This window comes from Enoplosus armatus, chromosome 9 (assembly GCF_043641665.1).
Source record: "Enoplosus armatus isolate fEnoArm2 chromosome 9, fEnoArm2.hap1, whole genome shotgun sequence".
Classification (NCBI taxonomy): Eukaryota; Metazoa; Chordata; class Actinopteri; order Centrarchiformes; family Enoplosidae; genus Enoplosus; species Enoplosus armatus.
The window spans coordinates 18,037,619-18,325,976 of record NC_092188.1 but is presented as its reverse complement, the minus strand read 5'-3'; the positions used below and the strand labels follow the sequence as shown (position 1 = coordinate 18,325,976).

The following is a 288,358-nucleotide window of genomic DNA, read 5'->3' as shown; positions in this document are numbered from 1 at the left end:
TTATTTTGGTGAAATAATAATATTTAATTAATCTTTTTTCTTTTTTTACAAATATTTATATTTTTCTTGTATATCTTGTAGTTATATAGCTTTTTTTTTATCATTCTTACTGTTACTCGTATTCCAATTAATTATTATTCATCACACACTAGTCTTTTAGCACAGACTTAAGGGTAATTCCTACATATTCATGTTTGTTAAACACCTCTGAATCCTTTGATATCTAAAACAACAACAACTTGCAGGACTGACAATAAGTAATTCCTAAATAGAAAGTGAGATTTAAAAAAAAAAGGAGAAAGAAATAATAATTATTGTGATCAGGCTCAAAACAGAAACAGCATTAAGTGAAAGGAGAAAAAACCATTTGAGTTTTGAGAATTGTGTGTGTGTGTGTGTGTGTGTGTTTGAAGGGCCAGCCTGTCGTTGTGATTTATGAGCTGAGAGCAAATTCTATCTCTGGCTGACTTTTACACTTTGTCACCAGTGATAAACGAGCGGGTCACACACTTTCACCCCTAAATGAGTTAAATCTCCCTCACAAAAACACACGTCCTAGCTCTTTCACATTTTACATACAGTACATATACTCACACAAACACACACACACACACACACACACACACACACACACACACACACACACACAGAAAATCTCAGTCCCACATCAACTGTGGACGCAAACAAATGCCCAAACAATCTAGACACGAGCACTCTCCTCATCCCATAAACACACGTTCACACACACTTCTCACTCATTACCCAGAACTCTCTTACCCCCCGAGCCACCGTCCACTGACAGGCGCTCACCCCGACTTCTCTCTGACACGTCCCCCAGGGTCAAAGGCCACCTCAGTAGTGTGAAGAGCAGGGGGGGTGTTGAGGGCCCTGTGGTGCGGTTGGGGGGATCAGACCGGGGAGTGCAGTCATATTCCTTTTGGTTCCTTGTGGAGCAAAGGGCCAGGGGAACTGAAAGGGGGCACATTGTTGAAGAATACTTGTGATAATGATGTTATTTGGGTACTCGCAAGGCCTGCTCAGCAGCTGTTGACAGTAATGATGTAGTGTGTGAGCTTGTGTGTGTGTGTGTGTGTGTGTGTGTGTGTAATTAATGATTCTCACAGCTCTCCTACATACCAGCTGCTGACTGAGGCAGGAAGTGGATGATTGATGGGAATTATTGATACCTCTCTCCCTCAAACACACACATAAATGTAGCAGTCCCATACTGCCCAGGGTTTCTGAATCCTTGATAGGGTTTTTAGTTTGTTGCTTTTTCTCCACCTATTCACAAATGGACTCATCAGTCATTGGTGAAGGAATGTCAATACTCCTCTGTGTTTTAAGTTACCATCTCCCATATGCTCTGTTATTTCTCTTATACTCTGTATATATTGAGTCTTTCTACTACAACACCATTTTACATTTTACTTGTGATAAAAGCCACATAAATTGCAGGTGTACACACACATATATATATATATATATATATATATATATATATATGAAAGAATGATGAACCAACAATGAAACAAATTATTTACTATCCAAAATATAGAAGACCATATGCTGATCCTACTGTAATTTAAATCCAGTCTGGAGTGATGTCCTTGTATTTTAAAGTGGACCTCTGCTGGTCACCTATGCTGCCATGTTTGCTGCCATAGCAGTAGATTTTGTGATAATAATAATAATTTGTATTATTAATAGTAATGACAATGATAATATCTGTAAGTTTCTCTCATGAGATGGATTTCCATCCTTCCATTTGATTGTGGTGAGCAGCGTGTTTGCAGTGGACATGTCTTTGTCAGACGCGTGTTACTGAAAAGGAGATGATAAAGTATTTCTTCACCTTCTTCAGTGTCGTCTTCCCTGCCAACAATCTCTACCACCGTCAGAGGGTTGTATTAGAAAAACACAAGCAGCCAAAGCTGACCAATTACGGTTCTTGCAGTGCCCATGTCGTATCTCTGTTGCTGCCATAGCCCCAGTGTGTAATTACATTTTCGAGGAGGCCCACATCAGCTATGGTGTTGCCTATGGGGAATCTAAGACACCATAACCCCTTAATGCATATCTATATTCCACCTTTAGCTCTGATCGCAAATCACTAACTGCTCCCCTTAGATGAAAAACAATGTGGGTACAAATTCAAGGTAACCAGGGTGTCCAACCTTTAATGTTGTATTCTGGCTGCTGTAATCACTGTTTTCATATGCGTAATCAATATCTATTGGCAAGGCATGGTACTGAGGACTGTTGTCACTGGTAGGACTTTAAGCTGCTGACCTTCTTCTCAAACTGAATGCGATACACAGAGATATCTCTCCTCATGAGTATCCATGTTGATTTCATTTTATGTGATCCCAAGCACTGCTTAAGAATATTAATTCATTGCATCATGTGTAAACATGGACTGTACATTGCACAGAATGTTTAATCCATTGCATTTTGATAGAAGTCCAATTTACATTTATCCCAAGTGTCCTTTGATGATACAATAATAAGAATAATAAGCATCCTGGCGAGTTGAATAAAGGGACTTTATTTAGATGTTGACCTTTGACCTGAACTGGGTCTAAATTTGCAAAACCATGCAGGATAGCAGTGCTCGCACCCAGGAAGTTACAAATCAATGCTGGGACATGGAGAGGAAGATGGAGAAGTAGCAGGATGGGGAGAGAAAGACACATTGATAAGGCACGAGGAAAAATGATGGAGAGAAACAGGGTTAGTCTAAAAATGGGTCTGCATTAGTTCTCATGCTCCTCTGCATGTGTTCAGAGTGTGTCGTGTGTGTGTGTGTATTTACAGTAAAACAGGTCGTGGAACATGTGGATGCTATTATCACCACAACCCGTGGTCAGTGCAGAGGACCCACCGCCTCTTGTGTGAGCATGTGTGTGTTTGTGTTAGGCCCATCTAAGCTGTGTTTGAACTCTGGATCGCCTTTATTTTTTAGCACATTATTATGCCTCAGACATACATCATCAACCTGTGGTTCTAGTCTTTGTTCGGATTAAGTCCCCTTTTTTAGGTGTAGATGTTGTTATTAATGTCAACACTCAACACTCAAAATATATCAATTGTCAGTGTTGAAGATGGTAATAAAAGCACCCTGACACACAATACACTGTAAACATCACTGAGCGAAAGAAAGGAGAGGGACAGAGGTGGACAAACACAGCAAGGTTTGACAAAAACAGATAAAGACAGGGCAGAGGTAGTGAGTAGTTGTGGTAAGTGAGTAAAAGATAATGATTGAAAGAAATAGAAAAAGATTCAAGAAATGTGTAAAACACGGCCTGTGTTTGACTCCCTGTGTCTGTCTGCTAGCAGGTTATAAAGTGGAAAGTCTCTGGCAAGCCTGGTGGAGCTGCAGCATTTTAATCGATGTGATAATTCAAAGTGATGAGATGCACATGAAGAGTTGGCAGGAATACTCAACTCACAACCTCAACCTGCAGACCTGTCCAGTTTTTACTGTCCTAAAGAGAGACTGAGGGAAACATGTCTGGTTTTAGTTTTCTGCTGTTCACTAAACTCAAACACAAAATGCAAAACAGAGAAGCTTCACAGGCCTCTGTGGGTTCATGGGTTACAGGACCTTCTGTCGTGGATATTTGTCATGTGAGCTAAAACCTGGTACAGTGTATTTGTAATTCTCAACTGTAAAACTCAAAAAGAAAAAAATCTGCATAATGTCATGTTTACAAAGTTAATTAAAAGAGAGTAATGGACAACAATGCCACAGTGACAAATGCTGATAGACATTATGTTTATGGAGGAAACCTTTCATGAATTTGGTCTTAAAAATGTAAAGGAAAATTTCACACATAAAAATGTTGATTTATTTTCACAGATTAAAACAAATTAGACCTACTGAATATGAGAAAATAATTCTCCATTACCTTCACTGTAAGTACATCTTCGAATCATATTAATATCCATCCATTCACCCATTTTCTACACTGTTTTACGAGGGGGCTGGAATCTGTCCCGTTCTGCTCGGCAGCCAAGTATCCCTTGGAATTGCATCCATATTGGACGACCTTGCATCTCATGATTTTCATTAATTGTGAACATTCAGAGCCACTGCAGGAACTAGTGTGCCCTCTATGTGAGGCAGAAAGTAAGGGTGTAGATGTCAGGATGGTGGATAGGCGTGCAGGGAAAAATAGTGGTTAATGCTCAATATAATGGTGAACAATCATTGCAGGCTTAACGTTATCCAAGTGTTGTATTGGCCTCACCCTAACCATACTTAAACCATAGTGTATTTGCCGATACATGAGAGTTTAAAAAACAATAAGTATAATCCACTTACCAAACATCTGTCTACCTTATACTGTACATTGTAAATAAGATTTAAAAAAATACTACATACTAGAGGCTTCAGTAGCTGCAGTACATCTACAGCGTGTATTCAGTGTACTGTCTCTGTCTTGCATATACTGTTGACAGCCAGTTGGTAAAATCAGACATCAAACAGCGAGGCCTGATGTTCGTCTGCTACATCTGTCTCAGTGCTGCTCAGTGTTTATTGTTTCATCTCTACTTTATTTACTGTTGCCTTAATTATTTCCATGTTTGATCTTTTGAGGGATGCCGGGGGCTGCCATTTTCCTGATGTATCCACACAGTCACACACGCCAAGTCCAGAGTGTGTGCAGACACACACACACACACACACACACACACATACACACAGGGTTCTCCTATTCACTTGCAGTGCAGGTGACAGAGACCTCAACCACAAGATGGATGACTGTCTGACTGCGACATCTTAAACCTGTTACCTCTGAGTGGATGTTTATTTGAATTCTCCTCCCCGCTGTATCACATACAGGGGGGAATTCTCTTGAACTGCAGCAACAGGAGTGTAAATATTATGGGGAAAGCCACTGAGACATGAAATGTAGCTTTAATTACAACATTGATATATCGAGGTCAGTCTCTCAGCGCATGTGGAGGGAACTTGACCTTTCCTTTTTCTGTCCATGATTTCTTGTTTGATTTGGTGTACACACTCATTAAACAAATGTATATACTGTATTATATATGGTACAATCTGTTTGTATAAGGGCAAGATATATGATGAGGGCTAAATGGGGGCTGACTTTAAGGGAAAGCCACGGTTGTGCAACTGGATGAGATATCAAAGACAAGTCATGTGAAGCAAGAAATGATTCATGAAATCTGTTCAAGCTAATGGTTCCCTTTTATCAAGTAGGTATATGAGTAAAACAGGTGTCCATGGGTTAAATGTATTCATAAATAATTCATGAATTAAATAAAATTACTTATTATAAATAAGCTACTGGTTGAAATTTGCATAGGAGGCCATAATTCACTCATTTTTGCTGGCATATGTTTACATAAATTATTTCTGATGGAAGGAGTTGATGGAAATGTGATTTTGTGTAATCAAAACCTGTCCTATTGAAGATGGTATATATATGGGCTTCAGGCTATGCTTTAGAAATAGAAATCCTCTTCTGTTTCTCACTGTATCAGTGTGTCAACCCATCTAATTACAGATTCATTTGATTCATTTGAAGTATTTCTCTATCACATCAAATATTCCTGACTAAATAAGCAACAATCAAAACTTCTGAAAAACACATCCATATTATTATTTACCAGGACATTCAAAAACTGGGCTAATCTGCTTCATACGGACCTTGTGGGTGTGATTTGATCGGATTTGAATGATAGTGCCCAACAACCATCACCACATTTTGATTGAAATGTTCCTAAACTCTGATTGGTGCATGGACACACTTGACATCAGCTTTTTCCAAACGAGCCCCGCCCACTTCAAACCAGGAAGAAGAGCAAAGAGAAAACAAAACAAATCTCTTGTGAAATAACAAATCTGTTCAAACTTTGGCAGAAAATGTTATGTTCATGTAGGGTCTCATCATTCTTAGTAAGAAGCTGATTGAGAAAATTTGTATTTTCGAGGCACTGTAATACGTTTTACTTGATGATCCTCCAGGTTGCTATTGTACCCAGTGCCTTAACAGATAAACATGTGGATGTGAGATATTGCCATGGTTCATATGAGCCCTCAGCACCACAACATGACAACCATCACCACCACCTCTGTACTATCAAGATTAAACCTGAGAGGTGTTTAATGAAATGTCCAATGTGGGACTGGCAGCCAACCATCTATCTCTACTCCTTTCTAGCTTTGGCATGAAGAGGAAGCCACGGCATATTGTAGCATAAAGGTATGTTTTGATAAACATGTTTATCTGTTTTTTTCGCTTTACTTTCCAATTCCACATGAATTGTGAGGCTTTCTCTCAGGCTGCAGGTGTGTTTTCATGTGGGGTCCTTTAGGTTTAAAAGCACAGACAGGCACAAACTCCCCCAGCTTACTGACCAGGCTTCATGCTGGTCCCCAAGGGCAAAACAATCCCTCCCCCACTTGCTATTCCCAAAAGGACACAATATAAACTTACAGGGGTGAAAGTATGTGAGACATACCTCTTGTTGTCATGCCTACTTCATAATTTAATAAGACATAAACCAAATGTATGAGCTGCAATAAAGATGGTATTTACTTCCCCCAGCTACATGCTCGTAACCCAATACTCAGAGCTGGTGGAATTTAAGACCTGATCTGGGCCAAGCTGGGAACTGACAGGCTCTCAAACACAGAGGAAGGTTTCTCATGATGCTTCACGGAAGAGGTCTGGTTTGATTGTGTTTTGGAAAGAGTTCAAGTAGGGCACAATGTCAAAAAGCCATAACATATGAGGCATTGTACATCTGATCCTCTGCGCCTCTCTATGTGGACTTCACATGTCTCTATGGGTTTCCTCTGGGTGATAAACAGGAACACTTTCGTCATACACTACAAAGACATGCCACTCAAATACATTATTGGAGTGTGCAAAATTGCTAGTAGAAACAGCTTGAATGCTCTTGTCTGTCTGTCTGTTAGCCCTGTAATAGACTGGTCACCTGCCCAGTGTATAGCCATGTCCTTGCCCAGTGCATGCTGGGATGGACTCCAGCCCTCATGTAACACTGATGATGATTAAATGGCCTCAAAAAAGGACTTACTACTTGAGTAGGTGAGTACACAATGATCCATGGTCATGATTACAAAATCATCAAGGGTAATTATAGTGCAGTACTTCTTGCACTGGATACCCAGGGTTCCCCACACATAGACAGTACAAAATATCTATCTTAATATATGTGTATGGAAGAAAATTAATTAGATGCAGTCTAGCTGTAGGTGAAGAAATGTTACTGAAAGTAAAATAATGTTCAGTGTTGTAGTCTTTTTTGTTCATTTTTAGCAGTCAGTGACAAAAGCAGTCAACTAAATCTCTAAAGTGGATCATGTTTTTGCCTCTGCAATCTGCACGAATCACTGTGATGTTTTATGTTATATATTATATCGTGCACCCCTACAGTGTTCTGGTGCCCCAAACCTTTACGTTGGTCTTGTTCTGCGCTGGGCTTTGTGAGTACAGGACAGGTACAGGTTTGCAAAACTAGACCCCTGCAGGACATGGTATTATAATGCTGAAGTGAATCTCCAAGCGCCCTCAAACAAACCACTGATGTGGAGAAAGGAAAGGCTTCATACCATTCTCAGAGTTTCCTCAGAGTTACTCAGAATTACTGAATAATCAAGGAAAAGAGAAGATTGCTTATTTTAAATGGCTGGATTTGGAGAAATATTCAGCAGACTCACTGACACTGATATCTATGAATGTGGTAAGGACACACATATGTACATATATACCCAACCAATCCATCAATTCAACGTTACTCTAACCATCAGCATTCAAGCATCAACCAAGTATTTAAAAGGAGCAACTGACACAGTAGAGCGCATATAGTGGAGAATCTGCCGCCAAGCATACATCTTAGTTTTAAGGACACAAAGTTTTCCTATCCCCAGTGGCTGTCTTGTGGTCGAGGAAAACACAATGGGTAAGCCAACAAACAATGCTGCTTCAGTGACGTTGTATCATAAAGAATGTGTGTCAGCACATTTTAAAGCCGGATAGTCCATGTGAAAATATTGTGTTTCCATTTAGGTTCATTAGTATAGACTTGATTCACTCCAGTGTGACTAGAAATATTAGTAAAAATATTTAAATTTGTAAATCAATATAAAATAGAACCACCCACTGTACTGTATAAAACACAGATTTATCAGATTAGACATAGTGAGTATTAATTTCAGCTCAACTGCAATATTGTAAATTTCCACTCATTCAAATTGAGCCGAACCAAACTTAAGTTTCAGTGGCTGTACTGTGTAATCAATCATCCTCCAGCCAGAACAAAATGGTAAAACAACAATAACCTCACAAGATTCAAATGGTGCATGTTTCATATTTGGACCAAAAATATAAATCACATTAGATTTTAAGAATGTGACATTTCTATATGAGGTTTATTCAATCAAGCTGGACCTGCCAGATTGTGGATTTGACTCACAGGAAATGTGAAAGTGTAGCCAAGTCTATTGTCCTGATAGTCTTTTATCCCAATAACATGGTCCCACTGTGGTGTACGGAGAAGATAAACAGCCACATAGCTGGGTAGCCACCACGACTGTTTCCTATAACTCATAACGATGCAGGCATCCCATTACAAAACAGATGGATTGAGAAACAGGGAAAGAAAGGAAGCCAGGGGAAAGAGAACAATCAGAGAAAAAGAGTTTAGACAAAGATTTAGAAATAGGATCTGAGCATTCGAAGGGTTGTCCTGATTAGGAAATGTCTAAATAAAACGTAATGTCTGCTGACTTTTGCAGTGGAGGGTAACACACTGTATTATGCAACCCACATCCGTAACTAAACCAAGTATTGTCACTATATCAGTTTCTTCAAATGAAATGCACAAATTTGATGGTGATACCCCACTATACACACACATACTGTTCCACGACCTTGTCCTCAGTGCTACCCCCTACACCCTGACAAGACTGATACTACAAAATAAGACCAAGAGTTTACAGTTATTCTAGAGGCTCTGTGAAGTTGTACTTAGACACAGAGGTGCTTTGAGCTAAATGCTAATATCAGCATGCTAACATGCTCACAATTACAATGCTAATATGCTGATGTTTAGTAGCTATTTATTATGATCACAATCTCAGTGGGTTTGCATGGTAACATTTGCTAATGAGCACAAACTCTGCAAGTAAAGCTGAGGCTGATGGTAATGTCATTATTTTGCAAGTAATTGGTCACTGGTCAAATGATTCAAATGAGCTAATGACGGATGAAAAGTCAGGTGATCACCAAAAGTCATCCAGAATGTGAACAGAATGTCACAAATCACAATTCATCCAATAGTTGTCAAGACATTTCACTCAAAACCACAAAAGTCATTGGTACACATAGTCTAGGAACCAGAAATATTCAAATTTCATAGCACTGCGTGCAATAGTTGTTTCATGCATTTCAGTCCAGACCAAAGTGGTGGATGTCCATCAGGATATCGGTGGGGATGCAGCATTGGTTTAGTGTGTTTTTTTGCGTGTTTTGGCATTTATAGATAATATCAGTGCTTGAATCTGGAGAGTGATTATCAGTGGTCTGTTCCGGTAAGCACTGTTGCCCACCTTGCAACATGTTCTTTTATCTTTACTAGCAATCCCATCACCCCCATTCCCTGCCAGCCTCCAATCCCCCGCCTCTGCCATTGACCTCCAGTCTCCATGGTGGATGCACAGCTAAAGAGCCTGGGAGGCCAGGGTCACTGCTCCTGACAGGCAGCCTTCACTGATCTGTCTGTTGGCTAGACACATCGACAGGGATTTGGTTACTGTCAGCGGAGCACTTCAGAGGACAACCCGACACACACACACACACACACACACACACACACACAGTAGTATGTGTGTATGAATGGATGAACACATTCTCTCCCTGTTTTTTCCTCTCTTTGTCTCACAGGCACAAACGTTCATTTAGGTCTCCTTCAGTTTTGACACATAAACACTCAAATTCGCAATCATCCCACTCCAAATTGCTAAAGAACTGTACACTCACTCACACACAGAGGGAAAGGAGCTTGGAGGACATGAGTAAGCAGGCCTGAGGTTTGATCCTAATTACCCCATGAACAGATGTTACCTGCTACCAATTAACAGCTCTTGTCATTGCTGCTGAAATAGATGCACCGGCCTCGCTCCAGCACTATTTCCAGCCTGACCTTTTCCCAGTAGCTGTTTTTTTTTTTTGAGGGAGTTGTTTTGTTGCCGTGAGCTATTCTGAGCAGGAGCTGGGTGTGTTGATAGTGTTGACAGTCTAACTCTCTAACATACTAAAAGGCATGAGTCTATATAAATTGGAAATTTAGATGAGTGGAAGTTGGTGGAATTTCCTGGTTCTGAACCTGAGGTCTTTAAGTGTTCCAGCCTGCAGAACTGCAGATCTGACATTTATTCCAAATTACTGATTTTATGGAAATTATGACAGCGTCAGGCTTCATAAAGTGTGTACTGACATTGTTAACTTCAGTAAGTGTTGCAGTCTACAGAAGCTTGAGTTCTGCTTGAAATACATACACACATATTGTATTTATGACTGGAGTTATGTCAAAGAAACCTGTTATCTGTCACCTGCATCAGTTTGGTCGGAGTGCACCTGTGCAAGGTTAGCTAACTCAACTGGAATGTGTCAGAGATACAATCGGAAATACAGTACTTCATTTGTTCATATTCCTTGTTCACTTGTTAGTCAAATTGACACCAGCATACATTTAAAAACAGAAATGCATATTTGTGCATGCTTACACAATTTTAAAACACTTCTTCCTGCTCTCTCCCTCTGTCCCTTTGAGCTTTCCTCCCTTTGCTCTGGTAACCCAATCCCTGTGAATCACTAGGTGATAAATGATAATTTCTTTCCAACAGAGTATGGGTGGCTTCACCTGACCCAGCTCAACCTCGCTCGAACAGACAGATGGACAGAAAGACAGCAGAACAACAAACTTTCATTGTCTTGAACTGGCACTGTAAGCTCCCAGCTTTCTCCTTTAAACACCAGGGACGTCTGTCACAAAAGAGTGTGCGGCAACAGAGATTTTGTTGCGTGAAGAAGTGAAGATCAAAGTCAAGATTCTTGAACTTTTTAATCTGCATGACTTTAGGATGCAGAGGAGAGATAAACAGTCTTATGCAGGGTAATTGAAACATGTCGCCATTGACCCAATTACCTGTTGCAACCTCTGTATTAGGAAACAATAGTACAAATTACAGTCATTTAGTATGTACACGTATATTTAAAAACATGCATTTCCTTTATTTGTTTGGTTTAATCAATACTTTACACCTAGATAGCCTCTCTAGATATAAAGTATGGTTCAATGCTCGAGGATCCAGTCATGACTGAAATAGTTGTTGAAATGATTTTGTAGACACAAATGTGTATATCCTTAAGGCCATTAACAGAGTATTACAATGCAGAGAGTTGCATAGATCTTGTTTCAGGCAATGAAACTGATTTTCTTGTTACTCCTCCGTATGTTGTTGATTTCCAGTATCTTCCATTTGGTTTCTGAGGAGCGTGTTACTTTCTTGATGCAACCTCCTCTGGTATATGTATGTACCCTATCAATATAATTAGATTCAACTGAGGCATGCAATCCCTGGGAAAGACTTTCCTGAAACTACATGTACACACAATGATATCAGGCCTTTCCATCTGCGATTTCAACACAGCACAGGTTTTCTAGACAAAAACAAGCAAAGGAGGCTCTCAAACTTTGAAACAAGGGCGATATACTGTAAATATCCTCCAGTTTCCATCACCATAAACCTGACATGCCCTATTGAGTGTAACACCCCTTGATCCGGTTTGAAAGTTTTAATCAAGAGTGACAAATGGATGTATTGGACTGCAAGAGCAGTGGAAAATTCTTGATTGCCTTCATCTCGGTTAAACAACATCAAAGTCTCTTAACAACCTGCACAGGATGCAATTTGGTAATGTTTCACAATAAAAAATGAGAAATAAGGATTAATTAAAAGTGATTATGGGCACAAATAAAATTAGCAACAGCAACTATGATGAAGAAATGTAACAGCCAGAGGAAATGGGTGTACACTTGAACAATGAAATTAAGTTTCCAATGCACCTGTAAGATTCCTCAATGTGACGTCTGCCCTTCAGTATGCCTGTCAGGCATGGCTCATGGGTGGCACAGCCGTGGGAAGCAGTGATTCCTGGTCCGACACGCATTCCTGTCCCTGAGTGCACACATGAACACACACCTAGACAAAAAACACACACACACGGACACACTCCCCCAGCCCGCCCACCTGGGCTGGATGACCCCCTAAACAGCTCCAATTACCAGGCACTGACAGACAGACAGATTAGGTCTGAACACGGGTGATGAGGCCTGCACAGACAGACAGACAGACAATCAGGCTGACAGATAGAAAAACAGGCAGACAGAGACAAAGAGACAGACAGGTTAAAAAAAAGGCAATATGGCTGCCTCAGACAGCCACGGAGAAGGATGGGAGAGAAGTGGAAGTCACAAGGGAATTCTGTCATTAATTACAGTGAGTATGTTTACATGGAGCCTTCATCAGACCAAACCAAGGTGGAGATTAGTTTGCTCTTTCACCATGACTGAGGTTCCCATGTGCCTCCCTCTACCTCCCCTTTGTGCACATACACACACACACACACACACACACAAACAAAGCAATTTTCTTCCTTGAGGCAGCCACCTTCACCCTGCAGCCACCTTCACCCATGACCTACAGCAGACTATAACAAAACCTCTGTTAATGTGAGTCTGAAGGCCCTGAATCTAACGCGCGCACACACACACACACACACACACACACACACACAAACACACACAAACATGCATGGACACCCTCCCTCTCTGTGTTCACACAGTGCCTGACCAACAACAGAATAAATCACTTTTCTTTTATGAAAGTTTTTCTACCGACAGAGAGGCAAGGAAAAACAAAATCACAGGGTTGAATGCTCGGCCTCAGGAACAAACAGGGCATTTTCAAGGTTTAAGTGAAGACCAACCAATAACTTAACTCTCAACCACACTGACAGCAAGAAGGTACTGAGGTACTTATTATTCAGAGAATTTGGACGTTCTGCTGTGTTTTGTCTTGTTTGGTCAGCTAAATGGGTTTTTTTCTCAAGACTTTGGGAAAATTGCTGCTCATGGTGGAATTTTTTTCCAATTAAGCCAGCGTTTACGCAGTAGTGGATGAGATGATGACAGAGCACACTGTGTGTTTAGACATGGGGGTGGGGGAAAGACTGCCCTTCTCATAAGGATTTTGGGGAGCAAGATTAAAACAGTGAGTTTATTGTTTGGAGAGCCTTACATGATACAGCTGATCCCCCTTGTCCAAACCTGACCACTAAACCACTCTGGTATAGAAACACACACGTACACACTCACTGATTCCTCACAGAGCTCAAAGTGATCTCTACCTCTAATCATGAGGGTAACTCCATGACAATCATGTGTCAGCCGGCAAAAAACATTAAATCATGTTGTCCCCAGCAACAGGTCATGCTCACAACAGCAGCAGCGGAAATGTCAAGTGTAAAACCTTTTTCCCCACTAATAGATCTCATATGTGGCTTTGGTTTCTCTCAATGTCTCTTTCTGTGCCTTTTTGTCATTTTTCTATGGCTGTGACATTGAATGTTTTGCATTTTGTGCTTAGTTTTTTCCCTTTTGTGTAAGTTACACCAGGGAATTATATTGAGGCCTTTCATAGGGTTCAACATTTAAAGGGAAAGTCAAGCTATGGATTACTAGCTACTAGTAGTGCTACTAGCATTGCTGGCAATGGCCAGTCATTTACTGTAATTGCTGAAATGTGGTAAACGTTTTCTCCATCTGGTTGCAGGCCCCACCGGGGGTCTTGTGCTCACATAATCCCTGCAGCAAAATAAAAAAATATGTATTTATAATATGTATAATATGTATTTATTTATATCTACAATGTAACATTAACCCTGTCAAAATATCAAACTTTAACTTTTGTTTGTACTGAGACTCAGTTTAGACCTTGATCTACAATGGTTAGCTGCACTATAAGGTCATAAAGTCATGAGTTCATTTATCTTCTGTTTCGGGAAATAAGCTTACTTGCTTTCGCTTTGAGAGTTTGGTGACAAGATTGGTCCAACTCTCATGAGCTGGGAGGCAATTAGCCTACCTTAGGATAAAGATTGAGAGAAGGAAGAAATAGCTAGCTTGAGGAGTGTTGTTATCAACAGCTTGCCAGGGAACATGTAGCTGGAGATGCTCTGCACTAAAGTGCTGGGCAGATGGATAAACTCACCTTCCACTTCCTGCTTTCTACTTAACGCACAGATATGAGAGTGAGTATGAATCTTCGTAAGTTACTTTTAGAAAGGTTTTGGGGAACACGTGAAATAAAATTTGAGTTACATTTTATTACTGATAATATTTCCCATTAATAGAAATGGTAGCTGATGAGATATTCACTGACAGCAGTGAGAAATACAATATTTGGGGTAATTTAAGGACAAATGGTTGATTTAAGGACATGGCCAGCACCTTAGCAGAGGATACAATCACAATGTATCCCTGATATGTAAAGACAAGGTTTGAAAAGCAGCTCGGAATGAATTTGAGGTGTTTTCAAGAATGTCTGGCCAAGAAAGACTGGCTCAGTAAAGTGTCTGATTAGAACCATATTTTCCCTGCTAAGTGGATGATCGATTGAAACAGAAAACGGAGAAACGGGAGGGAGCAAGAGAACGAGGACAGGAGAACTGAAAGAACCAGAGAGCAGAAGGCACAAGAAGGTAAATGAAAGAGAGACGCAGAACAAAGAGCAGGAGAAAGAGAGAATTGAGTTTGTGTAACTCTGTCAGGGAGCCCCTTCAACAAGTTCAACAAGCAGACTTTCTCTAAGCAGCTCATTGGATCCAGATGACAACTTCCTCACTGTGTCCAGCAGCTCTGTGTACTATTGATCAGCCAGGAGACCCACACTTGGCAGACAAAAAGAGCTGCTTCTGAAAAACCAAATCAGTCATTATTTGGATTGTACCTCTATATGTTTTATGGTATGATGTATTGACAAATTGTTATATTTTCCACTAACTTTAACGGATCTCAGAGGCTCTGTGGTCAAAGGGCTATGGAAACAGCTGTAGAAATTGGATGGATTACAAAACATTTGTTGTACGCACGTGCCTTTTGCTTGATTTTCTGTCTTTCTTGTGTTTCTTGTGATCGAAACGGGTTTACGAGACAAACCTTGCTGCCTGGCTGTGGGTTTTGAATTTGGGCATTCAATCACTTTGTATAAGCTTTAAACAAGCTATCCAGTGTAAGAGCTTGGACAGACACAAATACATCACAGAAAAATGACGTGATGTGTTTGACGAAAAAAGAATAACCTAGTTTTAATGGGATAAGATATGAGATTTACGACATGACATAGACTGTAGACTGCTAATATTAGCTGAAGTTATGGATAGGAGATCTATATCATCTAATCTTTGATCTAGTTGCTAAACCTTATCATTTGACTTGTCCTGAGATTCACTCATCACTCCCAACAGTACATAAAGACATGTATAGTATGTTTTCCATCTGATTTTTTGTCTTCAGTGTCAGTGAAGCAAACCCCAACATTCCTGACTTGTTTGTTGCCTAAACTCTTCATGTCATCCTGGAGTCTTACAGAAGGAGAAAGGCTCCTTAAATTGAATTATAATGAAATTGTGATTGGTTGGTGTGGCTGTTGCTTGGCAGAGCACCAAGGTATCTTAATGGCATCCACTTTGTGCTTTTTTTCCATTTGTTCAGCATGTTTTAGCATGGCACTGGGTTGTGTCATGCAATGCAAGGGAGATCTACAGTATTGTGGCCACTGTGACAGTCCCTGCCCTTACAGTAGCCACATTGCATCTACAGAGTCAGTTACTATGTTAAAAAGTTATTGTTCAAAAAACTTTGTGCTTGTAATTCTTGTTTATGATCTTTAAGCGTTGAACTTCCAGGACAGGTTTTCCCCTTTGTGGCTTTTCAAGTGCTTAGTAAGTAAAAGTAGACCAGCAGTGGTCCAAAGCTTTGTAAATAATTATTTTTCATCGGTTGATGACTCAGACATCTCTGCCAGTGAATGGCAACAACACCAAACATTACTGTCATCGCCAGCAGAATCCTGTCCCGTCTATGTGTTGCTGTAACAGTTAATTATAGTTTCACATCAAGGTCAGAAAGACAACCAGATATGGTCAGATTGAAAAATGTATAATATTGTTTTGCAGTGGGCTTAAATACCCTAAATGGTGATATTACTCACAACCTCCTTTTTCCTCCATCAGTCTCTTGTATGATGACAAATAATCCAGTGATGTAAAAGTGAGTTAAAAACATTTTTAAATAATTAAAACTGAAGAGAATGTCTTTTTTGAAACTTTTTTCAAATTAGGGTTTCTTAATTTAGATTTCATTTTGTGAGACACATCCAAGGCTAGCAACAACAGCCATGTCATAAAGGCCAAGGTGATGTAAATACTATGGTGATGGATGCAATGTGTTTTTCTATGCAGGCTGTGGTTTAGTGGACAGGACACTAACTGAGGTTGGCTGGACATCCGCTGATGGCTCTGACAGCTGCTGCTGCTGCTTGCTTTGACATGGCATAAAAACGTATTTATATAATATTTTTGCTCTCTTTCCCCTGCTTTATCTCTTCGATTACATTTTGAACTACTCGATTCTCTTCCTTATTCTGCAAACCAAAAGGACAGTGATTCACACAGTCCTCAGTGGCACAGAGGACCACATAATAGCCCGCCTCATGTTTGTCTAATCTGGGAAAAAAGAAACAGTGTGTTTACAGAGGGGCTGCACTTAGTCAGAGAGCTTAATTGAAGGTGAGTGTTGGTATCTGGTCCTGGCCAAAAGAATGTGCATGGCCCCAAAGACTCATGGGATGTCACACCCACTCCTTGGGTCGGTTTCAGCTGCTTTGCATGTCTAAAAGAAACCACTACATCTGTTTTTACTTCATGTTTTGTTTGCGGATTGAAAAGAGAGAAAAAAATAGTGGCTTCAGTAAAAAATAATTACGTTGGTTTTATTCTCCTGGATCTCCTGGACTGAAGCAAGAGAGGGATTGGTGGAAAGAGACAAAGGAGGAGAGAGGAAGAGGAGCAATTGGGATGAACGCAGATTTGAGAGAGGGTCGGAAAGGGGAAAAAATGACCTGTTTGTGTGACCGTGTGCATGTGCACACACACATTCTTAAACGCAGACGGATTTCCCCAAGAGTGGAAACATCAAGACATCTCTGCCTTGTTGAGTGCGGCTGGAACACATTGAGGTTTACACTTCAGATCCGGACATTCAAGACATTCAAGGGGAAAACTGCATTCCACTTTCTCTACACTATGTCATACCCAGCAGCTGCAACCTACACAGGACCTCTCTTCTGTACACTTCCAAGATGGCTGCCATTTCACCTGAGAATGAATGAAAGAATTCAAAGAATGAACGATCAGCTAAACCACCTCTAGTCACATCTTTCATCAGCTTACACTTTAAATGACATCGTCAGCTTTCTATCCAATAAAATAATCAGGTTTTGTGACCTCATGCCTTGATATACAGCAAAACTCATCTCTCAAACATAATTGCAAACCTCTAACATATAATTAAGTACTTCTGTAGCTGCTTATATGCGGTCCCTCCAAGCCATCTGTTACTGTAATATCAACACACTAAGAAACCAAACCTTCTCTATCTTTGTCAGATCGTCTATGCACCACTGACAGGTGCACAAAAAGATAAAAATCAGTTTTCTGTTGAATTGATCATCTGGTTTTATAATATTGCCACACTGCTGCCAAAGATTCATAGTTCTCCCTCACAACTCTACACACAATAGCTTGGCAGCTCTTCCTCTGGCTCTCCACGCAGCCTATCTGCCTGTCAATCAGTATTTTTGAAATATTTTGGATTTAATGTGACAGCTCATAGGTACTACTGCGTACACTTCTCAGTGATTTGTGTAATGACTACATGTAATATCCATGCATGTTGCTTATTTTGAAAACCTTTGGCTATGTTTCAATTACAATTACAGTCACCAGTGAAATAAAAGCAACACCGTGTAACACTGGATTTCTGACCAAAACTAATGACCAGCTTTTGGCTAAATACTGTCAACATTTGTTCCATATTTAGCCATAAAAATCACTCTGATCCCTCAACCTTTTTTGGTCCACACTTTAAATGAAGGACAGGGGATTATGTCACTGCCTCTTTATGTGTGTTTGTGTCATTAAGGTGGTCTATCTGACTGTAAGGCTTGAAAGGAAACGCACTCTCTAAATGGATTATCATTTTGTTCTCTCTATCATCCACAGAAATAGAAATATGTAACATTGAGAGCCACTTCTCTTTTAACTGACTGTCAGCTGCTTTGTTGATCCATCAGTGAACTTTTCATCTTGGGGGGGGGCACATGTCTCTCTCTGCCCCAGCTGTTGCTGTTTGCACTGAGTGGACAGTAATTGCACACACGCACCCACATACACACACATACAAATATTGCAGTTGGCATTCAAATGGACAACTAAAGATAGAAATCCTGACATGGGATGTGATTATGATGAGTAAGTGTTGAAAGTCAAGTCTGACATACAGTATATATACTGTACCCCTTGTGGTTTCAAGTGTCCATCTGGTTATGACAGAGACATGCACACACACACACACACACACACACACACACGTATATCATACAGAAGACATCTTTGTTTCATATGGGAGAAAGTTGATTATTACCATAACTTTGAAGTCAAAAGAAAGAAATACACATACTTCATGTTCAAGTTGACTACATGTATTTTTGCATGCACATGGTCCACATGTGAATTCATAATTGAAGTAGATGCGGGAGTGTACACACACACTCACAGGTGTGGAGAGAGTTTTGTTTGTTTGGAAGGATTTAACTCCCTCCTACTTCTCCTCTCACATTTCTCCACCTCCTCCTCCCTTTTTCCTCTCTCACCCCTTCTCTGCTTTCTTCACATCCTCCCAACCACATGTTCCCTCACCTCCTTGAAGCAGCTTCTCTGGTCCTCTTTCGTTTCCACGTTTCTAAAATACCCGTTCATGTCATTCCATTGTTCTCCCCTTTGACAACTGTTCTTTCTCACCTCCTTTGCTCGTTTTTATCCTCTCCCCTGTCCTGACACAAACTTTCACACACACACACACACACACACACACACACACCAGTTCGGAGGAATGTCTGGAATGTGTCCGTTCCTGCAGCATCATGTTGTTGTTACACATATGACTGCAACCCCAGAACCTGAGGAGTGTGAGTGTTTTTCCAGAGCCCATGGATGGACGGATGGATGGAGGGATAGAATGATTGATGAAGAAGTGGGACAGTGTTGACCCAGCCCTTAAAGGCTCTGTGCTTAATCCAAAGGTAAACAACAAGGTGCCACCCCAGCAAATAAGAGTTTTTCCCTGTGGAACGCTCCCTCACAACACACAGATACCTCCTGCGAACAGTGGGACTTAGAGGCAGATGCACCCACAAATGCTTCAGAAAATGGAAATTGACAGATTGACATATGTGTTTGGGTTAAAAACGTTCAAATTCCCACACTGAAGACACTGATGACAATGTCACATGTTCTTTATCTGTTGCAATACCATGCTGATATGTAGTTAGATATTAAGTTGCACACAATTTTATACACATTTTCCGGTCATTGAGCACCGATTATTCTTCTACTCTTCTACATAAGCCTGTGGGTCTCAAAAATGTTTAGCCACTTAACAATTTGTAATAATAAGAGCCAGTTTTGGCAGAGCTTTGATAAAGAAACATTTTTTTAAGCAGTTTATAAAACCTGCCCCGTGTAGGTCCAATTAGCACTGTCCCAAACCCAGACATGGCTCAGACCTCCTCCAGCGTGGGATGGAGAGGAGATTTATCTTCCTCCACGGATGGCTAACCTGATGGAAATGTAGATAACCTGCCTGCTCATCCTTGCTTGGCTGAGGAAGCTAAAACTTCTGTCTTCACTGGTCTAAAATGTAAACAAATATCTGTCAGTTAATGTGCATTTAGTTGGAAAGCAACACGTGACCTGCTTACTTTTGGTTAAGCCATCGGTTTGATTTAACTGCAGGATGTAACAGATGTAAAATACTAAATATTAAACAACAAGCATAAACACCATAATCTATAAAAGTTTATAAAATACAATGCTTTCTGAAGTTGATTGTCTCATTTTGTAAATCTAGTTACATAACGTCAGTGTCACTGGTCAAATTAGGACACATCAAGTGTACATCTGAATAAAGTTGCAAAACACACTGCATGTACCTCCTTATCAAATTGGCAGTATCCAAATCCCCATCCTAACTTCTCTGGTTGAATGGGGGAGTTCATTTCTGAATGGCTGATGATAGTAAGCGCCTCACCTCCCATTTCTCTTATCAGCTCAGCTTAGCCAGCGGAGAGATGGAGGAGTCCATCTAACTGGATTTAAGCTTGTCTCCTTGTTTATCCCTCTGATTGATAATGTTCATCTGCTGAACTCTGCTCTGCATTCTCTCCACTGGTGTTTTACAATCACGGTGACGTCACAAGTCTGGAAGGCACAGTTTATTTAGACTATAAAATGTTTTACAGTTAAATATGTTTTGTTGAGGATGGTGTGCTGTATTATTCCACCTTCAATGTGTCTCCCATTATTCTTTTTAGCTTCACATCACCTATTGTGCATCAATTTAGCATCCTAAGGGAAATTGAATTCAGCATGCAAAGGTGGAAATACAAGATTTCTATTTTATCTATTTTTCCAGCCATTATTTTCTTAATCCAGATCGAGGTCAGACAGACAAAGAATGCAGCTTTCCTTGCTCTCATGTCCTCAAACTTGTTTGCACTCTCAGGCCAACTGAAATGTTGAATCCCTCTATGTACTGGTTTGTCCAGGGATCCCCTCCCAGTCAGACTGGCTGAAACATCCTATTTAGATCACATTACACAATAAAATGTCTCTATTCAACATAAAAGAGCAATGATTCCACTGAGCCCCTCCTAGCTTTGTCTCTAAGGCTGTTTCCAAAAATTCATTTCAGCTGCTTGTATCTGCAATCTTATCATACAGCTTCCACCCACAAGCTTGACCATAAAAGTGACGGCAATTGATAAATCATTAGCTTTACCATCTGGCCCTGCTCAATTTTTACCACACCAATCTGATAAAAAAAGTGTACAGTGGGTCTACAGTGCAGATCCACCTGTTCCACCAGCTCCATTTTACATTTTCTTGGTCACAAGGCCCTGAGGTTCTTGGCAATTCTGTCTTTTACACATTGCGGCAATTCAGACTCAGTGAGAGCCAGAGGTCAAGGGTAGGGTATATTATAAGCCTACTTCAAGTCCACAACACACAGACTGGTTGAGGAAAAACTCCCTTGACTGTGACCAATATGAATACAAGGCTAAAGCTCTGCCTCCCACTTATACGTAAGTATAAACCTAAAAAATCTGAGTAATCATTTAGATCATTTGCTCTGGCACTAATGATTGGCCTATGCTTTAATCTCCAAGTTAATATTTTTAAAGGAAGGACTTGGAAATAAAATTTGCCTCATTTGCCATTTGCGGCTGTTTGCACAGCCGTGCTGTCTGGTGGAAGATATAACAGCAGCAGCTCAGCCTGGCATCACCAACCAATACTCCACAGCACATCCTGGGGCCATAAACTTGTATAACTCCAACCCAAAGGAGGATGGAGACAAAGGGTTATGAAAACCTCTTGCTTCTCATCCTGTCCAAACTCTTTGCTTGTGGGCAGCTAACAGAATTTGACTCTCAACCTTTTTTGGTCCAGATCTGAAGGTTATGAAAACATGTGCAGTTTTAATGTGATTCTTGCATTGCAACATTCTGAGAGGAATTGCTCAGTGTGGATATATTGTGCGGCAGTGGATGAATGAAGGAGCCCGGAATACGAAAGTATAAATAAAACTATGGAAACATTCAGAAATCAGACAAATGACAGTGTACTGAGAGATGCATCTGTAAACCAGTGTGTGCTTATTCTGTGTTAGGCAGACTTTTATTACCTGAAGATGAATGATTTCCATTACATCTGACTGCATTTGATTTGCTGGGTGAAACTATCACAAACCAAAGATTGTTCTCTTTCCTGGATCTGACTGTTGTTTCCACTTGTGTATATACTTTATTGTGCAAGTTTGTTTTGCAGTTGCATGCACACACACAGAGAAGAAGAAGAATTAGTATACTGTCAGGGACGAATGTGTGTACATGCAGCCATGGCATGCATCACTTAGTATTAATCTAAAATGAAGTGTCTCATGTGGTATAAAATCAGACAGATCAGCTCTGGAATGTGTTTAGCTGGTCTGCTCTGTTTTGTCTGAGGCCTAAATGATCTTGATTGGAATGCAAGTGTTCATAATTTATTAAGCAAACTCAAAAAGAAGTCACTGGCAACACACAATAACACTGAAGGACTCAACCCGAGCGAAAAAACACCAAGCCAGGGATTCTGTTGAAGGTTTTGGCTGACCTTCCAGACCAAAGAGCTGTTTATCTTAAATGTTAGGAAATGAAACCATTTGTGTTTGCTTGAATTATCCCTGATTGGAGCCAGATATACCAAATTAGATGCTAGAAAAATGTTTCTCATTCAAGGTGAAATAACATATTAGATAATGTTCCATTGTTTTTTCCATCTATCTCTGTTTATTGATAACAATCTTTTAGAGCTATTCAATATACTTGTCAAAGCAAGCACAAACACATTAACATCATTCACAATTACTCTTATTATATTGGTGTTTTCTTTTAAAGGGTTGAGCTGACAAAGACAAATCTGTATTTTTCATTTTAAACTCAGAACGGCGAATTCCAAAGACACCAAGAACCTAACGTGTATGGTTTTACACTGCTGGAGTGAGAGAACAAGGGAAGATGGAGAGTTGGAGAGATGACATATTTGGATATGTCCATCAGTCATCACTTCATGTACAATTGAAAATATGTGTGTGGAGGTGATTTTGATACATCAGAGAAAGCAGATCCTTTTATGGATCAAATCGCAGAACAACATTTAGCAAAGTCAATTTATTCGATTCAGTGGATACATGTGCACACAAAGAATATTCAGTAACAAGACAGATGAGAGAGGGGAGAAAAATCGTTTTTGGGAGAATTTACACAGCTCCAAAAATCAGACAGCTTTGCTTGAGTTATGAAAGCCAGGGAAAGCCCCAGGAATTTCCCCTCACATTGTTAAACAAAGAGTATCTATGTGATTCTGTTATATTGTCTGGAAGCTATGTCTAAATCATATTTGAACAGTTTCCTATTAAACATCAATTAGCATCAATTACTCACTAACCACTTCTCACTTTCTTGCTTCATTCCAGGGCTTAATGAGTCTGAAATATACTGTAAAATGATGTATCTGTTATTAATTCTATGCAATCATTCGTGCCAAGAGAATGATGCCTGTCTAAACATTTCGCTAATGATCTACATCACACTTTCACTTGATGGCAGTAATAATGATGGTGCCCTTTGTAATTTTCTTTGATTGATGGATTCAGTTTGACATTATGCATTATTGTGTAGAATAATTGAAACCATTTGAACATTGCTATGTAAACCACAATTTTTAAAAAGTGTGATTTTTTAGGGCTGTTTGGCTGAGAAACTTTGCCGTTTTTGTAGGTAGTCATCAAAAACGTTCCCCAGAATTCCTTGAATCATGACCAGTCATTAGAGACACTCTCACTGTAATGTGGAAATGTAGTGCGACTATCGTATGTTTCATTGTATTTTGAGGAGAAACCTGCTAATGTTTAGTTCACACACAAAGTCTTTATTAGCCTGTGGTTTCTATGAATGCCATACAGAAAACCACAATAAAAACAGATCATTGCTGATTTTTACACTGTAAAATGGAAAAATGTTCCACTGTGGTACTGTATAAACAACCTGATGTTAATTCTTATTCAACAAAGAATGCTGGTTTATTAACTTGTGGTCCTTCCCATGCTTCTTGGTTGTTTTGCATCTTTGTTTTGTTGTCGTTACACTCCTTTGTCCTTTGCTGGAATCCATTGTTCTCCATAATCTATTTTGTGGTAGTATAACTTACTGTGACAACCTTGCAACCAATTGGAGGCCTGAGAGAGAGAAAAGGGACACATAGTTTGACTGGAGCAACCTGAGTCTGCTCTCAGGGCGGCTGGTGTCTGCAACATGTGTGCAAAAAGGTCTCCATTCTAAAAGAGAAAGCCCCACACACACTTCCCTTACAAGTCTATTGTATATAAACCTTTGAGGCTAACTATACAGTGAGCTCCGATTGCTATGTCAAACAAACGCAAACTGATATAATGTCTGAGAGAAGGAGTTTACCCTTTGAGGAAGTGTTGCAGTCTGAGTACAATATGTCCTACATCATGAGGGCTGCCCCTGTTCACCGAGACAAACCTTCCATCCCAATATTGCACCATTTAATGGTTAGAAACTGGCTTTAACACTTTCTGTTACACTGATCACTGAGCCTGGCAATAGTTATATCTTATCGCTGGCAAAGTTTGGACTGAAACAGATGAATGACTAAGACCATTTGCTGTAAAAAGTTCCAGATTATCAGTGTTGCAAAACTTCAGAGATATACAATCCTGAACGTACCTATCCTGGCTGACCACAGCTGAGGGGCATAATTGTGACAGAGGAAGTGGTTTTCAGGCCTACACACTGAGGTTAATGCCTTTTAAACCTCTACATGTGTCAGTGATTGAGGTTTAACAGGGTGACGGCCCAGTTGGCTCTGAACAAACACTCAACAACGTTGCCATGCTTTAGCCTCCTATTTGACATGACACCGGGATTATTAATATACAGAGGTGGAGAAACTGATGGTTTATGGGTGGTTGTGAACATAGTGAGAAACTGAAAAAGTCAAGTGTAGGATAACACCGTTTCTTTCAGTTCTTCTCCACAGGACATCTTCAAAGTAAAAAACAAGGCTCTTCTTTGTTCACCCCATACATCTGTCCTTCCACCTATCTATCCAACATGTGTTACCTCGGATAATCTTTTGACTTTCATGCCACTCAAACAGAGATTTACATCCTTTTTTTTGTTGTGGCAATAATGCGAATTACTCATCCATGTCCAACAGTTAAAAGGCAACACATGCAGACATTCTCTCACGTCTCCCCCTGTCACTGTGAGGACTTTATGGGAGACAATGTTGTGAAACAGGTGCTTCTGTGACAGTCCGTTCAGAAGTCAGGAACCCAGTGTGTGTCTGCATGCAATGATTGTGCAGTTGTGCCTGAATGTACATCATACGTGTTGATGTATTTGGTCATGGAAATGAATGAACATACAGAAAATATGTGTATGTGTGTATTACTGTTACTTGAATAAGCAAATAAATGTAACTGTCCAAAGAGTTTGTCTCTTGAGCAAGTTTCAAGTTGCATTTTACTTTATCATCATCAAATTCAGATCAAAAGAGATAGAGAGAGGGAGCTGAAGATGAGAGACAAGAGAGAAAAAAAAGTTAAACTGTGTCAGGCTTAGCAACCAGGCTAATTTCTGCAGAAGAAGACAACAGGTTGACCCCTGGAGAACACGAAGCGTTCAGTCTGCAGGAAAACTGTCAAACACATGGCAGTCCTAATCAGAAAACAGAAGAAATATGCGTGTTTCTTTGTGTGTTTCACATTTTGGAAGAAGTGGCTAAAAAGCAGATATTCCGGCTGGCAGAGCTTGGAAGGGACCTGTCCCTCTGAATTTCCTGGTCGGACAGTGGAGGCTGTAGATATGGTTACCCCGCAGAAAGCGGAGGGGACTACACTCCAATTAGACTGAGCTGCTGCTGGCCTTGATAGCTCTCAATAGGAGAGGCAGATGGAACTGATATATAGTGTGTGTGTGTGTGTGTGTGTGTGTGTGTGTGTGTGTGTGTGTGTGTGTGTGTGTGTGTGTGTGTATGTGTGTGGGTGTGCGTGTGCATTCAACAAACCTCATCCTGGACATTGCCACAGTTTTCCAACATGCTAAAAGCATACATCCGTAGAAATCTAATAAAATCCATAAATTGTTCTGGTGGAATGCTGCGGTGCAATGTATGGTGAGCAGGCCTCAGGAAGCAAATGAAAACCACCCACCAAAGACAGAGAGACCAAGTGTGTGTGTCTGTGTACACTTTACATGAGCACATGTGTATGCTTAAGGTGCCAATATAAATCAACCAAACTGAATGTGCAGATGAAAGCAACACAATAACTGTGTTTACTTGTGTTCTAACCAGTGTGTTGATAAAACCCTGTAATGGATGCATGAGAGGAAATAACTCGCCATTATCAATAATGTGTTTTATACAAATATTTGTTCTTTCCAAATGTCTTTAGTATATTTTGTATTCAGAAATAGAAAAACATTCAAATTCAGGACTACACTTTAACATTTAAAGTAAAAAGTCAAATGACAGATGAAGAAAACCAAAGCTCTCTTCAAGTTTGAGCCATCATTTGTAGCATCACTGCCAATGAGAGTAATATGCAGCTGGTGCTGGTTTTACAATGAGCTCAGTCTGTCAAGAATTTTAAATAAATATCAAAATATCAAAACCATGTCATTAATAAATAAAGAAAATCATTAAATGAAAACAGTATTGCAGCTTTGCAGATGCAATAAGACCAGAGTGAAGTGCAACTGAGTTGGAATGCAGCCAGCACCTGAAACATTGACAGTGCAGAGCTGTGCGCACTGTTTCTGGATAGGTGCTGTGGTTAAAGTGATCACACTGTAGTTCATGTTTTGACTGCTTTCATTCACCTCAGTGAGGGAAGCGGAAAATTAACTTATTAACAATAGTAAATTGCCAAACAACATGTAAAGGTCTTAGGTGGTCACGTGTGTGTTTTTACCTCACCTCCCAGTACAGTATAAAAATCAACTCGCAGACTTGAAACTTTTTTGAGCCAGGTAATAAATTACTCCAAAACTACTGAATCAGTCCCACACTTGAATGCAAAACAATGCACCCTGACATCATTAGGGTTATTTTTTCAAACATTGGATAGCTCCCTACAGAGCCGCAGGACAAATTATACAACTGTGTTTAGAGGCACAGCAGCACTTCTTGTCATAAGTAAACTGAAGAGTGTGTGTAAAATCAGTGTAGTGGCTCTTAAAATCTATTCAAATGGGTTTTTTTCTGAAAAGGTCTTATAGCATTAACAATATATGTACTGTATCTCAACTCAAGCTATCTGCTGAGTTATATGGCAATGGCTATTACTGACCATAGGAGATGGTCTAGGTGGTATTATGTCTTTAACCCTTACATTGATTTTCAGGATGCTTACTTGTGGGTATGTGCTGAAACACTGAAGGTGTCAGTGAGACCCTAACTACAAGTTCAGCCTCCCATTACAACAGAATTGCCAGTCACAAGAGAGCAGGGAAATACTTAAACTCAAAGGAAATGAGCCGGACAGAGCGGTACATTATTTCTCTTGCAGGCTCAATCTGCTCAGCAATTCATCACGAGTTTGAGCCGTACGGCTCAGCTCAACATCAGTTTCTCAACAAAGAATGACATTTGGGCTTGATGCAAAGACACACAAACATCCTGATGGCTTCTCCTGTGAAATGTGGCGTCAGTCAGAACTACATTTAAGGGAGGAGATGAGTGAGGAGCCCGAACCTCTTAAATGCTATTTAATCACTTGAAGCAGCAGCAGTAACCATGCAATCAAGCACTTTGACTCCCCCTTGCTGTTTATCTCATCTTAATAATTGAGAAGAAGGTTGATGGATGCGTTTAATAGCTGGGGAGAACAAGACCACTTACGTGGCCCATCAATCTCAACCTGCTAGGGGTGAAAAAAGACAAGAGCCTTCTCCATATCCGGGGGATTTGGCTGCACCTTTTAAGGAGCTTTTCCCAGATACAAAAGACAAATTGAGTCTTTTTGGGGGGAGAGGACACCAAGACACAAAGGACAAAGAATGGGAAGAAGAGGGAGGGGAGGGGAGAGGGCGGGAAAGGTGGCTGGAGGAATGAGGGGAGATGGAGGAGGAGAGATGTGAATTCAAGAAGGTGAGAGTTTGCTGGACTCCTCTCGTGCATGGAGCGCAGAGGATTTTAAAAGTGAAAAATTTTCCTTACAGTGCTACTTTGAGTTCAAGGGCACAGTCGCAGGGAAAAGGGAAAACTGGGGACAGGCAGAAAGGAGACAGGAGCAAAAGGGTAAAGGAGGAAGAGAGAAGAGACACATTTCCTAAAAAAGTTAGCACTAGGATCTTTCATTTCAAGCTTATCTACTGTCTGATCTGAAATACGGGGTGCAGACACAAGAGAGAGCCCTGAGTCCTGGCACCTGCTGTCTTCTTTTCCTTTTGTTTACAACACAGAGAACACACTGTGTATTTCCAACCATGCTCATGAAAGCTGAGATGTTTTTTTGTGTCATGGTTTAACACATAAGCATATCAAATGAATTGATTTTAAGCATGATTTAGAGAGAGTCATGAATTACACCTCGCCAAGCAGACAGCGAATAAAAAGGGGGTTAGGTGTAAAGAAAAAACGCACAATTGCTCAATTCAATGCACACAAGAGGTTTTTCTGCCAGAGCCTTATATGGTCTGGTGTGACTCTTCTCTTCTTGGACTACTGTTAAACCATATTTACCCTGTAATTGCCACTTATTGCCACAGTTGCCCCTGTTAAGCAAAGGTTACGTGGGACTGCTTTAAATCTAACCTTAAACCTTAATCTTAACTAACGTGGTTTTACTTGTCTGTAACTATCCGTTGACTAAATGTATTCATGTGGAAAACACATGAAGACGGTGTGTCTAATTCTCTCATAATCCCGTCACAATGAAGGTATATTTTCAATCTTGTATTCATGAAAAATAGAACCTTTTTTATCCCTCTTTCCCACTTCATGTTTCAAAATAAACACTCTGAAACACTTCCCTCACTTGCAGCATAAATGAACTGCATCCCGGTCTGGCTGGCCGTCAAATTCCACATTACTCTGCTCATAGCTCCCCTCCTCTGCTCTGCTTAGTTAAGGAATAATATGACTGTGATGATATGAATGTGACTGTTTAAGAGTAAGTGGTGAGGTATTGACAGAGAATTAGAGTGATACTAATCTAATTTCCTGCTTGTGCGTGCTCAGGTCAACATCTTAGTGATACTTTGGTTTTGAAAATTAGTTTAAACCAGGGAGGTTTTTGGTACATTCTGAACTAATGTTACTCTTTTTCACGCATGAGATGGGGGAGGGGGTGGTGGTGGTGGAGGGAGGTTATGGGGGTAGCAGGAGGAGAGAAAAGCCGGGACGAACACCTGCTTGCAATTTTACAGAAAAGAGGAAAAAAAATCTTCAATCTGGGCTTGGACGGCTGGCTGGCTGGCTGGCATAGGAACACGGCATCGTTTTTCAGATCAATCCGATATTAAGCCTACATAAACGCCAACTTCTCTGGAGAACTGGCCAAGTGTTGACATTTTTGACACATGGCCAGAGGCCCTTGCAGGTAGCGCTACTCTTAACGAGAGAAATGTGATAAATGTCTTTTACAACTTTCACACTATTGGAAATTCAGCTTGTCCATGTGTACATTCCAAGCAAAGCTAAGTGTCATAAAATATCAAAAGAAGACAAGCTGTCCACGCCACTGTTCAGCTGTTAAAGTGTTTGATGGGATTTAAAATGGGTGGGGTGATTTGTCTTATTTGGTGGGCCCCCACATTAAAAGAGTTGTTTAATCATCCCATCGGTACACTAAATCCTGTCAAGTTGAGTCTTAAAAGATTAAGAATCCATTGTCTCTGTAAATCATGTTGACACTTGCTATAATTATAGAAATATCTTCGCTTAATGTTCTGCAACATGCCAGATCTTAGGAAGATAATAGTTCTTTACATAAAAGGGTGATTAGATTTATAGATTACATATCAACAGAGCGGTGGTATTTAACTACTAAAACTATGAAGGCGGTCATTACATTCCCACATTCAATTATCAACATTCCCTTTTGATAAAATCTGAAAACCAGTTTTGATTTCACTCTTCCTCTGAGCTAAAACATTTTTTCAGCTGCATGTGGTCGAGTATCTGTATGAGTCTGCTTGTATGTGTATGAGGATGTTGTTATTCTTGTGGGTGCATTCATGTATCTGTGTATGTACTGTCCTGTATGTGTGCATACATCTGTGTATTCGAGCTGTAGATTTGAAGATTTGCAGTAACCCCAAACCACAGTGATGTGGACATCTGAGTCAGCACTGTCTCTCCGTCTCAGGCTGTAGTCTGACTTTCTGGCCTCGTCAAGAGAGAAGATATCAAAGGACAGCCATCTGGTTCCTCCCTCTGTCTCTGTTACTCCACATGTAGTAATAAAGGATACAAGTTGAGGATTCTCTGAGCTGACTTGTAGGAAGCAATCTTGTCTTGATGGGAGAGAGAAATACATTTCATATACATGTGAGGAGGAACTTAAACCTGAGAAATAATTAAACACTTCTCCAATCCAAAAAAATCCAACTTTTTACAAATGTCCTGTTGATTGTGAATACATTTGAAATATTTTACAATACATTTACAAGGGTTTGGCTTTTCTATGCAGTAACAGAAAATAAATGTCACCTGTGCTATTCAGTAGAAAAGCAGTTCTGAGTAGTATCTTTAAAGCAAAAGTAAAAGTACTAACAACGTTAAGCGTAGCTTGAAAACATGCGTGAGTGACTGACATAGACATTGCACACAATGGTGCAGATGCTGACATCTTGTCCAAACCTCATGACCCAACAGCCCTGCTCTGGTACACAAACATTTGAATTCACAAATGCACACACACACAAACTATTACACAGCTGTCAGACACAAATACACACATACAGATCTCATTTCAAGCAGATCCTCCAGCATCAACGTGGTGAACTTTGTGAGAAGCTTTCATGGTGACTGCACTTAGTGTACATTTCTCTGGAGCTGGACCACGACCTGCAGCGGGGCTGCTGCCTGTCGCAGCTCTGCAGTTTAGCCCGCCTTCAACTGATAAGAAGACTCCTCCAGAACAATGCATCCAATTGTGTACACGAGGCTCTGCAGGGTGACTGAGGAGTCGTGCAGATATGCACACATCCAGACTATGAAAACAAACAAACTTTTTAGGACTATTCATGCATTCCTTTTTCTCTGAGTTATTTGACAGTATAAGTGTCTGTCTAATAAAACCTCAGAGCTGCAGGACCGTCACAGAGAAGAGGAGACAGTCATTCTTCCAAGTTCTTATTAGGTTCACTCTGATGCTTAATTAAGCTAATAAGTAGAATATTTTGATGAAGAAGTAGAAACAGTGTTTCAGTTCCAGCCAAGCATGTGGAACATCACACAAGATGCTTGGAGGGTATCTGAGACAACCATTATGGTTCCAGGACACCATACGCTGTTAGAACCACTTCTTGCACGTCATTCAGCACAATGTGAATGACATGAACTGACAAATCTTGGTCTCTCTCTCTCTAACATCAGGTATATGCAGTATGCCCTAATAGCACATCATTCAGCACCCTGGACAGCGAATATGTAATTACACAATACATAAAACATGAAACAAAAAATCTAAAAGCTAACTGAGAAGCTTGTTAAGACAGTCAAGCACACACGAAACACTTTGATAAATCCCGGATGTGATTGCAAAACCTTGTTGATCCATTGGAATTATTTTACAATTCATTCAGTGTCTCTTACGCCGGATTGCAATGATAGGAAATCTATTTTGCTTACACAAATAATGGATTCAGGAAACAGCTTTGGCTGCTTTGACAGTGGAAAGAAAAGCAGTAACAAACACACCATGAGGGAAAGCAGTAATTCCCTAGAGCAAGCTGCAATAGCATATATACAGATACTCTTTCCATGTACTTAAAATATTTAGAATGTTGGTACCTCTGTAAAATCTAAATATTGTACTAAGGTTTGTTATTTATATTGTTTTATACAATAAATTTGAAGGGCTGTCACAGGTGCTCAGGTAAGTAAGCAGGAAAATGTTAGACGAGTATAGATATTTCAGTGTATATTTTTGAATTTTAAAACAAGAAGGGTAGTTTATGTTTAATCAATATTCTTGTATGAATCACTGGTGTGCACAAGTTTATCTGACGTCTGACGTGCTGCACAACATGGAGTTGTTGCAATAATCTCGTTGCTGTACACGGGTCTGCGCACATCTCGCCGCAGACAGAGATCTCTGGAGGCGTTATCAGTCAGACCACTTAAACACTTGGGCCCGGGAACACCGAGTCTCCTCATAATTCTCTGTAAATTTCTGCAAGATAAAGCGCTGCTAGCATCCCTCCGTGTGACGACAGACACCAGTATATGAGTAGAGATGAAAGGATAGTCTTTCAACACTGAACGGAAACAAACAGGCTCAAGAGCCCAAGCATGCCTCCAACCCCCTCCCCTCTCCCCGCTCCCCTCTCTCCACTTCTCTGTCCGCTCCTCTCCTACGCTCTCTCTTTCCATCAGTCATAGGGGAGTCCTCCAAATCATCAGTCAAGCATGCACCGGGTGGATGCAAGGATGTTAGCTGTTACTCAGAGGGTGCTTGGGGCTTTGTTTCTATCATCTAAAGTTACCCGGATGAACTAGATTTCCTGAATTAATGTGGCACAAAGTTCCCTTTTTGTTGTTGTTGTTGTTGTTGTTTTGTTGTTGTTTGTTTATGGTGTTCATAGAAAACTTCTGAGAAAAATCAATGACATTTTCTTTTTATTAAATATGTAAGCACTGTTTCACAAAAACATTTCTACAAGTGATCTACAGAAATTGTAATGACTATCAAATGAAAGGAAAGCCACTTACCATTGTCTAAACACACTACAGAAACAGGGGACAAACAACAGCACACACACACACACACACACACACACACACACACATCTAATGCACAACAGTACAAAATATGTTGCGTGTCTATGGATATGGTTGTTGGTTTATAATAATAACAATTCCTAAATAACGCCATCCCAAAATATTTCTGGGACTTTCCTGGTATGTGATTGCAGCACATGGATACAGATAGTACCACTATTTTCCAGAAATTTTGGCTGCCAACAGTAGCTGACACAGAATACAGCCAATAACACATTCTCTCATTCTTACTCACTGCACTTACTCATCCTGCTGGAAATAATGTTAATTTGGTTAAAGGATGTTTTTGTCTAGGGTTAAAAAATAAAATCTGTGTTAGGGTTAGTTTGTGGTGTTAGTGGTTGGTATTTCAGTGTTTAATTTTTTTTTCTGCATTTTCTAGCCGATCTGGAATTGTTAATTTCCTATAGGCTTGGTCACTGTTAACTCCTCTGTTGGGGAGGACGGAGACAACCAGACCTGCCAGCAAATAAGCTTCACTGGGAGAGTGTAACATGAGCAGAGGTTCACAATATTTTCCTTAGACACCCCACCTCTCCTTCGTGCAGGTGCCCTAACAAACCAGTAAAGGCACCAGTGCAGTAACCCACAGTTAGTGCAAGGCCATGATACCACACTGGCTTCTCACCCACAACGTCTGATAGATTGCAGATGGAGGGGGAGAGTGTATTGTTTGTCTTGCTGTTGATCTAATGTTTGCTGTTGCTGGGTAATGAGGGAACCACACCATTATATTCGCTTCATTACTGAGACAAATGCACTGAATCAGGTTTTTAATTGGAATGGCATTTTATTTGCCTGTTAATTTGGCAATAGTCGCAACAGTAAAAGACACACAACACACTATCAGAGAAAGTCAACAACAAGGATGCTGTGAGTGCTAGAATAAAATGGATTACACACAAACAACTTGTCAGCTTTTATTAGCAGATATGTATATTTCATTCAGTGTAACAGTTTAACTGGATTGATGGAGGCATTAGAATCACATTTACATGCACAGTGGTTGAACGGGGGTCGCACATGACGCACTCTAACATTCTTACACACCTATTACATATAGGCCTACTCTTTGTGGAGTAAGGAGTGACATTCCTTAACATACAACAGACAAAAGATGGCTTAGACAAACTTTTACATGTAGCTTTAAACTTCACAGTGCAAATCCACTGATCATGGAGCTGTTGAAACACACCCTCTTCTCCCACCAGTTACAGTATTTCAACCTCTCATTGTTCCCTTTGACCTCAAAGACCCACAACTTCTACACTGACTTCATTCAGTGATTCAGCCAGTCGTGAGCTCTCCTGTCATGAGGAAGCTACGTACATATGATAGAAAGAAGGCAGAAGATGAAAGCGTGACACATCACTCCCGAGAGCTTCTCTTTGCTCTGCAACGCACCCTGCTCATCAATGAAGGGCTTTGACTTCAAACAGTCGCAGTCTAGTCCCAGAATGACACACAGGAAAACAAGGCACCACTCGGAGACTTTTGATCCTGTCAGAGTCTGTCCAGTTCACCCAACAATAGCTTGAAAAAGGTTGCTTTTAACAACGGAATTAAAGTCTGAACTTTGTGCTGTATGTGCAACTTGAGATATGTTTGTCAGTCAGCGAATAAGTAAAAGACTTTTTAAATGTTTCAGCAACAGGGGAACCTTTTTATATTTTAGTGTTTTACTGTAGTCAAGTCATACCTCTTTTCTGCAGGGGAAAGAGCATTTAGCGTGCTTTAGTCAAAATCCAGCATGAATGAATGGAGATCTTGTTTAATTTCATTCCTAAGCAATTATATTATCCTATTGGTAGGGAAATTACTGCTTTTAATCACAGAGGAGAAAAACAATTCAGACAGGATTACTTTCTCTGAGACAAACCTCCCTCCAGACAAGGGGCATTTAGACTGTCTACTTGTTCACCAAAGTCTATTTAATATCCGTCTGATTCTTACCATCCCCTGGCTGCACTGCTTATCTGTACTCATATTTTCCGCCGTCCAGCTTCAATTTCAACAACGGATTTCAGTACTAAAGCAAACCCACAGCACTCAAGAACCAACCTAGGAGCTGTTTTTAGGTTGCACCCAAACACAGAGTTCAGGTGAGCATCTCCTCCGCGTTATCTCTTGCAGTTTGATTGTCATTTCTCTACAAAGCGAGAACCAGCCCATCGGCCAGCATGGAGGATCACTCCTGGTGATGTGCCCAGCTTCCTAAATGTGGAACTGATTCAGGAAGCAGAGAGACATGGTGGTTGACTGATGGCGGTGTTGATTTAGGTTACTGTCTGCCAACAGTAACCTAAATCAACCTCAACAATCTATATTTTTTACTTAAAACAATGTCACCTGCATTAAAATAGGAAAGAAATGAACTCTCTGTAAATGCTTTTCTTCAGTGTGTAAATGTACAATGTGCATCTGTGAATTACCTGTGCGTCTGTCTATGCTTAAACTGTATTTATTTATTTATTATTACCTATTATAAGAAACTACCTGTTTAAATAAAGGATTAGATAAAACTAATGGATCCTCAGTCAATAAAAGTAACAATCCTAGCTGACACCAGCATGTCCTGAATCAGTGATTCTCCAACTCAGCAAGGGGCCATACTACTGATTCCACACATGCCTTCTCTCCAGGACACCTCCTTTTCACATCACACCAGCAACCCCACAACAACTCTCCCTCTGCCGCTAATTTAATGTTGTGTTTTGTTTTTTCTTGCCCTCTAAGAGCTCGTCTAAATGGCTGGCGTTGATGAATGCATGTAAAGGATACGCTGCAGGTAGGATATGGTTACAAGCTAAGCTGGGAGGGAGGGAGGGAGAAAGGGATGAAGGGATAAGAGGGAGGAATGGAGGGAGGCATAGTTTATAGATGGGCCTGGGGGGGAGTTGTGAGGGTGTGTGGAGGGTCAGGATGTTTGTCTTCCAATGAGCCGTGACTCTGAGAGAAAGAGGAGGGGAGAGTGGGATGAGAGAGGAGAGGAGGGTGACAAGAGATGAAGGGAGGGAGATTAACGCAGAGTGCCTCAGCATCTTCATTGACAAAGCAGGGGGATGTGAAAAGGTATCCATTAAATAGGTTTTTTATGTACCTGACTGTATTATTCCTGATTATGTAATAATACTAAATACTCTATATACTACTAATAATTTGATTGCCTTTTTCTTATTTGTCAGTCCAGAAAAAAATATTCTTTAAGCACATCTTTTTTTTGCATGTCTGTATGTAGCTGTGTGGTAGTGTGTGATAGAAATCAACAGAGAGAGATACACACACAGATTAAAAAAAACAGCAGGAGAGAAAGTGCATGCCTGTGTTAGAGAGTGTGTGTGTGTGTGTGTGTGCCACTGCTTGGTGGGATTGTGGAGTTTGTTTATTTGTTTTTCTAGATGGCTCATAATGTTTGTCTGTTTGTGTGTGTGTCTGCTTGTGCTTGAGAGGCTGTGGTGTGCACGTTTCTCTTAGGGCACGTACAGGGCAAAGGGAGTGTGTCGGTGTGGGCGTGTAAACAAAGCACGGCGTGCGGACACACACACACACACACACACACACACTCATTGGGCTGTGTTGAAGTGTTTATAAGTCCTGAGAGGGGAGATTCCCTTTGCACCCTGAGGGCAATCTCATTCCAAGCCAATTAATACCTACACACACACACACACACACACACACACACACACTTCACTTTCTCTTCACAAACACCCACTTGCACACAAGCACACACAGGAATGCTAACATAAAAAAGGCACTGATAATGCACACACAGTTAGTTAAACATGATGAGTGTGAAATGTGGAAACAGCAGTCTTGTCATTTAGACTTTGAAAAAAGTCATTGAAATGATTCCCACATAAAAGGAAGCTTAGAAAAGGTGTAAAGGAAAGTGACATCTTCTAGTTGTTTTATAAAAACAATTGCAAGAAAATATCCAAAAGTCATTGAACTGAAATTGAACTGCATTGAAACCAAAAAACTGAGGTGTTTGGACTTGACTACATGTATATGAAGAAATATGAAAAAGTAGAAAATATTCAAATATCAAAAGATCTGCAAAAAATAAAATACTTTATGTCTTTATAAAAGAAAAATTAAGTGGGAGTAGAGTAGACCAGCAGTTAGAGGGCTTCACCTGTACTCATAGACCTAGACATACAATGTGCAGCCTTGAATCCTCATCCTGACCCCTGACCATGTGTCCCTACCACCTTGAGAGGTGGTCCCTCCAACAAAGGAGAGGGGATGGCATCAATTGCACTGCACCTCTTACCTTGGAAAACTCAGTTGTAGGCCCTTTTGAGATATTTTGCCACCATAAGGATACGAAAGGACACGTTGCGAGTGAGCCCAGATATATCCAGTCCGTTCCCCTTCTTAGGGTGTGCAGTTTTTTCCCTGCAGCCCTTTATTACATCAAGTCTAAAATGGACCATCTTTTCTCAAAAGCACATGGAGAGGGAGGAGTAAAAGGTAAAACATGAACTGCAAGCTACATGTTTAGATCAAATAGAGCAAAGCAACAGGGATGTTGACATGAGCGCAAGAATGTGCTCCGGGTACCACTTTTTTTCCACATAAAAATCACAATGTGTGGACTCAGCGTGTTATAAATAATAGAAAACTAGAGAAACTATTTGGAAGAAAGTAATTATTTCAATGATGGAGATTCATTCATTTGATATCTGTGAAGGTCTGTAAAGTGTGAAAAATAAAACTTGTCAGCATAGATTCACAGGTACCATTTAAAGTGTGTGCATGTGTGTGTCTGTGTGCCCTCAAGCACATGGGATTGTGTGTCTACTGTGTTTGAATATGTCATCACTGGTGGTGTTCATGCTAAATAAATGCCAAGCGTTGTTTTGCCAAAGGGCCCTGGCACCTGTCATCCACCAACTCTGCTTGGTTCAGAGTATTTGTTTACCCAGTTGCTGATGAAAACACTACTGGGATGTGTTGCTGCGTTACAACTCCAGACATATTTACTGCAGCGGGTATTCCTCCAAGAGTGTGTGTGCATTCCCTCTTGTCTACATAGCCGTAAGGTGTTTGCGATCAAATTTATGGTCTAATATTCCTGTTCAGAGTCGTAATGATGCAGAGAGAGATGATAAATAGATACAAATATAGATACAGGATGGAGGGAGCAGCTTGATACTCAGAGAGGTAAAGCTCGACCCAAACCTGTCCCTCCCATCCTCACTGCTCTGCTTCATGCCAGGTTCAGCAAGGCTATGTTTTTCCGTTCTCACGCAACACCTCTCTACACACCCATAACTCTCCACTACTTAACTACCAGCACTAAAATATCTCTGATTAAATAGCTGGAAGACAACTCCTTATACTGCAGGCTGAGAGAGAGCATCCGTCTTTATGGCCGCTCTCCTCTCAGATTGTTATCCACTGGGGTCGCGGTCGGCGGGATCTGATCTGCAGCCGCTAAAAGTTTATTTCTCATAAATGTCTGCTATGTAGTAACTGAACTTAAGTTAGTCACTGTGTGACTTATGCCATGTTGTCTTCACTCTCTTTGGCAAAGAAGGATGTTGTGGGCGTTTGACTTATTTGCAGACACATGCCATTTCATCTTTCCTCCACCCTCTCTGTCTCTTCTTGCATTCTTCTTCTCTTTCTCAGCTTTCTGTTCTGTTGGGTTGTGGAACTCAGCATGATTCAGAAATTGCAGAGTAACGTAAACAGCATGGATATTAATGCAGGGAAACCACTTTTCATGTTCCAAATGGTTTAGTGTTTAAAAATTCCAACAGTCCAATGTGCAGGTATTTCACAACTAAAATAACACATTACATCCAGCGTTTTTTATTCCACCTTCTCTCAGAAGAGCCAGGGAATTTGCTTCAGCATCTCTGGTGTCAAATAGTGGTGGTTCTTCCTGGTGTAAATAATTCCACAACCATCGCTGTGAAGCAGTTTTGAAGCCACGGTGAAGGCAAGAGACCATAGAGGCCATAAATTTTTCTCAGCACGGAGCACAGAGGGAGAAAATGTTCTTATCTCCCAAAACCAAACATACACAACATGACAACAGCAGCGGGGAATTGAGCCGCTAGTCTCGTCTTGTTAAAAAATGATTACAGCCTAATAACTTTGATTTAACACCTTATAATAAGCACATAAATCAACTAACTCACTCTCGGCTACAGCTGCTGGCAGCTATTTGTTCAGCAATTTGTTTTCGTTAAATGATAGATTGTTTCACCACAAAATACTGTTCACTGCTGGTCGGCCTTGAGAAAAGTTATGGGGTGAGCTTAGAGAAGTGTAAATGGCAAATGAACAAAAAGAACAATGATTCATGTGACAGAGCATACAAGAAGTTCCCTTTGACTATAATCCCTCTGAGACTGAGGAAGCTGTTGTTTACCACAACTGCTGCAAAAGAACAGTATCAACTGTCTGTCAATTGTGAGTCTATCGTGTGTTTCTTTAGTGCGAGTGTTTGATTACATATATCACATATGAATCTGTGCATTGTAACATTCGCACTGCAGCTTGTGAGGCCTAGCCATGTGTGTGCCTGTGTTTCCTAAACCACATTTCATATTTGGTTCAGGAGGTCACACACACACACACACGCACACACACACACACACACACACACACACACACACACACACATACACACACACACGCACGCACACACACACACACACACACACATTTCTATGTGTGTTTGCCACCTGTTGATAATTGGAAAATTCCAGTAAGTTCCACAATGAAATGACAATGAGTCATCTATTATGAAGATTGGTGATATCCATCATATCCTGTGTGTGTGTGCACGTGTGTGCACGTGTGTGTCCATGTGTGCTCATGCGCCCCCGCCCCCAAGCTTTTGGTACTTCACCGCAGTATTTCTGTTCAATGAGGTTATATTTTTGAGTGTACACAGATGCATGTTTCTAATACACATACATATATATATATAAGTGGTATTTCCTGGCTTGAGCCATCAGAGCCAACTCATTTCAGTCCCGATCAAGGATGGGAATATCTCCTGCCAAACAAATCATCCAAGTACAACAAACCTGCCCATATCATTCGCATCCAAGCGAGGTCCCTCAGCGCCCCCCAAATCTGTGCTGCATTAGCCCTTCCCAACAGCCAATCCCATGCTGCACGTATGTCTACGTCCAGAGAAGTTTGCCCTTTGATCTGGATGAGAGTTCTTCTGAGGACATAAAGGGCCACTGATTGAAAGAATGGTCTATGCCAATGTTTTATAAAACACTTTTTCCAGTCAGGGTCCAATCAAAGTCGATTCAGCCTCATCCTGGATCTTAGGCTCATTAAAAGACATCAAGACTTGTGTCATTTGGGGACAGAGCATAAACTATTTTGGGCTCCGACCCAAAGTTTAAGACACTGACATTCAAATCAACCTGACCCCCGGTGATGATTATAATGGCAATCAGTAATTAATCACCTTTGGGAGAATATTTTTCTCATGTTTTCACCAAAAAGCCCCACTAAATAAAAGCCTCTCTCAGTACCATTTGGATCGGACTGCGATGGGATTCTCATAGCGTGATTCTGCCTTGTCCTCTGTCGCGTAATTACAGAAATGAAAACACTTGAAGATGAGTGTATTTTTCGGACGGTGAAATTTGTCTTGCATGTGGATACGGTTCAACTGGCTGAGAATGACAAAGATTTTTTGACAGAATGACTGACTGCTCCAGGTCATCCACAATAACACACAGAATTATGTATAAATGGTGCACATAGTGAACACACCACACACCTGTGGGTTTAGTTCCCTAAATGTGACCTTACTGCTTTGGTTGTCAAAAAACGGTGCACTCAGCAGCACTTTGCATCATGCACCTTGTTTTACGAAATAACCGCCCTATGTCACAAACTCACTAGCATAATTAGCCTACTGTTGCTTTTATATGGAGGCCATTATCACTGGCTATAAACAGCCACTGTAGTCAGTCGCCCCTCTCTTTTGGTCAGATGCAGGATCAGTCATGTTTTACTAGCCTCATGTGCTTCACATACGTCGAACATGTGTGCTGTCCAGCTCCACTCAAGTCCTCTGTGAGTAAATACTGTAGACATATTTCGACTCAGGGATCACATTCAGGAGGAATGAAGAAATACCATCTCCAGTGTGGGCCCTGATTATGATTTGAAATGCAATTAGATTCTGGGAAACATCAAGTTTTACTTACCCTAATTGTTGTGGTTTGTATTGCTGATGTTGTTTAAAAACAGTTTGCAAACATTGGTGATTTTTTATTTTTTCATTTCCATTGAACCGTTACGTGTTTGCCCTTGGGTTCAAAAAGATTTTCCAATTTACTTACATCATCAGAAGTTTTATGAGACTTTTTCAGATTTGGATAATGGCATAAATGTATTTTGATCGAGGTGAAACAAGGCTTTTCTTAGTTCCTCAAAGTTACTAATATACAATATTTTCAGATAACAATGCAGTATATAACACCTCATATACTGTGAGCAATTATATGCCCTTAAAATAAAAGCACTTATTACGCTATAATATACTACTATAATATAACATACTGTATCATTGGAACTGAATGATTCGTTGCTTTGTAATGTATAGCATTTCTCTTTTCTTCATACATTTGCTTGGAAACTTTGGTTACCATTCCAGTGCTTATAAACCCTGCTTGAGTTGGTCCATGAGATCAAACCATACAGAATGCCAAATTACAATCAGACCCGCTCTGCACTTACAGGCTTGGCTCGACAACGGGGACATTCAGAGACACTGTACCCTCCCTCATGATCATATTTGAAGCTCCCCGTTATTGGTATTGTTTTTCTTATTTTATATTACTTTATTTTATTTTCCACAGCTGCTGCAGATCACTTCAGTTGGATTTACCCTGTGTGGAGCACACATGTACTGTCCCTGCTAAACACTCCCACTCTGGTCATTAGCAGGAATGAGCTTTGGTTTTAATTATAAAAACACCAGCCCTTGAATCCCGCTGTTTTATGGGTCCTGGGCATTTTTATATGACTGGTTTTCAAACTTGAAATGGATTGCTTGTGTGTGAATAATCAACACTTGTTAATTTTTAGAGCCTCCGGTCTCTGGGAGGGGAGATTCTTTCTCTTTAGTTGGTTACTATAACAATGTGTGACTAAAATTACACAGAATCAGAGCTGTGACAGATAATTGATGTTATTTTCTTCATAAATATCACAGCCTGCTTGTATTTGGGTTTCTGACTTTTACAAATGTATTATGTAATTGTGGGGCAGGATGGCAAGAACCACTTATACATCTGCTCATTTATTCAACACACTAAACATCTAGAAAAACACTGCATGTTGCTTTTTAGCCACGCTGGCTCTAGGGATGACAATGTTGGCCGACCCAGGCTGAAATATCTCAACATTTTCTGGATTTATTGCCATGAAATCTTGTACAAATATTCATGGTCCCCAGATGATGAATCCTACTGTAACAACATTGGTGAACCCCTCACTTTTCCTCTAGCACCATCAGCTACTTTGTGTTTAGTGCTAATTAGCAAATGATACACGCTAAACAATCAGTATGTTAGCATTGTCATCATAAATATGTTAGCATACTCAAGTTAGCATTTTGTGCCACTGTGCAGCCTCATAGAGCCACATGCACAGGTGTCGACTCTCAGTCTTGTTCAGAAGAAGAATAAGTCTGAATTTTGTTTGAATTAAGTGGAAGCTATCTGGATAACTGTACTTGGCTCAATATGGAACAATTTTGTCATACTATACATTATACTTCCTTTGCAATATGATCCTTGAATCGACTCAAAGAAATGCGGAAAAAGGCAACATTCAGGAGTTACCAGCATGATATTATGCGATGCATTTGAGAGAGGAGAGGCATCACTTCAGTGTGTTAATGTTCTGAGAATCTATTTGTTGACTTTTAAAACCACACTGTCTCAACAGTTCCTGAAGTCAACAACCTAACATTAGCCACTGGTAAGTACAGCAGATCAGATTTTGGCCGACGCTGAGCTCTGCTGGAAGAGGGAAAGACTCCTAATATTTTCACTGGATGGAAAAATGTCTCCATCAATTTGCTTCATAAAAAGACAAATTCTCTTTTCAGTGGGGTTCGCCGGGGTTGCTCTGCCTGGGTGAGAAACGAATGGCTAAATTGTACTTTCACACATGTTTTAATTCAGGGTCTTTCCATTAGAACCTCTTAGATTGAGAGGAAATTGTTCACTAGAAAAATAAAGCTCGGGCCATCTGCCTTCTTTCAACTTCCTACGGCGAGTAATCTTGAAGTTTCTCGAGGGCTGTTCCTGGACCATATGTTCTGTAAAAAGTCAACAAAATGATTTACAGTATTTGCATGACAAACTAGATGTTTTTTTCCTGAGAGATGCAGCTTTGCAAACTTTCCGTAATGGCTACAGTGTTCTGTATCTCTCACACATACCCACACCTACTCTCACACAGGCTCTCTTTGAGGGGGATGCCTGACACGGGTCCCTGCAGAGCTGAATGATCACAGGACAAAAGTCGAGGGCAGACTGGCCGCCTGCTATAAAGAAAGAGCACAAAGGGTTTTATCAGGGAGAAAAAGAAAAGACTCCCCATGCAGATTAATAAAATAACCCCAAGGTTCTTCTATACACACCCTGATCTGCACCCCCTCCCATTCCCCACACACACATACAGCATGTCTGGGGTCTGCCACACCTGTTGCCTGGCAACAACTGATGGGGGAAAAAAGCTGGTGGTGTTCCGATGATTAAAATTTCCTGGGTAGCAGTGTTTGATCCCCAGTACACTGTCATTGTCTCTCCACAGCTTCATAAGAGACCCAACACTGAGGGAAGAGAATATATAAACTTTCTCACTCTTGTCAAGAGGTGGCTGGCTTTGCTCACTGACTTTTCCTCTAATTTTTTGAGGATAACCCCCCCCCCCCCCCCCCCCCCCCCCCCCCCCCCCCACCCCCAACACCAGCTCAAGTGAACCCAGGACTTTCTTTACTTTCCCCCCTCCTGTCATACTAGTCACTTTGACAATTCACTGGTCAGTCACGTTTTTCAAAGAGAGACTAAAAAGAAGAGGAAATACATCAATTGAGGTTGAACCGAGGGTCAGACACAGAAAGCGGTGGCCTTTCTTAACAGTCCTGTGCTCAGTTTATTTAAAGTGTTGCTGCCGAGCGGGAGGGGGAAGTGGAGACACCGCTTCGGAAGGAATGTGTAGTTAATGCCACGCTCATGGCCAAATTAGTCAGGCCTGTTGAGGGGATTCCTCCTGGGGTCACTTCCACAGTAAAGCTCAACACACACACACGCACACTTCAGTGCATCACATCCACATGCAGCAGATGTGCATTCATAGTCTATAAACAAACACATATACAGGGAATGTTGTGCTAACATGCCCGAGAAGAGGCTGATGGACAACAAGGTCAGTGTGAGCAGCAGTCACCAAAACCCTCAAGTCTAAGCAGTGTATCATTTCAGAAAACACACGCTTAAAGGAATAGTTTGACATTTTCACAAATACACATATTTCTTTTATTACCAACAGAAGATCAACACTACTCTCATGTCTGTACAGTAAAACAGATGCCTGAAGCTCATTCGCTTAGCTTAGCATAAATACTGGAAACAGTGGCAAACAGCTAGCCTGGCTCCAAAACCAAAGTGTAAAAACATTTTACGGGCGGTTATGTGCCAAAGTGGCCCAGTGCAGTGACGTCCTGGTGATGACAGTGATGACAAAACTACAGAAAGTCACTGCTTCCGGCAGTTTTTGTACAGATTAAACAAAAAAGATATGTAACGTGTAAATTTGTGCTGGTGGGCAGACTTTGTCACCTTTGGAAAGACCCAGGCTAGCTGTTTTGCCCTCTTTACAGTCTTTGTGCTAAGCTAAGCTACAGTAACTACAGTAACATCTACTGGCTGTAGCCTCATATTGAATAGACACATATGAGAGTGGTGTCAATCTTCTCATCTAGGAAGGAAGCAAAAATCATATTTCCCAAATGTCAAACTATTTCTTTTAACATATATTAAACACAGGAGGGTTGTCCTTATTTGTGGGGAATACAGGTCAAGACGAGGAATCAGTGATAATTGCCCCCCTTCACCACACACACACACACACACACACACACACACACACACACACACACAGTACCCTTCTCTTTTGACCTTCTCTATACAAAACTCTGACCTGCTTTCCCTCTGTGTGTACAGCTGACAGCTCTTGCTCACAGTGATTATCTGTCCTTGACCACCTTCTCAATCCCTCTTACTATGAAATGATCCCCTCAATCACCCCAGTATACTCACAGAAATGCAGCCACACAAACATACACACACATTTAAGATAAGGTTGCCCCACCTGCCGCTCCACAACAAATGCACCTGTCGTATCCTTGCTTGTATTAATCTAATCCTCCCTGTCTGTGTGTATAATAGAATTTCAAGAATCAATAATTATTTATTAGAACTTCTAGATCGTGTGTTTATGTATATGTGTGTGTGTGTGTGTGTGTGTGTGTGTGTGTGTGTGTGTGTGGGTGTGTGTGTGTGTGTGTGTGCGCGCTCACGCATGTCTATTTTAATAACTCTGTACGCCCTCGGCTGCCCCGTGTCACTGTCTCTCTCTGCTTGCTTCATGCTGAGAGAATGCGCAGGATTGCCACTGGGATATCTGCAGCTTTAATAGATGCAACGTCAGAAAAAACCTGCATATAAGGCCGCAGACTGAGCCACTATGTTTTCACAGACCCCAGCGAGGCACGCGCTATCAATTGCTGTCCACACTGAGCCCGGCCTAATTCATTAGCTGATGACAGGACAGTGGATCAACATTGTCACTGTCATCTGGGAATTTTATGAGTCATAGGCCGGGGAATGAACAGTTTGGAGATCACAGGCATGAGCTTTGCGGTGTAGTGGTGTGTTTGCTACTCTGATGCTGATGAGGATTAAGAGCAAGATTTTCTTGATAAGGTCGAGGTAAATGGATTTGTGCAATGTCATATCAATGCAACAAAGAGGACGTCTGCCTGACTGAATGATACATGTTGTATAATCTAGGGAACGATAAGTGGAATTAGCTTCTGATACACTTTGAACTCCAGCCTCTCGAGCCCTGACATTCCCCTTAAAGGTGCCGTGTGGAAACAAGCAAACGTTTTGTTTACATTCAGTGTTCACTCACCAAAACACATCCTTGAGGTCAAACAAACATGTCGAGTGCATTTCCTACCTCATAAAACATTTGCAGAGCTGATTTTTGAAGTTTGAACCCTGCATTGTTTACAATCATGTTTACTAGCTGCCGCTTTTTCTTCACTTTGGTTGGCACGACAAACAAAACGGGGACCCACTCATAAGAAAACTGCATCAGTGCTACTAGAGGTCAAAAACTCCACAGGGTACCTTTTAAGCTGCTCTAATCAATATGTCTATATCAACAATCGAAGAAATGACCAAGTATGTCGCTTGTAGTGATGAACTGACTAAAAAGATCATCCCCTTCGGTAAGTTTAAAAGTTTAACAGAGCTAAAAGAGAGTGAATAATGGGCACAAACACAAACACAAATCCAAATGAATGCTAATGTTGCTCTGTTGTCTAGTGGATGTGTAAATAGGCAACTTTACATGATGATAATATGTTAGTGTTGTGTTTACAGCTTGACGCTTCCCCCAATTGGCCAAAACATCTGTTAATGCAGCTTAACATTTCCCTTAAGTAGCTTCAACATGAAAGAAAGAAAGAAAATGATCAAATGAACATTTTTGACAAACTGCATCTTCTTGTCCCAGAGCTTGATTGAAGTTTTGTCATTCTGGTGCTGAGTAAAATAGTAACACCTAAGATGCAATTTTTATGGCTGCACCCTTAAATGGAAAAGTCTACAAGTCTTGTGCATCATTTTATATGCATTACCCTGCGCTTCAGCCTTGAATATTTGGTATTTTTAGAAATTCTGAGATTTGATTGAAGTTTAACTGCTTAGCTTAACTTGTGCAAGAAGCAAATCAATTATGAAGCCTGTAAGGTCAGAAGGATGTTCATTCTTTTCTTTTCTCTGCCATTTTCACTGAGGCTGCCATGCAGTGGAATTTTCCTTTTTCACTCAACGTCAGTGAGTTATGTTCAGGCTTGTGTCCAAATCACGAAACAAAAAACACCAGAAATAGTTACATAATTCTATACTTGTGTTAACTTTAATTTGTGCCAAAATGTATGTCAGCGAGGATGATGCCATGCACTTGCCCCCCTCAGCTCAAGGCCTAAATTAGAGTAAGGCTAAAATAAATGTGGTTTTAGAAAAAAAAAAGTTGTAGTGTGCATCCATCCCTGGTCGGGAGGGTTTATGCACCTGCCCGACTTCATTTACAGGTGTCGACTGATTCTCTCACTGGACGGTCACAGGGACTGACCAAGTGACCTTAACCTTCCGCACCCCAATGCCACATACACACACACACACACATACCCAAACACACACAAATGCTCCTACCCCCAGGGGATGGTGGGGCTGGTTCAGACTGGGACACAAAGACGAGCATTATTCTTCAACATCCCAAACTGCTGCGAGGGAAGAGAGGGAGGAGGGAGATTTCATTATTCTTCATACCATTTCATCATAATATTTTACAAACTTTCCTATTTTTTGCTAAAACATGTGAATTTAACACACATTTGATATTCATTTCATGGCTTGACATAATCTAAGAGAGGCATTATGAAAAATGACTTGACATTCTAAATTTGCATATTAGAGTCACTTGCATAACTATAATGCATCACTTAATATCCTGGTTAAAGTTTGGAGTCAGTAGTCTGCCTCAGTGAAGGTGAAAGGGTTTAAAACAATGTATCAATCTCTGTTATGTCTCACTGTCCTGGGCCTGAGTTAGTACAGGGCAAACAAGGAAGTATTCCCATAAAGAAAGAGCCCACACTGTGTTTGCATTGCTTTCCTCAGCACAGTGACTGATGAAAGACCAGAAGCCACAGCGAGGAGAAGCACTGGACTCGTGCATACTGTTCCCCCTAAACATCAACACACTCGTTAGACAAATGAGGCTCCGGCCCCCCGTCCCCCCTCTTTACACTGCTCTGCTCCATTCTCCAGAGGCCGCAATTCACTAAACCTTGAGGTATACAGCAAAGTCCAAAGGCCAATTATCACCAAAACTCCTAAACCTGCTGACTGAGGCTCTGGGGACAAATGATCAGGAAGGAATTATTATTTTTAAGATACAGATTTTCAATTTGTTTCTGGCTTTTATACTCTCGATCTCTCTTTTATGTTCTGTTATGTAACAATACAAACAACATCATATTTGGACTTGGTAGGGAAAGGTCAAGTGCTACAGTTTACCATAGCTCACTGATGCCCATCCTTGTCTGTTATGACAATGTGCCTCAAGCTTTTATGGAACTAACTCCCTCTAGAGGTAATAAAATGAGATGCTGCTGCTGCTTCTTTGGGTGATGACAGCCGGGGGATTTTCTCTCTCCACACCAAACCACTGAAATTTAAGGGAAAAAAAGATTACTCAGGAAAAGAAGGTGATTAGACCATCTCGTACCTCTCCACTCATCTAAGCCACCTTGTACATTAAACAGTTACCTTCCAGTGCACATCTTTACAGTAGGTGCATTTTTGCAGATCAGTCATTTTAGAAACAAATGCACAAATATGTCCTAAAAACAATCCATATTACAATAAGGTCACTGTGAAATCAGTAATATGTGTGCTAATCTCATATTGCTAAAGCGGATGAATTATAATCTCAGTCAGAATAAGGACAGTAACCTGTCATCTCTCTCTTTGCGCACACAAACTCTCAAAACATTATGGGAGTCAAAGGAGGAGAGATCTGAGGGCACAACATGACATCTTGATCAACACCTGCTGTCATGATGGAGCTCTTCTTTTTCTCATTCACTGCTGGGATTGTTCAAACAAATAACACTTTTGTTAATTTAAACATGGACAAATCATGATCAGCATCACTGGAAGCACAGTGCCAGACCGGAATCAGTTAGAAGATACAGTACACACTTCTAAACCCTCATTGAAATAACTTCTCTCTCTCTCTCTCTCTCTCTCTCTCTCTCTCTCTCTGACGCGGGGGGCTTGCCCTCTAAATAAACTTTGGAGCTCATAGGGGAAGAGAGAGAGAGACAGAGAGTCATCAGCCGGCCGGCAGTGAATGGGTCCTGCACGCAAAGCAGAAAAGCGCTGAAACTGCGGAGATTTACTTTGGTTCAGTTGCCGCCGACAGAGAACGAGAGGAGGTGTGTGTCTGACAGCCGAAAGAACTACGAAACCTTCCACTTACAGATGTTTTTATTATTACTAGTGTAGCTCCTGAGGTGGCTTTTACTTTTTGTGCTTTAGCTGATGCTGAGATGAAGCCGAGCCTCTCGGTGCGCCTGGCACATTAGGGTGTCCACACACCGGGACGCAGGGCGCATCTCCACTGAGAGAGACGGGGAGAAGGAGCTCCACACATGGATATTATATCTCAAACTTTCTGAGAGTCATGTTAATCATACATAATCATTCTATTCCTCTTTTTGACCTACACTAATGATTGATTTTGCTTCTCTCCTGCGCGCATCGGATGAGAATCGAGCTTTTTGGCGTGTTTGTTTGTTTGTTTGTTTCTTGTTTTTTTTTTGGAGGGAATGTTCTTTATCACAGCACGGATAACGGATCCCTGACTCTTTCTTGGCACATATGAAGATCCTATCCAGGATGTTACAGTCGAAGCGGCCCAGGCATCATTGGGCCACCGTACGCTACCATCACCACATATCACCACATAGCTGGGGGTCCTGCTGTGTCTAGGAATTATCTACCCTGCACACTCTGCCTCCGTCTGGGGCAAGAAACCGGAATCTTATCCAATAAGTGATTTGGTGAACATTGACATTGGCTTTACGAGTCTCACCTCTGGGCTACTATGCAATTACAACTGATCTCCTTTGTTTTGATCATCTTGCACTGCATGGATTACACTGGTTGTCAGCAGCACAGCAGCTCCAGGCACCGGCAACATAAACGTGAGTAGGTCAAAGTGCGGTGCGATGCTGCCGTACACCCAGCACGGGCTTTATCTTTCTTTTTTATTTTCTTTTTTAATTTTTAGTAATTCAACATTTCAACTACTCCGAGAGGCGTCAAATGTCCCCGGCCTGTTTTCTACATATTTTGGCAACCAAACTGAGAATCCAATATTCAGTTTAGTCTAAATATCTAAATGAATGACTGGCGACAGAAACATTTGTTATTTGGTAAATGTTATAAATTGGTAAACTTGTACCTGTAGGCCAAATAAACCTGCACAGGCGCACATCTGAGGACACAGGTCAGAGTCCCATTGATGTGAGCTTTTCTAGACGTGACAAAATAAATTGCAGTAGGTCTTTATTGTTTTTTTTTATTCATTTAAAAGATAATTTAAGAGAATTTTTGGCAGATTATAAGAGTGAATGTAGACTGCTGATTCCCCAGATTATTATTGATTATTAAAGCTATTCAAGATAATAGACATATTATCACTCACTCCCACACTCACAACCCTACCTTTCTACATTATTATAGAGGTTTATGCACTCGAACTTATTAAATTCCTGTCATAAAAGGGGGAGTTATTCTTAAATTGGTTGGTTTGGTACATTTCAGCGCATGCTCCAGCTCTGTTTGCGCTTTGACTGTATGGTCCATCCATGATTCCTTCAGTAATTTCACCATCTTTTGTCCACTTTAAATATGTTTCTTTTGAACCTTAATTGGATGAGTGAATAGTTCTGTCTGTCACCTGAAGCCTGCCGTCGCTGCTCTTTGCGCTCAGTCTCCTGGTTCCCGTCGCTCTCTAGCGGTCAGAGCAGCAGACTTCAGGCTCGGGGTGTGCTGCCCGGTTTATCAGCGCTGATCAGTGTTCACATGAACATCCACAGCTTTAGTTTCCATATTTGGATAAGTCACCTCCATGTTCAGTGTATTTCCTCACACAGCCACATTTTGGAATTTGCAGGGGTATAGTTTCTCGCGATGTTGGCCCAGATCACACAGAGTGGGGCTGAAGTCAGTATCATAATTTGAAATCATGTCCCATCTTGTTCTTATTACTGTTCAAAATCTGAGTTAATGCAAATGTGATAGCAGGCTCCATCCAAACACCAGAAATGTTCCATAGTGAAAACACTCACTTAAGTCTGATGGTATTTCATCTGCCATATATCTCCTCGGGCTCCAACATTATGTCTCATCGCTTGAGCCAAGGCCAGCCTTTTTCCATGACACTATGAAATAAGTATCAATAGAGTATATTTTTCTATTCTTCCTACTCACACTTTATCACTGAGGGTCTCCAGATGTGCTTTGTGACTAAGTCTGTTAGAGAAGAGCAGTGATAGCTGGAATATTCCATGTATCACTTGCCAGCGTGGCTGAAAACTGTCTGTGATCTACAATAATAGACCTTCGAGGTGATGTTTTTATCCCTGCCACCTGGGGCTGAAACTTCTCCCTGCAGCTCCTTCTCTTTACATGTAATCACAGAGCTCAGATCTGTGGTTCTTCCCTGATGACCACCAAAGTGGATTTTTTTTTAAAAAGCAGAGAGTTGCAGCATGTGGGGTTAGCTGTGTGTTTATTATGTCATTTTAAAGGGGTCCTGGGGTTACCTCTGTTATTGGCAGCTCTGTCTAATGTAGTTTAGGCCAGACCTGAAGAAGTATGGATCACTTTGCTATCCAGCAGGGAGACACAGCCTTTATAGATAACTGCAAGTGACATATGATAACACCAGACAATAAATGAATACTTGGGTATAGTGCTGGGTAACAAACTATGTTTTCAATCTTGTGTTGCCTTCACGATAAAAACGTGTTTTTTTTCTTGAGAAAAAATATGTTCTTTTAATGTCTCCTCCAAGATGATGACTCTCTTCTACAGAAGTTTTATTGAATCAGTTTTAATGTTCTGCATTGTTGCTTGGCATGAGAATTTGACTTTGACCAGCAAAAACAGACTCAGTAGCCTCATCAAAGTGGCCGGTAAGATTTCAGGGAGGAGTCGAGCCCAGTGTACAGACCTTTACAACAAGCAGGTGTTTAGGAAGGCTGTGGTTGAACCGTTACCCTCAGGTCATCCTCTTAAGGTCCTGTTATGAGGACCAAGAGATTCCTTTGTCCCTGTTGCCATTTACATGTGAAACAGTAGATAGCATTAAACTGTTGTCTGTAGATTTCTCATTGGCACAGCCTGCTTAGATTGTTTATTTACACTTTGACCTTTTGGACGCTGAATGAACTCCTACTGAACCACTCTGTCCACTGTGTCCTGTTGTTTTGTTGCTTGTCAACCAGTGTTTAGGTGTTTTGTGTGTTTTTGTATGATCCTGGCTGCAAACCAATTCCCCCGTTAGGGACAATAAAGATACTTTGAACTTTGAACTTGAACGGACATGGGTCATAATGATAAAAGACAAGGAAATGTACCTGCTGTATGTGATAGTTTGATTATTCCCACTTAAATTTTAGCATGTGCTGTATTAATGTAGGATATATAGACGTTGTTGTGTGCTTTATACCCTACGCTGCATCAAGACACACAGATTCTCTCTTTTAAATGTTTATTTCCCCCTAAACCATATTAAAGAGCCTCTCAACACAGTGTGGGGGGGGGGGGGGGGGGGCAGGAGGGTTTACTGAGAGTACTCTAGCGTTTGGTTTCTTAAATTATGCCCTGAGATTGAACCTTGTGAAATCTGAATTATTTAAATTAGTATGAGTTTCTTTTTTGTTCAAGATGAGATGCTGAAAATGTTTTTGATGGGCTGAAAAAGATAAAACATTTCATCATATAGCATATCCACATACTCAGCCATGATGTAATTCAGTTCTGATATGGCAGCACTAAAGCATTAATTAGCTTCTGTCAAAGCTGAAGGTTTAGTTCTGCTGTAAGGAGTGAACTTCTGCCTTTCCAGACTGACTCTGTACCCAATTGACAAGTGATTCTAAAAATCCAAACTTCTTCCGTGGATGCAGATATCTAACACTTGCAGAGACATCAGGGAGGATGGAGGGATTAGCTGGTGAAGGGGTGGACGAGTACAGACTTTGGAGGGAAAGAAGGGGGTAAGAGTGAGTTGGGAGTCAATGACCATTGAGTCAACCGGCCAAAATTACCATGCAGAGACTGAACCCGAGCTCCGAGCTTCCTGTCTGTGATCATCCAAAAACCGAAGGCATGTGGGTGACTGGGTGCTAACAGTGGGAATTATTTAGTTTGTCAAGACAGGACAGCTCCGTGGAAGATGCAGAAGGTTTGCTAAAGATAGGATACAGATTATAAAAGGGGAGTCAAGTGTGTCGCATGATGAAAGCCTATAAAGAGCTAGGCAGTCACTACTTAAGGCAAAATGTCTGGGTTTATTTTGTTGCACAATTCTATTTTCTCCATGAACCATCTGTGTTTGTGTGCTTGCGCAGGCATGTGAATGTGTTTATTCATATGTGACTCTGTTGGTATGTTATGCAAGATACCACTGTCCAACTGAGGTTTTGTCGGTGCAAGTGAGAGGGCAAGGCCAAATTCCTGCGTCTTAAGACTGTGAATCAGGGCAGCTTGGCAGGAACACATGTGGGCAAATGGACAGCAGTTGTAAAGATTGTCGAGATATTTCAAACAAAGTGTCCATGATCTATGGTTAACTGGCAGCTAAACCCCAAACTTAGAGAAGAAGGAAGAGGGCCAGCTTAAACCAGTGGCATGAGATGCCAAGGTTGGAGAGGAAAACCAATTCCTTGGGTGCTCACAGGGGTTGCATATGATTTGTCTAGCATGTGTGACTACTGCAGCATTTTCCAAACAATGCCTCTGGGAATGGAGCACCAATGCAGCATGGGTGCACAAGTATGTAAAACATGGAACTTCTCTGATGGCTGTTGCCTACATACTGACTCTATGTCACATGTGTCACTCCTGTGTAACATGCTCATCCCTGAAATGATTTTCTCATTCCCGAAGGCCCTGTAGCCCTTTCTGGATTTAACTAAAGCGTCGTATTTCTAACAGAGGAGTGATTTAAACTCATTTCCTCATAAGAACAAGTATACTGTTACTGAGACATCAGGGCTCAAAAATGTCCCTTCTGAACTACCCAACATCATGGAACCTATTTACTATATATGTACATCCCTATGCAACCACCCAAACCCTCTTTGTTCCTGTTTCTGTCCACCAAATGCAATCAGATACTGAAAAGGATGATATACGAGGTTTTCCAGGAAAGTGACACGAAATGTATTTCTTCATCTTCAATACTCCTTTAAGACTTTCAGCCCTGTACAGTTTTAAAATCTTAATCTTAAACACACTGTCACATTGAAATACTCATGCTGTAACTTGGGAGACATTAAAAATGTGTGTGACAAGGCTGTCAACATACAATTAAAATGATTAAAACCTATAACCACAGCTTGCATCCATGGCAGACTGGGGGATCATCCCATCAGCGAAGAGCGGGGGTACAAAAACCCTACTGTAGAATATATCAGCATAAAGTAAACACTACAGTACTTATGTACATAAACAGGGTTGTAAACATAGCATTAATAGCTGTCATTGGCACTGTGCTGTTGGTGATTTGTTAATTTTCCTTTTGCCCTCATACACATGACACAACTACACTTGACTGAAATATTTCAATACCTAAAATAATAAACTCAAATATTTAGCGAATGTTAAGAATAGTATTGCAGCTTCATATTGTTTCCTAATTTGAAAAGAATTGTGGGCATCTATGAAGATGCTGTATGTGTTTAATCAGTATAGTGCCCTTTGGCTTCTTGAAAAAAAGCCATTTTCTTTTTATTTGTTTTTGTTTTCAGCGCAGTATTATTGTCATTGATTTATTTACTGGAACTGGTTGTGTAATTTAAAACTATTTAACCACCTGGAAGAGTGAAAGGTGAGATGTAACACACACTAATATCATAATGTCACATCGTTGGTCCACCATTAAACTAATCTAAAAATCCAGCAGTGCGTCAAGAGTTAGGTGTTGGTATTGTAGATCCACAAGACGGTCTGACCTGACATCTGCACTGAAACTCCACTTTTGTAAATGTATAAACCCTCATAACTTCCAAGTTCATCAGCCTAATCCTGTTTTGTGCAGGGCACCATAACAAAAAATTAGATTTAGATAAAATTATATATTCCATTGTACTCTGCACAACTGATATTCATACCATATGGGACACATCCTCTGGAGTCTAGTGTCTGTCAAAACCTTTAGGTCAGGTTGATGGTATTGTCTAGGACTTAAAATGGGTCTCTTGGGACTACATGTGGGTCCCTGGCTGAACAAAATATAAGGTACACTGGATATGTATTTCCTTCCTTAAATATTTTAGTGCTAAATGAATTACAATTTTACAGCAAGGCACCAACAGAACTGTGAATTCCTGCTATGAGCTTTGAATAAGAAGGACGCTGATATTACTAGCATGATATCTACAAACACTTCCAAAGTGTCTGCATTGAACTGGGGCACTGGCTCTTATCAAATGTTGTGATCTCTCCAAAGTTATCCATTAAGATAAATTCCACTTTCATTTTTTGAAATGCCAAAAAAGCAATTTTAATGTTGTTTATTTATCCTACATTATACCACATGAAATTCATACTTTCTTAATATTTCTGCTCCTGTCAACAGAGATCTCTGGAGTGAGCTCAGGGTGCCAGCAGGGTGGCTGTCTGACCTGCTCTGACTACAATGGCTGCCTGTCCTGCAAGCCGCGCTTCTTCATGCATTTGGAGAGGATTGGGATGAAGCAGATCGGCGTGTGCATGACTTCCTGTCCCCCGGGCTTTTACGGCACACGCTCGCCAGAAAGAAACACCTGCACAAGTAAGCCATAACGAGTAACACGCTGTATCTGTAGAATAGACAGAATATTCATGAAAATATTCCTTGCATTGTATGTTCCCAATTTAAGTGAACACAAGTCTGTAAGTGTGGTATTAATAGCCAGACCTTGGTGTAATTAATTGTCCTCTGATTCAGTATAATCCTCTCTCATAACAAACACACGCAGAAAAGTATTTGAAACTTGTCTTGAGTTAAATGTGGCCTCTTAACAGTGTGTTGTTTCACACGTGAGCATAAGCACAAGAAGTCTTGCCGGCTCTGAGACATAGTCAAAATATATGGCCCCCCCCCATATACACTTCTTTACAAGTAACCGTTTCAAGCTCTACTTGTGAAATATGATATTATGTGAAAAACCTGATACCTGTTAAGTATGTTTCCTTGTGGTGACATTAAAATAAATCAAGTGTTGCTTTACTTAAAATCCTATATCACAAGCCACCCTGTAGGACATCAATCTGACTGTAGTGGCCTTTATTCCTGACTGTATTCCCAGTGAGACATACACACACGCACAAACACATGCTGACACGCTGTATATTTAACACGCAGGACACACTCGATAACTTGTACGGTTTAAATAAACGCTGGCGGTGGGTCTGTGTTTCTTCGTCAGAGTGCAGGTCGGAGTGCGACTCCTGCTTCAACAAGAACTTCTGCACACGCTGCAGAGCAGGATTCTACCTTCACCTCGGCAAGTGCCAGGAGAACTGCCCTGAGGGGCTGGTCCGCAGCGACATACAGAGGGAGTGTGTTCCCAGTGAGTGTTTAGAGTTTATCAGGGACAGGGATAAAGCATGGGGTTCGCCCTTTATTCAACTGTATTTACCTTGTATTTATCCCACAGTAGCCGTGCACAATTTACCAAATAATTCTGACTTTGTTTATGTGTTAAATCTGGCCATTATAATCACAGACCTGACTGTGCTTTTGTCTTTGCAGAGTGCCCTGCAGAGTGTGAGTCGTGTGTGAACAGTGAGACATGTACGCGGTGCCGGCCAGGCCTGTACCAGATCAGTGGGAGGTGCCACCATGTCTGTCCAGAGGACTACGAGCCCAATGACAAACTCATGGAGTGCTCAGCACAAGGTCAGTTCAGTGTTTGTGCGTGTCTTGTTGGTAGGGGCACATGCCACATTTTAGGCCCTTGATGCAGCATGGCTGCAACTGGCAAATAAGCTTGAAGAAAAGAAAGTAACCCGGTTTTCAACTTTAGAAAACATAATAAGTTGAGGTTTCTCACCCTTACTTCTCGCTCTCCATTTTTCCCATCAGTGCACTGCGAGGTGGGTGAGTGGAGCGAGTGGAGCCCCTGCTCTCGGTCCGGTAGAACCTGTGGGTTCAAGCGGGGCCAGGAGACCCGCACACGGCAGGTCCTCCAGTACCCATCACCCTTTGGCAAACCCTGCCCTGAGATCTCAGAGATCAAAGAGTGCCTCGTCAAGAGGAGAAAATGTCCAGGTAAAGAAAATGATACTGTGGCAAAGTTGCCACAAACAGTTGTTTGTGTTCCAGCTATGCGTCAGATCCTGACTCCAGATCCTTGTGATCCAGCATTTGAACTTAAAAAACAGAATGTGTAAAATGGGCTCATTCTAGACACTGTCTATTGTAGTTGCTGTTGACCCATCACACTCGCTGCCAACATTGTATTTGTGACACATGGCACGGTTTCTACTCTCTATGAATTCCAGACCTTGCTGCTTCAGCTTGTACAATCAGAGCTAGTCGTTCTTCCGTTCAGGACTACGACTGTTTACTCAGAGGATTGCCATTGTGGTTAGAGTGAGGACAGTGGGGGGAACACACACATGTGTGATGTTGCAATGGGTATGTTGTGTGTTTTCCCACGAGACCTCTTTGGATTTTTAAACAGTAAAACCGCTTTCTCTGCTCCTAGTAAACAGGGAATAGCGTGATCATTTCTAATGACCAGAGTGAAAACTGCTTTCAGGGCTCGTCTCTTTATAAAACCCAATGCTGTGGCGCATTTATGATCTCTTTGTGTTATGTGCACTGCGTGTGTGTGGTTACTGAGCTGGTTGGCGGCTAGGGCAGGTTGTTTTTTAGCCTGGGCTCTGTAGTGTTAAATGACAGATCGCAGACAGGGTAGAAGGCTGAGATCCAGCCCCCTGGGGCCTCACACTTACAGAACAAACAGTGTGTGTGTATATGTGTGTGTGCATGTGCGTGTTTCTGTGCATATGTGTGTGTGTGTGTGTGTGTGTGTGATACAGCAGAAAAGCAGTTGACTCTGGAGCAGAAACAGCCAGCTCAACATCAACATCCTCCCCCTGGGAGGCACGCGGCGACCAGGGGATCAGTATTGGTTTATCCCCACAGCTGCCAATACACACACACACACATGCATGCACACACAAACCCAGATACAGATACACCCTCACCATTTCAAACAAGTCAGACAAATGCACACTTGGGCACACTAAACACACACACGTGCACATAGATACACACACATACCATCTTTGTCTCACTAAAATAACTACACAGCCGCTGCTCATGGTGGTAATTTGTGAAGAGAGTCAACTGGGTCGACGTGATTTGTAAGGCAGACTGTGAAATGTGCCCTCTCTCACCCCTGCTATCCCTCTCTCTCTCACTTTCTATCTGTATCTCTCTACTGATCCATTCCCCCATCCTCGTCCCCTACACACACACACATACTCCCTACCACACCAAAGAAAACATAGACCCCCATATAAGCTCTCTGTTGGCGCTCCCAGTCAGTCGGGTAGGGGCCGAGACTTTAGTGTGGAGTCGACGGCTCTGTTGATCTAGCCTGAGCCTGGTTAAAGAGGGGGTACAGAGAGAAGGGAGGCGAATTGAAAGCAGAGAGAAAGCTGTGTGTAGTCTCTCACACACCACAGACCCCGTTTATCGACGTTGCCCGCGCTGGTGATTACCCAGTTGCCCCCGCTCCAAGAGCATCCATGGTGAATGAGAGCTAATTATCTGCTTCAGCGCGTCCTCTCCTCGCTGTTTACGTTTTGCACACGCTAGGGGGTCAGTGGTCCGACCTCAGAGAGCCCCCGGTAATCCTCCAGCAGCCCTCAGACACTGATACATCCTCCTCCTTTTCCTTTCCTCCTCTTTTGCACTTTCTCATTTCGCCCTCTCCTCCCCCTCTGTCCTGGCACTCCTCCTCCCGTTCTTGGTTCTTCTCCTTGCTACATCGTTTTACTCCTCCACATGAGTCTACCAAGTCTTTGCTCATTTCATCCTCTTTCGCCATCCTGTTACTCCTCTTGGTTGTACACATATTACTTATTTTTACTTACTCACTACACTATACTATACTGTTGCCTCTATCGCTTCACATCTCTGAATATAGAAAGGTCTCTCTGTCTCACATGAAGGAATTTTATACTGAAATGACTGTTTGAGAACCACTGTTCTACGGGGGGTGATACGCTAAAGCAATTTTTTGGTGTTGGTAGGAAAATTCTCTTAACTTTAAACAAAGCTCGGCTACCTTGTTTCTTACAGTCTGTATGCTGTTGCGGCTCCAGTTTCATATTTAATGCGCAGATATGAGAGTGGCATCAATCTTGTCATTTAGCCTAACTCTCTGCAAGAAAGTATATTTTCTCTTAAGTAGAGACTTAAGCATCCAGCTGTTACAGCCTCCAGTTCTACAGAACAATTGCAAAATTCCAACTTCCAGTTAGTCCTGATTAACCCCTAAACAATGTTTTAGGATATCACGTCAGAAAAGTTGTAAAACTGTAGGAAACATGCTGAAATATTCAGAAATACTTGGCTCTGTTCCTCCGTTATCCACGGCTTGAGATTGTGAATGTTTACGCACACATCCTCATCCGCCGCCATCTCTCTCAAGTTAATGCTGGCTAATTTGTCCTTCGATGGACCTGCTGTTCACCTCTTTATCTCTGTAGCCGGATAGACCGCGTGCCCTCTGCAAACCCTTTAACTCCCACACACACACATACAGACACTCACACAGACCTGTTACACACAGAGAAATATACAGTGAAGCAAGCTAGCATCAACCAGTCAGTGAGGGGGGATTGATACACACACACACACACACACTGACACACACTGACACACCCAGAACCCCCCTCATGACATCCTGGCGGCCATGCGGCAGGCATTCCACTTGTGGGACAGCCCATAGCCTTTAATCCCAGCCTGGCTCCCGCCAAAAGCTCCCCGGACGACAGAACGCCTGCCACGGAGGATGTGCCACCATAAAACACACAGTGCTCCTCCAACCGCACACACGCGCACACACACACACACACACACACACACGCGCACACACACACACACACACAGCTCCCCTTATCCTCAGTGCCCCTGTGCTCTCTCATTGGATCTCTGTCTGTTCACTACTCTCACCTTGTTTTTTAGTTCATTCCATACTCTCTCTGGATTGTTATTCATCTCCTTTTCTTCTGTTTTTCTCTCTCCATATGTCTTTCACTAGAACAGTCACTCATTGTGCCAGCACACACACACACACACACACAGCATGTAGTGTCCCAGTAAAGCCCCTCTCTGTGCTCTCAGTACAGTTTACTGACTCCTGTCTTTTGTGAATGCGCTGCAACAGATTTCTGGAAGTTACATTGCAGCCACCGACAATTCAGCAGGTCCACACTAGTGGCTGTGTTTACACTGTGCAGGCAGGGAATTCAGGGGAATAACACAGAGGGAAAAGGGTTATACATTTCTGCATATATCCTCCCTCATTAACTAGAGATCACAGCAAATGTTCTGAACTTGTCATCTGTGTACCAAATGTGTCACTAATTGTATGTGGAACCTAAGAGAAGTTACAGACTAGGCTTTGACTGGATCCAGATTTACTAGAATATGAAATGAATATCAATATTTTTACTGTATTGGTCATGATAAATCTTTAACAGCATGCCACAGTACAAATGATACAATAAAAGCATGAAGCATGTAGTGTATAGTGTAGCTATATATACATGAGTGACAGGTTAAAGAGTGACCACAGAGATTTACAAGTGCACACCAGTATTGGTGTCTTTGTCTTTGATCAGCTAGCCTGGCCCTGTCCATGGTTTTAAAATCTTTCTAAAACTCACTAATTAACACATTGTATCTTGGTTCATCAAATAGAAAAGTAAAAGCGACATTTTGTGGATTTATGGGGAGTTACTTACAGCAACTATTTCAAGACAACCAGTGGAGACAGCAGGAAGTCACTGCACCCGGCTGCTGGTCACCAAGAAATATTTGCAGTCTTAAATGTGTGTGTTGGTAGGTGCATTGTTAAACTTTGGACAGAGCCAGGCTAGCAGTTTCCTCCTGCATTCAGTCTTTCCTCTTAACTAAGCTAATCGTCTCCTAGCTCCAGCTCAATACTGAACAGACAGACCTGACAGTGGTATTGTTCTTCTCATTTAACTCTTGTAAAGAAAGTTAAAAAAGTGTATGTCCCCAAATATCCAACTATACCTCTGAGGGATGTTGCATTGTTTCCTTTTTATAGCAAACTCACAAAATGATTCCATCGCCTGCCACAAGTGTAAGTGGTGCAATATGAAGTAATAGTTTAAATCATTTGTCTGTGCCAAGTGTTACAATTCCTGAGCAATCCAAGTATGTTGGATTGACTTGGATTCCCTAAAAACACTCACAACAAAACATCACCAGCTGGAACTCTTCTTCTCTAAGAAAAATGTATGTAGTATATTCTTAGTGCTTAGTGCTTAGTGCTTTTGCATCCTTACAGCATATTGTACGTAAGTCTCAGCCGAAATAGGACTAATTGGTGATGTCTTGACTGCTCTCTTAAAAGCAGTTCCACTTTTGAGTAAGGCAAACGTGGAAGCTTTTCTTAAACTTTTACATTCAAATGAAGCTACATCACCGCAGGTACAGGCTGTACTTCATAAAATTACTGGAAGATTTTCATGTGTTGTCCCTAGAGCCAACCACTCAACTGCCAGTCTCAAACTCTTGATGACATTATTCATTAAAACTTGGCTTTTGGGAATGCGGTAAATGTCCGTTGAAAATGTTCCAAAACCTCCAAAGGTGTCTCATTTGGGGACCATTACACTCATGTCAACACACAGTTTACAAAAAGCCCATCAGAAACCGTTCCAACTAACCGAACGCGGGTTCGTTTGATAAACAGTCTCCTAATCATCTCAACACTGGCACGGATTAGGTTTCTCCTCCGGCTCGACAAAAGCACAGGGGCTACAGTATGACTAATCCACTGAACTTGTAAATAGTTGTAAATGGTGTCAGGGCAGAGAAAACAATGAGAGCGTAGGGGACTTCCTGTGTTTATAGAGGACGGGAGGCAGACCCCCGAATGAGTCAGTGCACCAGATTACTCCATCTGTCTGTCCATCCATCCATCCATCCATGCACATCTTCACCATCTTTGATTCTTTTTTACTTACTTTTCACTGTCTTGCAATTAAACTATGTGAACACTGTGCTGTCCGTATTGTGTTTGTGCACACGCTCACATATGAAATGTTCATCTCCTGTCGTCTTGTCCTTTCATTAAGAAGATTAAGCACAGTGGGCAGGTAGAGAGCTCGGTATCACTAGCCCAGAATGTGTGGGCCAAGTGGAGCCCTGGCTTGATGAATGAACAGACAGAGAGGGAGAGGATGAGCATAGGGGGCCGAACATGAAGCGGACAAGAGAGAGATCTCTTTCTCTCCCTCTCGCTTTATCTCTCTGTCTCTCTCTCCCTGTGTCTGTGCCTACTGCCTACTTCAGCAGTTTCACAATCCCCGACTGGCCGGCCAACCAGCCAAGCAGGCCGTGCTGCTCCGTTCCACTCACACATGAACAGCAGCAGTACAACAACAGGAAAGGGCCTCCTCTGCTTTCACTTGCAGGTCCCGTCTCCAACCTCCCTGGGGGTGGATCTTGTTATTATCATTAATAACTGTAGCTCGAGCAGAGATAAACCGACAGCATTCCAAAACTCTTGGTTTTGTTTATGAGATGGTGTTGCAAGAGCAGATAAATTGGGGGTTTATTTAAAGGTTTTCTATTTTGGACAAAGGTCTGCTCATCACAGGGAGAGGAGCTGCCATCTGTGATTAAAGACTGGCATCTAGCGGTGAATACAGAGCATTGCAGTAACCAGTGAACACTGCACCCTGTAATGTGCTTGTAGTGTGTCACTCTCCCTCAACAAGTCTTGGTACTTTTAGCACTTTATGATATGTGGTGGTTTTCATAACTTGCATGGATTAGCTGAGGCTATGAGTCCTGTAAATCACAGATCTCCCAGTAATTAGTGGTTTGCCAAACAAAAATCAACAACTGCAGTAAACTGGCTCGAGCTAAAAGATTACAGCTTTAATATTTTGAGCCACAGCAAAATCCAAGAACAATACTGTGTAAGAAATTATCTTAGTATGGAACATGTGTGTTTGAGGCTCCCTACCTGAAATTCCTTAAATAAATAAGCCATTCTGTATATATTACGAGACATACACAGTAAGCAAATGCATGACAATTGGTATTATTTATGTAGACCTGCATTTTGGACAGGTTCTATGGCTATATTAATTACATTAACCTTCTTTGTTTAAAATATTAAATAGCAGTATGAACATGATGCAAAGTAAGACATTTCCTAACTGAAATTGATGGTGAGAAGATGATGAGATGAGAGCTTCATCCTCCACCCTTCTTTACCAATCTTTGTTATTTAATCTTCTTTACTTCCAGGAGTGCGGAGAAAGAACGAGCGAAGAGAACGCAGGAACCGCAACAACCGGAAAGATAAGGAGAACCAAGAGGGGCGACGGGAGAGGAAGCGAGAGAGGGAGCGAGAGAGGGAGAGAGACACGGCAGAACGTGAAGACTCTGATAACAGGAACAAAACGGAGCACAGGCATCGCAGAGGCCATGACACAGAACCAGTCTCCCCTGATGACGGCCTTGTACAGTAGTGCTCTGAACAGACAAAGTCCAGCACCTCCCCACCCTCCTCCTGTTATCCTCCCATTCTTCCTTCTCCAAAACTCCCCCACCCTCACCCACTGTTCACCTCCCCTTGGCCCCTCTCTGCAGGGGTGTTGCTGCTACCTGTATGATTTGAATATAATGTTTATGCACAAGCGGGATGGGGCACATTCAGCCACAAGGCCTGGGCCACTATGGACTTTAAAAAGGTTTTTTTTCTACCCTGTATCCTTTACTCCTTCACTTCCACCACTGAGAGAGTGTTTCCATTGAAAAGACACTGCTGAGACTGCTGTCGGGACTGAAGAACAAAGTGAGAAATGTCTATGACTGTGTGGAGGACTGGCAGACAGACGGACAGAGAGACAAAGACGTTATACTATGTGCTTGTTGATATGGTTATTTAATGGGGCCCTGGTACAACATTGCGCGTCTTGGTTTTTGAATGTAGATTTTGCAACATTATGTAGAACAATTGTTTATTATTGTTGTTCCTGTTCTTTAGATCTCTTTACTTTATTTTATTTGGTGCAAAATTTGTAAAGAAAAAATAAAAGTGAGTTTGCTATTGCCATCTTGAGACATCTTCATAATCACTACAATGACAGATATAGGAGAATCTGCATGCTGTGAATCAAAGAAGTACGGTCAAAAACTGAAAAGCATTACAATTTGTTCTGTATGTCTTGGACAAAAGCTAGTTTTATCCAAATACGTGATAAATCTGATCTATCATTGGTTTTTCTTTCTGTGTAAATGGAATCTATGCTCTAAGTATAGCTCCTCGACTAGGAACCAAAAGCACCTGTATGTCAAATAAAACTATAATGGGTTTGTACCTGTGTCTGTTATGTTTTCCCCTCTGACTGCCATCTTGTGCAATCTACTTGAACATCCTCCAAACCCCCTCAGAGTAAAAGGAAACTCAGCACATTGTGCAGTGATTCAAAGGTTGCCATGAGCTCATTTGGGTGTAAACTGTAGCAGTAGTAGGGCGTCACATGCTGTAATACCTGAACACTTGATGAAGATGCTGATGTCCATCTCTTAGCGTCACTATAGTCACAACAAATATTCTGTGGCAATTGAGAAACATATACAAAACTAACAATAAATAATAGTGGTGTTGTACATGGCAGTAAGGAAGGTCTATCACTTTTTCCATAACTTTTCTATCATGCCTACTGTAACTCAGCACATATTGTGAATCAATAAATAAAACTACCTACTGTCATTATTTAAGTCAAAATCCACTATAGTGATTATTTATTAGTTTGTTTTTTGCAGGGACAATCGGCCCCCTTTCTCTTCTGCAAATAAGCAACTATGACAACTACCATAATGTAGCTCCATCTTCACAGAAAGATATATATATTTCCTAATTGAATTAAAGCAAGTGCGTAATTGAATGATCTAATATTAAGTTGTATAGATTTGAACAACCCATATGTAAACTATTTCGGTGCTCATAAAGTTTGCCAACGAACCAGATTTGACATGTGAAATGAGTTTCATGAAAAGCATCAGTGGTCCTAAACATTTTGTCACAGTTCCAGTTGTCAACCCAAATTACTTTGGTAAAACAAAACCAGGAAATAAAGAATCTTTTTTTTTTAAAGCTGATCTGTTTATTGGTGACGTATTTTGCTCATCAGTAACATCTATTTTCATCAGAAGGCATGATGACAGTATTTCCTCCTCATTCATTCAGCAGAGAAATCCCCACTAATACAGACTGTACATGAAAATATATGAAATTTTGTTTGTTGCCATTTGCAAAATATAGATAAGTCACAGTACAGTATGTACACAAATTATGGGTGCAAGATAAAGCCATGGTTGATAAGGTACAGGAAATGATACCTAGTAAAGAGGACCATGGTTAAAACCAGGATTTTTGAATCAACATGACCCTACTGCTAAAACAAAAACAAAGACAGGAAACACTGACAGATCTTGAGATTTACCCAGAGCCTTTTAAGTTAAGACGAAACAAATTATCAATCACAGCTGCTGTTTGTTTTAAGCTAAGTTAATGCCCCCCGTTCACTTCATATTAGCCACAAAATCCTCGCCCTTCTTGATAGACGACTTCAGCTCATCCATGGCGTCGGCCACCAGCTTCTCCTCGAAGGCAGTAAGCTTGCCCAGCCCAAGGTTCTTCTCAATGCCGTTCTTCCCCAGGAGAAGAGGTGTAGAGAAGTACTTGCACTCTGTCTCCTCAGATCTGACATAGGCGCACTCCACCACACCCTCCTTTCCATTCATGGCGTCCAGGACGGAGAAGGTGAAGCGGGCACCAGCATAAGCCATGGAGAGGGTAGCAGATCCGGCTCCGGCCTTGGCCTTCACCACCTCTGTGCCGGCCTCCTGGATCCTGCCAGTCAGAGCAGACAACTGGTCAGCAGGGAACTCTACTTTTGGTGTGCACTGGGAAATGAGGGGAATGATGGTCTTCCCAGCGTGACCTCCAATGACTGGTACATTGACACGAGCCGGGTCAAGGCCTTTGAGCTCTGCCACAAAGGCATTTGCTCTGACAATGTCCAGGGTGGTGACTCCAAACACTCTGTTGGGGTTGTACACTCCATGCTTCTTCATGACCTCTGATGTAATGGGGATGGTGGAGTTGACGGGGTTGGCGATGATGCAGATCATGGCTTCGGGGCAGTTGCGGGCGCAGGCATCGGCCAAGGTGGCTACAATGGTGGCGTTGGTGTTGAAGAGGTCATCACGGGTCATGCCAGGTTTTCTGGGCACACCGGCGGGGATAACCACGACATCGCAGCCCTTTAGAGCAGCATCGAGCTGGTCGGGACCCATGTGGCCGGTCACCTGGGCCCTAGTCTCGATGTGACTGAGGTCTGCAGCCACTCCGGGGGTGTGGGCAATATCAAACAGGGAGAGCTGACTCACCAGGGGGCTATTCTTGAGAAGCAGAGATAGCGGCTGGCCTATGCCGCCTGACGCTCCAAGCACCGCCACCTTGGCGTTGTTCTGCGAAGAGGTGGACAAGCTCCGCGCGAGGCTAAGGCTAGGTCTCACGGCACGGGAAAACATTTTGTTTCTGTTACTTCTTGTCTTACTTTAGTGAAAATAAAATACCTGAAGAGCCCCTCTCCTCTGTGACACCAACGTCCTCTAGCCACGAGCGAACAGGAAGACTGTAAACTGTCATGCGTAGAGAACAAGGATCGTGTGATCCTACGTCGATATTGCGTCAGCGCGTACTGCTACGTCGTCATCTTTATAGCTACCTCTTTTTTCGGAGGAAAACAAAGCCAGTTAACATTGGAAGTCGGTACATTAGCATTGGAAATTAGTGTCGTTACACGACTTGTAACTGTACACCAGACCGTCGCAGCAAAATTTAACGGTTCGGTACGTCCGCAGTCGTTGCATTGTCTCTGCCGTGAGGAAATGCTTCTCCTTGCTGTTTATGTCGCCCTGCTAAAATAAGCTAGCGCCGTCAGATGAACTCCGTCTATTTGCTGGAGTCAGAGTGCTGCCATCAGCCTAGCCACCGTTAGCTACAACAGGTCTTATTGTTATGATCGCTTTGCCCGTCGAGAAATCCCTTTGTACGGTTTGACTTGTGTTTGTACTTGTAACGATAACAACAAACGAGTTTTTAGGAGCTGCTATGTATCTGACGTTAGCTAAACTAATTTGCATATAACGTTAGGCTGTCACCAATTAGTGTAATTATTAGATCATTAGATTTTATTTTAGTAACGTTAGCTGTGATCATCACTAGCACCGTCATAAGGCCAGCTGGGTTAACACAAACAGTTAGCTGACATAGTTCGCTGCTTGTAGTCAAACTGGTAACAGAGCAGCCCTTTGTTCCACAGACTTAAGTAAACACATAGGTTACATTCAGTCATAGCTAACATGGACGTGAATTAACGCTAAGTTGTACCTAATCCGTTTTAACACCAGGCTTAAAGTGCAACTCGATTGTCGTGTAAGGTTTGGTTGTCAAATAATGTTTGCGTAAGGAATAGCTTGGTATTGTGTAACGTTATCACAACTGTACTTTCAGGACAGTCTGAAAGCATATACATTTTCACCGACTCTTCTTTTCCTTTTGGCAGTGGCAAGTTTGAAGGTCCATCAGCTCTCCTAATGATACATCAGCATTAAGGGTACTTCCAGTAAGTATCAAATGGCATGTCTGTCAGTCTTGTATGAGGGCACAGGGTGCATATAGATAGTATCATTCTGTATTTATAATTCTTCCATCTTGGGACTGTTTGCTATTCAGTGACTTGCAGTTGAGTATACTGACTACTTTCATAGCAGATAATATATCTCAATATAATTTTAATCATGTGTGGACCTAAAAACAACCACAATAATAATGATAATTTTGTATACTGATCTAGCTTTTCCAAATGAATAGTACTGATAAAAGAGAAGATAATCCTAACATGCTCACTATAACCTTTATTTACAATTGTCCCCTTTCCTCAGTACTTCCTAAGGATGGCTAGTTGTGGGGAGGTAGATCACTCTGTTAGCTCACTTCCATCCAGTAAGAAAGGCAGCAACAGTGGTGGTGGAAGTGGGAACAGTGCAGAATCATCGTGCTCTGGCTCCAGCAACTCATCCCCAGCCCTGTCTGTACCGGAGTGTGCCATCTGTCTGCAGAGCTGCGTCCACCCAGTCCAACTGCCATGCCATCACGTCTTCTGTTTTCTGTGTGTGAAGGGAGCTTCCTGGCAGAGCAAACGCTGTGCTCTCTGCAGACAGGAAGTGCCAGATGACTTCCTGGAAAGGCCTACACTTCTCTCTCCGGAGGAGCTGAAAGCATCGGCAGGAGGTCGGGGTGGGGCAACAAGTGACCACGCCTGGTATTATGAGGGCCGTAATGGTTGGTGGCAGTATGATGAGCGAACCAGCCGCGAGCTTGAGGACGCTTTCTCCAAGGGCAAGAAAACAGCTGAAATGCTGATTGCTGGTTTTTTGTATGTAGCCGACTTGGAGAACATGGTGCAGTACAGGCGCAATGAGCACGGTCGTAGACGTAAGATGAAGAGGGACGTTTTGGATATCCCCAAGAAGGGTGTGGCGGGACTGCGTTTGGACACTGAAGGTGTTACTGGGGCCATTGGGGCAGCAGGTCGAGAAAACTCTGCTGATGGGGCTGATACCACAGTAGCAGGTGTACAGCAGCAGGTTACAAGTATCCCCTCTGCTGTTACCGCCCCTCCAGCCACTGCCAGACCTCCCACCTCCCTTGGTGGTCAGCCTGGCAGCAGCAGCAGCCCCACTCTGGAGGATGCTCTCTCCCAGCTGCAAATCAGCCCCAGACCCACACCTTCTCATGAGCGGTCTGAGGCTGGGGAAGGAGAGGAAGAAGATGAGGAAGAGGAAGCCTCACCCTCCAGGTCCTCTGACCCTCACACCTCTGTGGACGAGTCTGGCTCTGGAGACTGGAGCGATGATGAGGAAGAGGAGGAGGATGAAGAAGAGGAAGGGGGAGATGGGGAGCGTGCGGAGCCCTGGGAGGATAGGCCACGGAGGCAAAGACTGAATCCAGAGGACAGAGCCCCTCCTGGCGCAGAGTCCGCCTCTCCCCCTTCTTCATCCAGTAGCAGTGGAAGGTCCAGAATGCCTGATGGCCAGTGTACAGTGACTGAAGTGTGAAGTCATCATTGATGCCATCGTCACCAAATGGCTATGTTCCATTTCATTAATTTATTCCTCACTGTATGCTGTTGGATGGAATGTGGGTGGATTGCTTGGTACAAGAGAAATTAAGTATAACGTACTCCATAATTTTAGGGAAACAACTGAATTTTAGCAATCAAATTTGGTGCCTCTTTTTGGCTCACAACAATCTGGATGTATCTGATGTGATTTGTTTGTCAGTTTCATCCTATATATACCCAGCCAGTAGAAGCAATGCTGGGTTTTGTGTTCTAGCACTGAATGTTCTTGTACTGAAACAGGAGGTACAGCTTGGTAAACAGCCAGATGGATACAGCATGTTGTTGTTGTGAGCCATGAAATCTCATAATTGTTTATACAGCGCATCATGAGAGGCAGGTAGGTGTAACAGACTTATTGTGGTGTTCAACTGCCATCAGTCTGCTCACTATTTGCCACTTGGTTGCATGCATATGGAGTCTAAATTCTAGAAAAGTGGAAGTTGAAAGGTAAAAGTGACTCGTCAATCCTAGGTATATATATATATATATATATATACTTGTGTTGAAGCTTATGATCTTAATACCCAGAGGGTTTCTTGGAGTCTCAGCCAGATCTGTGACGTTCGAGAGAGAAAGCATACATGGGAGTGTTACTCCTGGAAATGGAACTGTGTCTTTATCATTATCATGAACGGTTGCATTCTAATCATCTACACTTTAACTCTCTCAGCTAACATAGCACGCAGAAATGGGCTTGTTAGAGCTCAAGTCATCTGACTACTCTTGCAAAGAATTTAATCCTTGATAACTTGTTCCCAACCTCCACCAGACCCAAATGATTTCCTTACTTCAGATTTAACTGATTTATGAAGCCTTTCCTTCAAATTTCTGAAAAGTAACTGTTAACTTTTTGTCAGCGTGTCAGTTCAGAGCAGATTGTGGTTTGAAGAAAATCTTCCGGTTGTTTATCCAGATAGAGAAAGGAAACAGAAGTACTTACTGACGCTCTCAAGCTATGTGGGTGTTTAAATTTCACACGTAATATGCTACAAGATAGTAATGTAACTCGGGAGCCCACAGGATTATCTGGCTACCTATCTAGCGTTTGTCTTTTGATTTCCATTAGTCTGCAGCTTTCTGAAATTCTAAAGTTTAAAATGCAGTTTTAAATGAATGTGCATAATAGAAGTACATATCAAATTTATTTTAACCTTTCCCAGCTTTGAATAATTGGCATTTTAATGTGAAGTATCAGTGTTTTCATTTTAAAGCTGTTGAGGCCTCTGTAGCCTCATTAGTATTCTTATTGTCCCTGACTAAAGTATTCTCAATTGGTGTGTTTCTAAAGTTTTGTGATTTGTGCATGTTTGAAGAGAGAGTTACTTAAACACTACTGGTTGGCAGGATGTTGATAATTGATATTTTTGGGTTGAGTTTGAATACATGTTTTTAATTTGTGTTTGTTTTTGCGTTACTTATTGTTGTAAATCCTCTCGTGCGTGTGATGTCTGAGGCAGTATGAGAACAAGAACATGCCATTGCTATTGGCCACTCTGCAGAGATTTCAAGTTATGTTATTTTTATATTTCTTACCTGCTTACATCATCAGCTCAGTCTTAGACTTTCCATTCTGAAGAATAAAGTTTGTGTAACAGTTTTTGCTTGGCAACTTTTTTTGTTACATGGTTTGTAATTTAAGAATAAATTGTGTCATTTCATCATCCTAAAACGATAATATTTTTGTGCTCTTGTCTCTGATTGTTAGTGTATTTTACGGTGTGATAGGGTGCATGTCAGTTTGGTTTTTCTGTGTTACATAAGTAGGACTATCAATGGGCCCATTGTAAGTAAGATTTCACCCCTTTTTCTCCTCACTACCACCTGTAGAGATTTTTCTAGGGGGGAAAAATAAATCACATTCTCCCGACTTAAGTATTCAATACTGTTCTTTATATAACAAAGCACCCGTCTTAGTGACACATGGACAAAAACATGGGGAAAAGTCAGTGGTTTCCCTTCATAGCTATAAATACATGATCAAAAAGGGGTGTAACAAGAAAGAGATACCATTTATTAATCCACACTGTTCACAGTATGCAACACAGCCTTCTCTTTCTGTCATTGGAGACCATGTAAACAAGTGTTTATGTACTATATAACAGAATGAGGCCAACTCTTGACTTTCCCTCACTCACCTTGTAGGTGTTTGGTATTCTGACCACAGCAGCTATCAGCACTCCAGCTGGCTGTCTGGCCAGGAAACATGAGCTCTGGAAGAGGAACAGGAGATAAAGGCCAGGCATCCTCCAGGGACATGTCCCATTCTTGCCATTTCAGTCTGGGCACATTAGTGCTTTTGCAATATCTTAATTTGCTGTATGGACTAAGTTTAAATGAGCATTGAAAAATAAGCCACAAAAATTCAATGTATATTTCAACTGTTTAATTTGACCATGTGCTTCCGCATCTATCAAGGTTTCACATGCATAGTTGAGAACCATTGTGCAGAGTACTGAAAATCAGCCAAAAAGTGCTCTTACCTCCAGCTAAGAATATCCCAATAGAATAGAAACAGAGAGAGTGGGGATGATCAAGGCCACAATAATATACCACGAGCACAGCAGATTCTGAAATGACCTACAAAACTGAAGGAAAGAAGTGCAGCAGCATTACTCTCAATCTTGCAGACAGACGCTGAGGTCTCATGCTTGTATTACCTCATCTGTATGCTGCTGCTATCTGTCTGCCTCAGTTAGGCCCAGCCTGGCATGATCTAATCATTACCATAATCACATTTTCAGGAGACCTAGAGGAAAGACAGTGTTCATTTGCTTGACTGATGGGGACACAAGGGATTTAGAAGATGAAGAATGTAGTCCTTTAGGTCCTTGTTTTCATCCATACTGAAAATATTAGACTATAATACCCAACCAGCATAGTCACTGTTAAATTATAGATATACTTTAATTGAGGGCATACATCTAAACAAAATAATATAAAGTATGAAACAAGATAATGTCTCGGGTCAGCTGACATGAACCATAACTGATCAATGTTTTGCTGTAAATAAGAGGCTGTAGAGACCAGTTTCTAAAATATAACCCCAAAGGGACAGGGGGAGTTTTTATGTATGTCATTAATTCAGTTTTCATCCCTGAAAACCCCATCCTCATTTCATCCCACAGTTATGTTTGTAATCTATGACCTTATCGGCATCACTGTTGTATGTGTTTGTATCTCAACTCCTACTCTTGTGATGAGTAGGAATAATGTCAGAGAGATACATCATAACATTAAAATATGTGACAATGAACAGTCTCTAATTATCAGTTTATTAGAGGCAAGCTGATGTATTGAAATTATAAAGTTAGTAGTCCTAACCAACAAAGAAGAAACCCTTTATCATTCACATTGTAGACACAGCATTCAGCTTATTACAAGTACGTTTGTTGATGTGAATCAAGAGTCAGTCTGTAGCATTCTCTTCCACACAATTCGGCTTCCCAAAAATGTCTCAGTTGAACATCTTGGCCGATCTGAGAAGCTCATTTGTGTTTGGACTTGCTGGCCAGAGCCTGCAGGTTAGCCGGACCGCCCCACACTGTCCCAAATACATCCTTCTCAGTCCTCAGAGCCTCTGACAGAGGGAGCTCCCTCCCTGACAATACTACCTTCTTTACAGCCTGTATCACTGGGGCAGGTCCTTTTGTATAGTGACTGAGCCAGTTTTCAGCCCTCTGTAAGACAGTCCCTTCACCCTCCTCTGTCTGGGGGACCTCCAAGACTCCATCTGCCAGTCCAATCCGCAGGCCAAGTTCGGGGTCCACCTTTAGAGCTCCACCAAGCAGCTTCAGTGCATTCTGGCTTCCAACAATGTGGACAAGTCGCGCTGCGCCACCCCAGCCTGGGACCAGGCCCATGTGTTTATGGACAAACTGGATCACACTGCCAGATGCCATTAACCTATGAGAGAGAGATGAAAGACACAAGTTAGATTATTAGCAAATGTTTGGGTGAAAGGTGATGGTGTAGAAGAGATCTTTTATTGCCTTGTACAAAAACATCACCTGAAATCGCAGGCAGTGGTGAGTTCTGAACCTCCTCCCAGCGCTCTCCCCTCCACCAGAGCAACAGAGATCAGAGGCAGCCTGCACTGAGGAAACTATTCTGTCAGCATACTGTAGCACATTACATAACTGCTAAAATCCCACTTCTTTAAGCTCAGACTGGTTGCTGCTCTTTCAGCCTGCGTTGCTATTTACTGAGTAGTAGAGAGGGAAAGGAGAGCCCTTACCTAAGTAGTCTTGTAAGAGCATTCTGCATGAACATACACATCTTCATTCCATCCTACAAGGCAAAGGAAACATAATATAGAAATCTTTGGGCAAGTACATATCCAAGAGACATTGAGACAAAGAAAAGCAAAGACAAAGGTACAGAGATGCAGACCGACAGATTGACTGCAATAGATATGCAGAGATGCTGTAAAGAATCTCTCTGCTTTGCTACCTGGGGGTTAGATATCGCCCTGACAGCGTTCAGGTCTGATCCAGAGCAGAAAGTTCCAGCAGCTCCCTGGACAATGAGGCCTTTACCGTCTGTCCAGCTCTCCAGCTGGCTCACCCTCTCCTCCAGGTCCACCATCATACTGCCTGGGAGGAAAGAAAAACTCACAACAATAAACTGAGCTGCAGCGTAATTTGTTTATGTGTCATGTACAAGTGATTATGCGCAAATGAGTTCCATCCCGAGAATGCCAAATCGGCACAAGTCAATCTGAAAAGGTACAGTGTTAAATGTGCTGTCACCTTACCAGAGAAGGCATTCATGCGGGAGGGGTTGTTGATGGTCAGCACAGCGACACCAGACTCCTGTTTGAGCAGATCAATGGAGCCTCCGGGAAAGGCCAGCAGCTTCTCTCTGATCTCCTCCTGGTTGAAGCCATGGATGCTGGAGTACACGCAGCCCCTGCTCTGTCTCTGAAGCAGCCTTGGAGGAACAAGTTTAATACTGTTTATTAAAATTCAAGCAGTCGCATTCAATCAAAACATAGATCCAGCCCTTACAGAGGGTTAGAAAGACAGGAACTGTATAAAATGGAAGCCTGATTCATTCAACTGCTACAATAGTAGATATACAGTTATGGTACATTACCAGTGGATTTAACAAGGTTTTGACAGCACATGAATGTCCTCTGTTGTTACACGACCAGGCATTGGCTTTAACCTAAATGATAAGTTAATTCAAATCAAACTGAATATGCATATGTGTAATTGTAGCATAAAGAAATGGTATGCAAAACTGCCTCATGGAAATCAGACTGGTGTTGCTCAGGACTGAAAGTTCATGCTTGCACTCACAAACAGGAGGACAATGGATGCTTTTGTATACCCTTACCTCTCAATAAATCAGCCTGAAGGAGGCATGGTACCAAGCCACACAAGCAAACTTGTAACACATAAGAATGAACCATCTCTGATTTTGGCTCATTGTAGTCATGAGTCAGAATAAGAGAAGTTATTACTTTTATAGATGAGCACAAATCTCAGCGCCTCCGCAATGCATTTTGATTGCTAGACTTGTCTATATTTGTGATTTGTGAACGTATAATGTGGGTTCAACGCGGTAGACTTGATGTTCCTTTATTTATGACTTCACTTGCTGTCACTAGCATGGTGATAAACATGCTGGCCGGACTCCCTCACCTGGCCCAGGCTCCACAGCTGCTGCTGCCCCTCAGGATTTGTCGCCTCACTGCACACAGTACCATCCTGCAGCAGCAGGGAGAAGGAGAAATGTGGGAGAAAATATTCACCTTCACCTTCATTCATTCATTACTTCAGACATATTGCTTTATTAAAAAAGTAGGTGGGCACGTATAAGGTAATTAAACACAAACACCTGTGTTGGGATTTGGTGCTTTTAGTCACTATGCACAGACAAACGAGAGCACTGCCTCTTAGCCTCTTGAAGGAGGACATTTAAAAAGGCCTTGATGAACATGTAAACTGGGGAAAAGCAGATATAAGGAGAGCACTATATTATAGTAATAATATATTATAAAATATTCCTAGATTCATTACCACAGGAACATTTCAGAAATTATAGTTACTAGTTTTATTAGCAGTGAGCATAAAAAGCTGCTACCATGAACTCTGACATTTAGAAAGTCACTTTTCACATTCAAAATCATTAAACAGGATATGATGTTAGGTATGTAACATTTAGCTAGCTTACTATGCTACTATACCTTCGTTTTTAATGGGAAAACATCCAGCATTCATGTCTTAATACTTTTCTGGTTGAAACCACTGCAATTCTGAAGCAAACCAGTCACACAAAACCATTTACAAATAGCCTTTCAAAGTTGTGAGAGGCTTCACAAACTGTGGTAAACCATCTTGTTGTTTGTCTGAATGTCATACAAGGTTTACAAGCGTCCCTTTATAATTTTAATACGTGCGCATACAACGAGCAGCACAGAAAATGAATATATTTCACAAAGTATTTTTAATATAACCTACCACTATAATAATTACAAACCATTTAGCAACAAATATGCAAGTACCAACCTTGCTTATTGACAATCGTGTGGTGTTACTCTGAAATCCGTCCCCCTGGAAACTAGAGCTCTTCGGAAGTAGATAATGGCAACACAGAAATGTAGTTCCTCAACGTCCCCACAGGGGGGCGGAATAATACCGCCACGCAGAAAATATGATTTGGGGTTCATTTGTACACCATCACCTCTTGCAAAAAGGCAAATATTTCCATTGTACATTGTACACATTGTATTGTTCAACATAAACTGTAATATTATTCATCATTGGCCAATGCACTGCACAGAGAGATCTGCTCTCTGTCTGTCACAACTCTGTAAACACAGCATACTGAAGAACTGGCTCTACAGACATGTCCTTATTCAGTAGTATTGACAGAGGGCTTTAAATAACACCTACAAGTTAAAGTACAGTGTGCCAGTGCTGTACTTTAGGCAGCTGACAGTTTTATTAACATGGCGTATTGTCAACTGAAGTTGTTCATTATTACGCTGCTTCCGTGTGAAGTTAAAACTGTAAAATAGCAGGTTTTGTTTGAGTCAAGCCCTAAAACACCTTTTCTTGACGCCAGTGAGCTGACTGAGTCTTAATATCTCTATGGACACTTCCAAGTCTAACACTGTGTCAACATCTTGTCAAACAAAAGCCTGCTCTAAGATTTGGTTTTATGTGTGGCCCAGCCAAACATCCAAAACTATTTATCTTCAAATGTCAGTGATAAAAGGCATTTCAAAGATATTACATAAGGTGTAATATAACAACTGAGGTTAGAATTTGGGAGACTGAGGCAAAATATACTTTTGCTCTTGAGGGCAATGATTATGTTCTGTCAGTGCCCTTTGCCATCAAGTCCTCCTAGAAACATGTAATATCATACCAAGAAGGACTACCACCTTTCTGGGGTGCAGTAAAAAGTGTGAATTGCTCTGGGATCATAGTACTTTGCAAACAGAGACATAAACTACTACAGACTCGTAGGCGGGAGGTTGTTAAAATAACTTAACTTCTGTTATTTCAAATAATTTGTCTGAATATAACCAAAGCATCTATGCAAATACTGAGGTTTGTAAAGATTTGTTCAATTTTATTGTGTGTAAAGGAGACAGGTAGAAGGTCAGATGGGAGACAAAAGGTAAATGTTTGGTGAGTGAGAGTTAGAATTGAAAGCATTCAGACAGTGAGACAAACAGGCATACACAAACAACAAGATGGTGCTATAAAGACCAAGAGATGTGCAGGAAAAGGAGGGGAAATGTGCCAAAACAGAGGGAGGTTGAGACACTTCCTGTCCTGTGGTCGATCTATGGCTACTGGGAGCATAAATCAATCACTTCTATCCACACATCCTCGACCACTACCCTGAACATATCTGTGAAAACAAACTTAGGAACCAAAAATACCTTTCTGTTTCAGTTGGATCAGAGAAATGCTGAATCCAAAGTCTCAACCAAATTTAAGTGTCACAAAAATGATTGAACAGTATTCACATACCAACAACACTGATCCAACATGAAATCTACTCTGGAAGCACATTACATTCAAAGGTATCACTCATGCTAAATACTTTGCACATATCCTTTAAAGACACAGTAGCACCATTGTATTACATTTGATCATATGTTGTGTGTGACTAATGACCAATCAAGAGTATTTTTCCTTAAATGGATGGCTTAGTGGAACCAAAGTCCTTCATGACTCAAATATAAAAGGCCATCAACAAGGATACAGTGCACTGCATCCAAGACTGCAATAGACTCAACAAGGTTTAGAAGTCCACACCTCTCCGGTCTATTTAAAAGTGGGGAAGGAATTCAAAAAGGTCGGTGAGACTCTTCCCAGGCAGGCATTCCAGACACGCTGACTCTCCCTCTTGCTCTGTACAGTAAATTCAGCTAGGTCAGCTAGCCTGCAACCTGTCTCTAAATATCACTCTGTGAAGTGCAGCACCTGGGAGGACATGGTGGCTTAGTGGAATGTGCATACATAGTTGACTCCACAAGTGTGTGTGTGTGTGTGTGTGTGTGTGTGTGTGTGTGTGTGTGTGTGAGTGAGTGAGTGACTGTCTACCTGTGTTAGGTGTGTGATGTACTGGCAACCTGTCCAGAGTGTTCGTACTCTTTCATAAACTTTCATTCCCAAACCATTATCTCACTGCGCCTGTCCACTTCCATTCATCCTCTGCTCAGCCCTTTGAGTCATTTTTATTAAAGCCAGCCCTGCTGCTTTATGATCCGTCCATCCGGATATCAGACTGATATTATCAGTGATGCGGCCGCAGACTCCAGCTGATAATGGAAGCCTTTCTGAAATTACAACCTGGCTAATGGGAGAGAGAGAGAGAGAGAGATCCACATTTCACACATTTTGTCTATATGCATACACAAATGTCGTTGCACGTACTGTATGTCTGTGTGTGTTTGAGTGTGTGGTTGTGTGTGTACTGTATGTGGCCTCTAAAGTGATGGATCAGTGTACTGATCAATAGATCAGCTGTCTGGGGCTCCACAGGAAGTCAGGGAATGTGCTGCAGTCAGCATGGCTCTATACCAGCTCACCAAGATAAGAAAACACACGCACACACACAGAGAGAGACATCAGATAAGTGCCAGTAAGGGTCTATTTCAGGGCAGGAAGAATGGCAGGTTAGCAGGTGCCAGAGGCTCTCAGGGGCCTGGAGGTTTCCTGTTAGGAGGGCAAGGAGGTCAGTGGAGCTGGAGGGCAGAGAGCCAGGAGACGCTGGCTCTCTTTACTGTAATGTGTATTGTGTATTTGAAACCACACCTCAACTGTGAAAACATGACCATTTACCAAAAGCAGTTCAAACTAGCTTATTAACTAAGCAATCAAATATGACCCTAATCTCTATTGGCATAAAATATGACTAGCTAGGAGAGAACATAAAGCTAATGATGGCCAAGAGCTTGCTTGCAGTCCTGTCAGGCTTTATCATGTATACTCTCTAGCTTCACCATGTTTGTAGTGAAAGCAAACAAGGCTGTGGATGCACAGAAAGCCACTACCCAAAATGTATGTGAAATGTGAAACTAGTCAATAGCCAAAAGAGCACAACGGCTAATTAGAATTCCTATGCAGTATAGTGAGTGAAAATTGTATCTCAGTTCTTTTACTCAAGGCTGTAAGAGGAAGGAGACTACAGAAAGGACCGTCTTTGGTCTAGAAAGATCAAATCAAATTATACCCAATAGTGTGCACGGCCAATAGGTGCTGTGTGTCTGTGTGGATGTGGACTTTTAGTGGAGCATCAATGGCAACAAGCTTTACAGCACTCTGATGTGTTCCTTGTCTCTGGCTGAAGTTGTGTTAAACAGTAAAATCAGCTCCTATAACTAGCAAGACTACAATTACGTATAATATGAATATGTCAACACAGATGATAATACATTGTTCCATCATTTGTTAACTGTAGTCACTCTCTTTGCATGATAAAATACAGATTGTATTGTTCCAACAATTCTTGTGTTTTTGTGTTTTTAGCAGCACTGGAATCAAATCGGTTAGTACTGGTTATATAATGGTTTCAGCATCTGGAAACCTCCAGACTTGAGAACATGCCAATACTGGGAATCTACGCTCCTGCCCAACCTTGACACAGGAAAACAGGGTGAGACGGCCAACACAGGGCTAGGCTGGGAATCAGGAGAGGATGACAATATTTATATTTATATCAGGGGTAGGATTTCTGGCACCATAACATTGTCGCACCTGTTATTTCAGTCAGCCTAAGGTACCAGGTTTCAGGGTGAGGGGTTGGGTGTCCGTCCCTCTCACAGGATTGGTTGTGTGTGGGCATTTGTATGTTTATGTAGGGTGAATGGGCATATACTGTGTATGTGTGTGTGAAGGTGCAAAACTGATCATTTACCAGATAGAGCAGTAAAAAGAAGTCTTTTCATATTGTAGACAGACAAACAAAAGGTGATAGCTCATCACAGCACCTGACACACAAAATCACACACATTTAGAAACAGGAATGCATAAAACATTTATGGGGGGGTATATATACACAAACATACAGAAGAGAAGCAGAGAAAGACACACCCACACCATCAAAGTAATAGAGGGCTCCTCTGCTGCTGTCACGTAGCTCTGCAGTAATCACTCAGAGAGATCACAGTGTCACCAAAGATGTCAGTCAACAAGATTGAAGACGCCAGACAGTCGTTTGGTTCTTCTTTGGGAGTTGAACGGTGGCCTAGGACTCCCCTTGATGCAGTCACAGAAATATTTCTGCGATGATTGATGTGTTCAGAACTTATTAAATTATTCCTCCTACTCCAGGCTGAGGATTGAAGAGGGCTGCACCAGGACATGGCAACTGCACAGTGGAAAGGTTGGCTTCGCTAGTTGTTTGTGAACTAAATTATTAGAGATTGGAGAAAATAATAATAATATACAGGTTAAATAATACTGAAAGGGTTGCTCTACAGGGCAATGGTACCATATAATAATACTCCCTGTATAATGTGTTGTGTTGTACTGGTGCTTTCACAAATGGGTTTAAGCTGCCAAGAAACAAAATTGTGTAATTATTTGATAAACACATCAAAGCTGCACAACATAACACCACATACAGTACAATGCAAGTGTAACACAGATGTAGATACTTACGGTATGTGATGTGAAAAGAGAAGAGAAATCATTTAGTCCTTATGTTTATTACACAAAAAGAACAGCAAAGGCATCACCTTCATCGTGATATGATTCACCACTCTGTACTACTTAGCTGAGTAATGTCCTGATATGTGACCATTCAGAATTAGTAAAGGTAGAAAAAAATGCTTTTTTTCACAAGCATCATTATTTATGTTATGCACTGAAAGCAGGCTCTCATGAATGATGTTTAACATACATTTTGATTGGAAAACATCAGCAATGGGTGGACAGCAAAAATTAATGCCATTACAAACAATGCATTTCATTTTCAAATCAGGAAAATCCATATAAAGAAACCAGCCTTTGGTACGAAGTTATAAAAAAAAGGAACTCACATTCACATTTTTGCGTTACTGTAATGATAAAAGTAAAGCCAGTCATGAATGTAAAGCAAAATGTTTTAGTCACAGGCAAGGTACAGTACAGGCATGTACTGTAGGTAATATTCAAGAAGGCAGAAAACCAACACTGCTTCACACTACTATTCAGCACACTGATGTGATGCTGCTTTTAATCTCGGAATCCAACAAGATGCTGCATATTGTGTATGTAACATCATATTTTGTGCCAAAAGAACACAAAACATGTTGCACACAAAATACAGTACATATTAAATACATCATTCTGGATTTCATTTGGCTGAAAGTATTTGAATATGAGCTAGCGCCACTTTTAAAGGTGTAAATACAGGATATAGAACAGCAGGAGTAGTGAGGGGTTTGTTGTTGGTTGATCTGCAAGGCTACACTAGTCAAGGCTAGAATCCACACCTGAGCATAGGATATCCATTCAGATGGTTGGCATGAATGAACGACGCATTGAATGTGGGAAGTGATGTTTTCACTGTCCTCTGAGGCTATGCACGGTGGATGGCAGGTTAATCGGAGCACACTGCTCAATAAGTGAAGCTGCTTCACATCCTTTTCTTGTCTCCCTTGGTCAGTTAGGCTCCACTGGATGCCACATACATTCTAAAAGGTGAGTTGGTGAACTCACAAACTAAAGCACTTCTGAGTCTGTAGGAGTGGAGAAGCAGTCTGGGTTTGATATGTACAATAGTAATGGAAAAAAAGGACAGTTCAGTGTTCAGCTCACTGAAGGCTTCTTGTTGGTTCACACAGTGAGGTGGAGGTCAAATGATGACAGTCTCTATGTGAAAGGCGTGTGAGTAGATAAAGGAGGAAGTGTGTTTCTGGAGGGGGAAGGACGGAGGCACAACTGGGGTGGTAGACGGAGAGGAGGAGGTGGAGGAGGAGGAAGTCGGGGAGCGGCTGGCCCACCGGGAGGGGAGGCGTCGGTTGGCTGGACGGGCAGGTCTCGAGAAGTTCTTCTGGACAGAAGAAGAGGAGACGGACGACTCTTCATTCTCCTGTGGAGAAACAAATGAATTACCATTTAGGATTATCACACCGCTCCCAATAACAATCAGCTGCACACACTCAGATACTTTACATTTTGTCACGTGTTCCATCTGTAGTCTTCTTGACCCTAGGGGAAACAACAGGCATATTTCAAACAGGAACACTGATAAATTCAGCACGCTCACGCGGAAAGGTCACACAAGTAGATCCCATTCCTTTAGGTGAAGAGAAAAGCATCTGAAATGAAATACCTTACACGTGCTGCTGTTCCGCTGCCACTTACCAGAGCCTTTTGTTTTGGACAGTGCTCCTCGGCTGAGGTTAAACTAAAAAGTGGTGCCTCTAATTACATTCTTTTCATGAGGTCAAATAAAATTGGCTTGATAATTGCTCCCACAATTTCTTTAACATTTGCATGACTTTAAAGCAGTGTAATCACTTCAGCTTTCTCATTTCCATGGTCTGCCAAGGGCATTGAGTCAGCTGGCTTCTTGCAGATACTTCTGTAATTACAACACAAAGACCAGAAAAACACTTCCACTACGAGGCCCCATGGAAGGACTGAAAGATGAAAGACATTTTGATGAGGGTGATACACCTCCTGCCAAGTTTAAACTTTATATGCCACACCGCCAACTCCTTTTGTTAGGAGCCTTTAAGCAATGGAATGGCCCAGATGCCCAGATTATAATGGAGGCTCTGGCCTGCTTCTGTCTCTTAGCACATACCAGAAATAAACAACATTCCCACCGGAGCTGTCCTCAGTCAAGGGCAATCGCTTAGTGTTTCAGGAAGGAATGAAAGAGAACGAAATATGTTCACCCAGGTCCTCTGGTGTAATTGGCCTTGAAAATATAGTTTGACTTAATTGTATAAAACAAAATGCAGACATACACATTTTATTCCAAGAGAATGCTTCTAAATGTTAACATCCGTACAGGGAATAGCACACCTGCTGAGTGGCATGCTTACAGTACATGTGGAAGTGTGAATACAGATTGTGTATATCAGACTCTACCCACCTGCACTGTTAGATGTATCTCTTTCACACCCATGGTACTGTGGCTGCTGAGCTGTGCATGTGTGGTGTGCGTCTGCGAGGTGTGTGAAGTCTGTGTGCGTCTCAGAGTAGGTGGTAAGGGCAGGGGGTCCATGTCCAGCATGTCCAGTTCTGTGACGTTCTCCTCCTGCCTGACGCCGGCATGAGGAATTGAAGCCATCTCGTCCTGTTGGCTCTGGTTCTGTTGAGCCCGAGCTGCACTCTCATAACTCTTCAGAATCCTTTCCACTGCCCCGTAATTGGACCTGGATCCCTCGGGCCGTGGGTACGCAGCCAGAGTGAGGGGCTTCCAGGGATGGTCATTCATCATTCGAGGCCCGGGTCTGGAGGAGTCGGACTGGGAGGGAGGAACAGACGCATGCCTTGGCTGTGTCTGGTGCCCTGGTTGTGTCATCTGTCTTTGTTTGTTCTCAGCAGACGGCTGCTGGAGTGAGACACCAACTCTGGCCGGCTGAGGCTTTGCTCCATTCAGCTCACTCTTGGAGCTGGAACCGTCCACATTCTGACCTGGCAGGGTATTTGTGGGCAAGACAGGCTCAGAAAGGAGGGCGTCTCTGTATTGTGTTTTCCTGGAAGGACTGCTTGCTGTTCGAACTTTGTGCTTGACCTCAGAATGGTGTGCAGGCCTCTGAGAGGTTATTGTGGTGGCCTCCCTGAGTCCAGTCTGTGGCTGTTCAGATGAAAGGTTCACCCTGACCTCTTGACCTTCAGGACCACATCTCATCCGCCTTGGCTGGACCTTGTGAATTGTGGAATCTGGAGTGGAGGGAGATAATGTGACTTCAGGATGCACACTCATGATGCTAGTGGGGACATCAGTACAATGTGGCTGAAGTGTTGTCTCCCTGGGAGGTAAAACCTCACATGATGCTGAAAGGACTGGTTGGCAGCCCACAGAGCAGGCATCTGCTACTGTAAAACTGTCTTGTTCCATTACGCCACGACCCATCTCAGCCTGAAACAAAGTTCTGTTGAACTCGGCTGTTTTTTCTTCCAGCATTATGTTTCTTCTGGAGCCCTGGATGTTGAGGCTGGCAGGTGATATTTCAAGAGAGGACAAGAGCAAATCGACAGGTAATTCTTTGACAATCTGAGGTATTTGTAGCTCTGGGCTTTTTAAGTTCCCAACAGTAAAGTCTTTTCCAGCAGTCAATATGTTGACTTCAGAGAAGCTTTTCTGGACGGTCCCGTATGTAGACAACTTACTGCTAGTGAACTTGCTTGCATCACAGGACCAGCGGTTGTGGCAGCAGCCGACGTTACAGTTAGAGTTAGTAGGTACAGAGCACGATGTGACCACACCGTCTATTAAAACCTTTCCTTCATTTTCTTGCAGCATGGCCCCGAACTTCCTGACAATAGATGGGCTGCTACACTTTCTGTCCCCTAGAACACAGGGGCTATGGCACTTCCTCACTGTTGTCATGGGGGACTCTGGGATGTGGAGTTCTGTGTCTGGATGGGTGGGGGTACTCAGATTCCAGGAGGAGATGCGAGGAGGGATGGGTGGAGCTGCTGTATCAATCTCAGAGAGTACTCCAGGGCTTGTCTGTGTTTCTCTGTAGCTGTCTGGGTCAGTGGTGTCTGCTCTCCAGGATTTGCTTGGCTCTCTGTTGGCCCGCCAAGTGTTATCTGGTGACAAGGTGATCCAGTTTTCCCTCCCCAAGGCCCGAAGGTCATCGTAAATCTGGCTGAGGTCACAGGGAGCTTCGTCCACCTCCAGACAGGTTTTATCACAGCCAAACAGCATCTCACTTTCCTCAGGCAGGCACAGGGATTCAGATCGATTCCTGAAGGGAATTAAACATTTACTCCAGTCACTTTAATTATAATCAAGACATGACAGCAGGCGTGATTATCATAGTTCAGGAGTGATTATCATAGTTCCATGTTGGCGCCAGGAAGTGAACATAGCAAAGGGGATTTATTTACCTCCTATCCCCGCTCTTCTTTCTGATCTCATCCTGGTAGCTACAAAGCTCCTCGCTTACACGGGCTATCTCCTTCAGAGCCTGAGACATAGAGATACAATGAGACATGCTGGACACTGTGTATTGCTGCAGTACTGTGCAAATGAAACTTCAAACTGAGGTCGATAAAGAGGATTATCTATTCAAAGAAACCAAGGAATGACAAAGACGGGTTTACAGGAACACTGATGATCAAACAACAAGTTTGTGTCAGCAGCGCAATGTCTATACTGTCTATAAATAGTGTTTTTAGGAAATAGAAAAGTTTGAAAGACTCACAGCATTGAGAGCAGTGGTGTTCTTCTTTTTATCGCTGCCGCAACTCAGCTCTGACCAAAGAGGACTTTCTGGAGGGCTAACATGGACATCTTTCTCATTATCTTTAGAGACATTTTTCTGTGGCACTCCACATCCAGGGGCTCCATGAAAAATAGTATCCAGCTCTGTTGTATCCACGGCTTCCTTGCTATCAGTGACGGAGTCTTGTTGCCTAGTGCCTCTGGATCTCAACTCATCCACCAGCTCAGGTTGTGAATGGTCCTTCTGAGTGAACTGACCACCAACATTAAATTCACAGAGGCTGTCTACTTGGAAGCAGGTGGAGTGGTGACTATTAGTGCCCACACAACCACTGCCACTGATGTTTCTGTTGCATCCAAAACCAGGTAAAGGTGAATGTCTGACTGGCTCTGACTGACTGCTGTAGCTGAGCGGCTCAGAGCGGGAGTTGTCACTCAGGAGACTGGAGCCGGTGCTGATTGAGCGTATGCTGAGCCTATGTGCAACATCATCGTAGTCCTGCCTCCCACTGTCCACTTCGGTCCCTACTCGCTTGGCCCTCACTTCACAATACAACTAGAAATAGGAGGAAGAAATAGAGGTCATCATCTTTTCAGCCATACTGCAATAGTCTTATGTTGAATGAAGCAAATATTGCCTTTTATAATTAGAACTGTATTATTTAAAGATGAATTTCAACATTTTGAGATATTTCAGCAATACCAATATTACTTTAAAGAACTATTTTATCAGTCAAATGAACCAAATACACTCAAATAGTTACATTTATCTAATGGTTTCATTATATTATCTGTTAGATCCAAAAGGTATACCGAAATTAGAGTATTGTGTTCAAAGGATCATACATGACCCTACAACATACATTATGTTCTTTTAGCAATTACTCTCACTGGATGCTTAAAATGAGATGAAATACAGTATACGGGTCAAGACATAAAGAATGTCAATGGCATAATTTGATTATACGAACAGTACTATACTGAATCTACTGCTCCTGCATAATCCCAAACTAATGTAGGATGATGAGAAGTCCGGCAAGACAGCATAGCAACAAATCTTATGAACATATTTAGACCACAGAGGATTAAAAAAACATTCAAAGAATTCTTTCAAATAAAATTGGATAACCTCTGGCCTCCTACCATGGAATCCAAAAATAGTAACTATTTCATGTTGACTGGGCTTCCATCCCATCACGCAATGCCTTGATGGGACTACTGCCTTTTAGCCTGCTTTATTCCTCTGCTGTTTTCCTCTCTCATTTTCTGGTCTCGGAGGGGCAAATGAGAGCCACATGTTCTTTTCATAGCAAATTGTTCCAGTGCCTTCGCACTCTGTCCAACTACTTTAGTATGGCTTCCCTCATTAAAAACATTAATATGCTCTTCTGGGCATGTCAGATTTTGACCCTGGCTTTGTCACCACCCATGCTAAACTGTCTCATTCTTTACCTTTATCCCTCTCTCTTAGGTCCATTCATTGGCCCTGAATTACTTACTTACCCTCTCTGGCCTGTCTTGTCCTGTTATACTTTCTTAAACTCCACCTTTAACCCAACTAGCTGAAAAACTTAAATTTCATTGCTTATCAGAATTTTTGCAGATTACTTTTGGGTCAATAAACTCATAGATTAATTGACTAGTTATTTAAACTTTATTTCTCATATTCCCCTAACACAATTCTGTAGTATAGTACAGCATACTAACTAAAACTAAACAGATCTAATATTTAGTTAGCTCTAACTGACATGATCAGGCATATGTCTAAACATGAAGGCTTCCCCAAAGTTTTGTTAAATTTTTGGTACTAAGGATGTCATATGAATGCATTTTCTATTAACCAAAACCAAATCCAAAATTTGATTGTCAATAAATCAGCTTTTTTGTTTTGGTCTTTTGACTATCACAGATTAAAGCCACCTATGGAGGAGTATATTTTTATCTATTAATCTGTCTCAAACATGCCAGCTTCCCTGTCTACATTGATTGATTGATTGAGACATAGACCATCTCAATCGCTGCCTGTCTCAGTAAACAAAGATCAGACAAATAGCAGAACCCTCGCCTTCCTCCTTCCACTCCTTCCTTTCCTCATACTCTGCAGCTGCACTGATCAGGGATATTGTTTTGACAGTGTTGATGGTGAACAGGATGTGTAGGAGGGGAGTGGTACATACTGTAGGCTATACTGTGCATTGAAAGCCAAATGCCATACACAAAAAAATTAAAGATGTTTTTTCTTAGTGCTTTTACCTAAATCCAACCTTAACCCCAAAACAAATCATTAAACCTTGACAAAAAGCAGAAATACACACCCAGAGCACCTTACCCCTTCTATTTTCCTCTGCATATCCTTCAGCTGGCTCTCCCACTCCCTCCTCTCCACGTCGAACCTCTCCAGCAGCTCGGCTTTCTCCCTTAACCAGTCCCTCTCATTGTGCTCCAGGCGACAGCGCAGGTCCATGGCCGTTGAATGTGTGTCCACCAGGAGCCTCCGCTGCTCTTCCCTCTCCTGGCGGAGTGTTGAAGTCTCGCCGCACTGTTCTCGAGCGCTCCGTGACACCGCAGAACCAGGACCTGCTGCTGACTGGACCCCTCCACTGACCAACCCAGCACCCTCTCTAGCTTCCAACTAAAGAGAAAGAAGCAGACAGGGAGTGCAGAGGGCATAGAGGAGGAGAGAAAAGAGAGCAAGGAGATAAGAAGGGAAAGAGTGGGAGAGACAGTGGAGAAAACAGTCAGTGGTGATAGAGGAAAAAGAGGATGAGAGCCAGATGACAAGGCAGGAGTGAGAAATTGTTGAAAGTGGAATTAGGAGAATGAAGGAGTGGCAGGAAGAGAAGGTGGAGGAAGTGGGGGAATAATATGCCATGGGGACGAGTGTGAATGGGTTCAGAGGAGGGAAGAGGGAGAAAAGAGAGAAGATTGAAAGATGAAAATATCCTGTAAGAACTCACACACAGGGTTTGTGGGTTCAGGGTTCAAGTCTCTTTTCTATGCTAGTTCACCAACACAGGATACAGTGCAGGATATGGCAAATTCAGGCACAGCAAAATGTGTCTGCAGAGGATGCATGTGGCCTCAGTCAATGATACTCTGGTGTACCAGTTTTTATATTCATTCCTTTCAACACTGACATTACAAAAATGCCAGTTTTATTAGGTTCAATTGCATTTTTGTTTTGATGAGAATATTACTTAGTGTCCCTACTCAATGCCCTTTTCAAGTGAAATACCCTGGGCATTTCCCCTGGGGATTTCACTGTGTTGGGGCCAGAAAACATGGAGTCCCTTAATTAAGAATTAGTAAGAAAAGTTGAAAAACCATGCCCTGCTTTACACATTGTGCTTCTAAGTCAGAGTTCACTGTCAAAAAAGAGCTTAAAAAACTGACTGAATTTGAAAACAAGTCTTGGTGGTCTGATTTGTACCTCTAGATAAGCTACTGGTGTTGTGAAAACTAATCTGAAATGTCCTCTACCAACGGATATTTAGATGCTTTCCTCTTTTAAAGTATTTAAAAAAGAAGGGCGTGTTTTAGTACATCGATCTGGACATTCTGGGGTAAATATGTGCATTTTTGTTGCTCGTAAAAAAAGAGAAAGGAAATGTTGCCTTTGCACTGGAAAGAGCCCAAGACAACGCCTGTGCATGTGCATATATGCTTGTGCCTCAGTGTGTGTGTGTGTGTTAGAAAGAGGGAGAGAATGCATACGAGCATGCCTGAGTGTGTTATTTCAGTGTTCAGTCACAGACAACGACCTAAGCCTTCTTACAAGCCTCGGTCATGGTACTATTTCTGCTTGTGGCCTGGGGTCATGAAATTATGGTGCAGAAAAACAAGCCACCCCTTTCTGTCTGCCTGTGGCTCTTCTCAAAGTTCTCCACAATTACAGATGCATGATGATGGGTGCTGTCCGCAGTCTATTTAAACATCCACATGTAAACAAATAGTGAAAGTGCAAAAACAAGAGGGTTGGAGTCAAAATAAAAGAGCTGAAGAGCGTTTTCATTGATTGAAGGAAATTGTGGAGGAACTTTACATGAAAACAGGGACACGGGTCAACATCATTACAGCCAACTCAGGGAAAACACGCTCATGCACACACAACTTAAAGTCAGTCTCAGCGAGCGATCTCCCGCTACGCTACCCTTGGACAGCCTGTCTGTCACTATATGGCACAGGGTATATGAAGGTAACTGTGTCACCACGGTGACCCACTATAAATAGCGGACACACAGCCTTGTACAATGTCACATTCCTAGGGGAGGTGGGGAGACGAGGTAAAGGGAGGAGGGGGAGTTGGCTGCTAAGGCAGAGTGAGATGTCTCCTAGCTGCCAGAAGCTTTCATAAATCAGTGGCATGCGGAGAAATATGCCTGGAAATATCCGGCCTAAGACCTCTGCCTGGGACCTTGGATGCTTGCTTGGTATTTGGTGGTAGAAGTGCCCAAAAAGGATGTGGAAACAACACACACTAGTTACATTCACAGCCGTAGCCTAGTGAGGAGGGAGTGTGTAATTTAAAATCTCAAGAATAGAACAAGCATGCAACTGTTGATAAGCTACAACTGTGTTGACGCTTAATTGAGTCAAAAAAATGACACGGTATGAACCAAGTCAAATTATAAAATTATATATAATGATTTGGCTAAACTGTTTGTTGCTACAGAGCTTCAGTTTCTCGACCAATCAAATGATCAACAAAGGGTTGTAAATTAGATGTGGAAATGTTATGCATGAAACTTCATTTGTAAAGCATTATATAGCAATTTAGTTCGTGGATTTAAGCAGGCTCTCCTGGTTGAGTACAGATAAGATCCTCTTTACCATGGCAACGTGCAAATGCCATTTCACTTACGACTTCACTTTAAATGACCTCAAAATTCAAACTTACTGGACCCAGGTCCTTAAGTATCCACCATTTCTTCCATTCACTAACCTCAGGTTTGTATAATACACTTGGCTGCTTGGATAATCCTCTACAGTATTCTGGCTGCCTCCCCCCAGTTGTGTGCTACTGCTTTCAAAGGCTCTCTACAAAGTGCAATAATGAACGAACAAAAGCTAGCTGTCCAGCTAGCAGGGGAATACTAACAAGTTTATCATAGAAAACTGCAAGGAAGAGGTCAGTTGAGCCCTCTTTGACTATATGACTCAGTAAATTGTACTTTGCGTTCTGTCTAAATGTAGTATTAAAAGAGGGAATTACAGATTATATAAAATATGATTTCAGCAACCTTGTCTACATTACTAATTACGAACTAAAAGCAGACCAGGTTACACATTTACTCTAAACTACCCCATGAGGGTTACAAGGTAGTTAGAAGTCTGTAAATTATTCATTTGATTACTGAGCTGCGAAATATTTCAGAAAACTTGACTTGATGTATTTTGAACCTGATGAGCAACCCTACATTAACACTTGGTAAACATGTAACCAGAACTATAAACTGTGGCAGGATGTGGCATCAAGACAAAACAACTTTAACAATGGAGCTGACCCCGCCCAGCATGGCTCAACTCCAAGTGACATTTCCCTTGGTCTGTTTGTGCAATCAACATCCCATTCAAAATTATTGTACTGTTTGAATGTTCAAACACACACACACACTTACTACATGAGCACTTCGCAAATATATAAAGAAACGAAACATAAAAGACATCTCTCCTGTGGCAAAGCTCAAACACAGATGCCTCACATGCACATCAGCATCTTTGTATAAACATCAGTGTGCGTATGTGTGTGTGTGTGTGGGGCATGATTGGTATAACCCCAAGCAGTAGATTAAGCCTCTTTCTCCCACAGCCACACTGAGCTTTACAAACACAAAACAGAACAGTAAATGTCTCTGTTTTTATAAGGCTCTCAGTCACCCACAGTGTGAGAAGGCACAGAGCCAGCAGAACAAAGACAAGAGCTGAGCAGTAACAGTGTGCCATCTACTCACACAGAGGGAATGACATTATGGCAGTTAAACCATCAATGTGTGTGTGATCTGTGATCTGGGAAAGCCAGTTACTATGTTGCATTCCCGTGTCATCGTGTCATCAGTGGTCTTGACCAACTGCTCTGCAGTGTCGTTGCACCACCTTGTTAATTTCTATGGAATTTCTGAGCTTCATCACTTCACTCAGACAATCATTTGATTTTTAGCTTCGTAGGACAAACAAAAAGAGAGCTGTGCGCTGGGTGAATGCGTGACCAATGACTTTTAAGTCTGTGATAGGAATCATATGGGGCTCAACTGGCAGATAAAGACACTGTCGTCACAACATCACAAAAAACTGGAGATACAAAGAGCACTGAGACATGCAGAGACAGTCAACACACAGCGAAATCAAACTCTGAGCAAACTTCTCAGAAGTTCTCATTTTTCATAAATGAAAAAGGTGAACAAGTCTGATCAGGTTTAGACTTCTACTTTAAGGCAATCAAATAAATCCATCTTCTGATATAACCAGAAAAAAATGCTAAATCCCTAAGCCACACTGCTTTGAAGAATAACCATGCATGGTCCTTCAAGTGATCCGTGCAATGCCTGACACAGCATGGCACTGGTATGCACACTTAACTCCTTAAGTAGGCTATTTTCTGCCCATTTCAAGAAACTCTTTACAGTTGCTGTCCATGGCAACAATAGGTTAATATTTCATCTACTTTAGAGCTAGCTGCTAAAAGCCAAGTTGGGTGTCTGTGTCTGGCTGAGTGGGGATAACTATGTTTGTCTCCTCAGAGCAAATCTTTTGTCTAAGCTGAGGCTTGACTTGGATGGATGCCATAGTGACTTATCACCCTGCCATGTGGGTGGCAAATGTGGCGAGCCCAATTTACACCAAACTGGAGGCCAGACATGCACACACATGCACAGACATGTGAAAATACACAAAAGAAACAATATTGATACTAATTGCAATAAAATATTCTTTACATGCAGTACAATACTTAAGTAGTGCAAGTTAGTGTTACTTTGTATTTGGATACCTGCCCTCATACTGTGCATGCACCTGCACAGCTACTGTATATATAAAGTAATGCAAACATTGCTCTACTAACAAACATATAAACCCCAAATCCCACCCACACATCATCATCCCTGAGTTTACCTGTGCAATCCTGCATTTGAGCTCGGCCCTCTCCAGCTCCCAGGCACATCTGTCTCTGGTGTACTGCAGCTGGAGCTCGCCCCTCTTCTCCTCTTCTCTCTTCACCTCCGCCTGCACTTCCTCCAAAACTGTCTTCAGGTCCAGCAGAATCCTCCTGTTCTCCCCTCCCTGCCAAGAAAGTTAGTTTCATTCAGCAATCTTGTACTGTAATCACACTCAAGGCATATTTGAAAGTTACAGTATCACACTTCCAAGATGTAACAGAAGCAATTAGAGAAGAAATGAAAGAAATCAATACTTGATAACAAACTGATGCTTGCACTGGTGTGATCTGAAGCCGTGAGGAATATTCTGGGAGTATAAGAGATGATACCACAAAACAACAAATTGACTGAGAACTTATGTTCCATTGATAAACTGCAACATGTTTTGTGTAGCTGCCACAGACGCACCAAAGGCAAAGACAGAAAAATATTTAGCTTTCACAGGGATAGAAAATATTTCCAATTACTTGTATGTCAGCCACTTCTCTCAACAATGACTCCTTCTCGCGCATCCATTCTTCCTTGTCCTGCACGTGCTGCTTTTTCAAATCCTCAAATTTCTTTTTAAGCCGCGTGTGTTGTGTTTGCTGCTGCTGCTGCTGCTGCTGGGGTTCGGGACCCGGCCACATTTGTCCCCTAAGGACCTCAAGCTGTGTCCCTGCTCCACCTTCTTCTCCACCCGATGAAGTACAGAACTGGGGCTCGTAGAGCTGACTGAAGACGGTGGGCGGAGAGGAGATCCTCCTCAGCGGGCTGCGGCTTTTGCCCCTGCCCCTATCTGCCCTGTCCATCCTGGAGCACGGCACAAACTCCCATCCCTGAGACGGGACGTAGCCCCCGCCAGCACCGCCCCCACCGTGCAGCCCCGAGCCGTTCATAAACGCACTCCACATTCCTCCAGCGCATTAAAATAAAACATTTAAAAAACAGCTTAATGCGATTAATTATTAGAAACTGGTCACCAAGCTATTTTATAAATATCCATTTCTGCTCTGTAAAGTACAAGTTAAACTAATTGTTGATGCAGTTCAGCATACTTTCCCATCTCCCAAATCAAGCAGTTTTTCAGTTAGAGACCGGTGGCATACTGAAAGCGCCAATTATCCAAACCCGGCCAAGTCCCCCGTCGGCCACACAGCAGCGCTCAGGGCAGCAGCCCTCGCTGTGGACGCTTTGGTCCCCTCCATGTCCTCACAGCCACAACGTCAAGCCGTCATTCTCGCGCCAGAGTCCCCACGGTGTCCTGTTTTTATCTGTCAAAGGCCACCTCACTGCTGCACCCCTGCGATGTTTTCCTTTTACATGTTCAAACCGAAATCTCAGGTCGCACCGTGCCGTCTCTCTCCCCCGCACTGAGAGGTTGTAGGCGACAATCCAGAGCTGACAAAGACGGACACCCAGTAACCGCTCCGACGCGACTGGGAGATGTTCCCAAAAATATCACGGAGCGCACTGATGTAAGAGCAGGGGAGTATTTTTACCCCCTGTAACCATGAGTTTATTTTCCTGAAGCCAGAAAGCTGAACGGCGCCTGGAAGAGGCAGCAGAAGAACGCCCATTAATCAACACCGGCCTGCTCTAATTACGTCGCAGGATACCACCTTGCGCTGTATCCGTGGCAACAAATCAACGTACGCACCACGCAGTGATAGACTCGTTGGTCGTCAAAACACACAGCTGCCTGCTAACCGTCACTCATTTTGGAGGCAACACACCACTTATTACGTCCTGAGAGCAGTAACGGTTGCACGAAATGTCAGTTATTCATGATTAATACGCGGTAGGTGTCTTACCTTGACCGTCAAACAGCTATTTTTCCCAACTTTTCTCGTCCGTAGCAGCAGTAATGTTACTCCCACCCTTCTGCCATTTCTCATCCGTTATCTTAGCATGACTGTGGGATGACTGTCACGAGGAACACGGCGAGGGGTGGGATTTTATTCATTTTGATTTGAGAGATAACACAAGTAGCTTAGCCACTATGGACCTAACAGTTACAGCAGCCTGCCTGTAACGTCAGGCCTGAAACTTGCTATCGCTGCTACTCGCGATAGTAACTAGACTAAGTCATAACAAGTAACGCGTGAGTTAGCTCTCTACTCAGAACGTGTGATATTGACGGTTTTCTGATGTCAGTTTTTGTCAAATGTTCCGCTCGAGCGACCCACAGCTTCCACTGAGGCCATAGGAAACACGTGCCATTTGGACGAATAAGCCCTTACCTCTTCCTCTCATATGGTCCTGAATGTTGCAGTGAATGTCCTTTGGAAAAACAGCCACGAGAGCCTACATTTCAGCCAACGAAGTAGCTGAAATGAAGTCTGGACTGGAATGCAGCGGCTTAGTTAAAAACAACTGGAGAGCCTACAGCTGAAATGATGCTTTCATTAACGGGAATAAAATCCTCCTCCTCTCTCTCTCTCTCTCTCTCTCTCTCTCTCTCTCCACAGCTGGCCCTAATATGTGACGTAAAACATCCCACCGGTGGGATGAAAGAAGTAGACCGGTTCCGCCCCCGTCCTGGTGGTCAGGTCCGTTGGTTAAACAGATCCACCATCAGCACATTGTTGGCTGGGTTTTTCAGACCCACCCAAGGGCATCTTTACGCAACTCTGAATGTCACAGAACCAAAATCCAAACATGGGTGAGATGCCAATGTTCCCATCATATTCCCCATGGGACGGTTGGATGATTTGTTACAGATTATGTTGACATTTTATCATGACTCAGACGGTATAGTTGCCTAAGTACATGGACTAGCGAGAGACATGTTTGTTCCAATGTCAGATGGTATGTGAGTGCATGAGTGTCAATGTTATTATTGTGAGTGTGTGTGTATAGTCTCTGTGTTTATTACCCTACCAGTCATTGCACAAACTTCAGTATTTACTGCTCATAGATCTGGTTATTGCTGCTGTCACATAAAAACCTCATAAATACACATTTGCAGTAGTAATGGTTCAACTAAAGGCTGTGTGGGTAAAGACAATCTTATGACCTTTTGTCTCTACAGACCCATTAAAAACTGCACTAGCTTAAAAAGATATGATGCACAAGCTACAAACAAGGCTGTGTTTTAGTTCAGATTTTGTAGAACAGATTTTACCTCTTAGCAACATTATAGATTCTTAGCACTTACAATTTCTCCACAACATTTTTAAATCTAATTAAAGGCCCTGCACACCCACACAGGCGTTTTGAGTTATTGTGGCTGATTAGGCCTCTACTCGGGTTGAAATTGGACTGGATTGGGCTGGGAATTACATAATGAAGAGAAGAGTGAAAGTAGTGTAAACTAACAGGCAAATGAGACAGATGTCAGTCAAACGCAGTCGGTACACGCCCACACAGTTGTGACTATGGGTGTATAGGGTCTTTGGGTATGCAGCATTTTATAAACTGGAACTTAGGTTGTCAGCAAAAAGCTCATTACTCACAGTCAGAGAGTTTAATGACGTACTCACCTAACACTCTGCTGTTGCCCCCAAGGTGTTTGGTCTCCAATAAATGAGGAAAGCATCTGCGTAGATGAGTGGCTTGGATCATACATGGGAAATGATAATGTCCTGTACCTTGAGTGACCTTATGTGACGTGTTCAACATAACAGAATTGAAATGAATGAATAAGTAAAATAAGAAATAATGAAAATGCACGTAATAATACGATACTGAGCGTGTGCTTTACAGAACAAAGAACAGGGTGAAAAGGAATACCAATTTAAAAATGGTGGCATAAGAGAGTGAGGAAAACAGAACAAGGATGAGGATCAGCAAAATAATGGGCTGAAACATCTTGATGGATGACAGTTACATGGAAAGGATGGGGGTCAGAGGGAGAGAGGGGGAGATTGACAAGTAGTAAGAAACGTGTATATTAGAGAACACAAAAAGTACAGTCATTAAAGTCATTGATGTGTTTCCATCAGCTTACAGACAGTGGCTCCTCTGCCTGTTTATCCTCCTGCTTGGGGACGTCCAGTCGGTCTATGAATCCCTGTAACTCCTTCCTGAAGGCCTTCATCTGGGCGTTGATACGATACAGGAGCTCATGCTCTCTGATCCTGTGGAGCAGAGATAGAGCATGTTTGGACTTGAAGTATCACTTGAAATACTGTAGTTAAACAAAGACAGGCATGTTGAACATGGAAATACTCTGATTCCTAACCACTTTCATGTGTTTATTACCTGCCACCTTCCTCATCCTCATCCAGCCTGGCAAACAGCTCCCCGTTGGTGACATATACCCGGGCCTCAGTGATGATAGTGCTGGTGTCAGCGATGAGCCTGTCGATGGTCCGGCCCAGCCTCTCCGCCTCAATGCGGATGTCTATCATCTGCTGCCGGTCCTTCAGGCTTCTGGATAAAAAACGGCTGTCTACGGGTGAGTAAAGGGAACGTGTCGGGGTGAGGCAGCGGATGTTCCTCACCTCATCTGAGTCACTCTCCCCTCCAATGGGGCCCTCGCGCTTGCGGTGGGGCGGGAGGAGGCGAGGGGAGGAAGCTGAGGCAGAGGGGGTGTCGTCGTCCCGCCCTCCGTCACTCTCTGCATCGCTGTCCCGAGGGCTGCCGCGGATGCCCAGGTGGGATGCCAGGTCATAGCGCTGCATGTTGGAGAGCAGCACACGGTTCTCGTACTGGAGCTGCATAACTTTGCCACTCAGTTCATTGATCTGCAGACGCGCTGTTTTCAGCTCCTCCTGGAGGCCCTCTACTTTAGCGGGGTCAGCTCCTCCTGGGGTTGAAACAAGGCATCAATGAAAAGTGGAACACCTCTGCAAATGAGACTTTAATGTGCAGCTCATGGAGGCTTTATTACACAAATGTTCCTCAGATGCAGATTTATTAAGCTGAAAAGGATCAGATATACAGTATCTTGCTCTGCAGTGCACTTGCAGTGCAACAACTTACAACCGAAAAAATGAAAAGCAAACAAACCTCCTCCATGTCTCAATCCAGGTTCATGGGATCCGGCCTTGTATTTGAGTTTGTTGAGTTCACCTGTCACCTAAAGAGGAAACTGAGTGTTATTCCATGTGTATTTAGTGCTGCAGATAGGAATAGTTCACACATTTGAATTTCTTATGTATGAGGCTTAGATAACACAGCTTTTACAAAAGGCCTCAAAGTCAGTGATGATACCAATAATAGCACCAGATACACAAGGAAAGAGGAGACACTAAAAATTGCATCTTACATCACTGAAACTGTAACAGCATTGTGTTGCCTAGTAATATCAGAAAGCAAACGTCATACATTACAGTCAGTAAGTTTGATGGAAATATTTCAAATTCACAGTGCTTCACAAGGCTTCAAATAGTGGGCGAACAAAATAGATAGCAGTCCCAGACAGAGAAACTTCTAGTTACTGTAAGTAGTTGCTGTATTGCAGTCATACTGTAAGTAGTTGGATATTGCAGTTAAAATGCAGTGGACCTGTTGAGGAAATCTGATCTTTTTGGAGTACAGTCTAAACCATCTACCTTTTTGTTTTCTTCTTCCACATCTGCTAAATTCCTGCGGAGGAGCTCGGCCTCGTCCTCCACCAGCTGAAGCTGCTGCCTCAGCTCTGAAAGGGCCTCGCCCTGCTCTCTGCACTGTTGACCTCCGCTACCAGAGCCGTCCAGTCCTGCTGCCACCAGACTGGGAGAGGAGAGGAGAGAAGCATTGATAAGAGTGATTTACAGCCGCGTCTTTTCTACGCCATTTTTGGGAAAAACAATGGTTTCACCACACAGTCAAGTTCCACTCAACCATGACAGTAATTCTATTTTCCTCGTCACAAATTGATTGAATATAATGCTTTTCCTTCATAACAACTAATTTTTCAATCTTTTCTACTGTTTCAATCATGAGTGAGTGCAGAGTACCTGTTCTCCCTCATGTCGTCCAGTTCAGCCTTCAGCCCCCTGTTCTCCACCTCAAGCTCCACAATCTTTCTCCCCAAGATGTTCGCCTCCTCCTCCACCAGGCGTAAGCGGAGTTTCAGCTCTGACTCTCGGGTGGTAGGAGGCCCTCCGGCCTCACCTTTAGGCAGCGGGCTGTCCACGTCCCCATAGAAGGAGCGGTACTTCTGCAGCTCCTGCTCCAGTCTGTCCTTCTCCTTGTCAATCTTTGCCATTTTCTTCCTCATTAAGACGGCCTCCTCCTTGATGAAGGCCAGCTGGCATTTCAAATCATCATTTTCTTCCTGTGAAGAGAATTTGTTCATTTGCCCGTTATTTTCAGTCTTCTGAGTGGTATATTTATCTTTAAAAAGTCAACATTGAAGCAAATACACTCGCAATGTAGTTTTCCTCGTGTTAGTTGTAATTTGTTTGGCAGTGGGCTTAAAAATCTGCATTCCTGGGAACAGTTTCATTGCCTCTGCACATATTGTAATTGGATGATGGTCATGTTTTTCCTTAATGTTACTTTCACTCACTACAAATTATGACCCTCTGATGCCTAATTCTGCACATTACATTTTGTTTTAATTTGGAAATTGCATTGCAAAACAACCTCATTATTGAACAAGTTTATAACTTTGTAATCTAATAATGTAAATGCTGACGCACCTCAATTGGGGTCTGTGGAGCCTTTCTCTCTGCTCTCTGTCCATCCTTACTTCCTTTTCTTTTAAGTGAGAGCTGCAGGGAAACAGTGGTTACATCATCATCATCATCATCATCAGCTCACTGCTTTCTTGCTGAAGGCAGTGATATCATCCGGATTTATGGAACACTGAAGGCTCAGTAATGGAAAAATAAGACAGTTTAAAGTCGCCCTCAAGAACATTTCTGGTAAAATATTCAAATTCAAATCACGCTGCTCTCAGTGCAAGTGTGATTTCACAGGCTTGAAGTAAAAACACCCCCCAAAATGAACTCGCATTTGTTATTCCTTTTATCATGTTTGTGAGTATGAGTATCTCACACATCTTAAAAGGATATTAGGACATAAATCTGGGCAGTGGCGGACACTGCTGGGATTAGCCAGGCTTATCTACGGCTTTGGGGATTTTGTTTTTTAACTGAGACTTTCATGTCTATCTGCTATGGAAATTCTTTCAAATTCAAAGTCCCTGCCAACCCATAGTACATGTAATATACGGGCTGTACTCCACTCTTATTCTATTTTGCCTATATGTATTATCAATAACAATAATATCTTCATTTTTACTGCTTTATTCTTACTACTACAGTTTGCATCACTACTGCCTCGAAAACACTCTATATCTTGCTCTGTTCACCCTCCCCCTGAACGTTTTACAGGTGATGATATACTCATAATTTAAGCCATAACTTGCATTACACGTTCTTAAGCACACAGGCACAGAAGGTGAACAGGGTGAACATTAGACACCAGACTCCCATCAGCCACTCACCTCTTTGGTTTTCTCCAGTTCATTCTGCAGGGCCTGCTTGGTGACCTCTACCTCTATCAGCTGCTGCCTCAGCTTCTCATTCTCCTCCTCCGTCTTCATCCTCTTCTCCTCCACATTCTCCAGTTCATGGTGCAGGCGCACAGACACATCCTTCGCCACCTGGGAGAGGGACCCAGACAGAGACAGAAGGAAAGGGGGGCGTTATTGATAATGAAGAACATGTTTAACTATAAACTAGAATGATGCTCAACCATAGGCTCACCTTGAGGTCTTGCTCCAGACTTCTGAGCAGCTCTCCATCCACCTGGCCACTCTCCGCAAACCGGAGCCTCTTCCTCTCGGCCTTCTTCAGTCGGTACTGAAGGATCCGACAGTTCTTGTTGGCTCTCTCCAGCTCTCTGCGCATGTCCTGCAGCTGGCACGCGTCTTCCTCATAGAAGGTGTCCCGCATCTCATCCATCTCTGCCCGCATCTCCTCGATTTCAGTCTAAAATGATGCATCACAAAATTAGCAGATCCAACCAGGGCCCACAAAGGGAAATTGGTCGGGGAGTTTTAAAACCATCTTGTTCATAACAAAGCATGCAGCTACGTGCAGTAGTCATTATTATGCAGCCTGCAAGCAAATAGGCTACAACAGGTGCGCCCACTGCGAATGCTACAAATGACAAATTCTAGGAACAAATCTAACATTTCAGGCTTGTAATATTAGGCTACCTATTTACCTTTAGATCCTCGTTTTCATCCTCCACCTTCTCTATCTCCTCCTGTAGTCTCTGGTCTGGCTGTGGAGCCGGTTGTGGACTGTCGGGCTCGGGGGACAGCTCCGGCTCTGAGGCCGGCGGAGATGCTGATTTCGTCTGCATCTTTGTCCCTTTCTTCCCCAAGCTTTTATTCAAATGGAACTGTATCAGCTCGGATTGCAAGCATCCCTCCTTCCAGAAACCGGGTCCGCAGCCTACCGTGCTCTTGGAGCTCTTCTTGCTGCCGCTCGTCGCCGCGGCGGCCTCCCCTCCTCTCGGATTTTTGCTCCTCAGTTTGGGGGATTTGGATGCGCAGGGCTGGTCGGAGACGACGCGGTTCGGATCTGCTCTGGAGGGCGAGGAGGCATCAGTGGCCAGGCGGGGGGAGTCCTCTGGTGTCTGGGTGACGCCTCTGTCTGCCGCCGCCGCGGCCCTGCTCAGCGTCGGGCTTTCAGCACCAGCAGCCTGGACAGCAGCCGCGCCTCTGATGGCAAGAGCGCCTCCGGCCTGCCGCTCCCTGCCTGTGGAAACGGGAGAATGACCTCGGCTGCTTCTCCCTCCCCCTCCTCCTCCTCCTCCTTGCTTTGACGTGATGGGCTTTGACGAGTTGCTGCCCTTCTGTGTAGCTTTAGATCCACCGTCTTTGAGCCCGGCAGGAGACGACGACCGCTGCTGCTTCCGGCTGCTATTGTCTGGCTGCCGCGTCGAGTCGGCAGATGATGGGTTCATCATGGTGTCAAAGGCTCAGCTCATCCTCCACAACATCCATCCCCTTCACCAGTAGCCTGTCCCTGTAGCTGGAAGACAATTAACTTTTCAGACCTAAAGGCTACAAAAGAGGGATAGGATCTAGGCTGAGTAACACTCTTGGGTTATCCTCTACAGGTCCACCAAATAGTTCAAGTTTGTTACTTGGATTATACTGAAAAGGTCATGGGAATAATCTGGTTATCAAAAACAGACCCATGCATTTCAGATGGGTTGATGGCAGTGGAAAGCGCCCACAGACAGGTATACGTGTGTGTGTGTGTGTGTGTGTGTGTGAGAGAGAGAGATCAGCTGCAGCTCGGGCAATTAGACAACCATTTGCGTCACGAGAGAGCAATGGGCGAGAGTGAGGGAGCAAAGAGAGAAGGCGATGTCAATGGCTATTAAACCTGGAGCAGCAGCCAGCCAATTAAACCGTGCTGTCTGTTCGGTTGACAGACATGAGCTTCTGAGTGGCCTCTGATCTGATCCTCCACCGACCCAAAAAGAAACAAAGGATGGTCCACATTCCTGATACTAGATGAGCCACGTCCAGGCTCACAAGAGTACTGAGAGAGCCGCTTCCTGTCAGCCATCATCGTATACATACCCAACATTACCGATGACTCATTACTCAAATGGATGGAAGATGAGCCATAAAAGTGCCAGAAGCAGCGGACACAGCGTTTGTTTCACCTGTTCCACAGTTGGTACAGTCTGTGCATTTTTTTCTTTTGTCTCTTTGGTTTTAAAAGCAGCAACAAAAAAAATCGACTGCCTGTCACACACCATTTCTCACCCACTTCTGATTAAATGAAGACAATCAAAAATGGTGTAAACGGGGGAGGCATAGATCCATGCAGACGGATGTACTGCCCGGAGTGTTTTCTACATCTAAACAACTGGGAGCAGCAACAGTAAATCAACTCACCCAGGAGGCCTGACAGCACAGAGCATAATGTGGACCACAGTCAGACATTTGCCCTTCATACAGGTTACTGTTGTCTCGTTCATCTAAAACTCGCCTGTGTGCTCAAAGAAAAGGGATCATCACGTGGAAATCGTGAATCTCCGACTGAATTTCTTACCTTTTTCTGGGCGTTCTGTCGGATGCTGAAGGGTAGTGGTGATGGGGAGGCAGACAGGATGCTGACTCGAGCGCCTCCCGACCACCAAGCAACCTGTTTCAATATTCATGACATTACATCATCGCTGGGAGGGCCGGGGCTGCACGGAAATGAAGCTGCACGCAGCAGGCTGCTCTCATTGGAAGAAAACAGGATACTCTCTCTCCCTGTCTCTCTCTCTCTCTCAACAGTGATTGGATGTTTCCTCTTGAACATACACCTTGTATTCAGTCATTTGAATTGGCCTTGATTATAATGGGTTTTTTGACCACTAGAATGTGATGTGTTCCAAAATATATTTTTTCCAAAGGTACATCAATGCACTTTATGCCAGGAGGACAATATGGCTGACCTCAATGGACATTATTCAACGTCTGTCATTGAACGATTTTTGAGTTTTACAGTAACACATTACCTTACTTTACAGTTCCTACTTGTCTTTGTCATTACGTACAGGAAGAGCACAGGTCTTGTTTGCTTATGTTTAGACATTTATTTGAATTTCAATTTCAATGATCATGACATCCTTTTGTGGCTTGGATTTCAGTGGAAATAGTTCATAGTCAATAGTCATAGATTTTGTTTACAGCTCTAATGACAGTTTCCAAACATTCAAATGCTTGGTAGTTTCTATATTGTAGTCCTGCTCTCTTTCTCCCATCTCTCTCTCTCTTTCTCTCTCAAAGTCCCAAACTGAAGCTGTTTCACAAAACTTTTCCAGTAATTATCAGAAATAATTTGTCAAATCATTCAGTGTTTGGAGAGGGGAGAATAGGCCTTACTTAATGTTGTCAGGGGATAAATAAGAAATTTCATTTGGAGTTCTGCCTGCTATTCATTTCTCCCAGAATTAGTTTGAATTTGTGTTGAAATTAAAGTGGATTTGGGTCGACAACAGGTTCATGTGTGAGTTTTTCCAGTGGAAATGGCTGCTGAGGACCACATACAGTATATTCTGTTTGGAAAAAGGCCCAACTCTCCTGAGCTCCTCATAAACTGGGCCAGACCCATCTCACCAGTCATTTGGAGCTTTTAATTCTTGGACCTGTGCCATCAAGATAAAGCACATATGTACGTCTGAAAGGGCTCGTGGTTGTTTAAAGACACACCACGAAAGAGGTGGACTGGTGTTGCATGCATCGTCCCTATGTGAGTAAAATAACAAGTAAGTTTGCAGGAAGTGCCAGGGGTTGACTTGGACTGAAAGCGAGGATTTGCTCTGCTCTGAAGGTTTTATGGCATGGATTTTAGCTTCTGTCAAGGCTTCAGTAACCACAGCTCTTAACCTCCTACTGTACCTCTGTGCAATCCATTTGCCATTTGTCACTGCAGGCTTTTACAACACTATATCTCGAGCCGTCCTGAAGCAAGACTGCTCTCTATTGTAATCACAGTTTAATTGCCAGACAAAATGATGCGGAGCCAATCAGCCAGCTTTGGTCACGAAGGATGATCCATTTTCTCTGAATAGGATAACAGATGTTTGGGGTCTTGCACTCCCTTTCACAGTGACACACGCACACGCATTCACCACTTCCCCCACCTATCCCCTCCTTCTGCCCCAGGACTATTCAATCATTTGCTTGCATTAAAGTGACAGATGTCTGCATCATGGAGGCTCCCATGTGCCAGACAAGATTACTGATTCTGCTTTGTTGATAGTAAAACAAAAGAAAGTGATGTTTGGCTGAGAAAGTGTCATTTCATGCTGTATGAAGACATCAGTGTCTTTAATCACTAGGAAATGTTGAATCCTCTCATACTGTATCTCTTTAATAGTTAGCATATCTTATTTAAATAAAAACATTTATTCCAGAATGAATCTGTGTGGATGAGAGACATAAATTGACTATAATTTTTGTACTGGATTGAATCGTGTCTGTCAAAATATTTACTTATAAAAATAAATTATTTCTGCACTATCCTTGAAACAAGTTGCCTGTCTGTATCTCATCCCATTAGATGGATATGAGACTGAATGACTTTTCTTATGTGTTCATATAGTAAATCTTTCACTTCCCAGTCCTTCATCCCACACCCACACGTGTGAGAGAGCAAGAGTAGCTGTGTGTGAGAGAGAGAGGCCCCGATGAAGATCCCTCTAAAAATATCACCCTCATTCATTTCACACCAAGTCTCTCTCTCATTTTCACTTTCTCTATTATTCACAAACGCCCTTACCCCGGATCATCGCAGTAACACCATGTGTAGACGGGGATCCCAGGCGGTGCACTTGTCACTGTTTATGTCGGGAATAATCCGCAGTGTCATGTTGGAGTTTCTGTGCTGGATTTAAACTGTGTTATTTCAAATGGCTACATATTTGGCAACATGGCAACAGTTTTGCATCAATAAATCCTTTCCACATGAAGTTTGATGCATTAGCATGACTGCCAGCTTAAACAGGCCTCCACACTGAAGTTTGCACAGTGATTGTTGGATTTTGCCTGAAAATGCAGCGTAAACAAATCCATTTTACTGGAAAAAAGAACAAACAGCAGGGGGAGAACAACTCACATAAGAGCAGCCGCATACTATTGCTTCATTATTCATCAATAATCTTAAAATAATGACATGCCATGGAGTCTTTAAGCCCGTATTCTGACAGGTAAGCAGTGGAGGGCTTTGTGAAGCTAGTGCCTTATGGGAGATATACATTTCCTCATGTGCCTTACACAAACACATACAGTACATGTAGATGCATATGCACATTCTGTTTATCTCGCTGTGGCTCTGTGTTTAATATGCTCTATCTAAGTGGTGTGTGGAGATATAGAAAAGAGGGAGGGCATTTTTTTTATTCATGAACAACATTTAAAAAAAACAATACATTGACTGACATGACATTGAAAAGCCACACATTAATGAGATTAAGCTAATGAGAGGTAAGCCCAACACATAACACATTAACTGGCACTCTGTACTTGCTCTAAGGCTAATGATGCTAATGCCAAATCTGTCACTGTGTCCATTAGAAAAGGTGTGTAATGGCACTGCAGTGCCAGTGCAAGATCTTACAGTTTGGACAAAATGTTAAAGGAGCTCTTGGGATTTCTACAAAACACTGACTGTATTCTGCTGAAGATATTTGAGACTTCATCAGCAGCTATAAATCACTTGCCCTTTAGTAACCTCATTGACAGAGCTATCTCACGCTAGAGAGATGTGTTTGTCAACCAGGAGACTGGAGGAAAGGGCTGAAACAGTTGGAGGGATATGGGGCCACCATCCAAGGGAAAGGTTGCTGATGAGGTTATGGTTTTCTGTTACAGGAGTTGTGAAATTATTGCTCCGGGTTGAAGAATAACTCAAACATCATCCATGTAATGCCCCTCTGCTGGAGGAGGCCTCCCACTCATAAACTCTGCGGGGGGATTGCACACACACATACACACACAAATGTGTTTCTCAATCTCTCTACCTATTACACAAGCACACACACACACACACACAAATGAAACCTCCACTCACTAATCCACCCACTCACACACACACATAAGCACTAAAACACTGTTAAATAGTTTATTGCGCTGGTGCTGTTTCCCACATGTACCCAGCTGATTCAAGAAGAAGAGGCGGGAGGAGGGGTTGCAGTGGGTGGGGGTGGGAGGTCTTTGGGAGGATGAGGGGGTAGGGTGGGGTCAGACAGCTGCTGTGTACAGTTACCATGGAAACCTTTGTGTAACTCGAGAATTCAACTGGGATGAGTAGTGTTATGAATTCAATTTTAAGGGTTTTTTCTCTTTTTGTCTACCAAATAGGTCGCCAGAGGTTTGCCTTTTGCACAGTTATTATTTTGTATTTTTTTTTAAGTATCAGACAAGCAACATGTGATTGCGGATCATATTGGATTGCGGAAGTGGTAGGGGTTTTAAAATGAATAACAAATTGTGATCTTGATAGTTTAGCAGTGTTCATAACCACTGAAACATAGCAAAACTGGCAAACATATAGAACACATAGATGGTCAAGAGAAAAGGTGAATTGACAGTGACAACAATTTACAAATTGAACTTGACTTGTGTCTATTTAGGCTCCAACAGTGGTGAAAGAAGCATTACAAATCTTTGCTTAAATAAAAGTACCAATACCAAAATGTAAAAATACTCCATTATAAGTAGAGTCCTGGATTCAAAACCTTATCTAAGTTAAATTAACCAGAACAGATGTATAGCAGACAGGAAATACTCAAATAAAATCCAAGTACCTTAAAAAATGTACAGCACATGAGTAAATATAGTTGGTCAACCCATTTTATATCTACCCATTTATAGTACCTCATACTTGGGGCTGCCTGAGTGAAATGAGCTTTGATTAAGCTTTGAAGTTTATAATTTACAGATAAAACATTTTGAGAGATTATGTTGTTCTCATATCATAAAACTTAATAAAATTCATTATCTTGAGGAGAGGTCATTTACATAATTACTGAGGACAGTTTCCAAACGTGGGGAGCATAGTGAGCGTTCCCTCTCCTAACTGTGACGCTAATTTATAGTAATGTACCCGTGGTGCCCTCTAGTGTTGGAAACCTACTCTGCACATTTTGCTAAACAACCCAAGTCATTCATGTCTTAATCCACACAGAATGTAAAATACTTTATATCCTTGTTTAAGTCCCAAGACATTTACTACATTATGAAGTAGAAAGATAAAATGAAGTGTCAAAAAGGAAGCCAACATTTGTACAGGCATTCAGTTTAATTTAATTTGAAGAGAGTCCAAAGTTATGATACTTAAAAAAAAAAAAAAAAGCAAAAAACACAGAAGCAATGTGGACGTATAACTGTCCAAGCGAACAAGCTGGGAACATTCCCAAATGCGCAGTGTACAAAATATCACAATGTAATATGTACAACACAAAAAGAACACAAATACACAGATGAGCAATCTCAGCTAGATGAACATTGGTATTTACATAAAAATAAATAGAAAGACACAATAAATAACATCAAAATGCATCAGCTGATGGATGACATAAAGCTGGATTTGCAGATATAGAGCCGACTGCTGATTTATAATCTATACAGAGCACGGTTAATCTCCATAGTGGTGTAACATACACAGTCACTACAGAGGTTAACTCTCTTAGCTCTTTTTGTATATAAATCATAACCTTTATCTATTTTAATCCAAATGTTTCCCCTGATAAATTTACATTCAAGCAAGACCAGGACACGGATTAAGCCTGAAAACACAAAAAGATATCTGATTGAACATGGGGGAAGAAAATGGCGCCTAAAGTAGGCTTAGTTAACTTGATAAAAACTGGCTGTTAGCTAGCTCTGAAGTCTCCGTAAATACAAAGGGAACCCAGAACACCGCCACCTCTTTGTTCGGCACACAACATGTTCACCAGCATGTAAGACAAACGACGACATCAGAGAGGATATAATATAAAAAGACGGGTAAACATCTGAACATCTCAAAACGGGGAACACTGAGATTATCATCAGATCCATAATTTCTCTGGATAATATTCATTACATTTCATTGCATTCCATACAAGTAGGGATATATAAAACCTGTTCTGGTTGTATACAGAAATAGAGCATTTTAAATGTACCCCTCCCTCTATGAGCTACAGTTGATAATTATTCCATCAGAAACCAGTGATGGAACAATCCTATCCAAGTCTCAAAGGGTTTTTTTTCTATTTCTATGTACATCTCACCTCTGGATATTGATTTTATTTTCCATCTTTAGAATGTTTAGAGCTGTGCGCTAATGGGTGAAAGTGAGTGGCAGCTGAGTCCACTAAATAAATAAGAATAAATAAGTCTCCATGTTCACAAATAAGTGGATAACTGCAGAGGTGTCCGTTCAATAGACACGAACTGTAAACGCAAATCTCTCTCATGGAACATCAATAATAACTTGAATAGGATGAGAACAAAAATGACATGATACTGTACATTATCATCACTTTTATATCTGTAAAGGTGAAACAACAAAAAATTAATAAGCTCAAATATAAATTGACGTGAGTGTGCGTGTGTGTTATGGTATGTATTCCTGTCTCAATACAGCAGTGATCGCTAATAACAGCGGTATATAATCTTTTTCAAGAAGCTCAGGCGCATTTATTATAGCTTTCCCAGTATGCCAAAGGGGCCTGGTAAACTCTTTGCTTCCTTTTCAGGCTTAGTTGTTAATAGCTGAAAGTCACTTTTTGAACCTGATCTACAGTACTTGGCACCACAATAAAGAGAAGGAATACTACGATCTATCCCGTACCATACACTACTGTATTTTGGGTTATTTGTGAGAACGGTCGCCCAAGGCATGACCTTTTGACACCTCTTACTAACAGAATGATTCCCTCTCAACACAAGCCTGTCTCATATTTTATCTACAACAACTCAGATCATGGCTGAAATAAACACATCACACCTTAACGCATCCATCCACCTAATTTTCCTCAAATGAAGACGTACATGTTTTAGCACTATCAGTCTAAAACCCAAGGCAAGGCCCTCTACCTCTCTCGCTCCTCTTCCTCTAATCTCTTTTAGCTCTTCCTTTCCTCTTTCTCCTGCCAGAGTTCTCCTGGGGCTTCTCCTCTTTGCTCGCCGCCACCACTGCTCCGTTGGCGGCCTTGCTGAGCCCGTTGAGGGTCCCATTAGAGAGGGCCTTGCCTGCTTTGGAGGCGGAGGAGGCGTCGCGCCTGGGCTGCTGGCGGCGGTAGGTCTGGTAGTAGAAGTTGCCGAAGAGGATGATGAAAGTGATGGCATAGCAGATGAGGGAGTAGTGCATCCAGTGGGGGAAGTCGCAGTTGACGTAGAGGGACAAGGCTGTGTGGCCGATGGTGACGTGGAACTGGATCTGAGACACAAAGAGGGAAACAAAATTGTTTCACACCTTCCAGCCCGAGATCCAGTATTTCAGTTAGAGATACATCAGTGATGTAAGATTAAGCCTCCGAAATGTGTTAAAGGAACACATTTCTGTTGAAATTAGCCACACAGTGAGGTAATGTCTTACCATCTGGATGATAGTCAAGTACTTCTTCCACCACAGGTACTTCTGGATCTTAGGTCCACAGGAGGCCAGGCCATAATACAGGTACATCAAGACGTGGATTGCTGCGTTCATGTGTGCACCAAAGAATGCTGCAAATAAAAGAAGATAAACCCTTTATTGTTCTTCTTCCATTTAAGGACAATACTGGCTGTTTTTCATATTCTACCTACAAATTGTGAATACTTGACATTATTGGGAATCATTTTCCAGCTGCATTAACACACAGAGATTAACTAGAAATAATTTGGCAAATTGTCCACTGTGATGGATTATGTAGCTATGTCTCTGAAAGATGTTTTTGCTTGTTGTTGTTTTGTTTTGATTATGACACAAAGGGCCCCTGGGCACCGCCATGTAAAAGGCTGCTCTTCCTACCTTCTTACAACAAAATGACCAAAAATGTTCAATATGAAAGACTCGGCTCAGGATCAGGAGGCCGTTGACTCGCCAACAAGAAATGTTGATAACATTCTTTAAACTGACACTCTGCATGGCTTCTGGGCCCCTTGACCCCTGTGGGCCCCTGGGCCTGTGTCTGTAGGTCCGTTTGGTAATCCATCCATGACTGGCGGGAAATAAATGGAAGCCAATGGCTCCTTGAAAATGGGATTTATAGTAAATTGTGGAAATTTGTGCATAGGTAATCAGTAGTTAACTGGCTAAAATGTGCAAAACCAGCACTTCATATAGTAGAGAACTAAAGAAAATAGGATATTAAGATAACAACTATTTTAATTGTTGGATTGTAAATATATGACTTTATAGGTAAGAATAGGGACAGGGCATAAAGTAGAAATCTACTGTAGCATGAGCTACTCACACTGTCCTCCTGCCACCCATTTGATGCCGATCCACCAGAGCGTGAACATGGTGCAGTGGTGGTAGACGTGCAGGAAAGTAACCTGGTTGAATTTTTTCCTCAGGATGAAAAACACCGTGTCCAGATACTCAATGCCCTTCGAGACGAAATACCACCACAGAGCTCCTGCCACCTGTCTCAGACAGAACATGAGGAATGGGTTGAAGGGAGAAGACAGGTACAGGTGGAGGAAGGAAACAAACAAAAATGGAAACACAGACAGGTAGAGGAATAGAGGAGTAGTCTCTTTGGACTTTCTAACTTGTTGTATAATCAAATATAAAGCTGTTAATCGATTAAACTAAAACTTTAGGACATACCTTCTATTTTTTTCTTGTCTATTCTATTCTACAACATCTTAACCTCACCTAAGATCGACTGACTGTGTCACATGTGTAACTACGTCATGGAGCAGTAGGAAGGAAGGTGAAACTGAACACCTTCCATGATCCCTCTTCCAGCCCGCACTTTTTCTGATAACAGGAGCAGGGTTCAAATGAATGGAAGCTGATCATGTTTCTAAAACCACTGAGACAGAAGCCTCCCATCTGGCATTTTTGATCGTTTGGGCGCAGTAGAGCACTACAGTCAAGTTAGATTTATCTGTGAAACATGTTACGCTGTAGTAAATTAGCAGAGGTGTCTTGTTCCTCACACACACACACATAAACCATACGAAAGTAAGTTACATAACAGGGCAGGTGAGGTTCAATCCATTGTGGTAAATGTTTCATTTTTATTTAACACATGTGTATGTGTGTACATGTGTCTTTTTCTGTGTGTACGACTTGCTGCAAGCTGCCTCAGCTCCAAACACTTACCCTGACTTCATTGGGGTCGTCTGAGTAGTCCACCGGTTGACAAATGTAACTGTAGCTTGCCGCCCGTGCTGCCATAAACAGCTAAACAACAAAGAGAATATCTCTACTGAATCACTGATGAATGGACAAAGGCAGAGACAGAGTGAGAGAGTCAGGCAGAAGCCAAAACCAAGGGGCAAAACTGCTGCTGTAATGTACTCATCTGGATGGATAGTTGTGGTTGGGATAAGACTTCCACTGATTCACTCAGTCTCTAATAGTAACCTACCTCTTTAAAGATGAAGAAGTTGAGGAAGACCATGCTGAAGTTGTAGACAATGAGGGTTTTGCGGAGCTGGAAGGGCTCTCTGTTCTTCATGTATTTGGGCCCCAGCCAGAGGAACAGCAGGTAGGAGGTGCTGATGGCCAGCGTGGGCAGGGGGTTCTCCATCAGAGGCCATTTCTCCACCCGCTTGTCTGTGGGACAGATGTTCTCATCGCATTACATAACGATTCTTAATGTCGGCATGACACCGTGTGGGTTCAATGTCAGTGTATTTCAAGGGGAGTGCAGGTCAGTCAGGTGCGGAGTACAGATCAGGATTTTGTCCTGAGGTGACCTGTCTGGAGGTCAGTTTGATGTACACACCCTCGTTTAATGGCGCATGTGATACCTTCAGAATGTTATATATGTTATAAGGTAAAAGATACAGTACCCATCCCTGCAACATTTTTCATTTACTGACTCACAGGAAAAACATACCTGTAGATGTACACATAGCACATACAAGTGCACACACAAGAGAATGTGTTTTAAGTCACTTGTAAAAATACCATTTCTCTCAAAAAGATCTCTTACACTGACTCAGCATTGACAAAAACACAAGATTATTACCTGCAATAGTTAGGGTCCATTTGTAGAATTCTATGGTGTCATTAATTAAATGTGTGACAATCTCCATGGCTGTGGCCAATGACCTGGAATAAAAGAGACAGGTGTGAGAACAGAGGCCTCTAAACGCTCAGCTTTTAACCAGCGTTTAGTAAAAAGAGCTGGATCCACTGAGCAAGACTGCTGTCATCTACTATCAGCTGGAACACAATGACAGTTCCACATTACACATTATTTTAAAATGATTCATCTTTCAATAGACCAGTATGACGCCCTAAAATAACTGAACCCAGGCCAGTATTAAGCCTATAGGAGTCTGTGTGGCCCCATGAGGCCATGATAGATGGGCTATAGGCTTCATTGCACACAAAGGCTGGGAGCACCGGCCGGCACAGCGCATGTGTCAGCAGATTTTTTTGGCTTGAGCACGACCACCAACCAACCTGGTGGCCCTTATAATGAGGGGGGAATGCCTCGTGCCCCACTTTTACATTGAAATGGGTCATCTTCTATACAGTGCCAGACTGGCGCAGAGGGTGATAAGTAGCGGAGCGCACAGGCAGACGCGCGGTGTGATTTAATGATCCTATATGGGTGACGCCCCCCTCTCTCCTTCTCCCTCTCTCTCTCTCTCTCTCCCTCTCTCTCCCTCCTCTCTCCCTCTCTCTCTCTCTCTCTCTCTCTCTCCCTCCCTCCTCTCTCCCTCTCTCTCTCTCTCTCTCTCTCTCCTCTCTCCCTCCTCTCTCCCTCTCTCTCTCTCTCTCTCTCTCTCTCCCTCTCTCTCCCCCTCTCTCTCCCTCCTCTCTCCCTCTCTCCCTCTCTCTCTCTCTCTCCCTCTCTCTCTCTCCCTCCTCTCTCTCTCTCTCTCTCTCTCCCTCTCCCTCTCTCTCTCTCCCTCCTCTCTCCCTCTCTCCCTCTCTCTCTCTCCCTCTCCCTCTCTCTCTCTCCCTCTCTCTCCCCCTCTCTCTCTCTCTCGCGCCAGCCTGGAGCGGATCAGGAGCTGCTGCAGCATCTGCCTCACTCCTGCACGCGCTCTCCGCATAAACTGCTCTGAGAATAAACCATAGCCTGCATCACTGTTCGAAGGAGCGTTTGACCGCACACTGTGTGTGTCTAAAAGGCCCGATGAATTTACATCAGGATTATTGACTATTTGAATGGCGAATTTGCATTCTGCGGCATGCAGCCCGGCCTTCAGTTCGGCTGCACGAGCAGTCCTATCATCAGTGTGTTTTTTCCCCAAACGCCTGAGCTGTTTACGGAAAACAACATGATTACTGTCCATAAATATGGCCTCAAAATCAAGACTGCGCACAGGCAACGTCCAGCAGTCCATAATGTCGACATCGCTCTCGCCTTCTACTCGGTGCGAATGAAGATGCTTATTACCTTACCGTGTAGGTGCTTTAAAAAAATCCGTCTATAATGACATTCAGTGCAAGGTCATGCAGTGTGCGTTATCCCGGCGCGTGATCGGCGGAGCTTGTTTCCTATGAGCTGATTAATTGTTCCGTGTCCGGTGTGAAATAAACGGGCCGCTGAATAAACGGCGATGGCATGAATTCCTCGTTCAGGGACCACACTAGCATCCACTGCGCGTCTGCTTCAATGAATTCCCCCTCTGATCCCCACAGCGCCAGCGGCAAGGCAAAGAGAATACCCCGGATACTTCCGGTCAAACTTTCAAAATAAAAAAAAAACATCTACCGTGTTTTCCGTACAGCACGGTAGAAAATGTGGGAGTGCAAACTATTTAACGTTTCGAGGACAGAAAATAACTTGAATAATATACAAAACGAATAATATTATATATACATAATATTTGTATTACTAATATCAATAATCATTCAACCACACGCTTGTTTTATCTCCTTAAGATCTTTACAGTTCCTTAAAGATGAAACGTTAATTGCAACCCGAGGGGTTTTGTCAATAATAATTGGTTACATTATCTGTATATCTACAAGTGTTTTCCTGCTGCAGTTTGAGCTCATGCTCTTCTTGTTATACTTTTAGCCTCCAAACCGAATCCTTTTATTTGAAAGGGGTACCACTGTGCTTCCTGATTTCCTCTTTCTGTCTATGTCTAGCTTGATGCGGCTCCACTCCTTTGGTGACACAACGGCGGAATGATGGATGGATGCTATGCGCATGCGCACACATGGAGGCGGATGCAGCAGCAGCAGCAGCAGCGCTACATCAGCTTCGTCAAGTCAGCCAGAGACACCCAGAGTATGGCAGGAAAGACAGTGCTCTTGCCTTCAGAGTAAAAAAATAGAAATGAGACAACTACTGGGTGCACAAAAGTTCTTAGTGAACATAACAAATTAAAAGTGAGTCAGTATCACTGTAAAATAGATACAAGAGAACGTAATCTATTGCATCATGGTGCATTAAGGTCTTCTAGTAAAAGTGGAAAATGGATTTAATCCAGGGACATTTTTAGATGAGTTAACCAGAAAAATGTCAGTGAATTTAAGAGGTTGTTTATTAGGAAAGTGTGTAATTTTAAAGTTATTTAGATCCCCAGCTGTTCAAAAGTGTAGCTTCTACAATTTTGTGTCACACATAAAACGCCACTTTTTAAAACTGGATAATGTTTCTAAAAGTCAAAGTCTCAGGATGGTGGTTTAACAAAAGCTGCAATGGCAGGTTATTAAAAGGGTTTTATTTTGAAATCTCTGACCGGAATCCTGTATCTCACTCTGTCTGCCTTGACGCTGTGGTGGCTCCGCTGTTGCACCGGCTTCTCTCTTGTCCTTTACTGCACGGGCCGTTTGCTATCAGCTATAAATTACATGTTTTGTGCGTGTTGCTGCTGTGACACGGGCACCAGCAGCGCGTGCTGTGCTGTCTTCACGCAGGGCTGCTTTGCGGAGAAAAGCGGAGATGCGCTCTCTGGACTCACTTCATTGATGGTCGTGAGCTTCCATCATAGGCCCGTTTCTCCGACTACTGGAGCTAGTTCCTCATGTGAAAATGGTCCGGTGAAATAGAGTTTCCGGTCACGGAGGGTTTTTCAGCGACAAGGTCAAGACTGCCTTTAGAAAAATGAAAATTTGGAGCACGGAGCATGTTTTCAGGTTGGTCACACTGGGTTATTGTTCAGAGGATTAATGAAGCAGAATGAACTGGTCTGTCATTGTAGGGCTAGGTTGACGGGACCTTCAACTTCATTAACTGAGTTTAAGTAAATCTGAATTTAATTCAACTCTGAAGCTCATGACTTCATGATTCTGGTCAGTAGATTCCACCTGCTCTGTATATTGGCTCATAGAGTGACGGTGAGTCACCATGAGCACTTAACGTCCGGAGTCAGCCACAACCACAGCCTCCCATATCACAGATCTGTCCCAGAGACTCGCATTAGGGGAGTTGTTTTGGCTGCTTACCTCAATAACCCTGTGCACTTGACTTAATAAGGAGATCATGAAACATATCATACAGTCTGTTCGTTAAGTCTTTGTCAGTTTATCAAAAGTTAATATGTTTCTTCCCCTTCATATTATTTTGTACTGTTTTGGTTCCAGTTACCCATGGGAGACGGTGATCAAGGCTGCCATGAGGAAGTACCCAAACCCCATGAACCCTAACGTGGTCGGGGTGGACGTGCTGGACCGCAGTCTGGATGAAGAGGGACGCCTGCACAGCCACAGACTCCTCAGCACAGAGTGGGGTCTCCCAGGCATTGTGCGAGCGGTCAGTCATCAACACACACATGCACATGCACTGAGATGTATAGAACAAACAACAGCTTCTCATTGCTCATTTTACTGTTCTTGCTGTGGATTGTTGTGTTTGTAGATACTGGGAACCAGCCATACGCAGACGTATGTGAAGGAACACTCCATAGTCGACCCAGAGGAGAAAAAGATGGAGCTGTGCTCCACAAACGTAAGTTCATACTGAGTCCATCCGCCAGCCAGGTAAACAGGTAATTTAGCAATGGTGAGCCACAACATCATTCAAACCTACCACTGCACTGTGAAATCAAACACATCACAATGCACTGAAATGTGCTACTTTGATTGTTCATGAACAATAAATAACAAAAAACAATTTGCAGGAAATACTATGGTACATTGTAATCTGTTTCCAAACCAATAGTATGCACTGTGTTTGCATCATAATATTCCATGTAAATAAACATATATAAGGAAATGCAAATGTATTTCATCTTCCAGATTACTCTCACCAACCTGATTTCAGTGGATGAGAGGCTTCTTTACAGACCACATCCAGACAACCCTGAGGTGTAAGTACATTGTACAGTTTATTCAACTTTGCATTTCACGAGTGTCTGTAGTTTCATAATGTAACAGTGCAAAGAGAGATAGGAGCCAGAATGAGCTAGACACTGTGTTCTTGCAGGTATACAGTGTTATGCTATTTGTTCATCTCTCTCTCTCTCTCTCTGTTTCTCTGCCACCTCCCTCGCCCACTCCTCAGTACCGTCCTGACCCAGGAGGCCATCATTACAGTCAAGGGAGTGAGTTTAAGCAGTTACCTGGAGGGGATGATGGCCAGGAGAATGTCAGCTAACGCCAGGAAGGTAACACAAAATAAAAACAGTACATTTAGATGTATGCGCTCTTTTGCATGTACTCTGAACAAGTAATAAAGACATTTTCCGATGACGTCTTTGCATGCCTTCTAACTGGGACGGACGGTGCTGTCTCTGTTATGCTTGCTGTTCCAGAGCGAGTTCACTGGACATACAGTCAAACGTTACTATTTCCAGTGGTGTTCACCTGCCCATCTCTGTGTATGGCCTGTGTCTCTTCTTTAATCTCCTGTTTCTCTGTGTGAATCTGTAGGGTTGGGATGCTATTGAGTGGATTATTCAGAACTCTGAAAGAGAGAACGTACCTCTCTGTGACATTTACTAACTCTGGTAACTCTTCTCTTTGCTTTCCTTTTCCACTTTAAGTCTTACGAGATCATTATAAGCATGCCACTTTTTTCTCTCTCAAAACTACAAAAGTCTTATATTTGTGTAAGCATGTGTCACATAATGCTCAGTGCTCATTTGTTGGTATTTACAGGACTGCAGTTCTAAGGTGACGACTACTTTCCCCGGCTACACCTCATAAACCACTGGGGATCCTCAGCATCCCGGGATCCTCTGCAGTTGGAACTTATACCATCTGGGAGGTGTCGTGGATTTTCACCCCACGCCACCTCTCTAACCTCTGGAGAGAGAGAGGAATGCACTGGGAGCTCAGACAGACAGTGAAAATGCTCCCAAAGCTGAATGGCCATCGAGGCGTGTTAAGAGTTGGATTTAAGCATTGTGGATCCAAGTCTGGTAGGTGCGGCTCAATGCTAACTCAGAGCTCAATAACCCATTAACAACTATTCTAATTGAGGCAGGAGAGGAGAAACAAGCTCTACTGCTGAGCCTGCCAGACTCCACTGGTTTGAATATAACATTAATACCCCACATTTCCTTTGCTCTCATGTCATATCTTAGCCTACTGTGGAAGGGATGCAGAAGAGGGATGCAGGAGGCACACACTTTTTTAGATGACAATATGCAACAAACTTCATAACTTTTATTTGAACTCTTCTGTAATGTCAAACACTGGGAACTCCTATTAGCAGGAGTTCAGATCAGAACGTTGTTACTGGTGCTTATTATGTGTTTCAAGAGGCACTAACTGTAGATGATATGTTTGCATGACAGTAGAGTGGAGGGAAGAAAATGAGTAGTGTTTTAGTTAGCTAGCCAGGCAGCTAGCTATGAAATTGATAATGCAGCTTTAGATAGGAATTCAAAGAAGTTCTAATGTTTATCTCAGAAAAAAAAAAAAAGATGGGAATGTACCATTAACATTGCCTTCTTTTTCTGCGGTCGAGGCAACAATACACTAGCACCTTTTTGATGTGAAACTGACAGGCAGTTTCGCCTTAAACCAGCAGATTTGTAACTGGGTTCATGAGGAAGATGAGGACGACATAGTCAGCTTTTGTGATCAGTATAGTAAAAAAGATTGATCGACTCTCTTTGTATTCATATGGCCTTAAAACGATGCCTGTGTATTATTGCTTTGACAGCTGTAAGATTCATGCCTTTGCCAGTCACACACATCATGCTTTCAAATGTTGGACTACTCTGTAAAATCTACCTATACACCCTGAGGTGCAGGGCAGTACTGTATGTGCAATGCTGCAGTGGGAGATGCAGTGACTTATGTGCTAAATCATATTTCTTGTTAAAAAAAATGAATATTGACATAATATTTGTATAAATATTATTTATTTAAAAACATTGTGTAACCAGCAGTGAATTATTACATTGTTTATACTGTCTGAGTATATGAGTTACATTTGCTTTTTTTCATTTTGGTTTTAACTTCAAACATTGTCCTACTGCAACAATTAAAACAATTGTTTAAGAAAATTCCATTTTGAAAGTGTTTGTTGTCGGCCAAACATAGCTCCTTGTTTAACAACCCTGGTGTTATTTTACAGCAGACCGGCCTAATTAAGACTAATGCCCTGGAGGTCTTTTTGGTTTAATGATGTCCACTTGCATTTTATGGTAGTTAGTGTTTCCCCTGCCAGCGTACGCGTGAGGGTGAGGTGCTTTCCTTTTAAGAGTGTCCTGTGTTTTGGTTTTTCATTAGAGAGCCTCAGCTTTGTGTTTCATCATGTAATCACAGTTTATCTGCCCCAGTAAGAAACACCCAGGTATGAACAGTGATGGAATCATCTCTCCTGGATACTGCAGTTTGCTGTGAGGGTGTCCTGATGGTGCCAAATACCACCAGTACCCACACCAAGAGTGATCTTTGTCTAACTACTACTACTACCTTGCAGTTCATCATCTGTCCAATAGAGAGCAGGCAAACCTACAGAGCAGCTATCTCTCTAGCAAGAAACCAGTGTGCATTTTAACCCTGAAGAAAATGTTTTTGTCCAACATAATGCTTCAGGTGTGACGACTACATAGAACTGATGGCAGAGGTCAAATTATTTTCTTTTATTTATTCAACAGAACATGAACAGAACGCATTGCATAGCATGTACATCATTCCTCACTGTCTGAGCAGTGATAGAGGAAAGTCTGGGTCAACTTACACCTTTTATACCAATATTTCCCATTCCTTCAAACCCAATAGTGCAAGTTGAGACACTTGCCAGAATCTTAATAAATAAATAAGTAAACACATTCAGCTGAGTGTTTTAAAAAAAAAAAACAATCATGCAGGAGGCTACAGAAAAAGAAGATGTTTCAGAAGGTCAACTTTGGTGTGCCAGATCGTAAAAAGCACTCTTCTGTAAATGAGACATTTGTTGGTGACGATAAAAACAGCATCAGGATCTGAAAACATTGCAACAATTATTAAGCTGTACCAGTTTCAAGTTTCATGATAAAAAGGCACACATCATCGTTATATTGACTTCAGTATCTTTGGTAATACTGCACTCAGGTGCCGTTGCCACAGCAGACAATGAACACGCAATTAATAAAAAAAAAAGAAATCATATCAAATCTTTATAAAAGTGAAAAACAACAAAGAAAAATAGAAAACATATTGTGGTGTGTCAACATATCTAAGAATCATCACTCAGTCTAATGACCAATCACCGACTCCCTTGCTTACATTCCTTATCTCTTAGGGTCTGCAGATTTACTCTCCGTCTCGGTGCCACACTTCATTTGAACGTCAAACACATTGCATCCTCCCATGTGAGCAGGCCTTGTTATATATTAAACTAATCACAAGGTCAAACATTAAACAAACAGGTTTGAATAATGTTCCTACTTCCCGTGTTGGAAAAAAACAAATTACAAGGTTTGAAAATCAAAAATAAAATAAATCCAAATTCTCCAAACTGGGAAAAACAAGTGTACACATCTAAAAGGTCAAGAGGTGAGTTTAAAAAAAATAATAATAATTCAGACTAAACTCTGACAGCCCAGTGTTCCCTTTGCCCACTGCTCTTCCCTCCTCCACCCAAATCTCTTTTCCTCTCCGTCAAATTCACTCACTCTCAACATTGAACTCTCCCAGAAGTCTCTATATTCTTTCTAAAGAAACTCGATTGCATAATTGTCCCTGCCTGAGCCTCCTCCAGTCATACCTCAACTAAATACACATCCAGGAATTGATTGCGCTAATAAACAAAAACAATATTGTACATTTCTATGTACAGTATGTACAGTTCATCTGGATTTAAGGGGGGGGGGGGGGGGTCAGAAGTGGAAAAGGTCGATAAAGTCTTGAGGGGAGAGGGACATGGTGCAACTTTCTGGGTTGTTGGCTGTGCAGGGATGGTTTGTGTCCTGCGAAGAGAAACAAGACACACAACAATGTTTCTGTTTTATCTTCTAAGTGCAGCTTTACCAACTGTAACATGTTAGTTTCATATCCACTTTGATCAAGTGCAAAGTGAAAGAGAGAAAGATGCACTACCTTCCAGAAAAGGATGTGGCAGTGTGTGCAGAAGTGCAGGGTGTCACTGTATTGCTCTCTGTGAGGATAGCAGCGGCTCAGCTTAAAGTACATCCTCTTCCACTCCAGGTGACCTTTATCTGACACCATCAGGCGCTTTCGGATCTAAAGAAGAGAAAAACAGACGTCAACACATGACCCAAGGAGACACACACACACACAAAAGATGAGATTTACTAGCATTACACAAATGAAATCGAAACCACTCTAACCTGTAGAAAAGCTTCACTGTAACCTACTCAAGCTCAAAGCCAGAGACCGCCTCACTTGCTCATCAAGTGCCTGCTTTTGAGCATGGTGCTAGGTTACTGTAGTGTCAGTATGCACACTCTGCGGCCTCCTACTTTCCAATAGCAAGTCTTGTTTATCAGAGATGATTGACCTCCTTGCAGAGTGGTTTTAGGGCATTTGAAGCAGTGTCACAGTCTAAGGACAATGAGGAAGACAACTAACCTGCCATGTATGCAAATGTCTGCATGGCCAACGAAGAGTGCATCCTTCTCATTCTATACATATTTAGAGATCATCCAATCATTTCTACATGCCTGTCTGTCTGTGAAGTGGTGCTGGCAGAGTCTCTTCCACAGCAGCCGGTCCTCAGTGAGGGCCCCCAGCTCGGGGCACACCTGGCCCAGGCTGACCAGGTCCCTGCCGTCCGACAGACGCTGCATGATGTTCAGCTGCAGACTGGCAGGCAGGTCAGTCAGAGTCATGCCTGTAGATGTGGGCTGAAGGAAACAAGAGGCAGAAAATAAATCATGAATATAATGGAAATGTGCATGTAGCTCCTTCTTGAATTCACTAAACTTTCCATCACAAGAGCACTTTTGTGAATCCAGCTCCTCGTCACGTATTTTGGGCAGATGCTCACCCTGTTGATCTGGATGTTGTCCAGCTGCTGCTGCCACTGCATGATGTTCTCCATGCGGTGCACCCAGATGTTGATGTTCCCTACCAGGACAGACTTGCCCATGTCCTGAACAAGACCACACAGCGAGACGTAGAGCGTCTGCAGCAGCTCCTTGATGGGACGGACGTTCTGCTGGTCATCGAGAACTGAGGAGGGAAATCAGAACACATTTATTGAATAATTATTACCCCAATCAGCCTGGGTGTTACAGAGAGATTAGTTGCTACCAGGCAAACAGCCAAACAGTTAAATATTTATTTTGAATCATCGAAAAGCACATTATTAAAGCAAATGTTTCGGAGTTGCTGCACTCTCCTCCTGTGACACTCAATATTTGGCCAACAGGTTTCATAACGCGACCTAAACAACCTGAATCTCTGTTTGTCAGAGGGAACATTTAGTTTACACTGCGGCTTGCACAGGGGTCTGGTGACTGTCAGTGTTTTTCCATGGAGCCATTAAAGGACTCCCTGGTCTTCTTTAGATGTGGTCAGGGCTCATTTCCTCACCTACGGGTGCAAACAACAGAGCAGGAAGGCTTCATCTTTGCTCTACTTATATTATGCGTGTTAATGTCTATGAGAGAGATGGGGATTCTACTTCTCTGTATTTTTGATCCAACAATAAAGGACACGAAATAGACCGAATGAGGGGCCAACAGAAAGATGAAACCCTTGGACACATAAAAGGAGAGCAACTGAGAGGCAAACTAGTTGAGTGACTTTAAAAAAAGAGCAACAGGGCTCACCTTTCTGTACCACTCTCTCCAGAATATTCATGTAGTTCTTCTGCGCCACTCCGCTGAGCGAGGGGAGCTGGGACTTGGCGATAAGCTCAAGGAGCTAGAGCAGACAGAGAGAAAGAAACACAACATAAATTTCATCCTGTCAACTGCTGAGACTCTCTGTTCCATTGCCTCATTACTTGATGTTTGTTATGCTGCATTCTTACAAAAGGCACTTGCACTCCTAACAACATAAAATGCTGTCTAGCACAAATCTGGAGCAGTTCCACCTGGTCATTACTCTCAACTGAAGCTGGATCCAACAGCTATATAACAGCATTCTTGGCTCTGATCATTGTCACTCAAGTCTCTTTAGAAGAAGAAGCTACTGGAAAGGTGTTGGACAGCAGCCCAGGCTGTCAGCAATGGCAGCCTCCACAAACAAGCTTTCAATCATTTGACTCCTGATCCTCCCGTCATGTGAATTAGCTGAATCATTTGACAGAGTGCGTGTGCTTGTGTGTGCGCGTGTGTGTCTGCGAGGGTGCTGCCGTTGGCTCGCAGGCTCCAGGGTGGCATGTCTGGCATGTAACAGATGCTGTGACATCATGGAGAAACTCAAGCCCCCCCCCCCCCCCCCCTTGCTAAATTCTGACCTTTTGTCATCACATCAACATCAACATGTTGCGGGGTACTTTCTGGCAAACTGGGGGGGATACTTGGCAGCGCTAGTAGGTAGCTTATGAGAGGCGTACAAAAGTAGACAAACTTTCTTCATTGCACATTTCTAATCTCATAAAACTGGTTAATGAAAAACGTTCATTACTACAAATGGCACCCACTGTAAGTAAGCATTCAGGCAAATCTAAATGAAAAGTTGATGAGTCTGAACCAAATTACTTTTCTTCTACATCCTCAACCTCCCTGTCCATTTTTACCAATTTTAAGCTTATTCGCTCCCTCCTGGCTCCCTTTTTTCATTCCTTCCAGCTCCATTCCTGAAGCCTAATCCCATGCCTTTCTTCTTTTAGCAGCTCATCAAGTGTTCCTCTCTTTGTAGAGCAGTCGGGCAGAACAATGTGCGTTTCCGTATCTACTTTTAGCCCCCTAAACCGCACTTCATAAGTTTGCGTGTGAATCATACTTTTCCACAAACACACCAACAGTATTAGAAGCACTGCACCTTCTTATTTCTATCTGATGGCACTGCTAAGACAAGTTCATTTTAAAAGGTTTCTGTCTCCTTGAAATAACCTCTGTTTGTCTGCTCTGAGAAAAGAGAGGACCACTTGTCTCTTTGTGGAAGAACCTGATCTGTGTAACTGAGACGGGAGTTAAATGAACCCACAAATGCCATCAGACACAACCAGTGAAGAGCAGTGACCTAGGACACCGTGTCCAGGCTAGACGCTAGTGTTACACAGCCATATTGTTCCTGGGGCTCACCACGCTACACTGCACTTGTTAGCTGGAAGCTACGCTGAAAGGTCAATCCAAAACTTCAACAGAGACAGAAACAAATGGCCAACTATCTGTGGAAAGTTATGTATGTATGTATGTGTGTAAAGAGATTCAAAACGTGTGGAATACCAGATTATTTTGCATTCTGAGAAATATTATAATGCTGATACCCTACACTTGTGTTTATGATCGTAGATAAAAACAAAACAGCCATAAAACATGGCCCCCTGCAGTCCTGCCAAAATGGAAAATTGGTAGGTCTCCCCCTGACCAAGCCTGAATTGAGATGGCACTTAAATAGGAAAGACACAGATGTTTTGTTGTAGGACAAATGAGGAGTGACAGAAAAGAGAGTAGGAGACAACACAAACAAAGTCTAGCAGAGACAAGTGTGTATGTGTCTATACATGTGAGTGTTTGGGAGTCTGAATCACCTGACAACCGCCGGGCTTGTCGGGTGGTCGCACCTCACCGCACAGCTGTCACCCACCCCCACCCACCCCCAGCTCACCCCCACCAGCACAGGAGAACAGGACCACATGCAGCCCTCAGCTCACATGGGAGCACATGTGGGAGAGCTGGCGTTTGGTTCAGTGTGGTCAGGTGACACTCTGATGTGGGGGGGGCAGCTCCAAATTCATTAACTATGTGATTTTCTGTTGATATCCCATAATGAAATTACATTACTGATAATGATATAATGAATGCTGATGATGTTACATCCCCCCTCTAGTAGCCATTTTTCCCAAAGCCATTTGGCATCTCTAGTGTATATACTACAGACATTGTGGGACGTTTTAAGGGTACAACAATGTGCATGTATATGTACGAATTCTAAGTGTTAAACTTATTAACACTTAGAATTCATACATATACATATAAAATGTTTATGTTGAGTGAATTGCACTGGTAGCAAATAGGAATTTGATTTCAAACATATTTGCTATATTCAATTTAAGGATGCCCAATGGCTTTAGAAATCATATTACAGCAAAATGTCACACTCTGACCCTGCCACAAACACACACATACATTCCCTTGGTCGGTATCATCACCCTTGTCTGCTGAGCATTGATAAGAGCCAGGCAGAAGCCTACACACCCTCTTAACCTTAACCCCTTCTCTGCCACTAACAAAACAACACATGTTCTATTAACAACCACAGAGGAAGAGAAATAAACAGGGACAGAAGAAACTGGAAGAAAAGAAAGAGATGAGGACTCACCCTGACGACGTAATTAAATCTCCTTGTGTCCTTGATGGCACTGCAGAAATCCAAGCGGTTGAAGGCCTCTCCCAGTGTACAATATCCGTGGCGCTGGGAGAATTTAATTATCAGGGTATTAGATTGCGATCCTCGGCAGGAGTATAAGGTTTTCTCAGCATGTTTACAATAGCAATGATGATATGAAAAAGTTGATGTGAAACTAAATGAGTTGATTTGTTACCTCCTTGGTGCTTCCTTTATGAACATAAATCCACTTTTCCCTGTGGAAATCTGCAAGAAAGCATAATGTTTATATTAGTGGCCTGCCCTCATTAAGCAGCTTATAAGCACTGTGACAAATGCACACGCACACATCACAAATACGATACAATTTCACAGTTATTGAAATGGAGTTTAATGAAAAACTTGAACCCTAAAAATTGAAAATGATGGAAGATTAATCATAAACAATATTATTAGGGAAGTGTTCTGCTCATGAATGTTACATAACATCCTCATGAGCCTGCACTGCAAATACGTTTGGTCCGGAACTTAACTTTGGTATATTATTACATGATTTATAACCCCCGTGCACAAAATAACAAAATGTTATCCTTTGCATATTTATACAATAAGTCAGACTGTGTGGCTCTTTCATTGTGACTCACAGGGGACCTTGGTGTTGTTGTTCATTAGGTCTTTTTTCCTCTTCTTGGCAGCCATGTCGTAGCTGAGAGAGAGCAGCAGGTTCTCCTTGTTGAAACACTCCTCCTTCTCGGCTTTGCAGAAGCTGGAAAAACACAAGGACCCCCATTTCATTGAAGGCAAAATCTCACTACTTTATCTCAGACTTCATATGCAGCACTTTTGATGCTTTCTCAGCAACAGGACCTGTTTTCTTCTGCACTCTAGCATCAAAAACTAAAAGGTTTCAAATACATTTCAAACTGCCTTTGTTATGCATGTGCTTTAACTGTAACCTCAGGCCATGTTAAAGGCAGGCTTTGCGTGTTAGAAGTGTTGTCATTTTAGGAAGTGGACAGACTCAGCAGATGTGTGTTAATCCACTCCCTTGTTGTGAGGTTATTAATAGCTTAGTGATTAGCCTGGAAAGGGAACATGGACCCAGAAGCACAAAGACACCGAGGTTAATGAGAAGAAACATGAATGTTCAGGCCTGCTGTCTGTCTGTCACCCTGCCTTTGTTCATAATGCTGTTTGGACTTCCTTCAAAATATCTACCCCCCCCCCCCCCCCCTCTCGCTCTTTAACTAAAAAAAAGTGATGGCGCATTTAAGAGTTTCGCAATTTCAAAGCTGTCGTGATGGAGACAGCGTCGTTTCTCAGGACGTGTTTAATGACCAACCTCTCCACGGAGACATTGTTGTTCTTGTCGTCTGCTGTTGTCTTTTTCCACCCCTCCTCGGTTTTAACCCAACTCTGACCCGGTGACCTCCAGTCCTGTCCGAGAAAAGGCATCCTGGTTCGACGACGTTGAGTTAAATAAATCTAAAAATATATATATATCAGGAAATAGTCCTTGTTTGAGTTAAGCTGTATCCCTTCTTGAAAGCGACTTGTCTTGGACGTGTTTCTGGTCTACTGTTGACATTGCGCAGCTCTTCTTATATCCTCAACACAGAACCCGGAAATACACGAGATCCGCCCACTTTGGAAACTTCCCTGCAACACGTGGCTTTGTTTATCAACTTGAGCGTTGCAAAACCTCTTGGAGAGAAGAGCAGAGGTAACAAAACTGTTCATGTCATGGAAAGGTGGAGACAGGAGACACCAAGGAAATTAATTCTGAAGGATCTTAACATGATGAATCTCTTATGAAAGCTTTCTTCGAAATGTTAAACAGCTTGAAAGACAATTATGTAACTGTCTCTGCTGTGAGCAGCAGTCCAAGTAACTACATTTACTTAAATACTGTACTTCATTTTTAAGATGCTTGGAAATTTACTTAAGTGTTTCCAATTTATACTGGTTTGTACTTTAACTACACTACATTTCAGGGGGATATGTTGTACTTTTTACGACATTAATAGTTATAGTCATGCATAGATTATCAGACAGTGGCCCCTGGGCACAGACATGTAAAGGCCCCCCACCCCTCCTACATGGGAGCAAGACCAAGACGCTTTGGCCAATTTATAAAATAGGATGCATTCTTATATATTAAAGGCTCTGTGTACCCACACAAGTGTTGTGGCTGATTAGACATGTTTCAGTTGTGCAAAGCTATGTACCTTGTCTAACTTTTCCCTTAGCAACAGGAGAGCCCCTGAAGTCCCAAAACATTTCTATTTTTCATCCTACACAGACAAAATGAAAAAGATGTGAATACTTAAGTAAATGATGTGAATACTTAATTCACCGCTGGGATTCATTGTTGAAGAATGATCATTCTTACACACATCCCTATACACATCCACATCCAATATGTGATGTAATAGCGAAATCAAACTGCAGCCTACTTCTGAGTTTGCTACACACCCAGTTCAAGACCTCACAATGTGAAAACCTCTGGACTGTAACAATACAGTGTCTCGCTGCCGTTTTTAATGGCTAATGCATTGGTGTTGATAAAAAGTAATTACTGTTCAGGAAGTGTTTTGCCCAAGCCCATCAGCACTGTCTTCATGTCACTGTAAATATAAAGGGGAAAAAACAGTCTCACAGTTACGTAGCTGTAAAGTCCCCTGATTCTTAGTCACCCCCGCTATTATAAATAGATCAAGTTGTCCTTTGCATTCCTCCAGTATTGGGTTGCATTGTGGATTGCGTGGGATTGTGCGTGTCTGCAGGAGGGTTTACCATTGTATTTTAATTTCCCCAAAACAGCACCAACTGATCTGTGAAGACTGGATCAGGGTATCTTGTTTATTCTGTGCAGGCCACTGGGTCAGCTCCTATCAGATTAATCAAACACATGACATATTTACACACTCCTCTGAGAGGCTTTTGGGAATCAAGTTCAAAGTTTATATCTGTTTGTTTATGGCTATAATAGCCTTTCTCATGTCTTTTAACCTTGTCCCTCCACAGGCAGTTACCAGGAAGCTCATTCAAAAAGTAAATGTTTCAATGTCTGTTGTTGTAGTGAAAAATCAGGAAGTGTTTTCGTAATGGATTTTATATCAGCATACAGTAAGAATGATAACAAAGGCATCAATGAGGAAGTGCTGTTAATGTCTCACCTAAAACACACCCTGGTGTGATCATTGATGTCATGTGACTGCTGATGCAAAGTTCACTTCCTAAAAGTCCTGCAGCACCAGACACACATTGTTTGTGTATTCATTCTCATTGTCTATAGCCATGTGAGTGAATGAGTGTATGCTCACATTTCTGTATTGAGAGGGGGGGTTCTGGCTCCTCATAATTCATGACACTCTATATAATCTGCAAAACATGCCAGCAGCAGCATATGGTGCACAACGAGTGTGCGCGTCTTCCAAGAACCAGCAGGCCAGTGTTTCAGCACATCGAGTGCATGTGTTGGGACACATCCTGTGTGTATAGCATGACCAGGCTTGCTGATGTGGTTTTTGCGCTGCAGACGTATCGGTCATGGTTACAAACTAACCTGTAGTGCTATGAAGCTAACTTCATCTGAGGTTTTAATGTAACGCCCTGAAACAAGCAAGAGGTCTAAGAGCTCTACACACACTCTGCATGTTCAAATCTGTCAACAAGACGTCACGTGAGAATGTAACACAGCACATTGGGTAGATGCAGTCTGACAAGGTGTGTTGATTATGACTGACAATTGCAGCCATTGCAGAACTGATCCACTCTGAAATAGTTCACCAGCTCCCCATACAGAGCCGCAGTGGTGTGTGTGAAAAGTGGAACTCCCGAGACAAAAAAGTATGTGTGAACGACAGCGGATATACAGTAATGTGTGTGGTGTTGTGAGTCCACGAAGTCTAATTAAGTCTATTTTCAGAGTAAGCCAAACTACAGGGTGACATGGAAAGTCCCAGCATGTGCTCGGTCGGTCGGTGGGTGACTGACTGACTGAGAAGGAAGCTATGACGTGAGGCTCTAAAGGGGGATCAGTTTAGTTTATTCGGTGAATCACAAACAATGATGAATCACAGATCTGGTTAGTGTAAGGTAAAGTCGTTTATTGGCTCCTAGTTTGTAGCCTTGCTAACTAACTAAGTCCACTACTTTGATCCAACTATTGGATGGATCTCTCCCTCTCTCTCCTCTGTCCATCATCCCTGTTTTTGTTGTGATGTTGTGACCAGATGGGACAGCTGGTCAGTCCTGCTTGACCCTCCAAAAACCTTAATCACACACACTGACACACTCACATGCACACATAGGCACTCACATATACACCTGTTGCTGCTCCTCCCGGTTGAGTTTCATCACTCGCTCAGATTCTCTGTTGTGAAACCCCGCTCATCAGTGTCTCGCTCTCTCCAGTCGACACTCACGTCTGCCAGCTTGCATGGCAACCGACAGCGCCACATGCCTCACGTGGTGTAACATTCGCCCTCTTTGTTTGTTTCTCAAAATAACATCAAATCACCTATAGTTTTTCCAGCCCCCCCCCCCCACCCTTCCTCACCCACTCCACCCACTGTCCCCTGGACTCCATTCGCTGGCAGTGAGCGAGTGAAACATTTGACCCAGTGACTTCTGGTTTCATAGAAATGCACATAGACTCCTGTGTACTACCTCCTGGTCACATTATGTTTACTCCACATGAAATGGCTGACATTGGTGTCTGAAAGTCATTGATGAATGAAATTACGTAATTACTTTAGCTGTTGCTGATCTTTTCTTTGAGGAATAATTTACCCTGAGATTGTGTTATTCTTTACAGAGATGTGAAGTACCTGCATCTCTTCATTTTCACTAAATGTCATTTTCGAAGAAAAAGAAATCCCATTCCCCTAAATTGTGGTCCCATGAACACTTCACTAAATCACTAGTGATATTCTGTCTTGCTTAGTAAACAGGCATCTTACTGCCATTTTCCTGTCCATCTCCAAGTGCTTTCTGTATGAACATGAACATTCACGTTAGCCAGCTGAGACTTCTTGTGGCACCCCTGGCTTTAATTCAGTTTTTTATTAACAGGTGGAGCAAAGCCATTTCAACATGTTCCCTCTGGATGATATTTAGGCTGTTCTTTGTAAAAGGATACCTTTTCTACACTGTCTTCTGTGCCCCCCCCCCCCCCCCCCCCCGTGTGTGGTTGGCAGGAACCTGTCTGGGCTTGTAAAGGAGTGTGAGCGGGGTCAAACAGACACATGATGACACATACAGGACACATGTGCTGCTCAGATGGCACTTGCTGTCAACTGACCAGCACTGTTGAGATACACTGTACTGATAGGTAGAGACATGGAGAGAGGCCACGTGTGAATCGACTTTTTATTGTAAAAAAAAAAGTTAAAACCAGAACAAGCAGTACAAAAACATCAGAAAACCATTAAAAACTAAATACGGAATTTGAGGCTATTGTAGCGAAGTCCCTTATTATTTCAACATACAGTAGATATATAGGATGAAAATGTTTAAACACATGCCTATGCTTTTATTTTGATTTCACCACTGCATGAAAACAGCTTGGTAACAATGTTACGATGTCACAATAATTTCATCATGATTTTGCATTGAAGCTACAGACGGTGATCCAAAGGTTCACCAGACACAGCAGCAGGTTCAGACTAACAGCTGAGCGTAGCTTCGACTTGCACCAAAACGGTACACAGCCCCAGGATTTAAACATGACAAGTGAAATCTCATGATTTAGAGCAGGCCAAAAATAGCGCTTTCAGCCTCTGTGAAGTCAGACAGGTTAAGAAGGGGCTATGCAGCAGGATAGATTGTTTTCATAGGTTTGGTTGTTCAATAGAAACATAGAAAAGACGTGGAATATTAAAAAGAACATTTTCAGGTATCAAAATGCTTATATATACATGAAGGTATGCATGACTCTGTGTTTCTCATGAAAGTGTGAATCTGCTACAATCTGCCAGAATACTTTTTGATTGACAGTTCAGTTTCAAATTGATAGCATTGAAATATGAATGAAACCTCAGCTATGATTTTGCCCACGTCTGTGAGACATACGTCAGTGTCAGGGAGCCATGGTCAAACAGTTTATACGGCAGAGTCCCCTTAGACGTCCAAGTGTCTGTCTTTGGGTCGTAGCACTCGAAGTTGTCCGAGTCCTCGATGGCGTCGTGGCCGTTGACGTAGCGTCCGCCGGCGATGTAGAGCTTGTTGTTGAGCACGGTGGCAGAGTGGTGCATCCTCCTCTCCTTCAGGTTGGCACACTTGATGAACTGGTTGGCCTTGGTGTCGTATGCGATCATTCTCCTGGTGTATCCTGTGACAGGGGAGACATTCATTTGAGAGGGGTGGCACGAGCAGAATGCCGTGATGTAGCTCTACAATCTCATTCATCAGGAAATAAATCAATAATGAATTACAGCTAAATGAATATGGTTGTCTGTCTCTTTCTAGATTCCTTTGTCATTATTAGCCTTTGTCACCGCTATTATCTACCTCCGATGATGTAGATTTTGTCATCCACGACAGCAGCCGGAGCAGACACATTCTTCACTGTTCTGTTCTCCATCTTAGACCACATGTTCCTGGCAATGTGATACACCTACAGAAGGGGAGGGGGAGCAGGGGTCAAGGGAAATAGATTGAGTGAATAAATGAATGAGACTGGATAGACAAATGAAAACATAAACAGTGACTTGGTGATTAAAGAACATTGTGCCTTACCTGTATTATTCGGACTGGGCTCTGCATGGCATCCTCTCCTCCGAACACATAGATCCTCTGGTTGGTAGCAGCCACCGCAGGGTGCAGCACAGCCTCCGGCATGGGCGCCATAGGCTCCCATTGGTTGAACATACTGTTGTATCTGATAGGGTTATTGAGAGACGTGTTATTATTTTCCACGCGTGTGTTTTAGGCTGTATGTGTGGATAATTAGCTCACCTCTCCACACTGTTTGTCAGCCGTCGGTCAGGCCCAAGGCCACCCATGACGAAGATGAAGTGGAGGAAGGAGACGCTCTGGTGAGCAAAACGCGGCTGCAGCATGGGCTCTGCCGTCCGCCACTGGTTGGTCTTGAGGGAGAGGGTGTAGACGGTCGTGCTGACTTGGCTGCACTTTGTGTTTGTGGTCAGGCCTCCAATAACATACAAGACACTGTGAAGGGCGACATAGGAAGCTTTGTACAGACGAATGGGCAGCTTGGCGAGCCACTGCCACTTCTCACTCTGCTCATCAAAGACGAGGGCCTCCCTGGAGGTCTGCTCGTTGTTCTTCCTCCCTCCTACCACCACCAACATGTCGTTGTAGGAGTATCGCCTCGGTGCCACCCAGAGAGGTTTGAAGTCAATCGCTGACTCTCCAATGCATTTTGTGCTGACAGAAAACATCAGGCGCCTCACTGTTTCTATGAGCTCAGTGCAGAGGGTGGAGGACTGGATCAGAGGGTCATTGGCTATGAATTGGAAGAGGTAGGTAGGATGGATGTGGCGAAGGCGAACTTTCTTGAAAAGGTCACTGATGGCACCGCGCCTGGATAAAGGATCGTGGTGGATCCAAGCAACAAGAGTCTCAAACACCTGCTCCTCCTCCGCACAAAGACCATCATCCTCCAGGTATCCCATGAGCTCTGGTAAGGAGAGCTCACACAGATCCTCAGACGCCGAAACATCGGAGAAGCTCTTTATGGCCATCTCCTTTGCTCTGTCTCTCAAACTGTTGCAATTCATGATCGCAGAGAGTCTTATCATGCTCAAACAGTTGTCAGGGCTCAGTTGCTCCTGAAGGAAGCTTGAGCAGGCCTCAAAAAGGCGGCCATATTGCAACATGGATGCCGCCTGCATCAGGGGCAGCACAATATCTATGCTGATACTAATGAGTCCTGTGTAAACATAGTCAATGATGCTACTCAGAATGTCTGACGTGATGCCCTTCAAGCTGATCTTGGTCTGCTGTGTCTCCAAGAAGTTGTTGCAGAACATGGCTCTGAAGTAGGGGCTGCTGGAGACCAGGACATTGCGGTGGCATGGGAGGGTTATCTCGGTGTTATCTGAGCACAGTGACACATCAGTCAGGATGTTCTCCTGTCTCAGTCTGTTGAGCTGCAGGAGCAGGCTGGAGGACTGCTCCTTGTCTTTGAAGTGGAAGACATTGACTGCTGGTTGGTCCATGCTGGGAAGAGGGACCATGTTGTTATTGTCAAATCATTTGATTTTCCTGCTTGTTTTAATTTGTTGTTTTCAGTCACATACTTTAACACAATTTCTAATTCAAGTGTTTTAGCTATGTGGTTGCTCACTTGGTAGCCATTTGAGGGGCCTGATAAAATATGAATTAGTAGCTCTTCTCACCAAAACTGGATTAGTTATTTAGTTTTAGTTTTGACTTTAGTGCAGCAATAAAAAGAGAAACTGGATTCTGCTATTTTCAATACAAGTGTCATTCATAAGACATTTTAGAATTGGTTATCACCCATACTGATTAAAATCCCCAGAATTGACAAGGATCATGAGAGTAGTGAAACAAACAACACTTTAAATACATTACCATACAGCCAGGCTAGTGGAATTAGATTCAGTACAGGCCCGTGGCGTGTATCTGAAATTTAGCCTGCAGATATTCTTGGGAAGTTTTCCCCCAAATCACAGCCTAAATGTCTCTTTTACAGATACACAAGCTACACATTGAAACATGTTCAACTCATAACTATAACACTAACTTTCTTATACGGCTTTAGATGATTGCCTTTCGGCCCATGGGCCCATTTCAGCACTGCTGCACTCAGACATTTTATGGGCCTACAGTACGCCTGTCTGATTATTCTGGAGACTAGTTGTCTAAGCAGATTGCTACAGAAAAACTATTTCTGCATTCGTTTCCATGGAACTAGTGGTGCTTCTGTTGTGTGATGGTGTTTTATGTTTTCATTTTGGCTGGATGAATGTTACTGCAGCTTTTTCCCCCCTCTGTTGCATGCATTAGATATGAGTGCAAAATGTGCAAAATAACATAATAATAAATGTCCTAGTCTACATTGAAAGCAACATAATATAAAATGCCAACTTTAACAGATGATTGTACACACTTTGTAGGTTGTAATTGTACTTCACCATGTAAGCTCACAGTAAAACAAGCTTATGTTTGATTCATATTTATCTTATCATTTATCAGAGCCATGTCAACACCATATATTGGACAAAACAAGTCCAATGCTCCTGGCAGCTCTGGAGCCTGACTGGAAGACATCTCTTACCTGGTCCTCTTCTCTCACTTTATATGTTTTCGGGGGGTCCCACTCTGTATTCGAAGCTCTCAGGTCTCAGCAGAAATCTGATGTCTCAACATTTTCCTGTACTTTCTTCCTCTTCTCTCTCGTGTCAATGCTGTGTGACTGCACGTTCCACAGGAGGCTGTCTCTTTGTAGGAGCGTGTTGTGTACTGTTTGTTGTTATGGTCTCCCTCCACGAGGCCTCTGTGTACATTCCTCCCCTAAAAATAGAGCAGCTCTTTGGCAACGCCGCTGCAGACTCACATGTGACATGTTGGAGCGCTTTCTCAGTGTATGTCTGTCTCCATCACTTAATCTTTTTCATTCTTTCTTTCCCTCTTCCTCTAATATCATATACTCACTTCAGTACCTCTTCCTGGTCTGATCTCTCCTTCCTTCTCTATAGCTTGCATTCCTGTTCACTCCATCACCTCTATCTCCGTCTGGCACATGATTGTAGCAGTTAAAACAGCACTGATACTTGATAACACTCATTTTGTTGGCTGCTCGCACTGCCGGCTGGCTGGTCGAAAACACAGAGATACAAAAACAGGATTAGGTTACTGTAGCACACAGAAATATATTGAAGTATGCATATGAGGAAAAGGAGAAACCACATGTGGAACATACTGACCATGACCAAGTAGCTTGGGTTAATTCACTGCTAAATGTTTTTGGCTTCATTCTTGCAGATGGCATTCATCCTTTTAGCAAAAAGAAATATCCTAATTTAACTGTAAGGCCACTACAGAAGCTTCCAATCATTGTATTTGTTAAGCTTATTTCCATCTCATTTGTTTCATGCTCCCTGAAACTGATAAAGCTCGTTCACTATAGTACCAGTTTTGATGGAGTACATCCCGCAGGCTGGCAATATGACTGCTTGCCCGTTCCTTAAAGCTGGAGAAAAGTCAAAGAATCACAGCTTTCTGGGCTGTTTCACAAACGTGGGTGCATAACAACAACAAAACCGGAATGCATTTTCAGCCGTCACAGATAGAGATGTGACATGTTTTTCTTGTACTCAGGCTTGTTTACAGAGCACGGCAAATCAGACATAAATAGCTGCTTGAACTGCCATGACCACTAGAGTGCAGTTCAGTGTGGATTGCACAACAGAATCACTAGCTTAGACCATAAACTGCTTGTGCTTACAAGCCATCCATGTGGACAGTTTGTCTTTTTGTTGTTTGTGGGCGACACTGCAGCAAATGCAAGCAAAAAATGAAATTGCCAAATAACATGCACAAGGAGCATACATTTTTACAAAAAAGGAACTATAAACTGAAAAAATAAGTGTGATTGAAAACGGAGGACACAATATTCCCACATGTGACACCTTGAAACCAATAACAAGCAGTCGAAACTAAACAGCACCATCTACTGTTTGTGTCCGCAAAAAGTCATTTTGGCAGGTGTAGAAAAACTGCCTCCCTTTCTAATGAACTCCCTGGCATTTTTTACTTTTTAGTGTGTGGTCAGGGGTTTATTTCAAAGTAAAATAAACAATAAACAGGTTAGCAACACTGTAAGGTAATAAGTTATTATCTATACTTACAGGGCAATCCTGATTGTATCCTATATCAAAATGTCAAGTAATATCTGCCCTTTGTGCATGATACTGACATTAAAATGATCTCATCTGTATAGTCAAGGGCAAAAGCTTAACTTGTTTGCCCAGAAGACTGCAGACTCATTTTATAACCCACACTCTCATATTCAAAGCTGTGATTGCATCCTTAAAAGTTAAGCACATTGTGTGCTATCTCCGTTCCTTCACCTTGACAAAAAGGACTCATTAATGTCTGCCTTTAGGCAACAACTTATATTAAAAGTTAAGGCTTTGGCACACACAGTTTGCAGCACAGCATTTTCATGCAGCAGCATTACTGTTGCCACCCACCACCCGCTGCTGTGTCTTCATATCACTAAATGATTATCTTCTCATAAGCACATGGTCTAATAGAGCCTATACCCAGGGGATTTAGATCTCACTGATTAGTATTGTGTGCGTGTGTGTGTGTGTGTGTGTGTGTGTGTGTGTGTGTGTGTGTACAGGCGTGCGTGTTTGTGTATGAAGGGCAGACAGCTCTCCTTGGTCAAATAAAAGACTATTTGAGAGCAACATGGACAGTGAGTTCACATTGAATCTATTTTCTGTTCTGTACTTGATTGCAATCTACTCAGTGCAGGACTGCAGGTAATGTTTTGTTTTGCATATGGAGCCCTGTTTTTACCACGTATGATCTTAATTTGTGAATAGTATTGAAATTGTTTTAAAGGCTCTGTGATGCATGGGCTAAAGAAAACAAAGAGCATTGGCTATACATAGGGGAAAGGGGAGCACTCATCCCTATAATGAGTCCCTTTCATCTAAGTTTGCTCAATTAAGCCCTTTTTTATTAAATCAATGTGAAAGTGAATGAGACCCTTTGCATCAGTGCTGGACAGTGCTATTCCACAGCCCATCAGGGAAGAGTCAAATACCAATAAGGTATTCTGCAGACAATCAATGCTTTTTGAGATTATAGTGTTCACCATCACTTCTGTCTTTTCTGTTTGACTCAGTGTGGTGCTGGTTTCTATGCCTCAATTGTACATTTCTTCCTGAATCTCTTGTTGTTCTAAATATAAAAGATAAATCTGAGGCTTGGTTTGAAGTATAGTGGTTTGTCACTTTGTCATGTCTGTTTAGATAGCTTGCCATGGCGCTGGGGCAGCGATTATGCGCTTGACTAAGCTTACAGCCCAAACAAGCCTTTCCTCCACAGCACAGTCAAAGAAGAAAGCATTAACGACTCCCACATTGCCAACAAAGATGTATTGTTACCTGAGCTATACAAGGTCAATATAAAGCTTTAAAGACACTTAGAGTTGAGCCATAGATGCCCCTATTAGGTCAAAGTCTAATAAAGCACTGAAAGTCGTAATCCTTAAGATTTCAGTTCTGGTTGATTTGGCAACACCTGTGGTTACTGGTGGTAATGCTAAGCACGTCATAATAAGTTAAAAAATTACACATTTATTCGTCACCTGTTTCCTGTGAATCTCTTGAGTGTTTGCACACCATTTGCATCCAGCGCAGAAATGGCGTACTCCGCCAATGTGAATGCAAACTACAGAGGGTACATTGATGCGTATAAATACATCTAACAGATAAAGCAGAACGAATACCAACCATGAAAAGTATCAAAACTTGGTTTGATATGATTATAACTTTAAGATTACATGGCTTTTCTTCTGTACAGCTTAATTTTCGCTGTTAGTAAATATTGATTTTTCATTGTAAGCGGTAACTGCGAGTTGTTTGCTGACTCACTGAGCTGATATGGCTCTGGCTCAGGTGTTCAATACTATTTTGAAATGTTAAATGACCTGTACGGTTGGTATTAACTAAACATTTAGATCCCATTTGCGAGTTAAACATCAGCTCAAGTGAAACGTTCAAGGTGTAGATGGACTTTTATACAATACTTAATTTGTAGGCTTCAAGAGCTGTAAACTCTGATCAGAGACAGGCTGTCATATTGCAGCTGAATAAAGTGTGAGATTGTTGATTTTAAGAAAACCGATGGAGATGAGAAATTCAATCTAATAATCTAATGTTCAGTGTCTTTCTGATACCCCTTTCAGACCAACATTATTGTATCCACTAGGTGTCAGGCCAACGTTATGCAAATTTCAGAGTGGTGAAAAGCTGACTTTGTCCCCTGTGACTTCCAAAAAGCTATCAAGGCTAAACTCAGTGAGTAAACACAACAGATGCTTAAACTGGTGAGATGAGAATTGTTTCTCAATTATTGTAGCCGTTTTTGGGCCAGCACGACAGAATATTTTCTATACGTACAAAGACAGAAAATGAAGCTATTAATCCACGCAGATATCTTCAAACTGTTGGTTTTACTGCTGCAAACATGCGCCCATGGTGTGAAATTTAAAATGGCCATTTACTCAGACACAGATAGCCGAAACAATTGATACAGGCAGTGAGAATCATGTGATAACCTCTTGAGTCAATCTGCCGTGGGGTATTACTCCCTGGCGCAAAGAGATCCATGCCAGGCAACACTGAGAGCAGTAATCTAGCTTTGATGGAGAGACGTCCACGCGTAAATCAACAAAGAGCATGTGGGGGGGGGGGGGGGGGGGGGGGGGGGCAAAGAGAGAGGTGGAGAGTGGGGCAGGGTGGTTTGTGGTGTATATACACACATGCTCAAGCAGGGATGAGGTCTTAAAGGGCTTACAGTTAGCTGCTTAAAATTCTTCTGATGTAACCAACACATGCAGGACATGTTATTTGGAAAGAGAAAAAGTGCTTTGTAGCAACAGAGAATGTGGAGGTAGAGGGGGGAAATGCTTTTGCCTTCATGTGTGCTATATGTTGCTACATGTGTGGGAGGGAGGGGTGAGTATGTGTGTGTGTGTGCGTGAGTGTGTGTGTACAGCTGATATTGATATTCTGCTAGCAGCAGAAGCTGAAGCCAATGTCTTTTAAAGTGTCAGCCCTCAGCCAGCCAGGTGTACCCGAGGTACAGAGGAGAGAGAGGGCGAATGAGGAAAGGGAGGAAAGGGAGCAGGGGAGCCAGATAGAGATATAGAGAGAAAGAGGGAGGCCATGAAAGACAGCAGAAATACAAAGGCCCAGAAGATGAAGAGACAGACACAGAGAAAGAGAGAGAGAGAACACTTTGGCGGGTTTTCTGGAGGTGAAATTACTCAGATGTCTTTGAAGGCCTCTATGACTGTCTTCGCCCTGTGTATTCTGGCCGTCAGGCAGACAGAGACAGAAACAGATGGACACAGAGGGAGTGGTGGATGCAGGGACAGACAGTGGAAATGTCAGGTTTCAAAACAGAGCAAATAAGTGATTTGAAGCTGCAGTGAGGGTCAGCGAGTCCATGATAAGGCAAAAGAATAATTCACAAAGACATGAAAAAGCATGGTCTGCCGTTACCACAATATAAATTGCTGTATTATTCCCATAGGGGTTTGATTGTGACTCAATTGATCTGGTATTGTGTATTTTCTTTGGTGCTGGTCTGGTGTTTCAAACAGCAGGTAAACATACTTTTTTTTTTCAGTCAGTCTTTCTCTAGTACACTATTTTGAAAGGTAAACCAAAGGTACTTGGAGAGCAAGAACAAATAGCACCCATCTCTACAAAGGTGGTAACAAGTTTCTGATGGAAAACAAGAATTTCCTTCCTTATCATCACTGTTTGAGGTTTGACAGGACTATTTTTTAAAGCTGCTCCAATCAATATTTTTATATTGCCAATTGATGAAATGACTCGTAGTAGTCTCGCATAAAAACGACGAACATAACCTCAGTGTCCTAGAGGTGAAGCCTACCTATACTTTAGTTCTGGAGGAGCTCACTGGACCCGTTAAAACCACAGACTTTGGAAACAGTAACACGCAGATATAGGAAGGGGAGGAGAATGCCGACTGAAATAGTCACCAGACTTATCCCAGCAGCCTACATCCGGTGAGCCAGACTAAGCTCGTAGTGATGTACACCCAAATCACCTGACTCTACGGTTCAATTGTTTTGGTTTTACAGTCTGCAACTTTACCGTTTTGATTCTCATTAGAGTCATTTCCAGCTGCACCAGGCAGCTGTTTTCAGCCAAATAAAAAGCTCTAAAAGCCAACTGTACACTATTTGCCTAGCACCAAATAGCTAAGTTATCAACTAGCTAGTGAACCAGCACTGACCAGCTAAACAGCCATAATATTTTTCTCAGGAGTTAGAGGAGACCAAAAACAGAGCTAAAAGGAGAGGGAATATTGGACTATCGGCCAAGTGACCAGAAACACGACTCTAAATGAATACCAATGCTGCTCCGCATATGCCTGATGTGTAAATAAGCAGCTGTTTGCTAACAAGTTTGCCATTTCAACTGTATAAGGAGATAATATGCTGTGTTCACAGCTTGTTTCTGTTGCTCACAAATGGTAAATAAAAAAAAATCAGTAAATGCTGGTTTGACCTTGATTTATCTGGGGAAGTTTCACCAAAAACATTCATAGTCATGTAGTGCACATTCACACCTACAAGCTGCCCAGTGCCACCACGATCTGCTCTGGTGGCCACTGAGCAGTGTTGGGATTAAGGGCCTTGTGGCCCCTCAGTATTACTTTCTGATTTAGAACTTCATGTTTGTTAAAAGAGATCCTCATGTCAAGCTCTCAGCTCCTGCCTGTCATTTCTGATCTTACTGAGCTTCTTTCATTATGCTGAACTCCTTCTGCATCTTTTTGGTTTCACCATGTTATCATTCTTGCACTCACGGTGCCATGTTCTTCTATGTCTACCCATAACTTCCTGGAAATCTGGTACACTGCACTTCTCCTCCCTCATTCCTCTCGCACTCCCCACTCTTTCCTCCCCTTCATTTTCCTCCCTCGCATCTCTAAACACCGTCTGCATAAATGGAATGTACTTTAGTGACAGATAATGCAGCTTGAAGATGATGACTGTTCTGACCTTGTCTAAGATGGTGGTGTTTTGTCAAACCAGACACATTCAGTGTGTATGGATTCACTTAAAAGGAACATCATAAGCTAATCTTCTAAACACTGGTATAAGACTATCTGGAACAAACATTCCAAGGAATGATGCATGCCTCCTACTTGTGAAAGTACTCTTTAGCCCTAAATCTGTTTTGGACACATGTATCTCTTTCCTGGAAGGGCTGCTTGATGTTACAGCTAATGTACTGGCTTGATTTCAGTATCCAAATACAATTCTTCACATTTGATAGCAGAAGAAACAGTGTTTTTTAGATTATAAAACAAGAGGAACAATAATTGTTATCGCTAAAATTCAAAGACAGACCTCTTTAACACTGTTGTGTTCTTTTGTGCTCAGTATCAGCCTCCTTGGCCTCGGGAGCTGTTCTCAAGTTTGTTTCACTGAGTGCAATCAGCTCAGTGAACTGTACCAGCGGACCTACATTTGCAGTTTTGTCCCATCTGCACTCTGGTCTATTTCCTCCTGACCTCTAAGTGTATAATTGAGGACTGTGTAGCTGGGATACTGGGGAAAACAGCACAGATAATTGCTGTTTATCTACCTAAACTTTATTAGAATATCTGAGTGGCACCAGTGAGCTGAAAGCCAGTTTTCATTAACATTAAATAACACTTTTTTGTTGCATCAACATGTAGAGTCAGCCCTGACTTTGACCTGCTGTGGGAAAGTGGCCCTTTGTTGAACATGTTTGCATTGCTGCTCAATTCCTTTTAGCCACTAAAACTGAATAAGACTTATTTTCTAATGCATTTTCAAACAGAAGGAACATTGTTTAAGTGTTTTGCCCAGCATCACAGATAAGAGGTTTATGGGTTGAGATTTCTTGCTTAAACTCTTATATAACATCACAATTTTTTGCCTATGGGATACTAAGGGCAATATTGAAAATATCTTTACCCCTTGTATTATACAGGACAGCCTCTACAAGCCTTATCCTCAAAAAACAACCCTGTCTCCTAGAAATTGGTTACAAATAAACTTATATAGTAAAGATATATAGTGTATTATAATACATGTATATTTATACAGCATTTTCAAAAACAGAGGTTCACAAAGTGCTTAACAAAAGGATAAAAACTAAAGAATGCAGATTTGTAGACAAATGAAAAGTTTGGAAAAATAAAACACAACAGGTAAATAAAATAACAATAAAATATGCAGAGTAAGACAATAAATACAGGTTAAGACTAAAAGGCGTAGCTATACAAGAGAGTTTGTAGACCTGATTTAAACATATCAAAAGAATCAGCCACTCTAACATGATATACTCTGTTCCAGAGTTTAGACAAGAATAGTGTGCAAACGCTCTCTGGTCTTCAGATTTAAGTTAAGTTGGTGGGTGAATGACTGTAGACGTAGTGGAAGGTAGCATGGTGATAAAAGTGTAGCATTCGTCTCTGCGGCTGTGCCTTGTAATGCAAATAAAATTAAAAGATTGAATCCAAAACTCACTAAGACCCAATGTAATGAGACTAAAACTGTGCTGATGTGAGCAGAGCATTTGGTCTTTGTTAGAAGTCTAGTAGCAGAGTTGTGAACAAGCTGGAGGTGATTTGTTGAAGACTGACACACTGAATGTAAATGATAAGTTTGCCACAAAGGCATGGACGTCATGACCTGACAGAATGGATCAAATTTTTACAGTTTTTCTGAGATAAAAGAATCACAAATCTCATATTTGTAATGTGATCTGAAAAAAGTAAAGCATTAGTAAATCCTTACTAACTAAAATGTGAACACAAATCAAAATATAAACCTACATTTTTGCTGTCATTTGTCAACTGTGGGAGTGGGGCCTATAATTAAAATCTCATCTTTGTCAACATTCATCTCTTGAAGGTTTTGGGTCATCCATCCCTTGGTGTCATGAAAAAAGTTCCTAAACTCTGCTGAGATCATTTGGATTAAAATAAAGATGCAACTGGGTATCTGTATAAAAAGGTAGGAGATCACAATCCAAGGGTAACATATAAAAACAACATATTTGGACCAAACATAAACTCCACCTCCATAAACTGGGTGGACAGATGAGGAATACTTTCTGACCAACACATAAAACCTCTTGTGACAGATGAAAAAGGAAATACATTTAAGGGCAGAACCCCTGACACTGAAGCACTGCTCAAGTCTGTCAGTTAATATTTTATGGTCGGTCAATAATGTTGAATGTGAATGCAGCAATAAAAATAAACAGTATATGTTAATTGAATACATTGTTTCATTATAGGACGAAGAAGCTGCTTTGAAACCACTTTTTCTAGTTTTGGAGATGGGTCTGTAATTGTTGTGAAGCTGTGGGTCGGGGTTTTGGTTTCTTTAAAAATGGATGAACACCTGCGTGCTTTAAATGTTAAGATCCAGAGCCAGAGGAAAGAGTGCTATCAATAATACTATGCAGACTTGAGCCAATGCTTGTTTTAAAGAATGAGTTGGCAAAACATCCACAGGGCTAGAGGAGATTTTCATACAGTTAACTATGTCAACAGGAGATAGGTGGCTGTGTGTGGGTACGTCAGTGTGTGAGTCAACAAGAGGAGTGAGGACGGACAGAGTTCATCTTTTCTACAAAGAAGACGGCAAACTTGTCACATTCCTTTGAGGAGGCGGATGGACCAGGGATCTGTGCAAATACGTCACACACTTTAAAACCAGTGATGCAAAGTGTGAGACTTCCAGGGAGCTGGACAAACCTGACAATGGAGTCTCCAATCAGCGTCATAGTTAGCAGGAGAGGTAGCATTGCTTGTCGGATGGTTGAACTGTGTCTAAAACCCGCACTCCCCCATCTCACCTTTGTGACGTTGGCAGTGGTGGAGCTGTGTCCGTACATTTAGCAACTTCCTGAAACAGTCATTACATAACGATTGGCTGAATGTGTGGTGATAGAAAGAATGTAGGCTACGAACTTTTTCACCTTGTTTTGTATACAAAAAATCAACACCATGAATGCCTTTGAGGAGGCCCACTCCTCTGCTCACTCCCGGATATGCTGATCAAGCGACGTTGGACACCCCGGGCTGCTTGCTTGCACGGCAGAGAACCAGGAGCCCAATTTGGAGTGAGGTAGTAGGAACATTTTCGGCCATTAAGTCCAGTGCCTAGCAAGGTTAGCAAAGTCCTGTAGTGAAGCGTACACGTGCACACAATGCTAATTTGACTACATAGGCTAAAATATTTGACACATCGTAGCAATATGGGTTCATGACTTTTTTTAGAGACAGCTTATACATACTTAAGATAGTAATGTATACAGTCAGTACTTGGCACAAGCAATACTACTCTACTTCTCAGGTAGGTAGTGCAAGAGGAAGGCCCGCCTGTTGCCACAAGTTATGACCATTGTCCTTATTTCAGGTTAAAAAACAACAACACACTGGTCCACCATAACATCTCCCTAGTTAAATATGAATAAATGTGAGGGGGTGGGGCATTATTAAAAACAATCAGTCAATCAGATTGCAATTCACACCCTCACCGCACTGCTGCCTGCCCAAAGCTGTACTGTATGTGTCTCTGTGGAGCCCCTGATATTGAATAAAGACACGCCACACTCGCAGAAAATAGCTGTGTGTTAATATGCAGCAGCAGTAGGATCTTTCCTTTCCCCTGAAGGTGTTAGATTTGAGTGTTCCACAGCCCGTAGTTCGATGGCCTGGTCCACATGGAAACAGAGTCAAACAGAGATGAGAAGGGGCTCCTTACTGGATTTGAGGAAAGATTATGCAGGGTGAGGCAGATCAGTACACTCTAACACTTCAGGGCTATGTTCACACAGGTTCTGCTTTCTTCATACATGTGTTTTTTTAGTGACACCTATACTGTATACTATACCAAAAATCAACGTCACAAGAATGGATGACCTGACATTAAACATTAAAAGTTTTCATTTACATGAACAGTCTTTTATTAGAGCGCTATGACCAAACAATGGTCTGAATGGGGAAAAAAAGTTTCACTCTAGTTATAATGAACTGAAATTAATTTGGTGTTGACCGCCCAGCTGGATAAAAAGAAGCCTAATTGGATGGAAAACAGTCCAATCTGTTAACACTGAATACAGAAGGAGCTAAACAGAGAACACAGTTTGTGTGTATTGGTTGTACAGGCCAGTTTAGGAATAAGGGTTTAAGACTGGATGAAACTGGCAACAGCCACGCCCGCCCAGTAAGAAAACATCCTCACTGACACCCTAACCTAAACCCCTGGTTCCCAGTTTCAGCCCACAGTCCACACTGATGGTTTTCTCTCCAACCAACCAGTTGATTACATTCACCTTGTGTCCCAGTCCTAAAAGAGTCCTTCATTAGTTGGCCAAAATGAAAAACCAGCAGGATCAGGCTTGAAGACCACCGATCCACGCAGTTACTGCCTCTCCCTCTCCCTCTCTCTCCCTCTCTCTCTCTCTCTCTCTCTCTCTCCCTCTCCCTCTCCCTCTCTCTCCCTCTCTCTCTCTCTCTCTCTCTCTCTCTCTCTCTCTCTCTCTCTCCCTTCTCCCAACCTGTAATCCAGCGATCAGTTGTCCAGGCAACAGCACTGGCTACCGTTCCGCCACGTGCACAGTGCTGCCGGGTCAGAATGAAAGTGCCTGGAGGGGGCGATGCAAATCACCCATTGCACTACACTGGAGACCCCCATAGAAATCCTGGGCATAAGCCTGCCCTGAGGTTTTTTCTCTCAGCGATGTGTAACACCTCTGTGTGTTATTAGTGCTCTAGTGTGAGAGATCTCTGTCAATCACATAAATAAATTAAGGTAATTCCAGAGCTGATATTTGTTTCACTTAAAACTGATCTTAGTGGTGTGTTCACAAGCTGTGTATGATGTATTTCTTGCTCAATTGTTGCTTTGTCAAATGAATATTTTATCAATACAATGAATGATTTCATTCCAGGGTTTAGTCCACAAATCAACACCTTACAAGTCACATTGTAACTGGTTTGAAAGTCAACATAATCATGCTATTTAGACTTGCACGATGTTACTATGTATCAACTGTTGAAATTATATACAGAGAGCGCAGAGGAGGAGGAGGAGGAGGAAGAGGAGGAGGACGCGGTTGGAATGTGGAAAGTCATGTCTGTGGGAAACCACATACCAGGGAATAAACACATACATGCACATGTGCACATATGCCTTTACTGTGACTCCACAATCATGTGCTGCATGAAGGTCAACACACATATAGTGTCTGCTCTACATGGCAACAACAACACTCATCAGGCTCACTGCTGTTGAGGAATTAGCTCATAACCTTGTGCACTGCAGCTCTCAGACTCCTCCATAATCTCCCCTGCAAACTTTGTTTGAACTCTGGTGCATATAATACCTTCATTCAGGAGTCTATGGCATGTGGAACAATAGCACAAAGAAGAGTTTCTTATATGATTTTGTGGTAAAAAATTGATTTCCCTTTCCATATATGATTTCCTAATACTGTGGTAGGGGAGCTTGGACCTTCTTCGACTATGCATGTGGTAAATGTACAGCAAACAGACCAATCGGGACAACATAGTCACAACACTTGATGGGTATGATATCTTCATAAGCAAACTGTAAGTGTAATATCTAAGTGCACCACTTTAACACAACCCAAAATGCTGCTACAACCTGTGCCCAAAATTGTGTTTGATTTGAGATAAAGGTGGATGACATTACATGTAACATTACAGGAGACTGGGAGGAATATAGAAGTTGTTAATCACTGAGAGAATGAATGCAAAGAGTTTGTTGTAATTACACATGTCTGCCCCTTTCTAAATATACGTTTACATTTGAATCAACATAACAGGGTAGAGTCAGCGCGGCCGTTCTGGCAGTGGCACCAACTTTCTACAGTGAAAGACATTCGACATGAAAAGAAAGTGTTATTTTCTTCATTCTCAGTCTGTCACCCTCCCCTCATACTGTCCGCCGGTCTGTCGAGAGCCTTCTGTTCCTCTATCTGAGTCCTCTCTCATCACAAGGACTGCTGCTTTTAGTTGTCAAACAAAAACAGATGCATGGCGCCTGGTAGAAATTACAAACTTTTGTCAACAAATAGTGAGTACATTCCATTTTCCACTCTGGGGGTGGTTATAGTATATTTCCCTCCAAAAAAAATGACACAAAGGAAAACAAAAAAATCTGTCACCGAGTGATGGCTGAAATTACAGTCTTGCAGTTTCATGAGAAGTGGAGACATAATTTGGCAATTTACTATTCAATGAGCTGGTTTCACAGACGAGCACCATAAGTGGTTTTATCTGTTTATGCGCAGGAATACATTGTGGTGCTCGTGCATCACTTGTACAATAAGAGAGAGGGAACATTTGGAGTTTAATGGTGTGCCTGTACAGCCTACAGTACACACAAATTAACAAAACCCTTTAGGGCCTCTTCTCTATACTCGTGTAATTTAGATAGCTCAAACATTACAGGATTGCAAATGTACTTGATGTCACTCTCAAATGAACTTGATGAGTTCAGCTCCCTCTGCGTCTCCTCTCTAGCAGTGGTCTTCTAAGCCGAATGGGATCTGACACCTGTATCAGGGTTTACACTCTTTGCAAACTCCACTCACACTGATTTGATGTGTGTCACTTTGTGAATACTTTTTTTTCACCCTCCCCACTGTTCTATCACTCCGAACCCAACTTGTAAATACTCATCCTGACCTTGAATAGCCCGACAGCCGCCCGAGATAATCCCGCAGCCTCACAGAAGAGCGAAGAACTATGCGGAAAAATCCGCCGGAAGAGAGTGACTGTTGGAAAATTCTTACTGACTTCTTTTTCTTATTTATCTTTGTGACAGTGGGTCCAGAGAAGGGGATGACAGAGAGAGAGGGTGGTGTGGTGGTGTTGGCCCTGCGTGTTAGGGAGAGGCTGTGATCATGACTGGCAGTAGAGAGACAACAGTGAAGGAAAGGAACGGCGAGGCCAGAGACAAGAGCTGCGATGGTAATGCATGTCACATTGATGAGGCCATGCCACGAGAAGTTGGGAATGGGGTCAACTCCACATCCTGTCGCCCAGTGTCTCTGCTTGAGGCTCTAACTCCAATTTCCACCGCTATCATTTGTTAGGTCTTTCTCTGTCTCTGTGTTCATCTTTTCTTTTTCTCTAATCTGCTTCACTATGACAATTCTTCCCTCTACTTCTACAGTGGACACTATTCATCTGTCACCCCTGGCTTTGTCTCCCCGAGTCTCTCCAAGCTCTTCACTAGTATGTTCTGGACTCCAAACTTTTTGTTGCGAAGGGAATGAAGCCAGGATTAACCGAGGCTCCTTTAAAGCCTGTTTGTGCTACACAAATGACGGAACTGTATGGGGCTATCACTTTTTATTCCAAATAAAAATTTGATTTTTATTTGTTTATTTTTTTAAATCCCTTTAAATCCCCAGCCCTAGTATGCTATGCTATGCATCCCATATGCAAAGATGCAGTGGTGGAAAGTGACAAAGTACTATTACTCAAGCACTTTTGAGATATTGGTATTTGTATTAGTATTTCCATTTTATGCCACTTTATACGTCTACTGAAAATCTGTATTTTTTACTCCTCTACATTTGTTTGACAGTTGCTAGTTATGTATGGCTTAGCTTAGCATAAAGACTAGACGCAGAGGAAAACAGCTAGCCTGGCTTTCTCTATCAGTTCATTTGTTGACTACAAAAGAAATGTAAAAATGGCGGGTGTTAGGGAGATACATGCTGTAATTATTTCCTGGTGAACAACAGCCTAGCAATGACTTCCCAGAGCCTCGATATCACAGCGAGGTTGCCAGACAACCAGAATCAAAATCAGAATCAGAAATACTTTATTGATCCCTGGGGGGAAATTATACAGTACCGGTGCTCCCATTCAAGAGTAGAAAGTAGCATAAATTTAGAAATGAGAGTATGTACAAAAATAAGATATAAAAATAAGAAATAGAAAATAAAAAACATACACATTTACAATGTTTAAGTGAAAAATAAAAGTAAAAAATATATACAATAACAATGTATATATGTATATATATATATATATATATTGCACAACCAATGTTAGCATTAGCCAGACATGCTCTATAAGTTTGACAAGTATTTTTTTTACTTTGAGCAGAGCCAAGGTACTGTAGCCATTACCCCTGCTTAAATGCTAAGCTAACGTGCTCCCAGCCCCAGCTTTGTATGTAATGCACAGACATGTGACGGTGGTATGTTCTCATCTCACTCGTTGGAAGAAAGCAAATAAGAGCATCTCCCAAAATGTTGAACTATTCCTCTACGTCAGAAAAATACAAAAATATAATATATATAAAGCAACAGTATACCACCATGACAGGGGCAAATCTGTGAGGGGCAAGAAGTTGTCTTTTGATGTCTAAGAGAATTTTACTTTTTTTCACTTGTAACAAGATATTTCATGTTTCTACTTTACTTAAGAATCTGAAAACTTTCACCCCACTGGAGATAATCTACACCTGCATTGTTTATTCTGCACAAACACTCCCTCACACCCACAGAGTGCCAGGCGGGTGGCATTTAGCCTGGGTGGGCAACACCAAGGTGTCCAAAATCTCTCTGCAGCCCACTGCTCCATTGAGCTGCACAGAGGAGCTTAGGAAGAAAGAAAACAGTGCTAATCATTACCCACACCCTCACCCACCGCCCTTCCCTTTCCTCTTTGCTCCTTCCCACCTCCTTCCTCTCATTAAAATAAGTCAGAGAGAGCAGGCCTGCATACTGATGCATTGTTAAGCACTCTTAATTGAACTTGAGGATTCTTAATGTGCCATCATTCAAATGCTTAGTCTGTGTGCTCTCGGCTGCTTAGTCCGAATTGCCCTCTGCGCTGCATTTATCTCCACCTCCTCCGCTGCACGTCCATTCAGCTTTTGGTGGAAGGGAGGAAGGGCTCTGTGGCAGATTTGTAATGTGCGGGCATGGAGGAAAAGGACACTGACTCTTTATACAACAGAAGGAACAAAAGCGTTCACATGGTGCCAGCTGGGAGTTTCATCATCAGCACAGGAGAGAGAGGGCAAAGTGAGAAAGCGAGAGAGAAAGGAAGCAGTGGGAAAGAGCAAGAGAGTGGGGAAAAAAGTTATTGGACTAGAAGGGGCAGGGTGACATCAATAGCATCCCAAGCAGGGCCACAAATTAGCCGGGCGAGACGCGGCGCAGCATGGGAGCCGACAGCTGGGGCCCCGCGCGCAATGCCACCAGGGGATTAGCGGGGTTTCAGGATCTGACACAGAGGGGATGAGCGTCATGGGCAGAATAAAGAGCAACGCGGGGATTAGAGAGCTTCCCGACACTCCACCAACACTCATGAAGGGCTTAAAGGGCTATAGATATCATTAATGAATGGACAGGGAGAGAGACAGAGAGAAAGAGAGAGACGGTTGGGGGGGGTCGTCTTTTTGCTTTTATTCAGCCTGACCCCCCTACGTTGCCACTCAGATTTTTAATGATCACACATTCCACGTACATACATTAAAAGTCAATGAGAGGCGGGCCAAAGAGGCAAACTGCCCGTGTGTTGATCATTCAAAATAACACACAGCACACCAGACAGAGATGGCCGGCTCTGACTGGTGTATGTTCAATTCATGCCACCCTCTGAAGATTACGCCTGAATTATTCATCTGAAAGTCGTGGCGAAAATGCCAAACATATATTTGAATATTTGTACGCTTTTGTGCGAGTACACTGGAACAACAAGATAGCATTCATTGTGGTGCGCATGTGGGTGTGCTGCCGGGATACGTGTAGGTATCAAACTCTGCATTCAGATGCTCGGTATGGGGTGATTTGAGGGGCCACAAGGCTGTGTCTTGTTTTCTAAAAAGGAAATTGCAGAGTTTTCTCTCATAAACAGACCGTGCCTTCAGATAGGCACAGCTCCACCAGCCCGTCTACGCGACCACTGCAGGGATCTGGCACCACGATAACCTTTGTTCTTGTAACTCGCAACACACCAAAGACGAGACAAACTCATGGAGCTAATATGATTTTGGAAAATGCCATGCATAACTGAAAAGTTTGCAGAATATCAGCGTGATCTGTGAACTTCAAAATACCCCTGCGCAGCCTTTTCCATGATAATGACATTGCCTCAGAGCCAAATGGGATATCCTGGACAGGAAGGCATGGAGAGATAAGTCTGCCTGTTGTTTAGGAACATGGAGTTATCATCTCCCCCCCCCCACCTTCTCCTCCCCGACAGAGCTCTGTGTGTAGCACTAATGGAGTCTTTATCATGAAAGAGTTAACTACTTATCACTGGTTCGCTGTTACGGATTGCTGAAGGGGCAGAATGCTCTTTGATGAACTTCAGTCAAAGTTTAATGAAAGCAAATTTGCGTCCATGGTAAGGCCTTGGCTTGCTCCTTTAGTGCCATCTCAGTCTGTGGGTACAGGATGGGTGCTGTATAAAATGCAAGCCTGTGACGGACGGACGGAGTTTGTCTGCTTGTGTGTGTCAATCCAACAGAAATGGATATACATGGTCCTCGATTTTGTCACATCTGAGGATAAAACAGAAAGATGTGGAGATGTGGATTATTTTTGTTTTCTTCTTCACAGCGTGGACTTCCCTTCAGCGCTCTCAGTGCGCCCAGACGACCCACATCCAAGTTGTTTTGGAAATGAATCATTTGGTGCACTGGAGTCTCTGCCTCCCACTGTGAGCGAATACATACACTGCTCGAGTCCTGCTGTGTCAGAGAAGCCACACCTTGTCCTTGTGTACAGTGTCCCACCATTGTCCTGAGAGATCCCATGAGATCCCCAGGAAGGGTGTGTGTGTGTGTGTGACTGTGTGTTGACTTTTCTTGTATCCTGATTGATGTTACATATAAGAGCCTTATTGTAATTATTGTGCTTCTGTGCTCTTGTTGCAGCTGCACCACACATCGCAGTGTTCTTGGTGACGGGTGTTTTAATTTACAAGAAGAAACTCTCATAAGTGAACCATTGTAATACCAATAGTTTTCTGTAATTGCAATGATGATAGCGTGGGCAATTTTTCAAAAAAAACTTCTGATTCGAAAGCCGCAATAACAAGGTGTAGAAATTTGAACGCAGCTTAATTGCTTCTATGTTGTCAACACACTTTGTTAAAAATGGAATCTGGAGCTTTGTTGACAATAAATCTGAAACTCAGACCTTAAATGAGCAAACACTCGGGCTCAGGAAGGCAGTGGTGTAGTCATTACTGCCTCCCGTTTTCACATTGAGATTTTAATCATCGGCCACAGTATTTCTGATTGATGTGTGTGCGTGAGTTTGTGTGCGTGTGAATTATGTGTACACACATATATCCCATGCACACGGGGGGTTGTAATACATCTTGGTAATTAGTCTCATAATTATAAGGCAATAAACTGCAGTACACATGGGAGACTGATCCATCTCTGGGATACTGCAATTACCCTGCTAAGATGTGTTGCTGTGACAAATCTCCAGAAGCAAAGTGGAGCGCTGCACTGTTCCGCTTAAAACAACTTGCAGAACACAGGCTTAGTTCAGTTTTGTGTTCACAGATGTGTGTGGGATGTACACATGCATCAAAACAAAGGGTTTACATGGTGCATTTGGCCTGTTTCTTGGAGTGGACATGGCCTAAGAACCAAACAATTCCCCCGATTTGATTTGAAATTCCAGTCCTGCTGCCACTTCTTTCCCTGTACATTTTTTTCCAAAGGCTGTCTAGACAATGCAATCCCAAGTCTTCAAATGCTGATGCACAACAGCTTGTCTTCGAGTTCTCGCCAATCTGGTCGATGTGGTGATATCACACGGCCGCTGAGTGAGTCTAAATTGGCTTTGCCTCCATTAGCTCCGACAGTGCCTCATTATCAGCAGCCAACATCTAGCCTTCAGGGCCAGACCTCTGCTACTCCGCCACCCACTAGTTCCATATCACACACACACATGGACTGAACACACAGGTATTCGCAAGCACACACACACACACACACACGTAGGGGGATGTTCTCACTGTCTCTTGCACACATACATGCTAATACTTCCATCTCCATATCTTTGATTAAGCCAGCAGGATGTTCGCTTTGCTACTGAGCACACCTGCTTTCATAGCGGACACCAACAAAGGATGATGGGATGCTCATCAGCTGGAGATGTTAAAAGGAAATCACAGCTCTTCCCATTGGCGGGCAGCTGGGAGAGCGGGTGTGGTGAGGTTTTGCGACGACAGTGTGACAGTGGAAATAGCAGTGATTTAATATGAATGAACGTAAGTGTCAAAACATCCCCTCTCTCTATATGCACAGCAGTGAAACATAAATAAGTTCATTCAACACTCACACATGCATGCACAGCACACGTACATGTGCACAGAGCAAAGGGTAAGTTTGCTTAAATTACATGTGTACACACACACACAGAAAATGTGGCTTGGTATATAACCTTTTCTAAACAACGTGCAGACCTTTTTTCATTCAGCATCAGCTCTCACAGTCTGAACTTAGATGTCATGCCTGCAAGTCATACTCCTGCAAAACAATGGATCAGTGATTTATGCCAAAATCAAGGCTTTCTGTTTCTTTAGTAAATACTTTAAAATCAAGAGAGATCATACAGGAAGATGCAGATAATAGAAGGTTAGGATGAAGGTGTGATTTGGATTTGCAGACATGTCATGGGCATGTTCATGTCTCTGGTCAAAACTAGCCATGTTTTATCATCAGTTCACCATCAGGCTCTTTTTAAATCCTCAGCAAAGAATCTTGGATTGGCAATATTTGGTCATTTTAAAGGAATAGTTCAACATTATTAATATGACTATTTGCTTTCTTGCTGAGAGTTAGATGAGAAGATTGGCACCACTCGCATATCTGTCCGGTAAATATACGCCTACAGTCAGTTTCTGGTTAGCTTAGCTTAGCTTAGCATGAAGACTGGAAACTGAAGACAACAAAAACTGCCTACCAGCACCACTAAAGCTCACCAGTTAACACATTGTATCTTGTTTCTTTAATCTGTACAAAAACTGTTTCCCCCGCTTTCAGTTTTCATGCTAAGCTAAGCTAATCGCCTGCTGGCTGTAGCTTCATATTTAGAGTCAACATAAGAGTGGTCTTGTTGTCGCCGTGAGTTTGCCAGAAAACCAGCAGAGACTCCTGGAAGTCACTGCGGCACGGCACGTAGCTCCATGTTAAAACACAAATAGTCGTTTTTTATGTTTCAGTGTTTCAGTTGCTAAGCTAACCTAACCAGCTGCTGGTATGCAGATATGAGAGTGGTATCGATCTTCTCATCTAACTCTCAGCAAGAAAGCAAAATGTCATCTATTCTGTCTCGTGGTAGAACGAGACAGAAAGTGCAAGGATCTGCTTGTGGGCTCCTCCACACAACTGATAATGATCATGACCCTGTAGTCGGTCAAGTGTTTTGTATCAGCGTTTACTCAGCTGCTTACTTTTTCTGTGTGGCGTGCAGGGGGGGCAGCACTCCTCTAAACCTCCTCCAGTCATCTAAAATCTGCAATTCATAAGGACGAATCAGACACAGTTAGCACGAGAAGCAGATGTGAAAATGTCTGAGTCACGGACATCATCGTGTGTCAGCTGAAACCACTCAAAATAAGACTAGCAGAAGATAAGCAAGGAGGAAGCAAAACAGCTAACAAGGAAAGAAGAAGGCACATTAGAACGGGCTACGCGAATTTCATTTTTTTTTCAGTGAAGGGAATATGAAAGCACAGCTCTGACCCTAACAATTAAACTGACAGTGCACAGGAGCAGCGACATGGAATTAAAATTAAAGAAGAGCAAGAAGGTTGATAAGTGCTAATTTGATTCCCTGGGATCAGGGAGGAAGGTTTGAAAAGACAGCAGCGATGGTAGGCTCTATTAATTGGCAAAAGAAAAAGAGACTCTCAGGGGATTATGACTCTTGCTGCCAGGTGAAGCACACTCCACACACAAAACTGACACTTTTCCAGAACTGTGTGGCTCCTTTGCCACTGTTTAACCTGGTTATTAATTTAATGATTGCATGTTTTAAGATATATACGTATATATTAGGTTAAGGAATAGAAAAGTCTTTCCTTTCATTTCTAGATATTATGGCTTTTAACACAAGCTAAATTCTCTGTATTCACATAGAGGCAGAACAGAAAAAACAAGAAGAACAAAATTGAGTGAGAAAAATAAAAAGGCCTACAGCTGTATTAGCATAATTGGTAATAATAAATAACTAGCTTAAACTGTCATTTTGCAATTTCTAACCTGGTAACTCGCACAATGTTAGTCAGTATAGCTGAGGATGAAGGGCAGGATTTCCTGTGATGACTCAGGATACAATGAATGTTGATAGCTATTGACTCAGCCTGCCATAAATATTTAAAGTGACAAACAGGTCAGAGTGCTTGAAGGCAACAATTCTCAGTCACGTCTCAGTTCAACTATGAGGGTTTAATAACCACTGTGATTTCTGTTCCCTCTCTCTCAGGTCATAACTCAGGCCTCCTATCCCTCTCTTTCTTTCTCTCTTTTATTCATGCGTTCACCCATCACCATCCAAAGAAACAGGGTCACTTTGTTGAAAGTTTTCCTCGGGCCCTTTCTTGTTGTCTGACTCTGCTTATGTAACCCAGACAGCCCTGGCTGACCGGACACCACAGCTCAAACTAGAATAGGCCGGATTCCACTCTGACGAGCTCCTCATCAGCTCCTGTTGTCTAAGAATTTTACGCTCTTCCTCTTGACATGGCGATCAAACCAAAGACATTCTTACATTGTCTTACAAAGCTATCCTTACACATGATGTCTTGTATCTTCACCCATCCTGACTCACTACATTGGTATTCTTGTTTCCTTTTGAACCATCACGATGTCTTTGAACTGATCATTTCTGAGCACAGCAATTCCCCCAGTTCAGGCTTTTAATAGCGGCTTTACCTTCACAGCCTACTGCTCAGTCCTATGGAACCACATTTGTCAAGGAAAGTGAAAGAAACCACAAAGGAAGGGGGGGGGGGGGGGGGCATTGGTTGCCTGCCTGCATGTGGTGGCATACAAACTAAATTCAATTGTTGTGCAGTTGAAAAGTAGCAAGTGAAGCACAAACAGAGTAAAACTAGGCTACGGGAATGTTGCTTTGAAAAAGGAGAGCAACCTTAGAGCTCCATGGAGCTGGGAGGGAACGGACTTTGCCATTGTATGGCTGAAAAAACAAACGGTCCTCCTGTGTAGGGGGACAAGAAAGAATCACAGCACAGCGCCAGTCTGAAACGAACAGTAAACATAATCCAGTCCAAGTCAAACTGGTGGGAGTCACATGTAAATTATTAACCCAATGCAGGCGGATGGCGCTGGAAGTAAAGTTTACAGTGGACATGTGGGGGACAAAAAGTTGTGTGAGTTGCAGCTCTGTGGATCAATAATAGACAATGAATGCAGCATAGTTAATTTTAGAGCTACATTTTGGATTTTCATTATTCTGCCATTATGATGGAACTGTCTCTCCAAACACAGGCATAAAACATGATTCAGGTGAGTGGGCAGTGAAAATGGCCTGACAAACAAAACCCCACAGCACTCTATCCTTGTCCGAAGCAGATGGTTTTATAGGTAAGAAAGCAAATTAATATTTTTACAGTTAAGTGTTAACATGACCGGAAAGTGGCCTGGTTCTCAAACAGAGTTCACATCAGTGCTGGCAACATTTTTGGATTAAAAGCTGTTTGAAACATTCAACATTGCACTGCTAATCAAAGGCGGATGTAATCTTACTAATCTGTTTTACTATCTTATCTTACAAGCACACACTCTTTCCCAACAGCCATTCATAAATCCCATTCCTTACTGCTTGAAGAGGAATCCTATCTATTGGCGAAAACCTTAGTAGTTCAGAGATGCTGTTCGAGCAGCAAAAGTGGCATAAAAGTGGTAATCTAATAAACAAAAATCCCTGAGGTGAGATTCATATTCTAAATAGCCGAGCACACAACCTGAAATTGTCAAATGTCCCCAAACTATCTATCTTTGAGCTACAAAGTGTTTGTCCCACTTGGATAAGAATCTCACAGTGGCTGGAGGCCACGTCTAAAATACACTCCCACTTCCTGTAGGCCTGTCAGATAGAATCTCCTCATAAATGCACTCCCTCTAAAGTTCAGACATGTTTGCATGTGGGAAGAAGTTTTTTTTGCAAATAATGACATTTCGTAAACAAAGGGTGGGTTTGATTGGAGCTCTGGCATGTCCCCAACTTCTGTAATGTTGCCAGTTTAGCCTGAGGGGTGTGGGCTTTCCTCCAATCCTCCAAAGGAAGCATGACAGGCTCAATGGCCAAGAGGCTGACATGAATGAGCCATACACTGTTCGCGTCATGGTAAAAGAGGACTTTGAAACAGATTGCTCTCACTTGGCACATCTAATCTAGTTTGGTCACTGGTGGTCATTTGATTTCAATCAGGGATGCACAATGGCTCAGCTTTCTTGGGCTGTTGGACTGAATGTGAAATTGATTCAATTTCTGCATTGACAAGCTAAATTAAAGATACCCAGTGGAGTTTTTACCACTAGGAGCGCTGTGGAGCAGTGTTTTTATGAGTGGGTCCTTGTTTTGTTTGCATCATGTATGCGGCTGGTAACACGCAACAAGGCGGAGCATCACATCAATAAAGGCAGCGAAGAAGAAGACTGCAAGCTAGCAAACATGGATGTAAACAATGCAGAATTTTAAATATTTAAAAAAGGGGGGATGTTTTGTACACACTATATGTCTTGGTGAGTAACACTAAATGTAAAGAGAAACTCTGTTTACAAGAAAACTCCACAGGGAAGCTTTAAAATTTCACCAACAAACAAGCTGCACAATAAAATCGTAATCAGATTTATATCAATGCTGCTGATAGCTTGATGGCTTTGTTTTTGTTTCGTGTTTTTCATCATGCTACAGTGTACGTTTGCTGAGAACACAGAAAACCATTAAATTTGTGGAGAGCAAATCTAACTGAATGATGCAAGTATAATTCTATTTCAGCTTTGTCACACATGATGAAAAATGGGAGTTAATATAACTCTACTGGCAGCTGCTTTAACATTGTGTGCTTCACCCAATGCTGGATTCCGTTGGTGCTAAAAAACATCTGATTATCATAAATATGCATCCCATACACAGAGGCACACAATTTATATTTCATCACTGTGCTAGACCACAGAGGATTGAGGAAATGCTAATGTGTCCGGCAGCTTTCCTATTTGGTACCAGTGCTGACAATGATCCTGCTTCGGGTCCAGTGGGACCTTACCTGCAGCAAAACGACTACAGCATTATCTCCATGCAAATATTACCAGGGAAAACAAACAGGCAAAGTAACTCATCTGCTGACTGGCTACAAGGGAGTCTTCAGCTTCCTCTGAAACACTGAGGGGAAAAAAACATGTCTCACAGCTCAAAACCTCAGAGCCTGTTGTAATTTCTGTTGCAGCATCTGTATGTGAAAGTACTGTCAAGTCTTTTACAGGCTTATATTGCTTAACATTAGGTATCTCCTGTTGTAATCTGACATATCATTTACTTTTATGGTCTATTTCTCCATCACAATTTGAATCTTATCAAATTATATCAACTGGACTTTTATCACTTACATATAATATCCTTTCTTTCTGTATCTTTGCAGAAAATAAATGAAAATGTGATTTGGCTGCGTTAAAATTGAGCCTATTTGCCCAAAATTTAATGAATGCTGTAATTCCAGCGGAAGGAAGGAAAGCCAAATATGGGCGAGGAACATTCTAAGCCCGCGGCTAAACTTTCAAAAAATGACTTATCTTCAGTCGGCAGAGGTGTAAACAAAGCAAAATGACCAGCAAGGTTGGAACACGACTTAACACGAGCTAACAAAGCTGCTGTTTAAGTGGTTTCAGGGAGCTGCTGCTCTGAGGCAAATGTTTAGATCAAAACTGACAGCATTAGCAGATGTGTCTGTGGGGCAGCCAGCACTCTTCATCACACAACAACAAACAAAAAGCAGGGATCTTAACAGGTAGAGCTGTGGCTCCTCCAGGGGGTGAAGCGGGGCTGTGGTGGTGGTGGTGGTGGTGCAGCAGCTGCTTTCAAATATTTATGTGCAGTGCAAAACAATGCTGTTGTTTACGGTGTTTAGGATGCAGGGTTTGGTTAGAATATAGAATAACCTGTCCTACTTTTCCTAAGATTCATGGTTTGAAATTATTGATTAGCATTGTACCGACATTCCCATAAATCATTAAAAAAGGTCAGTCACAATCCTTCACTATAAAGAAAATAAAAACTTTACTGTTCAAATATATATTTATTTCCATATTCCTTCATACAAACATCTTTGTTTCCAGAAAAATAAACTGTTGAATAAACAGATGAATCAATAAAAGTGCACAGTCACAGCTGTGAACATTGTCCACAGTGGTCATAGAGTGGGTAAAGCTGCGTGATGATTGGATACAAAGCAACAGAAGGGAATCCTCAAGGTTGACACACAACAACAAAAGCAAGTCGTCGTCTCTCCTCCACTCTGTACTGATCTCCAACACCTGAGTTGTACAGGAGCGAGCACTTTCAGCACTCTCATCAGGTACAAGTACATTGGAGAGGTTTTGCTCCTCTGTGCAAAGATTCATTGGATTAGAAAGATAATTATGGGCAATTAAATTCTGACTTCATTCCCAAATGATTAGACTGCAGGTGCAGCTCCGATGCAAATGTATCCATCATAACAAGTCACTCAATCCTGGGTTGAGTGAGTAAAATCTAATTTTTCTCAGGAGGGGGGGGCATTTGCCAGTGTGCAACAGTTTTGACCTTTGCTTTGCTAATGCACTTGAGAATGAAACAAGTGTCACCCCGGCTGTCAGCACTTTTCCTCTCATTATGGAGAAAAGCAATATTTATGAACATTAACTCCCTCTGAAGATGCACTCCTGTTTGCGGTGTGGCACGTGCACCCAAGCCTACAGACTGAGTTCTTATTGGTTGAGTGGAGGAATAAATGCTGCCTCATGCTTTGTTTTTAAGCATGAAAAGTTTTTCCACTGAACACCTCCTTTAACATCAAGCTCAGATCCGCACCAGACGACCACAGCATCCACTATCAGTTGACAAAATGCTCCTCTTTGATTTCATGTGTTGCGTTCAGGTGGTTGGCCAGCTCTTGCATCACAGCGTCTTTGCCAATCTGATCGTTCCTCCTCTTTTCCATGATCACGTCCTCCAGGCTCTGGAACTCCAGGACGTGGCTCTTCTTCTCTGAAAAGAGTAATTTTAACCTGTAGGGCTGCTTTCCTATCCGTATCTCCCCTCCGATTTTGAACTCCCGTTTGCCAAAGCGGCACCAGGCAGCAAAACACTCAGAGTTCCTCCAGTACAGCTCTCTGTCTCTCGACCCGACATGGTCCAGGGCGTTGCGCACTATCACCTCCGGCGGGAGCGCGCGGTACCTGTAAAGGCTGTTCACTATCCGGCCTTTTTTGCCCTGGCTCACATCAGTGAGAAAGTTGTTCTTTATCTCAGCCCTGTGCAAATGAACCACCTGGAAGTCCCCGACGTAAACAGCCCAGTGTGGATACTGTCCAGTGGCCACAAACTCCAGCAGGTCTCCGGGTCTGCACTTGTTCAGGAGGCTTTCCGCGGAGTGAGTCGCGGTTCCGGTGTTTCTCTCGTACACGCACTCCTCTCGGTAGTAAATCGCGCACTCCAGCTCGTCCTGGGGGTCGAAGGGCTTCTCTTCGTGGTTTACAGAGTGGCTGCCCGATGAAAAGTGGCCCAAATTGTCGTCCTGGTCGTCGTCGCCGTCGTCGTTGGAGAAAATGTAGGAGACGCCGATCCGCGGTCCGTCGTCGTCCGGGTCGAACCCATTTGGGTCCGACGTTGGCACCTCTGCGTAATTTAAATGCGTTAGTTTCTCCACCTGGTTCCCCATAAAGGTGGAAGGAGGACGAAGGTGGATAAAGCTGAGCACAGAAACAGGATCCACCTGTTCTTGGCGCACTCGCTTCACCGGGGAGGAGAGGCGCAGGGTTGAGTCCGGACTAAATCCACAGCGGTGAAGACGGACACCAATAATCCATGTCCAGCTGTATATATCCTCCGAATGAGCCCCGACCTGTACACATATAAACAAGACAGCAGCTTATTCAGCGAGCTCAGGACACATTAGAATCCCGCCTGCAAGTCAAACTAGTTTACATTCCCAACAGGTGTGACCTGACACACCTGTTGGCTCACAGTTTGCACGAAACACACCGATTTATCTACTGCTGGGGGTTTTTTCCCCCACTTTTTCCACCAGCTCAGTGCCGTACGATATTAGTCTTTGTCAGTTGTTCTCTAAGAATGACTCCGGTTCAATTTTCTTCGGGTCAGTCCACAGTAAAGTCTCGGACTCACCTGCAGCTCAGCAGCCTTCTTTCTCACACACTCCTGTTGTCACATCGGTAAAATAAACAGGGTTTAACAGCAGGGCAGCTGCCTCTTCCTGTATGGTCGGCTGCTGTGTGCTTTGCTCTGCTGTACAGACAGTCTGTAGTATGAACCTCAGTGTTTGTTGCAGCGAAACTCACCCAGGATCTACTGACTGCTGGGAGGTGTTGTTAAAGCGACAGTACGCCTTTTTTTGTTGTTGCTTCATTTACATATTCAGTCTCCACTTTACTTAAAATAGGTATCTGTAATTAATTAACTTAATCAGTACAGTTAAATACATGTTGCATGTCCAGTAGATATACTATGGGCTTACACAAATAAAAAATAAATATATAAAGTATTTTTTATTGTAGCCTATCATACAGAGATGAGGAATATTTAAAAAACACACACATGAATTAAACATAAGGTCACAATAAACCCACTTCTCAGTGCCCCATACACACTTAAGTCCATATTTGATTAATACAGTGATTTTCAAAAGGGAGCAAATGATTCCAAAAGGTCAAAAACATAGAGTATACCTCGATTATATTTCCATATCTTTTAATGAACAACAGCCGTGTTTATGCATTTCTACAAAAGAGGCTTGAGCTCGTGAAGTAATTGATGAGGAAATTATGAAAACATTCAAACCTTCATGAACAGAGAGTAGCAGACACATCCTGTATGAAGGAAAGAAAAAAGGGGACCGCTGGGGAGAAATACATCCAAGTAGGCTGTTTGCATTCTGTCCTTTGTAATCAACCCTGGAGAGTTAGTTTTAGACAACGAATATGTGCAAAATCCTGACTCTGTTTTGCTTTGGGGTAGGTGACTGGTCAGGTATTTCATTATTTCCATACTCAGAAAGTTGTGTGCTATGATGAAATGAGGTTTAAAAGTGAAATCGGATCATGATTATGAGTGAAATCTCAATTTACGTTGTTGCATGTACAAGGACTCATGGTGTGATTTAAGGATTAGGATCATAAAGACTTGGAAATACCACCAATCAAGACTAAATGCTATTAAGTATAGTTTTTTTCATTCCTTCAAGCACAAATGACCTTACCATATTAGATTTATTTGATCAAATCAAATGTGCTGCAAAACCGAGGGCATACTGCTCCAAACATATTGAGCTACAAAGATGTAAACATCACAAATGCCAGCTGGGAAAACAATGACATTAGTATCTCTGAAGTGCTCTCTGCCTAAATGAAACTTTACAGTAGCCCTTTTCCCCAGCAGACAGGTGTTACTAATAGCATTAACGATGGCTCTGTTCTGTTCAAGTGTCTCGGTAAGCCGAGACAGTGAGCTGGCATGCACAATACCGGACCCTGAAACTGAAGCAGCTGAATGGAATTCAGCCATCATATATTATATTTACCAGGCTGAGGCTATAGCATTCTCTGCCTTACTTGCTAGACATTTGATACTCTTTAGTTTTATTAGTTTAGTTATTAAGTGCCAGGTGTCATTTATTAAGTAACTGCATGGAAGTAGTTTTGTAATGTAACGCTTTGTAATGCCTAGCAATAATCTGTTTCTATGTTGATCTTGTTTTGGAGTATTGCGTACTACTGTGATTGTATAATATATGCGAAAATCAATAAAAAAATATTTGACTAATAATATCATTCATTTTATTATTTACACCTGTGCTTTTCCAGAGGCATGTTAAAATGTTAGTGAAAAAGGGCCAACTCCAAGAGTAGGAACAGGTGATAATGCAAGTAGTAGTTACATCAAGTACTGTAGTGTCGTGAACTATTCACAGTATTTCTTTAAAGTTCTTGTATCACTTGCAGTCATAAACAACTTAACTCCTGTTTAACGGAAACAAGTTTTAGCTTTAGCCCCAAAAAAGGAGTGGGAGAAAAACATGACACCTGGATCAAACCAGAATTTTGGAGTGCCAGTCTCATCTGAGCCCCCCCCCCCCCCCCTCCCCTCCTCTCCTCCTCCAGCTCTGGCACTGCACAAACCAGGACTCCTGCGCCAGGAAGTGAGATTGTGTTTACTTCCAGCCAAAGGTAAAATCCTCCTTGGACAAGCCAGATATTGAGGCTTACAGTGTCTCAGGCAGCCATTACACCTACTTCTTGGAGCTTTTGAACAGATGAATGTGAATTCCAGATCAAACATAGCCAGAAGAAAGCAAACATCTATAGGGAATTGATTGGGGTTTTTTTCTTTCTCAGCACTGCATTTCTGTACCATATTGTGATTGAATTTCTGAGAATAGTTACAGCTCTGCATCCATCCAAAGAAACAGCTTAATGGCTCATGCCCGTGATAGGGTGAATGCAATGCTGATGCGTGTTTGTGTGCACTATCCACAAATTGAACTGTTGTTGTGAAATTACCTGTGACTTAACATGTTATGCAGTAAACAAGATTCGATTTGCAGAGCAGTAATTCAAAATGAGGTAGAGTGGAGAAGTGAATGAGTCAACATCAGCTAGATCATTTGTTGCCAGTTAATATCTTCGTTTGGTGAAATGCTCTTAGTGCTGCGTGACGCACTGTTTGGAGGGAAAGAGCAATTAGAGATTTTTAAAAAATGCCTGATGCAAGGTTATTAAAAGATTAGCTTCACCTAGTTTCATCTCAGCACAGCCATTGTTTGTTCCTCTTTGGAACAAAGACCCTTCACAGTTAGCCAGAGCAGGCAGGAAGAGATTTGATCACATAAGTGCATTCCCACAGATGTTGAAGAATGGTTTGTTGGCTCTTTCACATTCTCAACTGTTTTGTTGATTTTTTTTTGTTATCTCTAGTATCCAACTTCAGTTACCTGCAATTAGAAGAAACTACATTAAAAAGGAGGCGCACAAGTCACAAAGATTTCAACATTTCCAATATTCAGTTTTCTTGGGTCATATATATGTTCACATATGCTCACTAACCTGAGGATAGACTAAATTCAGCCCTTCATAGATTTATAGTTGCCAGTAGTGGTCACAACTCTACTAATAATCCTATTTTAATAAGCATAATATTTATGATCCAGAGATGAAAAGTAGATTTCTTCTGCTCTGGCTCTGCAGACGGCATGGATCCTGTGCCCTCCTGCAGACACTGCTCTCTTGTGGTTCTGTCAACTTACTGCATCATGTAGACCAGAAAATATTGGAAAATGATGTATCCATTCTCCCAATTACAACTACAAGTTTGGTGGTATTCATTTCTGAAAAGGTCTGAAGCTTTTATTTATACTCAACAAGACTGGAGCACACAAGAATGCTAAAAAAAACAAACAAGTCATCACTTCTTAAATTCTAATTTAACTGGGTTTACCTGAGGTACAAATGTCTGAATAAAAAAATCTTAATTTCCCACAAACACAAGCAAACATAGGTTAACAACTTGAGTACTGATGAAAACAACTGTCTGCCAACAACATTCTGTTCTTGATATATAAATAATGACCATAGCACAGGTTTAATGATGAATGATTGTGCCAATAAGAATGTACTACATCCGGTTGCCCTGTCTCTTTTGGCTCTGGATCTTTCTCCTCAACATCTGGTCAGGAATCACATCTGACTCTCTCACGTCTGTGTTTCCACAGCCCACCACAGGACAGCTAGAGGACAGAGAAAGAGCAGGAAACGGAACACATTTAAAGCGTGAGTTAAGAAAAGATCTCTGCATTGATACTCTTGAAGAGTTGACTGCCAGGCACTATAGGGAGGATGACCACAAGTGCAACAGTATTTCATGCACCTAATCACCATAATAGCCCTCTTGAGTGTTGCTGATATAATTCTGCATGTAAGGTGTGCACGGTGACCACAGTCAGGACTCAAGACAATAAGCACGTTTCTTTGACAACAACATAAACTGGCACTGGGATTTAATCAGTGGTCCTCTAGGACCAGCCACATTTAATTTCCTTCCAACATCAAAGCAATATAATAAAGAAAATGTGAATTAAAGCAGGCTGCTGGTCCCATGCCAGCCCTGCCGAGTTGTTTACTGCTGCAAAAACCTGACTCAACTTTCTAACAGTCCTCCAAGGGAGAGTGTCTTACCAGCATTTCTTTTTCTGGCTGTGTTTTGTTTTGATCATGCCCAGTATGGCTTCTTCATCATAGTAGTGGTTACACTTCTTATTCTTCACTGGGTTCACCATTTCCACCTTTAATAAAGACATTGGAGTGTTTATATAATGAAACACACAGACCAAAATCACAATGTAGCTGCTAAAACACCAAATCAAGGTGGTTTTCTGTTTTGTTGATACTGAAACGAATATGTTATTGTCAGAAATCAGGCAGAGATGTAATCAGATGGAAATGTTCCTGAGTCAACAGGAATATGTAAATAACTATAATAAGTTAAACAACAGGTTGGCAGGCTGGAGTGGTCTACCTGTGTGAGTGGGCAGGTGAAGTTGACTTGGCTCTGTGTAACAGCAATGTCCTCATCGAGCTCCACCATGTTCTCTGCCGACTCTTGGTTGGCTGAAAACACAACATACATACAGTGTGTGCTTCTAAATGTCCAATCACAGCAATAAATGACGAACTGGATCGATGACAAGATGGCAGGAGAATAACCAGCAGGCAAGGACATGGACTTGGTTGAAACTACATCTATGGAATACAGCAACATGTCCCATTTAAGAGCTCATAAATTCAGAGCTAATCCTAATTAAACGCTATAAAAAAATAAGCCACTGTCCACATGAAGGATGTGGTGTTTGCCAGATTTTACCACCATTCACAAACTCTTACTTTGGCAGAAGGACACAATGCCACATACATTTAAAAAAAGCCTTAAGATATTACACCATCAGATGCACAGTTACAGTGGCTTGCAAAAGTATTCAGCCCCCTTGAACTTTTCCACATTTTGTCACGTTACGACCACAAACAGAAATATATTTTATTGGAATTTTATGTGAAAGACCAACACAAAGTGGCACACAATTGTGAAGTAGAAAGAAAATTATACATGATTAAAAAAAAAATTTACAAATAAAAAACTGAAAAGTACGGTGTGCAAAAGTATTCAGCCCCCCTGAGTCAATACTTTGTGGAACCGCCTTTTGCTGCAATTACAGCTGCAAGTCTTTTGGGGTATGTCTCTACCAGCTTTGCACATCGAGAGACTGAAATTTTTGCCCATTCTTCCTTGCAAAACAGCTCAAGCTCAGTCAGATTAGATGGAGAGCGTTTGTGAACGGCATTTTTCAGATCTTGCCACAGATTCTCGATTGGATTTAGGTCTGGACTTTGACTGGGCCATTCTAACACATGAATATGTTTTGTTTTAAACCCTTCCATTGTAGCCCTGGCTTTATGTTTAGGGTCGTTGTCCTGCTGGAAGGTGAACCTCCGCCCCAGTCTCAAGTCTTTTGCAGACTCCATCAGGTTTTCTTCCAAGATTGCCCTGTATTTGGCTCCATCCATCTTCCCATCAACTCTGACCATCTTCCCTGTCCCTGCTGAAGAGAAGCACCCCCAGAGCATGATGCTGCCACCACCATGTTTGACAGTGGGGATGGTGTGTTTAGAGTGATGTGCAGTGTTAGTTTTCCGCCACACATAGCGTTTTGCATTTAGGCCAAAAAGTTCAATTTTGGTCTCATCTGACCAGAGCACCTTCTTCCACATGTTTGCTGTGTCTCCCATATGGCTTCTGGCAAACTGCAAACGGGACTTCTTAAGGTTTTCTTTTAACAATGGCTTTCTTCTTGCCACTCTTCCATAAAGGCCAGATTTGTGCAGCGCACGACTAATAGTTGTCCTGTGGACAGATTCCCCCACCTGAGCTGTGGATCTCTGCAGTTCGTCGAGAGTCACCATGGGCCTCTTGGCTGCATCTCTGATCAGTGCTCTCCTTGTTCGGCCTGTAAGTTTAGGTGGACGGCCGTGTCTTGGTAGGTTTGCAGTTGTGCCATACAATTTCCATTTCCGGATGATGGATTGAACAGCGCTCCGTGAGATGTTCAAAGCTTGGGAAATCTTTTTATAGCCTAACCCTGCTTTAAACTTCTCCACAACTTTATCCCTGACCTGTCTGGTGTGTTCCTTGGACATCATGATGCTGTTTGCTCCCCAATATTCTCTTAACAAACCTCTGAGGCCGTCACAGAACAGCTGTATTTGTACTCAGATTAGATTACACACAGGTGGACTCTATTTAGTCATTAGGTCAACATTCGATCATTCAGCAATCATCAGGCAACTTCTGAAGGCAATTGGTTACACTCAGAGAAAAGGGGGCTGAATACTTTTGCACACCGTACTTTTCAGTTTTTTATTTGTAAATTTTTTTTTAAATCATATATAATTTTCTTTCTACTTCACAATTGTGTGCCACTTTGTGTTGGTCTTTCACATAAAATTCCAATAAAATATATTTAGATTTGTGGTCGTAACGTGACAAAATGTGGAAAAGTTCAAGGGGGCTGAATACTTTTGCAAGCCACTGTACCTACATGCACGCACAGCAATCTCACCTGCACACAGACAACACACCCACCCACACATGAAGCAATCTCCCCTTTTTTAGCCCACGTTCACACCTCTGTTGCAGCTACAAATATAAAATAGTCAAAGGTCATCTTGTGCTCAAGGTATTAAAAAAAAAAACTCCTGCCAATGGGGTTACGTATTTTAATTTCAGCCGTTACGAGAGCACATTGTAAGTATCCCTCAAAAGGAACATGAGGTGATGGTTTTGCTGCTCATTCAATGAATGCATAAAAAGAAGAAAAAGAAGAAAATAACAGCTAACAGAATTATTCAACAGTAAACAAAAGGAGTTGCGTGTTTCAAATTAAGCTAATTATCCTGGAAAAAGGACACATCCCAAGATTTCTCTCTCTCCTTGGCTGAGAAGCCCTCCTGCAAGCACAGCTATTATCGAAGTCTATTATAAGCCCTGAATTCACTGCATTGAGTCTAGCAGTGCATAAATTCAGACTATTCTTTCTTAGCTTTTCCCTCCACGGGCCTTACCTTGGTTGAGAGAGTTCTGGATGCTGTCCTTGAAGGCCACTACTTTCTGGTGATTGTGCAGCTCAGCCTCAGAGAGCCTGGCTATTCTCTCTGTGAACTGCTCCTTCACCTTGGCAGACAGGCTGAACATGGCCTCTGGCTGCTGTGTGGTAACCTGCAGAAATTGAAGTAGGTTAGGCTGTTTCCTTGACTTTAACAATAAGAGTCAACTTCAGAGTTTTCCCTGACATTTAAAACTAACACCTTGACATTAAGACTTGCCACTCCAGAACATCTGGGAGTACACAGAGGAGCAGGAGCCACCATGAGTTCTGAATGACCTTCCAAAGAACCAATCATTTTTATGCACTTTTTGTACATTTAAATCCTCATCGCAGTAATGCATCTTGAGGCCGACCTGTTAATTTAGTATAAGGATGCTTTCCACTTACGCGATTAGACCATGCCAGGTTTCTCTCACCTCTGCTGTGACTTGTTGCACAGCGTCAACAAAGTAGTTAATCTCCCTGTCCAGCTTGGCACACTCCAGAATCATGGCTTCCATCTCTTTGATGCCAGGGTTCACCTCTTCATCTGTAACATAACAGCACACACAGTGATGGAAAACACATTCAGATCATTTAAGTAAAAGCAGCAATAGCACACTGTAAAAATACTTGTAAGTGTTACCAACAGATGTATCAAAAGTACAAGTATTCATTATGCAGAATGACCCCTGCAAGTAAACTATGAGTCTATTATTGGACCATTATGATTGATACAGTAATATGTACTTTATACACTGCTGGGTAGATCACTCTATATCAATGTATTATATTATGTAAACGTATCATTGATTCTGTTTATTAAAGACAAATCTTTTAAGTAACTTGTAGCTAAAACTGCCAGATAAATGCAGTGCAGTAAAAAGTTCAACAGTTCCCTCTGAAACGTAGTGCAGTAACAGAAGCATAAAACTGCATAAAATGAAAATACCAAAGTATCTCAGTACAAGTAACTTCACGTTACGTACTCTGAGCTTCAGCCAGGTCCATAGCCACATCTGTCACTATGTCCATCCCCGTCCCGATGTCTGTCTGACATGACTTCAGGCTCGACAGTGTTCCGTGGACTGCGCTAAGAGACATTACTTTGTCTATAGTTTATCCTCTGAGCCCACAGACACAACAAACATAACCTAAAGTTCAGCTGACCTAGCCTAGCTTGCTAACGTTATCTGCTTCTGTTCTGGTTAGCTTAGCTAGCTAACTGACGAGCGACTGTATGGGTGTGAAGGAGAAACGTCTTAATCTGTGTCAGCTTTTCTTTACTAACGCTAATATGAAGAAAACAGCCAAAAGTGAAATACACATATACATTGGCGTTACAGGGAAACGAGCAAATCACCCGCGAATAAATAACGACTACAGTGACAGGTCTGACTTCCGTTCTTGTTTTTCAAAGTAAAAGCCTTGACAAAAAGATTCCAGTATCAACTGATGAGAAACAAAACAACAACGTATTATGAACAATAATATTTATTAATTAATTTCGCTGAAATGAAACAAAGTGACAATATACAAAATTGGCAAGTTATGTCAATGAAATGTGTAAGTAAACAACTCAATAGGCTTTTTTTCATGGAGGACACTGAAGCACAGTTGTAAAATCATGTAAATCAATGAGTGAAGGCTGAACTCCATTTAGCTGCTTCACTTTTAGGGTTCTGGTATAGTGCATCCTGGGTCCCTGTCACACTGACATGGCTTACTGGAACACTTGAATAGAGTGAAGCAATCGTTAATGTTATTGGTAACACCTGTGCTTTTCAGTATGACAAGTCAAAATGTCAGCAATGAAAAAAGCCTATGGCAACAAAAGCATCATTTTCTGATGAGATGCTTCATCCAGATCTTCACAGTATAGTTCTGAACTCATCAAAAATGAAACTGGGCACATGGGCTTCGGCCACCTTTAAGAATAGAGAAAATAAAAAGAAATACACTTTATTATTATATGTGTTGTATGATTAACCATTTCTTACAGCTGAATGGTATTATATCTTACTGTAAAACAATACAGCTGCTAAACATATTAGGGTAGGATCATCAGAAACCAAATCTCCGGTTTCCCTGCCACCTCCAGTTAATGCAAATTGTTGTCATTTGCTACATTTTTACAACATTACTAAGGTTAAAGATGTCCTACCTTGCGTGACAGTTTTGTGTACTTCACATAGTCTTCCAGGAACATCAGAGCTCCCACCACATCAGAGGGCATGTCAGGGATCTTCTGACTATGATGGGGGTCAAATGGAAACTCAAATGTGAGTTCATAAAGCCATAACAGGATACATTTCATAATATAAGTATTCAGATCAAGCAGACAAAAAGAAAAACAATATCCTAACTTCAAACTACACAAAAGGAAGTGTTTAAACATGCAATTTTAGTAGTTATTCCAAAGCAGTCAAGTCTGTTTTGTTACCTTGTGCACTGCTCCATGATAGAGCGGATAAACTGACCAATGAGAGCCAAGAACTGGTGTGTGTATCTGGAGTGGAACTGCTTGAGCAGGGTGAGCAGGCCGAGAACTAGCGGAGGCCAGTCGACTGGGTCTGTGGCTTTCCTGCAGGTCATTCCTGGGAAAACACAAGACGTAAGTCGTGTGGTCATTTACATGTGGACGCAGCCTATCATACTGTACCAGTAAGTCTGGCATACTGACGAAAAAATCCACCACAGAATTTGTCACTATTATGCCAAGAATCTGGTGTGCTCATATTCCTTCCTGGTCCAAGTAGTGATTTTCTACAAACACACTGTGTGTACAGCTAAGTAGCCTACCAGCAGCCACTAATGGGTGTTATACCATAACCCAGGGACTACAGCTGGAAATTAGCTAGTAGTTAAATCTCGTACAAAGCATCTTTTCTCTTGTTTTGAGATGAATGTATTTTATGCATGGTCCCTGGCATAAATACAATTAATTAAAAAAAAAAAAAAACTGGGTGGCAAAGCTGAAAGCTGAAAGTGACATGTACCCTCACATCTATAAAAACATGTGCAGACAACTGCATACGAAATACCTCTGATGATGTGGTGGCGCATAAACATAAAAGCTTCTCTTAAACATCAACTGTCATAGCACACTGGTACAATAAGAGCTGTAATATAGTACTGACAAAAAAAACTTGCCTTGGTTTTTGCTGTACTGAAGCTTAGGCAGCTGAGCAATGATAAACAGGAAGTTGATGATGGGGAAGTAAGGTAGGCGCTTTGTGGTGATGTAGATCTGTGAGAAAATGGTGAGAGCATTCTGCCATGTATAACCACATTCAAGAAGTGACAGAAAATAGACAGACAGAGACTGCAGACGATAAACACTAATCACACTGTGTGATCTCCAGACCTTGTTGAGTGGGTTGTGAATGCCGGCAGCCTCCAGGTGGGCAGTGATGTCGTACAGAAGAGTGTTATCCTCTTTAGGGTAGGGCAGTGATGGATCCTGGTAGTGAGCTTCAATGTCTGCCAGCAGAGACCTGGCAAGTTCACAGTAAGAGTGAAAATGTATGTGTTAATTTCTATGTATATATATATATATATATATCATGAGTCTATAGGCCATAAAGATAAGCAACATTTCGGAGCAAAGATAAGCAACATTAGAGAAGATCTCTAATGATAATAATTATATTGTAACCCAATTACAGAGATGTTAAGAGAAGCGGCACTATGTGCTCTGAGGTGGTGAGACTGGACTGACTTGTTGAGGTTTTCCAGGGCAGCAGCCAGGTGTTTGGAGTCAAACTTGCAGGAGTAGTTCAGCTCATTAGCGATCTGCTGCCTGAGAATCTGCATCTGACCAACCTACAACAAACACATTTATTTAACATTTTTTATTATTTATTTAGCATTAAAGATTGTAAACGCAAAGCTAATGTTTGATTCGCAAAGAATCTACATCACATGAACATCTGAAAGGTATTCATCATTATTTTCTATTCACAACATAGAGAATGTCATGGACCAGTACCTTCATGATGGCCTCCAGGTATGCACCCCAGATCTTCTGGGTTTTGGCCACAGCACTGGCGTACACTTTGCTGGCATTAGCTGTTGCAGAAAAAAAAACACATTGATTCTTCTCAAGGAATAAAAAAAGTTCCTGGCAGGTTGTGGGATTTCCTATGAAATAATGAATACTTACCCACGATGCCCTGAACTGGGTTGACAGCACCTAGCATGGCTTTAAAAACATCCACCACAGCTTTGTCCCTCAGGATGGTCTTTTGAAGCATTGTCAGGAAGTTCTGATGGGAGAAACAGGTGGCTATATATAACAGTGCAGATATACTCAGGTATGCATATACCATACATAGAATAAAAGCCCTTACAGACCTGGAAGAAAGACCCCCTGCTTATTTCATTAAGAGCCTGATGGTAGCTTTGTCACACGGCCTCAGACCTTTTTTTAAAGACTAATTACCTGAAGTTCCTTGACAATCATGAAGCAGAGTAGGCGGTCTAGTCCGTTGAGGCCAAATGTACCCAGGGTGTTCTGGATCTCAGAGAACAGCCTGTTGTTGGTGACCTCCTGGTGGCTCTTCAGGTCGTACCAGGTGTTCATCTGGTCGATGTAGCATGTTACCCTGTAGAGAGGACCAACGTTTGTCACTTTATAAATAGTGCAAGATTCAGCATCTACTGATATGACCAACGCCTGTATCTCCATTGTCAGATTAAAACCCAGTTGTTCTGAGAGAAAAAACTCTATTTCACTGTTATAATTGAGGAGACATACTTGGGATCAGTGATTCGGAGGATCTCTCTGCAGAGACGGCCGATGAAAGTGGCAGACTCGTCCACAGAGGGAAACTTCGGGATGGGGATGTGGGTGGACTGATGCACACTCTGCCAGTCCTGGATCTGATTGGAAGCAAGGAGAGAACCAATCAATCAACCCCCGTTATTGACAAATAGACAAACACCCACAGTGTTTCCTATTGATTACAGGGGGATGAACTGATGTCAGTGCACTATTCAGGGATGTGATCAGAAGCAGTAAAAAGCAAAAAGCCCGCTGCTGTCTTAAACCTGACCTTGGCCCTGAGGAAGCTGTTGCATTCCTGCTCCACATTGTAGTTGATGATGCGGGACACTTCCTCCTGCCAGATTTTAAGGCCGTAAATGCTGACGTAGTCCTGGATGTACTCAAACGATCGGTAGAACCCGTCCATGGTGGCCGCCATCTCCTTCAACTTGGGCATCAGCTCACTAGGCTAAGAGAGTGGAAAAGTCTTGTTTAGTCTCATCTTTTAATTCTTCCCTGCTGTTACCCGTGATTCTCACCAGGCAAGAGGACACGGACCTTAGTTCATATTTTTTTTAATACATTATAGCGAGCCAGTAAAAAGATGTATTCTGGGTTGTATTCAGGGGAAAACCTGGAATTGTAAATTGTTAATTGCTTTTGTTCTGTGTCTTGGAGAAACTTCTCCAGTTCTATTAATAATTCAGTGGTTTGATTTGACAAATACCAAATATGTCACAAACTTGCACTCAAGATTGATAATGCACTGCAACATATTAACATAAAATTAGGAGGTGATCAACATACAGCAGATCTGATGTCTGACCTTAGCCTTGGGGTTGAAGATCAATCCTTTGTGCAGAGCATAAGCTACCCTCTTCACCAGCTCTTTCCTGATGCCATCCTCCAGAAGCTGCTTAGGATCCACCTAAAGCATCACAGCGTGTTAGTTAAGTAAAATCCACCACAGTAACTTATTCTCAAAGTGCACTATGGCTGATGTCAACACCAAATCCCTGCCTGACATGTTGGAACAAAGGTGTTTTCATCACCGTGCCAAAAGCAAAGGCTCAAAACTTTTTAACAAGTCCAAATATAACTTTATCGCATCGTCTACCTTAATGATCCCAACAAGAGTGGTCTTCATCATCAGGATCCCCTCAGTGAAAATGGAGATGTCATGGGTGAGTTTTGCCACCTGTAATCACACGAAGCAGAGGGATGTTTAGGCACAGAAATGACAGAATCCAGTGAACCTTAAATTAAATCAGTCCAACGTCAAAGTAATAAAATTGGCAACGCTGTTTAAAATATAAAGTCAACGTCTAGTCAATAGTTAAACTAAAATGTGCCTTTTCAGTATCAGCCTGACAAATTCTAATTAATGCAATTCAAGAATGCCTCAGCCTTCACAATCTGTTTCCATGTCGAGCTTTCTTTTCCAATTAGCATTTCACATCAAAAGCTGTGAGTGAGATCGAAAAATGTTCAGAAATGCCAGCCAGTATGATTGCCTCAGACTCACATACAGCACGAGTCGACATCAAAACAGAACAACTCGAGGCCTCTCTTACTGCTTTTGATTTCATTGAATATCTGATCTGATCTTTTTTCCATTACTTCAGTGACATTCTGAGAAACACTCCAGGCGCTATATGCACGTTGTATAGCGTGACTATTTCAACCACAACAGTTGCTTTACTTCATAGCGAGCCCCGAGCTGGGAGTAGTCCTTTAGCTTGTCCTTATCCAGCCGTGTGGGCACCTCCATGATGTCATGGATCTGAAGCTTGATGATCTTGGCCAGAGAGGTGAACATGCTCTCTGGGATGATCTGCAGCACCTGGAAACAAGAAGATAAAATACCCAAACTGAGCGCCAACATGAATCTAACGTATGTTTCAGGGATTTTTTTTTTAAGACAGAAGATTCGACATAAGTCTTCAAAAGCAGATGGCGCACGATGCTGCAGATGAGACACAAATCCTCTGGCATAAAGTAACATGACGTGTGGCTGATGAAACCAGAAGGTAATAGCATCTTAAGGTACACATCCACTAAGTAGCTGCTTTTGGATAAATGTGCCAAACAGATGGTTTGTAGAAACATTAATCATGACGGCAGCTGTTACTGCAGAGTTACTGAACAATTTGCAACATGCAGAGCTCATTTGTTAAAGTTGTGAAACCATTTTAAAACCATGTTCATTTATGAGTGCCACAGGAAATGTCAAAGAGGGTGTCCTCTCTGCTAAAAACCTTTAGATATAGGAGCTACTTTGGTAAGATCATAGAAAACATGACTTATAAATATATATATGTTAATATACGGTACCTTCCTGACATAAGACACCAACTCTCCAGAGTAGAACTGTGAGACGCTCAGCAGGTCAGCACTGTTGGCCTGATTGATACGCAGCAACGGAAGGTCCAATGCAGATGCCAGCTGCTCACACAAACACACACACACACACACACACACACACACACACACACACAATTATTCTTTTAACATCCCAGGTAACAATTCTTAAAATGAAAGCAAAAGAATCAATTATTTACTGCTGTTATTCTTTTGTCTATGTGCGAGCACATGCGCATGTGTCTTGGGCACAAATAGTCCTCACCTTCAGAAATGTAGCTCTCAGTTTGGTAACCATGGACGGGTTGACTCTGATGCTCTCCTGCATTATTGATGTGAAGCTGCAGAATAAAACATAAGGCAGAAAAAAAACCTGCTGAAATCTGCTATACAGACAAAAACTAAACACAACCGAGTTAAATGAAAGTCAAAACAACGGCAGCACTGTGGTCCTCTTGATGGTTTATATAGAAAGCTAAGCAGACTGTCTCACAGAATGTCTCATTGTCTTTGGCTGACCATGTGAAAGACACATCTGTCACTAACTGAATGATATTGAGGAGCTTCTAGGAGAAAAGTAAAAAATATCCCAGAAAATCAGTTACTAATATGGCATTTAACTGCAATATCAAAGATCCATTTTCACTTTGTCGTTTTGTTCATGGTTACTTTACCTTCTCTGTCTTTACCAGTTTTTCCGTATTGCTTTAATGTTTATCCGCAAGTATGTACCTGTCAATTATTTGCCATGCGTAGGACAGGTCTCCAACTATCTGCATGGTAATGAGAACTTCTTCTTTGATGTTGATGGTGCGGATCATTTGGTGCAGGAACTTCCTGGTGTCAGCCAGGAACTGACAGACCTGCAGGTTTGACTCCAACTGGTGGAACTCCTGAACCTGAAGACCAAGAGAGAAACATTTGTTATCTACACACATAGCTGTACTGAAAACAAACAACACTGCAGTCACATACGGTATCTGTGTCCAATGATTGTAAGCACTCCCCTGGCAGACTTATTTTCTTGATGTTTTTCACATTCTCCATTGGCGCTTATTCAATTTCTGGCTCATGAGGATAATTTGGTGCTGGCCCAGAGGACTGTACCCATGGACTAGCTAATTATGTAATCAGTTATCAATGGCTATATAAATAAACATAACCCACTGTTTGAAATTTTTGTGAAATCATATTTGTTCCATTTCCTATTTCACAATAAACTGTGGCAGGATAGACAGAAGAAAAGGAGAGCATTACAATCCACTGAGCAAACGAGACATCTCTATTATGTATTCTGATGCGCCTCTATTTATATGCATTTCATAGCAGTTCATTTTGTCTCTCTGTTTAGCTACCGTTTGCATACATTGCTCTTGGATTCCCTTTACAGTTATATGCATGAAGCTAAGCCTATCAAAGTAACTCTGGAACTGCAAAATAGTATAAAATGATTCCAGTAATGTTCCCAAATTCAAATTCTAAGGTCAAAAGACTCCAACGCTATTTTAGCTAACCATTTCTTAATGATCAGCACTGTGAGAAAATCCCTTATCTTCCTCACCTCAACAAGAGCCTGTATGAGCTGAACCGTCTTCCTCCCAGCAGCCGTAGAGTCCTCATAGTTCAAAGACTCAATCTGCTTTGAGATTTCTCTGAACCAGGCCTGTAAGTTCTCTGTGAGGAGTGATACAGGTGCGTAGGACAAGTGGAGAGAGAATAATATCAAAGTATTTTTCACAAGCGGTGGTTAGGAAAATTGGGTCTCTCTACTAGAGCTGGAGTCGCAATGTCAGTAAGAAGAAGTAAGTATGACTGATGTGAATCTAATCCGCCGCCCCCTGCATGTGTGTCCTTGATGCATTTTTTCCATGTTGTTTCCCTGCCTCAACATTTTTTTTCTGAGCTTAAACTCATTTAAGAATTTGTGTTCCAACACTGAAATAATCCATGATGTTCAGAGCATGAAACACTGCATGGCTGAGGCTCCTTTAGTCCTTCACCTTATCCATCCCAATAGTGCAACTCACCATTTTTCTCCACCCTGGTAAGAGGTTTGACGCCCGAGAAGACTTCGGCCAGCTCAGTCATTCTCTCTGATCCCTCCTTCTTATAGCTCTCCCATTTGATCTGCTTCTCCGACAGCATCTGCTTGAACATCTGGAAGAGGGACAGCACAGATGCTGAGTCAATGAGGAAGGATTAGTCAGATGAGATGTGTAATGAGAACATTAAATTTGTGTCCTCTCTTAGAGATAGACTGGCTAGCCATATGCTGCCCCACTGTATGCAAATAGACGACAGCGCGGACACGCCTAACGAGAAACACAGTTGGCTGGATTTCACTCTGAAGTCCAGTATGTTCCTTGTTATCCCCCCATGTTTTTCCAGTCATCATTCACATGATCTATTTCTGAGACTCTCACCTCTTTGAGTGTGAACTCAAACTGAGCAGTGTCTAACAGCAGCTGGAACAGGATCTTGGGTTTGTACTTTGAGTCGTTGAGCACTTGGTCTTTGATCTGACGCAGGCGCTTGTTGTTAGGATCATAGGCTGTAAGAAAATGGCTCATTTGAGTACATTTTTAGTCATATCATATTTTAAAAGGTAAAGTCACAAGTTTGAGGTCTGAGAAATGTACTATATGAACTTTACAGCTCAAAAAGTGAAATTAAGGCTGTTTAGAGAAAATAAAACATCAATTTCTAAACGAAAAATCTGCCCAATATTCTCACCCGACTCTGCAGAGTGCAGCATCAGCCAGCGGATAGCAACGTTGCAGTCCCTCAGACAGTTGAGTAGTTTGGGAATGTTGTCCAGGATGATCTCCTCCCTGAGGAAACCTTCCTTCAGCAGCTGCTGCACCTGAGGCCTCAGGCTCTCCACGCTAGCTGCATATCGAGTGGCCTAAACACACAGTGATGGCGGTGGTGTTGGTTGGGAGATACGGTTAAAAGTATGTTTCATCTTGGACGATGAATCATTATACACTCTTTCCCACTAGTGGCCTTTAGGAAGCATGGCAATGTCGGCAGATGACACACCAAACGCGCATTACTCAGTTGCCTCCTCCTGCTGAGGCTGCAGAGTTCTTCATAATTATGACAATGGGGATCTTTGTTAGTGCCTGTACTTCAATGTGAGCTTATGTACATTCACCATCTTCTTAACAAACTTTTAAAAGTGTCTTTCTAAAGTCACCGATTTGATTAATACTCCATTTAGATTCTGCACAGTCACATTGGATGACTTACGAATTCTGCTGGCACAGTTATCAGTACCTGCATACAATAGAGCGCCGCACTGAAGGACTGTCAATTGACAAAGCCAAAGACTGTGTGACATTGAAGCCAATCCGATTATTTTTAATACCTGCTCCTTGATGTTAGCAGAGTCCAGGGTGTAGTTGAGTGCAGTCTTGGCAGCTTTGTATGGTTCCCAGGCCTCCACCAGGTTCACCGTGATCCCCATGTAGATACTGATAACCTGCAGACAGACAACACAAACACTGAGACGAAGCAAGACAAACGCCAAAACATAACACAGTGCATGCCATAACATTTCACACAGTTGTTTATATTCATTTCTAATCTACCAGCAGGACACTATCGGCGCAGATTAAGCCTACAGAACGTCCATTAAACAATTCTACCATATAACAAACGTCTTACCCAGTTGTCAGGGAAGTACTTGTCCACTATCTCCCTCATCTTGGCCTGCTGGGTGTGCAGTATGGAGGGGCTGAAGTAGAGGCAAACATACAGCATGGCTGCCTGGTTAGCCAGCGCCGTGCTCCGATGCTCTGGTAGAGGGTACGCAGACACCTGATGGGAAGAGAAATGGGATTTTAGGTCCAGTCCACGACATTTGACACAATCTATGCCCAAGTTGTCTCATAAAATCTGTAACAAAGGAAAACTTTAATCTCACATTTGTCATTTCAGTTTCTTGAAAGTTCAAAATGTTAAAAAAAAAAAAGAAATGTTTCTCACTTGGTTGTATATGTCGTCCGAACGCAGCCTCCCGATGACCATGCTGATGAAAGTGGTGCTGATGGGAACTCTGTGGAAGTAGCTCTCTGGGTAGTTGGCTGGCCGTTTGGCTCCAGGTTGACTGGAGTAGCCGGTGCTGCGCAGGAGCTTGCAGATGTCATCCAGGTTGGAGTCGCCTGACGAACGGGCAGCACTAGAGAAAACATGAAACAATTAAATAATGGGAGACAATTTAAAGACTGAGGCAAGTGAGGACAAAAGTTGTGTTATATTTATATATAAACTAATATTTTAATTATTTTAAGTAAAATAACATCTCAGAACACTGTGAAAGCAAGATGATATTGTATCACATTTCAAGCATATTTACATGAAGGGGTGATATTTCAACCGAGACACAGAAAGAGAGAGATAAACAGAGATCAGGTACACCAACTGTAATGTTCACTCTGTCTAACATTTTAAGCGACGGCAGCTATGAGTCAAGTAAAGTGACTCAACTTGGCTGTGAGCAGGTGAATTGAGCACAGTATCGAGCGTGTGAGTCAGCAAGAGAATGTCGCCTGCGTGTGTGTGGGAGTGTGAGTCACCTGTATCTATAGTAGGAAACGAGCATCCTCTCTCTGACCTCCCCTTCAATTTTCTGGTCAATAACCAGCAACATAACCCCATAAAGGTAGAGAGCCTCACACTGGGTGGGAGAAAAAAAAACACATAATCATCAACTTCTGTTGTGTTTCAGTGTGTAATTCTGAAGGCTAGGCATGGAAATATATCCTCAAATCAGCAACACAGCCAATTCATTCTGATGTGAACTCATCACAGACACTTAGAAGATGTAATGTTAGCTTGTTCCTGTAATGTTATAAATTTAAAACTGATTTGCATATGTGTTACTTACTAAAAGCTGTTTCCCATCCTCATTTAGAAGCACAGTCTCCAGGGTCTGCTGAATATAAACACCCTCATGTAGGTCATCCAAATATCTGAAGAGAGGAGGAAATCATATAACAGCATCTTGTAATACAGTCTTTATCATGTTTTGTGGTTTAAAAAGGAGAAAAGGAGGGAGGGAGGGAGTGTGAATCAAGGTCAGGGCTTTTTGTTATTTATTTTAATAGGACAGCTGGACAACAAGTTTTCATATTCTGAAGAACTTTTACTCTTAAATGGACTGAACTGAAAGCGATCTGGGGAAAAAATCCTCCATAGCCCTGTCCTGTCTTACCTGTTCAGATCCACTATATATTTGTGGACACTCTCAAAAGCCAGATAGAACCTCGACAGAATCTCAATGTTGTTCTCTCTAAACTCTTCATCCAGGTCTTGAAGCTCAGGTTTGGCTTCCAGCTTCCCCTCGTAATACTCTGGACCCTGTCAAAGAAGCAACGTCTTGAAGCAAGTGCAAACGATACCCAATCAATACTCATGTCTTTATGAAAATGTACACACGGCTCCCAACAAAGGGGACAAGATAGAACAGCTGTTCCAATGAGAAGGCAATTATTTTTACACAGACAGAGCTAAAATGTTTGTTTATGTCCTGAACCCCAGGAAAAACTTACAGCAGCCCTACAAAGCCAATGCTGATATGCAGTTAATGCAACTGAAACAAAATTATCTCCACCTCCTAATAGCCGACTTCCATTTAAATAAATAATGACTTGAATATCATGTGCCTACTTTCCTCAAGTCTACAGAATGTCATGTAATTAGGTTGTCACTTCAGCACTTGTATGTTAAGTATGTTAACTGTAGCTAATTGTTCAAGGCCACAGATGTCTAAGGACGCCTGCCCTGATCAAATCCATACCTTAAAGTAGCTGAAGTCACAGATGATGTCTCCATATTTCTGCTGATCACTCTTGTCCTTGAGCCTGAAGACTGCAGGGATGAAGTCAGAGAGGCGCAAGAGCTCGGCAATGATGGCATTTCCTCTGGAAACTATCCGGAGGATGGCCTGGCCACACAGGTTGTTCTCCGCCAGGAAGTCCACCATAACGGCTGGAGGAGGAGGAGGAGGATGATGCACCAAACAGCCACACCTCGAAACTGTGTTTCCGCAGAAGACTGACTGCTCGGACACTCCAGCTAAAAAAGAGAAAGGCAGGGAGGATGTTTGAAAACAACAGTTCAATTCAAGACTTTCTGATGCAGTTTTTATCTTTATTTTTATCAACCAAACAGACTAGTTTCAGAGTCCTTGGGGAAGACATTGAATGCCTGCCAGACTGGTCCTGGCTGCTCCTGAGACAGGCAAATAGAAAGAGCATCCTCACAAAGAGGTTTAGGTTGTAGCCATTTACTTTAGAATAACCTTCACTCGATGTTTAGTAGGATCAGACTACATGAGAATGGATGTTTTCTCACACTAATTTTAACAATGTTTAATGTTAGACCTAAAATGTCTGTGTTTGTAACATTTTAACACCTCTAGGTTTCACAATGTCCAGGTTTCTTGAAGACACACCAACACACATTGAAGACATACCACACTTTGGCTTTTAATAGGCTTGTTATTTGGTTTCTAAATGGGAGAATTTGAAGAGTGTAGTTATCATAGTATAGTTATCGTGCAATAGCTAACTTATCTGTTAGCTCTTTCTATTGCCACCAAGCTAACGTTAGCACATAGCCTGCTAGCTACTTTGATTAGCCTTGATGCTGCAGACGACAACACATAAAAAGATGCAAACATGTCGTGGTACACTAACGTTTTTACGTCTTGATGATTTAATACCAAAAGCAGGACTTTTAAAAAGCCCAAGACTGCAGAAAAAAATGCTTGCCTCTTTAGATCTTCTCTTCCCTGTTTACTTCCTCATGACCAACCACATGACTCTGCCGTTGGGTGTGTTTGATTCTGTTCCTTCAGCGCGCCGGAGAGGAGCGGTAACAAGTATGGCCCATGCCACCAACAGTACATTTGCTATATTTTGAAATGACTCACAGGGATCCTACCGGCTAATGTAAATAAAGGATATGCATGTCAGCCTGAATTACTGAGTAAACTGCATTCCACAAATAAAAAATGGGTCAGCTGAGTTTAAGTGGGTATACCTTCAAGTCCTAAACCTCAATTAGGTGTACATGTTTCTCTAGATGGCGACAGAGATCCACTGTACCCTCAGTTTATCTCTCTCACTGCTGCTCCACTGCACTGAGGGTCTGTGAGTGCAGATTTCTGGCTCCACAGGGATGCAGTGATTTGCAGAGATCGGGTAGTGAGAATAAGCCTGAACTAAAATTAAACCAACATGCAGTGGAAAACCTCCGAGATATATCCACAGGGAAGAAATATAACATCCCAAAGCCTTCAGGCAACAAATACCCTCCTAAAACATATTTTCATGCAGGCCTCAGAGGAGACTTTACATTCACTCTAACAGCAAACCATTAACTCGTTAATCATTATCATCATTGTATACTTTAATAAAAATCTATTTGGATGGAGAAATGATCAACCTTGCTTGAAAAGACTGGAGTTTACCACCAGCTGTGACAACCTGCATGACCAACATGTGGTCAACATGGATGAATAAGCATAGGCCCTCATGTTTCCTTCAAATTCTGATTGAATTGGACTTTTATTGCCGATAAGTCTAACACGCTGGCAGGCACTTCCTTTAAGCAGTGTGAGCCAGAGGTTAATAACTGTCATATGGAGAGAGCTGTTTGTTTGACCTGTCACCTTTCTGTGTGGCAGAGTGAGGGTTCATCTCAATCCTGAACCGGTTGATGTCTCAGTGTGCCACAGTAGATTGTCTGTCCTCATCATTCAACGTTCATATGGTAAAAAGATTGTAAATCTTTTGATACAATGCTGCTGCATCACTTTAATTGCATTTTTATCTTTGATATGCAAAGGATTGTCTGCTTCAGGGTATTTTTTTCAGATTATCTTCATAATGCTTTCACTTTAATCATTAGCAGAGCGGTGATTGACAGGCATCTGGGAGACTTGAGGGTGTGACATATGGTAAGGTGAGCTGCGTTTAACGTCCTGAATAACGTGCTTCTTATCTCCCAGAGCCACTGGAGAACCATTATTTCAATGCATTTTATAGTGGGGACAAGGGAGAACGACAGACAGGTGCAATTTAGATTCATAGCTTGCCTCCTCATTGACCCGGCTGTCCACAAACTACACACTGCGTCCCTGCGGCCGCTGGATTTATTGCCCGTTTGCCATCACGCCAAGGTCACATTCTCAGCGGCACCTGGGTCAGCTATATGGGCTTCCTGGGAAGCATCATGAAAGGTTTTCACTAATGAGGTCTCTTACTACACACCTTCTCTATTAACCCTCTGGTGCCTTAAGGGTTTTCTCCTCTTGTTATCATGATTGATCTTTGTAGAATCTCATCTGAGAATTGCTTTTATTGTGAAATACTAGATTGTTTGTGATGAATCAAATGCATATGCAGGTGAAGGACCCCATAAATACATGGCAACAGTCCAATCTTATCCCATTGAGTAATATTCCAAACACATATTGTACATTCATTTAGCCATCGACTGAAGAGTGACCAAATGACCCTCATGTCTCTGCCCATTAAGTGCACTGCCGGATCTCAGCTCTCATTCCCTGAGTAGCCTGGCAGCCATTGACTGTTGAGTCAGGTAATTATCATTTGTCAGTGAAACCCTTGAATTGGCTGACAAATGATTATTGCCTCTTACCTGTGAGCTACTTTTTGTGCTAACAAACTCACCAAATTAAGGACTTTACATAAAGAAAGAGTGACTCCGAGATTTATAAACTGGAGGTCATTATCAGTATTCAACAGCTACATGTGGGTAAAGTCCTGTGCACGCGTGTATGCAAAACATGGTCTGAATGCACATATGTAAGGGCATCCATGTATATGTGTGTGTGTGTCTAGGTGCATAAGCAAACGCATGCATGTGTGCATGTGTCCCCTCAGGCCCTGTGTGCCCTTTATTAGCAGCAAGTTGACTCTATTCAGCTTGGCGAGTGATTAAACCTTTTCATGGCGGGAACTTTCACACCACTGTGAACTGTGTGAGGTGATTAAAGGCTGCTCAATTTGTAGTCCAGTCCCACTGCTATTCTTCCTCATTGATCTTTTTCAGGCCCTTGAAGTGAGAGCTGCACGCAGCAGGCTTCTCTCATCGGAATAAGACAGGATACATACTCTGCCCTACTCCTCCTGTCTCTCTGCTCTCATGTCAGCAAATATTTCACAGAAATGTATCCAATCTAATTATAGCTAAAATTAGCTGCCATGTAAGGCTGGTATTTAATAACGTTCATGTGATTAACGTTGTTGTGTTTCTTTTGATATTGTTAAATGAATTTAATTAAGTTCTTTTATGTTGAACAGAATACATGAATACATATCAGGCAAAATGTCATGTGCTCAGAGTGCTGATCTTTATCTCAAGAGGAACAAATGTTACAACCACAGATGATTTTCAGACCATGAAATCTTGAAAAGTTTGATTTAGAGTTGTTAAAGAATATAGAAATATTTATATTTCACCTTTGCTTTAACAAAGAGCCTAAAACCATGCTAAATGCTAACACTAGCATGCCAACTTGCTCACAATGGCAATGCTGGCATGCTGATGTTAAGCAAGTTTACCATGTTCACCATTTTAATTTAGCGTGTTAGCATGCTGACATTTGCTAATTTCAAGAGACTGTCATTAGTTTTACAGGTATTTGTTCATAAAGTTAAGTATTGACAAATCAAATATTTGACCTAATGGTGGCGCCTGATCAGGGGATCACCAAAGTTATTACAATTCTTTCTGAGGGAAACATGAATGTCTTTTCAAATTTCATGGCAATCTATACAACAGTTTCCGAGACCGAGGTAAATGTCGGTTTCATGGTGGCTTTAGAGGAAAGGTTACTGAAGTCTTTAGGATTCATCCTCTGGGGAACATGAATGTCTGTAGAAAATGTCATGACAATCCATCCAATAGGTGTTGAGATATTTCAGTTGGACCGGCCAACAGATCGACATTGCCATTCCTAAAGACACGCCGCTAGCATGGCTAAAAACACTTTTCGACTGGAAACTAAGTTCATTGGCTTTCTTTGTTTTCAGACTACTTCTGTTTGCACATCTGTCCACCCTGGAAGAGGGAATGATGCCTCCTCTCTTGTTTCTCCCATTTTTCCAGCAAAATGGTTTTTGGGAAGGAATCTTTCCCTGTCCCTACCGAGGGTCTGAGGATGGAGGCTGTTGTACAATATTGTCCAGATTCTAAAGCCCTCTATGATAAATTTGTGATTTTGGTCCATATAAATTAGACTGACTTGACTTGACTCCACAGTTAAAACACAAATACAACACTTTCACACATTGCAGAGAGACGCGGAAAGGCCAGGAGAAGGGTTATTACATCACTAATGCTAGATGCCAAAACATTTCCCAAAAGGAGTTTCAAGACTAAAATGTGCTTTCAGGACAAATAGCAAAAACTGATGGTAGTAATTCTCTAATATCAGATTTGATCAAGCACCAGATGTATTTTCATTGCAAGTCATTACTGCTGTCATACTTATTAGCATACAAATGGTGTCTAGGCCTATGGAGACCTAAAAGTTATTGCATGTGTAATTGAACCTGATCTCTGCTCTGTGATTGAGATGTTCCAGCACACAAGGTGGTGAGCATATTGTGCGCACACACACACACGCACGCACCCACACATACACAAGTGATTTGTCTCTGTTCCTCTCATTTTGTCACAATCCTTTTTCTAATATGCAGCTGTAAACAGTTGAAGAGAAACAACAAGAGGAAGGAATATGATGATAATCATGACGTCTATTATGGAGATAACATAACACATTCATCTCCTGCAGACAGTTTGGATGATGAATAGCACATGAACGATGAAAGCTGTAGTTTTTCTCTACATTAAACAAGATTGTTGATTGATAGATTGATCGATATCGCCGTCCTTTTTGAATGGGATCCTTAAATCCACTATCACTCAGATGAAATTAGAGAAATGCGGATGCAAATAATCGATATTTGCAAAAAGAGCTCAACAAATAATAATAATAATAATAATAATAATTAAAAGGAACAGAATATTCATCTTTTATAGAATTCTTTATTCTTAAGTTACATTCCCATTAGCTGAGGCTGGAAAGCAGCATAGCTCCAATTTTAGTTATATTTCCATCCAGGTTTCTATACCAGGAGATGTGTCATCTGAAAGAGAGAGCAACATCTCCTCAGAATACTGTTAACAAGGTTGCATGTTAAATTAACATCATCTAATTGAATGCTACAAATGTTTTGTTAAAAATATGTTTTCTTTTTGATCTAATTTAACTTGGTAATCTTATTTCTCTAATTAAATAAACCATCAACATGGTGCACTACTGCACTTTTCAGACATCATCCACTAACCTGACTAATTTTTCCATGAATGTTTCAAAGTAACGTTCACATCCTTTTCCTGATCAGACCACTGTAAATCTTTAACATCATTAAAACATTAGTCAGCATTAAATCTTTTATTTGACCTGCAGTAAATAATCCAGACTCCAACTCCAGACTTGGGCATTTTAGTCTTTCTTGTTAAAGCAATCAAATGATGGCCTCTGCATCCCACTGATACTGTGAACACAGCTCATGGATGTCAGTGAAAATATGATCAATACAGGCTGAATTATTAATACCACCAATGGTTGTGGAAATTCTTGGCGGTAGAGTCACAGCCTGGGTAAGACTGCAAACATTTACCACAGAAATCAACTTCTTACTAAATGGATATTTTTTAGAAAACCAGCCTATATTCAGGTGATCAAGAGGGAAGCTATCCTTATTTTCTTCTGTCACTATATCTACATTTTCGAAATCCCTTTATAAAAGAAGAATCTAACCATGAGGCACTTTAGGTTGATGACTGAGTTTGTCCACCCCTGGTCATGATGACCAGCTTGTCGTCTACCAGGCTGGCTTCATCACCTCTTTTCTCGGGCAGCTTCCAGAGCATGGTAATTCACTCAGATTTTTAATAGGGTCATAATAGGATGGGAATTTTAAATTTTGTTGCTGCCACTCAAATGTGACAGGTTCTTATGACTGTAGGACATCACAGACATTATAACTGGGAACAGCAGCAGACTTTCAAAATCCAATAGGGTCAATCTTTAATTGTGGCCTCACTGGAATCCCAAATTCCTAGCACCTCTGACGCTCAAACACATTATATCTAGTTAGTTTAATCTGTACAAAAAACGTATGTTAACACAAAAAGTTTCACAGGGTTTATATGCAGGATAATGCTAATCGGCTAAGCCAAGCTAACCGGCGGCTGGCTGTAGCTTGTAATGTAGTGAATAAGCATATTTCCCCAAATATTAAACTATTCCTTTAATAAAGACAATTTTTGTGGCTGCTGACTTATACAATATCCATCTACACGACTTGTTGCCACGAGAGAAGAAGGTGGCAGATATACAGTATATCAAGTAGCCCTCCACTTAAATCCTTGATACTGGTCCTCTCTGCATTGAGACGCTGACACTTCCATTTGTCACACGAACCCTTCATTTCACTGTTCGTCCTGTTACACTCATGTGATTTGTGCTTTCCAGTGTCAACACAGATGGTTGAGGCTCCTCACCAAGGCTGTCAGTCTCAGTCAGGAGGGGACATTAAATTACCACATCCAAGGCTGTGCTCTACATGAAAGAGTCACACACATACACAGCATTTACACACCCACAAATGACTTTGTGTGCCTGCATGCCTGTAGTCATGCACATGTCTACATGGCACATACCACACATTCATATTTCTATGTGAGAGGAATTTTGAATAACAAAAGTTATTAACAAAAAAGCAAATTAATGACTTCAAAATGTACTCGAAGGGAAATAACAAATCTCCATTTGGCTGTTCAGTTGCTTGGCTGGCTGACTCGCTGGCTGGCTAGGAAAACTGTGCTGACCTGGGTGCATCCAAATTAGATATTGGCATGGTTGCATGTATTACACAGTGGGAGTGCTGCTCTGGCTCAGTCACCCTGCTGCTCTAAATCTGGCCAGTGCTCAGCTCAGCAAACACAATGCAACAGCAGGAAGACAGCATCTCCACATTCCCATTAAGCTGCAGATTATAGCTAGACAAAAGCAGAACCCCACAAATGTTTTTTTAAATGTTTTTGTTGTTGTTGTTGTTGTTGTTGATTTGTTCTTACTCTATCATCACGTTGGTTTTGAAGTGAGGCATCCAAATGAGCCTACTGGAAGTGCAATTATGAATTTCAGACTGTAAAGTGAGGGACTGTCCACATGGATAAACCACTTTAAAGAGCTTGAATTAAAATTCAGTGACATATAAACAAGCACATCTGATCACTGTAGTGGCAAAAGCCGAGGAACATTCACATCAGTCACCGGTGCACCCCCCCCTCGTAAATTAGTTAAAGGGATGAAAGAGAGAAGGGATGGAAAGAATGCCAGAGAGCAGCAGAGGGGATGATAGAGAGTACGAGAGGGAAAAGGCAGGAGTGGGGTGAGTGAGACAGAGAGAGGAGAGACAAAGAGAGAGGGAGGAGGTAGAGAATGAGGAGGTGGTGGTCATATCCCTCCCTGTCTTTGATCAGTGGTCCATGGGGAACTGAGGCAGTGCAGATAGCTGGTCCACAGCTCCTGAGGAACGCAGCTTCACATTCCTCCTTGCTCTTTCCCCGCTTCTGCAAAATCACTTGTGGTCTTTCAGACCTCAGCAGCTGTGAAAACACATCATGGCTTACTACATGCCAGAAAAGACCTGGCTAATGCACTGTAGTGCCATTGTCCTGCTGGTCCTCATTCACTGGTACAATTCCTCTCAGGGCAAAATCCATTCTATTCTTACAGCATTCTAATGTTTTCTATTGTATCCTATCTCTATTTAGGCTGAAAATGATTAATTTATCCAGTTGTGTAAACCTCCCGACAGAAGCGTCAGGGGTCGTGTTCTGGTATGACTGAGTGATCCAGTGTTTTGCTCAAGGGCACTTCAGCAGGACAAATGCATGCTGATGAAGAACCATGACTGTCCAGTAGACAGCATCAGAAACTCTCAGAATCCAATGCCCAAATCTGGCAGACATCCTTCTCTTTGGTCTTTCAACAAGCATAGCCAATCTCTCAGCTGCAGAATCACTTGTTAAGACAGGGACCTGAACCCAAACTCTCTTTGCAGCATGGTCTCAGTCCCCCAGCCCCCTGCCTGGGCAGTTGACTACAGACAGTACAGTAAAGGGTAGTGCTGCAACTGCTAATAGTCATCCGTCTTTGAACTTAAACAAACAAAACAAGCATTGGAATATTCAGTAGAATGATGAGCTTGTTTGTACATCCTGCATCATTATGCACAACACTGCTGTCAGCCTGACTGCAAAAAAGTGCAAATAGGAGTGATTTTGATTTAGGTTATCAACATAGACCAAGAATCTTTGACTATTAACCCACCTAGCTACCTTATATGACCCCCCCCCCCACCCCCCCAGTATAATATTCCTTAGAAGTGTAGCCTTTTAGTGTGTCTGTCGGGAATTTCTTGTAGTTACTTAATTATTCATTGTTAACCTCAAAAGCAACATAAACATATTCTATAATAGTCCATGAGGGATTTAATTTACACAGTGATTTATTTCAGAGTTCATGCTTGACCTTAAAACAACAGTTGACTATTACAGTCAACTTTTAAGCCTTAAAGTTTTAAAGTTTTAAAGTTTTAAAAGTCCTTAAAATGCTGGAAATTTGACATCTACAGTGACAGCTGGGCAAACTCCATCTGCCTGTTAAACGGACCTTGACGTTAGTTTGTATTTTACTGGACTGATGCAGGTAAGTCATTCTGTACTTTAAAAGCCTGCTTCTGATGGTTCCCCGCTTAACAATCATGGACATCCAAAATAAAATCTGCATTCACGAATACATCTCAATTTCTCATATGGCTTGATGTGGTTCACTACATCAGGCATTCCTTCAATATCCGCTCCTAATTCTCTCTGGTAAATCAGCGGAGGAACTGTTCCTTCCTTCCCTGCTCTGTTCTCTTCTCCCGGGTGTGAATGGGTGCACTGGAAGCCCCGCCCGCCTCGGATGTGACGCGAGCCAATGGTAACGCACCGTGCGCCGTGGAAGAACGTCACATCATCATCAGCAGTTGTTCTGGTGGGACTGCCGTGCCGCTGTGCTTGGCTTGCAGTCTCTACAGCACCTCTTGTTTTTGTGTGTGTGTGTGTGAGCCACCACTTGAACACTTTACACGACTGGAGCAATTTACGGAGAAATTAGCCTGTCGGTTTTGTGGGAAGAGCGAAGGATAAGTTGTGGGCGAATGAAGAGACATGGAGTTTAGAGGGAGAAGAGAGACTGCCTGGCTGTCTTTACTCCCAACCAGCGTTAAAGCTACTTTGATGCAACCGCTTAGCTAACAAGCTAACTGGGAATGTTTTCAGAAACTAGCCAGTTTGTTAGCTTGCTAGCTAGCTAAGTCGGGTGGAGAAATTCGCTGTGTAGATTTAGCAAACGGGTATAATGATACTTTTATCTTTCGATACATTAAGTGAGACAACTGTGGCAACGTCTCAAACTGGGTATGTTGAATGTTTAGGGCTCCAGTGCCCGCTTAGTTGCTAATTTCCTGTAGGGACAATAGTTAAAAGTGTCCAGGCAACAAGTCTGGCACACACTGCTGCTTTAACGTTACTTAAGTTTGTATTCATTTTGTGCAATATTACTATTAGTTACCGTTTGGTTGTAGTTAGCTTAAAATGAACGCTCTGTGGTTAAAATCAACATTTTGGGCAAAGTAAAGGTAATGTTATACAAAAGAAAGTGGGGTGCCACTTAAACGTTAGATCCCCATTTGTAAATGGATCGGGTCACTGTTGTATAGGAGAAACGGATCGATACAACTATTGACGAGGAGACGAGGTGGATGAACATTATAAATCGCCCACATGCGTTGGATCAGTTCCCGGACTTGTGAAAGGCATCTGAAGCAGAAGGTGGGAGACGTGAGTGCACAACCCTTGCAGCCTGGGGGAAGATGGCGGAGCGTTCCCGTAGGAGGTGGTGAAACCAAAACTTGGGAACTTCTTGGATTTATCGCCAGACATCTTATCCCAGATCGTAGGACACATGCAGGCCAAAAAACGGTACTTAACCCTGTTCTCCGCCGGTGCCTGTCTCATTCTGTTGTTTTGTTTTGGGGGGATACAAGTCCCGTTATCGAGACGGGGTCCCGGCCGGCGTGATGACCGCAGCCTCACCGGTTATCATCCCGGGGCGCGGTGGCGTCGCTTCCCGGGGTCCGTGCAGCCTTTCAGCTCCTGGGAGCAAGACCGGAGTGATGATCACAATGAACACATATCTCCTCGACAGAAGAGGGACGCTAACTCAGGCGTTTACACTGGAAAACGCTGCAGGATGGAGTCCTGCTTTGATTTCTCCCTGTGTGAGAAGAATGGATTCAAAGTTTACGTCTACCCCCAGCAGAAAGGGGAGAAGATGTCAGAGAGTTATCAGAACATCTTGTCCTCTATTGAAGGGTCGAGGTTCTACACACCTGACCCAGGACAGGCATGCCTGTTTGTCCTGAGTTTGGACACTCTGGACCGAGACCAGCTTTCACCCCAGTATGTGCACAACTTGAAAGCAAAAATCCAGAATCTTCCTCTGTGGAATGGGGGCAAAAACCACATCATCTTCAACTTATACTCTGGCACCTGGCCAGACTACACAGAAGACCTTGGCTTCGACATTGGTCTCGCCATGTTGGCCAAGGCCAGCATCAGCACAGAGAACTTTAGGCCCAACTTTGACGTTTCTATCCCTCTTTTCTCTAAAGACCACCCTAGGACAGGAGGGGAAAGGGGCTACCTGAAACATAACACCATCCCCCCTTATAGGAAGTACATGCTTGTTTTTAAGGGGAAGAGATACCTAACCGGAATAGGCTCGGACACTAGGAACGCTTTATATCACGTCCATAACTCAGAGGATGTGGTCCTCCTCACCACCTGTAAGCATGGGAAGGACTGGCAGAAACACAAGGATGCACGCTGTGATAAAGACAACGCTGAGTATGACAAGTAAGTAATGTCCAGTTACTAACTTTACAGAGTGTGTCAGTCCTTTTCAATTCACACCATACAGCTGCTGTACAGGTCTGGGTTTCTTGCTCTCATTTCTTATTATGTTCTCACTTTTTTTGTCTTTTCTTCATGTCCTAATGTTTTGTCAGTATGGTGGTTTTACTTTCTGTTTACTGATTCAGCTCATACTCTATGCACTCTATCCATGGTTACGAGGCAAGAGGTGTGAAAAGTTTTGACAGAACATCTGTTTGCTCCTTGCATTGAACCTCAGATTTTCAAGATGGACTCTGTAACCATGGGATACTAGTAGTTAACTCACATAGTGGTATATTAAATTAGCAGGGGTCCGATCAGGTCCATGCTCCTACAACACGCATTAATTACACTGGTAAATATTTCTCAGTTTGTGGATGTTGTGCTGTTGCCATGCTGTTTTTTTGCTGTCCTGTTTTTGCTTAGTGCCGAATAAGTTAAGACAAGAGCATTAAGCCTGGGATATCATGTACATAATTTGTTATTATACTTTCCAGAGATGAGGCAGTATGATGGGTGTATTTCTAAATGCAACATGGTCTGAGGGCTGTCTAGATCCCACTTTTCCCTGATTTAATTCCTTTTCATTGTGCACATCTGAGTTACTCCACACCAATAGAAACGCTTTAGTGGGCAACAGTTATTTGTCGCTTTCAAATAGCACTCATATCATAAGACTTTATTTTCCCAAATTACACATCACGAGGTAGAGATAAGTAGATTTGCTGTAATGTCAGCTACAAGAGCCACTCTATTAATGTAATTCAACTGATATCCCCATCTGTCTATACAGCCTGCTATTCAGCAGTGGATAAATCTGCTTCTCTTGCTCTCGGCATTTCCACCTTTGTGCCATGTAATATGAGTCCTGATCCTCTCTGTTAGAAATTGTCAATACAACACAAAAATGCACACATAGTGATCATGATGCACACAGATAACAATCTTATGAGAAAGTAGATGGTCCATTCTGGAAAGTGATGTACCATGTTCAAAGTCATTAAAGATATGTTATACAAAAAAAATAGAGTAGTTGGGGAAAATGTACAACTCAAACCAGCTGCAAAGTTATACAATACAAAGTAATACTGTCTCTGTAACTAGTCTCCATCCCTGCAAAAATATTGCACAGCTTCATTGCCTCAGAATGTTTCTCTATGATCATCACTCAGTCCTACAGTTAAGCCATACTGTTTTCTGTACCCAAATCTGATGAGCAAACTGGCGTCTGTCTCCCTGCATTGGCCAGTGGGATTCATTTCGTGTCCCCCCAGACTGTGCTGTGTTGTTACTGGTGACTGTGTGGCGCTGGGTGTTTGACTGTGGCTCTTTGGAGTGGATTAGTGGGGACAAAGCGCTGGTGCCAGTAAGGGGAAGCCACTATGGCCCCTGTTTGCTCAGTCATTTCCCAGACAAACCCAACTGCATCAGCCAGGAATGCCCTGGCCCCAACCTGTGTCCTGCGTGACCCCTCTGTTGTTTAGGGCCTGCTGTGATTGACCCCCATGTCAACTCTTTACCGTGTTGTTGTCAGTTGTTCAGTTTGGGTAACAGACGATTTCATAGTATGTAAAGGGGTCTGCTATGAAACCTGGCTGCAACATGGATTACAGTAATAAACTGGTTCCGATGTCTTTTCATATCATGATGTCTAATGTGTTTGCTCAGCATTGATCCTCAGAGGATTCTCATGTTTGTGTCTGCCTGTGTAGGTAGATATCAGCTTATGAGGTTCATTCATTGGCTCAGCAGAATAACATTCTCCATATCACTCTTAAGACATGAGCTATCTGCTCTCTCTCTGCCTCTTTCTGCCAGCTCACTGCTTGCTGCCAAGTGCTGCCAGGGAGTGATTTCACACAGTGAGATGGGTGGCATCAGAGCAATAACCCAAAGGAAAAAATAATCCTCCTGTCATTAAGTAGTATTGGGGGAGAAACAGGCTTTGGGTATCTCTCTAGCCCTCGCCAGCTTAGCTCCATTGCATGGCCACAGTATGTTCAGTGGTTCTCAGTCAGTGCATCCTCAGTAAGCCACATCACTTGATCCCCCGTCCGCTGCAGATTTAATGTTAAATTGAATAAAATTAATTTACTGATCCTGACCTTACCTTCTCCTTTCGCTGGTAGAGTCAACAAAGTCTGTATGTTGCTGCAACTAATACGATTCGGTTGCAGTTAAACAGTGAGGAGCATAGTTTCAAATGGAAAACTTGACTATGTTCTTCTTCTAAGCCCATCTGTGATGAACTCAGATCTGTTCATTCTGTCATGAAGGCACACCTTTTTCAGATCACAATTCCAAACTCAGATTTCTGCAGGTTTACACTGAAGTGTAAAGTGTTGATAGTGTGGACTTATCACAACAGGCCTTGGTCAAGCGCAATGGCAACAACTCTTAAATGCATGTGTTGCATAGACAGGATAGAGCCTACAGGAGTAAACTGTGGTTCTACTGTTTCGAGTGGATACTGAAATTAAACACCAAAGTTTTCATAACAGACACGTTTCCATGGTTTGTGTACGTAAAAGAGATGAAGTAAAAAGTGCATGCATCTGAGCCAGATATTATAAATATTTTATGAGAGGTTTGTTTGTTCCGGATCTGGTAAAAAATATCTTGCACAGTGATTTTACAGAACACAGTTTGAGGCTATTGGGACTCATCTATTGCTGGTTCACTTGCTGTATTGGGCTTTATTTATTAATTGCTTTCTTGGCTCTAGTCACCAGTACAGTGGAGCATGAAAATCCCATGATTACAATAAGTGAGTCTGTTTGGAGTGCAAGTTGGGTGGGGTTTTTCCTTTTTTGGCGTGGAATCCAAATGGTTAACATTATGTCTGACAGGACTGATTCATCAGTCCCCAAAAGCTGAATTATTTTCAGTTGGTAATTGTACCCAGACCTTCTCTGTATCCCTGGCCTGGCACCCAGCTATGCAAGGCTTTCCAAAGGGGTGAGACTCGGAGGGACCAAAGATGTGGGTGGGACAGTAGTCAAGGAAGCCAGTTGCCAAGGAGATCAATATTTGTTTCCAGGTGAACGGTTTCTGACTGTATTGTGCTGTAAAACACACTAGTAGATGGTTGCAGCATGCTGCAAATTGGAAAAATATCAAGTTCTTAAAAATATCTCCCTGGATTAAGCAGCTGTTTGTCAGACAGATGGATTTAGTAAACGTGTCAAATATATTAACAGCTATAGGTGTACTGCATTAATGCTTATTCTTACTTATAGTATCATCTCACTTGAGATTTTGCTCAAATGCCAGTTTGCACAATCTGTGGGTAGTATGCAGGTTGTCGTGTATAATTGTGAGTGAGTTGCACTGTCCTGTTATATAGCCCTATGGGTCAGACAGTACAGTCTGTGGTCTAACTGGGTGGAAGTAATAGTTTCTGTGCCTGGCTGTGGCCCTTTGTGCAACAAATCCCTCTTATCCTCTCCCACTGACAACAAGGAAGTTGTGACAGACTGAATGCAGCCTCTCACCATAATTACCATGTAATGGCCATGTCATTTTTGTGTAATAGTCCAGACTCCATTCTCCAGATGTTGGCTTGGTATGTATATGGGTTTTTTGATTCACGGTACTTATGAGGCCTGTTTGAAGGTATAATGACGTTACATCTGTACACTTCACTGCATTGCATGGTACACTGTCTGATTATATTGTTTATTTAGTGCATAATATTTATAAACTCTGTTCTCCAATCGTGAGATTTCATGGTCTTAGATAACATACCAAGTAGTAAACAAAGCAATCTGTGTTTTTGTAAGTCTTTGTTACTTATGTCTGCTTGTGGCTCATTTAGTTTCTCTCAGTGGTGATAGGAATTGGCACTCCGACAGGTATCCTAGGTACAGTAAAAGAGGTTTTGTTTAGCATTGCTGTACACCTTTACAGCTGTGATGAATATTGCTTGTATACCTGTTGCAGATTCCCACATATACCTGTAAATTAAATATGTGGGGAAGATCGAGTCAAGGGGTATTGCTGAATTCTTCCTTTATGAAAAGGTCCCACATTTTGGCTTATAAAAGCCTGGATCAGGTATGATGCATCAGTGTCTCTTAGCTATCTCCTTTTTTGTATTTACATATCCTACTTGTTATGTCTGGCCTGATAGGGCATCTTGTCCAAGGATTAGAAATGTCAGGTTATATCCCACATATTTGTGTTTTGCAAGTAAACTACAGCATGTCTCCATTTTGCTTGTTTACCTGTCATGTCCCTGCTGTTTCCAGCCAGTGGGTAGAGTCAACTTTTGCTTCCCGCTTCACCACATTCTGTCCTTCAGACTCCTGCACTCAGCCACAGTGTACAGGCCAGTAATACAGCCAAAGGAGAGAAGAAAAGATACAGCAGGAGGCAGGTCAGATGCAATTTTAACCTCAAACTGAAAGCCCTCTCACAGCTTGTTTCCAATTAAGAGGCCCTGCCAAGCGAGAGAGTACGAGAGCGATAGAGTGAGAGATGAGGGGAGCTGGAGAGACACAGAAGAGTGGGAGAGACACTCAGAGAGTGAGTTGGAGGAAAAAGTAGGAACACAAAGAGAAGGAGCAGTGATGGTCTGAGAAACTGAAAGAAAGAGGGAAAAAGTGAAAACAAGAGAGAAGTAGAAAAGAGGAAAAACACGTCAGCCATCCAGCAGTGAGAGGTGAGTGCAATAGCTGGCTTGGTGCTGACGTTGGTCTGCTAGGTGTATTTATAGACTTGCAGGGTTTTAATCCTCTGTATTGGCCAAAGCCCCTGGCAGAGGGCTGCTAGCCAACTTGATGCAGGCTTTACAGAGCTTGGGGAAAATGATAATCATTGGGGGAGGATGGTCGATCTCTGAGTTCCTGCACATTAACTTTAAGTGCTTCACAATCTTGTCTACAATTTCAAGACACTGGATTTAGGTTAACATTTAGGTACCAGTTAGGTTTAGCTAGAGTTATACTGTTTATTTGCTTTTTGTAACCTTTTTTTGAATAACTGAATATTCCCATGATAGCAAACTAATTCTATCTGCTCGGTTTACAATACGTAATCCATTCTGGTAAGCTAGACCACAAAGTGTGTGTAGTAAAGGTACCTGAGGAGATGCAGTATTCCCATGATGACGGTGTGTTTTCTCTGGACTGAAATGGGGGTGTCATTTGAAACGACGGTGTTGCTTTCTGTATTAAGTTGGTCGCATTGTTTACAGTTTACCTGTTCAGTCTGCAGTCTGGGTTTCTTTTACACAGTGGTTTTGGCTGACTTTATAGCAAACATGTGTGCCAGTAGTTAATTCTGTGACTTAATTTTATGAAAAGATTTTTCTCAAAGGCTCCTCCAGTCACCTCCATTTATAGCTCAGGTCTGCCAGTATACCATCCACAGTTGGCCCCGCTGAAAAGAGCTGAATGACACAGCAGGCAGTGAAGAAGGCTGGTAAACCACAAAACCACTCTGCACAAATGATATGTTTGCTCTTCATCGATGCAGGCCCAGAAGTGACACTTACATGACCACACAATAATAGTGAAATGGTCAGTGTTTTGAATACAGTATCCGATGGGTTGGGCTGGACCAGTTTGCATATGAAAGTAAGAGGCCTGCAGGTACCAACACAGTGTAGTCTGTGTACAAGCAGCAGCAACTCTTCTTGCTGAGTAAACTCAAGTCCCTCATGATGTTTCCTGTTCCCAGAAGTTGCATTAGTCTCTCAGCTTGGTCTTGGTCTCTCATCTGGTGCTTACTGCCACTCAGTTCTACTTGTGAATTTTATTTTTTCTTACATTCATCTTCACAATAATGTATTGTAGCCTACACACGAACAATACTGAATTGGCTGATGGGACTACATTTTGCAATGTATATGTATCTCTATTACATTGTGTTGTCAGTTTAACTTATGTTGCTAATTTCACACCTGAATGTTGTATAAATCCAACATGATCTGACATTTTTTCCGCTGGCTGTTCATTTCCCTGTCTTGTCTCCAAGGCTGTAAACAGGTTGAATCCCGCAGAGGAAAATGCTGGCACAATCAGCCACTGACAACAATGAGTTGAGATCAGCTCTTCTGAATGCTGTGATTGGGAACAAGTTTCATATCTTTGTCTGCTGATATTCATGTTTCCTAATGATGATAGACAATACAACAGGAAATGTATGTCAGTATGACGCACTGAGCTTTCTGCTTGTATCTCTCCAAATTTTCCACCATAGCTTTTTGGGGTTTCAGTATATTTCTTCTTGATGAATGGCTTGTTTGTATGTGAATTTTAAGTAGTTATATGACTGGATGTTTGAAAGATTCTTTTATTATAGCAACAAAAATATGCTTTTGTACGCTTTCTGTTTTAAAGTAGATGAATTACATCAACCAAAGATGTGCATAGTGGATCTTCTGGCTGATGAATACTGTGTAAGAGGGGATTTAGCCTTTAGGTCTAATGGCCCATAGCCTTGTGTTAAAGGGGTGAAGGGCTGAACTAGATGGATGATGCACAGTTTCCCTATAGGGGGATTACAAACTGCTCATATTTAGAGAGCTCATGTAAGTGATATCTGTGGAAACAAATGCAGGAAAGCGGATAAGTGAGCAGCCACGCTATCACATGGCGGCTGGCATTGTTGTTCTAGATAACAGCATCATGTCATGCAAAAATGTCTAAACTGACTCTGACTTTTGAGTGAAGACACGTTAAACTGACCTACTGAGTTAAAGCTCTTCCTATTTACGCACCACATCTTTGAGTCAAGCCAATGAGCATGTGCATAATGTCTTCGCCTTCTGTCTGGTCACTTTCTACTGTACTTTTAGTAGAAGCATGAATGAATGAAGGTCATCTGAAACGGCTGTAAAGATGGTGTATTTATGAACAGCCAGGGACCTACTGATTGATTTATTATTGCTTCTGAAGAATAATCTCTGCTAACTTTACTACAATACTACAAATACTTAGTACAAACATTTATCCTAAATTTTTTGATGTTTCAAATGTTCATCAGTTGTAAGTAAACCAAAGGAATTGTATGAATGTGTGTAGGCAAGCTGTGTAAATCCGCTTATATATGCTTTATTTGTATGATGATTTACAGATATCTGCCATGTGAAATATACTTAATTGTGTTCTTATATGTGCGCATGTATGTATGCACATATGTCTGCTTAATCCCGGAAAGTGCAGAAAGTGGACCCGGAAAGAATCGGCATACTCATCTCTCAATTGATTGCCATCTCATTTTTCACTGCCAGGATTTATAGAGAGGGAGGTCGAGGGTGAACGGAGGGTATTACCATCAATGTTCACGTCTCATCACTCATTAATTACTACCGGTGCCTGTGAAGTAGCTAGATCTACATTACCTTGACTTCAGCTCTCGGCCAGTGACTTGGTGGCGCAGCTTAATTTAAGAAGAGTTGAAATCTGGCAACTTGTGGCATTATTGGGAGTCTTTTTACTGTTGTGTACTTGAGCATATCCTTGAGTGGTTGCAGCGGTTTCTTTCTCTCGTCTCTCTGATTCAAATTCAAATCTTCTTTATTTGCTTGAATGGGTTTTAGCCGCACTCTCACTCTCTTTGGAGGCTAGTTGTACAGGACAGAGGGCAGTACCATTTGTTTGCCATACCCCCTCCCTCCCTCCCTCTCTCTCCTGTCCTGACAGGATGATGTATGTCTTGTCCTCGGCAGCCATGTGCAGGTGATATATTCCAGCTGGAATGCTGGGAGGATGGAATAAGGAAAGGCATGTCCATGTGCCAGACACAGAGTGTGGTCCATTCCAGGAAGAGCTTTTCTGTCATCATGGGGAGGCACATATCACCATTTCCTTGCTCCTTGACAGATGTGATTAAGTTGGGCTGGATAAAAACAGGAAGGCGGAAAGCAGCGGGTGCTGCCAAACACACATGGATCCAAGAGGGTTAGGGTGTGGAAAAAGTGAAACATAAAGGGTAATGAAACAAAAGCAACACTTTATGGTGATGGAGATGAATAGGATGACCTTTGGGTAGTAACAGAATTGATCTAAAATCAATTTTTATGGTGTTTTGGCCTGATTAGAGAGGGTTTTCTGGACCTCAGGCAGATTTTTTAAGTACGTTTGTTTGTTGGAGCTGCTGTTGTACTAGGGTACAGAAAAGTGCTCCCTGGTCCACCTCAAACCATTGGTCTATGGTCTGTTTTTGGCCAGCTCTGGTGCCATCCTCTGATATGATTCTATGTGATTTGTTGACTGTGTGTGAAATGCCTTTAGTGACATAGAACGTGACAAAGAAGCTAAGAAATTATAAAGTAGATTTAACTTTAACATTTGATAGGTTTCTTTGCCAAAGCCATCTTAAGTGCCACTGGTGGAGCATCTTGGGACAAAGATGTAACTTTATGGAACTAACTCATCATTCAGCAAGCCAGTGTTTGCGTGACCCAGGAGGCACATTTACAGTCCTTTCAAGCGCTCAGATAAGTTGCTTGCTCGGCTTGACAGGGACTTTCTCAATTATCCCTCATGTACAATGAAATGTGTTGTGAGAGCTACATGCAGAATTAAGCGGCACTCTAAAACCAAGGCCACCCAAATCCTATGGGCTTTTAATCCTTCAGTCAGTGTAGAGAGTGGACCTGCCAAGCCCATGGACATAGAGTCTCTAAATCTCTGTGACTCTTGACTCAGAGCCACAAAATGTTTTTTTTTTATATTTGTTATAATGGAGGAGGGGATTACAGTACAATAATAAATAGCCTTAGTATTTCTGATTTGGAGAGAGGAACTGACGTATCCTGAAGAGTTGGGCCACATGAGTGTGATTGTCCTTGTATCTTCTCAATGGTACTTTGGCAATGTATCATCGTCACCATGTGGGACCATGCTGTGTTGTGTTAATGTAACCACACTTGGCTGCATAGAAAAATTACCAGCCACCAGGTTGCGGTGCTTGGCTGGGTAGTGACTTGGATCATCAGATAAAACTGGCACACAAACACACACACACAGATATGCTATCTCTTGCTGTCCTCTTTGGACTCCACTTTGTCAGATAAGGGCTTCAACTGGCTCTGTGAGAGGAAGGGAAGCGCCAGCACGCATGTTGATAACCCTGGGTATGTGATAGTCTTAACTCTTCCGTGAAATGGTGGCCTTATTCAACCTCTTCTTTGTTGCAATCCTTAACAGATGAAGTGGCCATTTAGACTCACAATAATGTTATACTCACCAAATTATGTCAAGAAGAAAAGCAACAGGATAGTTGAATGAGGACAAATTTGGAATTGGTTGCAAACAAGTAAATATTGACAGAGAGTCAAAGCAACTGTTTCGTTTGTAAACCACTTTCTGTTTTAACAAATGGGTAAGTTGCTGTGATTTCAACTGAAATGACTTAGACTGTGATTTTTTGCCTGTTGGCTAAGCTTCATGCAGTTTCTTCCCTTCTCTCACCCAGTGAAATCCGTGACTTCCGCTTGTGAGGTCACAACCAGAGGGCAAGACAGGAAGTGTTGTCTTTGATCTTTCCCGCTGTTCAGACTAATTACCTGCCCGCAGCAGCAAGCACTGCTGGCTGTGGAATTCATTAACAGATGGTATAAGCTTTGTTCTGGGCCAGAGTGTCTGCAAGGATAAATAGGAATTCAGCTGCCTCAGAGGGTGCTGTTGTGCAGTCTAATTCCTCTCTGAGATCAGGCTAACCTGTCCTTGGGTGTAACATGGAGAGGCCAGTGATGATGTGGAGCCACATTTTCACATTCATCTGGTGGGCTATCCCACCTAAAAGTAGTTGTATTGGTCTTGTTGTCAGATTGTCTAAAAACTCTTCTAGATCTTTTGGCAGCTTGGTTAAAAAATGTACAGTATGTACTTTTGATAGAGAGGAGAAAATGGATCATTAAAATAGTTGACAATGGCAGACGTTTCGCCTTTCGACAGTTGAAACATAACTGTACAAAAGCAGTTGGAACTCAGCATTGTCTGCATGGTGCTAATATGTTAGACGTGGTGTTCATGTCCTGCTAAATAGGAGGTGATGACTGTGACAGGGTATGACAGTAGTGCTTTAAGTGACTCACAGTAATTAAACCCATGTCAACCCTCCTCGTCCTCCCTCTGCCCTCCCCGTGACCTCAAATGTGTTTTGATGGGTGACAGTATCGGCCATTTTACATCCTGTGTTGGGCAACAGTTTTGCTGTATTTGTTTTTAGCTGGATTATACATCTTTATAAAATTCCCCACAATCAATTTTTAGATATTTTTGTGATTATCCGTTGAATAATTAAAGGTTTGCTAAGTTGTGAACAGTGGAACTTTTTTAGTTTTGCAGCATATATTTTACCTCTCTGTAATAAGTGTATGAAACGTTACCAAGACTTTAACTTGTACACTCAGTAGGGTCGTACATGTGTAGGTGTGTGGTGTATAATGGTATCACTGTAGGATTAGGTGGCCCTCCCCAAAAGTCATCACATTAGTGAGTGAGGATTTATTAGATAGGTTAAAACCTGAGTGGTGGTAGGCTGTGGCTTATGACAAAGCTGGCCCTCCATTCAGTTTAAGCCTTCATGAGAATGACAGTGGTACAGAGATGTCATTGCAGGTCATAAATGCCACAACATACAAGTTGTGTATTGTTTACCATGATTGTTGTATTAATAAACCTGTAGATCATTAAATAATTTGACAGGCCTAGTAGTATTTCCTGCCAGGAAAAAATAGACATGAAATGTGCAAAATAGTGCTGCTTTACTAAAATAGAAACGTGTTGAATGCCTCTCTGGATGTTGATGTCTCAATGCTTTGAGAAAAAAAGATTGTTTAATTCAGCCACAGACATTCAACAAATAAGGCATTCCCTCTTCATCTTCATTTTGAAGAGCATTGCCAATGCGTTAGTCAAATGCCACAAATTTCTGCTAGTTGCTGCAATTTTGTGTATCCTCTGGGATAAACGGCAGTATTTTCCCCTTTTCCCATCATCATTAGTACTGCCGCCACCCTGTAATCTCTCTTTCTGTCACTGAGGCAATGGGGCTTCTCTCCTCTGTGGTCTTGTAATTGTGAGGTAATCATCTTTTCCCTCTTGAGAGCTAAAAGACTGTGTTTACACTTAGTTTTTGGCGGCTCAACTTGGCGAGAGACATTAATTTACTCTCAGCAGCAGAATGAAGCTGCTCCTCATTACTTCACACTGGCTTTGCACTTAGAGCCCTTATTTTCCCAGTGCATTAGAGGCTTTTTGACATCGGCAGGTAGGATAAACTCAGTTTTCTCTCTATTTTTCATGTGGTGTATTCATTTTAGTTGTTCTGAGATATTTGTCTCTGAGATTTCTGCCTCCTTCCCAATACATTGAAGGTAAATGGATTTTTTTGTGAATAAAATTACATTTAAAATATTTGACAGCGACACAGTAGCTTTGGATAATCCACAGAACATCAGTGTGTTCAACAATTTTCACTGGAGGTATTTTAGCTTTCTGAAGAAATAGAACATGCGAAAACTGTTGAAAGTGTGCTCTGTCATGGGGCCAGTGTCTCTGGAAAGAGATTTTTTTTCCAATGCACCAATAAGCATCTCAAATCAAATTCCATTTACCTCCATTATACTGAATTGACATTCTGGAGATCAAATGAAAATAATCTCTTTTAGTAATGTGGGTCTCTTTTTCACATGCTTGAATTTGATCTTTGCTTCATGGGGTGGTGTGACATTTGTTGGGGACAGTTAAAATAATCCAAGCTGGTTTGGCAGTGCTATCACCTCTACTAACCTCAGCTGACCCCCCTGGATATTCAGCTTTTGCATTATCCCTTGCGCTGTCCTCTATCATAAGTGTCACATGGACACACGTGTGGTCCAAAAGTGCAAAGACCCACTGAAATGTAACCGGCCATCACATGCAAACAACATAAAAATCCCAAACTTTTCCTTCCCCCACTACTCACTCTCTATCCCTCTCTCTTGCCTGAAACACTTGCATAAGGCCATCCCCTGGTATGTCCTAAAAAAAAACTCATTCCTGTACATATTCATACATGCACACACTCACGCACATGGTCCGGCAGTTCGGCTGACGCATTACCCCTCCGATATTGTCCCAAATCACACCCACACACAAACACAAAATGCTTCAAAACAGAATTTCTCAGTCCAGGCAGATCCCAGCCTCAGCAGTCAGGCTTTATCTAAATCCCTCTCCCGGCATGATGGATTGGATCAGATCAGACATGGCCCACAAGTCCGTTTGATGGCGCATTGATAGCAAATTCAGTTGATAACATCCCTTATTCTGAACTAAGAGAGACATTACAAAGTCCCCTTCTCCCTGTCATGGCTTGTCACAGGTGCTTTGCCATTAAAGGGAGGAGGCTGTCTGTGAGCTGACAGGGTTTTTCACCCCGGTTAAAAAACCAATTGATGTTTGGAAAAGCTGGCCACATGCTGATGCATTCACAGAGCTCACACAGGTATACAGATACTTGCACAGATGCGCTTAACCTTACGTTTTATTCCATCCATTCTCATTTTTGCTGATTACATTTCCATCTGTATTCTGCTCTCCTTCGCCTCTCTTATTCTCCTGTTTTTCTACATCCCACCCTCCCTCCCCTCCCCTTCACCCCCACCAGCTCCCACCCATTCATCACTCTCTCCTTTCCTGTTTCCCTCTGCTCCACCCCTGTGTCATTCAATTCCTTTCTCCTCTTCATCACTATCTCCCTTCTCACATCCTTCTATCTCTTCCTCCATCCGTCCCTGCTTGGCCCAGGAACAGAGACATTCCTAACCTGGACTTATCTCCCGTGCAGAACAGCCACTGCTACAGCAGCACCAGCTAGGCTCTATCTCTAACAGATGTCAGTTACTGGCTGTTTGACAGCATTCCTTCAAGCTCGGGGACCGCTCAGATTAATCTGCTCAACTTCCACCTTTGTTCCCAATATGAGACACTTACTGCCCATCCAGAGACTTGTGCCTTTTGTGTTTATTCATTCATGCATTCACTCATTCAGTAAGTAATTTACCAAAGCCATGTTGTTGGTTGATAGCTGGACCAAGAGATCTGGAAGTTTGTCAGCCCACAAAAGTTGGTAAGTGACTTCCTTGGATCCAGAATGATGAATAAAATGTGAGATGTGGTGAATAAATAGTGGTCTAGACAATTCCTTTTTCTTGTAAGGGCAGGCTGTAAACTCATGAAGGACCACACCATATTACTCAGGCTGAATGTCCTGTTTGGAAATACAGGATTCACTCTTAAATATATTTCTATTCCTCACAATCATTCTCGGCTATTGCCAAAAGAGGGCAAGTCTCTCCCTCATTGCTGCAGTCAAATAATTTGACCCAAGCTGTCTGATCTGACATCTTTATGTTGCCTGACTTTACAAGTCAGCCCTGACATTCCAGTGCTAATGGCTGTTCCTTTAACAACAGTCATTTCATTATCTCCAAGACTCCCTCGTTCTGGTTTTTGGTATCCGGAGAGCACTTCAAAGCATCCCTCTCATCAAGCTGACGACTGGCTGATTTAGAGATGTGGGCAATGCTTCCTCCAAACTCCTAAAGGATTCAGTGAAATTCAGAAGCTCTTTATGACCCAAAGTGGATGGATGTTGATAAATCTGTGTGTTATGGTCAGTATGTGTTGAGCTTGCTGGAACTAACACTAGGGCGTGTATGACTCCATTTTCAGGAGGGATGTTTGTAGAGATGAAAGTTTTTTTTGCTTTTTGGTTCTCCTGGTGAGAGAGGGCTTAAGATGGATGAAAGCAGAGAAGAGGAACAAGGAAAAGAAAAGTGATAGAAGATTCAAAGCATAGTAATTAGGTGAATTAACCTGGGGTCATGTAGAACTGTGGTACAGCTCGAGACCCCCCTCTGTGTGTCTGTAAATGTTTTATGAAGCTGTCTTTGAACTCATTTACCAGAGGAAGATGAGTTAGCCCAAAGTGCCTTGAGGAAATGAGTAAAAGGCTTTGTTTTTCAAAAAGCCATATTGGTATCAACATCAACTTTGCTCCATTGACTGAGGGGGGAGCAGATAGTGCTCCTTAAACCCCATTAAGCAGCAGTGTTAGTTCTTATACCGCTGGAAGTGTAACAACCATGAACCTTTCTTCTGTTCAATATGTGTACTGAAAACAAACAAATGCAGTGATTTTAGTGCAATTGGTCCCCTTATTGCCATCCATTGTCACAAATATGCCTCATTGAAGTTAAGAAATTATCCCTGCGTTCAACCGCCTCTGATTTTTCATTTGCCTTCTGTTTATTCAGACAATCAATTCCATTTTCTCATGGGACACAAATGATCAATAACCATGATGTAGTCTACTGGGGTCCAAGCTTCACCATGAAAAGAGACGATTCCTTACTAGCATGTTTGACCTTTCTTGAAGATGACTTTGGAAATATAGACTATGTAATGGGTACTGGATATTCCCGCTCAGAAAATGTTTTTTACCTGTGAACGACTTACAATGTCCATTTGCACTTGGAAAACCTACATAAAGGAAAATGTAGAATTATGCACCTTTTATCCTTCAGGTGTCATGACACAGCCAAGCTTGTGTAATAACGTGTAGTTTTTTCAATTAAATTCTTGTTGTCCCTGAAGCTGTACTGCTGTACATACACTTTTTCCCCCCAGTATTACGTCCCCATCTATGCTCCAGGTAACGTCAGCCAGCTCCATTGCTTATAAAAAAGTTGCTCATCTGTCATGGCTGCAGGTAAAACAGTCAAGATTAACTATGCCATTAAGTACAAGTGCAGTGAATCTCATTCATAATAGTGTTGGCCTCCTATCCTGAGGCCACTGGAATATTTTAAGCTCCTTAACTGTAGCCATGTTAGTGTTGCACGCGTCACATTTATTCTGGCCATTAAATTGTATGTCCTCATATCTCTTAAAAGTTATTGTGCTTTGACTGCATTGCATTGCTGGAAGATGTATCACAATGTAATTTGAATCCACACAGACAAACACTGAAAAATCAAACCTTCTGTGGGGGGATTGGTGTACCAGATCCTTACAAGGGTAAAAAACACAGTGCTTGCATCTAATGTTTCCACATTCCTCAGGGATCACTTTCTACAAAGGTCTAATGGACTCTTTCTATACCAGAGAGCAGTCCACTTTCCAGTATATATCTTGATGGCTAATTAACCCCATGTAACATGAGTAAGGGGGGTGCTCATTAACCCCACATTACGAGCAGCTGTTTGATCACTCTGTGAAGATCAAAACAGTGATGTAATGATTGCTCTCGTGCCTGAAAACAGTGTAATTGTGTTTTTTCTTTTTTACATATGCAGGTCTGATTCAAGTCTTCAAGTAAAAACAAATATACTCTTTCTGGAAGTCAGCGTTTTTGGTGTGTGCATAAGTAAAGCATCCTAGTTTCCCTCCTTGGGCCTGTCACTGTGTGTTGTACATGTCTACCTCTTGGTGCGCAGCCCTGTCAGGGGAAACAAAGCAGCTGGGTAGACGAGGGTCTGGCAGTGTCTTGAGCTATTGAAGTCGCTCTGATGTGTGTTGAGATCAAAATGGGGCTTTATGTGTGTGTGTTTGCGTTGTGTGTGACATTCTTGCCATGGGTGGCTCTGGCTGTGTGGGGCTTGGATACAGCATGCGGTTGTCAACTGCTGTTTTCTCGTCTTTGCCTTTCTCATCCGATGACAGTCACTTTTCACTCGGTGCCTTTCAGGCTGAAATTCCTCCGGCTTGAACTCGTAGTCCTGGCAACAGCCAACTGCCCATCAACTTGGCTCAACTGTGACAGAAAAGAGGAAGCAGAAAATGAAATATGAAGTCAGTACAGGATGGGAGAGGGGTGAGAAAGCGGTATAGTACTACAGCTGCCTTCACGTTCCCCTCTGAAGTCCATCTTAGGGAATTCTCGGTTTTTGAGGATTCTCCCTGTGACCAAGATGAGTGACGACTACACAATGAACTGCGGGCAGTGTATTTTAAAGGATACAAGCTATGGATTTTTTTCTTTCTAGTCGTCTTTTTTGATTATTCAGGTGACCATTTGAAAGCATTATGTTTAACTCAGCCAAACTACTTAGGCCCCTCTGTTGAGTTGTAGTTTGTCCATCATGGTACAGATGAAGGCACAATACATTAGGCCACAGATGAGCCTCCCAAGGTCCATCTTTGATGATGATTGACAGCATGGGGTCCGTTTACTTGTTCTTTCCCTTTAACTCCAGCTTACTGTATGATCAGTTTTTAGTTGAATTACCGTAACTACCAAGATTATTTGCAAAATAATGTTTGAAAATATTTGTTGGAACTTCTTTGAGTATTCTCATCCATTCTTGAATATATATATTTCTTCATTTGTTTAACATGTCAGGAACCAGGACAAGATGTTTTAAGTGTTGTAAAAATGATGCGAAAAAGCGAATGAAAGGATAAGGATGCCAAAGTCAGGGCCACAGAAATCATGTGGCCTATGATTGGAGCAGTCCTTCTGTGAGACAGCGACAAAAACAGCACAATCTTTTATCGTAGCACTTAACTGGGCCTGTGTCATTTTGAAAATACCACAACACAGCTAAGAGATGCACTATTTTCTCAAGATTCATAAAAATCACATTATCTGTTTCTGTGACACGTCCAAACAAATTATTGGATAAATGAAAGAAGGTGGATCCACAGTCCCTGGTGGACTCGCTGTCCCAGCACAGAAGACAGTTTGACATGTCATAGAGCAGCTGAAGCAGTGCCTCCTTTGATTGCGGTCCTTTCTGTAAGTTGTTATGTTGTAAATGTGTGTGGTCTCTTGCACAGATTATGGAAGACAAACACTTCGGTGCTGTTCTTCTGAGTCTCCTCAGGCACCTGACGGTGTGAGCCATGCATTTCTTTTTCACACCATCCATTCTTGTTGCTAGGAGACTGGTTGATCTTTTTTGACCCATCTCACTTCCTGTTATTCTTTTCTCTTTCTGTGAATCACACTGTGCTCCTTTCCTGCAATAATAATAAATGACATTTAATTACATCCATGAATGAATAGGTTTATACAAGGATAGCATATCAGTAGATCTCCAGCAGCAAAAGGTGATGGTTTACCATTTTACTGTCACTTTTACTTTCTCTTGTTTCCAATGAGAATCCTAGAAAATTGAGACATGTACCAGGAATAGACTGTTCCATTATTGATCTTTGTGTTGAAGTGATGATGCTGTGATGCTGTATTAGAACACAAACAGTATTAACTTACCTCCTGTAGATGGAGGGGAATTGTTCGCATCCAAATGAGAATTTGGTCACAAGTTAATTTTCCCAATTGAAACTATGTTACAATTTATAGCAAACAAGTCACAGTATATATATATAAATAATATATAACCTTTATTTAATCAGGAAATCTCATTGAGATCAAGATCTCTTTTGCCAGAGAGACCTGAGTACAGCAGGTAGAGTGAAAAACAAACATAGCCAGGCATAACAAAAGGACATACTGCATCAGAGACAATCACACATCACTAGATAGATAAAAGTATATATTATATAATTTGGTCTTAAGGAGATGGTGGTAGAGAGCATTTTCTTACCTGTTGGTCCAAAATATTGTTTTGTTCAACTGGGTTGAGATCTGGTGACTGTAAAGGCTGGAGCATTTTATTTACATCATTTTCAATCCAATCCTTGAGCCCTGGTGCACGGCGTCTGCATTTGATATTTGATATTTGTTTGTCCACTCTTTTATTAAGGTTTTTCGTTTAATTTGTCCCCCGTCTGTATGTTCCAAATGACAGTGCTCTGGTCCTGCCAGCCCCTGCTTTAGACCCTTTGCTTACACAGGGTGCATGGAAAGAGTCTATAGTTTAAGTTGTTCTTACTTCTTAGAAATATTCAGGACTAGTATGTGAGCAGTCACAATTGATTAGGCTATATCATCTTTGGGAAAGTTTGTATACCCACAACTTCCACTCATTGTTTCCAGACAACACACTATATGAGAATTACTTTCTTATAGCACTGGAAATGAAGCTCTTAAAAGCCTCTAAAACACACTTGAAACACACTTCTTTTTTACTTCTCTCCATGTCTCTAAGGTCTCACTGTCTCACTCACAAACACATACAAAGTGGTCATATAAAAGAACTGCCATTTCTAAAAGATGGTAGTTTCTAACCAAGAGCAACTGGCTGGTCAAGAAATGTCAACAGTGCAATCGCTCTGCGTTGGTTGAGGTAAAATCCTCAGCGAATGTGTCTGTGTCCACCACATGCATTCTCTCAGGCTGAAGCTTTGTGCACAGCTCTACCGTAGAATACATTGTTCCACATCGTTTCTTAAACTTGGGGAATTCCTGTGCTATCAATTTCAAATTAGTGTAATGCCAACATTGTTATAAATCATATGTTGAAATGATATTCATGAGTTTCATATCCTATTTCTGTTGTCAGACAGTAGTTCATCTCCATATTATTCCTGTAGTTTTAATAATGGCTTTAATAGCAATTGTAATCTTTATTGCAGCACATAGGGAGGTGACAGAAAAGAAAACTCAAGGTCCTTACTACCAATCTGCTACTGTGAGAGTGCTCTGCTCACCAGCAGCACTAAAAATACGGGCCGATGCAGGATTTACCTCATATCATGTGGAGTTAATCACTGACGTTGCAGTGAGATGCAGGGTGGGACTAACTCCTCACTGACGTCCATCCTGATTTTCCTCCAATGAGACCGATCTGTTGAACACCTACATGCATGTACACTTTTGAAATCTGGGGGAAAATGAAACGGAAAATGCACACCAAGACAGGAGTCTGTTTATGAAGAAGATATTTTTGAACGCTCATCCTCTCCACTGACACTCATGCGGTGGCATACTGTGAGGCTGCTCCTCCCCACAGGCAGCCATCTGGAAGAGTAGAGAAGAATGGAGGTATGCAGTTAGAGGAACATCTGGTCTTTTCTGAGTTTGCACTGACAGGAAATGTGATGGATTGGAGATTTACGCACAGCCAGGCCCAGATATGGACCTATACTTTTATTTTTATTGGCCTGCAAAACTGCCAGTTATTACGTGCCTCTGGCTGGATTATTTGTTTGTCATGCTTAATGATAGCCCATCATATCTGTGATGGAGTCAGACTGATGAATCAGATTGTTGTTTCATAATGGATGCACAGATCAGAGCAGCGTCTGTATCTACTATAGCCTACTAATATGTGCTTCATTGATAATGGATTTCTGTGGACATTATAGTGTGTCACTATAGATGGCATGAAGCTTAACTGTTGCTTTTATGCTTTTTGTGACTGTTAATCTTCTCTAAACTCACTGTTGTGGCTGTTAATTGTAAATGGAATGTGTAGTCTAAAGTGGGATTAGCCAGATAGATATTACATAATCACCAAAATTAATTCAACATTGCAGTTGATATTTTACATTGCAGTTGATATTTTACATTGCACTCATTTGTGAGTCCCATATGATAGTAATGTTGGTGCTTAGTAGAATCACTTCAGTAAGACTTTGTGATTTGTGTGTAATGTTTATTGCGATGGATGGTTCCTGACAGAATTCCATCATATGCTCTTTAGGCCACACAGAGAATAAGAGCATAAGAACAGATGCTTGTACACCAGTAGATACTTCAGATGTCACACAACCATGACCTCCAAAAGAAAATGGTTTGTCAGGCCTCTCAGAGGTCAGCCCAAATCTTGTGAACTCAGTTTTCCCTCAAAACTGTGGAGTAGCACTGTTTTTATTTAGAAAACAATGGGTTCTGGTGGGTTCAAACTAGATCCAGCCATCAAACCACGAGTGAATTGAAATTCGTCAATACTTAATCATGCATACCTGCTATTAATGCAAAAGCTAATGTTTCCAGCTGGCTTGGCATCCTCTTTGCTGAATGGAAGATGGAACCACTTGTTAGCAGATGAAGATCCTTTGCTTGACATTTGGCAAGCACTAACTATTAAAAACCAAAACCAGCAGATTTCAATATGAAACATGGAAATACGTGGTAAAGATGGCAGCTCTGTAGTTTGTGCATGTATTTCAGCAATAGTTGAATGTATTGCAGTTTTTAAGATGAAATTATGACCTGGGAATCAACAGTGTCCTATGTCTTTATGTATAATCCTCTATAGCATACATTTAATTGGCTGCCTTGTGTGTCTACTGTATTCTTGAAAACATTGGGGTTGAGATAAACCTCTTCATTACTTCATAAATTGATATTGAAGTGATGAGGTTAACAGACAAGTATATGGGCAGAGACATTTTTGGGATACATTTCACTTAGTTTAAGTGTCATACTTTGTGTCATAATGTACTAATGGGGAACTGCCTGTATGTTGCTGTGCGCTGCCTTTACCCCATGTACGCGACATAAAGCTGACGTGTCTTGGCTGTGCGACGGTCTGTAGAGTTGAAGTGGATCAGTTGAGGCATTACCTTAACACGGACACTCAGCAGTACACTTAGAGACACAGCATGCCTAAGCCATAATAAATCTGTGTACACACATATACAATAAGACCAGAGAAAAACAGCCCCAGGAACGGGCACAAATGATCACTCATATTTACATCCATATTTGCATTCTCATGCAAATGTAGTCTTGAATAGTTTTAAATATAAACTCAAATTTGCATGAATGCTTGTTTACAAATAATACACTTAGAAATCAAATGTGCACATTTTCAGTCCTAACTAATGAAACCCAGTCCAGTGCATGGCAACCAGGCAACACACAAGTGCTCTTTCACACACTCTCACAGGCACACATATAATATTGACACTGAAGGAATTCCAAGCAGCTCCTTAATCCAAGCAAGTGCTGACTGAGGCTTAGATTGGATGAAGGGAGTGAGGAAGGAACGAGAGATGTTGAGATGTGCAGGTGAGAGGGCAAGGGGTTTAAAGATGGGTGGGGAGAAGGGAAGAGAGAGGGGTTGAGATCAAAGTATGGGATTTTTCCTGAAAGTATGTGTGCTTTCCAGGTATTCCATTGTTAAAAAAGAGGTGACTTTTCTGTTCTGTCATCCGTGCTGCACTGAGACTGTTTCAGAAAACTTGGCTCTGCTATTGGCTGTGTTCCTAAAGTCAGGATTTGATTATGAGATCTCATTGTAGCTGTAGGCTTTGTAGAACGTCAATGTTCTGGTGTGTGACTGCTCACATTCTCTGTGATCTTCTGTTAGTGTCATGTACCAATGACTGTTATTTAATTTGTTAAATTCATTGTTGTCTCTTCTTTGCTATCATCCTACAGGTATGACTACAGAGAGATGCTGTACAACTCCACATTCTGTCTGGTACCTCGAGGACGACGTCTGGGTTCCTTTCGCTTCTTAGAGGCTTTGCAGGTCAGCGACACACATACAGATGTTGCTCATTATTGTAAGGCTTAGCTGTTACTAAATCTGAATTATGGTGACTCAGAAGATGCACACCATGCATCTGCTACATTGTGAGTTTGATGATACATGTTAAATCTCTCTCTCCCGTCTTTCCTGTTGCTCTCTATGAACAAATAAAGTGACAAATCCCAAAGAAAAATTGCAGCCACCGTATGTTGTACTGATTCTGTGTCACAAATATTTTGAAGGAATTACTGCAAAATTAAACCCCAATCAAAGGCTGACCCACGTAGATTCTTGTGCAAAAAGAGCTTCTGTCTTCAGGTTTTCAAAGTGCAAGGTACATTTTGGAGTGCTGGCAGCTGAACATAATGACCAAACACAAGTTGAACTGGTTCAAGAAATCTTGTAATGCGTCAGCGCTGAAGCTGTGGTGGCCAAACAATAAAGCCATTAATCAGTGGTTGAGAATGGAAAAAGTGATGTACGGCGTTATTCCCAGTAGCTCTCTCACTCACTGCCAGTCATTTTGTGATTGTGCAGACAGTGTTTATCCAGCTGCCTCTGACTCAGTCTATTCATTGCTGTCCCTACCATCTTTTCTCTCTTCTTTTCCTTTCAATTCTGGTTCTACTTTTTCCATTTCTTTGAGTGTCTTCACCCACCTCCTCAAGTCATCCTCTCCTCTAACACTACACTTACTCTTTTTAATACTGGTGCATTCTTCAACAAGTGTCCCTAATTTTCAATGGTACTGAGCCCATCTCATTGTCTCATTCACACTATCTGCCTACTCACTTAAGGTGTACAGAGATGTCGAAGCTTCTTTAGTTACAGTGCTTTAGGCTCAGACCATAGTTGCATAGTTAAAGAATGGCTTTATTTTAATGAACAGTTTCACTTCAGGCAGTTATGCTAAAATATAACCTGCTTGTTGAATTACCATTGGCCCGGATGGAAGTACGAGGCAAGCCCCATTTTAGGGGCACAAGACAGCCCTCTTTCTTGAATCCCGTAAGCAAGATTTGACCAAATATCCTTTGAATATTGCGGGATTTGAATAAATGGATGAATATATGGACTAATTTCTTTTTTATTTACATGTATCCTAAATATGCTATAGACCATTAGACAGGTAAATATTTGGTGAAGAGAGCAGGTATCTGAGCATAAATCACCCGTGTGTTGAATGTGACATCCTATCATCAAAGTTGCAGGACACTTGGGGACAGATTTAAACAGTGTTCAGGCTCTGATCCTTAACATCAGTGACAAGGCCATGTAAATGCCTTTTGACTTCACTCACTCTGTGTACCAGTATGAGAATATGCCCACATGTAAAGTATTATTTTATTTATACGAATACTTGCGGTAGAATAATTTGGAGTTGCCTTGAGATATTAAGCTGTTTTTCTCCTCCACTGACTTACAGTATAATGAGTGCAACAGTGGGGGAAAAAAAGTAGTTTGCCGTCAAAATAATCAAAAGTAAACAAAGTCCTGGGAATAAACAGCAAGGAAATGGTTAAGAAGATTTTTGAGCAAGTAGAGTAAGAATGATGACTTTTAGTTCACAATAGAAGGTGGGCAGTGACTCTTTATTGACTGGAATGGGAAGATAATTGCACCACTGGGGAGCCAGCAGTGAGGCGAGGTGAGACGGTGGACTGATGACCAGGTCAACACAGGAAAAGCAGGGCAGCTGCAGTTGAGGTAGCGTCCATAGGTTGGCTGGAGTGCAGGGCTGGACCAGGGCCTGGAGGCATTAGTGTGTCTTTCCACCCATAGCCTTATGCGGGAGCACAGCAGTTGAAGAGGGCAGGCAGACACTGGAGAATCTGGGGAAGGCAGGGCTAGTGTGCTGTATCAGTTACATTGGCTCAAGTGAGTATTCTAACAGGCCAGATAGGAAGCAGTGCAGTAGTCAAGAGTGGAGATGTTCACATGATTGAACTAGAGCTGTGTGGGTGAGGAGGGGTTTTACAGATTTGGCAGATGATGTAGAGCGCAAACCTGCAGGATCACGTTGTACAATGCAGGTGCCGTGACAAGCAGTAGGCTAGAGTCACATTGAGATTCTCGGATACACATGTTTGTTTGCAAAATGTAGGGAGTTCATAGCATTGAGTTTTATTAATGAAGGTTTGGTGTGTGTGTGTGTGTGTGTGTGTGTGTGTGTGTGTGTGTGTGTGTGTGTGTAATGCGATGAGTTGGGAGAGGATTTAGCTACAGGAGTCTCTAGTTGATTGCTCTGTGAGGGCAGATAGGTAGGGAAAGCCATGGCAGCGTTTCAGCAGATTGCTGCCTTTGCTAATGACACCGAGGAGATTAGATGAGCACTGCAGCACTCTGATGCAGGAGCGTGTGTGCATGTGTAGTGGCCGAGGCCAATCAGTGAATGGTACCCCGCTTAACAGATTACAGGGACGGTCACTGCAGGCAGGACGCTGCGTGTACTATCTAACTCATATAAACACACATACATACTTAAACTGGCAGCACAAACATGCACACGCGTTTGCACACAGATTCACAAGGATGTTCATATACTCACAAACATGGATGCACACTTCAGTGCAATTTCATTAATCTCAGACACAGGGGTTTAATGTTCAAGTATGTTTTGAAGTGTATCTTCCTTTCCACTGAACATAATGATCATTTTTATGAAGCCGCACTGCCTAGTCACTTTGAGAGTTAGTCATCAAGGTACTGCAGTAGTTCTGTAATGTTAATGTTAATGGAAATGTGTTGGAAGATGAGTTGCCCCTATTGGTTAAATTGCCTGATTTGATTGCTTGGGAAATGGACCTTGTACGGTGATGGCATTGGTTGTCAGAGCATAAGCCATTTAGCAATATTTTTCAGTTTTCTCTTCTCTCCTGTCTGTCTCTATTTTATTGCCTGTAGATATACAAACTTACAACATTCATCTCATTAACCAACAGTGTATTTTGTGTGTGTGTGATGTTGTGCGTTACTCTTTCAGGCAGCTTGTGTGCCAGTGATGCTGAGTAATGGCTGGGAGCTTCCCTTCTCAGAGATCATCGACTGGAATACGGCAGCTGTGATTGGGGATGAAAGGCTGCTATTACAGGTAGGTCTAAAGTTGTAGTTAATCAAGAGTTTTGTCAATACTGCTATGAGGAAGAAAAGCTGCACACTGCTGTTACATTGCCAGTTCCTTCGTTTTTATTATTATTGTGGCATATTTTTGACCTCATAAGGTTTTCATCAGGCCTGATCTTTTATAGGGTTGGTAACACAGCAGCAGTGTGCAGGTGTTCTTTGCTTCTTATTCCAGTCTGCATGTTTTGTCACATAGCATGTGCAGAGTAATTATTGATGTGTGTTTGCCTCTTGGAATCAAGATTGCTACATATTTAAGGACATCTTTGGCTTTTCTTCCTAGTTATGTCCTGATTTGTGAATTTGGACCACTGTCTTCTAAAGCTACTGAATATCTGCATCAGATTTGTTGTATATGATAGCCGAGACACACTCATATGATTTATTGAGGCAGATCTTGTAGTTGTTCTACAGTCAGTGTATGTTGTGAATTAAGTACCCTGTGTAGACTATGGGTTTCTGTTTTTGTTCGGTCTGGGCTAATTTAAGTATGCTAACATTTGTTCACTTGTGTCTCAGATCCCCTCAACAGTGCGCTCCATACACCAGGACAAGATCCTGTCCCTGAGACAGCAGACCCAGCTCCTATGGGAGGCTTACTTCAACTCTGTGGAGAAGATAGTTCTGACCACACTGGAGGTACACACACACACACACACACGCGTGCGCGCGTGCATTCATACATTCATGTTCATGTTACTGCTGCAGTTACAATATTTTTTACACTTGAAAACAACAATGCATGCTCGCAAACAAATGCACACAAGCATAAAAAAGAAATATGGCCTAAATCCATTCCTTCATGGTTTTTTCATTAATTTCATTAAAGTCACAGTCATTGACATTGTACTGACAAACCTACAAGTGCAGACTGTGTAGCTGCAGACATAATACCCACAATGAAATATATATATATATATAAATATATATTGTTAAACACTGCTGTCATGTTTTTGAGGCTGTTTCTTGCTGTGGCATGGCTATCAATCATGTCAGTAGTTTGTTCCTGTCAGAGTCCATTTATCTGCATTCTTCCTGGTGAGCAGCAGGCTATCATACTACTCCTAGAATTACAAACAAGCGAAGATGAGAGCAGGGAGGAATGAAAAAGGATACGGGAGCAAGGCAGAGAAACAGACAGGATTTATAAGGCTGGCTGTAAGTAAGGCAAGATATTTCACTGCAGGTGAATGCAAGTTATGCATTTGTTCATAATCACCAGCCACTTTGAGCAGTCGACCTCTAAGTTATGATAAAATACATGTATCAGCATTTTGTTTTGTATTTTGTTTGATGAATGTTTGAATCTTAATTTTTCAGTTTAATTTTCAGTTGTGTTCCTGTACATGTAAGCCTCATTGCTGACTGCAGTTTACACTATTAGTCACTGTCCTCAGATAGTGTTGCAGAGGCCCTGTCCCAAGAGGTAGCAAGTTAGGGCGCTAGAAAGCAGATCTGGGATTTTTGTGTCAGCAGGGTAAGATTACAGCCCCAAGAAGCTGATCTTCGATCTGTTTATGCTCTCAGTATCTAAACCCTGTTCCAACACATGCCATAGTACAAGACTGGTAAGAGGTCAGTTTCAAATTAAATCCATTAGTGAGCTCCCCAGCAAGGGGATTCTGGATACTTTATTGTAAACAAGGTAAAGTTTCACCTCAAGAATCTGTTTATCACCACAATAACCTACAAGTAAACAGGGTTTACTTTGCTCCTCAGCTACCCCATAGCTCCTGAGAATGCTTAATATTTTATTAAGGTATTCTGTCACTCTGCAAGAGTCTTCTTGGAGCTTGGGTGGAGTGGGACACAGTTGATGCTTTGGGCCTGTAAAGCCTGCTGATACATTGTGTGTGATATTGGGCTAAACCAACAAATAAACTTGTAAATTCAGGTTAGGATTACAGAACAGCTCAATTGATGTTACTGTTTAATTATATTCTGTCTTGTGATATAAATGTATTTAAATGGAGAGGTGGATGTAAACAGTTATACACTGCAACCAAAAATAAGCTTTCCAGAAGAAAACAGTGAAAAGAGAATTGAATAATAGGATATAATATGAGAAGACATGACAGCATAATGAAAACCACTCATTTGTAGGCTGCAAGTTTTTTGTTTATTTGAAGTGACTCGCTGTTTCAGTTGTTAATTAGGGAAGTGCCAGAGGATGTGTGTCTGTACTCAGGATATAAGACTGGAATAATTATTGCTTAATTTGAAGTATGTGAACACGGAAGATCTTGGCTCAAAACTAATTTTTTACTGACATTTTACTGACAATTCACAGTGGCTGTACTAATACTGTATCTTGGCCTTGTGATCTTTTTTCTCTGAGTCACACAGGAACAAGGAGTATTGTGGACATTTGATTGATATTTGCCAATTGCAATCAATTGGCCACTTTACAGAAAGCATTCATTTGGATCTCCTCTTCTCCCCTATTTATGCAGATCATCCAGGACCGGGTACTGCAGCACACTTCAAGGAGTAACCTCATGTGGAACAGTCTGCCTGGAGGCCTTTTCACCCTGCCTCAGTACTCCACATACCTGGGAGACTTCCCCTTCTACTACGCTAAGCTGGGTCAGTAGATCATTCATGCACATGCTGCTGTATCCTAAGAACCACATAAATGGCACACCCTAAGGTTTCATAGATTTATTTCCATTTATGACACAACACAGGAACATCTGGTATGTGGCAGCTGTTGAATGCTCGTAAACTAACATGTGAATTAGTGACATTGCCACAAGCTATGCAGTATATCTTGATTAATTCATGATTTGTCCGAGAAGCTCACCAATTAGACCTGCCATGTTGTATTTGTGCTTGGTTAATTGGCAATATATGCAGCTTGTTGCTGACATTGGGATTTGGTTAACTGGCACCTTTTCCTTTACAAGCCTAATTAGACCTTTTCAGTTACACAGTATGCCAAGTAAACAGCTTGAATTAAACAAACACAATATAAGAGATGCTCAAAGCTGTCAAAGAGGTGTTACTTATAGCTTTATGCATTTTAGAAATTGATAGTAACGAGGTATGACAGTAATGCCCAAACAACTATGCTGATACTACTTGCTTATAAACTACTTCCAGAACATTTAACTGTAGGGTTAGAGTACATGCAGTTCCATGTTCAAGTGATAGTACTACATACCTACTGTGAACGTGATTCAGGAGATCAGACAGATTTGCCTCAGAATTGCCTATTTTCTTATCTTTGATGTGTCCCGGCTGTTTTCAGGTGTTAAGCCATACTCCAAGTTTACAGCAATCATTCATGTGGTGACTCCACTGGTGTCCCAGTCCCAGCCAGTCATGAAGCTGCTCTTGGCTGTGGCCAAATCCCAGTACTGTGCTCAGGTAATTCAAACTCCAACACACTGCAGTATTCGCCTCACACAGCTGTGATCAGATTGACCTGATCCTCAGTGGTTACTGCTTGATTCTGAAGTGATGTGAGTTCCAACTATAATAATGTGGAGCTAATTTATCCAACTTCAGTATTTTATTCATGCTGGAGATGAAGGAAATGCTATACTACTAATTCACACTGAAATATAAGTATATACAGTGCATCCGGAAAGTATTCACGGCGCTTCACTTTTTCCACATTTTGTTATGTTACACCCTTATTCCAAAATGGATTAAATTAATTTTTTTCCTCAAAATTCTACACACAACACCCCATAATGACAATGTGAAAAAAGTTTTTTTGAATTTTTTGCAAATTTATTAAAAATAAAAAACTAAGAAATCACATGTACATAAGTATTCACAGCCTTTGCCATGAAGCTCAAAATTGAGCTCAGGTGCATCCTGTTTCCACTGATCATCCTTGAGATGTTTCTGCAGCTTAATTGGAGTCCACCTGTGGTAAATTCAGTTGATTGGACATGATTTGGAAAGGCACACACCTGTCTATATAAGGTCCCACAGTTGACAGTGCATGTCAGAGCACAAACCAAGCATGAAGTCAAAGGAATTGTCTGTAGACCTCCGAGACAGGATTGTCTCGAGGCACAAATCTGGGGAAGGTTACAGAAAAATTTCTGCTGCTTTGAAGGTCCCAATGAGCACAGTGGCCTCCATCATCCGTAAGTGGAAGAAGTTCGGAACCACCAGGACTCTTCCTAGAGCTGGCCGGCCATCTAAACTGAGTAATCGGGGGAGAAGGGCCTTAGTCAGGGAGGTGACCAAGAACCCGATGGTCACTCTGTCAGAGCTCCAGAGTTCCTCTGTGGAGAGAGGAGAACCTTCCAGAAGGACAACCATCTCTGCAGCAATCCACCAATCAGGCCTGTATGGTAGAGTGGCCAGACGGAAGCCACTCCTTAGTAAAAGGCACATAGCAGCCCGCCTGGAGTTTGCCAAAAGGCACCTGAAGGACTCTCAGACCATGAGAAACAAAATTCTCTGGTCTGATGAGACAAAGATTGAACTCTTTGGTGTGAATGCCAGGCGTCACGTTTGGAGGAAACCAGGCACCGCTCATCACCAGGCCAATACCATCCCTACAGTGAAGCATGGTGGTGGCAGCATCATGCTGTGGGGATGTTTTTCAGCGGCAGGAACTGGGAGACTAGTCAGGATAGAGGGAAAGATGAATGCAGCAAAGTACAGAGACATCCTGGATGAAAACCTGCTCCAGAGCGCTCTTGACCTCAGACTGGGGCGACGGTTTATCTTTCAGCAGGACAACGACCCTAAGCACACAGCCAAGATATCAAAGGAGTGGCTTCAGGACAACTCTGTGAATGTCCTTGAGTGGCCCAGCCAGAGCCCAGACTTGAATCCGATTGAACATCTCTGGAGAGATCTGAAAATGGCTGTGCACCGACGCTTCCCATCCAACCTGATGGAGCTTGAGAGGTGCTGCAAAGAGGAATGGGTGAAACTGCCCAAAGATAGGTGTGCCAAGCTTGTGGCATCATATTCAAAAAGACTTGAGGCTGTAATTGCTGCCAAAGGTGCATCAACAAAGTATTGAGCAAAGGCTGTGAATACTTATGTACATGTGATTTCTCAGGTTTTTTATTTTTAATAAATTTGCAAAAATCTCAAAAAAACTTTTTTCACGTTGTCATTATGGGGTGTTGTGTGTAGAATTTTGAGGAAAAAAATGAATTTAATCCATTTTGGTATAAGGCTGCAACATAACAAAATGTGGAAAAAGTGAAGCGCTGTGAATACTTTCCGGATGCACTGTAGGTATAATAGTAGTATACTCCAATATAGCATTTAATGTGCAGCTGTTGAGCAGTCAAACATCAGAATGCACATAATACCTGTAATTTCTCAGTGACCTATTAGGTTTCTGATATGTTGTGGAGCATGTGTACAGTAAATCCTGTCTTTTTTCAGTGGCGATTACTGCATATTACTCTGGATTATTATTATATATATTATTATATATATTATTCTGGACTTGCAAGTTCACCAAAAATGTGAATTCAGTTTTCCTGGATTTAAAACTGTATGGCTAGTATGAAGGTGTCAGCACATTTAGTTATAACATTTACAGTAATACAGTGTGTTGTTGTCACATCATGTAGGTGGTGTGACAGTTCTAAAAATAGATCTGCAGTTTGCATGAGGAAGTTGTTGCCTTCCACATAAATAGGGTATAAATAAAAATAGGGCTTTGAATTGAAACAAGGCCATATTGATGTGCGTACATAGGTATGCAAATGAATGTATTGCATGTGTTCAGAATGATGACTAAGCTTTACCTGTTTTCCCTTTTGTGCAGGTGATAGTTCTGTGGAACTGTGACAAGCCTCTTCCTGCCAAGCACCGCTGGCCTGCCACCTCAGTCCCTGTCATTGTTATAGAAGGTGAAAGCAAGGTAAAAAACCTCAGCCTTATACTTCTCTCATTAGGCAATGTTGTGGCCATTTCACATTCAGTGCTGGAAGCCTTCAGTTGAATTCAACTCGATGTAAAATGTAAAACCCCAAAGTTTCTTACCAAGTGGTCAAAGTACATGGTGTATTGTGCTGCTTCTAGCTCATCTCTAAGTGGTTTGAACAACAGCTACTTTTCTTTTCTTTCCAAATTGACAATACGAACTATTGAGTTTTGAATTACTCTTCAAATCATGGGATCAGTGCAAAAAGAACAGGCATCAAATGCTGTCATGCGCAAGCCTCAGGTCCATTTGAACATAAAGGAGCTTTTTTAATTTACTATTCACAGCATTTAGTATGTCTTGGCTTAAATTGTGTAATAATGTGATTAAAAACCTGCTCTCTCATTGTTTCTTCATTTAAACCAACAGTCTCCCTGCCTTAATATGGATGACTCAGTGTAATGATGGCATTACATTGTCACAGAACGTGCCCATCAGCCAAACCTAATGTATATTTACTAACACAGTAAAGGAGCATTTGTCAATGAGGTCTCAAACATATTATGGGTACACAAAATAGGTGTGAGGACCAAGGACAAAAAGGACTTGAATTTTAAGCACAGTTACAAAAGCTGTGACAAAGGTGCTATAAAAGAAGTCAATCAGCACTCTGATACTGCACATGAGTTTTCAAAGCAACATGAGACTGCTAGTTTTTGAAAAGCTGCATAATTATTTAATATGTCAGGGATGTGACTGGCATGCAGCATATAGGGGCTTGGCAGGGATTGCGGTCCTGACTTGGTTACCTTGAAGTGTCCTCTTTCATCTAGTGTTTGTTATTTAGCCCTGTAGGTTGAATAGTGATGTGGCTACACTATATAACTGGCATTTAGATCATTGTGCACATATTTCTAAAATTGGAAACCACTTTATAAGCTCTTGTGATACGGAGTTATTTGCATAGAAACATGCCAAAAAGCGGAGGCTGCAGGGCTCATCAGGGAGCGAAACACACTCCACTGCTTGTAGATTTCTATCTGCATCAGTGAAATGCTGTATTTCTGCTGTTATTGGTGTTATGTCAGTTTGAATATTTGGCTGACTCTGCTGTTAGCTCAGCAAGATGAAACAACTCTGTAGCACAAACAGACATGAAGAGTAGCGCTGCTTGTCAGGCAGATGTACGTCTCATATGGGCCCTGTTTAACCACCGATTGTTGCTGTTGATCTGCATTGTGTAACTATTTACTCCCTTTTAGCAACCCGTCACATTTTCTTTGTGTGTGCAAATCATTGCAGGTGATAAGCAGTCGCTTTCTGCCCTACGACACCATCCCCACTGATGCTGTACTCAGTCTGGATGAGGACACCGTGCTCTCCACCACAGAGGTCAGACTACCAGGAAACTACAGCAAACATTACTTTCTTAGAATTATTTGTTCCTGGATCCTTGGTCTCATGTCTTCCCTCCCCTTTTCTGTCTCTTTGTTTCTCTCTGTTCTCGGCCCAGGTGGACTTTGCCTTCACCGTGTGGCAGAGTTTCCCAGACCGCATTGTTGGTTACCCAGCCCGCAGCCACTTCTGGGACAGCAACAAGGAGCGGTGGGGCTACACTTCCAAGTGGACCAACGACTACTCCATGGTGCTGACTGGGGCTGCCATCTATCACAAGTACTGACACGCTACTGATTTTTACTCCTCTGCCACTTTATTGCATTTCACTCCTCACCATTGAAATTCAGTTTGCATTTAGGTCAGTACTAACACAATTCACACTCTCTCATGTTCTCTCTTAGATACTACCACTACTTGTACACCACCTACCTTCCAGCCAGTCTGAAGACCATGGTTGACCAGATGTCAAACTGCGAGGACATTCTCATGAATTTTCTGGTGTCCTCAGTCTCTAAACTACCACCCATCAAGGTCACCCAGAAGAAACAATACAAGGAGACCATGATGGGACAGGTAAGGCAGCATCTTTATCCCGTAAAAGTAGTATTTTATTTTATGCCTGAAGGTAGAACAGGATTTGTGTTGATTTGTAAGGAGAAGCAATACATTACCTGTTACTCATCTCTTTCATGGCTCTCAGAGGGCAATCACTGGTTGCTCTAGTTTTTAGTGTTCATCTGTGTGATCATCATGATCGCAAAGACGTTGATATTTAAAGTTGTCGTAGTCCCCATACACAATAAAAACCAAAGCAGTAGGAATGTCTCTGCTTGTAGAAGCTACATTCTGATTGCCATTCTTTGATTGATAGTGGAGAAATTACTGCAAGTATGCTGTTGAGTCGATGTGTGGAGTGAAAGTGGCAATTTAACATCTAGACTCACATTGTGGAAGTGTGAGGAAGCTATTCAAAAACATGAAGGAAATTCTTTACACTTGATGTAACACATTTTTTTGTAATGTCCAGTGACGTGTTTTTTCTCTTTTCACAAATTCTGAAAGCTGCTCTTAAACGCACCAACACCTGCCTTTGAACTGCACAAGCCCACATAATCATTTATTTTTCACAATGACGCTCAGTGTTGAACAGACAGAGACCCATGTCTTTCCTGATTATTGTGAGGCTGATGGCATTTAGACACATTGTACCACTTAAACCCTAACAGTGTTAGCTGTTGGAACAGAACATCGGTCATTTGTAAATTTGAATTAAAAATTAGTTTTCTTGCAATATGGCCTTCAATAAAAAAAAACTCATGAATAATTACAATAGGCTCTGAAAGGTCAGAGTAATTTATGATGCATTATTCATTGTGTCGGTCTCTCTTCCTTGCACTGCATGTACCCCCCCCCCCCCCCTCTCTCTCTTATCACCACCTCCCACCTCCAGAGTTCCCGGGCGTCTCGCTGGGCTGACCCAGACCATTTCGCCCAGCGTCAGACCTGCATGAACAAGTTTGCCAGCTGGTTTGGCACCATGCCCCTGGTCCATTCTCAGATGAGGCTGGACCCAGTCCTGTTTAAAGACCAGGTGTCCATACTGCGAAAGAAGTACAGGGACATCGAGAGGCTATAACCCTCCAGAGCCCCCCCGCTCTCTGGACACAGCAAAGACAGAGCGAGGGGGCGGACACGTAGAGAAACGCAGAGCCTTTCCGTGATTGTATGGCTGGATCAGCGGAGAAGCAAATGGGACTGGGTGCAGGGGGAGAGGAGGAAAAGAAACTAGAACAGATGTGGAGGACGGCACATTCACTGGTCTCCTCCATTTCTCCTTTCTGCCCTCTCTCCTATGTTTATTGGAGGATAGCTGAGCACACAGGTCCCACTATATAAACTATGACTACCACCAACTGAAGGACACCTGAGGACTTAAAAACTGCTCAACTTTGAACTGAAGTGGTCAAAGTCATGGAGTTGGAAATCATAGCTTGCTGCTTCAGTGGCAAACCACTCCCAACTCCAGCCCGCTGAAAAAGACTGTTTGTTCTGCTCTGTACACTCTGCACAGGTTACTGAACATTTTTGCTGACAAAATATTATTGATAATTATGAGTATGAAGAGGATAACACTATTTTGGATTGTGTTTAGCTATTTTTTTTATACAGTGAATGAATGGCCAGCACTACTCTCTCTGTATCGTCTTAATTAAAACCAATAGCAGGGTGGGTGAAGAGAGGGATGACCACAGAATTGAGTTATGATCGTTAATCTGATATTCACAGTGCCTCAAGTTTATCTAACGGCGTTGGGATCTGGGAGTCTGAGAAAAAGACATGGTGCAAAGAGAGCACCTTGATCTTGCTGCTTTGTGTTGTTTTATTTTTTGTTTTTGTTTTTTTCATGATTTGGGATTTTCTTTATAATTGATGGAATAATGGACCTTGTAGTATATTCTTCAGGTCACGTTTCAATTTTATTCCTTGTGGAAGTATAATGAAAATGAATTTTTATTCAGTTGACCAACTAAATTGTGATTATGTGCCATTCTGAACATTTCTTCCAGGTAAAACTACAACAGTCTTACACAACTAGCTAGATTTCACTGAATTTGCTAAGCGGGAATAGATATCCACAAAAACTGAATAGAAATGCAGACAAACAAATTAAATGGAATTCTCTTCTTCATGTCTCTTTTTAAATATGACAAGCTAGAAGTGGTACTTAAACATGTGCTGGCCTGAAGAACAATAGAGGATCGTAAGAGTTGCCTTGGTTAAGGGAGGCTGAGCTTGCCAATTTAGCCAACCAAATGGTCTGTTTTAAACACAAACCACTGTGAAAACTGGGGAATGCATCTTTTTGGGCCTGGTTAGCAAGGGATATTTATATACAGTTATTGTCTCCATGCCATAGACCCAATTTCATTTTGTCCAGTGATAAGTTTGGCAGAAGCCCAGGCTGGGCTAACACTGCTTTCATCTCGGAGCATCAAAGAATGCTTGATGCTGTCAGAGTTGACACCATACTAAATAGACTACTGTATTTTTCCCACTGTTGTGAACAAATATGACCTGATTGATAAGAATTCTCACCCAGAATGTGTGATACTGTTAAACTTTATAAGGAAGAAATTAGCACATTTGGGGAGATATGCTCTATAAAGTAATTATTTTCATTTGTGGTATTTCTTCAACATAAATACATGCAATTAGAAGCCTTTCCATTTACGGTATATTTGCAGAATTCCAATTTGTATCTCCGATAATCACTGATTTAAACAGCCATTCATCTCTGAGAGATTCAAGTTGGCAACATGCTGTTGTTCTTGGGCCATGTTCAAGAGGCAAAATGTAAAAGCAGGATGTTCAAGTATGTTCCGTAATTCAGTATGTCTCATAAATGACATCTTGATCAGTTTCTATATGTTAGTCTTCTCAATCTGAGACACATATCTCATTTACTGCAAATCTATACATTGAATGCCAAGTGTCAGTGGAACATGAAATTGGGTTTTTTTGCAGATGGATCAATTGGCTAATTGACTTGAATCATTTCTAAATGTTTGCTTCCATTAACAGTTGCGCTTCGTTTTATTTCTGCCTTGATATGTCATGTTAGGTTATCTGAAAAGGTTAACGTAATTTGATGAATCTAGAATGTCTGTAAATCACTGCATTATCAACTCAAAGTTAATCTGTCCATGAAGTGTCCCTGTAAAGCAACATTTCTATAGAAATCTAACCACACCTGCCCTGACAATGATAAATGATCATTTTGGTAAGCTTCACTGTTCTGTACCCTTCACCCTAATATGTGCCAATAGATCAAATATGATTTTGTTTTTACGTTTTTTTTTTTTCATCTGATATGAGGACTGCCATGCATTCCCATATGTACTTGGTTCATTAATAGTACTTCCTGTCTATATAAGAAAGTAAAGCTTGTGAGAATGAGAGGGGGGAAGGAAGGCTAGAGTGTCCATGAGAGAGCAGAGAAGGGTGCTGCTGCATTGTATTTTTCACTTCTGAGAATGTGCTATCAGCTTGACAGCAAATAAACAATCCTAGTATTACTAAACTCAGTGCTATAAAGACAACTGAATATGGTCGTGAACAGAATCACAATTCAGAACTGAACTTGGTGCAATATTTAAGATTACATTGTCTCTATCTTTGTCTTTTCTTCCTTCCTTATGTTGTTGTTTCAGAGGGCAGGGGGTTATATATTGATGTGCCTTCAGAAGAAATACACTTATTAGTTTTTTTCCCATCTGCCTTGTGCAAGAAAGAGGTCCCTGTTTTCATTTCATAGTGGGTTCTTTTTTGTTTTCTTTATCAATATCCAGTAACACATAATGGCTCCCTAAATGATATTGTTTAACACTGGAATGCTACTAAGACTTATCACCACACACCTGATACCGACATTCCTGCCTTTTCTGTTGTAGGAACGTTTTTCTTTTACACGTACTGCCTTGTATTACTGTACTTGCGACATCCCAATAGAGGGCCCCTCTTTCTGGTTGTCACAAGTATAGTAATACATGTAACACACACACATAATTCTCACATACACAGTATTTATCAGACAGGATTGTGTCTCGGCTGAATCTCTGCCTGCTTCCTTCACTTTCTTCCGTAACCGCAGACCTAATTTTATAGAGATTAAAATGGAAAGATAGAGGAAAAATCACAATTTTGTAAAAGAATTTTATAAAAACAAAACAAAAAAAATCAATAAATGAAATGTTTGATATAAATTGACTGTCTTTGTGTGTTTGTTGTCTCACCATTGATATTTATTTCATACTGTCATCCTTTCCAAATGTTTAGGTTTGTCTCCTTGTTTTTTTTACACAAATATTGAATCAAACTTAAAATATTACAATTACATACAGAATGCTGTAAAAGACATACCTGTATACACATACAGTACTTTTTACCCATCTCATTTTGTCATCCCTCTCTGACCTGCTGGCAACCCACTTTCTGGCTTCCCAAACATATTTTGCGTGTTGGGTTTATGCACTGCGCCCACTGAGGGAGAGCCAAACTAAATAATACCTTTAGCTTCCTCCTTGTGCGTGTGTGAACCTCATCCCATGCCAAGAAACTGCTGTGTTTACATAAATCTGTGTCAGGATGATTGGTTTAGACACGCTGCATAAATAACAGCATCTATCCAGGATGATCCCATGGTGTATGAGAGCTGCCAACTCAGCTGGAGCAACAGCTACAGGAGAGATTGCAAACCCCAAAACACACACACACACACACACACACATGGACACCAAACTGGGCAAAACTCTTAAAGCAAAAAGATGTGCAATGTGTGAAAGCTGGACCAGTGCCTACCACGGGCTAAATTATCGAGTGACACGCCAAAAGGAAAAGCATTTGGACAATTACACCAAGACCACATCCACTCTGCAGGGCCTGTGGACCAAAACAGGAAGAGATCCAGATGTGTAATGCTTTGTTGCACGGAGTTAGTGGAAATAAGGGATTTTCCATAAATCAAGGAGTGAAACTTCCCTGCACTGGGGGCCTATCCAATGTCATAAGTCTGCTTGTATGATTTAATGGTATGCTAATCAGTTCATCTTACTGATGAGATGTGCATCTGCAGTGGAGATGGATCTCAGCACGCATGCAGTCAGTCCCTACTGTTGGATTAAATACTGTGACTCCAGGCCAAGTTTGACAAATGTCCTTCCCTTTCTATCAGCTTTACACCAGATATTACTGCAGCACGTTTCACTCGGCAATATGAAATAAACGTTTCAGTTTCAAATCAGTCTCACTGATTTCTATGGGTTTGTAGTCTTGCTGCCTTGATATGTGGAAAATTATGTCAATATGGTGGCATCGCTCTGTTGGAGTTAACTTTATTTTGAACACTGCAACAAAGAACACACCACATGATGGATTATTTTGTCACCACATGTCCCCCCGTTGTGTTTTGGAATGAAGTTTGAAGCATCGCTGCATATATTTAAGAGGGAAAACTTCTTTTTAACAACAAGAAAACCATCACTAATTATATCTGATAATATATACCAATAAATAGATAAGAAAGAACTATGCATAAAAGATAAAAATAACTGATTTGAACAGAATTTGCAAACTGCAACAACTGAATGTCATTCAGCGCCTCATAGAAAAGTAGTTTTGTTACAGAAGAGTAGAGGGGGCTCCCTGTGGCGACATAATTGAATACATTAAGATTAGGCACATTATGACACTATTTGCCAGAAACAATTCATTTCACAGGATTAAAGGAATCTAATTCTTCAATCAGTATTGGCCTCGATAAAAATCTGTCGCTGCTTTTAGCCCACATCTCCTCTGAAGGGGTTTGTGTGTGCATGTAAGGTAAGAATGTTTCAGTAAAATCCAAAGCACAAGATGTTTTGTTTCATACAGCTGTGCCGATAATAATAGCCTATAGTTCTGTTTCGGTATGTAGAGATAAACAGATGTTCAGGCTTTGTGACTCACACCTTGTACGTCAGCAAAGCAGCTCATCTAAAGCAGGAAAGCATCAGCATAGAAGTGGTTGGTGTCTCTGAGGCTGCTTAGATGTATCTGTCATATGATAACAGGAGACAGCAATCAGCTATTTGGATAAAATTATCTTGTTTAACAGATGGCAGCTCAAAACTGTGTCACCATCCAGACATGGCTGCACAGCATTGCTAAAATGTGTCATATACCCATTTCTGTGCATGCTGCACAAGACATTATATATCTATACAAAAATAGCTTGATTCAATGTGATCATGAATCAGTGATGCAACACAGTGAAAATCTCCATCCAATTTTAAATTGAACACCATTTTAAATTCCTTATTGTCTTGCTTACATCTGTTAGCTTTCAATTGTGAAATCATGTTTAATAATTTGGCCTAGATCAATAATTTGTTCATCTCACAATGACGCCTCTGTGCAATTATGAAATGTGGATGAGAACGATCTGATTGGTTTTGGAGCATATTTGCACACATTTAAATACATTTAGGGAATTACTTACACTTAAATGTAATAAATACTCACTGCCTGTGTTATTATCATGTGATTGTGATGTATTATCACGCAGCTCAACTGCCTTGTGACTTTACCATGTTTTCCATGTATATTGCCACTGCAGATATCCAGCTATACATGAATGAATTGATTTGATAAATCAATTCTCAAACCACGCTGAGAACTAAATTTACCATTAATCTAATGATGTGTGATGACTCTGCTATCTACCAGCCATCCCAATACAGCGACACGAAGCCCTGCTGCTAGTAAATCATAAACATGCTCAACTGGCAGCAGTTCTACTGCAACAGATGCTGTAGCCTATGAGACAAATCGGCTTTACTGAATACCAATTTTGTAATTTGATTGTAGATGAGTCAGTCTCTCTGTCAGGCATGTTTCCTCTCATCTCTGTATCGAATATAATGTTTGTTTTTTATAGTCTACATGGATGTCCAGTTCCTTATGGAGTATTTTGTTCAGATGACTGAATGTGTTTGTTAGGCTGTGGTAATGTCAGTGTTTCATCCTCATGTAAATATTGTGTAACCTATTTAGTGTTTCTTCTTACATTTTTCTTTAAATTTACTTTCATTGATGAATTAATCAATTAAACATAAATTTAATTAGTTATTCTTAGGCCTTTCTCCCAGCAGACCTTTTGATTTACCATAGCAGGAATGCACAGATGACCTAATAATGTTGATGTTGGCTCTGTTCTGTTTAAGTGTAAGCCATGCTAGCAAGACAGCATGTGTATTAACAGGGTCCTATAACTGAGACCCCTGAATGGAACGCAGAAATGAATGCTATTAATTGCACCTGTGCTTCCTGCTATGACATGTCAAAATGTCTGCTGGTATATTGGGAGATTGAGAGACACAGTTGGTTTTAGGTTGCTCTGTTGATGTACAGGAGTTGCAATAGGCCTGGGTCATAACCAGTGTTACAACATGGGAACAGTTGTTTTCAAAAGATTAGGGACCAGATGGGAGCAGAGTCGGCAGACAATCGCATCCACAATACAATACCATGAGTGCACACAGTTACTACTGCACTGTATTGGACACTGGGTAACCTCAGTGGGAAGTGAACCCCTAACAAAATTAAAATGTATATTATACAACTACAACAACAACAATGTAACATAAATAATAATAATAATAATAATAATCATACATTTATTGGATTCTCTATCATCTGCATGCGTACTTTGTAAAACATAACACACTGTATTTTAATAATCATATTTATTGATTTGTTATTCAAGCACCCTACATGTCCCTGGTAAGCACTGTGCCACAGCGCCCCCTATCTCCGCTTAGTGCTCACAGCGGGCTGTCTGTCAGAATTGGCCTCAGCAGACTCCTCCTCCGCCATTTTTGACTGTAAACATCCTGCCGATTTTAAAAGGACAGCGGTGAGCGGGAGGAAGGCGACTGGCGCCATCTTGGCTGTTTTAATGAGTACAACAGGGGAGCATTCGCTGGGAGAAATAACATAGTCATCATCAATTTCACTGTAAAAGGGGTACTGTCGGTAAGTGTGTTTGCAGCGGAAATATGTTCGCGTTATTATGTGTATTTTACGAGACGAAATAAGCATGCACGTTTGTATTTATTTGTTGCGGCCTTCACTGTACACGGAGCCGTTAGCCACCAGCTAACGATACAGTTGTGCTGGTAGAGGGAAAAAAGTATGAGCATGTTTTTATATGCGCCTCGTTCTTGTGTGCTTTACTTACTTTTCATGGGCGAGTTGAAATTTTGTCGCCATTTTAAAAAATACATAATTTTACTTATATGAAGTTACATCGATTTAAACACTTCTGCTTCACATGCACAGCTTACGATTTCATTGCTCCTTTTGTAGTTAGCTGGCGGCTAATTTAGTTCGTCCCACTTGATGGCGCCGACTATTTACTGGCGTTGACCAACCCCTTGGCGCTTTTAACGTTTATTAAGTGCATACATAGCCACGTACCGTTCACTTTTAGCTGACTTGTCTGACTGAAATTTACGAATTCACGATTCATTGAAGTAAAGTACGGGAAAAGTGTCGGTAACCATAGGCAGACATGTGCATTTCCAATATTTGCCTCCCTGACTGGGAAATAGGCGGAACTTGAATGAAGTAAGCGCTTGTTTTGATAAAATCTGCGCTGCGTTAGTATTTTACAACAATGAGTAACGTTAGCGGTTAAAGTTAATTAATTTAAGCATAACAAGAGACAAAACAGGCCTTCGATGGAGCTTTATCGATTTTAGGATTAATGTTATAAACTATGTTAGCCAGTAAGCCGCCGACAAGACTTGCGTTAGCTAAAGTTAGCGTACGTTACTATGAACAAGTTCCTTTGAGAGACAATAGACTCTCATTCTTGTCAAGTAATCCGCAGGCTAACGTTAATAGTAAATAGTACTAAATACCAACGTTATCTAATGTAGCTAAAACCACTCCTCATTGTTGGGAAAAGTTAGATAAACGTTTGTCATATTTGCAGTGTTGTTGCCTAACATGCCATAAAGGGAAACACGATTCCTAACTTGACATAGAAATGGTTCAATCTGTAAACCTGCTAGGTTTGCGTACTTTTTAAAAATCAGTTATAACGGCAGATGTTATAGCCTGGCTATTCTGATCAGTGTTGTAACAGCTGGATTTACCACTGGATTGCCGATATCCGGCTCTTGGCATTATTGAGCACGGTATTCAGTTTAAAAAAAGAGATGACTGGTCTTTTTCACAGTTTTGTTGAAAACATTAAAGTGTTGCATTGATTCTGTGCAGCATTCAAACTACATTTTCTGCAACTCTATTAACAAATTTGTCCAATATCATGAACTGTCAATCAAGAGGATAGTATTGCTGAAGTTTGCTGAAAATAACAAACACTTCTAAGGGATGGTACTGTGCTGCTAGTTTGTTTCTTGCATAGTGGTACTTTGTCATTTTTGTCCTGACCTTTTTAGAATGGCTTCTCCCTATACATAAACTAATCACTTGTGTCTTACAGGTAAACCATACCGCAGTGTGAGTGTGTGAGCCAGGGGAACCAGGGCAATGTTCTACGCCCACTTTGTCCTCAGCAAACGTGGGCCGCTGGCCAAGATCTGGCTAGCGGCCCACTGGGACAAGAAGCTGACCAAGGCTCATGTGTTTGAATGCAACTTGGAGAGCAGTGTGGAGAGCATCATCTCACCCAAGGTAACAAGACAAAAGTGCAGTCTCTGCACTCTGATGATCCTCTGCAGGCTTGACAAATGGCATTTTCCCCCCCCTAATTTTTTCTGGGCCTTTTTCCTCTTAGGTAAAGATGGCACTGCGTACATCAGGTCACTTGCTCCTTGGGGTGGTGAGAATCTACCATAGGAAGGCCAAGTACCTGCTTGCTGACTGCAATGAAGCCTTCATCAAGATCAAAATGGCTTTTAGACCAGGTAAGGAGAAATGATGAGCCAAATTACTACTGGAGCAAAGTACTTTCTGTATTTTTCTTAAAACTTTCCTCACTGAAACGGTGAAGACTTCAGTGGTTTTTCCATCTTTAACAAGCAGAGTTATGAGACTGTAAGGATGAAACACCTAGACATTTTCTGACTTTGTAATTGGTTTTCCCAAACAAAAACAATTTTCTGAACTGTTGCAGTGGTACTGACTCGGTATGGTTGCTCTTTGTGAGGCATAGGAGTGGAGTACAGTCGTATTATAACAACTTCACTACTTGTATCTGTGTTCAGGTGTGGTGGATCTACCTGAGGAAAACAGAGAGGCAGCCTACAATGCCATCACCTTACCTGAGGAGTTCCATGACTTTGACCAGCCACTTCCTGACCTTGAGTAAGTGCACTACATTTACTGTTCTCATTTCATCCCCTCATTTTTTGTCTTACACACTTTCATCAGTTGAAAGGTTGATTGGTCTGTATGGTGAGATCCTCGTTTCTGGCACTAGTACTGGCGTGGTTCAGTTTGTGTCATTCAAGCACCAACAGGTGTACGTGTCCCTGATGTCTTTTTTGTGTTTTATCAAACAGTGACATAGATGTGGCCCAGCAGTTCACCCTGAACCAGAGCAGAGTAGAGGAGATCACCATGAGGGAAGATGTTGGCAACCTCAACCTCCTGCAGGACAATGACTTTGGTATGACACTATCCATACTGATGTGTACACTCATGCTGTCCACTACATATGTATGAGTAGATATGGCCATTTCTATATAATTGTACATTTCAACATGCGCAAATCATACTGCCGAATAATTTTAGATGGCATAGATTATCATTACATTCTGTCAGAATATATCAATAGAATTGTTGTGTAAAACAAAAAAAAACTTCACATGTTCATATTGTATAACATCAACCTGCTGTACTCTTCAGCTGACTTTGGTATGGATGACCGAGAGATGATGCGTGATGCCAGCACGTTTGAGGAAGATATCATGCACGGTGCCACAGCCTCTAACCTTTTGCTGGAGGCTGAGCCTGGCCCAGCCAATCTCCCTGACAAGTCCAACCACATGGAGTATGATGACTTTGGGGACAGCTCCATGGCCAACAGTGATGGGGGAATGTTGGGTGAGCAGTTTTATGTATTTATTTTATCTCAGCATAGACTATATTAGAATACAGTACACTTTGTTCTGTGAGATATTTATGATTAAGTAATAAAGAATAATTGTCCTGTTTGTTATTTCCCAGTTGATAAGCTACTGAGCTCTGAAGACGGAGGTGGGATTTTTGATGACCCTCCAGCCATCACAGAAAGTGTCATGATGCCTCCAGACCATGGAGACGATGAGGACGACTTTGACAACCTCCAGTCACGTAAGTTCTTTTGCCTTTTTTGCAAAGCATATGAAACAGGAAATTCTGATTTATCTTATAAATTCTCTCCATTCATTTCTAATAGAATTACCATATTTCTATGAAGTACATTTAGAGAATAGTCTTAACTGCTTTTTTTAATTGAGTACACGTTGCAGAGATCAGCTGAAAAACTTGCTTAGTCATGTACCAATATAAGTGGAGTGCACATTGTGTCACAACTTGCCTGTTTAAAGGGAATTGCAATTTCTGTGTTGTAGCGGGTCCAGACAGCCCAGACTCTGGCCCAGCAGAGCCACTGCCAGCAATGGCTGATCAGACAGAACAGACCACTCTGGTTCACAATGAGGAGGAGGCCTTTGCCCTGGAGCCCATTGACATCACTGGTAAGACCCTCACCTTTCTGTAGCCTGTACTTAAAACATTTTGTTTTTTATATTTCTATTTTTGTATATACTACAGTCTTATTTCTTTCTTTTCTGCAGCACTTTTGTCAGTCTTTTCAAGGTATCCATTCTCTAGATCCTTCATTATTTGCTATTTTAAATTGTACTCGAGAGAGGCAGGAACTCAAAATGGTGCCACACAAATTTGCTAAAGGCCAGGATTGGCCAATATGACAATATATGTACTGAACACTGAGACAGTTTGTCAACCAGTAGAGATTTTGCTATACCTTTTCTACCAAGGTAGCTAACCCTTAAGTGTCTCTGGTTGTATTGAACAGTTGCAGCCAATGTTGCAAATGAATGAGCAGGACTGCAAAAAACTCAACAACACAGCACTGATATACAATTGATCTATGGAACGCTTAGCATTATTGGACAACCATAGCATATGAACTGAAACATTACTGCTAATGATAGTGAAGCAGTCATGAAGTTTTTTTGTTTGGTTTTTTTTTTTCTTCAGTGAAAGAGACCAAGGCCAAGCGTAAGAGGAAGCTGATTGTGGACAGTGTGAAGGAGCTGGACAGTAAGACCATCAGGGCCCAGCTGTCTGACTACTCTGACATTGTCACCACCCTGGACCTTGCCCCTCCCACCAAGAAGCTTATGATGTGGAAGGAGACTGGAGGAGTGGAGAAGCTTTTCTCTCTGCCTGCTCAACCCCTCTGGAATGCCAGGCTGCTCAAGGTGCATATATTTATATAAATATACATGTATTTGTGGATAGTTACGTACATGTGTCCACTTATAACTATGTGAGAACATATTAAAACTATCAGCCGTCTGCCTGAAATCACCCAGAAGCAATATTACCACTTGGAGAACAGCAATGAGAAAGCCACACCAGAGGTCTGATTCTCCAAGTAGCACTGTTAAATGGAAGAGCAGAGAGTAGATATATAATATTGTATGTTTCATTGGCATTCTGTTCAGGTTGTGGGGTTTAAAGTGAGAACAATGAAGGAACAGGAGGTGGAGGAAGTCATTGGTTGTGTCTGTCTCTTTTCCCTATCCTTTCACACCCACACGTTACCCCTCTAGAATACTGAATGGAAAATGTGTTGATGCATAATTTAGCAGACCTCTTCTCCTTTTGCCTGGCATCAGTCCTCACTAACAGTCCCTACATTTTTATTGTACTACTAAGTTAGTCTAAAGTTTGTATTTTTCTCATGAAACTTCCCACCAAGTTTAACTGTTAAATCTCTGTCAGATGTTCACACGCTGCCTGACGCCTCTGGTGCCAGACGAGCTGAGGAAGAGGAGAAAGGGTGGTGAAGCAGACAGTCTGGATGAGTTCCTCAAAGAGCTTGAGAACCCAGAGGTGCCTAGAGAGGAGGTCATGAGTCAGCACAGAGATGTTATTGGTAAGTCTTGCTGGAAGAGATGAGAGGAGGTCATATCCCAGTGCAGACATGTCATCAGTTGTGTGAGAGGCAAAGAGACTGAGACACCATCAGTTACTGAATAAGGCTGTATTCACTTTCACATTTCTTTTTACATTCTATTAACAATCTCCCTTATTCATCTCTCAGACCAGACTATCATGGAGGAGCCCAGTATGCTGGCAGCCTCTGCAATGGAGGGCAGCAGGACCACCCTGGATGAGACAGTCATGCCTCCACCGTCCACCCCCCGTGGTGTCAAACGCAAGACCCTCGACAAAGATGCCACCCTTCCTGTGAGAACTAAATGTTATTTTTCTTGTGTCAAAACAATGGAATTGTGATTGCATAATTTCTTCTGAGCATTTCATGTGGAGGTGGCCAAATGTAGAAGGCCTGTTAGAGGCCTTTAGAGTTGTAGAACCATACAATACATAACAAATAGGTTTGCACCGACAATGACATTGCTTGCATTTGATTATTTCATTTCAATCAGATCACATTGGTCTCACATCAGATGAGGATTTTTGTACTGTGAATTTTAAGCAGTAAACTTGGGGAATGCTTAACAAAATGGGAGAAACATGATTAATTTAGTTGACTGCGCTGTGTCCTAACTTGGTCCTAACTCTGGGGCTCCTGCTTTCCCTCTTTCAGATGGCTCCCTTGGAGCCGCAGCAGCAGGTGGCTGAACGCTCAGTCTTGTCTCAGAGGTTAGACATGCCTCAGGTGGATCTGCCCCTGGAGGAGGGCAGTCTCAACCTCACCCAGCTTGTCCCCGAGCTTGACCTGCTTGGTGACAAGGGCAAAGACAAGAAGGATGATAGCGATGAAGAGGAGGTGAGGGCGAAATAGTGGCTTTCTCTGGTACACTGGAAAATTGGAGTTTAGAGAAGTAACTTCATAGTGATACATTTTCTAAGTTTGATTAAAAACTGCTATAAAAGTGCTATAAGATAAATCACTAACAAGTAAAACAGAACAAAAACAAATGGCATAGCTTTTGGGTAAAATCCCTGGTAATACTCTAGTATTATTTAGCAGTTTATAGGAAATGCCTTTTATATGATTGTACGTGTGTTGCTGTATGAGCCTGGGCCAATTAATGCTGATGACTGTTGTCTATGGTCCTCAGGAAGAGGAAGGTCAGGCTGGAGACCAGGATCAGGAAGAGAAGAGATGGAACAAGAGAACCCAGCAGATGCTGCACGGTCTCCAGGTACAAAAAAGATGTGTTCAGATTATGTTAAACAGATTTGAAGTAGGCTGAAACAGTTGTCATAGTATTTGTTTTTAAAATTGTTATGTGTGCAGATTTCATTTTGGTTTGGTTTCACTTTTGTTTGTCACGTGCAGAATATTTTTTGCTGTATAGGTTTAAATCAGGAAAGCACTGTCACTCTTTTCTTGTTGTTTGTCCCACTCTTTTGATGGAAGGAGGTGAAAGATGAGCATCACTTGCGTGTTCTATTTGTTTGATCCTCCCTGGTCAAAAGAGAGAACTTGGACTGACACTTTGTGCTTCTGTCCCCATAGCGCGTCATGGCTAAGACTGGCGCAGACTCAATCAGCCTGCTTGAATTGTGCCGGAACAACAACAAGAAGCAGGCAGCTGCCAAGTTTTACAGTTTCCTGGTCCTCAAGAAGCAGCAAGCCATCGAGGTCACCCAGACTGAGCCCTACAGCGACATCATTGCCACCGCTGGACCAAGATTCCACCTTATTTAGACATTGAAAGAACAGACAAACACTCTGCTTGCAACAGACATACTTTTTTAATTACTCAACTTTTTTGCCTTTTTATTTTGTTTTCCTGTCAGCCCATTTTTTTTCTGGGGAAGGGGAGGGAGTAGTGGGGAAGGGGTTGGAAACTTTAAAAAAAAAAAAAAAAAAAAAAAAAGGATTTTACTGTACTACAGATGGAATCATGCAGTATTCATTTGATTCAAACGGAGTGAGGAAGAATGTTTAACAATATTTATAAAGCAACCTTTTTTCAGTCACCAATTTGTCAGCTTTGCTTCATTATGTTTTGTAAGTTAAATTTCCATTGTCTGCTCATTCCATAAATTTTGTACCATTGCCCCTCTCACACCTGAAATATGGCAGATTTTAGATAAAGAGCCCTGTATTTTCACATGGAATCCCATATTGACTCTGTACATGTTCTGGAAAGGTACTGTTTTATTGCTCAGAAGTGTAAACTTTCCCACCTTCTCCTTGTTGCACTTGTTCTTTCATTATAAACAAAATTAATCTGTCAAAAAAATTGGTAAATCTTACCTGGCATTAAATATCATGTTTCAGATGTATAATTCAGGCAGTTTATCAGTTATATGTAATATTTTTTGTACCTTTTTACGTTTATGCTTATAAACCTTTTTGCATTATGTAACTAGGTAATGTACTTGTTACAGTTAAGTTCAGTATCCCACCTTTTTAGTCTTCGGGGTAACTTCTAGTTGTGATACATCTGTAAAGATTTGAAATAAAGTGTTTTAAGTACTTGGTAACTGGATGTTATTTATTCATTTTGTTGTGCTGTTTTTGATAACTGTTTATAAAGCTAGATCTGAAGGATAACGTTACATTGAAGGAAACTGTAGTTGTACAAATAATTGCCAGTAATTTTAGAAAATACTTGTTATACCTTTCCAGTAGTAGTGGTAGTAGTAGTCCAGGTCCACCATGAATTCACGTAGTGAGGGAATAGATGAGTTTCGATTAGAGATAGTCTCTTCTTGCAGCCCAGCCAGCTATGGATTTGTGAAACACAAAATAAAACCAGATGAGTGTATTTAATACGAATTGTAGTATCTATCACTCGTGTTACTATGCCAATGTTCTAATTAATAAAAACTCCTACCCACAAAACAGCTTTTGATTTCTCGTAATCCACAATGGCCACAGCTGAAGGGGGAACTAGACACTTAGCCTTTGTTTCTATACAGACAGGAAAACGGATGCATTTTTACCGGAAACGCCCGTCACTGAACACTGTCCTTTTTCCGCGTGTGGCGGCTTCGAAATGGCTTCACGTAAAGACTCTGGTTCAGTACCTACCCCTGTGATGGCTTCTACGGGCGGCACGTTGGACTCCCCGGTGAAACAGATCCAGATTGAGGGACTGGTAAGTGTCTCTACGGTGTTGTGTAGCTGCGTATTTAATATCGACGACGGGCGGCAGGTAAATCGGTTCCCAAGTGTTACCAGATGCAAGTGCTAGCTAAAGTGTGAGCATCATCATGGCGGACAGATAATGTGAAGCGGTGCCCGGTTCAGTTTAATATCTTAACCGATGCCTGTAGTGCATCTTGGGTTATTAAATCCAATAGATGAACGTTACTGGCCAACAGAGATAATATTTGCTGTTTACAACCCCACAACTGATTATCAGGTTAATAATAGCTAGCTAACAGTGGCTAGCTGGTGTTTAGCTTTCAGAAAGCGTTACAGAGACGTTTAATTTTAAAACCAGGAATCCCTGGTTGTCTGTGTTAAGGGAGCACGATAGGATGATGGTGCTTTTTGCTTCCTTCTCACACAGGATTATTTTCCAGAAAATACGAATGTAAGTAGGAGCTATTTGTTAGCCTTGCTCATAATCGCAAGCATTATTTCTATACAGTAATGTTAGGCTACAGTGACTTTATTGTAGTAACTAGCTATAACAATATTTATTCATTCAGTATTCTGCCATAGTCGTCTGGTAAGGAATTTATCAATAAATGTCCTCAATTGCAGGCTTGAGGGTCTGTGTGCTTTCTTTGAAACATAATCTATAAAGTTTGGTTATTTAAAACCAACCGATGTGCTACTTTATTGGTCTCTGTACGGAAACAATCCTTAGATCAACAGGGTATGAATACAACAATGTGTTTGCAATGTTTGATTTAAAAACAAAAACAAAACAAAGGTAAAAAGCAGCAATAAATAGCTGATGTGCTTGTTCCATTCTCCATTGTGTCCTTACAGCACAGAGTAGCTCATTGTTCTTGTTCTCTGGTCTATTTTCACGTGGAAAGAAGGTTGCTTGTGAGGCTGTTCTTCAATTCCCCCCTGTGTTTTATACTTGACTTATGAAACCAGGTTTGGACTGATATTTCCCCTTTTTGGTGGCACTGCTGCCAGGGAGTGTATCTTAAAGTTTGCTTTGGGCAATTGGAAACAAATACACGCTTGATGCTTTTGTTTGTTGCTGTTTTATTACTTATTTGAACAGATCTTGTGTTTTACATTTGAATTGATTATTGCCTTTTTGTGTGACTAATCTCTGACCGTAAATTGTGAAACATTTTGAAATTCAACTTCAGACAACCTAAACATTGTAGTATTTTTAGTCTGTAGTACCTGTGTATAAACAGCAGAGGACAAACTTGCTTCATTGCCATGCACTGAAATCCCTCCTCCTCCTGCCCTAAACTGCACTGGACACAAAGCTCATTTGCCTGGTGTGCCTGAACGCAGTAGCAGGACTTTAACTTGCCAGCTGCTGCCTTCCTTTTATCTTGCTCATTAAAGCTGCCCTAGAGTCCTGGGCCCTAATTTCAAATCTAAATATTTCACCTCAATGTGTATTATTTAGACCTCTAATGAGATTTTCTTAATTCATTTTCTAAGCCTTATCAACCAAACATTTTAATCGCAGCAGTTAAATTAAAAATAGTCGAGAGCCGTTTAGTGTGTGACCTCATTTGGATTCAGTCTGTTGAAGGAAAGGTGTCTCTTTCAGGAGTTATGAAACACGTTTCACCTGAATGCATTGATATGCTGCAGTTGCTGCTGTGTTGCGTCATGACCCGTCTGTCAGAGGTTTAGCTGGAGGGTTGCCCACAGACAGCATCACCACTGCTGTGTAGTAGAATTGGATTGTTTCCCTGCTTTTGAAGAGGTTTCAGAGTTGATGTTGCCACAGGAGTGGAGTGCTGCACAGCAATGGGTTCCATTAAACACAAACTGAGATCACATAACTGCCTGTAAGTTTGAAAAAGACTATTCATTTATTCTGACGTCCAACGCGCGTCAGATACGGGTCTTATTCACGTACCATGAAAAAAGGAATAGTGAAGAGCACATTTTACAGGACATGGCATTGTGATTTGTGGTTTGAAAGCTCTGGGGGATGGAAAAGGCAGGAAATACAACAAAATCAGTTTAATTTTAACATTTCTTTTAACAGTGGCAGACATTTTCATTGAATATATGACTCAGTAAAACACTGTGCCAGAACAGTCTCTTCTTTCCCCCGAGGCTTTTCCGCTTGCTTCGGGTTCTAAGCCTGGGCTCGCCAGGATGGTGTTCACACTACATGATGTGACGCAGATCAGTGGTAACGCACCCGGACACAAGATATAACATACTACCCTGTGTAGAGACATATGCTACCATCTGTTCAGTACAGTTACTAACTACTGTGTTTGTTCTATCACTTCTTCATAATGCAGAATCTATAGTTTATGTTCACTTGGCATTTTAAAGTTGTAAATCCTTCAGATTTAGGTTAGGCTACTTGAGGTATCATCAAGTGTGGTTTAATACTACATCAGACACTCCTTGAACAGTCAAAAATACAACAGAAGAGCAACCTAGTATCTGTTTACAGCACAGCAAAGTTGAGCGCAAAACCGAAATGGATTCACTAAGGGATTTGAATAGTTTCTGTTTCATAACCAGATTCAACACTGAAATCAGATTTGATACTGGATTCATTTTGGATAAAATACTGTCAAAACCCAACTGCAATGCCTCACGAGAGGTAAAGCTGGTTAGAGCGGGTTGGGGGTTCGATCCCCGGCTGCCCCCTGAGCAAGACACTGAACCATAAGTTGCTCCCAATGGAGACCAGCACCTTGCATGGCAGCTCGGTCGCCATCGGTGTGTGAATGTGTGAATGAGACTTAGCTGTAAAGCGCTTTGGGAACCGTGAAGGTTGAAAAGCGCTATATAAGTGAGATCATTTACCATTTACCTACATTTTTTTAAAACTTAAAAATAAATGTAAGCGTAGATCCCTGACATTTTTTGAAAAGATCTCCTCAGGCCAAAGCTGGCAGATGAAGCTGGGAGGCTGTGGCGGTCTTCATCCATGGCTTCACCCAACAGATGACTCGCGCCACACAAAAGGGTTTTTCTCCGTCAAGTATATTACACCCAGCGTTGAGCGTGGAGTCTGTCTACACATCAGTGGTGCAAAAAGAAAACTCATTACGGGATCGTCTCTCTTGCTGTACTTTCTCATAACTTGAGCCCCGTTGTGGCGGGAATATGAGCCCTTTTGTGTGAGTGAGAGAGAAGATTTATGATAAGAATTAAAGGCAGCCAACTGGGGATTTGGGCCGCAATTGATTTTGCACAATTCAATTTTAAGCTTGTTGATTTATAATACGCTGTCCACATATCAATCTCGGGCCTCTCCACATGTTGGTGAGCTCACTGGGCTAGCTACTGGTGAGCTAGATCAATAAAACTGTGTGTGTGCAACAGTGCTGGAGAGGGTTAGCCTGTGTGCATGTATGTGTGTGAGCTTTCCAGGCTTTGCTTACAATACCTTATGGCATTTACTCAGCACCAGGAAGCCAGCCCAACAAATCCACTGAATCCTCAGCCCTTCCTTCCATCCCTTTCTTTTAGTGCCGACGCCTCTTCAGCCCCCCTCTTTAAAGCATTTCTGTAGATTCAGGAGTTTTCTTAAAGCCCTACTTTATTTATTTGACCTTCCTGGAGTAGTTTCTGACCAATTGTCCATGTCTCACCCCCTCCTTTTCCAGACGGATGCTATTTAAGTGTGTGATGAACAGATTGCCAAGAGTTAGATAGCTGAAAGCATTGTGTATCTGTGCTATCTGCTCTCACTGATGGAGGGAGACTAGAAAAGCTATTTGCTGGCAGAAAAAGGACCCTGAGCTCAAAGGGGCAGGGGCCAGGGGGCTTTGAAAAGCAGCCAGCGCTGCCAATTCTGAGGACTTCCACTGTAGCCCTCTTCTCCCCCACCATATCCCCCCCACTGTCATTGGTTCACTTGTCTGCTCTCCTGGCTCTCACCTGGTCCTTTCCTGCTCTCTTTGGTCATCATTTCCTTTATATTTCTGGTTTCTCATCTCTCACATTTTCCTGTTGCATTTCCTCTTTTCCTCCTTCCTTTTGCCCTGCCCCACCACTTTCCCCATTGAGTTCTCACTCTTACATTTTCTCACTCTTTTCACCCCCCTCCTCCCTGACCTATTGTTCAGACCTTCCTCCCCTCTCAGTCAGAAAAGCCATGGCAGGCAGGCAGGGAATGAGATTTGTTTTTCTCCCCACTCCACCCCACATCATCTCTCTTCTCCCGCCCCGAGCTCTTTTACTTGTTGCATGACAGGTCCAGCACTCTATTGAAATAAATCATCTCCCAAGACAGATGCATGTGTGTGTATGCACGTGTGTGCGTGAGCCAATGAGACGAGTAAGGGCTTCCTCATGGTGGTGATGGGTGTTTTGATGTGAGCATGGCCCCGGGACTACCACCCTGTTCTTGCATGTATGTGTGTGTATGTGTGTATTATTAATGCCTCTGGCTGTGACCTGCCCACACTGTTATCAGCGTGATTTATGCTCTCCCCCTCCACCCTGTGCTTTCAGCTTCTTGTCCTCTTCCCGTTCACTCAGACGCTCTGCTGTATTATCTGCTCCTTTGCATCGGCTGTTTTATGTTTGGTTTTTTTTTTCTTTTTTTTTCTGGTCAGTGTGTCTCACAACGTGTAGGTGTATGTGCGTTTTGTGTCCGTCAATGTGTGTGTAGAAGTAAGCCATAGCCCTTCCCTGCTGTCCTTGGGGTCGGTGACGCAGCGCTAAACCAGCTCCTCAATCATGTGGAGGCTTGTCCTATTGGCCCATTTTTATCTGGCATTAAAAATTAAACTCATACGATGATGCATGGACACCCTGTCCAGATGAAGCACGACGATGTGGGATATCAGACTACAAGTCCAAATATACCCTCCCACTGTATGAGGGTAGCATTTTTCTTCAAATTTCACTCGATTCAGGTTTTATTCTTTATGAGTGCCGCCTCTTCTCTCTCTCTAGTGTAAATTGCTAAGCTGTGCTGAATACTTCCTGGCCTTTTGTACGCACTCAAGATTGGTGACACACCAGTGTTGAAGCCTGCAGGTGGTGCTTACCACTCAACTTACCACTCAGCCACAGCCAGTGATTACCTGAGTAACTTGCACGAGAATTACCACTTAACAACGGTTTTTGGTAATTTGGTGGTTAGTGACCAGTGAAGAGTGCAGAATGGTGGCTGGGGATTTCTTATGCAATTTAGTATGGATGTGTGCTCCCAGTCAAACTGAAATTTGTGTCACTTTTTGTTTTGTGTAAGGACGTGAATTATAATGATGCTGCAGCTATTGTGTGTAATTTTTCAGTAGAAGACAAAACCATTTTTTTGACATATTTGTGGAGACCGTGTAAGCGTCAGGCCTCAGGGGGGTGGTTCCCTTGGAAGCAGTTGGCTGACATTTGAGAAGCTGGTTAGCCTAGCTTGCTAATGTTAGAAATTAACTTAAATTTCTTCCATTCTGTTTTGACACAAGGCAGAACAAACATCAAGGATGTATACCTATTTAGCAAAAATTTACTTCAGTCCGCTTCTTTCTTCGTGTCCCTGACAGACACCTCCAGTGCTGTTGGACACTAGGCAGGCAATGCTACATAATTGTGGCTAAAAGCAATGCATGTTTTTGTTTTGCTTTATTTCAGTGAAAGATGTGGAGTAGGAGTTACTTTATAATAGGTTTCCAGAGTGGAGGTGGTGAACCAGCCAAGGGTGGGCTGAACCATGTAAGCATTAGCACCCATAAAGGCTGCACACAGGCAAAAGATGTGTGCTTATTTCTAGGAAAAATACATTTTTCCAATGCAGTTCAGCAGTATTTATGTGCCTGCACACCTAGCACATTCACTACATCACTATTCTGTGAGCTGAATGTGTGCTACCAGATACTGAGACCAAACTCTTTACATGTTTGTGATGCCAAGAAGTATTTCACAATTCAAATGGTCAGAATACATCTTCTGTACCATAGAGAATTGTGTGTGTTGGGTGAGAAAGCCTCCCACTGCACAAAACACAAGTTCAGAGTAGTGAAACAGCTAGCAATCACTTGAACAACTAAATTATTCATATTTTCATTATTTTGATTATCCAGTATGTTGTGGTAGTATTTACTATGGCCTGAAGTCACAATAAAGCTGTGTAATGTGTTAAGGAAAGTAAACTCATGATGAAAATACGTGAAAAGAAAGTTTCTTCATTAAGTATATTCACATCAGGGCATATAATGTTTTTTTTAACAAGTTCTAAATCAACATTATTATCTTGCAATGCTTTTCTTATAATACAGTTTTAATGCACACTGGAAGAAAAGCCATATTATTTTAGTCTACATTTTTTCCCACTGGGATTAATTAAATAGTTTAATGTATTTGTACTGTGATAAAACATAACGTGTAAAAGAACAGAGAAAGGAATGTAGCAAATCTGCAGCAAGAGGGATGAAAAAACCCAAGCTGCTTGTTAAAAAACATCTCAACCAAACTAACTCCAACACAAACTGAGCACAAATCAACATGATGAGCAGAAACACAATTGAATTGGATACCATAAATCAAAGGATGATAAAATACAATAACAAGAAATGCTGTAACAGCCACAAAATGCACAAACTATGGGCACGATAAATAAATTAGCCCCGGTTCAGAAAATGAAATCATTTTTCAGAAAGTGTTATTGAAAGGAGGGTAAAGCCTCCTTTCCTCCCTCTCTACCTCTATTCTGCTGCGGTGCTTTGATACAGTGATTGCCCTTTCTGTTTTCACAGGTGGTGCTGAAGATTATCAAGCACTACCAGGAAGAGGGCCAGGGCAGCGAGGTGGTTCAGGGCGTCCTGCTGGGCCTGGTAGTTGACGATCGGCTGGAGATCACCAACTGCTTCCCCTTCCCCCAGCACACAGAGGATGATGCAGACTTTGATGAAGGTAACCCAGAGCAGTGTTTTTCCTCTCTGTTTGTTCTATCGATCCTATCCCGCAGCTGGAAAAATGCACACACCCACATACAAAGTAACATCACAACAGAGCCTGACATTAATACATGTTAAGAAGCAAATGCCAGTAAACCTTGTGTTTAGTGCATGGAGTGGGGGGGTCTACTGTGACGATAATGTTTGAATGATCCAGTAACAAGGAGGCTTTGGTCTTTACTTGTTCTCAAATGTTGAAACTCCACTAAAGATTGCCTTTTGTTGTAATTTAAATTCTACTGAATGCTGTGATGAATTGCAAATTTGGATGAACAAGTTTTTAATTAGCACTGAGCGCTTGAGTTGACATACCAAATGGCACTGAAAATATTAAGTTGGAACATTTCTGTGGAAAAGTTTGTATTGTTTTGGTTGTAGTCAGTTGGTATTATTTCATTTGACCATGTCCTTGACAGATGAGCTGCAACGTGAATTTCAGACATTGTGTCAAACTAATTCATTAAAAAAGCAATAAAAGTACAGAAGCAACTGGTCCTTGAATCCTACTGGACCTGGTCCTTGAAATACCACAAAACTGATTACCGCCAACCCCCAAACTAAGAGTTTGACAGCTAATTGCGTAAGTTCACACAATATGTTTTTGAGAGAGAGACTGGGGATCACCATTCTTAGCCCACTGAAATGCCACAAGCCTTAAAGAAACAACAGATTCTCAAGGCTACGAGCCAGGTACAGTCATATCAACAGCTCACTGAATGTTGGTGTGTGTTTTCTTGGAGGTGTGAACGTAAGATGTGCCCAGGCACAGCGTTAAGGACAATGTTGACTTTTAACTAGGCTAAATAGGTGCTGGGGTTGATGTGCGAGGGCAGTGGTGCAGGGATGGAATGGCTCCTTTGTTTGTGTTACAGGTGGGTGGTGCGAACGTGCACAGGATTTGATTTAGTCTTTATTCGCACATGTACACTTTTTCTTTCCCCTCCCACCTCCAGTCAGCTTTCGAATCAAAGGATGCCATGTCCTCTGACCTCAGCCCTTCTCCTATCAAGCCTTGTTGTTACCCGCTCCTTGTTACCGCTACAAGTCAGGCTGAAGGATGGGAAGGTGAGCAGATGCAGCAAACTGAGAAAATCCTGCTCTAACAGGCCTCCCCTGCTAACGAGCAACTGTCTAAAATTCTGCTAGATACACAAGCGCCAATGGTGGCTAAAGGTCGTTAGTGTCAGGAACAGCTCACTCTGTCTGTGTGTGTGTGTGTCATGGCTTGTTGTATTGTTGACTTTTGATGCGCTGGATTTTCCGTCTGTCACTCCCTTTAAGTTAACAAGGGCTTCAGTGAGTAGCGCCTTACCATGAACCCGTAGAAAATTTACAGAGCTACAACAGATGTCCTCGCAACAGACTTCAGGTTATCTGTCACCAAATTCAAAATGGAGATGGTGTTGGGAATCATTCATTGTGTGTGTGTGTGTGTGTGTGTGTGTGTGTGTGTGTGTGTGTGAGAAATTGTTTTGAATTGAGAACAGCACAACATAAAGTAGATGACTCTGTAGACTGCAGAATGCTCCAGTCTCTGCTTACAAAGCTTACTTAAGCTATTATCTACTAAATCACAGCTATGGAAAGAGAATTACTTAGTGAAGTGAAATGATGAGAAACATGGAAAATAGATTTTTATGTCTGTACATTTGGTCATTTTGTTCCCATACTTCAGGCTGAATTGTCTACCCACGCACACAGCTGACCAGCAAGACCACTTCTCTCTCTCTCTCTCTCTCTCTCTCTCTCTCTCTCTCTCTCTCTCTCTCTGACATCAAATAAAATAGCTTTCAATTATTGCCTTTTAAATTAGGTGGAGTTGCAGTAGAGGCTGGTGTTCTTTGGAAGTATTTGCTCACACTTCCATTGTTGTTACTAGTGCCTGGTCCACAGCTTCTGGGAGTAATGTTTCAATCAGCTCTTCATTATTCTGTAACATGCAACCTTTTCTTCTGGAAGTGGATGGCCTGAAGTAGGCAGCCTATATGATTGGGAAACTTTGCAAGAGAGGGGAGGCTCAGACACACACACACACACACACACACATTGTTACACCACATACTCGTATACACTCCAGAGGCACAGGAGGATATTTGGCCAAATTGTTTTTGACAGTTGTATAAATTTTTGATGAATTTCTCTTGGATCAGTGTTTTTGTCTCACTGTAGCCCTATCTCTGACTATTGTATTGACTTTCTGATACATATCAGTTAATCGTTACACCTTAGATAAAGCTTGAGAAAGACTCTAGAAAGACTCAGCAGAGCGACACGCACTCTCTTCACCTCCAATCAGGCACTCTAGACATGTTTAACTTCCAAGGTCTGCATTTGTGGCTATATCTCGCTGTGCTGTGTTTTGTTTGCCTGAAACAGTGGTGTGTGTGTGTGTGTGTGTGTGTGTGTGTGTGTGTGTGTGTGTACCTGAATCATCCTACACTGACTCATTGCCTGCTAGAGGCCCCTCAGATCAGAATTACTCCTCCAATCTATCTCTAAAGGAAAGATGGACAGGATTGGCAGCTACGTGACTGTGTGCTTTTTGTGTGTGTGTGTGTGTGTGTGTGTGTTTGAGAGCAAGCACGTCTGTGTGCGTCTGCTATGCTGCTTTTTCATCAACAGGTGCCAGTGTGGAGCTGTACTTGCAGGACAGTCAGTGGCAGCAAATGTGACCAATATGAGTGAGAAAAAGATAGAGAAAGGGAGTAATCGAGCGCGCAGCAGAATCAGCCTCAGATAAAACCTTGGCTGAATCCCAACCCTCCTATTTCCCATGTCCTTGCATACTCTGTCCTTGTATCATTGACAAAATGTATGGAGAGAGATATGTAAAACTGCAGGCACTTATTCTCCAGGCATTGTGCACTAGAGGCACACAAGTAGCATGTTAATAATGTGCTCTTTTGTTGTGGTATCTGCAATAATACAAAGAAGAGGTATCCTGGTACAAAGAGATTATTAGGGACGACGGCATACAGGAAAATTGCATCCCTTGACACACTCACATGAAAACACACCCACTGTGATTTTCCAGATTCAGGAGAGGTGTTTATCAGTTGCAAAAAACAAAAACGATTTGTTACATGAAAGAAGAATTGTAGTTTTCAGATGCCTAAAGCTACTATATTAAGCAATAGTTTGATATTAACATAAAATCTTTGACTGAGGGTGTTGGTAGTACTGCAGATCACACTGAAAATCAACACCTAACGCTGCAGCTTTCAGCTCATTGCTTGAGTGTGCCGGTCCATATGGTTGACTCCTTATGGCTCTTACCGACCTCTGCACTCTGTCAACACATAGTGTATGTTTTTTGAAAATGTCACTGCACTTCCAACTTTTGACAGTGTGTGGGCGTTTATTTTTTTCTGGTTTCATTCTTGAATGTTCTGCAATGCACCTGTCTATTCTTATACAGGTTTACAATGATTTGTTTTTAATTTTTTATACTCTCACCAACCACTGTCATTAAAAAACAAAAACTGTGGGCAGCCCCTCCCCTGCACAAAGTTTAAGGCCCAGTTCCAAATAGCATAGAAATGATGCAAGTGGCTGGAAAGAAGAGCCCAATATCTATCTAGCCTCAGAGATCCAGATATTTTTCATTGGAGGTGGACTAGGTAAATTATGACAACTAGACCATGAATCATGACCCTGGAAACTAATCCCAAGGTATGATAACTGTTGTTTCTATTTATGGGATATATTTTGGTTAAATCTGACTTAACAAAAAAACAAATCGTTAATTTCAGTTGGTTAAACAACAAGTCAAGTGTGTCTCAGTGCAATTCACAGGCTTATATAACATGATTGGGTTGCCTGTTTGACTCGTAAAGAGGGATTATATCAACCTAACCATTGCTCAATACTGCTTTTGGTAAGTATGTTTGATATTCAGCCCATGTCACTAGTATTCAGCAGCAGCAGGAGGAGATATCCTGAAGGTAGAACAAAATTAGCCTGCTCTTCTCCCTTCTACCCCCCCCCCCCTTTCCTCTAACTCACTGCAGGTAAGAGCTACCGCCACCCTTCTCTCTGACCATTTCCCTTCTTTCTTTCTTGGCAATTGACTCTGCTTCCTTCCTTCAGTACTTTTCTTCATCCCCTCTTTATTCTTTGTCTTCCTATGTTCTGTACCAAATTGTCCACATCTACCCCCGAATCCCCCTACCGTCACCTCTACAGCCATTGGAGGATTAATAAAGCAACTCACTGTTGGAGAGAGAAATTATATAAGCACTCAACCGATGGCCTGTTGGGGTAATTAAGTCCCTGAAATGACACGTTCATTTTATGAAAATTGTGTACTTCGATAACCAGGAATAGCTATGCATTTTCTTTTTGGGAGGAAAGCAGTGCTTTGATGCCAACGCAAAAAAAATGAATATTTGGAGTAGTTATTGTGCCTCTGCTTTGAGGGAATGCCCCCACTAGCGTGAAGGTAACCACATTAACAAAATATATTGATGGCAGTGCTTGACTTAATATAAAGATGAAATTGCATGTATGTCTGTGTACATATGTGTATGGGTTTTTTCCCCCTTGAAAGTAATTATTTTTAATCGCAGACTACTTGTGTCATGCTTCACATTGGCCCAGAAGATGGGAACAGTTGTCACACTGGTGAAACAAACAAGTTTTGCAAAGTGTCCTGTTTTCAGTAATTAGAGATGCGTTTTTGCGGGTAGGCCCCTCAGTCAACACATGATGGTCTTTTCTTGGCCAAGGAGCGTCTCATTTGGACATTTGACATGACAACATATAACAAGGTTGTATCTATTCCAGTCCTAACAAGACACTTAATTAAAAAGAGCATGGAAAGTTACTCTTGATGTATAAACAACCTGTAGTCATTAATGAGGTTGATTTTGCTGATTGGCACCCTCTTTTCAGTTTGTTATTTGTTGTTTATGTGACTCCTGCTGTCACTGTTTGAATTACTTAGCAAACCAATTAGCCACACAACTTCAGGTTGAAGTGAATATGATTGGACTGTGAGATAGAGAAAATGCCTCCCTGCGAGGGAAATCTGGCTGCTGAGACTAAAGCATTAAAGGAACTGAAAGACTAGAGAAGTCCTTCCAACATTCCCCGAGACTCTTCTTTTTTTCATGGACCTTCTTAAAAGGATTTAGTATCATAAACACAGTTGTGTCTCATCAGGGACACAGAATGTTGATAACATGTCAGTAGTTGCTATCATGTTCACATTTAGTGATTTCACGAGTGATTTCAGTCATTTTTTTAGTGAAACGGTACCAGACCACAAATGTGTTGAAGTTTATAAAACCTCTTTTTAGAAGTGTCTGCAATACCTCATATGTGTGTGTCTGTGTTCTTGAAACTTCCTAAGGACCTCAAAAAGGCTCAATTTGGAGGCACACCCATGTTACATCCCCACGTGTTTTTCCTTATTTTGCCTGATTAGACCTAACCCTTCTCAGGACTGTGTGGGTGTGTGTAAGCTGTGCTTGATTGACATATTCCAGACTCGCTGGTTAGCTTTGTTGCATATTTCAGGAAAATTGCATTTTCACCATTTATATTACCATGCATATTATGGTGTCCTCACGTCAGTCCCAGCAAAGCTTCACTCAACCTCAACCTGAGCAGAGACCTAATCAAACTTTACTTACTTCATTTACTCTTAATTAGCTTATTTAACAACTTTGGGGGAAAGTGGCATGTACAACCTTCCTGCAACCTGTTAAGTCTTGCTTTAGGGTAATGTTTCACGCTTGCTTGTAGAATACGACAAGTCTAGAAATATTCTTATGTTGTCTTACATGCAGTGTATGATAATGATATAGCTCTAAAGATTTTCAGTTGAATTCAAGTCTGGGGGATCATTGTTTTGTTGCCACATCCAACCTTTTTCCAGCCCCTGTCTATTTGCCATTAGGTTCTAGGATTTGTTGAGTTAATTCGTCCTTCCCTCTGAACAGTATACCTCTCTCAAAGCAGACATTCCAACTTGTCAAACACAGGTGTAAGTAATAACATTAATCGTGGCTGCATTCCATTTACAGGTGTTTACAGTTTTGCGTACTGACTCACTGGTGTGGTGTACTGGAACCTAAATGGAACAGAGCACTTGTTAATCTTATTAGTTACACCTGGGCTTTTTGTGCTGTGACAAGTCAAAATGTGTGCTGTGAGAAAGGTCGGTACCTTCTATGCCTCTGGCTGCCACACAACTGCAAAGCATAATATATCCACTGCAATGTTTAACGGTTTGCAAGGTGTTTTTTCCAAATGCGTCTTTCTTTTTATGCCAGCCATACATTTTGTGATTGTGGCCAAAGTACAGGTTTTTTTTCATCAGTGTGAAGCACTTTACTCAAAAAAGCCTCTTCTTGGGCCAAGATTTGTGCATCGTACTGGAGACCAGAGTGCCGTCTGGTGGCCCAACAATGTAGATCATGTTAGTGCAAGCAACATAGTATTAGGAGTGTGCAATCTGGCAGAACATGTTTACATATCATGTAATGACAATATTTATCACAATATTTAAATGTACTATATACTCGGTCCTTTTTTAAAATGCTTTCTTCTTTCATAGTGAAAAGAACTAGATGGCAGAAAAATATATCTCTTCTGTCTTTGATGCAATAAACACTCCTTTAGCTGAAAGAAAATGGTCTGGCCATTCATATATCTCTGTAAAGCTGTAAAGGGTCAGCTGTATCAAGCTAAAATGTGTGACAGTAGTGAGTGTTAGGGAGGTGAAGCAGGTCCCTCAAGCTATTGACAGACAAAATAACGTCAAGTACACGTTCCTAATAGCGATTCTCGTACTTGTACTTGTGTTGACTGATCTGTCATTCTTCGGACTACTCTTAAAGACGGTAATAGGCATGAGCTTTTTATGTTAGAAATCACAAAAGCAGTTCTCTGGGTAGAAAGGTCTCTACATAACTGTAGAAGTAATACAAATTAAACATTTCTTTATTTTATTATTTTCTACGACATAGCCTATGTTTGCAGTATTTAGCAGACAAAGGCTATTGCCATCAGCCTGGCTATGCTAGTTGCCTTACATTTGCTAGCCAGCGATGTTACCAATACTTAAGCTACTGTCAGAGTCCTGCTCTTCTCCCAACCCACCTCTTTTCCAGACAACATTTTAAAAGATCTCTACTGAATGTCTTCCTTGTGAGAAATACCCAAATATAAGATAGAGATAAGATAGATAGATTAATTAAAATTAATATTAGCAGGCTAACTCAACTAGCTTGCAAACATTAGCTAGCAGGACTGTTACACTGTCTGCAAAAAGGACAGAGCACACTACCTAGCAGGCACATTTAAATATCTGCCTCAAACATGTGTTAAGTTAATTAAACACAGCTTCCCCTTGTCTATGTCGTAGTGGTGCTAGTATGGTAGAGGGAAAATGGAGCACTTGATAGAGGGAGCTCATATTTAGCATTGTGGAAATCTTCAACTCTGCTTTGACTGTGGTAGGAAAGCTGCGCCATCTGCTTCAGATTCCTTTGGCTCTTCTCCATCCATCATTGTCCATCCAATGGTCCTTGACACCTCCACTGAATATTCTCCTCTTGAGATTTTAGATGATTGCAGTCTCCTTGCCTTCCCTTTATCCTCCCCACCCTTCATTTTCTTGTGGCCCCTTTGCTGTACAGCAGATGCTTTCATTATTTATAAACTAGCCACCTTGCTCTTTGTGAAATCAAACCAATACCATATCATACCAAATTTGAAATGGACTCAAAGCCAGACTGAACTATACTACTAGACTATACTATACGATACTATACTATATATAAGAGTTAACTTGTGCCCATGCTCCAGCAGTGTTTTGCTGCATGGATAGCTCAAAGGTGCTCATCAATATATGTTGGATTTGAATCGTGCCTTACAGGTTAATTATTGTTCAATTCCAGAGAAGGGAGACCATTAAAATTGGCAAAATAAAATGACAAATATCGCTCAAAAAACAACCAGCGATGGACTCAACCCTATTGGGAACCAACGTATTGTTTATGTGAATTTTGTAATAAGTTTGTTTGCTTTTAATAATTTGCTGCTGCTGAATGAAAAGGCAATATTCTTTTTATAAAATTGTTTTTGTGGAGTGGAGCACCTATATCATGAGGCTTAATTAATTTAACTGTAGAGAGTTTGTTTCTTTTTTTGTTTTTACCAAAATGAACTCTCTTGATGGTAACAGTGAAGTGATCACAAAAAACTAAATTAATCTAAATGAAGGTGTGCTACCGATCTTAAGGAGTTAAGATTGTACACGAGAAAAACAGGTTGAGATTTGAAATTTCTCGATTGTAGATGTATCTTTTCCAACTGGCATGCTAAAAAAAATTATTATGAAACTTTTTGGCTACAGAGAGAACATGCTGAAAAGAAAAGTGTTCACTGGAGGGTAAAAACAAATTCTCAAAAATTCTTAATCTTCTTATACCAAGGCAAAGCTATGGGAGTGAAAACATAAACAGAACTAATTAGGGCCAATTACATCAGCATTTTCCTCCAGTAGGGTCTAAAAGGGTAGTCCTTGGTTTTTGGAACTTTAATTGTCATCTGTGGCAGACATTTTCACAGTGGGTTAATTGAAGTCAGGGGGATTGAAAATGCCTCTGCCATGATCTCTCCACTCCTCGCTGTAAATACACTATTCAGTATGCAGTGAGGCGTGCGTTTGTGTGTGTTTTGTAAAAAGCTGGCCCTCTCCCATTCTGATAAGGTCTTCCTTGGGGTTAGCCCTTCAATAGATCACTCTACCTGCCCCAAATGGGAAATTGATTTCCTCCGTTTTTCTGGCTCTCCCTCAGTGAGGCTAATTAGAAATCACTTGGCAGCCCACCTTTTAAGCAAAATATATAAACATTGAAGGTATCATGTGCGCTGTTATGTATTAGGATGTTGGGGGGTCACCTTTACCCTTTCCCAAGCTCAAAAAACTCTCACTCATTGTCTTTTGCTCCGTGTCCCCAGTCCCTCACCTGTCCTCTCTCCCCATCTCTATCTCTCTATCAGACCTCTGTCTCTCTCACTGTAGTGTAGACCTGAGACTGGCTGTTAGCAGCAAGCTGAGGCTGTATCTGCTTTTGAATGCTCACCTGGCGTTATAAATCAAGAGTGTGGGTCCCCCGGGTGCCGTCACCATCGCCATCAGTTCCACTGTTTTATTCATCCGCTCCTTTGTCTCATCACGATTCTGCCCCACATTAAATTTTGTGTGTGTCTGTGTGTGGAGGTTGGGGGGTTCAGAATGCATTACTGCAGACTGCTGCTAATCCAGGTGGGCTGTAGGGAAAAGGGGGAGGGTGAAAGGTAAGAAGGAGAGAAGGATGTGACAAGGGTGAGAGAAATGAAGAAAAGGTCTAAGCACGACAAGAGAGAGGGGGGAATGGAGCTTTGAGGTGTGGGGATGGTGAGATGAAAAAAGACAGAAAGTTATGAGGGAAAATGAGAGCAACCAAGCAAAAGATTGAGCGTTAGGGCAGGAGAAACTAGAGGAGAAACCGAAAAGGGGAAAAAAACAGCTGTGAGAGAGATGCTTGGCCATAGAAACAGTCGGCAAAAGATGGAGCAAGATGGTGGGGAAGAAGAAAAATGGCAATGATGAGTAAACTGTAGAGCAGCAGTAAAAAGAGAAAAGAAACCATTTTCATAACTAGTGGTGATCAAAATAGAGGAATGAACAAATACTAAGTCCACTGAACAACAAAAGGAGACCAGTATAGTAGAGGATTCATTCCTCCTTTAACCTCTAAAGTCCTTATGACTTTTTATCAAAGAACCAGATATTTGTTAACCCATTTGCTAATATGTTATACTAATGATTCTGTTGTATGCCCATTCAAGCCTTGGAAGTATCTCCTCCCACTTTGCTACACTTGGGTTGTGTTAATCACTGATGGTCCTACGTTTACTCATGCCGGTCTGACGGTTGTAGAGTTTTTTACACAGGTGAGGCCACATGGGATATGGAGGAGACAAATGGTGTGGGTGGCGCTGCAATTAATTGCGTCTGTGTAGGTACTGAGGCATGTACAGAAGAGGCTAGAAAACTGGCATACATAGTCTTTCAGGGTCTTTTTATAGACTAAATACGACAGCTTATACAGTTTAAAGGGACTGCAGAAGTATGGTACCCTCCATACTATACATGCACACTTTGCACTTCCTACTACACTACCTCTTGCTAGCATGCATGCAGTTAAATGAACATATCAAAAAGAACTATTTTTCATTTTTCTCCCATTTAGAAAGATAAACCAGGATATCTGCACATGTGAGCAAACAAACACGCACACACACCATTTCCCCTTCCACATCATCTCCCCATCCCCACTATAAAAACAAAGCCGCGTGACAAGCGGCGCTGTCAAATGTGCATACGGTGAACTCGTCAGTGTGTTATGCACACAAAGCAGCTGCTTCACTATGCTTTCACTTTCTTCCGTGCATCAGTGTGTTCGTATGCCAGTTTGTGGCCTAACATTTTTGTGTGTCTATATGTGCATGCGCGTGTAAGGCAGGGATACTCTCCACAGGGCTTGCTTAACTAAGATTAATTGCACCTAATCCACTGTGCCAGGTGGAACATGGAGCACGGTGGGTGCGCTCACACAAACACACAGACGCGCTCACAAATAGCCACACACATCCCATTATAGCCTTGCCGCTGAAAATTAGCCTTGTACCTCTCCTGACACCCTGGACCAGACCACAACTCGATACCACCATTTACTACCCGACAACTCGCACATTTATCACTGTTCCCTCCTTCCGACAGATGAACACGTGGACGAACAAAATGCCGTGACAGAGGGACAAGCTATCTGCTCTCTCACATCAGCACCAGCTGACCTTGACAATACATAGAAAGAAAGTGTTTGTCCTCTTTTCTCTTTAGAGAAGGAAAGAATGTGCTTAAACATAATGCCTTTGACAGTATTGTCCAGGATGCAGCATGTCTGTAGGAACACGTGCACTGTGAGGCACAGTCAAGTTTTACTAAAGTAGTGGAAGTGAGACAAGGACAGCAATGAGCTTACTGAGCAGGTTTATAATTAGCTGCAGAAATTAACTTCAATGATTTTTGATTAATCAGTTGTTTGTATATTCATCTGTACAGTAGAGAATCATTAATGAAAACCTGCACATTACCATGCCGTTTTGAAATATTTGTAGCTCGTCGGGTTACACCTGTCCTAGTTGTCAGTGCCGTGAAAGTTTGCTTAAAACTGAGTCAGTGTGCTGGAAATGATGATTTTACAGTAAACATTTGACAGTAAACCATAGCTAAACTTGTGGTTCTTTCAAGCTAAACATTTAAACTACGAAAACATTACAAGAATCATTTGATAGTTATTGCTATTCATTGATATGAATTCATTGACTACAAGGACCTACAATAGGCAAGGTCATGACTCATCATTTTCTCCTTTCCACATACTAAACCTTGGAGATCAATAGTCATGTCATAGGCCAGCTTTCTTTCATGCCATCTCTCTCTCTCACTCACTCACTCACTCACACACACACTGTTGCATGCTCCCACTTAGTGTGCTCACTTAGCAAATTGCATTCATAGGAGACGACAGGCAGCCGCCTTCCTTCCCCTCCTTGTACCTTTCACACTTTCTCCTTTCTTCCTCTGCGTCTTCTCTCTTCACCTCCTCTATTTATGTGTGCCATAATGATGTTGATTAATGTTGTTGCTGTGTTGTCATGCAAATGCTGTATCTACACTACACCACAGCTTCCGTAACGTTTTTTTTCCTGATACCCACGCAGTCCTGTCAGGTGAACTCAAGTACCCCATCAACACTACCTGTCATGTTTCAAATGTGTTCATTTGAATTGATTTTAAACTGATGTAATTAATAGCGCTCAATATTATCCAAGTGGATATTGTTATTATTATACTTTTTGTTGAACTGTCAATGTTTTAGGTTGGTTTGGTTGCATTCGTACTGCCACTTGGAATGGCAGAAGCTGGATGCTATTTCAACCATTTATTTATTACTTTTAGTTTACGACTGTACCTGTATGTGTGCATGCATTCATCTGTGTATGTGTGTGTTTGTTTTGCTGGCTGGAAACAAAGATAGTTTTTTCTTTTCTGAGAGAGAGAGACTGAGAACAAATAAAAGAAATCAATGCAAGGCTTATGTGGTAGCACTTATGAGCTCACTCAACGGCAATGACTGTTAGCTCAAGGCCTAATTGGCATATTGTATTGTACCAGTGGGACAAAAGATGCACGGCCTAATGAACGCGACTTGGATGGAATCGAGCAACTTGTTGAAGGTTTTTGTCTTCAGTGGCTGCTCGTGGAGGAAACAATACTTTCAGACTTTTGTCAGTGCCTTTAATCATGTTAAATTTGTGCACGTGGGCAGTTTGCTGTGCATTTGCAGATGTCAGATCTTAAGTGTCCTTGAGAATAACTTTGTGTCCTTTTTTCACACTGGGTCTTCAGGGGTTTAGTACTCTACAGTTCACCAGTGATTTGTAATGTGATGAATGGACTCAGAAGAGGAGAAAAGTGCATTAATATCCGGTATTCTCTGTTTCTGTTCAGGGAATACAGAAGAGTAGCAAGGTTAGAGAATGATGGGTAAACAGGAAAGCTGCCGTGGAACAAGACAGAACAGGCAGCTAGTCTCAAGACCTTCAAACATCGAGATTTACTTTGTTCTCCATAGTAGACAACAGCAGATGTAGTGCTTGTAGTTGTATATGGGGTAAAGTCAAGCCAGGTGTATTTATAGAATGCTTAACAGCATTGTCACAGAGGCTTTTAAAGAAAACGGAGGATCCAAAATAAATGTGTAAACACAGACCTTGTAAGAACCACTTTCTGTTTTTACCTTACAAAACAACTCGGAGTTTGTGTCGAGAATAAACACATGTCAGAATAGAGTGCAAGTGTGCAAGAGTAAAAGTAGGTTGTCAGCTGTGTTGAATGAATGGGTCAAGAGTGTGGACTCATTCAATTAGGGCTGGTGTGCTGAGTCCCGAGGGTAAGATGGGGGGAAAAAATGGATAAGCCGTGGAGCTACACCCTTCTCCACTCAGCCAAACGCTGCTCAAATAAGGTGTCTTGTAATGCGCCCAAACATTTTGTTTTGTTTTTCTCTTGGCTCTGAAGTATTTATGAAATGCAGAGATGAGCATGCTTTTGCTGTCATCACTGAGCTCCACCGGCAAAATATGAGGAATTAGGATATATAGCAGCCAGCAAAACTAGCAGTCCCATCAATCATCCAAAATGTCTGGTTTTTGTGTCTTTCAGTGTTGACTTTGAGAGGATATTGATGGGTCAACACAAAGTAAAAATGTATTTTATATGTACATATTAAGTTTGACCATGCTGAACACCACTACTATTTAGAGTGCAGTTCAATCACAGCTGTGTATTTCTGTTCTTTAACGAAGCTTTGAAGAGTTTTTTCCTCACCATTTCTCTTAAGCTGTCCTTGATCAATGGTCCATCTGAAGCGCATCAGTCGGCCCTTATTGTTACTTCATTAAAATATTCATTAAAATGTAATCAGGTTATTTTTGAAAGAGGTTTGATTGGCCCATCTAACCTCATTTTAAACTATTCAAGTTTTCTATTTACCAAACTGTGGAAGTAGTGGAGGGAAGTGGAGGGTAAAGGAAATGTAGCTCTCCAAGTTTCAGACATTAGACATCATTTTATTCTATTATTCATCTGCTCAACTTGACATTAGTGGATATAAACATCGGCTAGTGCTTGTGTGTGTGATTGTGTATGTGTGTGTAAAACCGCAGCAGACTTTCCAGGCAAGGCCCCATCAGCTTGTCAAGGTGGTGATTAGAATGTGTTGTGACACTCGGATACGTGCATCCTCACATTCAGAGACACATACACACTCACACACATCTTGCTGCCCGTGCTGAAATGTTGTGGCCTGCAGCAGCATGCAAGGTCTGATGCAGTTCACCTCTTGTGTCATTGAGTATTAGAGTATGGACTATCTGTCTGGTTCATTGCAGAGACACACACACGTGCACACACACACACACACACACACACACACACACACACACACACACACTGGTAGTGCCTTGTTGATTTTGACTCTTAACATTACTGCCCAAGGTGAAGATTTTTGCTCCCAGCTGATAAATTCCTCCACTCCACCACACACACACTCGCTTTAGATGTACAGCAAGCTGTGCATGGCATCCTTAGGCTTCACACATCTCACACTTTGTCTTTCTATTGCGCTTTCCACACATTTAAGCACACTCGCCTGCTCACAAACACATTCTCGCTCTCCCACATTTTGCACTTTCTCTCAGAATCACGTCCTGTTTCCCTCTCGATTTTTTTGTCCCATACTGATCTCATGGTTTCACACACACTCCTTTAAATACACATTCATTTTGTTTCCGTCTCACACGCAGACCATCCCCTTTCCTCTCTCCGTTACACACACACACACATACACACACAATCAAGCAGCGCTAAGGGAATGGCAGACTCATTCCCTGCCTGGCCTCGGGACCCAGATTGATTGATAGGAGAGGCGGCAGGGCAGCAGAAATGAGTGAGGAATAGCAAACGGTGGTGCATGCTCCCACCTCCGCGCCTTGATGATATTGTTAAATTGGCTTTTCTCTGGCTAATGCTGCCATTAATGTCCACAGAATAATACCGACTGTCTTGATAATGCAACAATGGGGAGCAAGAAGTCCAGGGTTTTTTTGCGGTTTTTTTTAAGAGCACATGTAGGGCTTCTAAACTAGCTTGTTATGCTAGGACTATTTTTCTTAAGGATGGCCTGCTAATGTAATTAAAGAAAAGGAAAAGCATATAGATATCTCCTATGCTCTGGTACCTAACCCCCACCTCTGATTTGCTTACAGTGCAGATCAACATCCATCTTTGTGCTTAAAAATGTTTTCTGATGTGTCTTTTCATTTTTGTTTTTCCAAAACCTTCAATCCAAGGGAATTTCTCAGAATGAAAACTCTGTTCACCCTACCAACAACTGTATTCCTCTGTTGTTGGTCAGAGCAGCTCCTTTTGAAATGGAGGGTCAGTGCTTTACTAAAGGTCACCTCCACCTCAATGCTAATTGAAAGAAAGGAAAACATTATTCACTCATGTACCCCTGTTCAGGTTACTCTAACCAGAACACAGACTGCTACCCTCCCATCACATGCTCCCCCCTTTTTTTCATATTGCCATATAGTACAGACAGTACGAAATCTTTTCTTTCTCTTTGTCACGTATGAATCTTTGATTCTTGAGCTCATTGTTGTCTTATAGCTTATTTTTAACACTAAAACAATGAGTCAGTCAATTAATTGATCAACAAAAGCAATGAATAATTCTGAAAATTCTTAAAGGAAAAATAGCAAACATTTGATGGTTATAGTTTCAGAAGCCCAAAATGCAGGGATTCGGATGAGCATTCAGCATTATTTCAGACATTTTGTAGAATTAATAATTAACTGATTATTTATACAGCTATAAAAATGTTTACACCTACCCTTTTTGACGTACAAACAAAACATTCTGTGAAGGAGCCAATGAGCGTCATCAGAAGAACGCCAAACATGGCTGCATGCGGACAGTCCTCAAATATGTCCTCAGGCTCACATTGACCATACACAGTCCAGCTGTATACTAGATTTCTAGTCTTGTTTACACACGCACACATTGTGAGAGTTCTCCAGATCTCCAGAGGCTTTACTACTTCACTACATTGTGGAGTATACACACAAATCCCCACTCACACCCACCCACATCAGATGGTCACACAGTTTGTTTTGCTATTTGGTTTCGCAGCTGTACTTCTTAGTTTATGAACAAATAAGATAGTGACCCTATGGCATTTACAAGGCTCTGTGCTCTGTATTGAATCTGTGGTGGATGAGCTGGCCAGCCTGTCGCTGGCCTGTAGTCTCCCTCAGCCATCTGAATCTCAGTTTAGCTGAGCTCAGGCTGCATGTTGGTTGGTTGTCTGCGTGTCTTCTGTCTATTTCTTTCCGACCTGGGAGCAGTGTGTAGTTGTCTGCTTGGGTGTCATCCAGATGGGTAGAATACAAGTCAGTCTCCCCTTCTGTTACTTTTATATATTTTGTGTTGTTTTAGAGTTTAATGTTAACTAGTTACGGGACTGTACAATGTTTTTACACATTCTAACCCATTTTCTGTACTTGTCTACCTTCTAGGCATTCCTCTGGTTTCAGTTAATATCAATACAGTATTTAATTAAATGTACAAAGATTTCTTGACACTTGAAAATGAACGTGATAATCTATTAAATTAACTATTTGCTCCGCATCACTTTGCAGCAGCATTAACTTTTTTAATATATACTGTATTTTAGAATGAAAGAAATATGAAAAATACTAATATAATTCAAGTGTGATGATTAATGTGAACATGTGCTGAAGTTTACAATATTGAAGTCAATACATTGTTTGCTTTAGCTGCATGCTTAGGGATGTAGTTTAAATAGAGCATAAATCTTTCCCATAAAACACAGTTGAAAATATCCAAATACAGTCATTTGTAATTCAGAGGAGCCTGAAGCACTAGCCTAACCATTTGGCTCCATTATCTGTTTCCCTAACAAATTAGAAAATTATGTGTGAAGAGCTACATGTTGCTGTCCCTGCTGAATGATCTTTAATTTCTGCCAAACGTCTCTATCTCTGTGTGTGGGCTCTCGGTCACTTGGTAGCTCTTGGCTGCACAGTTGACCTACCAGCTCAGGGAAAACACTGTGCAGTCACAAGTTCTTTGGATTTGTTTGGAACCTACTCTTAGCTTTTGAGATTCTCAGCACTACAGAAGATATTTCATAACCTTCCTCAGATCCTTGCCTTTTCACAGTTCAGCCTTTGAAATCTACACAAACAGTCGAAGTGGACCTAGTTTGTAAAGACCTCAAGGACATTGAGAAGACTTGGACACAGCTTTTCATCTTAAATTTGTTCAAAAATGCTGACATCCATTATGAATCTGAAACTTTAACATCAGATGAAGGAAAAGTCAACGACTTTGAAGTCTTTCTGAAATCATTGAGGATTAGCAGGTTAATGGAAAAGCAAGGCCAGTGATTGCGAGTTGCTTATTGTCTCTTATCAAGACATGCTAGGGGAAGCCGTCACTTGTTTAGTGGTTGATTTAATCACACTAACACATGCTCTGTTGAATGCATGCATTTTTGATGTGTTGTTAAACCACCTCAGTATCTCATCTATACTCTAAGGTACCTCACTCACACTTCACTAGATAATTATTATACTAGATAGAATACAACTGGGAGGACCAACATATGTTTTATATTTAAAATACATTTTTTTTAATGGCAGTGACCAGAAATTTCCGCTCAAATGGCATACCACCACACAAAGTTGTAATCTAATTTTAAAAAGATGACCAGAAATCCCATGCATAGTGTATAAGTAAATACAATAAATTCAAATAAAATAAAGACTAAAGTATATAATTCGAATAATATTGTTGCACTGTAAGACAGGAGTTAGCAGTATTAACATTAAGTAATTTTATCAACTAGGTTAACAGAATGAAGGGGAGATGCACAGATAAGTTTCTATTCAAGCAGAAACCACACACAGATCTCGTCTGTTTTGGTAGTAATAAGTGATCCGTCTAAACGTGAAGCCATCATTTTATAAAACAAACTGGTTTAATTCTGCGTATAGATATTCTCCACACATTCAGGTTATAAAGAACTGTGAAGGGAGTTGGCGATTGGATGAGACAGGAGAGATAGCTGATTGGTTTTCCTGCCTCTGTTGTCAATCGTCCAGCTTTCCCTTCAGACAGATCACTTTGTGCACAATTTCCCTGCTAATGATGGGGTGTTTGGGGCCGGCATACGCATCAGCGGCGCTTGAGAGGTAAGCACACATACTGATTGGCTTAGAAGTGCAGAGACAGATACAGTAGTTAGGTAACGGGCTGCCTTCCCTCTATTGAGCTCTGTGTGTCTTGGAGTGTGCTGCTAGCCTGCCCCTGGGCAGAGCCACTCTCCAACATACTAACTCGTAGTCTGTCACAAACACTCTCTCCCTTCCTCATGCTCTCTCTTTTGCTTCCTGTGTATTACTTGTCTCACCCATTCAATGTTTTAATTCTCACCTTCTCATTTGTCACTGTAGACTCTTGAATCTTCTTCCATTTGCTACCCCCCAACCAGCTAATTTTTCTCTGTGAAATATACTCTCCACACATTTCTCCTATGGGTTTGCTACTATGCTTAAGAAGCACAGCTACACACACATAGTGCCAGACACCACCTGACACCACCTCCTCCTGTGGTTTGTCACAGAATTGCTACACTGTCTGCAGTCTCTCTCTTCCCCATCATGTGCCCTATCTTCCTCAATTCCTCTCCTTCCTTCCCCTCTCCTCCCCCCTGTATTCTCCCGTCCATCTGCTCTGCTTGCTTTTGTCTCACTGACCATGTCAATCACTAAATAAAAGGCTAGATGAAAAGGCTAGATTGGTACATCTAGTCCATCCCCGCAGGGCAGCCTGTGAATGGGGCCTCTCTGCCTGTCTGTCCCCATCCAGTGCTCCAATCCAGATGTTGTTAAAATTCAGTGAGACTATTGTCAGGAGGAAGAGGCACCTCAGTGCTGCCCTTCTCCTCATGCCACGCTCCTGCAGGGGTTGAATGTGGAGTTGTGGGCAGACCGTTGCCATTCGTTTTCTGTGTGGAGTACAGCAGAGGCAGTGGAGCGAATGACTGTAAGTGTTGTGTGTGTGTGTGTGTGTGTGTGTGTGTGTGTGTGTGTGTGTGTGTGTGTGTGTGTGTGTGTGTGTGTGTGTGTGTGTGTGTGTGTGTGTGTGTGTGTGTGTGTGTGTGTGTGTGTGTGTGTGTGTGAGGTCGGTTAAAGACTGGATAAGTTAATGGAAATAGTCTAGAAAGTATTTTGTGCATGACTTTTCTTTTTTCACTCTTTGTGAGTGCTACATAAACTCTGAGAGGTCAACTGAAATGAAATATATTTTGACTGAAATCACTCCTACCAAGGGTCGAATTCAGGCCATTAGAAAGAAGCCAAAAGAGCAATGTCACCTTTGTATTAAAGTGACATTACACTTTTCTTCACTCACTCCCTTTTCTTTCTGTTTCCCCTTGTATGCCCTTTTCTTGTCCCCTCCTTCTGACTCTTTCCACTGACCTCCTCCTTTCCATCTTCTTTTCGACATCCTTCTTTTCCACTTCTCCAGTTTGTTTTTGTTAACAGCCCCAACAGGAGAAGGATGTGCTCTACAGACTGGGGTCTAGGGGGCCACAGCTGCCCTATAACACCCTGATTTATCAACCTCCGCCAGCTATCCTGCATGGAGATGCTGTTTTGCTCGCTTGCTTTGGTTGTTACTTACAGCCGGGGAGACAGGTTGTTTGTATTTGTGGCTGTGCGTCCTTAGGATGTGTCTGGCATAATGAAATGGCTTTCTTCGTAATGTATCTAGCCTTCCCAGTAGCTGAAGCCTGTCTGTGTATCTGTCTTTTCTGTCTACCAGGATATATTTACTGACACAGCCAGTTGATAACAGAAGATGAAGCCTTTGGTTTTCTCTGTTAGTGCATTTTTTCCTTCACATTCTTGTTGCTCATTTTTTCCTCAGTTTTTCTCATGTTTCTCACATCTTCTTCCTCTGTTGGTGCACAATGTCCAGTTCCAGAATGAGACCAGATATTCACAGATCCAAAAAAAAATCCCCATGCTAATTTAAAATGAAGGTCTTTCTGAATTAATTTCTTTCTCTGTCCCATTCCTCTGACTTCCCCTCCCTCTCTCTCTCTGCCTCTAGTCCAGTACCAGATGGAGATGATGCGTTCTCTGCGTCACGTCAACATTGACCATCTGCATGTGGGCTGGTACCAGTCCACCTACTATGGCTCCTTTGTCAGCCGAGCGCTGCTCGACTCCCAGTTCAGCTACCAGCATGCCATCGAAGAGTCAGTTGTACTCATCTATGGTAAGTAGACCTACACAGAAGACTGAGGAATGACTATGTTAATTTCCTTTCACTCATACCAATCTCCATGATATCATACCCAGATAAATGAAAAACTGTGTATTGAATCTGAGGGAACTCAAGACAACTCCAACAAAACACAACGTCCATAGGTGGAGCCTGTCGCATCAGATCAACGAAAACTAACGTTTGTCCAGACAGGCTAGCACCATTAGGTTGAAAATACAATCTGTTATTAACAAACCTTCATGTAGTTTCAAAGTCTTTTTAAATATTTTGGCCAATAATTCCCAAATTTCATTTGTAATGTTACACCCAGCCACATTATGGTAACAAAGCAATACTATAAGTTTATATTATTATATTATTGAAGTAGTTAAGATGGTTTTAATGGCAAAAAAATAATTAAAATGTAAACCCATGCACATTAAGTGTGTTTGAATAGCAAAGGCGGGTTCAACCATCGGTCATTACAGGCAATGGTCAGACAGGCCATTTCTTTCTATATTGGCAATTCTTATCCAATCTATTGTCATCATGACCAGGTCATGTTGTATTGACAAAGTTATAAAAGAACAAGAATGCAGAGAGCATTGTTACAAAACCATTCAGCCATTCACTGAGGACCACTAATGACCACACTGATGTTCATTCTGGTGGAAAGTGGTTCCAGCAGAGTAGGCCAGCACCAGGTGACATCTACACAGTAATACTGCATCCTCTGGAAAAAAAAACCCCACTCTAAAATCACAAAAGCTTGCTCAGATTCAACATACCAGGTCAGAATTAGTTTTACTTCTCGGGCATTAAAAATAGTGTATTAATACACTACTACTAGGGAGTCAGTTTATTTATGGTTCATATTCATTTAAGTTTCAGCCATGATTAAACAATCACAAATAAAACTTAGTCTCTTTAATCAATAGGAATCTAAGAATCTAAGAAAAGAAGCTGCCACTGAGAAGTCTTATAATGTTTTACTGTGGTTGACATCCGGAGAGTCTCAGAAATAAATCGGGATGACAGATGTAGGAAAAGATTAGTTGAGGTTAGAACAAATGTTTAAAAACACAATGGTTGCGTTTCAAGATAAATCTTGCAAGTGTCTACATTGACAGTCGAGTACATTTCAAATAGACTTAGGAGCTTGAAGAATAATAAGATTTTTTTTGTGCATATCTGCAATGTTACCTTATGTTGTACAAATTTGGTGATGCAGAGGTATTTGCGCGCAAGTTCCCACCTAACGCCACAAAGACCGGGGTTATTCCCTCCCAGTCAATCATCAATGGCAGGTGAAAAGAAGTGGCTTGTGATGCCATGTCTCATGGACAGCACTTGAAAGGCCAACAGCAAGGGAGGCAGTGACGAGCAGAAAACAGGGAAAAATAGACATGATTAACAAGGTATCTGGTAGCCACAAATATGACACTTATGCACGTTGTGTGCCTGCACCTGCTTCACTGTAAAAACCTTTAAGAGTCACTCGTAATTGCTGTACCACAAATGCCATCCGAGATGGTTCAAGCTTTCTTTCAAATGACAGCAATGTTAAAACCTACATGACAGCAAATTAAAACCTGTCACCATGAAACAGCATGCATTTAACTCCTCTGTGTCTAAATAAACGATAATTCATTACTACATAACCACTCCAAGTGGTCATTGAGTTGAGAGGCAGTGTATTAATAGTACATTACATGGATTGGTGCACATTCAAGTAATTTGTGGGTGGTTTCTATGACAGTACAACTGGTTTTAATGTATATTCATGGTGCTGAAATGTGACTCACACATCACAGACTTGTATGTATACAAGCTGAAGACATATAATCAAATATAGACATTGTCAAAATGCCAGACAGTATCAAGATAGTATTTTCTGCCCGTGTTGCACACTTCATAATGTGCTGAGTTTACCTCCTTCAGGTTTATGAACTGAAAAGTACAGCCAGGGTGACACAAAAAGTCTTACAAGCTCACTGACCTGAAATCACGATCTTTCATTAAAAGCACTCAGTGGTTATACACTCACTCCAAGTCAAGAGAGACGCGGCGACTGGAAATTGTCATTTTTTTAAAAATGATGAAAACAGCTTTGAATCTCATCAATGTTTGAGTGCTGGTGAAGGAAGGAACCCCCCACCCCCCGGCACTGTCCTTTTCTCCAAAATCACTTCAGAGTTGTCATGTTCTCGGATTGTACAAATCCAAGATAGGCAAAGATTCATTTTAACCTGCTGACATATGAACCTCTCTGATATAGTCCTGCCAGCCAGCTGGCCGCTCAGGCAGGCAGTCAGTCAGCCCTTTCTCATTCTAAACGAGGGCTCCCCGTAATGTCAGTCAATAATGCAGCGCTTAATGGATCAAAGCCCCTCAAAGGAATTGACGTTATCTCTGTTTAAAGGCAAATGCAAAGAAAATTGATTACTTTTTTGTTCTCCTCGTCATTAGCTCGCCAGTCATTTTATGCCGATGGGCAAATCAATCTGGTGACCAACAGGCGGGTTAATAGCTTCCGTCTAATGACTGCTTAGAGCATTAGAGTAGGTTGTTAAATATGTTCGCCATGACCACAGTTTTCTTACATGAGGTGAACAGTTGAACAGGTTAAGATGGACAGGCAGAGAACACACCTGCAACAGCTCTTTGCAGATCCAGAGCTTTCAAGGAGACATGGCACAACTGGTCTGGTATAGGACGTCATTAGAAGGAAGCTTTTAAGTGCTATTGTACCATTCTTAAATGTTATTATTGTATACAAGATTTAAAGCGACCAATTTTACCCATGAAGTCCAGTTTACTTGTCACTAGAGGTGCTGTTCAGTTTGTGAAACACCAGTATAGTGTCTTCTGTAGCTTCCTATGGATAGGAGTGAGTTGTCTTAATCTAGTGTGGCTGTCACCATCCAGTCTCAGTGGAGATTGGCCAACATGACTTGAGCTTGGCTATATCTTATTTAGGATTGGCTGTACTAAAGGCAAATGGCTTGTCACAGTTGGGAAGAGAATAAGTCACACTAAAATTTCTGGTAGACTGTAGTTTGGTGGCTGGCAGCCGTCCCATCTGACCCAATATTACCACTTTCTCTCCCTCTGCAGCAAGTAGCATAAACAGGACAACAAGAGGTGGAATAGAATTGGACGACAGGGCCATTCCTCAGTCTGTCTAGATACTTTTTCCTTTTCTATCTTTTTTAAATGTTACTTTAACTGGACTCTTTAGTTTGTTGAATTGATTTTATATGATGGCCTGCTGTGCAAATGCCATTTTGTGGAATGGACAGACTAGTACCTCCTCCACTCCCTTCTTTCCTGCTCAGATTTGTAAGCCTGTGTAGACATCAATGTTTTGCGTCCCTAAAATGGATAGAATATGATTTATTGATTGTACTGTATCTTCCCTGGTTGATTTTTATGGTAGCTCCACTTCACCTAGCATCTCCTAATTTTTGTTTTGACTTGTTTTCACTGAGGACACTTGTGATTTTCCTATCTTAGACTTCTTTCTATATTTGTAAATAGTAACTTGACACTTTTGAGATGTGCAAAAATGAAAAAATGCCTGGAGTCTAGCACTGGTCAAAATGGAAACTTGTAATGGGAACTTTGTTGACTGGGCAAATGTGGGAGGCAGAACCTAAATGATGGACGTTCTCAACTCATTCAATCATCCTAATGGTGCCCTTGAGCAAGGTACTTAACCCCTGACCTCTTCAGGTCAGAGACCAGCAGTAGAGGACCATGGTGCGAAGGTGTGATTGTGTATTACTAGAGCACTCTCATATGTAGAATGTATGTCAGCTCAGTTGTCAAATTTTACATGGAACTGATAGCGTGGGAAACTCAGCCACTACTGTTTTTATTTTTTAGAGAGCTTAACCTAAAGAAATCAGATTTTTCATTTTGTAAAACTTGTAATCTGAAATAGACAACAAAGTGTATGCCAGGATTGTTGTTTGCTGAATTCAAAGAATAGGATTTAAAGAACAGTTTTACATAATTTTCTTTCAACTCTCATCTCTCTCTCTCTCTCCTCATTCTAGACCCTATAAAGACGGCCCAAGGCTCCCTGTCCCTCAAGGCCTACAGGCTTACCCCAAAACTCATGGAGATCTGCAAAGAGAAAGATTTCACACCTGAGGGGTGAGTAGCTCATAGCGGAGTACACAACAGTAAAGGCATTACATGGATGAATTTCATGATCACATGCACACAAAAGAGTAGATGTTCACAAAGAAATCTTGTTTTCATTTCTGTGTGTATATAAACACACGGGCTCACATTGCTTACAGGAATACAGAGTTAATCATTTTGCCTTTTCGCTCTTTTGATTCTGCATATTCAATGGCTGCAAATATATGTTTGTGCATCCGCAGGGGAGACATTTAGTAGCAGTTGGAGATTGATACTGATGATGATGATGATTTATCAGCTCGTCCTTGCCAGTCAAACAAATGTACCATGTTTACTCTTTTTCTGACCCCAGGGCTTATCGTAATTGCTTTTAAATTGCAGCTAAAAATGAATGTAAGGAGGGGACCATTTTCCAGGCAGTTCAGGGTAGTCCAAATACACAAACTCACACATGCATAAACACACGCATGCGCTGACAAATTCAAGTGAACAGCACAATGAAGAAGTCCCAGTGGCGTCAAATTGCCGTCCATCCAGAACCTTCAGATATACATTTTTAAATCCACTAAAAGCAAGTGTATTTGCAGGGAGAAGGGACAATTAAACTGCATAATTGAATTTCTCTTCCTCATGTCCTCTGTTTTTCTCCACCTGTGTGTCTCTTTTGCCAGCCACTCTGTTATTGACCCAGTATGTTTGGCCCAGAGTCAGGATCCTTCTCATTTCTACAGCTTTTCATTAGTTCCTATGATTTATTACGCCTCCAATCTGTAGCTATCAGTGTTCCCAATAAGCCCATGATTGAAAGAGGGCAGCTCTGGGCAGGAAAGGACGATATCACCTCATAACAAAAATCTTGTCTCTGTGCTATTATTTTCAGAATAGACAGGAAACCTGAATATCAATAATGTTTCTTTTTTTTTTTTTATTCCAAAGATGCAAAACTTCAAAAGCGTTTCATTTCTCCCCCCACTACAATGTGCGTAAAAAACAGCCTCTTTCATGTTGGTATATTTGATGTTACGTAAGCTTGCATATATTGTGCACCTTTTTGAAATGAAAGGCAGGGATAGATGAGTGCTGAATAGACCCATCCCTTTGAACTGGCCTCCAAGTCCGCTGGGCTATGGAGGCAGTGGTCAATAGGCTCCACTTCAGCACACAATATGAAGCATCAAATTAGTCGTCCCGTGGAGTCGACCTTTGGCTTTGTCCAGCGGGGCCCAACTTGGAAAGAGCACAGCATTAAGTGTGCCAAAGTCTAGTAGGGTTGAGCAATTTGTCCTGCCTAAATGTGCTGTCCCTCTATGTCCTCATAGACTCCTTTTTAGATTGCTCTGGAGGCATTTGAAAAGGTCATAATACACAGGAAATATTTTAAAGCACTCCAGATGGATAATTGTGCCAATATGTACAACAAACAGTATTTATATCATTATAGATTTTCCTTATACACTGCTGTTATCCATACAGATTTGTGTTCTCCCCACTCCTAGCCCGAGGCTGGATTGTCCATCGTCTGTTGCCTCAGAGTCCCCCCTTAAAGTTTGCCTGAGGTGATCCTCTACTTGGAAAACAAAATAACATTTTTCAAAATTACCTTATCAGAATCCGATGAAGTCCCACACACCTATTTATCACACAGACAAGAATAATACAAACATCTCTGTTTCTGGTACAGTGCACATGGTGGATTAATGCAGCTAGCATATTGATCCCATAACAAGCAAGACACATCTAACAAGCCAACATTAGACATATACAGACATTAGTTTGTAGCTCATGCACTGAGCACAAGTGACAGGCTGAACCAAGGCAGTCAGTCAATGCTATTGGATTTATGTGAGACATTAAGCAAAGTTTGAAGTTCCATTTTGTGTTAACAGGCCCGTGTCTGAGAAAGAGAGAGAGAGATGCAGCTTTTAGCTCCTGAGGTACAAGAAGAGGTGGTTAGAAATCGGCCGGTGGTTTGCACACTTATCAGCAAAGCCCATAAAAAAGTCGTTAATGCTACAGAGTCTAACATTGCTCGGGCTGGGCAATGTGGACATCCAATCGTCACCCCATTTTCAGATATCAAAATGCAACATGCATAACATTATTATTCATTTTGCTTCTTGCGGAGCCGAACTTTACTGAGAAGTACAAGCCAAGTGGAAACAGTACAATACTCCATTTGCAACCTTTCTTGTAAGCATATGTGAACAACAAATAAAATGAGGAAATACGTCAAAAGCAGACCTGAGGGGCTTTCCGCCCTCAACAAAACATATGTTATTTAATGGAGTTGCATTAGAACTAGAGGTAGAACTGTTAACCCCATCTACTCTCTATGGATCAATTAAGACTTGGGTTTTTCTTTGCATGAGTTTTCTTTGTTATAGGCTAATCTCCACCACTGATTCGCACTTATTCTCATGTGTTGTATAACTAGGCAAGCTGTGCCCTTAAAACCACTTGTTGTCTCAGACAGAACATAATAAAAGATAATGTTCCCTGTGGATTTAGTATGGCTACAGGTCAGCACAATAAAAAGTACAATACAACGTGATGATGCTTAGGGCTGGACAGTAGGACTGTCCATATCAGGATATTAATGAGATTTTCCAAAATCCATATAACAGAAATACACAGCGATACTAATTTATTAATACAAATTAACAGCACAGAATGTGGATCATAGAAATCCCTTACTTTCTCACTTTGACAAAGTCTGAAAAAGTTGGTAAAAGTATTGAATGTAAACAGATAATGATGAAAAATCTTATAGGGAATGGCCCATACACTGCAGTCTTCTCTAACATGTATGTAATCCTCAGTGTGAAGGCAAATTGTAACTTAATCTCTCTTCTCCTGCCTCTGTCCCTCCTGTCCTGTCCCCCACTCTCCAGCTTGAAGAAGGCTAACATTGGCTTCGAGCATATGTTCGAGGAGGTGCCTATTGTCATCAAAAACTCCCACCTCATCAACGTGCTGATGTGGGACCTGGAGGACAAGTCCACGGTCGCCGACAAGCACGAACTGCTCAACCTCTCAAGCAGGTCAGACGTGAGCTCATGCAGCCATTTACCAAGACGGCCCAAGGCCAGACACCTTTGTTGTAAAAAAGAGGGTTTTTCTCAGCAGACCAACATTTACAAGATGTTTCTGCATGGTCTTGTCGGGCATCGTGTGGGTTTATCAACATCTGTCCTCTGTATAAAAAGGGGGGAAAAATGACCTTCAATCCTGCTGTAAATTTTCTAATCTAACACTGACATTGAACATGCAGGTTATCTAACAGATTTAACTGCTTGATACTCGGGAGGGATTCAGTTTCTCTCTCCAGTTTCTATGTGGGCCTAGTCTTTTATTTAGACTATATTATTATTTTTATTTTTACAGAAAATGCAAATTAATAATTTTTTATTGCACTTGGAGAGACCTGTGTAAGATCACAATGGTATGAATCTTTTCAATCTTTGGACTTAAGAGGCCCATTTCTCGTTTCGTGCCATATGATTATATTACAGCATCTTCTATTTTTATGAAACTGCCTGCGTGGTGATTTGTAAGCATATGAGCAAGATCCAACATGGAAAAAAATACTGGCATAAGGTTCATCATCAGACCTCAGTGTGTCTCATCAGCATCTGTGTAAAATCACTCTACAATCAAAATCCAGGAAAACGGAGGTTATTGATGGAAATTACATCATCCCAGACCATCCAACACTAAGCAGTGTCACCTTAATTTGATTCATTTGCACATGGTTACCATGCTTCTGTGCATACATATCTACTGAAGAATACTGTCTTCTTAAAAGCATCTCACAAGCTTTAAAAACATGTCATGGTATCTCTTTAAACCTGCAGGCTTCTTTCACAGACATGAGTTAAAGCCACTTCTAAATTAAAATTGATTTGACATTAGCGAACTGGGCATTAATCTGTGTCTTCTTCACTGTTCTTAAGTGTACCAGATTGGTGGAAAGAATTAGAGGTCTATTGATATATTTTTGTCTTATATACCATACATGGTTTTAGTGCTGTTTTTAAACCCGTCTTAGGATGGCTGGTTTGATTTGATATTTCTATTGTCAAAGAAATCCCATGAAAAGACCAAAGAAAAAATGCAAACAATGTATCTTAATAGCAAGGATGGTTTGTGTAGCCAAAGCTCACACTTCTGTGCCATTGTCTTCCAAAACCTATTAAAAACACATAAATGAGCCATATTAATGCATTGGGTGACACATTGCTTTGTTACAATGAGCATTGGCAGTGTAGTTCACTCTGAAATAACACCGATAGACCAATAACTTAAACTGCATTTTTGATCTCTGGAAAGTAAATGCTCACAGACACTTTTCTGTGTTCATCCCGCTTTGTCAGTTTGCTTTACCATTTATCATTAGCTGCAGAAATTACAATTAGAACTGTATAATTCCTGGGTCAGACTCACAAGGTTGAATACGCAGCTGACAACACTGATGAAGACAGGGTCAGATTTGGTGGACCTGCGATTAGCCCAGTGCATTGCTATGGCTCTTTTGTGTGGTTTTAATAGCTTGAATAGCACATTGGCATACACTACATGAGGCTGTGGCTCCACAGACAATACTTGTTAGCAAGATGAATTCTTTGTTGGTTTTGGTCTTTTCATGAGATTTGCTGATAATAACGAAAAGATTGAAAGTAACACCAGCCTAATCGTTTAAAACTCTTTTTAACCTGCTTGGACTACAGCACCAGATGGGTGAGGACTACAGTATCAGGACATCTCAAAATGTGGAACTTGCCAGTCATGGAAATGTTTTGTGTTTTGCATCTTGGAGGTATAAAACAAACCCCAGCAAGCATTTGTTGTTTGGATCAGATCCATAAACCACACAGACATTGCAGTCCACATACATATTCTAGTTCTTAGACACATTGAACACTATTATCGGTCTACCTTTTGGGTTGTATTGGATGCTTGATTGGGATATCCAGTCCAAAACTAGGTACAGTAAACGCCACATCTAAATGTCAAAACAGATTTATTCAGAAATGTCTCCAAAAACCAGCCATCAAACTTTGTCTTCCATCACTAATGAGCCCAATATGTACAAATATCATCCCACCATATCAACTCACAGCCTGGCTCTTTAAGTCTCGCATTTAGATCTCAGAGGCTTTCAGCATCAGTCTCAGGAGAATTTATCAGCAATCATTTATGGAGATAAACCGCTGCAAGTGGAGCAACAGCTGTGAAGCTTCCCAGGGGCAGGTGTGAGAAATTAGCACAATAACGACTCAAAGTGCTGCTTCACACACTGTTAGCACGCAAAACAAACTGTGCTGACTTATACACTGCAGTGTAGCACATCGGGAGTTGATGTGTGTCCTGTAACACAAGCAAGTCATGAATTAAATGAAGACTCATATGTACAGAGCTCCGTAGAATGCATGTGCCCGGCCAACCAAGCTTGGCACCAGCATAGTAATTTGTTATAAATTGTCGAAATGACTGAAGGAGAATGCCTCACTTTTCTTGCATATTGTTCCATTTTCCAAAAGACTACTCTGAAGTTGAAACATAGCTTTTGATATGACCCAAAATGGGGCAGAAGCAGCCTGGCCCTCCCCATAGGTTTCCCGACATGACTGCCAATAGGATGTCTGGCAAGATGAAATTGTTTCCTGAAGTTGTCAGAATGCTACGCAGCTCTGTCCTTTTTGTATTGGATTCTAGCGTCCGTCTCTCTACCTCTTCTACTGACAGCCCCACCCCTTTCTCCTCATATGCACCCCTTCAAAAAAGATAACGATAATGGGTTTTATTTAATGTTTTTCCTTTTTGTCTCATTTTCCAATCTGCGGCCCCATTTGTCAATGTCATCTATGTCCAAGGCTGAGTGAATGCAGTTTCACTCCAGCAAACGGGGTTGTTCTTACCACAGATGATGATGTTGATCGTGGTGATGGATTGCATGAATGTAAATTCATTTATGTAGCCTTTTCCCCACAAACAGCCTAGAATTGCCTCTATATTTGCCATGTTACAAAGCTGCCTGTATTTATGTCAGGCCACAAAGCTTTTTGCGTGTGGGCCATCTTACATGGTCTTCACCCGTCTGAAAATGTGCCCACGGTGGAGTGGCTTACTTTGTTCATTATAAATCATCCTTTAAACCTCATATTTACTTTCTGTTCTGTGTGAATGAGCAGCTCGCCAGTCCATTACCTCCTGTCTGATTAGTGTAATTGGCCTTCTGCACAGAAATGTTAGACAATGGAAGGATGTGTAAACAGTGAGGCAAGCGAGGAAGGTGAAGGGACATAACTAGAAATAGGGGCACAGAGGAGGTGGTGACAGAAAATGTAGCTGTGATTGAAATATACTGTGGAAAAATGACAAACCACTGAGATGGACTTAAAGAAGAGATATTTTTAATCAACGGCCAATCAATAATTCTTTCTCTGATAGTTCTGTCTTTTTTTTCAATGGAATAATGATAATGGGCAGGAAGGGAGGAGAGAGGGATTAAACAGAAAATGATTAGGCTATAGGGTATTCACTCACATAAGGATTAGGAATATATTTTCACAAGATAATTATGTTGGGACAATGTTAGATCTAGGCCATTTTATGTCGTCTTTAAAATATATTATTCTGCTACAGAAGCAAGCCAGGGATCCATATAGTGCCCCAGTCCATCAGTTAAAAAGGCTCCATCAGAGTAAAACTCTCATTATAGGAATGGAAGTCACTTCCTTTGGCAGCTTTGTTAAACAACTCCCCTCTGAACTTTCAATTTACTGAATGTCAGCTCATTTTTGCTCACACACCAATACAGTTTTTAGAGTTTGTCCTTTATTGTCCTGTGTGAATATGATATGATAATATAGGCCCGAGCGCACACACATACTGTATGGGCTGCCATTGAACCTGACCTTAAAACAGAATTGGTGATGAGAGGAAGTCCCTCGATAGACTTTGTTTTCTAATTCAGGATTGATCGAAAGGCTCGCTGACCTGTCTGAATAATTGAACCCTGTGGAATGTATGACCAGACACTATGTAGTGTAGGTTGCATTATTCAGTGTGCAATATTCCCAACCGTGTGTAACCGGTAAACATCATCATTTTTAGCGTGTTTGAAAATGCTACCAACCAGTTTATTTTTTGTCCAAATGGAGTAACTTCATTTTACTTTTCAATCCAAGTTGTGTTCTCATTTCAGTTTGGCAAGATCAAAGTAGTAAATAGTGGTTAGATCATGTTTATATAACCCTTCACAACCAAGCATGTGTCAAAGACTTAACATGCACAAGCCCTCCAAATGTAACACATTTACAATCAACTGCAAAATAAATGATGAAATACAAACTGATAAAAAAAAAATTTTTTTAAATCCAGTGCACTGAATCTCTCTCTCACACACACACACACACACACACACACACACACACTCACTTCTGTTCAGTCCCGCTCAAACACTTGACACATACATAAACGACAGATGTTTTGGAGGATCCTGCTCTGACTAAATGATTTCCTTTGCATATATTATAAATGCACACCACACAAATTAGCTACCATATTGCTTGATGAAATAGTTTTAAATGGGCTTTCGTCAGCGAGAATCAATTTTGGCACAGTCGGAGGGACACAGTAGGGAAGTGTTATGGCGGGCTTTGGTCCTGAGCCATTAGTTTTCATGTTTACAGCTCTGACACTGCAGTGGAGGGTTGACAAACTGATCACACAACAGTCCTCACAGGCAAACATGACGGGAGTGGAAATGGCTCAGCAGTCTATACTATGAGAAAGACAATTGGAGCTGCTGAAAATCAGACACTCTTCACTCATGTTTTTATTTGAATTCAAAATTTCAGTGTGAAACAAGCAGAAATTACTGAAAACCCATTTGCAGTATTCGTCCACATACCTTGTGTGCCTAAAATTCTGCAATACAAGGACAGCAGGCTGATTATTTCACCACTTACATTAACACACACCTCATGCTGGTGCCGGGCCATAATATGGATAGTCTTGCATTTGAGAATATTATAAATCATCATCAGCAGTGTTCATACAGTTATCTGCATGCATGCGGTTACATTAGTTTTCTCTCCTTGTGCAGGCGAGCTTGAAAGACTTCATGTGTGTGTGTGTTTGCATATAAATGTAATTAAGGGTGTTACCAGTTGAATGTGGGTTGATGGCAGCCTGACGCTGAGATGATCATGATGAGTGGCTTCAGGATGTGCATATATTTTACACATGTATGGATGCTTAATTATATGTAGTCCTTTAGTTTTTGTTGCTCTGGCCACAGATTTTATATTTCCCGGCTTTCGCTTTGTAAGATTGTAATTTGATTTCATCAGTTAGCCTAGTTTGTGAATTATATAATTCCACAGCAATTCCCTTTTTAATTTAATTTCTAATCACCTTCATAGCACCAAAAATACTACATTTCTTGCTGTTAAAATGTCTGCATACCTTGCTTTTTGATCTTGGATGAAGCCTGCAGCAGCATCGTGACAAAGTAAAGAAGCTCTCTAACATTTGCTGTGCTTTTTATGTTGATTTATGTTTCACTGCACCTCACTCAAACAGCAGGAGACCAAAGTTTTAAATACGAAAGAAATTGACTCAAATTGACAAGGCAAATATATTTGGTTCAGGTCAATTCTGGTTACATTGGAGATTGTTTCTCAGGAATCTTTGTTATCCCCCATTTCAATATAAGAAAGGTATTCCTAATCAATACTTGCTTGAGAAAGAGGTAGAAGCTTTGGGGATGTAATGGCATTTGTGAGGGTTGGTAAATTCTGTCTTGATTTTTTAGCTTGAGAGAGAGAGAGAGATTAATTGAAAAATCTCACTGCAGAGAGGAAAGTAACTAAAATCACCAGAAACACTCTTCCTCCACAGTCACACAATGAAACACACAAACAAAACCGTTACATCAGCGCAACTGCACACACAGCCAAAGCATACACAGTGCTGGCAGTCCTTGCGGGTACAACTGTCATTTAAATAAACAGTGAGAATCAGTTTTCCCACAGTACACGCTGCATTATGGAGCACCCAAACACTCATAAACGGAACAATATAATTCCACAGAGGAGAGTACCAACAGAGAGAGCACTGCAGCCTTGTCAAGGTTGAACTTAAGGCAGCAGTGAGACATCCTGTTAAAAATGGAGCTCATGGGAGGAGAGGGGAAGAGGAATGCTGGTAGAGATGTGTGTTGAGTGTTGTCAGCATTGTCAGCATGGCAGTGTTGGGGGGAAAAGATGAGGGATGTGATACAAGAGCAGAGGGATGTAGCACAGGGACAACAAGAAGGGTCCTCGGGTCTGAGTACTGACAAAACCCTGGAGAGGTGGTTTCATGTCAGATGTCTTTCAGTATACACAAGAGCCACATATCTGGTAGGATATGCACTCAGAGATTAGGTCAGAATGGAAGGCAAACATTGACTGCTGAAAAATGTGGATGTAGCATTTTTTAGACAGCAACCACAAGCCTCTGAAGGGACATCTCAAAGCTTAGCCTGTTTTCCATTCATAGTGGTTGGTACTTGATGGGAAGGAGCATCCTGTGGTTTAGTGTTAAAGAAAGGAGGATCTGTGTAAGATGACATTTTTGACATTAGCTGGTTTCAGAGTGGCTTTCTAAAGAAGAGAAGTGACTCCAAGACCCCATCGACACCTGGTATAAACATGGGATCTGTATAATAATGTGTGATCATAGGCCTTTGCTTTTACAGCGGTTATTAATAAGTAGTCTTGTCTTCTGATTTCAATATGCAAGTTGGTTAGGCAGAGCTGGTGGACTTACCAACAAATATGGCGCATTCCAGGTGAAGGGAGGCGATGCTACTGTATGGGATCTACTAAGTTTTCCTTCACACTAGAGGGGGTTGCTTGTAGCTTTTTGCCAGATTTGCTTGAGGTAAACGGAAATAAAAGGTTTGGTCAAAGTTTTTCAGTAGAAGGTGGTCAAACTGTACAGGTTGCACTTACACCTGGCTGAAGATTTGTATCACAATGCGAGCCAGACCACCTCCAGATATGGTCGGGCTGATCAGATAGCCGTCTGTGTTCTATGTTAATACCTGGTGTAAATGGGGTCCAGCCGATGTACATGCAGATCGCAATTAGCCAAATAACAGGGAAGAGTTGATGATCAGATACGACTACAGCGCGGTGTTCTTACGACTACAGCGCTTCAAACCTTTTTGGGGTTGTCACTTCAAAACAGAAATTTAAAGGAAAGATTAGTTGAGTAAATTTTATTTATATAGCCCACAACCAATAATGTGTATGTACTCACACAGCGATCCTCAGCTCCTGTCCACATGTCCAACTGTCTGTGTGTCTGAAATAACAATAGTTCCGTTAAAATGAAGTGAGGATTAGTGTAAGCTGTTAAAGGCTTAGGAGTGAATGAAATGATGTGCGTCACTGCTGCTCACAAGTGCTGATGTCGGTACAAAAACGTGTGAATGACATGCTGACATTTTTCTTCCAGCAACCACTTGGAGAAGAGCCTTCAGCTTCTGATGGACAGAGTGGATGACATGAGCCAAGACATTGTCAAATATAACACGTACAGCCGCAACCTGAGTAAGCAACAGCAGCAGAAGCACCAGGTAACTCTCATACACACAAGCTTTCATGGACTGAAACACACACACCACCTACACAGTGAGCAAGCAGCAGAAACATCGGCTTACCAGCATGCATATAAGGGAAAGAGGCACATACACACAATCACACAGTGGCATTGACACACAGATGCACCTACAGTCACAAACTCAGCAGGAAAACAGCAGGTATATTTCTCTCAGCCATGGACACAACCAATTTCAGCTATAATCACAGCAGGCAAGCAGCAGAAGCAGCAGGTACACCGCAAACACACACACACACACACACACACACACACACACACACACACACACACACACACACACACACACACACACACACACACACACACACACAGAAAGATGGTACTCCAAGCTCACATTAATGTACATGCACCCACTGAGGACCACCAGAAGTAACTACAGTAAACAGCAAAGGTTAAAAACATATAAACATTTACTAACGCCTAAATCTATAGTATCTATATCTATAACAAATATACTGCATTGCTTGTATGCATTGATACACATGGATATTCCATACTTCCATACTACTCGGTACTGTAATGCTGCATTCACGCAAGGGTGTTTTTTGAGGTGAGTATGTAAACTGTAAAAAGCAGGGAAAAGACATGTTTACTGCTCTTTTTATGCATTTCGGTCTCAGGTAGGTTTTCCACAGGCCCGTTTCAGATGTAAAAGACAGCTGATCTGGACACCCAGCTGTTTTTTCACATGCTTAATTAATATACCATTAAAAGGAAAAACATGCTATATAATGACAGAAAACACATAGTAAGACAAACACTGCTTTGCTTAACAATAGAAGCTGCCGTAACACCAGTACCCTTCACTTCAAGCAGTGACACGGGTTTAAAAGTCATGTTGTTTTGAGCCCGACACCAATGAGATAAGCCTGACTAACCCTAACCCTGAAATATCTGTCATCGTGTTCATCCCTCACCTCGCTGCAGCTGCTGACATGCACCCACTGCACATCAGCATCACTTAAATTTCAGACTCGCTTCTCCTCCATCTGCTGCATTACTTTTTCTTTTCAAGGAATTGGTCAGGGACTACTGCAAGGACTACTTCTTTGATAGTCATTTATTTATCCTTATGGAATGAAGAGTAGATTCTGAAGGTTAAATATATAGTCACACTCAGACAACCTTCAAATAGCATTGACACCCAGGGAGAGCTGATACGTGTGGACTCAAAGCTAGCATTAGTAAGTGGAGTCTTTCTTTTTTTTAATGAGTAAATGAACATGTTCTGTTTTTATTCGTTTTCCGTACCGGTGAAACACATCAAAAACTCAAAATTACTTTAAAAGCAGCTTTGTAAAACACACACACACACACACAGTCGCACGCATACTCTGTGCAAAGACTCAAGACACTCACACCACCTACAAGCACAAACTCAGCCAGAAGCACCAAAAAGGCAAGAACAAAACAAACACACACAGAAGAAGAGTCCGCTCCAACCTCAGCCAGATGCATCATAAACATCCAGCAACACAAAGGGTCACACACTGATACACACACACATTACTCAGGAAAATGGAAGCATAGAGGCACAAGGTGACTCACTGATGTGCGCCGAGTGCATGCGTACAAACCTACAACTACATTATTCTGTCATTATACTCTGCAAGTGGAAACGAGTATTAATGTTAATCCGGGCTGAGTCATCATCTTCTCGGGCCAACAGCAGACACAACCACGGCACAGTTCACACACACGGGGCAGACTTAACAGCAAACATGCATCCGTGACCACAGGTAGTCGGCCATGAGCACACAAGGCATTCACAACCTGGGCTGCGAGCAAACACACACCTGCGTAGCCACACATCCCCGGGGCCAATCACCCACACTCCAGCCATTATGATCCATCATCCTCCCCCACCGACCTCCTCATCATCACAGCCCCCAAGCCTTACCCCTCACACACAAACACACACTCATGTCATACACAATATCACACAGACAACCCCTTTCATGGTGTCTACTTTTTTCATCTTTCACGCGATTCTCTACAATGAACAAAGAAAGTGAGCCTCCATTACACCTTTCAGACATCTACAGTACTTGCTCCGTGTAATCATGCGCTATTGACCCTGCTGCTTTCACGGACAAATGGAACCTTATTAATCATCATAGAAAGTTGCAAAAAGGCGCTGTGCTGAGAGGGCTCCATTTATCATTTATAGATCTCCAAATTTTGGTGAAAAGCAGGTTCCCAGGCACAATCTGTGGCCAAGTTAGTCTTTGTACCAGGAAATGTATTTCTAACTCTCCCAGATTTGTTCATTTTCTATTTTCTTTTTCTTTTCTTTCCCCATCCAGCACTTTGCAGAAGATTAGATATGGAGCAATGTGTTAATCTTGTGTGATTTATGGTTAATGATACAATTCAGTTACCATTAGATGATTCAGCAATATCTTCCAAGTCTGAGCCATATAATTATTTTAGATATATAAACCCAAAATAAACACATTGAAGGCAAGCCAAGTCATGTATTTGGTCGTAGTCTATGGCAACTCAGATAAAGGTCATGAGTTTCAACTTTATTACTGTTGAAAAACTCCTATGACGTCTGGGCTAGTGTGCCAAAAGGCATGTGAGAGACGAAGGTTCAATGATCTGATGTGGCGTCTATGAAAAAAGATCTAAAACCAGACCCTACCCGGCCCCATTAGATTGAGTGCAATTTCTCTGGTCCTGGCTCTGGTCTCACTTCCTCAGAACAGAGTGGTCCTGTTGAGACCTCTAGTCTAGATACCAACATTTTTAACCATCATGCTAAAGCCAAACACAGCACATTGCCAGAAACACACCGTCCCCAGCATGAAGCGTGGTGGTTCCAGCAGCATGCTGTAGAGACGCTGCTCCCCAGCAGGCCGTGGAAGGCTTGTGAAGGTAGAGGGTGAAATAAATACAGCAAAGTGCGACGAGGGAGGGGATTATTTTCCACCAAGACGACAACCTCAAACATAAAGCTACATCTCCACAGGAGTCCAGACTGCAATCCAATTCAGACTTTGTGGCAGGACTTGAAAACTGCTGCTCCCTCACAGTCCCCATACAACTTGACAGAGCCTGAGCAGTTGGTAAAGAAAATAGCAAGAGCAAAAGGTGCCTCAACTAAATGCTGACTTGAAGGAGGTTGGTTATATTTGTACTCAATTTAGATGAATTAGATTTGTTTGACTTCAGCTTTAGCCATTGTATGTCTATATTTATATATGGAAGCTGGAGAACAAGTGCAAACATTTTTTATTTTTGGCTTGTTTCTAAAATTTGCATGTGTTAGCATTTTGATTATGCACAGTCGTGCTGTGACGCAAGAGTGACAATTCATTTGAACAAATAGTTCTATTTTTCATTTATTGTTTATCTTAGCAGTTTTTTTTCAGCTTCAGTCGATCGTACAGGTGCGCTGTGGGATGTTTGGTTGAAAGCACTCAAGTTGCTCCCACGTCGTTTTTCCTCCTCGTCTGCCGCCACCTCCCCTTCCGCCGGTCTTTGTCGGTCTCTGCTCCATCTTGCCAAATTAACAAGGCTTTTAGGATCTCCAGAGACCCGGCACCTCGCTGATTTACCGACTGTCAGCCCCTTCACAAATCACTCCATCCCTGTCAGCACTTATATCTCTTCTCTCTCTCTCTCTCCTATCTCTTCTTTCATGACCATGTTCCATTACATCTCACTTCCTGTTACTGTTTCCATTGCCTGTCTTTCTTCTTCCTCTTCTTCTCTTCTTACTATCCACTTTGTGCTCTCTTCATCTCTCTAACTATACTTCCTTCCTCCTGGTACTTTACCTTTTCCTGTTCCTGACTTCCTTACTTAATACCTTTTTTGTTCTCCGTTCTTTACTCCCACTCCTTATCTTCCGTTATTGTTGCACCTCACCTCTTCTCCTCACATGCTGTCAATGCTATTTCTTTTTGTTTTTTCTTTCCTCTCCTGTGCCACCCCCCTTCTCTAATGCCCCCCTCTTTCTCCCTGTGTCCCTCCCTCCAGTACCTCCAGAGGCGGCAGCAGGAGAACGCCCAGCGCCAGAGCAGAGGGGAGCCCCCGCTGCCTGAGGAGGACATCACCAAAATGTTTAAGCCCCCCCAGCCTCCACCACGCATGGACACACTGCTTATTGCGGGTAAGCACACACATACACAAACACAACACCTCCACACACAGACAGTACTCGTCATCTCCACCACAGAGACCCCCCTCCACTCCGAACTCCATCAGACGCCTCTGCTCCCCTCACAGGAGCTCAGGTTCTGTTTTGTAATTATCTCCGCCATTATCTTGAAATTACATTAATTTAAAGTTTATTGAGTCGATCTCAAACTCGCCTGCCCCTTTCCCTGCTGTTTCGCACCGTTCAGCTCTCCTCCGCCTTCTGACAACACTCTGATCCTTCCATTTACTCCGTTCCCCACTAATTTGATGTTTTTGCTGTGCTGCTGTGCTTCTGCCCCCCCCCCCCCTCTCTCTCTCCCGCCTCCGCCTGTTTGTGTGCATGTCTGTGAACAAATGTATGTATGTTTGTATATTTCTGTGTTTTTTGTGTGTGGGCGTGTGGATGCATGTGGCTACTCTCCAACAGGGCAAATTAACAACTACTGTCAGAACGTGAAGGAATTCACCTCGCAGAACCTCGGGAAGCTGTTCATGGCGGAGGCTCTCCAAGGCCAGAACTAGATGGGCAGAGACATGCGGGCTGAAAGGATCTGCGAGAGGGGGAAACAAAGTGCACAGAGGGGGGGAAAAGAAAAATAGCAGAGATGCAAAACCACCTTGGCGACAACCAGAGGAACACTGCGCTCTTCTCTGTTTTCTAAGAATTTATTCATTGTTTTTATGCCCAGCCTCATCTTGAATACTAAATTATCTTTGAAGATCATTTGATTTTGATTTAAATAAAAGGCTTGCATCTCTACATCTTCTCTGGCTCTGTGTGTGTTTTTACAGTTGAACTGTATTCTGCTTTTGATGGTAATTGTGGCATATTTTACTGTAGGCTTTGGGCATTGCTTTGTGTTTTGCTGTACAAAAATGGTTAGTTTTGTACCCAATATTAATATGCTAAAATGGGGCTTGCGCATAATACAAGATAATTATACAGTACAATGGTACTTATTCATAATTTTATTGCTACATACTTCTCGTCTTGCAGTTCAAACATCCAGCAGGTGGAACCAATTACTAGTGGATTTGCTGAAGTGTCAGTTCGCATGGTGGGAACAATGATATCCTTGTAAACAGAACTGCAACCAAAGTATCAGTGAAAGTTGAAATGAAATGCCAGTTACATGTCTCGGCCCCCACTGTCTCTCTGCACTAAATAGACTTTTGATTGTGTCTTTCCCGAAGTGAAATTACATGACACGCCAGAATCTGCCTTTCATCCACACAGGCAGCAATCAGCACCTGTTTATTTTTGGATGCAAATAAAAAGTCCCAATAGTGAAATTTAGAAGACGAAGGAGCTGCAGGTGTGCCAAATGACAGACTGAGAAAAAAAAAAAGTCATGCACTAAGTGGAATTCCTTAGTGTTGTTGTGTTTTGTGTGTAATTGCCAAAAAC

General features: G+C 41.8%; 15 protein-coding genes across 20 annotated transcripts; 6 read left to right on the top strand and 9 right to left on the bottom strand.

The window, feature by feature from the left end:
- The first annotated feature begins 49,882 nt into the window (after positions 1–49,882).
- Positions 49,883–64,815, top strand: rspo3 (R-spondin 3). Its single transcript, XM_070911810.1, has 6 exons — positions 49,883–50,130; positions 55,800–55,994; positions 56,632–56,775; positions 56,958–57,104; positions 57,291–57,476; positions 63,741–64,815. The coding sequence occupies exons 1-6, from the start codon at positions 50,031–50,033 to the stop codon at positions 63,962–63,964; spliced, it is 996 nt and encodes a 331-aa protein (XP_070767911.1). The 5' UTR covers positions 49,883–50,030; the 3' UTR covers positions 63,965–64,815.
- A 767-nt stretch (positions 64,816–65,582) lies between these two features.
- mdh2 (malate dehydrogenase 2, NAD (mitochondrial)) lies at positions 65,583–67,128 on the bottom strand. 2 transcript variants are annotated; one of them, XM_070912466.1, is made up of 2 exons: positions 66,612–67,128; positions 65,583–66,491 (listed from the first exon to the last, which is right to left on the bottom strand). In XM_070912466.1, exons 1-2 carry the CDS (start codon positions 67,035–67,037, stop codon positions 66,024–66,026), a joined length of 894 nt encoding a protein of 297 aa, XP_070768567.1. In that variant the 5' UTR covers positions 67,038–67,128; the 3' UTR covers positions 65,583–66,023. The 2 variants fall into 2 exon arrangements, with proteins under 2 accessions (XP_070768567.1, XP_070768566.1); XM_070912465.1 differs by having other exon boundaries at positions 65,583–67,128.
- A 119-nt stretch (positions 67,129–67,247) lies between these two features.
- On the top strand, positions 67,248–71,346 carry rnf146 (ring finger protein 146). Its single transcript, XM_070912155.1, has 3 exons — positions 67,248–67,358; positions 68,075–68,134; positions 68,454–71,346. The coding sequence occupies exon 3, from the start codon at positions 68,466–68,468 to the stop codon at positions 69,627–69,629; it is 1,164 nt and encodes a 387-aa protein (XP_070768256.1). The 5' UTR covers positions 67,248–67,358; positions 68,075–68,134; positions 68,454–68,465; the 3' UTR covers positions 69,630–71,346.
- A 1,639-nt stretch (positions 71,347–72,985) lies between these two features.
- echdc1 (enoyl CoA hydratase domain containing 1) lies at positions 72,986–75,404 on the bottom strand. The gene is made up of 6 exons (XM_070912521.1): positions 75,340–75,404; positions 74,448–74,623; positions 74,144–74,286; positions 73,929–73,981; positions 73,702–73,782; positions 72,986–73,597 (listed from the first exon to the last, which is right to left on the bottom strand). The coding sequence occupies exons 1-6, from the start codon at positions 75,402–75,404 to the stop codon at positions 73,180–73,182; spliced, it is 936 nt and encodes a 311-aa protein (XP_070768622.1). The 3' UTR covers positions 72,986–73,179.
- Positions 75,405–96,390: 20,986 nt separating this feature from the next.
- LOC139290654 (microtubule cross-linking factor 3-like) lies at positions 96,391–101,028 on the bottom strand. Its single transcript, XM_070912492.1, has 10 exons — positions 100,798–101,028; positions 100,335–100,559; positions 100,073–100,231; positions 99,264–99,335; positions 98,577–98,896; positions 98,190–98,349; positions 97,645–97,714; positions 96,895–97,435; positions 96,641–96,770; positions 96,391–96,501 (listed from the first exon to the last, which is right to left on the bottom strand). Exons 1-10 carry the CDS (start codon positions 100,936–100,938, stop codon positions 96,391–96,393), a joined length of 1,929 nt encoding a protein of 642 aa, XP_070768593.1. The 5' UTR covers positions 100,939–101,028.
- An 8,162-nt stretch (positions 101,029–109,190) lies between these two features.
- elovl4a (ELOVL fatty acid elongase 4a) lies at positions 109,191–112,339 on the bottom strand. 2 transcript variants are annotated; one of them, XM_070912579.1, is made up of 7 exons: positions 112,267–112,333; positions 111,661–111,848; positions 111,393–111,473; positions 110,533–110,704; positions 109,674–109,801; positions 109,284–109,514; positions 109,191–109,247 (listed from the first exon to the last, which is right to left on the bottom strand). In XM_070912579.1, the coding sequence occupies exons 1-7, from the start codon at positions 112,331–112,333 to the stop codon at positions 109,191–109,193; spliced, it is 924 nt and encodes a 307-aa protein (XP_070768680.1). The 2 variants fall into 2 exon arrangements, with proteins under 2 accessions (XP_070768680.1, XP_070768681.1); XM_070912580.1 differs by having other exon boundaries at positions 109,191–109,514; positions 112,267–112,339.
- Positions 112,340–115,314: 2,975 nt separating this feature from the next.
- prelid3a (PRELI domain containing 3A) lies at positions 115,315–117,152 on the top strand. The gene is made up of 6 exons (XM_070912581.1): positions 115,315–115,346; positions 115,794–115,962; positions 116,068–116,157; positions 116,448–116,518; positions 116,713–116,815; positions 117,081–117,152. Exons 1-6 carry the CDS (start codon positions 115,315–115,317, stop codon positions 117,150–117,152), a joined length of 537 nt encoding a protein of 178 aa, XP_070768682.1.
- A 3,288-nt stretch (positions 117,153–120,440) lies between these two features.
- Positions 120,441–126,538, bottom strand: fbxo32 (F-box protein 32). Of its 3 annotated transcripts, none has more exons than XM_070911693.1 (9): positions 126,394–126,538; positions 125,696–125,817; positions 125,269–125,318; positions 125,046–125,138; positions 122,384–122,477; positions 121,597–121,781; positions 121,271–121,453; positions 120,687–120,830; positions 120,441–120,556 (listed from the first exon to the last, which is right to left on the bottom strand). In XM_070911693.1, exons 1-9 carry the CDS (start codon positions 126,504–126,506, stop codon positions 120,467–120,469), a joined length of 1,074 nt encoding a protein of 357 aa, XP_070767794.1. In that variant the 5' UTR covers positions 126,507–126,538; the 3' UTR covers positions 120,441–120,466. The 3 variants fall into 3 exon arrangements, with proteins under 3 accessions (XP_070767794.1, XP_070767795.1, XP_070767796.1); XM_070911694.1 differs by having other exon boundaries at positions 125,696–125,801; positions 126,402–126,525; XM_070911695.1 differs by lacking the exons at positions 121,597–121,781; positions 122,384–122,477.
- Positions 126,539–131,098: 4,560 nt separating this feature from the next.
- LOC139290637 (kelch-like protein 38) lies at positions 131,099–134,444 on the bottom strand. Of its 2 annotated transcripts, XM_070912474.1 has the most exons (5): positions 134,323–134,444; positions 132,015–133,241; positions 131,796–131,937; positions 131,568–131,673; positions 131,099–131,388 (listed from the first exon to the last, which is right to left on the bottom strand). In XM_070912474.1, exons 2-5 carry the CDS (start codon positions 133,238–133,240, stop codon positions 131,099–131,101), a joined length of 1,764 nt encoding a protein of 587 aa, XP_070768575.1. In that variant the 5' UTR covers position 133,241; positions 134,323–134,444. The 2 variants fall into 2 exon arrangements, with proteins under 2 accessions (XP_070768575.1, XP_070768574.1); XM_070912473.1 differs by lacking the exon at positions 134,323–134,444 and having other exon boundaries at positions 132,015–133,258.
- Positions 134,445–159,138: 24,694 nt separating this feature from the next.
- On the bottom strand, positions 159,139–161,365 carry lratd2b (LRAT domain containing 2b). The gene is made up of 2 exons (XM_070911768.1): positions 161,243–161,365; positions 159,139–160,958 (listed from the first exon to the last, which is right to left on the bottom strand). Exon 2 carries the CDS (start codon positions 160,773–160,775, stop codon positions 159,948–159,950), a length of 828 nt encoding a protein of 275 aa, XP_070767869.1. The 5' UTR covers positions 160,776–160,958; positions 161,243–161,365; the 3' UTR covers positions 159,139–159,947.
- Positions 161,366–164,473: 3,108 nt separating this feature from the next.
- nsmce2 (NSE2 (MMS21) homolog, SMC5-SMC6 complex SUMO ligase) lies at positions 164,474–169,616 on the bottom strand. The gene is made up of 6 exons (XM_070912223.1): positions 169,253–169,616; positions 168,701–168,813; positions 168,241–168,394; positions 165,644–165,735; positions 165,304–165,410; positions 164,474–164,855 (listed from the first exon to the last, which is right to left on the bottom strand). The coding sequence occupies exons 1-6, from the start codon at positions 169,365–169,367 to the stop codon at positions 164,744–164,746; spliced, it is 693 nt and encodes a 230-aa protein (XP_070768324.1). The 5' UTR covers positions 169,368–169,616; the 3' UTR covers positions 164,474–164,743.
- Positions 169,617–169,779: 163 nt separating this feature from the next.
- Positions 169,780–181,396, bottom strand: washc5 (WASH complex subunit 5). The gene is made up of 28 exons (XM_070911964.1): positions 181,196–181,396; positions 180,611–180,756; positions 180,284–180,368; positions 179,973–180,073; positions 179,383–179,575; positions 179,062–179,214; positions 178,763–178,876; positions 178,126–178,297; positions 177,816–177,943; positions 177,420–177,549; positions 176,954–177,066; positions 176,125–176,291; positions 175,658–175,733; positions 175,366–175,476; positions 174,734–174,874; positions 174,149–174,229; positions 173,858–173,959; positions 173,321–173,500; positions 173,023–173,147; positions 172,708–172,870; positions 172,429–172,531; positions 172,255–172,334; positions 171,985–172,088; positions 171,631–171,760; positions 171,417–171,513; positions 170,707–170,860; positions 170,428–170,515; positions 169,780–170,191 (listed from the first exon to the last, which is right to left on the bottom strand). Exons 1-28 carry the CDS (start codon positions 181,379–181,381, stop codon positions 170,135–170,137), a joined length of 3,480 nt encoding a protein of 1,159 aa, XP_070768065.1. The 5' UTR covers positions 181,382–181,396; the 3' UTR covers positions 169,780–170,134.
- Positions 181,397–191,432: 10,036 nt separating this feature from the next.
- LOC139289896 (exostosin-1a-like) lies at positions 191,433–225,858 on the top strand. Its single transcript, XM_070911556.1, has 11 exons — positions 191,433–192,474; positions 213,751–213,844; positions 216,828–216,935; positions 217,487–217,606; positions 219,421–219,553; positions 220,218–220,336; positions 222,726–222,821; positions 224,127–224,216; positions 224,338–224,498; positions 224,624–224,795; positions 225,673–225,858. Exons 1-11 carry the CDS (start codon positions 191,522–191,524, stop codon positions 225,856–225,858), a joined length of 2,232 nt encoding a protein of 743 aa, XP_070767657.1. The 5' UTR covers positions 191,433–191,521.
- A 6,820-nt stretch (positions 225,859–232,678) lies between these two features.
- On the top strand, positions 232,679–240,431 carry LOC139289875 (double-strand-break repair protein rad21 homolog A-like). The gene is made up of 14 exons (XM_070911536.1): positions 232,679–232,793; positions 234,271–234,461; positions 234,565–234,694; positions 234,995–235,094; positions 235,292–235,398; positions 235,638–235,835; positions 235,959–236,084; positions 236,345–236,470; positions 236,997–237,220; positions 237,747–237,900; positions 238,069–238,214; positions 238,576–238,758; positions 239,054–239,137; positions 239,455–240,431. Exons 2-14 carry the CDS (start codon positions 234,318–234,320, stop codon positions 239,644–239,646), a joined length of 1,914 nt encoding a protein of 637 aa, XP_070767637.1. The 5' UTR covers positions 232,679–232,793; positions 234,271–234,317; the 3' UTR covers positions 239,647–240,431.
- Positions 240,432–240,925: 494 nt separating this feature from the next.
- Positions 240,926–287,710, top strand: LOC139289948 (eukaryotic translation initiation factor 3 subunit H). The gene is made up of 8 exons (XM_070911620.1): positions 240,926–241,048; positions 247,782–247,938; positions 267,817–267,984; positions 272,034–272,133; positions 275,016–275,165; positions 282,637–282,757; positions 286,789–286,921; positions 287,378–287,710. Exons 1-8 carry the CDS (start codon positions 240,947–240,949, stop codon positions 287,470–287,472), a joined length of 1,026 nt encoding a protein of 341 aa, XP_070767721.1. The 5' UTR covers positions 240,926–240,946; the 3' UTR covers positions 287,473–287,710.
- The last annotated feature ends 648 nt before the right edge of the window (positions 287,711–288,358 follow it).

Excerpts from the sequence above, each read along its gene's own strand:
- echdc1 (XM_070912521.1), bottom strand. The coding sequence starts at position 75,404 with ATGGTACTGTGTGCAGTGAGGCGACAAATCCTGAGGGGCAGCAGCAGC. Across the intron at positions 73,982-74,143 it reads GGGCGATATCTAACCCCCAG|GATGGAATGAAGATGTGTAT; the intron begins GTAGCAAAGCAG and ends TTTGCCTTGTAG. Across the intron at positions 73,783-73,928 it reads GCTCTTACAAGACTACTTAG|GCTGCCTCTGATCTCTGTTG; the intron begins GTAAGGGCTCTC and ends TCCTCAGTGCAG.
- mdh2 (XM_070912465.1), bottom strand. The coding sequence starts at position 67,037 with ATGTTTTCCCGTGCCGTGAGACCTAGCCTTAGCCTCGCGCGGAGCTTG.
- rspo3 (XM_070911810.1), top strand. The coding sequence starts at position 50,031 with ATGCAATTACAACTGATCTCCTTTGTTTTGATCATCTTGCACTGCATG. Across the intron at positions 50,131-55,799 it reads CAGGCACCGGCAACATAAAC|AGATCTCTGGAGTGAGCTCA; the intron begins GTGAGTAGGTCA and ends TCCTGTCAACAG. Across the intron at positions 55,995-56,631 it reads AGAAAGAAACACCTGCACAA|AGTGCAGGTCGGAGTGCGAC; the intron begins GTAAGCCATAAC and ends TTTCTTCGTCAG.
- LOC139289896 (XM_070911556.1), top strand. The coding sequence starts at position 191,522 with ATGCAGGCCAAAAAACGGTACTTAACCCTGTTCTCCGCCGGTGCCTGT. Across the intron at positions 192,475-213,750 it reads GACAACGCTGAGTATGACAA|GTATGACTACAGAGAGATGC; the intron begins GTAAGTAATGTC and ends ATCATCCTACAG. Across the intron at positions 220,337-222,725 it reads AATCCCAGTACTGTGCTCAG|GTGATAGTTCTGTGGAACTG; the intron begins GTAATTCAAACT and ends CCTTTTGTGCAG.
- LOC139289875 (XM_070911536.1), top strand. The coding sequence starts at position 234,318 with ATGTTCTACGCCCACTTTGTCCTCAGCAAACGTGGGCCGCTGGCCAAG. Across the intron at positions 236,471-236,996 it reads GGAGCCCATTGACATCACTG|TGAAAGAGACCAAGGCCAAG; the intron begins GTAAGACCCTCA and ends TTTTTTCTTCAG. Across the intron at positions 238,215-238,575 it reads ACAAAGATGCCACCCTTCCT|ATGGCTCCCTTGGAGCCGCA; the intron begins GTGAGAACTAAA and ends TCCCTCTTTCAG.
- rnf146 (XM_070912155.1), top strand. The coding sequence starts at position 68,466 with ATGGCTAGTTGTGGGGAGGTAGATCACTCTGTTAGCTCACTTCCATCC.
- lratd2b (XM_070911768.1), bottom strand. The coding sequence starts at position 160,775 with ATGGGGAACCAGGTGGAGAAACTAACGCATTTAAATTACGCAGAGGTG.
- elovl4a (XM_070912580.1), bottom strand. The coding sequence starts at position 112,333 with ATGGAGATTGTCACACATTTAATTAATGACACCATAGAATTCTACAAA. Across the intron at positions 111,849-112,266 it reads ATGGACCCTAACTATTGCAG|ACAAGCGGGTGGAGAAATGG; the intron begins GTAATAATCTTG and ends TCTGTCCCACAG. Across the intron at positions 110,705-111,392 it reads ACGACCCCAATGAAGTCAGG|GTGGCAGGAGCTCTGTGGTG; the intron begins GTAAGTGTTTGG and ends TGTCTGAGACAG.
- washc5 (XM_070911964.1), bottom strand. The coding sequence starts at position 181,381 with ATGGTGGACTTCCTGGCGGAGAACAACCTGTGTGGCCAGGCCATCCTC. Across the intron at positions 172,335-172,428 it reads CCCAGTTCAGGGCATCGTGG|CTAATGCCAGCAAAGTGTAC; the intron begins GTAAGTATTCAT and ends TTTCTGCAACAG. Across the intron at positions 170,516-170,706 it reads ATCATGGAGCAGTGCACAAG|TCAGAAGATCCCTGACATGC; the intron begins GTAACAAAACAG and ends CCCCCATCATAG.
- LOC139289948 (XM_070911620.1), top strand. The coding sequence starts at position 240,947 with ATGGCTTCACGTAAAGACTCTGGTTCAGTACCTACCCCTGTGATGGCT. Across the intron at positions 247,939-267,816 it reads TGATGCAGACTTTGATGAAG|TCCAGTACCAGATGGAGATG; the intron begins GTAACCCAGAGC and ends CTCTGCCTCTAG. Across the intron at positions 286,922-287,377 it reads GGACACACTGCTTATTGCGG|GGCAAATTAACAACTACTGT; the intron begins GTAAGCACACAC and ends ACTCTCCAACAG.
- LOC139290654 (XM_070912492.1), bottom strand. The coding sequence starts at position 100,938 with ATGCAGACGAAATCAGCATCTCCGCCGGCCTCAGAGCCGGAGCTGTCC. Across the intron at positions 98,897-99,263 it reads CTCCACAGACCCCAATTGAG|GAAGAAAATGATGATTTGAA; the intron begins GTGCGTCAGCAT and ends TTCTCTTCACAG. Across the intron at positions 96,502-96,640 it reads AGGCAGAGGAGCCACTGTCT|ATGTTTCAGCCCATTATTTT; the intron begins GTAAGCTGATGG and ends TCATCCATCAAG.
- fbxo32 (XM_070911693.1), bottom strand. The coding sequence starts at position 126,506 with ATGCCTTTTCTCGGACAGGACTGGAGGTCACCGGGTCAGAGTTGGGTT. Across the intron at positions 125,319-125,695 it reads CAACAACACCAAGGTCCCCT|ATTTCCACAGGGAAAAGTGG; the intron begins GTGAGTCACAAT and ends GCTTTCTTGCAG. Across the intron at positions 121,782-122,383 it reads GGAGAGAGTGGTACAGAAAG|TTCTCGATGACCAGCAGAAC; the intron begins GTGAGCCCTGTT and ends TTCCCTCCTCAG.
- nsmce2 (XM_070912223.1), bottom strand. The coding sequence starts at position 169,367 with ATGTCTCTTAGCGCAGTCCACGGAACACTGTCGAGCCTGAAGTCATGT. Across the intron at positions 168,814-169,252 it reads GGACCTGGCTGAAGCTCAGA|ATGAAGAGGTGAACCCTGGC; the intron begins GTACGTAACGTG and ends GTTATGTTACAG. Across the intron at positions 164,856-165,303 it reads AGCCAGAAAAAGAAATGCTG|CTGTCCTGTGGTGGGCTGTG; the intron begins GTAAGACACTCT and ends TCTGTCCTCTAG.
- prelid3a (XM_070912581.1), top strand. The coding sequence starts at position 115,315 with ATGAAAATTTGGAGCACGGAGCATGTTTTCAG. Across the intron at positions 115,963-116,067 it reads TCCCAGGCATTGTGCGAGCG|ATACTGGGAACCAGCCATAC; the intron begins GTCAGTCATCAA and ends TTGTGTTTGTAG. Across the intron at positions 116,816-117,080 it reads TGTCAGCTAACGCCAGGAAG|GGTTGGGATGCTATTGAGTG; the intron begins GTAACACAAAAT and ends GTGAATCTGTAG.
- LOC139290637 (XM_070912473.1), bottom strand. The coding sequence starts at position 133,258 with ATGGTCCCTCTTCCCAGCATGGACCAACCAGCAGTCAATGTCTTCCAC. Across the intron at positions 131,938-132,014 it reads CTGACAAACAGTGTGGAGAG|ATACAACAGTATGTTCAACC; the intron begins GTGAGCTAATTA and ends TAACCCTATCAG. Across the intron at positions 131,674-131,795 it reads GCCCAGTCCGAATAATACAG|GTGTATCACATTGCCAGGAA; the intron begins GTAAGGCACAAT and ends CCCCTTCTGTAG.